General features: G+C 48.0%; 1 protein-coding gene across 1 annotated transcript; it reads left to right on the top strand.

Moving 5' to 3' along the window:
• Positions 1–29513: 29513 nt before the first annotated feature.
• Positions 29514–193361, top strand: METAP2 (methionyl aminopeptidase 2). Its single transcript, XM_078675913.1, has 11 exons — positions 29514–29837; positions 52630–52728; positions 81929–81994; positions 92791–92893; positions 106985–107146; positions 118703–118884; positions 118969–119063; positions 122207–122303; positions 154958–155061; positions 167590–167705; positions 191874–193361. Exons 1-11 carry the CDS (start codon positions 29687–29689, stop codon positions 192124–192126), a joined length of 1428 nt encoding a protein of 475 aa, XP_078532039.1. The 5' UTR covers positions 29514–29686; the 3' UTR covers positions 192127–193361.
• The last annotated feature ends 56711 nt before the right edge of the window (positions 193362–250072 follow it).

Here is a 250072-nt window from a genome sequence, read left to right as displayed (position 1 = left end):
AAGCGCTATATAATTGCAATTGCAATACAATACAATATGGCGTCCTTCCTGACAGGTAGCCATTAATACGAAGGAGCCACGCGTGGAACAGCAGGTCGGTTGACGAGCACCACCCTGAGCCCAGGGGCTTGCCATGCCAGAGCCAGGAAACACACTCTTCACACTTCGAAATACTGCCCCTTCATATGAGGGTTATGAGTTACACTCCCAATTGTTTTTCATTGCTTATGCTTTGGTCTGCAGTGTTTTAGGTTTTTGTGACCCCTAGGATCACATAGCTGCTACATTGCACAGTTTTATACTAGGTAAAATAAGACTGCAAGTCCCAGAATTATTAAGAAAAAAAAACAGGACTGGTCTAACCAGTTACACATGGACCCAGGAAACGTGGCTGCTATGGGATCATGAACAGCAAACAGTACAGACTGGTGACAAAGTAACTCAGTTTAGGAAGGATTGCACTCCCTCCATGTCGTAGTGTACTGATTAAGCATGGGCGGATTTTGCGGATCCACGATTCGCGGATTTAGCGGATCCACGGATCGTGGATCCGCAAAATCCGCCTATTTAGCGGATTCAGCGGATTTGCGGATTGGGGGCGGGGCTTCCTCGAGTGTGTGGGCGGGGCCAAACGGACGGGGCTTCCACGCGAGCGCACATGCCTCTTGTGTGTCTAAAAGGTCAGAGACCGATCAGAGCAGCATCGATGGGATATTTGGGAAGAAGGCACATCTGCCCAGCCTCCCAACGCTCACGATTTTTTTTGGGCTGATGAATGAGTCACTACATTTGCGCTTCAACTAGTTCCAGCGACCAAGTGTGTGTTACTATGCAATCGCGCCGAAGTGCGCAGGGGTCCCTTTAGTGAAATGTCCATCATAGTGGGTAAATGGCGGGAAGACGGTGCACACCTCGAGTGTGTGGGCGGGGCCAAACGGACGGGGCGTCCATGCGAGCATGCCTCTTGTGTGTATAAAAGGGCAGAGACCGATCAGCAGATTAATTTTTGGGCTGATCAATGAGTCACTGAATTAAAGCTTCAACTAGGGCACATGCTTTATTGATATCTGCAAGTGTTTCCTGTTGAGGTTTATTTTTTTGTGCCAGGACCGTCGTGCCCGAATGAACCCTGCCCTTCATATTTACTCAAGAAGACACCACCGTTGAAATAATTTACGATGGCGCCGGCAAGCTGCCAGCGCCATCCTGCAATAGTTACTTAATTAGCTTCAACAGGAAGCTCCAACTGTTAAAATAAAGCAGGCGCTCGAGCCCCTGCTGTATCTTATCTATTAGAGCTTCCTGTCGAAGCTAATTAAGTAACCATTTGAGGATGGCGCTGGCAGCTTGCCGGCGCCATCGTAAATTATGCAGGCTTGAACTTTTGACCGTAAAATCCGCTCCGATCGCGGATTGCGGATTCTCGGTAAATCCGCGAGAGTTCGCGGATCGCGGATTTACCGAAAATCCGCAAAATCCGCGATCGGAGCGGATTTTGCGCTCATGCTTAGTACTGATCACAGTCTGTCATTGACAATGATCACTGATTTGTTTGCAGAGATTTCTCAAGCTTAAGTAATTAGATATGCTTTGTACCTTTCATTGCAGGATTGTATTGAAAAAATGTATGCTCATCTAGTCATCAAGATCATTATATAGTGTGCATGGCCAGGGTCCCTAGTGATAGTATAATTAGTGTATCAGGTGCAGTGGCACCAGATTCCAGGGGAGGAAGAGTTCCACTGCACTCAGTTATGTTGCCTTTTACTTCCTAATTGAATATACTGGAGCTTATTTTCTTTGCTTGCTCTGGGGCCATGATACCCTGGCTAAACCACAGGCAAGAAGCATGTCAGAACAATACTAATATTTACAGTGAGTTTTGGGTCAGTCCATTGCTTATCTTTGGTCGGCTTTCTTGTCAAATTCATTTGCTTGCATCTTACTCAGTGTATTTCCTTCTTCTTCTTCTGTTTGTCCCTCTGCGGGACAATGTTTGCATTGTCAGCATTCCGTCCATCATTTGTTTGATGTAACACTTTTCGCCCTAAGTGGGATGGGTATGCCCAAACGTTGGTCCCTTGCTCACTGTGCCACTGGATTCAAGATAGCCCGGCCGAAGAAGGGTGACATACCCTGAAACCGGTCCCAGGATGCTTGTTTCCGGTCCAGGGCAGTTCGGTCTGGACTGTTCCCATGGGACACAGGGTCAAGACTCATTTGCATATGGCTAGGTCCAAACTGGGGTGGAGTAGTGGGCAAAAGAACAATGGATTTAACCCAGATCTTTTGACTGGGGGAGAATGTTTGCATTGTCAGCATTCCATCCATCATTTGTTTGCTGTAACACTTTTCCCCCTAAATGGGATGGGTATGCCCAGACATGGGTCCCTTGCTCACTGTGCCACTAGACTCAAGCTAGTCTGGCTGAAGAAGGGTGACATACCTTGAAACCGGTCCCAGGATGCTTGTTTCCGGTCCAGGGAGGACCTGGCCTGGCAGTCGGGTCTGGACTGTTCCCATGGGGCACAGGCTCAAGACTGATTTGCATATGGCTGGGTCCAAACTGGGGTAGCGTAGTGGGCAGTGCATACCATCAAGTGGGGTTACATGAAGAATAAAACAATCTAGCAGCCTTTATTATTATAGAGGGATCATTCAGATTTTGCAGGATGCCTTTTGACATAGCAAGTGCAGCATCTGTGTTTCAGAGATTAATGAAGGAGACGTTGATTGGTCTCAGTGGTGCTCTGGCTTTTCAAGACGATATTTTGGTTTTTGGTAAGGATGAGAATGAGCATGATCACAATCTGGAGAAGGTTTTGAGTGTGTTAGTAACCATAGGTTTGACTCTACGTTGAATAAGTGCAAATTCAGGAAACAGGAAGTGGAATATTGGGGACATTGCATTCGTTGTGATGGTATTAAGCCCAAGACGTTTCATGTTGAGAATATCAGTAAAGCACCTATTCCTAAATATAAGGAGCAGTTAGTTCCTTTACTGGGTCTGGTTGAATTTTATTCAAAATGAATTCCCAATAATACAGCCTTGATAGATTTTTTTAGGTATCTCTTGAAGAAAAACACTACATTTGAGTGGACTGACATGTCTGCTACTTTTGCAGCTGTAAAAAAATTAATTGGTAATGCTCTGTGTCTTAAACCATTTGTGGTAGGGAAGAACTGTGTGGTGATCATGGTGGATGTCAGCAGTTGTGGTTTGGGTGCTGTTTTGATCCAGAAAAGTATGGCAAAGAGTGGATTGTGGCCTATGCTTCGAGAACCTTGCGGGAAGCAGAGAGACAGTACTCTGTAATTGAGAGAGAATTATTGGCTTGTGTACGGGGTGCTGAACATTTCAGATCCTTTTTTTGGGGCACAAAGTTTAGCATTAAAACTGATCATAAACCTTTAATTCACTTGTTAGCACCGGGTGGTGGACACAGTATGTCTTCCAGATTGGCCAGGTTGTCTTCTAGGTTGCAGAATTTTCAGTACACTTTAGAATATGTTCCAGATAAGATCAATGTGCATGCTGATTGTATGTCCAGGTTATCCCTGCCGTCAAGAGTCTGATGAGTTTGACTTGGATGAGTGTGAAGTGGCCTATACTGTGCAGGATGTCAATTTACTTGGTACTGATTGTCCCATTGTTCAAGAGGAGATGTGGAACAAGGAGATGGATGGTGACCAGCAGCTCATTTGTGTGAAGAATTGTATTTTGAAGGGTTGGCCAGAAGAGAGGAGGTGTGAAGAGTTATTTCAAAGTGCGTGAGGAACTGGCAGTAGAAAATGGGATTGTTGTAAGTGGGACAAATGTATCCATCCCCCTTTTCGGTTTTGAGGAAATCTTTTGTTGATATTGCTCATGAACGTCATTTTGGAATTTCAACTACCAGAAGACGTCTTAAGGCTAATTTTTGGTGACCTGCCATTGATGCTTTTGTGGAACATCAAGTAAGGATATGTGAGCTTTGTGTGAATAGTCATAAATCTGCTAAGGCTCTCACCACTGATCCTCAACCCGTTGCTTTACCAGATTCACCCTGGTGCAAATTATGTCTCAACATTATTGGCCCGTTTTCTGAATTGCCAAGGCAGGAGTCTTTTGGTTTTGTTTTAATTGATTACTTTTTCAAATGGCCTGAGATCAAAATTGTCAAAGATGTTACATCGGAAGTGATTATACAATTTTTAGATTAAGTGTTCTGTAGAGAGGGTATTCCCCAGGAACTGGTTACAGATAACAGACCCCAATTTTTCAGCAAACAAATGGAGAATTATTTGGATAAAGGTGGCGTTTCTCATAAAAGAATTGCAGTGTTCCACGCAGATGCCAATGGACAGATTGAGAGATTCAACCATGTAGTCAAAGAGGCTATCCAGTTGTCTGTCAGAGGGTGTCGAAGTTGGAAGAACGCATTACAATCCATGTTACTAGCTTATAGGATTTTACTACTGCTGTTACATCTGTACGTACGTTTGAATTGCTGAGGGGCTGTAAACCAAGTATCAAGTTAGTGCCATGGTGGTTAAAAGACAAGCAAAGGACACAAGGTGATGCTGCTGAGCTAGATTTAGGAGAATTGCACTAAAATGGAAGTTCATAAAGCTAAATGAAAGAATATTTGCTGAGAATGAAAGAAGTAACTGGGAAGTAAATTGTACTTGCTTGAATGATAGGGAGGTTCAGGAGCTGCAGCATAGATGGTGAGGCAGAGATAGGGGGCACATTTACAGTACTACATATTCCTCTTTAGCTCAGGGCCCAACCATATAGATTCGGTTGGGAAACTCTTCCAAGCTAAGAACACCCCGATTGATCCTAAAGGTAGATTTATACTTGTGTTGGGGCTCCTATGTGGTGTGTCAGTGGTGTTTGACTCACTCTTTTCCCCAATATGGATCAGCTGTGATATTTAGTTTCTCTCTCCCCGAAACCTACGCGGTTGGCTCTTGGGTGGAGTTTTCAATGCATTTTTAGATACTACATTAGACTGCTCGCATTCTTCCCTTTTCGGTACATGTGCAATATGTCACTCTGTGGCATTAGCTGACTGGCTCCACCACTTGGCGATTGATGCCTGGTGTGCCCACCATCTGCGGGCAAAAGAGTATTCCCCTGCACATGTCTTTCACATTTGCCTTGAATGCCTGGTTTGCCCTGCTTCTTTGCAAACGCAAGTTCTCTATGCTGAATACCTAGGTAAAACCCTGTCTGATCATGTTTTTGAGCGTGGCCTGGGGCAAAGTGCCTACTCAATACCTACCTTGTGCATACATCCATTACGGTTGAAGGATAGTGCGTTCAAAGAAACTCTGTGTGAAGCTATTGTGCAGTACTTTCAGGATAATGCGGAGTCTGCGTCCTCAAGAGCGCTTGAATGGGAGGAGTACAAGGTTGTTTTACGGATAGTCATTTGTGCACTAAGATTGGAGCCCATGCCTCTATATGGAGGACCTGGTGCAGACCGAATCTGCCCAATGAGACCTTGATAAAAGAGTGATCCCTGCCCCTGAACTGTCTGAACACTTAACACTGGTTAAAGGCGAGCATGGCGACCTCATGGACCTGCTGAGGTGCCTTCATGGTCCGCTTATGCGGCTAAAACCCACATCTGATAAGTTGGACAAGCTGCTGGCGCACCTAATGTGTCCACATGAGCCGCACTCTTCAAAACACTGTATTAGGGACTCTTCTGGGACATTGGTGTCTACAAAAAAGTATATAAATGCCCCATTTGCACAACACAACTGAGGGCTGTATGTGGCGGGCCCTCCAATGAGGCCTGCGGCCCTGGGGCCCTTTCTTGAGGGTCTAGCTATTCCTCGAATCCCTCCTGGAGACTTCGAGGCACTTGAGGCCCCTATCTTGATACAGGAAATCCGACAGACGATTTGGGCCCTACGCAAATGCCTGGTTTGAATGGTCTACCTGTAGAATATCATGCAACTTATGAATCCCTCCTGGCTCCTCGTCTAGCGACTCTATTGGCTGATCTTCTTCAGCTGGAAAGCCTCTCACCTTCCACAGTGCCTGGATACACTCACGGCTGACAGAAACGCTCTACAAATCTACAGATTGATTCATTGAGAGAGGCGATCATCACGTCCATGCCTAGCCACACCATGACACCACGAACATCACCTACTGTCCATTATCTTTCTAAACACGAACTACAAAATTCTAGGCAAAATCCTGGCAAACTGCCTCCTTCCCCATTTTGCATCTCTCATTCATTTAGATCATACGTCGTTGCCTGTACCATGTGATGGAAGGGTTTCTGTATACCTGGCCAGAGGCAGCATATATTTCCATCAACCTTGAACAGGTGTTCGATATGTTGAGCTGGACTATATGCTGGCTGTCCTAGAATGATTAGGATATGGACTTTGCTTTGTGCACTGGGCCAACTTGCTGTATAACTCCCCTACTGCCAGGATCAAGACTGCCAGATTTCCAGTAGCTATTTTATCGCTTGGTGGACTAGACAGGGATGCTCCCTCTCTCTCTCTTATTCGTACTGGCAGAAGAGCTCTTGGTGATTAAATAAAGGGCAATGGGTGGGGCATGGGGCATACCACTGGTATACACATTGCATGTCATTTCTTTATTTGCTGATGAGATGTTGCTGTTCCTCTGCTCCTTTAACCTAAACCTTACACCAATTGCTGTTATCCTGAATGATTTTCATGCCCTCTCGAGGTTTAAGGTTACCCCCAATTTTCCTTTTTCCTTTGTGCCAGGGCGCTAGTCCCCTGTGAACTTGGCACTGGAACGGATCGCATACTTTAGCCACCTAAGTTCTTCAAATCTTCAAATACCTTGGAATTACAATATTCTATTCCTCACAAGATTTGTTAGAGGACAATCTCAGCAGCACCATACGCACCTTTCGCGCCCAATTGTGCTCTGGAATACTCTACCTATAATGGTTATAGGAATAATAGCCCTCTGTAAGATGGCGTCTCTCCTGTGTTTGCTTTACCATTTTGTGAATCTCCCAGTAGTTGTCCTCCTTAAGACATTTAAAGAACTTGATATTGTAGTGCTTGAATTGATGTGGGGTACTGGCCAGAGGTGGACTGCTTTAACTAAGCTCAAACATCCCACTGACTGTGGAGACCTTGGAGCAACTGACTTTCATGCCTAATACTATGCTGTCCAACTGAAATGGCCCACCTATTGGCTGGTCCGGATACTACTTGGCTGAGACTGGCAGACCAAAGTCAAAATGACATGCTACAGGACACTCTTTTTCCTCATGCCAGAAACAAACAAACACATTTGAGTGGACTGAGGAATGCGAACGTACCTTTCAAGACCTCAAACGGGATATGTGCAAAACGCTACCTTTGCAAGGATTTGATCCCACTCTCCAAAACTACGTGACAACTGACGCAAGTAACAAAGGCATGGGGGCCTTACTAACACAGAAAGATGCCAAGGGATGTGCGTTTGCATCATGTTCGCTAACATCAGCTGAAGAAAAATTTTCAGTAATTGAACGGGAGGCGTTGGCCTGTTTCTGGGCCCTCGAGCATTTTCGACAGTACATCTGGGGTAGGAAAGTGAACCTTTGCACGGACCACAAACCTTTAATGAAGGTCCTCACCACGAAAGGTCTACACACAGCTTCTCCACGCCTTGCAAGAATTTCGATGCGCCTGTTGGATTAAATGTACGACATACAATATGTTCCAGGTGTAAAGAATGTGGTAGCAGACTTTTTAAGCAGAATGCCACCTGGAATCCAAAAATAACACTGAAATCAATGAGATTGAAGATTCGTGCATTGCAAATTTGTGGGAATGCTCCAGTGGGATAACGAAGGATGAATGGTTGGAAGAACAGGATAAGGACAAAGACATTGGAATGATAATACAAATGGTCAAAGAAGGTTGGTCTTGCAAAAACAAGTTAAACGATCAAGCAAAATCCTTCTGGGAAGTAAAGGACGAATTATCAATAGAGGAAGGACTACTTATGAGAAGCGGAAGATATGTACCGCCGACGGCTATCAGGGAGAAAAGTTTGGAAATATGCCATGAGGGACACCTGGGCATCGCTAAATGCAAAAGCAGAGTGAAGAACATGTATTGGTGGCCAGGTGTCAGCCTGGATGCAGAAAGGAAGGTTAGTTGTTGTAAGTTGTGCCTAGACTCTGACAAGGCACAAGCAACTTTTAAACCACCTCTGCATCCAATACAGTGCCCATCCATGCCATGGGAAAGAATTGGCATTGACATAATGGGACCGATACTCAACAACAATGAACAACTATACATAATTGTCATTATTGACCACTACACCAAATGGCCGAAGTAAGAATCACGAAGAAGGCTGACTCACAGCACGTGGTACAATTCTTAGAGGATACTTTCACACGTGAAGGACTACCAAAACGGGTGGTGAGTGACAACAGCGTCCAATTCATCTCTGATCTGTTTAAAGAATACATGAAGAAGCATAACATCGAACACAAACCAACTTCATTGTACCACCCAGCTGGCAATGGAGCCGTAGAAAGATTTAACAGAGTACTGAAAGGTATCATTCAGATAGCCAACTCTAACCAACTGGACTGGAAGAAAGAAATAATAAAAACTGTGTGGGCCTACAGAATTACGCCATGTGAGTCCACTGGTCACAGTCCATTTGAACTAATGCGCGGACGGACTCCACTCACAAAGGATAATGTGGGCTGGGTTAAGGCTGCCCGCAGGGTACACTGGTCATCCAAGATGGTGAAAGAAAGACTGACTCAAGCACAAACCAAGAGCAAGAGTACCTATGATAAAAAGCACGGATGCAAGGATGTGGTGATCAAGGCTGGAGATGCTGTAAAGGTAAAGAAAAGTGGACACATGGGCAAGGGTCTAGAGAGATACACCAAACCCCTGGTCGTGCGAGAGGTGTATTGCAATTTGGCACACCTGAGTGATGGAAAGGTTGGCATTTCTCAGCACTGTCTCCTCACAAACATCCTCTAGAGGAGACAGAGGTTGACAAACTTTTCGAACCTACTGATGAGCATTCAAGAACGCAGAATGGTGGTCCGGCTAAACAATATTTTTCGGACACTGAATCTGACTTTGACTCCCCAGCCGACCAAAGGGAGTGGAGTGATTAAGGTATGCACAGAGACACGCAACCCGAGGACCGTGCGACTGTTTCAGCCAGATCAGCAGGCACTAGGCGCATATTACCTACCGTCCCGGTGGGTGAACCGGCACAAACCATTGACAGAAGCAGGGCAGGTAGACTGTTAGGACCGCCTGCTAATCTTAAGGACTATATATGTGGATAGTGGAGCCCTTAGCTCCTTCCTGTTCCTAGTTCTGTTTTTCCCCCTATAGGAGGGGGATGTGTTGTGTTTAGTATACTGGTGTCCACTACCGGACACCGTACCTAAGTGTTTGCCATTGTCCCTGCGAGGACACCGTCCGTAGTGAGGTCATCAGCTGAGAACTGTGCCACTTGACAGTTTCCAGCTGATCGCCGAGCTGACGGCAGTTCCGCTCCATCGTCTGTAGGAGCTAACGTGTTGGCTTGCATAATAAAGGAACTTTCTCCTTTAACCTATGTAGCTGTTCTTAACACCGGTTGATGTGCCTTATTGCTTGAAGTGGTGCGTACTAGCTTCCCCAACTCTTCGAGATATACTAAGTCCACACCCACCTACGCTCTGGCGATTCTGCTGATGGGTCTCGTAGCCCATCCTGGTACAGTCTCTCTCTGGGCTTTGACCCACTGGAACAACGCTGGAGTGACCTTTGGTAGGGATCTGTTTGAGGAGAGATCCCTCATAGATTTTTTGGACTTGTCTGACCATTTGGACTCCCTGCAGGTGAATTCCTCACCTAGGGGAGATTATGTCACGTGATCCAGCTTATCTGGCTGACTCCACACGCAGAACGCCCCTACTCCAGCTGTAGTGCAAACATTCTACGCAACAGGGGATGGTAGGAAACTGGTCACTTGGCTATATTAAGGGTACCGGGGACATGCTGGACTATCTGCACAGCCCCTTGAACTTGCCTCAGAAATAGAGCTCCGAACCATCTTCATTGACAAGAAATAGCAGGCCATGTTGCAATGCCCTTCTCAGATTACACTTAACACCAGATTTCGCATTTCCCATCGGCTTTGGGGGGGGAGAGAACGGCAGAGACCAGCATGACCTCTTCCCAAGTGGAGGACACCAGGAATAGATGTGCCTGGGACAGGAGGACGAGACGAGCAAAGACTGGAGGCCCCGCCATCAGCCACAGTGCCTTCCCTTTGTTTCAGCCACCGGAGAGGAGTGCAGCCCAGTCAGGTGGGTGGTCGCCTCCTTCAGTATATAGACAGCGGCAGGTGATGAAAAGCTTGCAACATAAGGAGAGGGGATTAAGGCACATAATACCACATAAGACGGTGACCACAGTCTCGCGGGTAGGTAGGGTTTATATTTATTTTATTTTCCTGAGTGGATCTTGGTTTTCTTTTACAGCTGTTGCCCTTCAAACTAACTTTGAGTCGCAGGAGTGTTTTATGAATGGGATCAATTACAGAGAAGAGAAACATCATGCTTAAAGGATTAGGTGTTTTATGTTGGCCAAAACAGTGCATCACTAGAGATAAGCCTTAGGGAGTGAGGAAATCAGGGCAAAAGGTGTGAAGATGCTTACAAAGGGAGAAAGTGTTATGTTACTTAGGAGAGAGAATTAAGGTTATAATAAAGAGATTTCTTTTTAAACAAGAAATTATTCACAGACACAAAAACCTGTTGTAAACATTGGTTATTGATTGAGATGGGGGAACCTTACTCAAGCAGCAACCACAATCCTCATCAGAGTGAACCACAAAAGTTACTAAATTAACCTGTGCTTTACCCGCTGGTAGCTTGGCACAAAACTGTCAGGCTTAATTTAGAGGTAATGTGTGAAGTATGTATACAGCACCCAAGCAGTAATAAAGTGAAAACACAACACAAGAAAAATTTCAAACCAATTTTTGAAAAATAGGGTGCATTTTAATAAATAAAATGATACCGGAATGACAAAAATCTATTCAGTAGAACAGTAGATTTGGAATTCTAAACTGTTAGGTTAATACGGTGCCTAAAAGCACAAAGCACCACTTGCGGTCATGTGGTCATGCTAGACCAAGAGAAAGCCACAAGTCCAGGCCCACCATGATGGTGCATGGGCCAGATGCACGGGCCAGATGCAGGGACCAGGTGAGTCCAGCTAAAAAAGTTACATTCTCAAAGTCCAGTGCACAAATTTCCAATCGCATTGGAGGAGGCTGCGAGGCGTGTGGAGAACATTGTGGATGGTCGTCACTGTAGCACTAAGAGCAGGCCTGGCATTGCAGAACACCGTCACTGTAGCACATCGATCCAGACAGGTGTAGGTGAGGGTCGTTGCTGGAGTTTCACATGGACAGTCACTGTGAGTTTTTGTTGCTGTAGTGTGAAATGCAGATCTTGCATTGCAGAATGTCACTGTAGTACAAAGAGTCGGGTTCACCAGAGTTTTGTGTTGGCAGTTGTATTCTCAGGATCAACAGGCCTGTTCACGAAGAAACCACAACTTCACGAATTCTTCTTTTTCTGAAGAGGAGTAAACTCTGAAGCAAGCCAAGGCTCCAGGACCTGGAAAGGCACCTCTTGAGGATCAAGTGCTCTAGCAGAGGCCAGTCGGGCTCAGACAGGTCCAGAGAGATCCAGTTGGAGCAGACCAGCTGCAAGAAGGCCTCTGGAGTTTGTTGTGTCCCTGTAGCTCAGAACAGGAGGTCGCCAACTGACCCTCAGATTAACTCAGGTTAGCCTGGTTAGCCAGGGCAGTCCTCTGTGAAAAAGGCAGGGCTGAAGCAGAAGGGCTGTACTTTTGTTGTAGCAGGGCAGTCCTCAGGGTAACAAGGCAAGTCTCAAGCATCAGGACAGTCATCTGGGGAACAAGAAAGGTCTTCTATAGTGACCACAGGTCCAGCAGTGTACTAAAGTGGTGTTTTGGGGGTCTAATAATTATACCTATGCCTGCTTTTGAAGTGGGGTATTCCCTGTACTCTGGTTCAGAAATGTTCTTCCCTTCCCCTGTCAAGGCTTCAAGATGCATCTCGTTCTTGAAAGATCTTCCCTTTCCCTGTCAAGGATCCAAGATATCTGGGGTTACAAAAGACAAGTGTCAGGTTCCTTTGTGTTTGTTGGAGGCAAGCCCTTTGAAATGTAAGTGGTGCTGTGTGCAGCTCCTCCCCAACCATCCTGACAGGATGGCCCATCTTGCCAACACCTAGTCCACTTTTGTTTCATTGTCTGGGAGGAATACACAAAGCCCAAAAGCAGAGCCATACACTGTCATGTGACCCAGGGCACTGGCAGAAGGCACAAATGGTTAGCCCAGGGAAATGCCAACTTTCTAAAAGTTATTATAGGAAAAACAGGAGGGAACCCATAGACCACGTTGGGATGGGTGTATCATGTAGACAAAAACAATTCCCAACAGGTATTATTTAGAGACGGTTTCAATTGTGTATGCCTTAAGCATTACAAAGAACAGAAACAAGGAGTCAAATGATTTTAGAAAGGGGTGGTATTATTCACCAAGGACAAAGGTCTTTCATAAGCATTTACAGTTTAGACAGCACTGTAAAGATCAGATCTTGTGACAACCCAGTGGCACTTGGTGCAAGGTGCTATATACAGTTTAAGTGAGGTGAGAGTGCAAGTGCTTTTAAAAACAGCATTGGTGGCGCATAAAATAAAGTATATACATCAGTTAAAGCTTCAAATACAACACAAGTTACAATCACTTGGAAAACAGTTATTTTCTTGTAAGAGCTTTAAGTGCGATATGCGTCATATAATTCAGGCTGTATGGTCGACGGCGTTTCGATCCCCTTTGGTCGGGATCGTCATCAGGACGGGGTTGTTGATATGTACAGTGAAGAAGCCAAGTATGGATGCGTGGCTGGCGGCACTCAGGGGTACTTTGGGCCGATTGCTGATCGCGGCTCGTCCTAGGACTGCTCACGTAGTTAGGCAGCGTCTGAAAAAATCAAGGGCACAGAAGGCGAAGGCTCATCTGGCGTGGCTATTCGCGGCATTGAATGCCGCCAGCCACGCATCCATACTTGGCTTCTTCACTGTACATATCGACAACCCCGTCCTGATGACGATCCCGACCAAAGGGGATCGAAACGCCGTCGACCATACAGCCTGAATTATATGACGCATATCGCACTTAAAGCTCTTACAAGAAAATAACTGTTTTCCAAGTGATTGTAACTTGTGTTGTATTTGAAGCTTTAACTGATGTATATACTTTATTTTATGCGCCACCAATGCTGTTTTTAAAAGCACTTGCACTCTCACCTCACTTAAACTGTATATAGCACCTTGCACCAAGTGCCACTGGGTTGTCACAAGATCTGATCTTTACAGTGCTGTCTAAACTGTAAATGCCTATGAAAGACCTTTGTCCTTGGTGAATAATACCACCCCTTTCTAAAATCATTTGACTCCTTGTTTCTGTTCTTTGTAATGCTTAAGGCATACACAATTGAAACCGTCTCTAAATAATACCTTTTGGGAATTGTTTTTGTCTACAACTTTCTAAAAGTGGCATTTTCAGAATTGTGACTGAAAATCCGACTTCACCATTAAAGAGGATTGTAAATTACAATTCATTTGAGTCTAACCATGACATTCCTACCTGGTCCGAATCCAAAGTTAGCACTTATTCAATTTAATAAAGTGACCCAATGCTTTCCAAGGTGAGTGCTAGGCTTTACAGTAGTTAGGGGGTTTTCACTACCAGGATATGTAAAACTTAAGAATATATGTCCTGCTTTTCAATTACAATGAACCCTGCCCTATGGGCCTTTAGGGCCTACCCATAGGGGTGATATATATGTATTAAAATGGAAGGTTTATCCCTGGCAAAATGTTTATTTTGCCAGGTTGCAATGGCAGCTTAAAACTTGTGGTCCTATATGTATTTTCACAATGTGAGACTCTGGTGACCTTTGACAATCTATTTAACTTACTCCATTTTGAATGTATAACATCATTTTATGCTCTCATTTGTGCCTCCTTGCAGCTTCATAGTATGATTTTTTTTCATTCTTTTCAGCACCAAGCAAAACAGCCTTGCCTGGAACAGAGCATGTGGGATGTGAGTTTGAAAGTGTGAGAGAGGAATGTACTTCTCTGTCGCAAGACAAAACACGGGGGCTGGCCAGCTTCCGTCTTTTCCTTTTGAACCGACCTGTACGGTCAGCTTTGGTTTTGCAATAAATGAAGAGAGGGGGAATTTCTAGAAGTTTCTCTCCGTGTTAGTAAAAAGTATTAAAGACGGGAAGTGTTGGTGCTCACACTAAACCTCATTCGTGGGGTGAACGCACCATCACAAAAAAGTGTTGCTGTCCCATTGAGACTTCTGGGTGACTTACTGAAAGGGCTTCCAATTCAAGCTGACCATTATGCTGAACTCTAAGGTGATGTATGAGTTCCACTGCTCTGTGATGTTTTCATGTTGTGCTCTTTATAATTGATTCTCTCATTTGAAGGAGTGTATTCCTGACATTTGACTGTGCCTTTTTCTTGCATTGGACGTCCATTATATTTGACTTGTGAAAGTTCCATAATTATTATCTGCTGATGTTTTGATCCCTTCTATTTTACTTGTGAATGTTCCATTATTATTTGACTTGTTTCATTATTATTATTTCCATATGTTTTGCCATTATTATCTGCTTGTGTTTTATCTCATGCATTTGAACTTGTGAGTGTTTTATTATTGCTTGCTTGTATACACACATATATATGTTTGGATGTTGTTTTACCTATTTCATTTGACATCTGGGAAAGTCTTTTTGTTAGAGAGTGTTGCAATTAATAAACCCCACTCTTTCTTTTGAAAATGTCTTTTGATTTGCCTCATTTCATGAGTGCTGAGCCTCCTTTCTAGTGGCTTTTTCTTTATTTTAAAAAGAAAATGAGGGCTTTGAATTTGATCCTTCCTTTCAATCATAGCCAATGGAGAGATTTAAGGAAAGGAGACATATGCGACCTAGAGTGAGGTCTGAGAATCACCCTAGCTGCAGCATTTTGTACTACTTGAAGACGCTGTACAGGGCAGCAGGGAAGAACCAAATACAGGACATTTGCGTAGTCCAGTCTTAAGGTCACCAAGGCTTGCACCACAGTTTTCCTAGCCTCTATTGTCAAAAGTGGAAGAAATGTCTTAGCATACGCAAAATGCCAAAGCAGGTGCCGACCAGACATTGGACCTGGGACCTCATGGAAAGTGCATTATCCAGGAAAACACCAAGGTTTCTCACAGAGGATAGCTCCGTGTGCGGTGGCGAGTATTCTTCAGGTCACCAAACGTTCCAACTACTGACTGCAGGTTGGCCAAAGAATACAATCTCGGATTTATCCGGTTTGCACTTAAGCTGATTCGCCTTGAGCCACTGAAATACCTTTGTCAGACATGCTCTAATTTTAGCACAGTCGAAATCGGATCCTTTTTCGCAGGTGAAAATTAATTGTGTGTCATCCGAGTAGAAAATAATCTTTGCACCATTTGCATCTGCCACAGCTGCCAAGGGGGACAAGTAGAGGTTAAAAAGAGTCGGACTAAGAATAGAGCCCTGGGGAACTCCAACCTTCATGCCAAGCATGGAGGCCGAGAAGGGAAGAAGCCATATTTCGTGGGCTCTGTCCTGCAAGAAAGAATCCAACCGGGCCAATGCTGTCCCACCAATTCCCAGATTCCTCAATCTGTCAATGAGTCTCACATGCGGGACAGTGTCAAATGCTGCCGATAGATCGAGTAATATCAGGACAGCCCTTCCGCCAATTTTTCTCTGATGTACACAGTCACTTCCAGTAGGGCCATCTCCATGCTAAAATTAGCCCTAATCCCCAATTGAGACAGGATCAGGTCAGGCAACAGATCAGGTCAGGTCTCAAAAGCTATGCAAATAATATTCCCCCCTAGGGCAACTCCAGTCGGAAATAGTATAAACCTGAAAGACAAGGAAGAAGAGAAGAAAAGTTTAACTATACCATGAGGCGGACCCCAACAAGACAAATACACCAAGGACTCCAACTTAAGACTCTGATAAACATCTTCAATTTGTCTCTATATTAATCTTTTTATAAAAAACCCTAAGAAGTCTCTAAACTAAAAACACTGAGAGTAAATAAGCTGGGGCCACCATTACTGATAAACAACCAAACCCAACATACCAAAGACCTTCTAAAAGAGAACGCCTCCATCAGGGGATTAGTAGGTAGGACATGAAATAAATCACGTACAGATTTAATCCTATCAGAGAATAATAGAGAGCACGGGCGAGAGGGGGAGGAAATAATAGATGCTGCAGAGCCATCACCCTGAATCTTTCAAAGATCTCAAGAAGTCTCAGGGCAGATGTGTCAATAAGACTAGAAAGTGTTCACAATGTAGCATAACACAGGTGCGATGTTTCATACTGAATAACTGATGACAAATACTGAAAGTAGATGGATACCTAAAGCATTTTGGGTTCGCACAGGTCCGAACAACATTCTCAAATCTGCTAATTGGTCTAATGTTTCCACATTTCAAAACATTTATTGCAAACCTATTCCTAGTGTAGCTAAATCGGTTGTTGCAATGCTTTAAACTGGAATAATAGGAGCCTCCTGTCTTGCAATAAAATGGAGATTTTCTTAGCTTTGGTGAAAGAAAGTCTTGAATTTATTATAGACAAGGATGCCAGTATTATCCCACCGCATTGGTATATTTAACCCTCACTCTTCTTCCCCTACAGTATCTGTGACAAACACGAACCAGCCCTCCTAAGGACATATTCAGCAAGAAAAACGATATTGGCAACCAACTTTCTACTTCTTTCGACCATTTCTAGATCAATCAAGATCTGTTTCACACAGTTTATGGACCTACTTTTCACGACAATTGCAAATATACATTGCTGGATTTCAGAAAGGATTTTTTTGATATATTAATGACACTAGCTATTGTTATAGTTAGTGTTCACATATTTCGAAGTGTTTGATCTGCTCTGGCAAGAAAAGAGGACGTGTTGCTCCCAGTCAAGAGATTTGTAGACTGGCTGGGATTATGATTAGTTAATGCCTTTATGACATCATAATGTAGTTCTTTGTATGATGGCACACATTGTTTATCTTGGCTGCTATTTGAATAGACACAAAAAAGAAGGCATAATACTCACCTCCTTGTCTTTAATAAAATCAAGACTTTCTTTCATTAAAGCTAAGAAAATATCCATTTTGTGCAATCCCACTTGGGGAATCCAGACAAAGTCTCACCAGAGATGAGGATTAATAGTTCCAAGGGTACCAGCTGAGCTAGCACCCAAATTCCGCAATATTGTAAAAAAGGGTCAGTTTTGAGTAGAAATATTTGATCTGTCTACGTTGTGTTTTGGGCATATTCATGTTACAGGTGCTAAGCCCACCCACACAAGAGGGCTAAACGTTTTATCATGAGACATATGGGACTGCTGAGTGGTAGGAAATTTGAGGATCCCCACAGATTGTGGAACTTTACTTCACAGAAATGTGTGGAAATAGTATGTTTTTAGCCAAACTGTGAGGTTTGCAATGGCTTATTGGGAAGACAACCTTAGAGTCACATATGTGACACCTCTCTGGAAAATATCTGGGTACTGTAGGTTTCCCTACGTGGTGGCTAGGGCCCAAAATCCACAGGTACCTGCATTGTTAAAAAAAATTTAATTGATTTTTCAACCCTGTGAAGTTCCATGCATCAGGGGTTAGACTAACACATTTTAGTGTGGTGGTCTGCATCACCACACTAAAAGGCATTAGTCACGCATTTACAGCTCCTCCGATGAATGTGCAAGGAGGTGCTACAGAATAATCAACAACAAAAGCGCTTTGGGTGTTTGCCATGCTGTTGCCTGCAGGGCCCTGGCCAATTAACTTAGCCATGCTCAACACTCACCACTGTTGTAAGCTGACCAAGTTGTACCATACACTGTTTCCCCTGCAGTGAGATGGGAGAAATAAAACAGGCATGTGGATATGATCTCCCATGTTTAATCTCAAAGAAAGGTGCTGCCGGATCCACGTGGGCTTGGCCCAGCCAACACTTGCCTTCTTTTGTTTTTCAGGCAGTAGGGGGCACACACCACACTTAAAGGCTCAGGGGGATGGTCAAGCCTGGATTCAATCTTTTTTTCCCTTAACCTGCCACTGCGTGGGACCTATGGTGGTTAAAATGGAGCTCTGTGCACGGGGCGAAGCACTGCAGTATTTGTTGGCCCATGATACCGCCACCTCCAATCACATCGCTGTGCACTGTGAACTGCCCACCTGCTGCTGCACCAGCCCCCAAGCATTGTGGTTTTGCCAGCCATTCCTGTCTTCTTTTCAGGATGGCGTGGGTGGGCCGAGCCGTGAGTACACTCACAGCCTCAAGGCAGGTTGTCAGGTGCCTTGAACCCATTACAAAAGCACCAGGCGTATGTTTCGGGCACAGTATTAGGTCACGGTGAGTGCTCAAATAAAGCATTTCATTCCTCAAATATGGATAAAAATTGTTGTAAAATTTTGGTTTGCAAGCTGGCAAATATTTACAAACTATTTTACTGTTATTAAATTGTAATAGTAACAGCCTCTCAGCTCTCTAACTTTAGAGACACCGGCCATCCTTCACTCTTAGCAGCCCTCAGCCCAGTGTGGAGGAATCCGGAAAAAACATTTGCTGAGTAACACTTTTTTTTACAATTGTATATAGCGCAAACTCGCCCTGAAGATATTGGAGCTCTTTGCATGAGTACCATTTACATTATACTGGCACACATTCATATTTTATTTTTCCAACATTAACTTGGAAAGCAAACCCAATGCCAGGCTGCATAACTATCCAATTGGGAAGAAGGAAAAGTAAGAGGCACAACCTAGCAAAGACTTTAAGTCCCTAATCTGTAGCTCAAGATGTTAGTATAACCAACCCCTTGAGGAACTCATCCAGTTCCTTCACAACACACAATTTTGTAGACGCAATGCTCCTGGGACTGGCGCCTGACCTACTAGTCCTGAGTGACCTTATAATCAAAGCTACATATCATCATCTAATGTTCTACAGGACTTGACTCGGGACCAGAAATGACTGCTGGTGCAGCAGGCAAAATTGGCTTGAGGGACAGTCCAACCCCCAAACACTCATATTTGTGGGCTGCTTGAGGTGTGTTTGGATATCAGTGAACACTATTTTTCGGAAAGAAAAATAACAGCCATTTGAAACAGTGTAAAGTCTCAATAATATACTGAATCATTCCGTATTATTTAGGTTTTTGTAAACATAGTGCTTCTGCTGAGGTGGCGGTTTTGAAACTCATTTATGGTTATTTTAGACGGCTCAAAAACATTGTTGATATTTTTGGAGCTGCAGGTTTATATTTCCAAGGGAAAATATGAATTCTGAAGGGGTTTTGCCATTTTTTACCTGCATTGGCATAAAAATGCTCACCATGCTGGTGAAACACTGGTGAAATGTTGGGCAGGTCTCAACCCTAATGATGACTTAGTAATGTATCTCTTTCTCCCAAACCAATGAGAGGTTTGTCCTGCATATCATAGTAGTCACTACAGAATAAGGGTCTGATCAGTTCTCCCCAAAAGTGATCAGGCAGCAGTCATCACTAGGTAGAAAGCACTATAGTGAGATCACTTTAGAAATGCAAAATGAGTTAGTGACTCTCCATCTCAGGAGGTTTACAGCAGTTTCTAGGTCTTCTGTAGGGCTTCTCACTGCTTTCAAATATTTATATGTTTAAATGGACCTTATTCCTTAGTTTCACTGTGGAAAATTAGTGCGTTTTGGTGAACATTATCTGCGCCATCTTGCCTCTTCCCCTGATGCCACACTCTTGTCGTGCGCTCGCCATTTTAAGATGCCCCGGTCAGAACAAACCCTTTTGCATGCCGCTGGCCCCTGACATAGCCCTTTGCCTTCACTACGCCTGCACGCTGACCACCCCCTGCTTGCACCTGCCTTGAGTCATAAACCCCTCTTCGGCGCTGCTCTGCCCCCGGCCCTCATCCTGTTCCCAGCGCGACACCTCCCCGCCTTCCTTTCATGATCTCCGGCCCTTAGATGCAAACCCCCTTTTCCCCCGTGTGCCCGCTTTGTCCTCCCCGTTCCCAAGCCGACACCCAGCTCTGCCGATACCATCATTGCCCCTCCCCGTACAATAGAAAGCTTCCCCCATCAAAGAATCCCCGGGTTGATCAAAGCCCCCCCCCCACCCCATGAGATCCGATCAGACTCCCCACACTCCGTGAATCGGCGGAATACCCAGCTGCGCGATGATCATCACCTGTTGTGAACGGGGCGGGGACTTCCACTGTAGCCTTGCATGGGAACGGGCTGGGAAGGGGGGATTCTGAGGATGTCTTTCCGTACATCAAAGTATCAACGAGAATGTGTTACATGTAATAAAGAGATAAACTCGTGTATAAGAGGCCAGGCCTCCGGGATGCAGTTAGAGCACCTCAGAACGATACCTTCTGTCCGTTTCGTTGTGTTCTCCTCCGGAGAGAATAAAAAAAAACCTTGTTTCCTGCTTTCCAGTCTCCAGCGCCTGCCTCTTCATTGATTTAAATAACTAGAGGGTCACAGAGGCAATACCGCCGGGCAAATATCGATTGTCCCCGACCCGAATGAACTTTTTACAATTGGCGTCCCAAGCGTGGGGCCCATCAGCGACTCGTGGATCCAGTGGGAGAGGTCCCGACGACAGAGTGAACGACTGCAACGATCGGGAGAGCTCTTGCCCAATAGACCCTCGTCTGGCAGCCGATCATCCGAACTTCACTAGTTCCGAACAGACCTCTCTCGAGTGATCTACGGTCCTGACTGGGAACCATCAGGAGTGCCGTGAGAAATACGAGAAAAAGAGGACGATCGGGCGCTGGATTCGGAAGACAAGAAACTGTCCACATGGTCCGGGTAAGGTCGTGTTGCCACGACAAATTGCGAAAGAATTTGTTTTGATTGCTTGATTGTCAAAAATACTAGTATTGCCTTGTTTATTTTTATTTAGAGATTCACTGTCTACAAACGGAGAAGCAACAGGCTCTCTCTCCCTTTGCAAGCAGTGGAGGATAAGTAGGGTAGCAGCCGTGCTTGTTCTTTTTCTCCCCCACTCAATAATTGCTTGAAACTGAACTGTTGTTCACAAACTATTGTTTCCTGGAGATTCTCTGTCTGCAAGCAGGGAAGAGACCATCCTTTTTGCAGATAGTGAAAAGGGTAGGTAACGCAGATCTTTGCGGTCCTTCTCATTCTCCCCATTGTTATTTTGTTGGTCTTTTGGTTTTTTTTGGTTCCATGAGGTATTCACTGCCTGCAAACAACGTAGAATAGAAATATTCTGTCTAGTCTTTGCACCTAGTGATAAGATAGGCAGTGCTGACTTTTTAGTCCCTCGTTACGAGCCGTCATGTCTGTCTTCTCCCCATTGATAAATAGCCTGTTTAGCCCGGACCGGGTGTTAGAGGTGGACCATATGGCTCCACTAGAAGGCACCCCTAATAAGGACATGTTCATAAACTATGGGTTAGTCACCATAGCTTATAATAAATTATGGCACAGGTATACCGAAGATAGCCAAGACAAACAGTGGCCACTGGCAGGATCCTTTGACCTTGATAAAATAGAAACGTTAGAAATAGCCCTTCGAAATAATAAGACGACGCCAATTATGCTCGACAGTCTCGGTATGTGGCGCAGAGAGGCTACGAAACGACAGAGAAAAGACGAGGATAAACCAAGTAGGGAAATATACCGACAGGACAACCCCAGGACACCGCTACCCACAACTTATCCCCCGACACTATACAAAGGACGACCAGACTTAGGGTCAGACCAATGCGCTTTTTGTAGGTATGTCGGACACTGGAAAGCCCAATGCCCGACTCTACTGAGCGTGAGTAAAGGCAAAGGGCCGACAAGAACGACAGACCGACAGTACGAGAAAAGGCGCGAGACAGAGGAGAACTCGACTTACATAGACAGACCAGACAGAACCACCACGTTTGATTATGCCCGATGGCACAGATTTCGCCAGGAAAATCTCAGCGGCATGATCAAGTTCTCCTAGGTCGGGCAATGTCAAGACGGGAACCCAGCCTCGTTTAAAATTCACAGACGGAAAGAGATAATTATGACCAATAACTGTTTTTATATTTGTCTTGGGTCTTTGTATGTCGTACTTGTACTGTCCCCCGTCTGAGTTCGTGTGTACGTAATGTACAAATCTGCGTCATCCCTCTACACGTGTTTCCGTGTTACTCGACCCCTGTTAGCAGAAACTTAGCATAAAAGCAACCTGGAAAGGAAGAAATGATAAAACAAAATCCGTAGACCATTAATAAACTTGAACTTTTAATTTAACACAACAAACAAGGAATAATAACGATAAACTGTAGAAAATGAAAGTCAAACAGAACATTCGCCCCCCCCCCATTCTGGAACCTTCCAAAGTAGGGCAGGGTTACGGCTACGCCCAACCAACGGCAACCCATATAAGGCGAGCCCCGCCGCCAACTCTTGGTCAGGAAATCTTAACGTATGGGGGAGCCGGAGGAGAGGCAGGAGCCCGCAGCCTGGGCATTTGCAGGTAGTCCCGCCACATGTCTCCTTGGCCGGCCGCAACGGGCCTGGAAAGACTAAGGTAGTCCCGCCACATGTCAAAAGGAGAACGAGGCACCTCTTCCTTTTCTCTTCCGTCACAGCCGTAGCAGTCCTGGACGGCGGGATGTCCTGCACGTACCTCCACAACAATCTGTCCAAGTTGGGCTGGGAGGGAGAGGCGACGCGGACGAGCCTCTCCCACCTCCACCGGTAGGAGGTTTCCCAGCCCCCAGCCGGCGCCGAACACCCCCAGTCAGGCGATGGTGCCCATACTTCCACAGCACCGGACACACCATGGTGGCACCCCAGTACTTGCGCAGCACCGAACACACAATGGTGGCACCCCAGTATTTGCGCAGCACCGAACGTACAATGGTGGCACTCGGGGAACACCGGATGTGGAGAGGCCTTCATGCGGGGCGATGAAAAGGAGCGGCATGGAGTGCACCGGGAGAAGGAGACGATGTGAACGAGTCTCCCTTGCCCCCCCCCAGGTGAGGGCATCACAGCTGCACCCCAGCTGAACGTCCCGCTCTCACAAAACAGGGACCTCTTCCTTTCACTCCGAAGGGTCTCTTCCATTCTTGCAAACTCGACGAGAGTGGCCCCTGTAGGGCCTCAAAATGGCGTCTGGATCCGCTGGAAGGCGGGCCCCGGCCACTAGAGTAACTCTGGCCAGCCATACAACTCGAACATTTGTCCCATGGAGCACGAGCCCCCATCTCCGACAGCATCTTCGCAGCCTTGAAGATCATACAAAGGTCCCCGGCGGAGCCTTCGGCCTTTGCAGGTTTCCGGTAAGGGACGGCTGCTTCGATCGCCAACGAAACAAACATGACATTGCCACACCTTCTGTTAGCGTGAATTCTAGAACTGCCGAAAAGGACTCTGGTCCAAACTGCCAGTAATGGAAACATTTCCCCCTGATGCTGCTTCCGGACTGTGCCGGCCCCGCCCAAAATGGCGCTGGTATCAATCGGAACTTACGAACACCTCGTGGTGTTCCTTCGCACTAATATAAACTTGATGTTCTGAGATTTTTGTGATCCTTTGTACACTTGGCTAGAAAAGACAAGGAGAGCTCACTCGACGAACAGTATGAAAAGATCCCCGTTACAAATGTTGATTACGAATATACAGTGTATTATATTTTTATAACTGATGTAAACCTCATTTACGATGCATACGTACGGTATGCATATAAGAAATCTGATTACGACTGTTATGATTATGTTTCTAAATTATGAAAATATATGCCCCCGAACCCCCAGCCAATTAATAGACGTTTTAGTCTCTCACAAATGAATGAGTAAAACTTTCCGATGTTTTTACTGTTGCCAACGACACCCCCCCCACTGTACGCACTTTAGCCATTGCCACGACCGACCAAGTACGACCACACCCTCCTAAACCATATGCTGAAATGAATTTGCAAAATAAAGTCTTTGAAACTATGGACGGGTATTGCATGCTTTATTTTAAAACAATATGGGATGGGTAGGAAAGTTCTTTTTCTGTGCACCCTACTCTGCTCTCTCTTTAAGGTTAAAGGAAGATGGTTGCCCAGCCCTGGAGGACGGATCGGATCGACAACACGACACTCCGTCTTAAAAGTACGCGACTGACTCATGAACTTTCGCGTAGAGGAAGACCGTGACTTCCAAGGATGGGTAAAACGAATGGTGTAAACGAGGGAATGTAAAAGGAGGGTAAAATGAAATAATGTAAATATTGTAAAGCACAACGTTCCAAAGTAGCAGGGACCCAAGAACCGAAGAACTTTAGAACGCCACGGCGTTGAAAGAGGTTTAAGGATCCCGATAGTGAGATATATCCTTTGACTAGATACCTCGCACTAGGCCCCTCTGGTTTCCTTTTTATGTTTCCCCGCACACGCCCTACATGAACACACTACCCCCCCCGACTCCGAAAACCATATCCCCGGGGACCCTGCCCCAAGGAGGAAAAGACGAGTAAGAGGTAAGTAAAGGACTTATGAATCCATGTATTTGAATGCGCGCGAATGCTGTCTCCCCCACCCCCCCCTCTTTTCCTCCCTCTGCAGGTTACGTCAGAAATTACAGCCGAGGTGTGGCGAAGATCTGAGACCTTGCCATGTCTAAATACACGAAACGGACTAGCGCCGCAGGGTGTTGCCCAAGCACGCCTGCAAACTACTCACGTATCGAACAAGCCCGAAAAATTAGCACAACCTGATAAAAAGTGACCACCCTTAAACCAGACCGGAAGAATGAACCCATGTCACGTATGATGCGAAACTGTGAGGGAATGTGTGTGTGTGTGTGACTGAGGCGTTGACCCAACTGATCAAAGGACCGAGAATGCGAGAAAGTGCGACAAAATGGTACCTCCTTTTTCTTCTTTCCTTTTCTCAAAGCACGTCCCCTCTACCCTGTCTAATGCTCAAACTGCATGATTACAAGATTCTAACGCGGACTCGTGAATACCCTTTACTGTGTAATGCACTAAATAGCCTTTCTTGAATGCACTGCCGCCCTCTCTGTTGCACGTGTACTATTTAGCCTGCCGTTGCACTCTTTCTCTCTCTCTCTCTCTCTCTCTCTCTCTCTCTCTCTCTCCCTCTCTCCCTCTCTCTCTCTCTCTCTCTCTCTCTCTCTCTCTCTCTCTCTCTCTCTCTCTCTCTCTCTCTCTCTATTTTTGCACTACCACTCCCCCGAGTGGTTAGCCCCGAAATTGGCAGATTGCCACCCCTAGCACACCACCTAATTGGCTTCAAATACCGTCAGTATTTGCACAAACGTTTGTCTTTAAATACAATCACCCTGAGGCCACGTCATTACCTCTCCTTTTCCGCTAGAAGTCAATGAACCCAGGTTGGGCCGTAAGGGAAAGGACAGGTAAGACGACAGAGGTTCCCTAATCTGGCCCGAAATAAGGGAACTACATGTCAACGGCTCCTATAGTATAAAACAAGGACCTCAGAATACGCGACCCTCCCCTCCCCGAATCGTCGCAATACCCAACCCAGAAGAACGATCACCCCCGTTACCTCCCCTGTCTATGTCCCCGGTTGTTTCCCATAAAACCCCTGTCCTTCCTAGTTAAAGTAACCGGGCTGTAAAAGGTTACGTAGGACCCAGAATGATGTTTTACAAGGTTAACAGACTAGACCAAGGTAAAGAAATCATCAAAATGAACCCCGCAGTAGGTGAAAAACAGGATGCACCGATAGAAAGGAAATGTTTAGCCATGTTCGTCTCTCAGCAAAATACCTGTGTAGTACCATGTTGACGACTCACTGTACCCTTTTGTAAATGTGAAACTCTAGAGAACGGCATATCTTTGCCAGATTTGTCTCCCGGAGGTGGGTTACCATCAGATGAACTGTCATGCCTGTAATAAATGATTATGAAGGAAAGTCTTAGTAAATCCAACAGGTCCGCCACCGGTCATTCATATGCCGGTTGTGAACATTAAATGTAACGGACTTTTTCATTCTTTACCTGGAGCTGGGAGAGAAATAGACTTTTTGATTATCTTCATCCGCAAATTTTCTAAAAGACTGTCTTTTCAAACTTGTTTAAGGGTACTGCTGTTGGAGGAGAGAAGGACCGGATGTGGGAGCACGAGGCCCGACTGCAGACTAAGGGACACCTGCGACATTAGTCAAGGCGAGACCACGACTGAAAAGAGCTGCAGGACGAGGCACTGTTTTCGACAGCGTGAAAAGAAAGGGTCGACCTGATGCCCCTGCTCGACGTCCAGTGCCTGTCGACAAGTCCCCGCTCTCTGAATTCCGTCACACGCCCGCCTATTTGAAGTCTCTCGTTCCCCTAGTTTGTTCCTAATTTGGCCTTGCTCCATCCCCCTTTTTCCTCTGGCCTACCCTATGGACTGTTTTGAACGCTCTTCTTCCATCGGAACTTTCTGACAATCACCTCAAAGGACACAGGGCGAAAAGGACCTTTCCGACCAGAAACGCGAGGAAAGGGTCGTGCCCTGCAACGCAGAACTTAGAACAGAGCTGGACTTGTAGCTCCACCGCCGGTGCTCAACAGCGCCAACGAAAGACCACAAAGAACAATGAGAACTCGTAAAACTTCGAACATTTGACATCCTCAATCACCGTTTTTTGCCTCATTTCTCTCCCAGCCGCCATTGTATTGATCCTGCTCCAAACCGAATCTGAAATATGTATTAACCTGCCAGTTCACGTTATGATATGTACTTGCTGCTCGCCGTTTTTTGTATTTCATTCCTATGACTTTCCTGCTGAACAAATTTATCAAAGTTTATCAAATAGGTGCACCTCCTAAAACTAGAAACCTCAAAATGTATTGTTTACAAACTCTTTTTCTAGGGTTCCTACCGGTTTCTTTCTCATGCCCACCACAATAGACCAGAGTAGAAAATGAACCAGCAAGATGTCTTGAATATGTTAAAGGAGGGACTGTGGAAAATTAGTGCGTTTTGGTGAACATTATCTGCGCCATCTTGCCTCTTCCCCTGATGCCACACTCTTGTCGTGCGCTCGCCATTTTAAGATGCCCCGGTCAGAACAAACCCTTTTGCATGCCGCTGGCCCCTGACATAGCCCTTTGCCTTCACAACGACTGCACGCTGACCACCCCCTGCTTGCACCTGCCTTGAGTCATAAACCCCTCTTCGGCGCTGCTCTGCCCCCGGCCCTCATCCTGTTCCCAGCGCGACACCTCCCCGCCTTCCTTTCATGATCTCCGGCCCTTAGATGCAAACCCCCTTTTCCCCCGTGTGCCCGCTTTGTCCTCCCCGTTCCCAAGCCGACACCCAGCTCTGCCGATACCATCATTGCCCCTCCCCGTACAATAGAAAGCTTCCCCCATCAAAGAATCCCCGGGTTGATCAAAGCCCCCCCCCCCACCCCATGAGATCCGATCAGACTCCCCACACTCCGTGAATCGGCGGAATACCCAGCTGCGCGATGATCATCACCTGTTGTGAACGGGGCGGGGACTTCCACTGTAGCCTTGCATGGGAACGGGCTGGGAAGGGGGGATTCTGAGGATGTCTTTCCGTACATCAAAGTATCAACGAGAATGTGTTACATGTAATAAAGAGATAAACTCGTGTATAAGAGGCCAGGCCTCCGGGATGCAGTTAGAGCACCTCAGAACGATACCTTCTGTCCGTTTCGTTGTGTTCTCCTCCGGAGAGAATAAAAAAAAACCTTGTTTCCTGCTTTCCAGTCTCCAGCGCCTGCCTCTTCATTGATTTAAATAACTAGAGGGTCACAGAGGCAATACCGCCGGGCAAATATCGATTGTCCCCGACCCGAATGAACTTTTTACATCACATGTGAGAAAGTGTCACACAAAATGTCTCACATTTGGCACTACACGTCAGGGGTAGTCAGCATTATATAAATGCAATTACAATACAATACAATGTCACTCATAATTGCACATGATTCTTGAAAATGTCACACATAAGCAATCTGAAAACTTGCCAGCTATGATTTTGCTGGGTGAAATGTCATGTTTTCAGGTTGCGTTTCTGGGTGTTTTTAGGTCGACCCTAGATTCAGTGCGCATGCTCTGCTCTGCGGGACTTATTGTAGAGTAGTAGGGAATAGAAGCCCTGCCCACTCTCCGCCCATATTTGCCATTGGCTTGTGTCATTGTCAGTCCTAAATGCTGGTTTCTGATTCATCAATTGGCTTGCTAATCCCTCCTTATTACCCTCCTTATTACCGCCTCTTCTTAATTTGTCACCTCCCACAGTGACTGGCCCCTTTACTTCGGTTGTTACACTGTACGCATTATTTAGACTGTGAGCACTATTTTCTATAATGAGGTTCTCCTACTGCAGGCACAACATGCTTTGGAGCCTTCTTAACTCTTCCCCTCCCTCCCCTTGTCGTGCCTTCTCCCCATCCAGTCCACCCTCCCTCCAGTTGTCCGTGATGCCTACCATTTACAATGCAATAGCATTGCAAATGCTTGTTTGTTTTGTTGCAGGTACTAGGTCCGGACACACAAGTGGGGTACCATTTTTATTGGGAAACATGGGGACACAGAATAGTAGAACATTTGTCACTAACAATTAGATTTCTTTGCATTTGTGGCTTCCAAATATAATCCTGTGTGCAAGAAGACCTTGGGCAAAATGCCCTCTGAATCACAAGATAATATGGGTAAGCATAAATTCAGAGGTGTACAAATAATCGTGGTCCCTAACTCAGTAGTTTGTGTACATTTCAGAAACACATAGGTTTATTCATACCCACTTTTCATTCTTTATATTTAAGGCTCCCAGTTTTCCATTTCTGCTGATTTTTACAGATAAATACAGAAAGCAAAGTATTTACATAAAACTGCAAAAAAATAAAAAGAAACTTTTCGAATTCCTGGAATGTTGGGAACAAGGATACACATTTGGTATGGATACATTTTGTTGAAATAAGCCTTAGCAATCAAGAGGTTAAATGTGTTTACATCTTTGATCTAGCATCCAGGCACAGTAAGAACCAGCCTTCTTGACAATACCGTCTTCGAGTCTGTCGGCCATTTTGAAAATGTGAACCGAATGTGTTTGTGAGAACCGAATACTATGAGCTTACCAAGTGTTTGTGAAAATATATTCCTAACTAGCTAAACGCGTCAGAATACGTGCATGGTTATTACGATCTGAGCTACTTTGCCTCTATATTTCAATGTGATTGTCATTCGTGAAAACTTAAAGCTCATTATGAAATGGGTTCTACGAGCTGCAGTTAAAAATATGATGTCATTTGATTTTAATTGGGTATTTTTAACGTGTTTCTATACGGAGCCCTCGGTGGGAAAAAGTGGTGTAGTCCGTTTTCTATGTTTACAGATGAGCGCTCCGTAATGGTGTGTGCGGCTGTCCCGGCATCCCCTTTGACTGGTGATGGCTGAATCATAGAGTGATGTTAGAGCGGAAACCCGGCTCCCCTGAATCATAGAGTTGTTTTAGTAACCACAGTGTTCCGGTCAGACCTAGGCTCTCTCTCTTGAACATGGCGGCAGTGAAACCGCAGCAATCGCTGCCTGAAGAACCTCCGCACCTCAATGGAGAGTTGGAACTAGAGGACAAGGATGAGGCCGATACGTCAGAAGAGCCTGGCAAAAAGAAGAAGAGGAAGAAGAAGAAGAGCAAGGCTCCTGGGGGTGAGAAGTAAAATAAGTGGAGGTGGAGGAGAGCAGCACGGATAGGCGGGGTGTTGTAGGAAGAGTGAGATCATGGCTGAAGGAAAGAAGAGGATTTAAACATTTAAAAAGTAACTCGTGTAGTTCCGACAAGTCAGGCGCTGCATGGGCTAACGGGGGCATGAGGAGAAACAAACAAAAGTAAGTGTTTCACAATTGTTGAGTAGGAAGGGTGTGGGAGTTGGAAGAGGCAGGAGTAACCAGAGCACCGGGAAAGGGGATAGGAAAAGAGCGATGGCTTGAGGTGGTGAGGGTTAGTGTAATATTCTTATTTCTGCCGGCCCTTTACATCCATTGGTCTGTTTTTCATTCACATTTGTCTTCCACTACAGAACACAACTTTGGTCACGGGGTCAGCCCACTCCAGCCATTGGCTAAATTCAATTTTACAGCCACGCACAAATCAGTTAGTTCCATAAAGTGCTAGGGACCACTATGGCAGTGTATGTTTTTTGAGACTCCCCAAAATATTTTTAGTTTTGCCAATTTAAATATTTTTTGCAGATTGCAATGGCCCAGCATCTTTATCAACAATAAACTTTTGCAAAAATCATGACAAAACAGTAATTGAGAAAGCTAAAGAGCTCTAAATCAATGCCTGACCTGTTGACTTTGCCAGTGCTCTTTTGTGTGTGTGTGTGTAAGCTTACTGCTTTGGTTTGTGGATGTGGCCAGTAGAATGGGGCCGAAGTTTGTGAGTCAATTACGACGAAATATGTAAAACTCGGTTCTTAAGTATTGCTTTAGACCGCATTTCATCTGTTTCTAAGCACAGTAAGTAGTCTTATCTGTTGTCCAGTGTAACCGCACTCAATTTGCCATCTTGGGAAGGATGGAAGGCTGACTGGACTTTACTGGGATTACGCATATGGCCCAATGATCATTGCAGGTTACACTGACTAGCATTAAGCTAATTGAGGCAGCATGTCAATAGATGTTATTAAAGATTCTCCATAAAAGTCATCTTTATTTTCTCTTCTGCCATATCTCCACTACATTGCCGACAATCCACTATACTTGCATTTGCCATTATAAGAAGCATGTTGCAGGTGGGACTGTTGCATTTTTTGATGGCTTTGTGATTGGAGACTACTGCAGGAGCTGTGAACAAATCCTGGGGAATAGATTCGAAGTTGCAGTAGAGAACGTGGTGGTAAATGCTGAAATGGGATGCTGCCAAACATCGCCTGGCTAAAGAGACTTTACTGGCGCAAGGAAGCGGGAAGTGTGAGCTGCCATAGTGTAGCAAGTTGAGCACATGCTATAACCGAACACATACAGTAGGGCGAACAGATGAAGCCACACAATGCAAGTAGTTGTGCTGCCATCTTCTAAAAGACAAAAAAGAGAAATGGGGGACGCACAGCTGTTTTTTCAAATTTTTTGTTTTTGGAGGAAAAATGTATAAAAACAGGTGGCGTGTCCGTCCTAAACACGTCAGTAGAATGAGTACTATTCAAGTGCCACTATATGCCAATAGTGGCATCCCTGTTGTGTGGGCACACCTTGGGTTCTCGTCAAGCAAGATTCCACAAAAGATGGTATCGCAATTTATTCAGATGTCATTATTCTTCATGATAAACTTTCTATTCCATATGGTATTCAATAGTTATAACAAGCATTCATTAATCCATCAAGTTCTGAAAGAATGCAAACTGCTCCAGTGCATTTCGGGTCATTCGCCCTTCATCTGGGAGCTGTGTCATCAAGTCATGAGTACTCAATCTTCTAAAAGACAGCTGTGAGCAAAACAATAACAAAAAGTACCTGCAAGCAAGATGAAACTTTAATCCACCACTTACGATTAGCTGGTGCAAGCCCTTTAGAACTGTAATAAGCAAAGTGACAAATGCAGAGGAAGCCTCAATTGCGAGCTTTCTATGCAAGTAGGATTCTGTGGCAAAGATTGTATAAAACGTAGGTTGGGGAAACTGTTACTAAGGCTTGCTTATTGTGCATAGGATTATTTGTAATTTTAATATTTGTGTGGGGCAGAATAAACAGGGACAAAAGGTATGTCACAGGTATGTCTATGCAACAGTTTCTAACAGCTGGTCTGTGGGACATGGTGTGAGAAGAGCAGTTGATGCTCCTCGCAGTCCAGCTATCACAGTTTAAATAATGAAATAATGTGAACTTTATTCCAACTTCTTGGAGGGATGCCCCATCAGCATGCCTTGTTTACAGTTACCTCTGACATACAGAGGACAGGCTGTGGGGTCCATTGTTGAGAACTCTTCATGTGTTCCTTTTGAAACAAAGCACATATCCCCTTGTACATAAACTTGTCGGTTCTGACTGCAAATGTTGCTTGAGTTGAAGGCATTCTTACCTGTGCTGTGGTCCAGTTTGGTGAATGTCTATACAAACAGCCCCAGAGCGGCCACCTTTATCAGGTAACAAGGTAGACACACTTAATAGCTGTGTTGGCTGGCTATCTAATTGGCAATAGGCTCTGCAACTAGGTATGTTACTGCTAGTCTCTCATGCGGTAGGGGTCAGACAAAACCTGATTGGACAGCCTCAGCAGTTGTTTCTACTCCACACACTAATAGTAGATCCTCCAAGAAGTTCTCCTTCCCATCTTTGAAGCTGGGATTGACCTCCTGCCTCTATGTTTGCAATCCATGTTAATTCCAAGTGCGATTAGTACACCTCTTGTTGAGCAAGTGACCAGGCTCCTGATGGGTTGCCGACAGTTCGAGAATGGACTGATAAGGATGTTTCTATATCTCTTACTCCTGACCTTTAGATTCTGAGAGTTGTGGACTGATTGGTTACAAAATGCTGCTGTAAAGGATTTAAATGAACACCGTTGGTTGTCGTCATTTTTGTAAAGTGATAATACTGAAAAACGTGATGAAGTATAAGTGAGACCCCATCTGCTTGGAAATAAGGATATGAACATACAATTATGGAAAATGGCGCATTGATCTATTCTGGGTGACTGATGCCCTGCCTATAATATTATATTTGTATTTTCTATTCAAACTAAGACTTTTGTCAGCTCATGCTGTTGCTTAAAATTTCTTAAAATGCCATGTTTGTTTGTGAAAAGTGTTAAGAAATGTGATGTTCATATAATTGTAGGTTACAACTCAGTTTGCGATTATGAGGCTTATACATTTCTTAAAACGCTTAGAGCATTGATCCCTAGGTTGCTTCTTGTGAAACACTTCACATAAAATAGGATTGATTTAATTGCTTTAAACAGGAATAAGAATATATAGAAACACGCATTGACAAAGTTAGTAGGTCTTGCCTTTCTAATGGCAATGCAGAGCTGTTGGCTTTGCCAATATATACCTGTAAAATATTGTTTAACAAAAAGTAAACAAGGCAAACAATCCAAATACTAGAGGAAATGCACAAACCTATACAACATGAGTGGTGGGGAGCAAGATGGAAGAGAGGAGAGGACAGGTATTTAAAGAGGGAAAGCAGCACACCAGGGCGATATGCTGAAAATACATGCAATCCCAAGGTTTGCTGTATGAAAAAGAAAAACGTAGTTTCCTAAATTCGAGCAGTGGAAGGATACAAGTCAGCCAGTCAAAAAGTTTTTAACCCCTTGCATGCGTTGGAAGGCCCCCGGCTGTCCGACGTCACGGTGGGCGTGTGATTTTTGCATGTGTGGAATTCGCCGGGTGCCGTCCGACGTCACGGTGGGCATGTGTGTCGGACGGCCGGGGGCTGTCTGATTTTTGCACGCGTGGAATTTGCCCGCACCGAGGGGGAATTCCTGTCACGCTCAGAGGGTTAAAAAGGGTATGCTTCAGAACAGGAACAAACACAAGAATAGGAAAGCTAGCCTTCAAACAAAAAGCAAGCACATGAGAATGTCAATAAAGCAAATCTGTGATAAGGCTTTAACCCCACTGTAAGTTCACAACAGGTCTTTTACAGCCAGATACCTTTCACTGTCTGGTAAGGGAGACATGAAAAAGAAAAAAAACATTGTACGTGTATACCTTTTTAATAGAAGTAGCTTTGCAGTGTTTTGTTTTTGTTCAGTGCTTTAGTGGTTGTGAGCACTAAATATGTACAGACAAGCAGGCTTAAATAGAGGATGCATGACTTGTGTTCATAATTTTACAAATATCAGGAAATTGTTAGTGCCCTTGCACACAGAGGACATTGCCTTGGGTGGCAGCCCTTATTATATATTAAAGAAACCAGTTAAAAGCTCTGGTCTTTTAACTGCACCCCAAAATGAGGAAGGCCGACAATTAGAGATCCTAATTATTGAATGGCACCTTAGAATTCTTCATTTCGGTACACAGAAGGCTGAGAGCATAGTAGAGCTACTGACAGCAGAGAATCCCCTCAGCCAAGATGTCTGTGCTGCTGGTATATGCCTGAATTCTGACCGCAGAAGAATTACACCTGAGAATGGCAGATAATCTCAAAAATGGATGGCTAGTGCTCTAAATCAAGAAGATTGTGCTGGAAAACAATATAGATATATATATATTTCCAAGCAAAAAATAATATATATATATATATATATATATATATATATATATATATATATATATTCACATACTCGCCCAGTTCCAAATGACGAAGGAGCAGACCCATAAGTAAGTGCTTAGTCAAGGTGCTTTATTTCATTCAGCAATAATCACTGAAAAAACAAGAGTCCCAGGGACGTACTAGTTCAGATATGGAATAAAAAAACCTTACAAATTAATTGAAAAAACAAAGGTTACACGGATGTTATAGTTAGGTTCAGGTTTCACTCGTACAAAACCAGTGGAATTTAGCAGTTCTAGTTAGCTGAAATAACTATAACTCATGCCCCCCCCCCTCCAGAATGCATTGCTTACATAACTCATGACATGGTCACAAAAAGCATGCTTTCTGGACCAACATCTAGCTTTCTGCCAAATTTAGTGTAATACAGTTCAGGGGTTCAGGCTGTAGTCTTATTCAAAAAATGAAAAATCCCCATAGACATTTTCAACGCCTCCCCTCCCTTTTTTCTTGACCCCCACTTGAAGGATCACCTTGAAACTTTCAACACCACAGCTGAACCAACAAGCATTAGAAATGCAATAGGTCTCGCAGCATTAGAGTTAGTGCTTTTAGAATTGTTAATGGTTTTTTTTGTAAATCTTTAGCATGAGGTTGAGGGTGAGGGGTTGAGGGTGAGGGGTTGAGGGTGAGTGAGGGTGAGGCTGAGGGGTTGAGGGTGAGGGTGAGTGAGGGGTTGAGGGTGAGGGGTTGAGGGTGAGTGAGGGTGAGGGGTTGAGGGTGGGTGAGGGGTTGAGGGTGAGTGAGGGGTTGAGGGTGAGTGAGGGGTTGAGGGTGAGTGAGGGTGAGGGAGTGTGAGTGAGAGTGAGGGTGGGTGAGGGTGGGTGAGTGTGAGTGAGGGTGAGTGGGGGTGAGTGTGGGTGAGTGTGGGTGAGGGGTTGAGGGTGAGTGAGGGTGAGGGGTTGAGGGTGCCTGACCACATGTCATCGACAGGAATACTTAAATGTGGCATTTTGTGTCGGTATACAGTGATTAAATGCAGTATCACATTTCTTATGTGCCAATAATTTTTATGCGGTGTGCATTCAAAATAAAATTGGTTCCTAAAAGTCTTCAAAGTCCACCTGATTTTTGGAAGCAGTGGCACTGTTCAATTAGAATATGCAATATTTAATTAAAGCACGTTGGCAGCAAGCCCAGATGTAGACTTTTTTTTTGCTATTCTTGTGGCACAACCAAAGACCCCTGCAAAGCCAAGCAACCTATTCAACAATTAAAGAGTTGTTCCCTACAAAATAATTAATTACCAAAAAGCCAACAACCGAACCAGACAAACCCAGTGAGTAATATACACATCGCATGTGTTAATAAGACCGGCCCATGTCACTCCTGTCTGGGCTCCACCAGTCCATATCTGAGCTATTTTCACTAACTAGACCCAAAGAGGGATATCCATGTGGGGTCAGGTTTCTACGCCCAGCACGCTTGCTTTGCGCTTCGAAACTAGGAATAAGCTTGTTACACTATTCCATCTTTTCATAGAAAGGGTAAATGTATTTACACCCTTAATAAACCAACAATGATCTTGTCTCAAATTTTAAAAGCACCGTTTTCTACCCGCATACAGACAGGCGTCTAAAATCGACTCTCCAAACCGAAACCTTTTAATGTAAGAAACCGATGAAATGATTACTTACTGATATTCAAAAAGAAAACATAAAACAAGTTCGCAAAAATGCACGTCAGCGTAACAGAATGTAATCTGGATTTTCATGTCGAAAACATCTACTTAATAAAAGATGCAATTTAACTACAGTTTACGGGCATGACCATATAAAGAGATTAAATCTCCAAGTAACAATATATTTGAATAACATCGAGATTTAACTTGAAGAGCTAAATCCTCTGACAAGAAGCATTCCCGATAAAGAAAATTAAACAAGTTGAACGCGTCCTGGAACTGCGGTCAGTGGTAAACCCTACCTGGTGAGACCTGTGGAGACCCCTGCGACACACCAACCGCTTGCCGCCAGGATTAAACAGATTGGGTGGATCTGGTCGACCCCAAAGTGCAGCCTGTGCCTGCACGCCATACTGTGAATGGGCCCGCTTTCTCTTTACAAGTGGTAACAAGAAAGGGTGGAGGGGGCAGGGGAGGAGGGGGCAGGGGAGGAGGGGTCCGGGGAGGAGGGAAGGGCCAGAGGGACTTGATGGGAGTGGTGGGGGGGAGGGGGAGGGTATAGAGAGGGAGAGGAGGAGAGACAGGACAGGGGGAAGCAGCAGAGACACGGCGGGTAAAATAAACAAACAAGCCTTTCACCGTAACACGGCTGGCAGGGGAGGGGGCGGAGAGGGGAGAGGTGCGACACAGCAGTAGGAGGAGGAGGGGGGAGGAGAGTAGGGGAGGCACGGCCTAGCGGCAGGCAGGCAGGGGAGGAGAGGAGGAGGAGGGGGGAGGAGAGTAGGGGAGGCACGGCCTAGCGGCCGTGCAATCAAGTAGTGAGGGGGCGGAGCTGGGGGAGGCTGTGAGAGAGAGTAGGCAAGGCAGGCGGCTGGGGGCATGTGCACGCGCTTTTAAGCTCAATGCACATGCGCATTGAGCTTAAAAGTCACGGGCACTGCAAGGAATCGCCACGATTCCTTGCAAGTTAGATAAAGTCTGGATGAGCCCCTATAGTCTCGCTTGCTCGATGCGCATGCGCATCGACAGGCGAGACCTAAAAAGGGGACGTTTTTGAAAATGTTATGAAGATTCGCCAAGCGGTGCCAAAGTAATTGGCAAAATAAACGCTTTTCCTATGGCAATTTTGGTCCTAACTATAACTACCCACTGGCCATCGCCAGTAGGTAATGTAATGTGTGTGTGTGTGTGTGTGTGTGTGTGTGTATATATATATATATATATATGCTTAAGAAGTCCTTGCTGATGCAGCCGCGCCAGAAGAACACAGCCCGCACTCCAGGTAGGTCCAAATCCATTTATTTGAATAGCTGACACGTTTTGACCAAGAGGTCTTTGTCAAAGCTGGGAACTACACATTGTGGCACAGTATTCATAGCATACAGTAGGTCACAGTGGAGGGAAAAGAAAAAACATTATAGCAGAAAGACTTTGGGCACAAAAGAGATTTTTGCCATCTCATCAGTCACTGTGAAAAAAGACTATGTAAGTCAAGAAATTTTTTAAGAAAACAAAATTAAAAAGAAAGTCGTTTTTGTCATGCAATTGCGTAGCAAGTGTATCACAATGCAAAATAAAATAAAAACTGTATGTAAATATACATGTATATATGTTAGGTGAAACACATGGGAAAAACGTCACCGGTGTGGAATTGCTAGTGCAAGTGAATTCCAACCAGGCATGATCCCTGAATGCGCTTAAAAAGGGAGAACTTCCCCACCATATTCTTGACGCACAATATGTCAAACAATGGGTTCACAGGCCAAGTGACCATTTCAAAAATAGGTGGCATTGGGTGAGAGCGTGATGGAGAGCGATAGAGGCGTGAGCTGGAGGGGGGGGGGGGGAACAGTGGAGGGATAAGGCTGTAGGAAAAATAGGATAGGAGATTCTGTCAGAGAGATAAGCGTCTGCACTAATGAAATGAAATGGAATGACAGACAGGGACTAGTAACATCAGGACAAGTAGTACCGTCATAGGTGTACATGAAGCTCTTCGTCTTGGTTCAACCCTCCTGGGTGTTTGGAGTTGAGGCTGATTATGTACTTGGATTCCAGTCTTCTCAGTGCTCTTTCCCTGTCTCTGCCCCGACTTTTCACCAGGATCCTGTCAATTTCAAAAGATGAGATCTTTAAGTTCTCAGATTTGGTGGAGCTGTGTACTGTGTTACAGTGTCTGGCCATGGGATATGTGACCTCATTATTCCTGATTGCCCTTAAGTGCTCCAAAATACGCCTTTTCACCGGAAAGATGGTGCTCCCCACATACCTCAAACCACATAAACGACAAATTCTGTGTTGCAGTTCATGAATTGGCGGATTTTGTATTGTCTTCCATTTGAAAGAGGCACATTCTTAACATTGGTACTGTTTGAACAAGCCTTGCACTCCCCACATTTGTAGAAACCCGGGAGCTCCCTCAACCACATGCTGTTGTGTTTCTGAATGGGTTCCATTAAGCTATGTACCAACATATCCCTCCGAGAGTTGCTCCTGCGATATGTTATGTTGGCGCTCGGGGTGACCAGTTTGCCAATGGCAGGGTCCAGTTTTATAAGGTGCCTCCTGATAATGGCCTGGACCTTGGCACAATCAGAGTTGAAAGTTGTGATCAGTCTAATAACTGGTTCAGTTTTCTTCTTTTGCTTGGGTTTAAGCAGCGTTTCTCTCCGTACTCCTTCAACCTTCCTCCTAGCCTCATCTACCACTTTGCTTGTATAGCCCCTCTGCTGAAATCTTTCTAGTATGACGCCTTCCTCTTTGGTATATGCCTCTGGGGTGCTGCAATTACGCCTGGCTCTAAGTAATTCTCCATAGGGGATGCTGTTCTTCAGATTGGGTGGGTGATGACTTGTGGCATGGAGGATACTGTTACCCGCTGTTGCTTTCCTGTGTAGGCTGGTCTGTATTGTGTCATCCAGGACCTCTACAATGACGTCAAGGAAGTCTAGTTTTCCCTGCTGGTGAATTTCAATTTCAGTTCATTATCAGAGATGGCTAGGAAGAATCTGTCAAGAGCATCCAGGGGGCCATCCCAGATCAGGAAAATGTCGTCAATGTATCTGGTCCAAAGGACCAGATACTTAGTGTATTCAGCAAGGTCATTCGCCCAGACACATTCACACTCCCACCGCCCCATGGAAATACACGCGTAGCTCGTCGCGAAGCAACTTCCCATGTCAGTACCGGTTAGTTGCCTGTACCACTGCTGGCCATGTAAAAAGTAGTTGTTCTCTAGGCAGAATTGGAGCATCTCTAGTAACATCCGTGTGATCCCATGTGGCAATTGGTCTGTCCCTAAAATAGTGCCCCAACACTCTGTCCATCATCCCCTTTGGTATCGCTTTGGACATGGAAACTGGCAAGAGAAGCCGCAGCAATTTAAAACCCAAATCTAGGTTCATACCCAACACCCCACACGATAACATTGATTCCTTCCATGAGGTGGTGGTTCGGGACATTTTCAAACGTAACACTGCCTCTAAGAATGGGGGCATGAGTAACCTAACAAAAGGTCAGAAAGCAGCCCTTGAATCCCTTAAGCAAGCAACCAGCTTTGTCATCAAGCCGTCAGACAAAGGCGGTAATGTCGTTTTGTGGGATGTCAAGATATATATTGCAGACGCCAAGAGGCAGCTTGATTTTTCTGAAAGCTACATGAGAACCACGGCGGCCCAATATGTGTCCACTATTGACTGTTTCCATAACATGTTGCTTAAATGGCACACCTGTGGTCTGCTGAACAATGATGAACTGTTTTAAACTGTAAAAAAACTTGTCTCCCCCTGCTCTTACATGTTGCACTAACATCCCACCAGCCCACCTGGCACACCGATGCATGCTCTAGCATGTGTGCTAACCAGTGCAAGTAAATGTTGAAAAGTAGTGTTGCGCATGAGAAGCCCTGTGGGACACCACATGCCGGTCTTTGTACTGAGGCTTCTGTTCATATTTGTAGTTACTGGTTCCGTTAAGAATGAAGAAACAAATGCATTGTAAAACTATGACAGATAACATACTCCCTCATTGATTCTTCAAAGGGTTCCTGTGGTCAGCAGTATCAAATAGTGTGTTGAGATTTAATAGAATATTTTCCTCCCAAAAAAAAGTCTATCATCATTGTTCTGAGTTAATTAATGACTGTTCATAAGAGTTGCGGGAAGACTTGCATGTAGAGAGTTGCATTAATCCATTCTGGACATAATCACTGCCTGAACTATAGTCCTGTGTTGTTCCAAAGGCAGGAAAAGCAGAATCTTACACAGTAAGTGCAGAAAATAAAACCTGTTGGTTTGCGAGTCTGAAAATAGAATTTGCTGTTGAAAATTACCCCAAGACTTTTAACCTAATCAACAGAAATAGCAAGTTATCCTAGCTCATCAGGCCAGCAACCAGAAGACCATGCAGAGACCGAGTAACAAAGAATCAACTCATGTCCCTGCTCACCCACACGTGGTATCGTAGTGCTCTGATTGCCTCGCACTGCTATAATTTTGCTCTGTCATAGTAGTGCTTTTTGCCAGACTTGATCGCACCGCTGAATATAGAATCTTCGTAGCGCTCTTTTAGCAGACCGTGATTTGTCTTTTACTGTACTATTATTAATTGCTGTGCCACTCGCTTTGCATAATTGTTGCCTGACTGTGCTGCCCAGGTCATAGCGCTTAAGTAAGGTCGTGCCCCAATCTCGTCCTGTTTTCACTTTTGGCTTGCAGCCATCTTGTTGTTTGTTTGTTTGTGCCTCCCAGCCTGGCTCTCCACCCCGCTCCCGCCTCCCAGCTGCTCCTCCCTCGCCCCTCCCCCCCACCACTATCCATTTATGACAGATGCTTTTACGCGCAGCGTTCACGCGCAGCGAACTCGCCCCATGTGCGCCGAAGGTGCACCAAAGGTAAGCCCGTCCGCGCCCAGCGCCAGACCCCCTGGCCCCCGCAAACCCCACTCCACACGCATCACGTACGACGCCGCTACCCTATCAGCACTTAATCCCGGCAGACTCCAAAACTGCAACCTAGCCGTCCCAGGACAAACCCATGGACCCTTCACATGCCACTCCTACAAGTTCGACTGCACCAGACCCCATACCAAATCCACAAACTCCAAACAGAGCTCCGACACTAACCACCTAAAGTGCATCCTACTCAACACCCACTCGGTCCACAGACACTCCATTGAACTCTGGAACCTACTCGACACTACATCACCGGACGTCGCCTTCCTTACAGAAACCTGGATGAACGCCTCATCAGCGCCCGACATCGCCATAGCCATCCCGGACGCCTACAAGATCATCCGAAAAGACCGCACCAACCAAATAGGAGGAGGCATCGCCATCGTCCATAAGAACACCATCCGCATCACGACCAGTTCCGACGATAACCTCGCAGCCGCCGAACACCTTCACTTCCAGATCCACACCGACCCCAAGACCACACTCAGAGGCACCCTCATCTACAGACCACCAGGCCCCCGCACACAATTCAGCGAAGACATCACCGACTTCATCAGCCCACACGCCCTCACTTCCGAGGACTACATTCTACTGGGAGACCTCAACTTCCACCTGGAAAAGAAAAATGACAGCAACACCACCACCCTTCTGGACAACCTGGCCAACCTCTGACTCGAACAACTTGTTGATACCCCCACCCACTATGCTGGACACACACTCGACCCAATCTTCACCTCCAGCAAGCACATCTCCTTCAATCACACCACAGCTCTCCATTGGACGTACCACAGCTGCGTTCACTTCAACTACAAAAAGACCACGGCCCACAACCCCCCACAACCTGTTCCCCGAAGAAATTGGAACAAAATTACCACCGAACAGCTCTTCACATCGCTTCACCAGAACCCTCCTGCTAAATCATCGGACCCTAACCAAGCAGCCACCAACCTCACTCAATGGATCACCCACAGCGCCAACGAACTAGCACCCTTGAAAAACCATCAAGTCAAGCATGGTAGCAAAAAAGCCCCCTGGTTCAACGATGACCTTAAGAAATCCAAGAAGTTCTGTCGCACCCTCGAGAAAGCCTGGAGAAAAAACCCAACCACCTGGCCACCTTCAAGAACGCCACCCGAAAACACCACCAACTGATCCGATCCACCAAGAAATCCGCTTTCAAGGATCGCCTTGACAACAACGCCCAAAACAGCAAGGAACTATTAACATCGTCAAAGAATTTACCAACCCCACCTCCAGCACCAACGACATCACTCCCTCCCAAGACCTCTGCGACTCCCTATCCTCTTTCTTTCACAACAAAATCGCCGACATACATAACGGCTTTAAAAACCAGTCCGACGACCAGTCCACTCCACCCACCTCCAAACCAAAACCGCACTCTAACAACCTTTGCGACTGGAACCCAATCACCACTGAAGACACCATCCGCCTGATGAACTCCATCCACTCAGGATCGCCAACCGACCCATGTCCCCACCACATTTTCAACAAAGCAGACTCCATTATCGCACCCCATCTCCGCGACGTCATCAATTGCTCCTTCAACTCCGCTACCTTCCCGGAAAGCTGGAAACATGCCGAACTCAGCGCCCTTCTTAAGAAACCCACAGCAGACCCCACTGAACTTAAGAACTACCGCCCCATCTCGCTCCTCCCATTCCCTGCCAAAGTCATTGAGAAAGCCGTCAACAGTCAGCTCGCCGCCTTCCTTGAATCCAACAAATCCCTCGACCCCCTCACAGTCCGGCTTCCGAGCCAAACACAGCACCGAAACCGCCCTCATCGCAGCAACAGACGACATTCGAACTCTACTAGACAACGGAAAAACAACCGCCCTCATCCTACTTGACCTCTCCGCAGCCTTCGACACAGTCTGTCATAGCACCCTCATACAACGCCTCAGCAACGTCGGAATACAAGGAAAAGCACTAAACTGGATCATCTCGTTGCTCGCCGGAAGAACCCAGAGAGTCCGCCTCCCCCCTTTTAGATCAGAGGCCACCAAAGTCATCTGCGGCGTACCTCAAGGATCATCACTCAGTCCCACCCTCTTCAACGTATACATGAGTCCCCTCGCATCCATCGCGCGCCAACACAACCTCAACATCATCTCCTACGCAGACGACACCCAGCTGATCCTCTCCCTCACCAAAGACCCAAACACCGCCAAAAACAACTTACACGAAGGAATGAAAGAAGTAGCCGAATGGATGAAGAACAGCTGTTTAAAACTAAACTCGGACAAAACGGAAGTCCTCATCTTAGGATCATCCCCCTCTGCATGGGATGACTCATGGTGGCCTCCGGCCCTGGGGACCGCACCCATACCTACGGATCATGCACGTAACCTGGGATTCATCCTAGACTCATCCCTCTCGATGACCAGACAAGTCAACGCCGTCTCGTCATGCTTCAACATCCTTCGCATGCTCAAAAAAATCTTCCGTTTGGATCCCCACCGAAACAACAAAGACGATCACCCACGCACCGGTCACAAGCCGACTAGATTACAGAAACACCCTCTACGCCGGAACCACAGCCAAACTACAGAAAAAACTCCAACGCATCCAAAACGCCTCAGCCAGACTCATATTGGACATCCCCCGTCAAGCTCACATTTCCGCTCACCTGAAAGACCTCCACTGGCTCCCCGTCAACAAGAGAATAACGTTCCGTCTCCTCACCCACGCACACAAAGCCCTCTACGACCTAGGACCCGAATGCCTCAACACGCGACTGTCCTTCTACACCCCCACCCGCCAATTACGATCGTCCAATCAAGCCCTCGCCGCAATTCCGCGCATCCATAGATCCACCATGGGGGGAAGATCCTTCTCCTACTTAACGGCCAAGACCTGGAATTCTCTCCCCACCCACATCCGCCTGACACAGAACCATCTCTCCTTCAGAAAGCAACTAAAAACTTGGATTTTCGATAAGTAAAGCTCCCACCCCTCCCTCAAGCGCCTTGAGACCCTCTGGGTGAGTAGTGCGCTATACAAATTTCTGAACTTGAACTTGTTTTAGCTCCTTTAAATTTTAGAAACTTTGCTAACATCAATAAGGCAGCCTCTGGATGTCTGCAAGGCGATATCTGTATTACACAAGTCGAGACCAAGCATGCATAGTGGGCGATTTAGTGTTATTTCTTCATCCCAAAATCCAACATCTGTATTTAATTTAATTTTGACGGTTCTTTTATGGAAAAATCATTTGCCCCGAAAGTGGGAAGTACTGCATTCCTTTGGGCCATTCACACTGTACATTTACTTGTTAATAACCTTTTTCAATTCCTTGATGTCTTTGTGGAATGGGCTGACCCGCCCAAACTTCTGAGAGGCCCATTAGGCTAAGAGGACCTGGTGGCAACAATAAAGGGCATTTGTAGGGGCCAGGTGCTGCGAAGTGGACCTATACCATAAATTACACAGTATGCTCTAAGACTACTTGAAGTCTTTACAGAGGCACAACATACTACAACATTTTATGTCAGAAAGTGCTCCTTTTTGACATGGACACCCACACTTTTTGCCTTGTATCTGATGCAGTTTTTCCAGAAGTGTACTGGGTTTCTGCTATCCAGGTCCGCAGTGCCAGATCTCTTTACCTAAAACTGTACAATTGTTCCCATAATTGGCAATACCTTTAGCACCTCTTGTAAGTCCCTTGTAAATGCTACCCCTGATACCTAGGGAAAGGAGGCTAAAGAAGGTCCCTAAGGGCTGCAGCATATAGTGTGCCACACTGAGGGACACTTTGGCACCAACATGCAAACTGCAATTGCAGGTTGTGTGCCAAGGTGCAGAGAAAGTGCCATGGTGCAGAGAAAAGTGAAGATATGAATGGCACACCTACTGTGTGCCATGCCTGTAGATACCACATGTGATATAGTTAAGTCACCCCTGCAGCAGGCCTTACAGCCCTAAGGCAAGGTGCACTATATTACATGTGTGGACATATCTGCATGAGCAGATATGCCTCTGCGATGTCTAAGTCGATTCTTAAATATTGCAAGTAAACGGGGAAGCCATTTTGAGACCATGTGCTGCACACTGTTGTTTATGAGTTCCCCAGCAACATGATGGCTTTACTGAAACTAGTCTGCTGGCTGACTGATGTAGACCAGCCTGCCACCACAGACCTGTTTCTGACCCCCTGCAGGTGAGAGCCCGCACTCCCTGAGGACAGAAACAGTGCTTGCTCCAGTCGGAGGTGTTGTCACCTACTACAAGGAGGATGGCTCAGCGATCAGTATATCAAGTCAGGAAGCTCCAAAGGCCTTTGATGCACAACACAAGGCTTTCCAGGACAGCGGAAATGCCGCCCCCTGTCCTGGGCCAATATTGGCACCCTGACAAGCTTGGAAAAATTAACTAGTCATTAGGCGTGTTCCCCTCTCAGGCTAGTACCACCCCTAAGGTTGGTTACCTCCTGTGAACTCGACTTTTAGGATTCCACCATCTTAGTTTTGGTGGAATTAGGCTCTCTAGGTCAGGGTATTGCCCACTTCCCACACAAAGTGGTCATATAGAGCATGTACACACCCTAAAAGGTAAGTAGCCTATTGGCTACTACCTGTCACTCCCTGTAACACACCTAAAGTGAGTGTTTAGGTGGGACTTCTGACACAAGGAGCTTAGATGCGACGGATCATGAAGAGAGGGCAAAGAAGAGACATGAGGAAAGAGAACTGAAGACTTGTTATGGCCTTTTTGCCCCAAACCTTGCCTCTCCGCACCAGTCTCGACAATCTGGACTTGTCCTGCAGCAAACCAGCTTCCAAGAACCATAGTAGACTGCCAGCCCTTCACAAATTACCAGCTAATCTAGTAGAGGAGCTACTCCCCTGCAGTCCGCAGGCACCGAAACACAGTCTGATCTACTGAGTTGCCGCTTCCGGCCAGCCTGATGCAGCAGCCGTCCAGGAAGCTGAACCTGTGCTCCTGAAGGTCAAATCTACCTACCCACCAAGTGAGAGGACAGCAGGACCGACCAGAGCTGCACAGGACCAATACCCGGGGTACCGGACCCCTTGCAGCAAGCACAGCCAGTGAGAGTCCAATCTGGACTCACACTTCAGTATTGAAGCATTGCTGCGTAAAGAGGCAATGAATTGGAACTATTTGCTTACCTGTAAAAATAAATGCAGAATTACTTGATAACGAAGGTCTTGGTATCAAACTCTATATAAAAATGATGTATTTTTCTAAATTCGTCTCTGATTTATTGAGTGTCTCTCTCATTCATTAAGTACTACAAATGCTTAGCACTACCCTCCGATAAACCTATACTGCTCGCCCACACTACCACAAAAGAGAGCATTTAGTGTTATAATTTTTGCCCCTGTAAACCAATAAGGGTTTCCTGGACTCTTTACACCGTGTACCTTGTTTTGGTCCACTATATAAAGAGCCACCTGCCTACATTTTCCACACTGAGGGTGGCCATAATCGCAATGGTTACGAAATCGGCCTGGAAGAGGAGCTAGACGGAATGTGGACTATGGCCTTTTCAAACAGTTTGGTGAAGGTGTTGGGTACCTTGATACATTGCAGCTAGATATGGAAATAGTATTAAATACAATGAGGGTTAATTACATGTTATGAGTTTGCAAGAAGATGGGATTTGTCATTGATTTTGTTGGCTTGATACAATTATTGTGCAGTGAGCCAACAGCAAGGTGGATAAGGCAATTGGTAATAACAAAACATTGGTTGTTTGAGAGGAGACAAGACAAGGTTGCCTTCTCTCTTCTCAGTTGTTTGCATTGAATACATTAGGGTTTGTAAGATTGACCACCCACAGTGTATATGTACTCAGGCAACACACTAACATACTTACGAGGTCAGAGCACCTTGTGACTGTTTTGGTGCAGTAATTGGTGCGATTTGGGGAAGTAAGCCGATTATACACCAGCAGAGATAAGAGGGTATTGTTCCTGCTAGGGAAGGTACGTGACAAATACCCGAAAGTGAGGATACAGTGGAAAGTAGAGCGTTTCAGATATCTAGAAACACAATTCTCACACACTGTGGGTAAACAGTATGTGTACATTGACAGAGTATTGGAAGGCTCGAAAGGGTCAGTGCAATTCTGAAACACTCTTACGGGGCAGGTATCGCTTGCATCAGTGGTCTTTCTGCTGAGATGCTTACCTGCAACTCTGAACTTGATGTCGACACTGTTGGTGAGGATATTCAGGGAGTTAGACACATTGTTTATCTCTTTTTTGTCCTCATCTGCCTTCCCCTTTAGGCGGATAATACCACCCACCGTGCACGGCATTGCTGACGTGATGCGTTTTATTGGTGGGAGAGAAATATCAACACCAAAGATATGGGGTGCTTTCTTTTAACTCCAACCAGGTATCTTTCAACCTGCCGGACCTTACTCGAATCTATCCTAGGCCCTGGTCCAAGAGAGTTAACTGGCATAATCATCGGACCCGGGGAAAGAAAAAAAAAACCAAAAAAAAAAACCCCGGATCATCTCCAGTTGGACAAAAGGTCCCAGAACGCCAGGTTTCTCTTGCCGACAGATCTTTTTAAATCACTTTTGGATGTCTCATATAAAGATGTTAGCCATGAACAATGTAAAGGAGGTGTCTTCTTTACCCATTGTATACAGATCTGTCTTCTTGCTAATAGAATTGCGTAGAACAGAAATGATTTCTCCTTACCGATGATGTTGTCTTCCATCCCAAAGATGACCAATGGGAGAGTTATTGAGAGGGATGTCTTTAGTATGGAGTTTAGAGTGTTTTTCACGTCTGTCCAGAATTTTGCTATATTTGGACATTCTAGGAACATGTGTACATCACATGCGTCCGCTAAATTACATTTTACATTTCTTATCCGGTTGGTATTTGGAAAGTTTTCGTGGTGTTAAATATGCCCGATGTGCCGTGAAGATATGATTTCTTACTAGCCATGAGGGCTTTACAATTTTGCGTAGTAATTCAAAAGAGCTTATCCACCTCTCCTCGCATGGAAGCCCTATCTCTGCCCCCCATAACTCGTCTGGGAGTTGAAACTCCCCTTCGCTTTCCTCCAGCAAGAGCCAATACCATTTGGCTACTTCTCTTCCCCCTGTTGGTCGTTCCACCATTTGTCGTTCTGTTTCACTTATCTTCCCAATATTGCCATCTGTACGGGTTTCAGATCTTGCCCAACTGTCCAGTTGAACGTATTTAAACCTAGAAAGCCCCGGGCCAACTAGATCATATAGCTCATCCCAAGTTATCAGTTTTTTTCTTTAAATAATTGGCCCCATTTGATAATGCCTGCTTGTTGTAATATGGTAGACAATTTGTCTCTAAGACATGGGGGTAAGCCGGGAGAGTCCCAAATTGGGGCATAGTTTGAATAGTAAGATAGGCCCAGTTTTTTTCTGATGTAAAGCCAGTTTTTGGCCCATGAGTATAATATTTTCAGTTTGATGTTTTTGAAAAATGTCTGACTTCCATATTTAAACATAAAGCCGTCTGCTGCTAAGTTCGTCGCCCTTAGCATGGCCCCGTACATGGATGTATTAGGAAGATTGGATGGCATTTTGAGAAGCATTCTAGAATAGGACATCTGAAAGGCCCATGAATAGTACATTAGGTCCGGCAATGCAAGGCCCCCTTTTTCTCTCCTTCTTCTAAGCTTCTTCCATGCTATTCTTGTGGTCTTATAGTTCCATATAAAAGAGTTAATTTCTCTTTGGGATTTTTCCATCGTTTTTGTTTCCATAGCAATTGGGATAGTGTTAAATACAAAGGTGAATTTGGGGAGAATGCACATTTTAATTAGATTAACTCTTCCAGTTATCGAGAGAGGCAGATGTGTCCACGATTTCATTAGTCTTTTGCTTTCACTGAGTATTCTTTCCAAGTTAGTTTGTGCGAGGGTGCCCACATCTTGGGTTATTTTGATTCCCAGATACCGCATTGAGGATGAGATGTTTATCCCAACGTCTAAGTTGGGTAGATTCCATGCCATGATATCGCTCTTGCTCGAATTTATGTCATAGCCCGAGACATGGCCGAATTCTTCAGCCCGCTGTATTACCACTGGGAATGCCCTACCTGGATCGGATGTGAACACTAGAATATCATCTGCATATAATGCTATCCGTCTTTCCCACTCTCCGAAACAAAAAGCTGGAATATTTGCCTCTTCCCTTAACACCTGGGCAAAAGGCTCGATGTACATATCAAATAAGAGAGGGGAAAGCGGGCAGCCCTGCCTTGTTCCGCGTGTGATGTTAAATGCTTCAGTCAGGGACCCGTTAATCAGCAACTTAGCAGATGGTGCACTATATAGCTGCTTTATGGTTTTGCAGAACACTTCCCCACAATTAAATTTTTTTAAGACGTCATTTAGGTAGAGATATGACTATTCCCTTGAAGCATACATTGGGTCTGGCTAGAGTCTAGCTATAGCACCTTCATTAATACAATCATGACAACATACTATACAATTCAAAAGGTACACAAATATTTATTAAAATGACAAAGATAAAAATCAATTCACAATTATAAATCATCTATTACAAAAGAACACACAATTAAAATTATTGGTCAACTAAAAAACAGTTAGACAATTTCTTGTGACCTGCACAATGAAACGGACAGACAAAAAGTTGCAAAACATGAAACTTGTAAGATACAGTTGTACATTCAATCCTGCAATATGATCACTCCCTGGTTATGTAAACCAAAACTTGTATATCACCAAGGGAGGAAACAGTTTGAATTGTACTGGGTTTTGGGCGTCGACGCGTTTCGGTGGTAGTGCAGTGTTTATCTTCCACCTTTTTCAAGACAAAAAGTCAGTTGTCTGTCTTTTTACAGGGTCTTTGTGATTGTCCTGTAAATGGATATATCGTAGTGGAAACGATGTACACCACAGTGCTGGGCAATAGAAATGTTTCTCAAAGTTGCCGGACCTGTTTCATCTTAACAGTAAGTAGATTTCGTGTTATATGTCCCACACTACATGTGGGTTCAAATGAATTGCCAATTTGCTTGTAGTTTAGCCGCCGTTACGAGGGAACCATAAATCCGAATTCCAAACGTCTGCGCGGTAACTCTCCTTTAAATGCGGATGAATCGCGCTGTCTCTGGGTGTTTACGCGGAAACTTTGTCTGGAGACGATACTCTCCTTTGAAAGCGGATGAATCGCGCTGTCTCTGGGTGTCTGGTTCGCATCATTCCAAGGGGTTCCTCTCTCTTTTTTTAATATGTCATTTAGGTAGAGCCAATTGACTCTATCAAACGCCTTAGTTGCGTCTAGGGTCAAAGTGGCCAAGGGCAAAGAGAAAGCAGTAGCGATATCTATATTTATCTCTTTCATACGGTCAGGGAAGTGCAGCATGGCCAAATTGGACATACTGCAGCTGGGTAGGAGGAAGAGCCTGGGTTTTCAAGACTTGGAAGTATATTAAATAGCCGCACAGCTTTAACATGCGGTTAGAGACTGAGGTGAATTTGGTGAGCAAGCTCCTGTAAAGAACACAGGCCACTCTTGGTGAACTGCTCATGATGGGATGCAGTGTACCAGCACCATGCCCTTTCATAATTATGCAGGTGGAAGAACATGAGAGAGAACAGTAAGGTATTGACCTATAGAGGAAGGTTACAACCATTCGAGTAGATCTACAAAAAATGGCAGTGGCAGGAGGTGGGACCAAATAGGCCTTTTACCACGATGTAATTTCCTCACATTTGCTGAAACGCAGGAAAGCCTTGGTGTGAGATCTAGACAATTCTTAATAAGTTAACTGAACACAAGCAGTGAAGGAGATGTGGACTAAGTTGCTGGGTGCCTCACAGGTGACAGGCGCACTAATAACGCGAAAATAGACACAATGGCAGTGTGGGCTCAGAACAAGGGCGCAGTGGTGTATAATCAAGTCAGTTCTATTATCGCAGGTCATCGCTCAACTTTATGATGTCCCACCGCCCCTGGACCTCGTTAATACAACCTTGGAAGAAAAGGAGCGTTTCAAAATCAATCTGTAATTTTTCTTTCCTAGATTCCAAGAATAGTAATTTCATTCCATAACTCATATAAGTCCCCCCTCAAAAATAGTCACTTCGGAGTCTTGTTTCTTTTTTTTTTTTTTTTTTGTATCTAAATTTTAATTCAATCAATGTTTTTCATCAGAAGCAGTCAGCGAACTCCAGTCAACACGTTTCGTTCAAAGGGACATCATCAGGGCTCAAGATCAAGTCAGAAGACTCTATTATTTCTTCAGCTATGTATGTCAGTGTGCAGCACAATACGAGTTAATGCATGGCCTCCTGTTCTCATTGTTCTTGTGCTGTAAATCCACGCAACTTGTTAGTTGAGACCTCGTGACTACTGCTCATCTAGTCTTCTTCTGACTTAATTGTGATCTTGAGCCCTGATGATTTCCTTATGGACGAAACGCGTTGGCTGAGCTACGCTGACTGCTTCTGATGAAAAGCATTGATTAAATAAAAATTTGGATACAAAAAAGAAACACAAGACTCCGAGTTGAGTGGGGACTTATATGAGTTATGGAGTGAAAATGACTATTCTTGGAAAGAAAAATTACAGATTGATTTTGACACGCTCCTTTACTTCTAAGGTTGGACTTTGCACTAGTAACTAGCAACCCTATTGACTTGAGCACAATGAGGGGTGTTGGTGTCTAATTTGTAGGGTACTGAGAGCTGACGAGGGTGGTGGCCTTCTAAGTCGGAACCCAATGGGAGGCAGACTGCCCAGATCCATTCACAGATAGAGTAGGAGGTAGCATATTCACAAGTTAAGAAAATCTCCAGCAATGCCCGGGTCACGTTAGTCCAGTTTAATTACATGCATAAAACGTTATTGCCCCTCTCCCCTCACCCTCCCCCCCCAGTACTACTGGGACGTGGAGAGAGATATGCACACCTGAGGTGAAGGGCAGCAGAGGCAAACTTCCATATGGTATGGGCCTATCCAGTATTCCAAATTTGACTAGGAGTGATGAACAGATTGGACCCAATAATGAGTGGTATAGCCACACTTTATGATTAAACCGTGCTTCCTGAGGAGGTAGTGGGGGGTCCCGAAACGAAGTACATAGATTTGAATTGTGTGGGGCATTGCTTCAACCACGCAAAGCAATGCGTTGACTAAGGTCACCCGGACCACAAGCGCCTCGGTGAGTGGTATATTGAATGGGCAATAGCTGAGGAGGGATCAGTGAAGCTGACAAGAATTGATGAAAGGTGAGCGGAGGATCAGGGAGAATTGGCAGCAATGAAACAAAAGTTATCCTCTGATAGCAGACCACATTGAGCGGGTACACTAGAAGTAGCAAGCATTATGGGATACAGGGGGAAGGGGTGACCGAAACCAAATGGAAGTGCTGTCAGGTAAGGGACTGTTTATACTGATATTAGGGAGCTAATCAAGTGGCTTTCTGTCTAGACCCTTTGCCTACACGACCAGGAATAAAGAAATATGTGTTAGCCCAGATGTTTGGGAAATCTGTTCAAGTACACAAATACTACTGTGGACACAATTGCACATTGCAAACCAAGGAGACTTTTTTTTTTTAAATGTGATTTTTTTTTTTTGACTAAAACAGAAAATCAAAGTTTTTTTTTTTTAATGTTAACCAGATACTGAGAAAGAAGGAGGAGCCGCCACGGTTGATGATGTGACAAAACAGCTGGAGAAGCAGGCCTTGGAGGATAAGGAAAAAGATGACGATGATGAAGGCAAGTGCTGACTAAATGTTTTGATGAAAATCAAGAGAAGCATCCTGTACAACATGTGCATATTTTATATGCATGCTTTTATGTGTATATATATATGTGTCTTAACTATTTAGAACAGAGTCTTAGTCGCAATTAATTTCTACAAAAGTACTCTATCCACCTAATGCTAAGAAGTAATTTGGGAATATTTTTACAATGCTGTCTAATGCAATCAACATGAGAAAAATTAAGCAAATTCTGACTTGAACGGTTTTGTACGGCACCAATTTTAGATTTTTTTCTTTTTTTTCGATATTTGAGGCCATAATTTTATGTATCCATGGTAAAAAGCATGTTTCTTTGCAAAGAGGTCGAATTCCTTGTATGGCTGATAGCCAAGGACACTCATGTTGTACCACACTCCCCCCTACTTGAATTATATGTTCCATTAATACTAGAGTTCCACACCACTAATGTGTCCTTTGTGCACATTAAATATTTAGCTGTGAAATTGCCTGCTGAAAATATTCCATAGCTTTATTAGAAATGCATATTTGTAATATTTGAAAAGCTCGTAGAAAATAGTTGGCTCTAAAAATATAGGATGATGGGAGAAATCTCATATCAATACCTGCATTTTTTTGGGAGTTGCCGTTGTACCATCTCATGCTATTTTCAAAAGTCCCTTATTTCATGGCAATGTTTGGATGTTTATTTGCGATAATAGCCATATTTCGTCCAGAATTTCTTTGTTGCAAATCCTAAAACAATGTTTTAAACTATTTTTTTAGTATGTTTCAAATGACAACAAAACACAGATAGTCACCGGCATCGGATAAAGTATAGAATGAGCCATAGTTTCACACTCATAGTCCACACATAGGCACTTCCTACCACAACCTGTCCACCCTCCCCTTTCACTTCACCGTATCTTCTTTATACCTTTTAAACATTCACACATTTTACTATAAACTCATTAGCGTTACTAATTAATTGCCGTCGTCTGAACCTGATAACAGCCAATAATAATTATTCCTCATTTTTAGGTTTCGCCCTGCGAATCGATCGCGAAGCGATCGTCGCATCAAAACCTATTGTGATCGTTTCTGCTTTCAAGGAGTCCAGGGAGACAGGAGACAAGTGATGTGCACGCGCAACCTTCCGAACTGGGATCAGGTCGCGCGCGCTTCCTGTCTCCCATGGCTCCTTGAAAGCAGGCACGCACACACACAGCCCTCCCACACACACACACACACACCTAGAGAACCCCCTCCCCCGCCGCGCACACGCACTCACATCCACATAGAGCACCGGAGGAGAGGCGCGGGCACCGGCAATGTGCCCCGACGGCCCCCCTTCCCACTCGGAGCTGCACTCACCGGGTCTCTGGCTGCCGGTGTTCTCTCTGGTGCGGCGGCTGCAGGCGGGGGCTCTCTGCTCCTCACACCGGAGCCCCGCCTGTTGCTCCAGGCGGCGGCTCTCCTCCTGCGGCTGCGGATGCTCTTCTTGTTTCCCACTGAGAATAACTCTGTACGCTCACTCCCCTCATGTTTGAACACATTTCTACGCGAGCAGTCCCTCTGAGGCAAGGGATCCCCGCTAATGGCTTTTCTTGGGTTCGGAGGCATCGGCTTAGACGGTGGAGCGTGCTTGGGTCCGTAAGCGTCCATCGGATCATTGGTTAGAGCACACAGTCCCGCGCGCCAGGGTCGCGTGACCGCGGATCACATGCCGCGAGCGAGCGCGAGCCCGCACGCAAGGAGAGGCCAGTCCCAGAAGAACGCCTGCGGGGCACGCTGTCACAGGCCATTATGTGCATGCACATTTATAATCTGTGAGAACTTGAAGAATCCTCCAGGCAGGGAGAGGCCCACTACAGACGGTATGAAGTGATATATAAAAACGTAAACATGGCGGATTGTCACGCGTGCTGCTGTCTCTGCTTGCATGGCTGCTGGACAGAGACTTGCAGAGGCAAACACGATATTCAGAGCAAATGAACATCTGCTCCTGGTACGGAAGGCATGGCTTGCAGTTCGGGCTGCACTGTTCCCATGAGGCACAGGGTCAGACTGATTTGCATATAGCCATGTTTGAACTGGGGTGGCAGAGTGGACTAAAGAACGGTGATGGATCAAACCCAGATCTTTTGACTGGGTGTGAGTGTTTGATTGGTTCAGATGCTCTGTCCATCACCACCCCCTTTTGTACCGCTTTGGCCGCCATAAGTGTGGCAGGGTATGCTCAGACGTGAGTCCCTTGCTCACTTTGCCACTGGATTCAAGCAAGCCGGGCTGAAGACGGCTGGAATGCCAGAAACCGGTCCCCTGAAGCTTGTTTCCGGTCCAGGGAAGGCATGGCTTGCAGTTCGGGCTGAACTGTTCCCATGAGGCACAGGGTCAGACTGATTTGCATATAGCCATGTCTGAACTGGGGTGGCAGAGTGGGCTAAAGAACGGTGATGGATCAAACCCAGATCTTTTGACTGGGTGTGAGTGTTTGATTGGTTCAGATGCTCTGTCAATCACAACCCCTTTTGTACCGTCTTGGCTTGCATGGCTGCTGGACAGAGACTTGCAGAGGCGAACACGATATTCAGAGCAAATGAACATCTGCTCCTGGTACGGAAGGCAGGGAACATTCTCGAAGTAACGGGGGTGCCACACTGGTGGAAGGAAGTAAAGAAACGATATCTACTCTATGCCTTTTACTTATTCTGTTTGTCCCTCCCCCTACACTGGAGCATATACTCTCTACCATCCTTTTGCTTGCACGGCCTGTATGCTTCCACCACTCATATTTGGAAACTACTGTTTTCTTTTCCTTCCAGCACACCACGAGGCTACGTGTTTTTTCAAGCTCTCTCCCTTGTGTGCTACTTCCCTCCACTGAACACCCAGTACCCCTTGCATGCTCAGTGTTCCTCTCTCCATTGTGTGCTGCTCTCACTCGAGTGTGCTTCTGCCCAATGCCCTGTATTATCTCCTTGCACACTGCTCTCTCCTGCCTGCTTCAACTCCGCGCTGCTTACTCTTTCATGTGCAACTTTGTCCCTAGAGACCCCACAAGGCTTTATTTGTGTTTTATCCTGGCCATCCCTAATTGTCTGCCATCACCTGCTCCTCCATTGCGCCTCAACACATCATTTATTTGTTTTTATTAATTTTTTGGGAAAGTCTAGTAGCTTCCATTTGCTGCTGGGATGTCTGCTCCATCAGACGTGGTTTTGCTGACTGCATTTTTTTTATTAACCAATCTAATTGGCATCTACCATCTTCAATCAGTCAATAAAAAACATGGAAAATGGCTCCAGTGTCATATTGTTGGCGCACACCTTCAGGTGATGCATTCTCACTCACAGAAAGGCTCAACTGGCAAGAGCAGACCCATCATTGCACCTTTTTTTTTCTTCTTCTGCAATGCAGTGCTGTAATGGTTACAAATCAATTATAATACCTATAGCACAACTAGTTACCATATGGCTCCATGCCTTCTGCAGACCTGTCCTGCCTTTTTAGTCAACAGCCCTTTACTTGCTTTCAGGGGTGAAGGTGAAAGTATTAATCCCACAGAACTCACTTTACATTGTACTCGGATTCAGTCCTCTATAGCGGGGTGTGACGCAACTCAAGAGCCGGCATGTTGTCTTGAAAGTAATTGATCGGCTAATGGCTACCCTCTCTGCAGAAGTGGAAACCATGCACTATATAGGGTATCCCCTCCACACTCCAGGTCATCAAGGACTCTTCCCAGTCCTGCCCTACACGCCATTCATTGCATTTGTTAGTCTGATTAGTTCAGTAAGTGCACAATCAGACTACAACTCCTAGAATGCATTTGGCTATCACACAAACGTTACGTACTAGTATCCGTACTACTGAGCTTTAGTGAGGTGATCACCCTAACTCCACATGACACTATGAGGTTAACTTCGGGACTAAAATATGAGAATCACTTTATTTTTCGGATTATTTCGCAAACCTCAGACCTAGTTTTCAGGAAGTTTAATTTCTGTTTTCTATTTCTTTTCATTAAAAAGAGGGGGCCCACTGTTGCTTCCCTAAACCCAAGTAACCGACTTCCAACTTAAGCTAAGACTCACCCCTAACTGTTGCCGGTCCCCCAACCACGTCCTCACCCCAACTCTAAACCTGAGTCAGACCCATAACCTTGGGTTATACCAACCCGACCTCAACACTTAAAGTGACCCTAACACCAGCACTCACCCAGACACTTACCTCAAACCCAACTTTCTCCCTTCCTTCGCTTAAGTTAAGGTTAAGATTTAACTTTAGGATAAAGTCCTATGGTTAAGGACCTCAACCCTGTACTTTTTCCTAAAGCTAAATATCGCACCAGCCACCACACTGACATTTACCCTGCACATGGTTTTGAGGAGATTTTTTTGCAGTCCAGATTTTTTCCTCTAAGCGTTTTCGCCCGAGAAAGTGACCTTTCACCTCAGTCAGCACATCACATGGCTCGAGTCAGGGTTTCTCGTTCCTCTCCCCTTTAAACCTAGTCTGGACCAATGCACCTGCTGCATATGTCTCTGCAGCCTGCTGCTTAGCTACCACCTTGGGATGCTCTGCATTATTATATAGTAACGCCCGATGTTTCTGGTTTAGGTCTGAATTTGGACAGCAGAGGTGTCAGACAGACCCATTGCTTACAATATTCCTAGAATGGATTTTGGGTACATACCTTAAAACCATTGGCTTCCTACGGCAAGCAGCCTTCAGCCATTGGCTGAGAGTTTGCCAATCACATTGGCTCAACCCAAGAGCCTTCATCTTTCAAATAATGTTTTTGGCGGTTTGGTTATATCCTTCAATCTCAATAACGAGGTTTGCTTTGGACTGCATTAGGAACTACTTTACAACTTTAGCTCTCTGTCTATTCCTTTTGGCTCCCTTCCGTGTGTCGCTCTGTTCTACCTCTCTATTCCCCTCACCTAACCATGTGCGCATCTCATGCTCTCATCCTGACATTCTCTTGTTTGCCCCTCCCACCCCTTTTTCCTTCCCCTGTGCGCTTCTTGTTCTTCCATGCATCAACCTACTGGCATTACTGAATGTTTAAGCTATTGGTGTATTATTATTATTATTATTATTATTATTATTATTATTATTATTAGTAATGCCAATAGCTCAAACTTTTATAATGCGAGACCTATTGCATTGCAAATGCTTGTGTTTAAAGGTGATCATAAATATCCAGTCTTCAATCCTGATGTCCCTGTGGTTATCCTTTATGCTGACATTGGTGCTCAGGAGTTTTCCAATGCACACCAATTGCTTGCTGCAAAAGTTCGCGGTGGTGAAATCGGCTATGTGCTGCGACATTTTATAGCAGTAAGTAACTTACGATTTGATCAGAATAGTGTAAAAAGACCATCTCAAAAACATGGTTGAAGTCGATCCCACATCAATTTGTGACTATGCATATTTATTGTTGTAGAGAAGAACATTCACTTGTAATAATGTACACACCTCCACCTCTTTGATGCAACAGTGGATATTTTACCCTATTTTTCTTCTGTGCAGCTACTCTATGCACATTTTACTAAGCACCCATTGAGCCTCACTACTTCAGAACACTACTGACCCCAGCATATGAATAGAAATGAAACTGGCTAATATGGAACTATAATGGTTATATATCTTTTAAGAGATTTCTACTGACTTTTAATACCATCTCTAGATTACTGCAAAAAGAACAATAGATAACCAGAATGCTTAACAATGTCAAACATTCATCCCCAGTACCGAGATCTGGGCTTAAATCCATTGTATTGTTGCTCACCACGTCATTCCACTTTGGACCAAGACTTATGCAAATAAGTCTTGACCCTGCTCCCCATGGGAGCAGTCCAGCCCGAAATGCCAGGCCTGGTCCTCCATGGACCGGAAGCAAGCATCCTGGGACTGTATTCAGGGTATCACCCCTCATTAGCCAGGCTAACTTGACGCCAGTGGCATGGTAAGTACAGGACCCACGTCTAGGCATACCTGTCCCACTCGGGGTGACAAATGCAAACAAGCATTTGCAAAGCAATAGGTCTCGCATTATTAAAGTTTGAGCTATTGCCATTGCTAAATAATGCAACACCAATAGCTCCAACTTTAATAATGCGAAACCTATTGCATTGCAAATGCTTGTTAACATTTGTTTTGGATCTGACTCGCACACTTGTCTGCCTGATGTGTTACTAACTGACATACATAGAGTGGACTTTGGGGCCCCACCAGAGGAGTATTTCTTACCACATGCAATTGGCTGTGTGCTACATCATCCTGCGCCACATAGGGGGCTTGCATTATAAACGCGTGAGGGACTATTTTACACCCAAAAAAGTACACTCCTTAATCACACATTCAGTTCTTTGTCATTCATACAGGCATTGTTTACATAAAACAATCATTTAAAAAAAAAAAAACTTTACTAGGCGTTTGGTTTTGTCAGGAGTTCAGTGCTAGTCTCCATAGTGTGCAACAAGTGTTGCTTAAAGCAGAAGTTTAGCACTTCCTATCTGGGTGGCAGAGGTCTCGTTCTGCAGCATATCCACAAAGTGCCCTGAAACAGCACTCACCTGTCCATCCAGTCTCGGACTGGTTCCTATTCTTCCCATTCTACTTTCTGGACTTGGCCTGTTCCATGCAGTGTTCATTGAGGGCTCATTTTGCTCAGTGGAGTGAACACAATTGCAGGCCCGCCCTTATAAGGATCTTTGTTCTTTAAGACCATTCCCTTTTGCATTCTTTGATGGTGAGTGGCACAAGCAACAACATTGCTCATCCTCCCAAAACTTGACTGCGCTTACAAACTATACCACACTATTCCTCTCTCCATTATGAGGCTATAAAGATTCCAAAACTTTTAAATGTAAGTATCCAAAACAATATTTCTCCTTTTCTGAAAGCTCTACACTGGCTGCCAGTAACACGTAGATGCTCTTCCAAAGTACTGCAAAGACCAGAGTCGCTGAAAATCATTTGGAGTTAAGGGGATGGTTAAGACCAGGTTATTACTAATGTGATCCAACAAAGAATCCATAATTTTTCTCTTCCTGCCCACAGACCGATACCCATCAGGACCCTTTAAGATCAAGGAAGTGCTAAAACAGCAGAAACTCTGATCAAAAAACCACTGATATCAGGGATAACTACACCCCTCTAGAAACTCTACACCCTTGCATCTTTCTAAAACACATATGAGTATGAGCAGTGATTGTCCATCTTCTGATTGTCCATTCCTCAAAATCTCATCCGACATACCCAAGAACTCACTATTGAGACATACCCAATACCCCATGAAAAACAAGTACAAAGTCTGATAGTTTAGTGATATTCAGTATCTGTGTCAGGGCTCGCAAAACCCACTTGCCCACTCGCTATGGCGAGGCAGATTTAATCAGGACTATTTTTTGGGGCCACTCGCCAGTTCATGAATGAGCAATAAAGATGCCTTTAAATCTTGTTATCTTGTCACATTTGCTCAACTTTCAGAGATAGGTCAAAAGTCAGTTTGTCTTCCTACATTTACTTTTCTTTCTGTGACTGAAGTTGGAGGATTTTGTAAAGTGAACTGTGAGACTCGCGTGAAATGAAAGGCAGTACGATTTCCGGCTAAAATAGCCAATAAGTGAACTGTTAAACATTTGAAATATATTTCACTAGTTATAAAGCCACATTTTTGTAATTCTGTGGTTAAAACAAAGATTTTTATGGAATCAAATCAGAACACTTTACTTGGTGATGTGCACATTTTAAATATTGTTGCTGAAACCCACTTCCAAATATGGTTTATGCACTATATAGTTTTATCAGTAAAACTACATGTTAGTGGGAAAGTTTTTTGGCCATTACAATGTAAAATGTGCTGTCTGTAAATGACCGTGCACTGCCACATCATGCTTTATTAATATATTTATGAAAAGTTTGTTTTTAAGCATGAACTGGGAAATATTACTGCGCCTGCCTAGATAACCATGCTATTAGTGGACTAAGGCAAGCCTGGGATCATGTATACCCTATATTTGGGCTTGATTCTTAATATATATAGAGCAAACATTTGGTGTAGAAAATAGATTTTTGTACAGCAGAAATGGCAAACATGCATATTTGATGGTGCTCTTATGTGATAATGAAGAAAAGGCGGCTCCATAAGACTAAATATTTGCCTAGGATTGTACAATTTGAAACCAGTTCACAGGTCAAGTGCATTACAGTTAGGTCGAGTAAATTATTCTGGTTATTAGACCTGCAGGTCTAGTAAGATTTTTATGATTTTTCTAGCCCTGTGTATGTAAGCGAAATGAGTGTGGACGCCATTGGGGGTCAAGTGAGCAAGGTAACACAGAACAACTTAGATCACCTACCTATAGGTGATCGTCTTTCTTTCAGCTTTTTCGACATCCTTAGTTTGCTTTCTACCTCAACATAAAACCTGATTTATTGCTAGGCATTATTCCTTCTACCTTTCTGTTAAAATGATGCTCTACTTACACTCCATCCTCTGCATGCCTTAGTGCCCCCTGAGTTTACCGTGCTCATGCCTGACGTATTCATGTCTACATATTTCAGTAAAATAAGCACTCCACTCCTCCTTATAAAGCATAAACGTACCTTCAGAATGACCATTCCTGCAACTTCAAGACCTATCCAACCTGTCTACTCACCCGCTCCCATAAGTCGCAATGGTTCATTCTGTTAAACCTTTCCTTGCTATCTCACAATATTTAATCTCCCTCACCCTATTCCCACACACCCCTTTTCCACCTTCTTTAACTCACTATAGTTACTACTTCTAACCCCACCACACAACTCCTATTCACTTAATACATCACAACTTGAAAATGGAGCACAAGACTAACCAAGAAATCTACAACAGTAATAAATAGCCACTGGATTAACCACTGTATTTGGGCCACAGTGTAGTGTGCTCCCTAATAAAAGTGCCTCAAAACCTTGTTGAGGGGTAGTATGCTCTATGTAAAGGCAATTACAATAGAAGATACACCAAAATAGATGAATTATTTGCACACAGAGAATATGTGCAATGTTTCCTATCTCTTTTCCAGGGCCCACTCTTGCACCATCAATGTAATCATTTTACCGACCTGGTGTGAAAACTATACCAAAACTAGACGGGCATTGACTATGTTAATAGGTCTCACTTAATATTGAAAGTAGCTCTTTATTAATTTGTTTGTGAGTTGTATTGTTGGTGGGCGAGTTGGTGACTCCAATAATAGGTCAATAGGTGTGAATGATGCATGATTGAAAGGTTAAGTTACTCTACTCCCAATCAATAAAGAGGCACCTTGTTTTATGGCAAACTTATTAGCTTTGCCATTTCTTGTTTTACATTTATTTTCTGTGGACAGATAAAGTAATCTTCCAAACCGGAATGCTTCAATACTCTGTAAACAGAGTATCTACTCTATTCTATTAAAGTAGAGCACTTTTCTCAGTATGTCCCTGGTCGCCTTGCATTTAGTAGTGTTGCAAGGTAGTGCTTGTTGTAGTCCATCCCAATCTTCCACAACTTTGGCCAGACCCAGTGTCCACAAATTGTCTTCAATGCATATCACTGGTGTTGTATTGTGAGGAACGTAGAAGGTTTAAGGGCAAAAAGAAGCACTTAGACCAGAACAGTACCAAGTCAGGTGGCAGTAGTTTGTGTTTGGAAAGACAAAAATGTTAATCAGTTGTCTCCTTTGAAAGCTAGTTCAGGAATCAGTAAGCCTGATATATTTCTTGAAAGATGTTTCCTACCTCCTATCTTTCTCCTTAAATGATTCTACCTATCTTTGCCACCACTACCCAGTTCATCTGTCTGGTATGCCTTTTAAGGGACAATTTTCTGTCTAGGAGCTTGCTTATTCGTTCAGTGCTCTTTACTAACTGCGTAACTTAAACAATCCTCTTCCTCAATTTCATACCCATGCCATAGGCCCTGGAAGCTGGGGAGTAGGGGTGCTGAAGCACTCCTGAAATATCTATGCTGGAGCTCAGAAGTGAATGAGCAATAAACAGCCATTTAAATATTGTTTTTATCTTGCCACATTTGCTGTGCATTCAAAGACAGACACCAAATGTTAGGCTCTATCTTCCGTTGGAGGTGGGTGTTTACTTTTCTTTCTCTGACTGTAAAGTGAACAAGCATTTGCAATGCAAAAGGTCTTGCATTTGCGGGAGTTTAAGCTATTGACATTGTAAATGACAAAGCCTTTTATTTATATGCGTTGATAATTAACACATAAATAAAAGTCATTGTCATGTACAATGCCAATAGCTCAAACTCTTGTAAATGCGAGACCTATTGCAAAGAAGCGTCCGCCATTGTCCAGGGCTGCTTAGAAAGTGAAAGCCTGCATGGTGCCCTGAATGTTGCTGGAAAGTATGTCGTGCCTGCAGTAGGAGAAACTAATTAAAGAAAATAGTGTTTACAGACTAAAAAAGACTCACCATCTAACAACTGAAGTAAAAATGCCGGTCCTCATGGGAGGTTACGAATGAAGACAAGGCAGTACTGAGGAGGGACTAACAAGCCTATTAATGAATCTGAAGCCAGCATTTACGAAGGACAATGTCACAAGCCAATGACAAATGTGTGAGAAAGTGCCATCTTTCTTGCATGGTATGCCCCCACTTTTTGCTGAGTTGCTGATGTACTTCGACTGAGTGTGCCCTGGGTTCCTGCCTTTCAGGTGCCCAGGAGCTGTGTTCCTTCCCTAAAACTGTTGAAACCAAACCCCAATTGGCATCTTTGGCCACCTGTCAGTCCCTGGTAAATGGTACCCTAGGTACCCAGGGCATTGTGAGCAGAGAAGACCCCTAAAGGCTGCAGCACTTATTGTGCCTCCCTTAGGGGCCCTGTACCCTGACACACACACTGCCATTGCAGGCTGAGTGTCTTGGTGCAGAACTAAATAAAGAGTCGACATGGCACACATCCCTGTGTGCCAGTGGCGGCTCCTCTATTGGGGCGTTTGGGCGCCGCCCCCCTGCTTTCTCGCCGTGCGAGAAGGCAGAAACAAATGGTAGTTATTACCGTAATAACTACCATTTGTTTCTGCCTTCTCGGACGGCGAGAAAGCAGAAGTTCCTGGTTGGGGGTGGGCGGTCCTGCTCGAGGGCAGGGGGGAGTGGCTTGCCCACTGTTCATACTGACTGTTTGGGCAGCCTAAGGCCGCCCAGACAGTCAGTATGAACAACAGTGGGCAAGCCACTCCCCCCCCCCCCCCCCCCCCCCCCCCTGCCCTCGAGCAGGACCGCCCACTCCCTTTTTCTCTATGTATTCTGCTGCATGCAGCTGCCTACATAGAGAAAATGGCCCAGGTGGGGCGCGCCCGATGCACCTCACCTGTTGTGACGGCGGGAGCTGAGGTGCCGCGGGCCGGTACATTTTTATCTTTTAATTCAAATTTTTTAAATAAACCCCTCCCGCCTCGCCCCAAACCTCCCCACCCCGCGATGACCCCATTTCCACTGCGTGTTAGGTTTTGAAGTTAATACAAAGTCTTTGTATTAACTTCAAAACCTAACACGCAGTCACGGCCAGCATATGACGAGGAGGGGGGTGGAACTGGGTACAGCATACATATTCGGAGCATGCTGGCAGACAACCAAAAGATATGCTGAAGCCTGGGCTGTAGACTGTAAGGCCGGAAATCAAGAATTTTGTTTAGCAATATGAATACTTAGGTCTGCAAATGGCGTGGGCTGTGGCCTGTAAGCCCAGCAATCAAGAATTTTGTTGAAAATAGGAATGTTTTGGTCTGCAAATAGAATGGGCTGTGTCCTGTAAGCCCAGCAATCAAAAATGTTTTTAGCAGCAGGAATATTTAGGTGCGCAGATCGAGAGCCAATGCTATGATAATGCAAACATAGATATATTGAGTTGGACAGTTGATTGTTACTGTGTGATTAGATGCTGCCTTGTTGTGAATATGTTAGGTATGCCTGGGATTTGTGCTAAGCCCTTACGGTGTCTTAGTAAGCACATGTTCCATGGTTTTACTGCAGGATGAAATGCATTGTCAAAAGCAGGAGGCCTTTCTTTGTTACATTTTGAAGTCCTTGACAAAGGTAAAAGATCTAATTTGAATATTGTGAAAAACCAAACAATGTGTATTTGGTATATAAAAAAAAAAGGACACTTGTTTCTAATTTTAGAGCCTCTGGGTGTTCAATTTGTCTCATGCTACGGAGCAGATAACTGGCACGGTTTGAGTTTACAACTTTAGTTGCCCATGTGATATGTCTTTAATGTATGTGATTTGTACCCTGGGTATTTTGCCACACCCCCTCAGCAGGGATTCCAATTTGTAGTATCTACTGAAATATTTGTAAATGTGTGCCTAGTACTTAGTGGTGTGTGCATTAAAGTACGTTTTCCTTTTAAAGGAAAGACAATGGCTAGACATAGTTATTGGGTGTGCTGCTGTGTTCTGAGTTTCTAGCTCACAACACCACCCTGAAACAGCCTTGGACTTCTCAGCCCCACTAGCCAGAGAATCACGTGCTAAAAGGGTGCTTGGTCCCCAGCTTGAGTATCCAAGTTATAGTGGCCCCAGGGCATCAGTGACAGAAAATCCCCATTGAAACAACTGGGGCCCAGCAACCTCTGAGAGCCCTGCCCCTCCCCCACTAGGCTTCTCACTGATACCCTATTAGGGTATCAGTGAACATGTATTCATCAGAGACCCCCTCCCTCGCACACAATTGTCAAAGATGAAAGGGAAGCGAATCAAATGATCATAATTTTGTTCAGTAGATGTTGCCATACACGATCTGTATCTGCATACTACTTTGTACGCTTTACTCCTTATTTTCCACCAGAAGAAACACTAAAACTTCAAGGACAAATACAAAGCAGTTACATATTCATAATTAATGCTTGAAGTGCCTTCTGTCACCAATGAAGTGTGTGTTTGATCATATATATATATTCAAAGATTTCCTGGCAGTACAACACGTTTTTATCAGTACATCAATTACAATAGGAGTATGTTTCAGATCAGATGTCTCTTTTGCATGTCTGGTAAATACGGACAAGTTGAATACTGGATGTGTTATTTTATTCCTCAGACGTTCATGATAACAGCACATATCAGGGTCGAGCCCTCGCCGGGATGCTTGTGTAATTATGCTGCTAAGGTGTTACTGTGTTGAGATGATAAACAGACACACGATTAACGACAGCGCATCCTGGTGGCTGGCTGGCAGGTGAGGGCTCGCCTGGGCATGTCCTCTGCCTTTGCAGGATACAAATCTGCGCTCTGCTCCGCCCCCTGGACGCTGGCCTGGCCCGCTCTGCTCCGCTCCCCTGGACGCGGCCTGGCCCGCTCTGCTCCGCTCCCCTGAACGCGGCCTGGCCCGCTCTGCTCCGCTCCCATGGACGCCGGCCTGGTCCGCTCTGCTCCGCTCCCCTGGACGCCGGCCTGGTCCGCTCTGCTCCGCTCCCCTGGACGCCGGCCTGGTCCGCTCTGCTCCGCTCCCCTGGACGCCGGCCTGGTCCGCTCTGCTCCGCTCCCCTGGACGCCGGCCTGGTCCGCTCTGCTCCCCTGGACGCCGGCCTGGTCCGCTCTGCTCCCCTGGACGCCGGCCTGGTCCGCTCTGCTCCCCTGGACGCCGGCCTGGTCCGCTCTGCTCCCCTGGACGCCGGCCTGGTCCGCTCTGCTCCCCTGGACGCCGGCCTGGTCCGCTCTGCTCCCCTGGACGCCGGCCTGGTCCGCTCTGCTCCCCTGGACGCCGGCCTGGTCCGCTCTGCTCCCCTGGACGCCGGCCTGGTCCGCTCTGCTCCCCTGGACGCCGGCCTGGTCCGCTCTGCTCCCCTGGACGCCGGCCTGGTCCGCTCTGCTCCCCTGGACGCCGGCCTGGTCCGCTCTGCTCCCCTGGACGCCGGCCTGGTCCGCTCTGCTCCCCTGGACGCCGGCCTGGTCCGCTCTGCTCCCCTGGACGCCGGCCTGGTCCGCTCTGCTCCCCTGGACGCCGGCCTGGTCCGCTCTGCTCCCCTGGACGCCGGCCTGGTCCGCTCTGCTCCCCTGGACGCCGGCCTGGTCCGCTCTGCTCCCCTGGACGCCGGCCTGGTCCGCTCTGCTCCCCTGGACGCCGGCCTGGTCCGCTCTGCTCCCCTGGACGCCGGCCTGGTCCGCTCTGCTCCCCTGGACGCCGGCCTGGTCCGCTCTGCTCCCCTGGACGCCGGCCTGGTCCGCTCTGCTCCCCTGGACGCCGGCCTGGTCCGCTCTGCTCCCCTGGACGCCGGCCTGGTCCGCTTTGCTCCCCTGGACGCCGGCCTGGTCCGCTTTGCTCCCCTGGACGCCGGCCTGGTCCGCTTTGCTCCCCTGGACGCCGGCCTGGTCCGCTTTGCTCCCCTGGACGCCGGCCTGGTCCGCTCTGCTCTGCTCCCCTGGACGCCGGCCTGGTCCGCTCTGCTCTGCCCCCCTGAACGCCGGCCTGGTCCGCTCTGCTCTGCCCCCCTGAACGCCGGCCTGGTCCGCTCTGCTCTGCCCCCCTGAACGCCGGCCTGGTCCGCTCCGCTCTGCCCCCCTGGACGCCGGCGTGGTCCGCTCCGCTCTGCTCCCCTGGACGCCGGTTGGTCCGCTCATCTCCCCTGGACTCCGGCTTGGTCCGCTCTGCTCCCCTGGATGCTGGCCTGGTCCGCTCCCCTGGACGACGGCCTGGTCCGCTCTGCTCCGCTCCCCTGGACGCCAGCCTGGTCCGCTCTGCTCCCCTCCCCTGGACGCCGGCCTGGTCCGCTCTGCTCCCCTCCCCTGGACGCCGGCCTGGTCCGCTCTGCTCCCCTCCCCTGGATGCCGGCCTGGTCCGCTCTGCTCCCCTCCCCTGGACGCCGGCCTGGTCCGCTCTGCTCCCCTCCCCTGGACGCCGGCCTGGTCCGCTCTGCTCCCCTCCCCTGGACGCCGGCCTGGTCCGCTCTGCTCCCCTCCCCTGGACGCCGGCCTGGTCCGCTCTGCTCCCCTCCCCTGGACGCCGGCCTGGTCCGCTCTGCTCCCCTCCCCTGGACGCCGGCCTGGTCCGCTCTGCTCCCCTCCCCTGGACGCCGGCCTGGTCCGCTCTGCTCCCCTCCCCTGGACGCCGGCCTGGTCCGCTCTGCTCCCCTCCCCTGGACGCCGGCCTGGCCCGCTCTGCTCTGCTCCCCTGGACGCCAACCTGGCCCGCTCTGCTCCCCTGGACGCCGGCCTGGCCCGCTCTGCTCTGCTCCCCTGGACGCCGGCCTGGTCCGCTCCGCTCTGCTCTGCTCCCCTGGACGCCGGCCTGGTCCGCTCCGCTCTGCTCTGCTCCCCTGGACGCCGGCCTGGTCCGCTCCGCTCTGCTCCCCTGGATGCCGGCCTGGCCCGCTCTGCTCTGCTCCCCTGGACGCCAACCTGGCCCGCTCTGCTCCCCTGGACGCCGGCCTGGCCCGCTCTGCTCTGCTCCCCTGGACGCCGGCCTGGTCCGCTCCGCTCTGCTCCCCTGGACGCCGGCCTGGTCCGCTCTGCTCCCCTCCCCTGGACGCCGGCCTGGCCCGCTCTGCTCCGCTCCCCTGGATGCCGGCCTGGCCCGCTCTGCTCTGCTCCCCTGGACGCCAACCTGGCCCGCTCTGCTCCCCTGGACGCCGGCCTGGCCCGCTCTGCTCTGCTCCCCTGGACGCCGGCCTGGTCCGCTCCGCTCTGCTCTGCTCCCCTGGACGCCGGCCTGGTCCGCTCCGCTCTGCTCTGCTCCCCTGGACGCCGGCCTGGTCCGCTCCGCTCTGCTCTGCTCCCCTGGACGCCGACCTGGTCCGCTCTGCTCTGCTCCCCTGGACGCCGGCCTGGTCCGCTCTGCTCTGCTCCCCTGGACGCCGGCCTGGTCCGCTCTGCTCCGCTCCCCTGGACGCCGGCCTGGTCCGCTCTGCTCCGCTCCCCTGGACGCCGGCCTGGTCTGCTCCGCTCCCCTGGATGCCGGCCTGGTCCGGTCCGCTCCGCTCCCCTGGACGCCGGCCTGGTCCGCTCCGCTCTGCTCCGCTCCGCTCCCCTGGACGCCGGCCTGGTCCGCTCCGCTCCCCTGGACGCCGGCCTGGTCCGCTCTGCTCCGCTCCCCTGGACGCCGGCCTGGTCCGCTCCGCTCTGCCCCCCTGGACGCCGGCCTGGTCCGCTCCGCTCTGCCCCCCTGGACGCCGGCCTGGTCCGCTCCGCTCTGCCCCCCTGGACGCCGGCCTGGTCCGCTCCGCTCTGCCCCCCTGGACGCCGGCCTGGTCCGCTCCGCTCTGCCCCCCTGGACGCCGGCCTGGTCCGCTCCGCTCTGCCCCCCTGGACGCCGGCCTGGTCCGCTCCGCTCTGCCCCCCTGGACGCCGGCCTGGTCCGCTCCGCTCTGCCCCCCTGGACGCCGGCCTGGTCCGCTCCGCTCTGCCCCCCTGGACGCCGGCCTGGTCCGCTCCGCTCTGCCCCCCTGGACGCCGGCCTGGTCCGCTCCGCTCTGCCCCCCTGGACGCCGGCCTGGTCCGCTCCGCTCTGCCCCCCTGGACGCCGGCCTGGTCCGCTCCGCTCTGCCCCCCTGGACGCCGGCCTGGTCCGCTCCGCTCTGCCCCCCTGGACGCCGGCCTGGTCCGCTCCGCTCTGCCCCCCTGGACGCCGGCCTGGTCCGCTCCGCTCTGCCCCCCTGGACGCCGGCCTGGTCCGCTCTGCTCTGCCCCCCTGGACGCCGGCCTGGTCCGCTCTGCTCCGCTCCCCTGGACGCCGGCCTGGTCCGCTCTGCTCCGCTCCCCTGGACGCCGGCCTGGTCCGCTCTGCTCCGCTCCCCTGGACGCCGGCCTGGTCCGCTCCGCTCCGCTCCCCTGGACGCCGGCCTGCTCCCCTCCCCTGGACGCCGGCCTGGTCCGCTCTGCTCCCCTCCCCTGGACGCCGGCCTGGTCCGCTCTGCTCCCCTCCCCTGGACGCCGGCCTGGTCCGCTCTGCTCTGCTCCCCTGGACGCCGGCCTGGTCCGCTCTGCTCTGCTCCCCTGGACGCCGGCCTGGTCCGCTCTGCTCTGCTCCCCTGGACGCCGGCCTGGCCCGCTCTGCTCTGCTCCCCTGGACGCCAACCTGGCCCGCTCTGCTCCGCTCCCCTGGACGCCGGCCTGGTCCGCTCTGCTCCCCTGGACGCCGGCCTGGTCCGCTCTGCTCCGCTCCCCTGGACGCCGGCCTGGTCCGCTCTGCTCCCCTGGACGCCGGCCTGGTCCGCTCTGCTCCGCTCCCCTGGACGCCGGCCTGGTCCGCTCTGCTCCCCTGGACGCCGGCCTGGTCCGCTCTGCTCCCCTGGACGCCGGCCTGGTCCGCTCTGCTCCCCTGGACGCCGGCCTGGTCCGCTCTGCTCCCCTGGACGCCGGCCTGGTCCGCTCTGCTCCCCTGGACGCCGGCCTGGTCCGCTCTGCTCCCCTGGACGCCGGCCTGGTCCGCTCTGCTCCCCTGGACGCCGGCCTGGTCCGCTCTGCTCCCCTGGACGCCGGCCTGGTCCGCTCTGCTCCCCTGGACGCCGGCCTGGTCCGCTCTGCTCCCCTGGACGCCGGCCTGGTCCGCTCTGCTCCCCTGGACGCCGGCCTGGTCCGCTCTGCTCCCCTGGACGCCGGCCTGGTCCGCTCTGCTCCCCTGGACGCCGGCCTGGTCCGCTCTGCTCCCCTGGACGCCGGCCTGGTCCGCTCTGCTCCCCTGGACGCCGGCCTGGTCCGCTCTGCTCCCCTGGACGCCGGCCTGGTCCGCTCTGCTCCCCTGGACGCCGGCCTGGTCCGCTCTGCTCCCCTGGACGCCGGCCTGGTCCGCTCTGCTCCCCTGGACGCCGGCCTGGTCCGCTCTGCTCCCCTGGACGCCGGCCTGGTCCGCTCTGCTCCCCTGGACGCCGGCCTGGTCCGCTCTGCTCCCCTGGACGCCGGCCTAGTCCGCTCTGCTCCCCTGGACGCCGGCCTGGTCCGCTCTGCTCCCCTGGACGCCGGCCTGGTCCGCTCTGCTCCCCTGGACGCCGGCCTGGTCCGCTCTGCTCCCCTGGACGCCGGCCTGGTCCGCTTTGCTCCCCTGGACGCCGGCCTGGTCCGCTTTGCTCCCCTGGACGCCGGCCTGGTCCGCTTTGCTCCCCTGGACGCCGGCCTGGTCCGCTTTGCTCCCCTGGACGCCGGCCTGGTCCGCTTTGCTCCCCTGGACGCCGGCCTGGTCCGCTTTGCTCCCCTGGACGCCGGCCTGGTCCGCTTTGCTCCCCTGGACGCCGGCCTGGTCCGCTCTGCTCTGCTCCCCTGGACGCCGGCCTGGTCCGCTCTGCTCTGCCCCCCTGAACGCCGGCCTGGTCCGCTCCGCTCTGCCCCCCTGGACGCCGGCGTGGTCCGCTCCGCTCTGCTCCCCTGGACGCCGGTTGGTCCGCTCATCTCCCCTGGACTCCGGCTTGGTCCGCTCTGCTCCCCTGGATGCTGGCCTGGTCCGCTCCCCTGGACGACGGCCTGGTCCGCTCTGCTCCGCTCCCCTGGACGCCGGCCTGGTCCGCTCTGCTCTGCTCCCCTGGACGCCGGCCTGGTCCGCTCTGCTCTGCCCCCCTGGACGCCGGCCTGGTCCGCTCCGCTCTGCCCCCCTGGACGCCGGCGTGGTCCGCTCCGCTCTGCTCCCCTGGACGCCGGTTGGTCCGCTCATCTCCCCTGGACTCCGGCTTGGTCCGCTCTGCTCCCCTGGATGCTGGCCTGGTCCGCTCCCCTGGACGACGGCCTGGTCCGCTCTGCTCCGCTCCCCTGGACGCCAGCCTGGTCCGCTCTGCTCCCCTCCCCTGGACGCCGGCCTGGTCCGCTCTGCTCCCCTCCCCTGGACGCCGGCCTGGTCCGCTCTGCTCCCCTCCCCTGGACGCCGGCCTGGTCCGCTCTGCTCCCCTCCCCTGGATGCCGGCCTGGTCCGCTCTGCTCCCCTCCCCTGGACGCCGGCCTGGTCCGCTCTGCTCCCCTCCCCTGGACGCCGGCCTGGTCCGCTCTGCTCCCCTCCCCTGGACGCCGGCCTGGTCCGCTCTGCTCCCCTCCCCTGGACGCCGGCCTGGTCCGCTCTGCTCCCCTCCCCTGGACGCCGGCCTGGTCCGCTCTGCTCCCCTCCCCTGGACGCCGGCCTGGTCCGCTCTGCTCCCCTCCCCTGGACGCCGGCCTGGCCCGCTCTGCTCCGCTCCCCTGGATGCCGGCCTGGCCCGCTCTGCTCTGCTCCCCTGGACGCCAACCTGGCCCGCTCTGCTCCCCTGGACGCCGGCCTGGCCCGCTCTGCTCTGCTCCCCTGGACGCCGGCCTGGTCCGCTCCGCTCTGCTCTGCTCCCCTGGACGCCGGCCTGGTCCGCTCCGCTCTGCTCTGCTCCCCTGGACGCCGGCCTGGTCCGCTCTGCTCTGCTCCCCTGGACGCCGGCCTGGTCCGCTCTGCTCCGCTCCCCTGGACGCCGGCCTGGTCCGCTCTGCTCCGCTCCCCTGGACGCCGGCCTGGTCTGCTCCGCTCCCCTGGATGCCGGCCTGGTCCGGTCCGCTCCGCTCCCCTGGACGCCGGCCTGGTCCGCTCCCCTGGACGCCGGCCTGGTCCGCTCCGCTCCCCTGGACGCCGGCCTGGTCCGCTCTGCTCCGCTCCCCTGGACGCCGGCCTGGTCCGCTCCGCTCTGCCCCCCTGGACGCCGGCCTGGTCCGCTCCGCTCTGCCCCCCTGGACGCCGGCCTGGTCCGCTCCGCTCTGCCCCCCTGGACGCCGGCCTGGTCCGCTCCGCTCTGCCCCCCTGGACGCCGGCCTGGTCCGCTCCGCTCTGCCCCCCTGGACGCCGGCCTGGTCCGCTCCGCTCTGCCCCCCTGGACGCCGGCCTGGTCCGCTCCGCTCTGCCCCCCTGGACGCCGGCCTGGTCCGCTCCGCTCTGCCCCCCTGGACGCCGGCCTGGTCCGCTCCGCTCTGCCCCCCTGGACGCCGGCCTGCTCCCCTCCCCTGGACGCCGGCCTGGTCCGCTCTGCTCCCCTCCCCTGGACGCCGGCCTGGTCCGCTCTGCTCCCCTCCCCTGGACGCCGGCCTGGTCCGCTCTGCTCTGCTCCCCTGGACGCCGGCCTGGTCCGCTCTGCTCTGCTCCCCTGGACGCCGGCCTGGCCCGCTCTGCTCTGCTCCCCTGGACGCCAACCTGGCCCGCTCTGCTCCCCTGGACGCCGGCCTGGCCCGCTCTGCTCTGCTCCCCTGGACGCCGGCCTGGTCTGCTCCGCTCTGCTCTGCTCCCCTGGACGCCGGCCTGGTCCGCTCCGCTCTGCTCTGCTCCCCTGGACGCCGGCCTGGTCCGCTCCGCTCTGCTCGGCTCCCCTGGACGCCGGCCTGGTCCGCTCCGCTCTGCTCTGCTCCCCTGGACGCCGGCCTGGTCCGCTCCGCTCTGCTCTGCTCCCCTGGACGCCGGCCTGGTCCGCTCTGCTCCGCTCCCCTGGACGCTGGCCTGGTCCGCTCTGCTCCGCTCCCCTGGACGCCGGCCTGGTCCGCTCTGCTCCGCTCCCCTGGACGCCGGCCTGGTCCGCTCTGCTCCGCTCCCCTGGACGCCGGCCTGGTCCGCTCCGCTCCCCTGGATGCCGGCCTGGTCCGGTCCGCTCCGCTCCCCTGGACGCCGGCCTGGTCCGCTCCGCTCCCCTGGATGCCGGCCTGGTCCGGTCCGCTCCGCTCCCCTGGACGCCGGCCTGGTCCGCTCCGCTCTGCTCCGCTCCGCTCCCCTGGACGCCGGCCTGGTCCGCTCCGCTCTGCCCCCCTGGACGCCGGCCTGGTCCGCTCCGCTCTGCCCCCCTGGACGCCGGCCTGCTCCCCTCCCCTGGACGCCGGCCTGGTCCGCTCTGCTCCCCTCCCCTGGACGCCGGCCTGGTCCGCTCCGCTCTGCCCCCCTGGACGCCGGCCTGGTCCGCTCCGCTCTGCCCCCCTGGACGCCGGCCTGCTCCCCTCCCCTGGACGCCGGCCTGGTCCGCTCTGCTCCCCTCCCCTGGACGCCGGCCTGGTCCGCTCTGCTCCCCTCCCCTGGACGCCGGCCTGGTCCGCTCTGCTCTGCTCCCCTGGACGCCGGCCTGGTCCGCTCTGCTCTGCTCCCCTGGACGCCGGCCTGGCCCGCTCTGCTCTGCTCCCCTGGACGCCAACCTGGCCCGCTCTGCTCCCCTGGACGCCGGCCTGGCCCGCTCTGCTCTGCTCCCCTGGACGCCGGCCTGGTCTGCTCCGCTCTGCTCTGCTCCCCTGGACGCCGGCCTGGTCCGCTCCGCTCTGCTCTGCTCCCCTGGACGCCGGCCTGGTCCGCTCCGCTCTGCTCGGCTCCCCTGGACGCCGGCCTGGTCCGCTCCGCTCTGCTCTGCTCCCCTGGACGCCGGCCTGGTCCGCTCCGCTCTGCTCTGCTCCCCTGGACGCCGGCCTGGTCCGCTCTGCTCCGCTCCCCTGGACGCTGGCCTGGTCCGCTCTGCTCCGCTCCCCTGGACGCCGGCCTGGTCCGCTCTGCTCCGCTCCCCTGGACGCCGGCCTGGTCCGCTCTGCTCCGCTCCCCTGGACGCCGGCCTGGTCCGCTCCGCTCCCCTGGATGCCGGCCTGGTCCGGTCCGCTCCGCTCCCCTGGACGCCGGCCTGGTCCGCTCCGCTCCCCTGGATGCCGGCCTGGTCCGCTCCGCTCCGCTCCCCTGGACGCCGGCCTGGTCCGCTCCGCTCCCCTGGACGCCGGCCTGGTCCGCTCCGCTCCCCTGGACGCCGGCCTGGTCCGCTCCGCTCCCCTGGACGCCGGCCTGGTCCGCTCCGCTCCCCTCCCCTGGACGCCGGCCTGGTCCGCTCCGCTCCGCTCCCCTGGACGCCGGCCTGGTCCGCTCCCCTGGACGCCGGCCTGGTCCGCTCCGCTCCGCTCCCCTGGACGCCGGCCTGGTCCGCTCCGCTCCGCTCCCCTGGACGCCGGCCTGGTCCGCTCCGCTCCGCTCCCCTGGACGCCGGCCTGGTCCGCTCCGCTCTGCTCCGCTCCGCTCCCCTGGACGCCGGCCTGGTCCGCTCCGCTCTGGTCCGCTCCGCTCCCCTGGACGCCGGCCTGGTCCGCTCTGCTCCGCTCCCCTGGACGCCGGCCTGGTCCGCTCTGCTCCGCTCCCCTGGACGCCGGCCTGGTCCGCTCTGCTCCGCTCCCCTGGACGCCGGCCTGGTCCGCTCTGCTCCGCTCCCCTGGACGCCGGCCTGGTCCGCTGTGCTCCGCTCCCCTGGACGCCGGCCTGGTCCGCTCCGCTCTGCTCCCCTGGACGCCGGCCTGGTCCGCTCCGCTCTGCTCCCCTGGACGCCGGCCTGGTCCGCTCCGCTCTGCCCCCCTGGACGCCGGCCTGGTCCGCTCCGCTCTGCCCCCCTGGACGCCGGCCTGGTCCGCTCCGCTCCCCTGGACGCCGGCCTGGTCCGCTCCGCTCCCCTGGACGCCGGCCTGGTCCGCTCCGCTCCCCTGGACGCCGGCCTGGTCCGCTCCGCTCCCCTGGACGCCGGCCTGGTTCGCTCCGCTCCCCTGGACGCCGGCCTGGTCCGCTCCGCTCCCCTGGACGCCGGCCTGGTCCGCTCCGCTCCCCTGGACGCCGGCCTGGTCCGCTCCGCTCCCCTGGACGCCGGCCTGGTCCGCTCCGCTCCCCTGGACGCCGGCCTGGTCCGCTCCGCTCCCCTGGACGCCGGCCTGGTCCGCTCCGCTCCCCTGGACACCGGCCTGGTCCGCTCCGCTCCGCTCCCCTGGACGCCGGCCTGGTCCGCTCCGCTCCGCTCCCCTGGACGCCGGCCTGGTCCGCTCCGCTCCGCTCCCCTGGACGCCGGCCTGGTCCGCTCCGCTCCGCTCCCCTGGACGCCGGCCTGGTCCGCTCCGCTCCGCTCCCCTGGACGCCGGCCTGGTCCGCTCCGCTCCCCTGGACGCCGGCCTGGTCCGCTCCGCTCCCCTGGACGCCGGCCTGGTCCGCTCCGCTCCCCTGGACGCCGGCCTGGTCCGCTCCGCTCCCCTGGACGCCGGCCTGGTCCGCTCCGCTCCGCTCCCCTGGACGCCGGCCTGGTCCGCTCCGCTCCCCTCCCCTGGACGCCGGCCTGGTCCGCTCCGCTCCCCTCCCCTGGACGCCGGCCTGGTCCGCTCCGCTCCGCTCCCCTGGACGCCGGCCTGGTCCGCTCCGCTCCCCTCCCCTGGACGCCGGCCTGGCCCGCTCCGCTCCCCTCCCCTGGACGCCGGCCTGGCCCGCTCTGCTCCCCTCCCCTGGACGCCGGCCTGGCCCGCTCTGCTCCGCTCCCCTGGACGCCGGCCTGGCCCGCTCTGCTCCGCTCCCCTGGACGCCGGCCTGGCCCGCTCTGCTCCGCTCCCCTGGACGCCGGCCTGGCCCGCTCTGCTCCGCTCCCCTGGACGCCGGCCTGGCCCGCTCTGCTCCGCTCCCCTGGACGCCGGCCTGGCCCGCTCTGCTCCGCTCCCCTGGACGCCGGCCTGGCCCGCTCTGCTCCGCTCCCCTGGACGCCGGCCTGGCCCGCTCTGCTCCGCTCCCCTGGACGCCAAACTGGCCCGCTCTGCTCCCCTGGACGCCGGCCTGGCCCGCACTGCTCTGCTCCCCTGGACGCCGGCCTGGTCCGCTCCGCTCTGCTCTGCTCCCCTGGACGCCGGCCTGGTCCGCTCTGCTCTGCTCCCCTGGACGCCGGCCTGGTCCGCTCTGCTCTGCTCCCCTGGACGCCGGCCTGGTCCGCTCTGCTCTGCTCCCCTGGACGCCGGCCTGGCCCGCTCTGCTCTGCTCCCCTGGACGCCGGCCTGGCCCGCTCTGCTCTGCTCCCCTGGACGCCGGCCTGGCCCGCTCTGCTCTGCTCCCCTGGACGCCGGCCTGGCCCGCTCTGCTCTGCTCCCCTGGACGCCGGCCTGGTCCGCTCTGCTCTGCTCCCCTGGACGCCGGCCTGGTCCGCTCTGCTCCCCTGGACGCCGGCCTGGCCCGCTCTGCTCTGCTCCCCTGGACGCCGGCCTGGTCCGCTCCGCTCTGCTCTGCTCCCCTGGACGCCGGCCTGGTCCGCTCCGCTCTGCTCTGCTCCCCTGGACGCCGGCCTGGTCCGCTCCGCTCTGCTCTGCTCCCCTGGACGCCGGCCTGGTCCGCTCTGCTCTGCTCCCCTGGACGCCGGCCTGGTCCGCTCTGCTCTGCTCCCCTGGACGCCGGCCTGGTCCGCTCTGCTCCGCTCCCCTGGACGCCGGCCTGGTCCGCTCTGCTCCGCTCCCCTGGACGCCGGCCTGGTCCGCTCTGCTCCGCTCCCCTGGACGCCGGCCTGGTCCGCTCTGCTCCGCTCCCCTGGACGCCGGCCTGGTCCGCTCCGCTCCCCTGGATGCCGGCCTGGTCCGGTCCGCTCCGCTCCCCTGGACGCCGGCCTGGTCCGCTCCGCTCTGCTCCGCTCCCCTGGACGCCGGCCTGGTCCGCTCCGCTCCCCTGGACGCCGGCCTGGTCCGCTCTGCTCCGCTCCCCTGGACGCCGGCCTGGTCCGCTCTGCTCCGCCGGCCTGGTCCGCTGTGCTCCGCTCCCATGGACGCCGGCCTGGTCCGCTGTGCTCCGCTCCCATGGACGCCGGCCTGGTCCGCTGTGCTCCGCTCCCATGGACGCCGGCCTGGTCCGCTCTGCTCCGCTCCCATGGACGCCGGCCTGGTCCGCTCTGCTCCGCTCCCCTGGACGCCGGCCTGGTCCGCTCTGCTCCGCTCCCCTGGACGCCGGCCTGGTCCGGTCTGCTCCGCTCCCCTGGACGCCGGCCTGGTCCGCTCTGCTCCGCTCCCCTGGACGCCGGCCTGGTCCGCTCCGCTCCCCTGGATGCCGGCCTGGTCCGGTCCGCTCCGCTCCCCTGGACGCCGGCCTGGTCCGCTCCGCTCTGCTCCGCTCCCCTGGACGCCGGCCTGGTCCGCTCCGCTCCCCTGGACGCCGGCCTGGTCCGCTCTGCTCCGCTCCCCTGGACGCCGGCCTGGTCCGCTCTGCTCCGCTCCCCTGGACGCCGGCCTGGTCCGCTCTGCTCCGCTCCCCTGGACGCCGGCCTGGTCCGCTCTGCTCCGCTCCCCTGGACGCCGGCCTGGTCCGCTCCGCTCCGCTCCCCTGGACGCCGGCCTGGTCCGCTCTGCTCCGCTCCCCTGGACGCCGGCCTGGTCCGCTCTGCTCCGCTCCCCTGGACGCCGGCCTGGTCCGCTCTGCTCCGCTCCCCTGGACGCCGGCCTGGTCCGCTCTGCTCCGCTCCCCTGGACGCCGGCCTGGTCCGCTCTGCTCCGCTCCCCTGGACGCCGGCCTGGTCCGCTCCGCTCCCCTGGATGCCGGCCTGGTCCGGTCCGCTCCGCTCCCCTGGACGCCGGCCTGGTCCGGTCCGCTCTGCTCCGCTCCGCTCCCCTGGACGCCGGCCTGGTCCGCTCTGCTCCGCTCCCCTGGACGCCGGCCTGGTCCGCTGTGCTCCGCTCCCATGGACGCCGGCCTGGTCCGCTGTGCTCCGCTCCCATGGACGCCGGCTTGGTCCGCTGTGCTCCGCTCCCATGGACGCCGGCCTGGTCCGCTGTGCTCCGCTCCCATGGACGCCGGCCTGGTCCGCTGTGCTCCGCTCCCATGGACGCCGGCCTGGTCCGCCCCGCTCTGCCCCCCTGGACGCCGGCCTGGTCCGCTCCGCTCCCCTGGACGCCGGCCTGGTCCGCTCCCCTGGACGCCGGCCTGGTCCGCTCCGCTCCGCTCCCCTGGACGCCGGCCTGGTCCGCTCCGCTCCCCTGGACGCCGGCCTGGTCCGCTCCGCTCCCCTGGACGCCGGCCTGGTCCGCTCCGCTCCGCTCCCCTGGACGCCGGCCTGGTCCGCTCCGCTCCGCTCCCCTGGACGCCGGCCTGGTCCGCTCCGCTCCGCTCCCCTGGACGCCGGCCTGGTCCGCTCCGCTCCGCTCCCCTGGACGCCGGCCTGGTCCGCTCCGCTCCGCTCCCCTGGACGCCGGCCTGGTCCGCTCCGCTCCGCTCCCCTGGACGCCGGCCTGGTCCGCTCCGCTCCGCTCCGCTCCGCTCCCCTGGACGCCGGCCTGGTCCGCTCCGCTCCGCTCCGCTCCGCTCCCCTGGACGCCGGCCTGGTCCGCTCCGCTCCGCTCCCCTGGACGCCGGCCTGGTCCGCTCCGCTCCGCTCCCCTGGACGCCGGCCTGGTCCGCTCCGCTCCGCTCCCCTGGACGCCGGCCTGGTCCGCTCCGCTCCGCTCCCCTGGACGCCGGCCTGGTCCGCTCCGCTCCGCTCCCCTGGACGCCGGCCTGGTCCGCTCCGCTCCGCTCCCCTGGACGCCGGCCTGGTCCGCTCCGCTCCGCTCCCCTGGACGCCGGCCTGGTCCGCTCCGCTCCGCTCCCCTGGACGCCGGCCTGGTCCGCTCCGCTCCGCTCCCCTGGACGCCGGCCTGGTCCGCTCCGCTCCGCTCCCCTGGACGCCGGCCTGGTCCGCTCCGCTCCGCTCCCCTGGACGCCGGCCTGGTCCGCTCCGCTCCGCTCCCCTGGACGCCGGCCTGGTCCGCTCCGCTCCGCTCCCCTGGACGCCGGCCTGGTCCGCTCCGCTCCGCTCCCCTGGACGCCGGCCTGGTCCGCTCCGCTCCGCTCCCCTGGACGCCGGCCTGGTCCGCTCCGCTCCGCTCCCCTGGACGCCGGCCTGGTCCGCTCCGCTCCGCTCCCCTGGACGCCGGCCTGGTCCGCTCCGCTCCGCTCCCCTGGACGCCGGCCTGGTCCGCTCCGCTCCGCTCCCCTGGACGCCGGCCTGGTCTGCTCCGCTCCCTTGGACGCCGGCCTGGTCTGCTCCGCTCCCTCGGACGCCGGCCTGGTCTGCTCCGCTCCCTCGGACGCCGGCCTGGTCCGCTCCGCTCCCTCGGACGCCGGCCTGGTCCGCTCCGCTCCCTCACGCCGGCCTGGTCCGCTCCGCTCTCGGACGCCGGCCTGGTCCGCTCCGCTCTCGGACGCCGGCCTGGTCCGCTCCGCTCTCGGACGCCGGCCTGGTCCGCTCCGCTCTCGGACGCCGGCCTGGTCCGCTCCGCTCTCGGACGCCGGCCTGGTCCGCTCCGCTCTCGGACGCCGGCCTGGTCCGCTCCGCTCTCGGACGCCGGCCTGGTCCGCTCCGCTCTCGGACGCCGGCCTGGTCCGCTCCGCTCTCGGACGCCGGCCTGGTCCGCTCCGCTCTCGGACGCCGGCCTGGTCCGCTCCGCTCTCGGACGCCGGCCTGGTCCGCTCCGCTCTCGGACGCCGGCCTGGTCCGCTCCGCTCTCGGACGCCGGCCTGGTCCGCTCCGCTCTCGGACGCCGGCCTGGTCCGCTCCGCTCTCGGACGCCGGCCTGGTCCGCTCCGCTCTCGGACGCCGGCCTGGTCCGCTCCGCTCTCGGACGCCGGCCTGGTCCGCTCCGCTCTCGGACGCCGGCCTGGTCCGCTCCGCTCTCGGACGCCGGCCTGGTCCGCTCCGCTCTCGGACGCCGGCCTGGTCCGCTCCGCTCTCGGACGCCGGCCTGGTCCGCTCCGCTCTGCTCTCTCGGACGCCGGCCTGGTCCGCTCCGCTCTGCTCTCTCGGACGCCGGCCTGGTCCGCTCCGCTCTGCTCTCTCGGACGCCGGCCTGGTCCGCTCCGCTCTGCTCTCTCGGACGCCGGCCTGGTCCGCTCCGCTCTGCTCTCTCGGACGCCGGCCTGGTCCGCTCCGCTCTGCTCTCTCGGACGCCGGCCTGGTCCGCTCCGCTCTGCTCTCTCGGACGCCGGCCTGGTCCGCTCCGCTCTGCTCTCTCGGACGCCGGCCTGGTCCGCTCCGCTCTGCTCTCTCGGACGCCGGCCTGGTCCGGGCCACTCTGCTCTCTCGGACGCCGGCCTGGTCCGGGCCACTCTGCTCTCTCGGACGCCGGCCTGCTCTGGGCCACTCTGCTCTCTCGGACGCCGGCCTGCTCTGGGCCACTCTGCTCTCTCGGACGCCGGCCTGCTCTGGGCCACTCTGCTCTCTCGGACGCCGGCCTGCTCTGGGCCACTCTGCTCTCTTGGACGCCGGCCTGCTCTGGGCCACTCTGCTCTCTTGGACGCCGGCCTGCTCTGGGCCACTCTGCTCTCTTGGACGCCGGCCTGCTCTGGGCCACTCTGCTCTATCTGGGAGAGGTGTGGCAAAGCGTCCAGGACAGCTGACCCCAGAGCACAGGGCTCACAGTTCGATTCCTTGGCTGCAGTTCAGCACCATGTGACTCTGGGCAATAACTGACTTGATCTTCTCGATGGCACCCAGTGCCTTGAAACCTGAAGAGGTGAAATGTTCACACTTCATACATATTGATTATTATTATTACTATGCTCTATGCCGTGCTGCGCTACTCTGCTCTGCCCCACTTTGCTCTACCCCACTCTGCTCTATCGGGGAGAGGTGTGGTGCAGCAGCCAGACCAGCCGACTCCAGAGCACAGGGCTCACGGTTCGATCCCTGGCAGCAGCTCAGCTCAGCACCATGTGACTCTAGGCAATAGCTCAGTTAATTTCCCCGACGGCACCCAACACCTTGAAACCTTAAGGGGTGATATGTTCAGGGGGTATATGTTCATGCTTTACGCATTGATTACTATGCTATGCACCACTCTGCTCTGCGCCACTCTACTCACAAAACACTACTCCACAACACTGCTCCTCTCTGTGCCACTGTACTTCACTCTACTCTGTGCCACTGTACCCCACTCTACTCTGTGCCACTGTACCCCACTCTACTGTGTGCCACTGTGCACCTTATCTACTCTCTCTGTTCCCCTCTGATGACACTCCACTGCGCCTCCTGGCGACACTACTTAACGCCACTATGTGCCACTCCACTAACTTTTAGCCCTGCTGATCAGCAGTCAGGCTGGTGTTGAACTTGGTTAAAAGACATTGGCAAAGCCAGTAGCTCTCTCTCACAGGCAAGGCCTATTGGCTTTGCCTATGCTTTTTTTTTATAAATGCTTCATTGTAGCTGGTGAAAAGTACCAGAGCTCCAAAAGTACTTCAGTGCCTTATGAAAATAGCCATTTAAGAGTGACAATCTTGTTAAGATGACTCGTTGATATAGAATCAACGATAGGGTGCTAGTGAGTATTTGGTTGGTGGGTCTAATGGTTGATATTTCTTTATTGTTTGGTACTCTGAAATTAAACTGTATAAGGCTGCATTGTGTTGAGCCTGTGAACTCTGGAACAAAGCAGATTTACAGATGTATTTTGAAATGTAAATAAATCAAATAAGGTATTTATTATTTAGAAACCTTTTTTAGTTGTGTGTTTTTTCTAACTTCATCATGTCTATTTTACTAGAGGGCGAAGTAGACGGCGATGGAGCAGCTGGGAAAAAGAAGAAAAAGAAAAAGAAGAAAAAAGGCTGTAAGTGCCTAGATAGACCACAGAGCTTTAACATAGTCTATTCTGACAAGTAATTATTCTTTGAAGCAATATGTTTCATCCCCATCCTTGGAGGAGGAACATGTATTCTCTATAAATGTACTACTTGAGTTTTAAGTTTTGATGCCACAAAAACAAAGTTAATATAATCAAGTGAAGTTAAAGTGTATACACTCTGTGCTGTTATAGTCTTCAGGGAACAGTGGGCCGTCTGTGGCTCAAGCATGCAGGCTTCTTTAACTTCTCAAACCCCACCAGTCAAAAGACCATGTATTTTTTGCATCCAATACGGTACCATAGAGCTGTAGCAACTGCCTACCGCTCTACCTTTAACATTGTCGGAAAAAATGATAGCTGTGGCTTCTAAATTTGAAAGCAGTTTTGATTGTGCTGATTTGTGCTGGGTTCACGTCTGATGCATGGGTCACTGTTCGAACTAAATTGATTGTTTTGTTTTCCATTAGAAATTTTTTGATTACTTAATCTTGCTAAATAGAACGAAAACACTGTTTTGCAGCGTGAATCTTTCTGGATTCACTATGCTGTGCATTATTCCGCTGTCTTGTGGTTGGGTCCGGATTCGTAGTCTCTCCTTCTTTTTTTTTTTTTGTAGCCCAGGTGGGCGTCGGCGTCACACCTCCTTGGGTGCATTTCCGGTGACGTCGGCATGCTTCCTGCGGAAGCTCCCACTCTTGGGCGCCATCTTCAGATTCTTTTTTTCCACTGTCGGGTCTGGATCGTTACCGTTTGGGCTCCAGACATTTTTGGAGAAAGAAGAAGGAAAATACAGAAATTGGAAAGGAAAATCATCTGAAGACTCCAGGAGACTTCATCGACCTAGAACCAGCAAAGGAGAAGGAGAATTCATCGAGATCTTCGACGAACGCCGACGAATACGCGAACAGGGAGGCCCTGAGCGCTCGATGATGGACAACACGCCGTTCAAGTTCTGCCGTAACTGCCACCACAAGTACGCGCAGAAGGACCAGCACCCGGTTTGCAACCTTTGCCTACCGGTAAATCACGGAAGCGAGGACTGCAACGCCTGCTCCGCCTTCACCCCGAAGACCCTCCGTGTGAGAGAGAGACAGAGGGTAGCGCACGCCAACCTGCAGGGTAAGGCCCCGACTCCATCCCTCCACGAGCTGGGGATGTCCTCCGAGGAAGAGGACAACGATGCCGCCGAAGACGACAGCTACACGGTCGTAGAGACCGATTACACCAAGACTTCTGATAAGGTAGGAGACTCTCCGGCCCCCAAGATCCCGAGAGACTGAGTCTCGAAAAAACGAGGGCAAGGCCCCGAAAGCGCTGGTGCCAAAACACCTGGCGCCCGCGACTACTCACAGGCCCAGCGGACCCTCTGAGAAGGAGTCCCCGGCGCCGAGAGCTGTTGAACAGCAAAAGTCGTCGAAAATCGTCCCCGAAAAGGATAGATCGACGCCGAGGGAGAAGGACCCTAAAGCACCGACGCCGACCAGAGACCCGAAAACCGGTTCGACGTCTCCGGCACTGAAAAGCACGGCGCCGAGCCAACCGCCGAAAAGAGCGGCCGAACCATCCGACGCGGAACACGCAGCCGAGATGGAGAAAAAGAGAAGGCGCCTCGAGGCCGAAATGGAAAACACCTTGCAGCGGAAGAAAGAATTCGACGCAAAGATGAAAACCTTCACGATTCCACACAAGACCAAGCCACCAGTGGTGGAGGTGGTCGAGGAGGAAGACGAGGTCGCCGAGGAACAAGATCCGGACGTCGAGGTGGTCGACGACCAGGAAGAGGACGACAGTCCCTACTATAGTTACAACTATGGGGAGGAAGAGGACAGCAGGACGGACGCCGAGTCGGCCCCCTCGGACTTACAGGAGGTGGATTACCTAGATGTCGACACAGACAGCCCAGAGGAGGCGGTCGACACATATCCCTCGAGGCCCTCGCCGCCGAACGACATCGGGGCCTACAACATCGGTGATAAAGTCTGCCGCAGTAGCTTTCAAACTCAAGCTCGACGAAGAGAAGCAGAAAGCAGACTTCCTTCTAGAGACATTGCTCCCCACACAAACGAGGAGCCAGTACCTACCAATGCTCGACAGCGTGTTGGCTCAGGGGAAGGAGGCATTCAGGGAACCCGCAACATGCAAGGCTGTAACTCCCAGAACAGAAAAGAAATACAAACATTCCTCAAAGGACCCACCCTACATTCAGGGCACGGTCTCCGCAGACTCCATTATCACGGCCACAGCAAGAAAGAGGGCTAACGTGCCCACTACTTCTGGACCACCACCGGATAAGGAGAGCAAGAGGATGGATCTGGTGGGCAGAAGGATCGAACGGAATGCCGCGACCCACTGGCGCATGGCTAATTCCAACGCCCTGATAAACAGGCACATGTACCAGATCATGGAGGAGCTGGGGCAGTTGGTGAAGGATCTGCCCCGGGATGCCAGGCAGAAGGCCGAAAAACTGGTTGAAGAAGGGAAGAACGCGGCAAATTCTTGCCTCACGACGGCCCTGGATGGAGCAGACACCTCCAGCAGGCTCATGATGATGGGTGTCACTGAAAGAAGACACGCCTGGCTCAGGATCTCGGGTGTCAAACCCGAAGTGCAACACAGCATCCTGAACACACCGTTCAACGGCGATACGCTTTTCGGAACAACAGTTGACGAGAAGCTGAGTCAACTAAAAAAGGATAACGAAACAGCAAGGTCCATGGGAGCATTGCAGTTCAGAGGCAACAAAAGGGGCACCCCGTCGCGGAGGCCTGGCGGGAGAGGTGGAAACCAGCCAGGTACATCACACCAGGCTTTCCAACAAACGCACCAGGCAGACTCGCAGGGTCAGCAGAAGCAGTCCTGGCAGTACCAACAAAGAGGCCAGTCCTTTCGAGGGAGAGGAAATGGACGTGGACAGAATAGAAGAGGGGGACAGCAGCCCGCCTCTAAGTGACTTCAGAAAACTCTGTGTGCCCGCCCACAGAAAAGATCCCAGGGGGCAGCACGTACAGAGGGGTCAAGACAAGCTAAACATCTACGACCACATAACACCAGTGGGAGGAAGACTAAGATTTTACCTCCATGAATGGAGAGAAATCACATCAGACAAATGGATCCTCAACATCATCCAATTCGGATACTGCATAGAGTTGGAGGGGAGGCCAACAAGCAGAAAACCAAAAAGAAAGCCACTAGCAAGCAAACAGCTAGAGCGCCTTCAGGAAGAAGCAAAAGAACTCCTGCAGAAGCAGGCCATAGAACGGGTACCCTTCAGGGAAAGAAACAAAGGAATATACTCAACGTACTTCCTGGTACCAAAAGTAGACGAGACAATGAGACCCATTCTGGACCTAAGGTTCCTGAACAAATTCATAAGAACGCAAAAATTCAAAATGACCTCCCTGCAAGAGGTGCTCCCGCAACTGCAGATCGGGGACTTCATGGTCACAATAGACCTCAAGTACGCCTACCTGCACATCCCAATGAACAGAAAGCACAAGCATATGCTCAGGTTCACCATCGGAGAAAGCCACTACCAGTTCACGACACTAGCCTTCGGGCTGAAATCGGCACCAAGGGTCTTCACAAAGTGCCTCGCAGCAGTCGCAGCGCACCTACGAAGGCAGGGAACACACGTATACCCCTACCTGGACGACTGGCTGGTGAAAGCAAACTCATACCAGAAATGCAAGCAGCACGCACAGACAGTGACGAGCACGCTCATAAGCCTGGGGTTCTCCATCCATTGGAAGTAATCATCAATGGAGCCGGAACAAGTGAAGATCTTCCTGGGGGCACAGATCAACACCTTACAGGGCAAGGTGTTCCCCAGCGAGAAGAGGGCGAGGGCGCTGGTGAATGAAACTCGCCTCTACCGGAAGGGACAAGCTCGGACAGTGAGGACTGCGAGCAAGATCATGGGGATGATGGCATCATGCATCCACCTGGTACCAAATGTACGTCCCCACATGAGACCCATTCAAGAATGGCTACAGGAGCAATGGTCACTACCTACAGGCAGTTGGGAGGATCTAGTGGTTGTGACGCACGCAGTGCAGAAGGAGATGACATGGTGGACCATGGAGAATATAACAAGGGGAAAACCTCTCACGCCCCCAACGCCAACAGTGACCATCACCTCAGACGCATCCCTGAAGGGATGGGGCGCTCACATGGAGGAGCTCAAGGTGAGGGGACTGTGGACGCCAACAGATGCGGCGAAGCACATCAATTACCTAGAACTGAAGACAATCTTCCTTGCGCTGAAAGCCTTTCAAACAAGACTACAAGCACAAGGTGTTGCTACAAACAGACAACACCACCGCGATGTTCTACATCAACAAGCAGGGTGGCACACAGTCAGCCACACTTTCAACGCTGGCGCAGGAGATATGGAGATGGGCCATCCCTCTCAAGATAGACCTGCTAGCCATACACCTACCAGGGAAGGAAAACATACAGGCAGACTGGCTCAGCAGACAGACATCGGCATCCCACAAGTGGGAGCTCAATGCTCAAGAGACAAGGGGGCTGTTCGACAGATCGGGAACACCATCTGCGGACCTGTTTGCCACATGCCGGAATGCAAAATGCCAAAACTTCGCATCCAGACAGCCCGAGGAGGGGTCCCTGGGGAATGCCCTATGGATAGACTGGTCAAGGACATTTGCTTACGCTTTTCCCTCGATACCACTGATGCACAGAGTGCTGAGCAAGTGCAGAGCGAGCAACATGACCCTGATACTGGTCGCGCCACTGTGGGCCAGACAGACATGGTACTCGCAGATCATGGAGATGACACAGTGTGCACCCCACAGATTCGGCAGGAGGAAAGACCTACTCTCCATGCAGAAGGGAGAGGTGCTACACCCAGAGCCAGAGAGCCTGAGCCTAGTCCTGAGGACATAGAGTTCGCACATTTGAGACTGCCAGAAAGCACCCTGAGGGTTCTTCGGGAGGCACGAAGGCCCAGCACTCGGAAGTGCTATGTTGCGAAATGGATAAGATTCACAATGTGGTGCAGAAAAGAAGGACTTCACAGTGCTAAAGTACCTGACGCACTTGCTAGAGAAGAACCTTAGCTCATCCTCTTTGAGAGTTCACTTGGCAGCGATAGTCGCCTACACAAGGGGAGAAACGTGCAGGAGTTTCTTCACATCACAGGTGGTGAAGAGATTCCTGGAAGGAGCGAAAAGGATCGCACCACCCAAGCGGGTGCCGCCACCTGCATGGAACTTGAACATAGTCCTAACGGAACTCATGAAGGAGCCCTTTGAACCACTTCACAAGGCCTCCCTAAAGATGCTAACTATGAAAACAGCTTTCCTGGTTGCAATAACGTCCTTACGCAGGGTAAGCGAGCTTCAGGCACTGACGCTACAAGAACCCTACATACAAATACACAATGATAGGGTTGTGATGAGGACTGACCCACACTTCATGCCGAAGGTGGTGTCCAAATTCCACATGAACCAGTCTATACAGATACCGAGTTTTTTTCCAAAAACCAACCACTAGCGCAGAGCGAGCCCTGCACACCCTGGACGCCAGAAGGGCAGTCATGCACTACATTGAGAGGACGAAGGGACACAGGAAAACAAAACAGTTCTTTCTGTCATTCGCCAACAGTTTCATGGGCAAGGCAGTAACCAAAGAGACTATTGCGCGATGGATCGCACAAACAATTCGACTCTGCCACAAACGTGCAGGACAAGAGCTAGCAGAGGGGACACGTGCCCACTCCACTAGGAAAAAGGGTGCTACAATAGCCTTCCTGGCTAACACACCCATACAAGACATATGCCTGGCGGCAACATGGGCTTCGGTGCACACGTTCACGAAGCACTACTGTGTGGATATACAGATGAACAAGGAAGAACAAGTCAGACAAAAGGTGCTCCAGCACATATTCAATAACCAACGCTCATCTTCCACCCAGCCGCCACAGAAATGAGAAACCGCTACAAAATCTATGCACAGCATAGTGAATCCAGAAAGATTCACGCTGCAAAACGAATAGTTTTCTTACCTGTCGGTGCAGTTTTGCAGCTTGAAGATCTTTCTGGATTCACTAGCGAACCCACCCGCCTCCGCCAGAAAGATGAGGCTGGAAAGAGAAGAGGTGGTTAATAAAAAAGAAAATAAAAAGGATTTTTAAAAGTACAAAGCGGTAAAATATCACCTAAATAGAACATTGCCATTACTTCGGAAACGAAAGAATCACGGAAAAAAAGAACCCGAAGATGGCGCCCAAGAGTGGGAGTTCCGCAGGAAGCATGCCGACATCACCGGAAATGCACCCAAGGAGGTGTGACGCCGACGCCCACCTGGGCTACGAAAAAAACAACAAAGAAAAGACTACGAATCCGGACCCAACCACAAGACCGCGGAATAATGCACAGCATAGTGAATCCAGAAAGATCTTCAAGCTGCAAAACTACACCAACAGGTAAGAAAACTATTCGTTACTTGTCAACTGAAAATAGTCAATTGCACTTAGGAGTTCCTGGATGCTTGGATCTTCTACTGCAGTCTTCTGTGTCTCCTCACATTGAGGACCCAACTATGACTATTAGTGGTTGAGAAAAAAAATAATTGAATAGGCACTAGGATTCTTTGAAAGTAGACCAGGAGAAAAACATCATTGAGCCTGTTAAACACCAATGCAAGGTTTTCTTGGTAGTTTCTTCCCGAGTGAATGCCTGTCTTTGGTGTTCGGTAAATAAAGCGGCACCAATGTCTACATAATATGCTGCCCAACTTTTCTTTTAAATCTAGCATAGATTTACTGCATACATTTATCAGACGTTTTCCAGATTCCTCAAAACTGTGTAATGGATTTAATCCTCTAGATAAATTAATTTGTACGAAAAGACGAACTTAGCCTTTTTGAGCATGGTATTTTTATTTCATTAACATCTCCACTGATCTGGTGTTTTTCCTTGGGATTTTTAATGCGGTTTAGTCATGGCTAATTGTTGGGATTTGGAGAGTCGTATGCAATTTTTCCAGCCTTCACTAAGAGGCCACTGTAAATTCAAATTATTTGTTTGGAGTCTGACTACAGGTTTAAACCGTGGTGCATGGTGGATTTACAGTGCTTGTGCAGAAATGTAGCTAAAAGTAAGCTCTGATAAATAAGGTCTTAATTTGTGTCGGAGTTTTCTAGTGCTCTGCACTGGTACTTAATTGACACTGGTATGTACGTATGATAACACCCCCCCCCCACCCCACCCACCCACCCACCCACCCACCTGGCGGCGCTGTCAATTTTTGTACATTTTGTAATTTTGTTAATTGAATACTCTTTCATTAACAGTTGAGGCACTTATACAGAAATATCCTTCAGTAAGTCAACCATTTTTTCAAGCGTACATTCTATAATTGATCTTGCTGAGAAGCCATAGCAGTGCTGGTTTCACATTACACAGCTTGTTTTGTAAACTGGTAATTTGATAAATACAATTTAAATGGTGATATAGTAGCTCTTGTCCTTTATTTCTCTCTGGCCAGAAAAAAACAGGATACAATTAGTAAAGAATGTAAAATATCTATCAATGATGGCTGCTTTTGACCCAAAAATAAATTCTGTATGAATGTGAGAAAGTGCCATCTTTCTTGCATGGTATGCCCCCCACTTTTTGCTGAATTGCTGATGTACTTTGACTGAGTGTTCCCTGGGTTCCTGCCAATCAGGTTCTTAGGGCCTATGTTCCTTCCCTAAAACTGCATTGAAGCCTAAACCCAATTGGCATCTCTGGCCACAGGTTAGCCCCTGGTAAATGGTACCTTAGGTACCCAGGTCACTGTGACCAGTAAAGGCCCCTAAGGGCTGCAGCACTTATTGTGCCACCCTTAAAGGCCCTGTACCCTGATACACACCCACTGCCTTGGCAGGCTGAGTGTCTTGGTGCAGAACTAAACAGTCGACATGGCACATGCCCACAAACACACTGCCCTATCTCAGGCACCCCTCTAGCTGGGTGCACTATGCCAGTGTTGTGGCACAGGTGCATGAAATCTGTGCCCCTACAGTACCCAGGGCTATTTTTGGGCACTGTAAGTGCAGTGATGCCATTAAGAGTATATGGTGCTGGGAGGTTCTCATTACGAACTCCAAAGCACCATAATGGCTACACTGAAGACTGAGAAGTTTGGTATCAAACTTCTCAGCACATTAAACCCACACTGATGCCAGTGTGGGATTTAATGTAAAATGCACTACAGAGGGCATCTTAGAGATGCCCCCTGAAACCTAACCAACTCCCAATGTCCTGACTGCGTGGTTACCGAGGCTGACACCACCAGACATGTTTCTGGACCCCTGGGTCGAGAGCTTGCCGCTCTCAGGGGTCTGAAAAAAATGCACATCCTGGGACGAGGTGCCAAGCCTCCTCCCCAGGATGGGCAGGGGAAGCTTCAAAGGCATGCCGCCTTTTGTGAGCTTCTCCAGGCCAATTGCTGTAATCAGCAACAGGCCCCCACTAGTTCTGACCCCCACTCTGGCGGTAAGACAGGTGGGAAACCCTCATTGAGGAAAGGGGGTGTGCCAGCCTCTGCCAACCCAACCCCTCAGGTGGGGGGGAGGCGAGGTGAAGCACAACTCCGGGCTCCCGCCATCTTGAGGATGGGGAGCCCTACCCAAACAGAGACGGGCTCCTGCCCCCCTTCCACGGGAAAGGAGCAGGATAGGGGGTGTACTCGCACAAGGACACCCCATTGGTCCCTGCCCTTGCCCTACCTGTAACGCACCTAAATTTAGTATTTAGGGGCACCCTGAACCTTCCTTTCTCAGATCCCGATGTTGAACTAAGAAGAAGAACAAGAAGACCTGCCGTGCAGCTGCGAACAAGAGGACGACACCAACTGACGTGGCCCCAGCCCTACAGGCCTGTTGATCCTTGAACCTGCTCCTGCTAAACCCTGGTGTCTCCAGAGGTCAGCAACCTCGAAAACCCCGGAGGACCTGACTGCCTTGCTCATCTAAAGACTGGGACTCCCATGAGCAGTGGTTCTGCTCAAACAGCAACAACCCCTGGTGCCATCCAGGAACCGCAAATCCAGCCCACTCCGCACCCGCCGAGCCGGCCTGTGTCTGAGTGAACAAAGACCACAAGGACGTCGTCCCCCCACCCCCGGCGATTGCGACCACGAATCCAGTGCCCAAGGACCCTCCTCGACGCTCCTGACGACGCCTGCAGCCTCACAACAAGGGACCCCTCCAACCGCGACCAGCTGAGGGTATGATTTCCCGACACCCAAAGACACCCCTGAACCCGGCGCCCCACAGCCGTATGTGCCCAACTCCTGGGTGGCTACCTAACCTACAGCTCCCCAACTTACCTCTCGAAGTGGTGGTCGCACCTGAAGAATCTCCGTCCCCGAGCCTGCAGCCTTTGTTCAACATCCAGCTTTCCCATTTAAATACATTAGGCGCCCGAAGGCCCAAAAGCACCCTGCACCCAGCCGCCTGAGTGCCACTGGGAGTGCAGCATCTATTCTACTCTACTTCCCCACTTGCCCTGTGTAAGTGACCAGGAGCTCAGCTCCCACAGCCGCGTGGCCTGCCTGCTAGCAGCCACCAACCGAAGGCCCCCTATCCTCCATAGGATAACATTGGGACTACTCACTCTGCACCGGCTGCCCCTGTGCCACTGAGGGTGTGACAACTGTACTTGCCTGACCCTGGGAGACCTCTGAGTCTACTTCCAGAACCTTAACTCTGCCAGCCTAGTACTTACCCAAAGACCGATAAATTGATTTTCTCCATAGGGTAACATTGGCTGGGCTCACTTGGAATTTCTTCTAAGTGTCGATTTTCCAAACTTCTATTCCTTAAAAATCGCCTGAGTAACAAAAACGATTTATTTTCAACTGTTTACAGGAAATGCACAAGGGCTGAATCCAGGATCCAGCCCTGAGTAAGAAAAACATTCGTAAAGGGGTTTTATTGCATTTACTTAACTTCCCATTGAGCTCAATGTTATATTGTGTTTAACTTGTGTTGCATATTGCAATAACTGTATCTCTTGCATTTAAAAGTCTATTGCTATTTGAAAGTATTTAATTGCAACATGTCATTCTGAGAAAGTATTTGATACTTACTGTGGTTCTAAAATAAAGTAACTATATATTTGTATGTGCAAAACAATTGGCCTAGTGTTCAGTTCTTGAGTGTGTGAGACATTTGCTGACTGAGTGTGTACAACAAATGCTTTACACTGTACTCTGATACTGCCTTACTGCTCAACAAAGCTACCACTTTAGAGAGTAAGGTTATATCTAACTTAGGCTCTGCCAAACCTGTGCACACTGTACCTTACTTTGGTCCAGTGTATACAGAGTCACTTTCTTACAATAAATACTTGTAGTGGCAACTGTATTTAACTTGGAAGGTGGGATGGGTAGGGGTGTGATCTGTAGAAGCATAGTTCTCATTGCAGGAGGAATATTTAGGTCACTTGTTTTAATTGAAAATCTAAAAAATATTTGGTTTTAACAAAATACTGCATTCGATCTATATCCATGTAATGAAAGTCTTTTTTTTTTTTTGGGTACCTTGTGTGGCCAGTATAGTTGGAAATGGTAGTAACAGCTCAATATTGCAGGAATCAGTTTAGTTGTAGCTTGGCTTAGAATGCTTTGTTGTCTTTTTTTGCTCTAAAAATAATTTTATTTTAGCTGTGTCTTTGGCTCAGCGAGGCAAATGTTTGATTTCATACATTTATTAGATACTTTAGTAACTATTCATATAATTGGTTAATTCCTTATTTTCTACTCCACAGCAAAAAATCAGACTGATCCCCCATCTGTACCTATTTGCGATCTGTATCCCAGTGGCATATTTCCAAGAGGACAAGAATGCGAGTATCCAGCAACACAAGACGGGTAAAGTGTTAATTTTGTGACAGAAAATATAGTAAATCACTTTCATGCAGGTAGAAAAATCAGATGAGGCAGGTTGGGGAAATGACATTTAATAACTTTTTATGGTAACGGTCACAGAGTTTGTATAGTTTGCCAATTCACTCCTTCTGCATGCGAGCACAATGTGATGACTCCTTGTATCCCATCTTTTCCACAAGTCCGCTACCAGCACCTATTTCTATTAATTTTGTAAAAATCTGTTCCTCCTCTTGTGTTTACCAAATGTTTGAAAACCAAAGTCTGCCTCCACTTTTTGTCACATTGAAGCAGGCTTTCTAGATTACTGATATACTACTGGCAGTCCTTAGGATATTCCTTGTCTGTGAATGTATTTCTCTTATTTATTTAGATTTTTTCAAATCGCTGATATAATCGAATAATGTTAAAGCACTTTACAAAATAGTGTAAGAACATGATACTTTGAGGTGCACAATATACAAGGGACGGAGAAAAGGAAAAATAAGTTGCAGGTATTACACATTTTGGCAATATTTTAGTTGCAAGCAAGATGTAACATGGATATAACATATTTCGTGGTATAAGTGGGTTAGAATTGGCAGCTGTTGGAAGGAAGTAAAGTGTAAAGCAGGGGTTAGATATCCAAGTATATGGGTTTATCAATGTTACATGTGGAATTTGGTTACAGAGCTTATACAGATTCATGTAGTGATGGCATGAATACGATTTGGGTACTAGTTTTTATTAGTATTTTAGAGTGTTTTTGAGAGCAGCGAAAGATTGGTCATCAGATAATTAAGTTGATCAAATTCCTGCTCTTTGGAGCAAATCCTGAGAAGGATTGGATTAGTGTGACTGTTTTGTTGAACCAAATCGTTTCAAGATAGAGATTTTGTGGCACAGAGGCAGCATTGTCAACCTAAGAGAGCAAATTTTTTTTTCAAGTAAGGGGATGTTGAGTTTTAACGTATTTAAAGTGCAGGCATACTTAAATGTGCGATGTGCTTGGAATGGAGACCATTTGATTTTAACCCCTTGGCCGCAATGGTAATTCCGCCGCTGCGCTAGGGGGCGTGGGGGGGCCGCGCGGCGCCGCCATGCTCATGACGGAAACACTCCGTCACGAGCCGTGGTGGCGCTGTGCTTGTGACGGAATGGTTCCGTCATAGCCCCGCCCGCCTAATAGAACGCTCAGCACAGGCGCGAAATCAGCGCCGCGCAGGCGCAGCGGCCGGGCCGTGACAGAACCATTCCGTCACCAGCACAGCACCACCGTGGCTCGTGGCGGAATGGTTCCGTCACGAGCATGCAAGGGGTTAATGTGTGTTGGTGTGAAACATTCAAAATTCATTGCATCAGTAATCTTACAGGAGCAACAAGGGGGCTGTCCGGGTCACAAGACGGTCTGTGATGATGGAGATCTCCTATTGTAGCCTTGAAATTCCCAGTGCTTGGATGACCTGTTTGGGAATGAGGTTCCTAATCGACTCAATGGGGCCTTTTCCCCCAAAGAGCTTATGTGGGCATCTAGTCTTATTTGTTACTCAGTATGAATCTTAAAGAGTTGATATATTATATGACCTCTAAGGAGAGGCTTTCTTTTTTTTAGAGTTTAAGCACGTTTTTTGCTGTATTGCATTTAGAGCCCAAGCTGAATATCAGGATTTCAGTTTTGATTCAGTTCCAGGTTGTGTCTGGACATCCAGCTTTGAATTCTGCTGAGGTATTTTTTGATGTATTAGGTTGAGGTGCTAAAAATTCCTGTATACATTTGCGTAGCAGCTTGTAAGAATTCCCCAAGAGGTTCATGGTATAAGTTAAATGGGATGGAGGGCTAATGATCATTGAGAGGACCCCAAACGATGTTGTCAGAGTGTAGCAAGAATGATTTATTGCCTCCAGTTGGCATCGATAACAGATGTATGATCCACTAAAGTATTTTCCCACCAATACCAAAAGGCAAGGAGAGGGTGGTGTTGGTAGGTCACAGTCAACAGTATGAAACCTGGTTGAGAGGTCAAGTTGGATTATCAGGCAGGTTTAATTCCGTTCTAGTATTTTGACAGGATTCCTCTATGATGTCGAGTGTTAGATTACTTGGTTTTTAAAGTGCAACTGTTACCCACTGGGTGTACCTGGGTGCTGCCAAGGTAATATTTGAATGGAAGTACTAGATGGCTAATATTTGATAAAACAAAAAAAAAGTTTAGAGCGCTTTCTTGAAGACTGGGAATTCCAATACTTGGTAAAGAGAGACATGAAATTAATTCCAGTGAGTAGCAGCTAAGTAAGAAGGCAGATCCCTAACCTGACACTGGTAATATGGGGATGGTCGCTTGGAAAAGATAAGCAGAGGGTAAGTTATGTTTCGGAGAGCGAAAAGCAGCTAAATGTTTATTTATTTATTTATTCAAAGTTTTATATAGCGCGAACAAGATCCTTACAGATATCAGAGCGCTTCACAAAGACAGGGCAGGGGCAGTAGGAATTAACAGAGATAGTGGGAGCAGTAAAATAGTCACTAACATGGTAGGATAATAATAACATACAAAAAACATATCAATATATAATCAGGTAAACAAGTAATATAAGACGGCACAAGTCATTGATCCCACTACAGAGGTGTTCAGGTACACCTTGGGTGTGTGGGTGGCTTATACCAATGTCCTAGTATATAGAGAACACTGAGTGGGGGCATCGGGAGAGTGAATCAGTAAACCAAAGTGTATCATATATTGGTCGGTAGTAAGAGAGTAACGTAATAGTGTCCCCACCAAGTGGAAGTATAGTGCCAAAGGACAAGGTGAACAGTGATACAAAGCAATGCAGAGTCTCTGATCCAGCCCCTATAAGGTTCAGGAGATCTTGGCCAGAAGGATGGTTTTCACCTCTTTCTTGAAGAGTGCAGTGGAGGAGATAAGCCTGGTTTCAGGAGGGAGCGCATTCCAGATCCTGGGTGCCATTCCTGAGAAGGAGCGCTTGTATGTTTTCTCTTTCCGGAATCTACGAGGTTTCAGGAGTAGATTTTTTGCACTTCTATTGGATCTCGAACCTCCTGATATAGACAACTTTTGAGCGAGGTAGTTGGGTGCATTGTAGTGCACGGCCGCGTGTGTCATAACTGCAATTTTTAGCTGTATTCTGGCTTCAAAAGGCAGCCATTTTAGCGACTTTAAGTCTGGGGATATATGCGAATGTTTTCTTGAGCCAGTAATGAGTCTCGCGGCAGCGTTCAGGGAGGCTCTTAAGGGTGCTGTTGTGGATAGCGGGAGTCCGCTGAGGGCCACAATTCCGTAGTCTATTCGAGGGATGACTAAAGCTTGTACAGCAGTTCGGAAGTCTTCGGCAGGGAGGAAGGGTTTAATTTTCCTCAGTGTGTTGATTTGGAAATTAGCTCCTTTTGTGGCTTTGCTAACGTGCTGCTGCATGTTGAGCTTGGCGTCGAGTGTGATGCCTAGGGATTTCGCCGAGTCCACGATGGTAGGATGGACATTGAGTGCTGTTAGGTTATTGAGCCAGGTTTGGGTGGTGGAAATTTTAGCCGGGGGTGAGATGAGTAGGAACTCAGTTTTCAGAGCATTTAGTTTGAGGTGATTATCGGCCAGCCAAGATTGAGTGTTGATAAGCGTGGAATTCAGATGTTTTATATCTTCCGGGGATTGTAGCTTTAGGTAAAGTTGTGTGTCGTCAGCGTACATATGGAATTGGACATTGGAGGCTTGGAGCAGGGTGACGAGCGGTTCCATGACGAGGTTGAACAGTGTGGGGGAGAGGGAGGATCCTTGTGGAACACCTAGATCTGCAGGCAAGGGTGTAGATAGCACATTGTTGATCTTGAACTTCTGAGACCGGTTGTGAAGGAAGGACGAAAACCATTTGAGAACAGTTCCCGATAGACCCATTCTAGTGCTTAGCAGCTCCAGCAAGTTCTCATGTTTGACCGTGTCAAATGCTGAAGAGAGGTCAAGAAGGATGAGGAGGCAGGACTCATTGCGATCAAGAATTTGGAGGGCGTCATCAATTATGTGTGTCATAGCTGTTTCTGTGCTATGTTTTGCTCGGAAGCCTGATTGATGAGGGTTGAGGAGGTCAAATTGATCAATGTGTTTTGTTAGTTGGAGTTGGACACATTTCTCCAGCAGTTTGGCCAGGGTGGGGATATTGGTGATGGGCCGGTAATTGTTTAGGTCGGACGGATCAGCTGTAGGTTTCTTGAGTATAGGCGTGACTGCCCCACCTTGAGGGAGTCTGGAATGAGGCCTTGTTGTAGGGAGCTGTTGATGATTTTGGTCCAGAGAGGGATGAGCAAGGGGATGAAGTCTTTTACAGCATTAGCAGGTAGAGGGTCTGTGAGGTGATTAGAGGGCTTCAAGGTGCAGAGCAGTTTGTGTATTGCTTCTTCCGAGTAGGTATCGAAGTACAGCCAGGATGCCTTGTTTTTAGGTTGAGTGTTAGACATTCTGATGTGGTTGGGGAATCGGCTTACATCCAAGATGAGGTCCTTTCTTATGTTGTCAGTCTTTGGCTTAAAGAAAGCAGAGAAGGCTTCACAGTGTGGGGTGTCGCTTGTTGTGCTGTTTGATTGTAAGGGTTGTGTCTTTGTTTGGGACTTGATTAGTTAGAACAGCTTTCTTGGCCTGTTTTTTGCTTGGTCCAACTGGCGGCTAAAGAAGTCCGACTTTGTGCGCTTTATTTTCCTGAAGTAGGCATTTCTCTTGTTCTTAAGCCTTTTGAGGTGCAGTGCTGAAGGGTCCGATCTCCATGTGCGCTCTGCCATTCGCATAGTACGCCTGTCGTCATTGAGTCTATCATCATACCAGGGGTTAGAAATTTTGGTGGAGACTCTCTTCAGTTGCAGTGGGGCGACTTCATTGACTATTGTATTCATAGAGTCACGGTAGTGGTCTATCAGTGAGTGAACATCCGAGGTACCTGAAGGGGGAAGGAGGCTTTTGCCGATGTGGGGAGGCAGGGTGGAGGGGTTAAGATTCTTCATGTCCCTTTTCCATGTTTTGGATTTGATTGGTTGAGCCGGGTTAGGTTTAACTTTTTCATTGATAAAGAAGGTGATAATGTGGTGATCTGACCAGTCGCAGCGTTGTATCGCCTCCAGTTGTGTAGAGTTCTCTTTGGCAATGATGAGATCGAGTATCGAGCCTTTGTCGTGTGTTGGTCTATCGCATATTTGGGTGAGGTCAAGCGCATTAAGGAAAGTTTTGAGACTATTCACCACTGTGTCTTTCTGATCGCTCCAGTGGAGATTGAAGTCACCCAGGTAGACTTGGGTGGTCTGCCGACCGGCATTGGAAGTGATCATGTCCATGAGTTGTTGGGTGAATATGAGATTGTCACCAGGCGGGTGATAGATGAGATGTAAAGCACAAACTTGTTTGCCCTCGCTGGTGATGTCGAGGCAGAGGAGTTCACAGGAGGAAAGGGAGGGGGAGTTGACTTTCGTAACGGAGAGGTTGCTCCTAAAAATACAGTCTTGAATAAAGCTTTGTGGTCAAAGCAAAAGAATTTCAAATAAGGTGCGCTTCTAAATAGGAAGCGAGAGAGGATTAGTGAGATGAGCATAAATGAAAGTCTGAGCTGGAAGATTAAGAATCAGTTGCGTTGCAGCTTTTTGTACGGCCTTCAGGCAGTGTATCACATATTAGGGGATGCCTAAATAGAGGTCATTGCTGTAGACTAGCAATGAGGTAATCAGGACTTATACCACAGATGTGCTAGCATGTAGTGAATGCCAATCAAAACGTGTATTCAGCATTTTCAGTATGGCTATGCAGACAGCTGCATCAGGGCTATTTTTTCTGTCCTTTGCAGGTCTTGGTTCAACCTGAAACCTACGTTTTTATCCAGTTTTAGCAACCATGACCACCACATCTTGTAACCTTGAGTGAACAATTAGACGACATCCAAGAGGCAATATCCTCCATGCAAAATTGGTTGTTGGTTTGTGTCTCTGGGATGTTAATGGAAAATAAGATAATAATTTGTGAGTTGTCGGCATATGAGAGGAGGATGAATTCCTGGGCATTTGACAGTATCCACCAATGGGGTCATGTATGCGTTAAATAACTTGGATTCAGAGTGCAGCAGTTTGACTTTCCATTAAACAAGAGCCTGATTGGTACCTGAGAGAATTGGTTACGCTGGTTTTCTACATAATTTTGCAGTATTTTTCCAACCTAAGGCAGGCCAATCATAGTGATAATTTAATTGATGTCCCGATCAGATATGGATTTTTTTTCATCATAATTATTAGTCACTTCCTAGGGAAGATGAGAGCAATGCCTTGGTCAAGGCAGGTACTTATGTTTTCCATAGATGGATAAGGAGGAGCTTAGATATAGGTAGGTAGGGAGTGGTGGCGGTTTGGCCCAGTTGACAAGGCTTGATTTCATCCGTGTCTTCTTTTTAGAAAGTGGTAAATGATGTTCAGCTGCCAATCAATATATATATATATATATATATATATATATATATATATATATATATATATATAATATAGGTTTATATCGGGTTGTTGGAGTATCTGAGCTATTGGCAATTGCTAGGTATTTTCATCTTTTCGAAGAATTTGGCCAGCTCATTACAGCAAGTGTTATGGAGTTCGGTGATTGTGTATGCCTCTATAGTTTTAAGCTTTTACTATACTGCATAATATATCAGTTCAACTTTTTGGTGCTTTTTCATCTCTGGAAAGTATCTTTTTTTATTTAAGGTTTAAGTTTCGGACCCTTTTGCTTTGTTTAAGACCTTAGCTAAGATGACTTCTTCTATGAGCATTGTAGGGATTGCAAGTTTTGCCTTTCTGTGTGAAGGCAAAGTGAGAACACTTTTGGTTTTGATTCTTTCTGGTTTTAGGTATGCAAGTATCCAAGATAAATGAGATAGGGGAGTTAAAACCTTCCTCTTGGGAAATATCATTTTTTCACATTAGGTTTTGAGGAATTCATAAGCATTGATCAAGGCGTTCAGAGTGTCTAGACAAATGTTTTTTGTTTTTGGTAGCCATTTGTTTATAGGACAGCGTTTTCCAGTTTGGTCCTCAATATATGGAACCAGCTGCCTATACCTATTCATGGTTGTGCCTCCCTTTTTAGGGCTCGCCTGGCGTTGGAGCGCGAAGCGCTCCCGCCAGCGAGTTCTATAGCCGCCTTGCTCCCTGTCAAGGGAGTAGCAGCTGTGAACGAGCCCGACACAGAGCTGGGAACGAGCCGACCCAGGTCTGTGAACGAGCTTCAAGGTTGAGCAGCTTGTGCACGTTTGTTGGACTTCAGGCGCTGCAAGCGCTGCCAGACCAATTATCCCAGCATGAAACTCTACTTCCTGAGGCGCCACAAGACCAATTATCCCAGCAGGAGTCTCCACTTCCTCAGGCGCTGCAACAATTATCACAGCATGAGACCCACTTATCACAGCATGTCAACAGACGCCCCAGGCTGCTGGAGCACTCAACTATAATTAATGTGCAGTTGAGTGCTCCAGCAGCGTGGGGCGGCTCTCTGCATGCTGTGATAATTATATCTTTGGGGCCTCATGCTGTGATAATTACGGCGGCATGCTCTATTTGCAGCACTGAACATTTTCAAAGAAGGCGAAGCAGTGACATTCATTGAGACACTCGCCCTCACCCCCTCACCCCTCACACACCTCACCCTCACACCCTCACCCCCACACCCCCACCTTCACACCCCCTCACACACACCCTCACATACCCTTACCAGCACAGCAAAACACAACACAACACAGCACAACACAGCACAGCACAGCAAAACACAACACAACACAGCAAAGCACAGCAAAACACAACACAGCACAGCACAGCACAACAAAACACAACACAGCACAACAGAGCAAAACACAGCACAGCAACACACAGCACAGCACAGCACAGCACAACGCAGCACAGCACAGCACAGCACAGCACAGCAAAACACAACCCAACACAGCACAGCACAGCAAAACACAGCACAACACAGCACAGCAAAACACAACACAGCACAGCAAAGCACAGCAAAACACAACACAGCACAGCACAGCAAAGCACAGCACAGCAAAACACAGCACAGCAAAACACAGCACAACACAGCACAGCAAAACACAACACAACACAACCCTCACGCCCTCACCCCTCACACACCTCATCACCCTCACACACCTCCTCACCCTCACACCCCCTCACACACACCCTTACCAGCACAGCAAAACACAACACAACACAGCACAGCAAAACACAGCACAGCACAGGTCAGCAAAGCACAGCAAAACACAGCACAACACAGCACAGCAAAACACAACACAACACAGCACAGCACATCAAAACACAGCACAGGACAGCACAGCAAAGCACAGCAAAACACAGCACAGCAAAGCACAGCACAGCAAAGCACAGCACAACACAGCACAGCACAGCACAGCACAGCACAACACAACACAACACAACACAACACAACACAACACAGCACAACACAGCACAGCAAAACACAGCAAAACAAAGCAAAGCACAGCACAGCAAAACACAGCACAGCACAGCAAAGCACAGCACAGCAAAGCACAGCACGGCACAACACAGCACAGCAAAACACAACACAACACAACCCTCACGCCCTCACCCCTCACACACCTCCTCACACCCTCACCTTCACACCCCCTCACACACACCCTCACATACCCTTACCAGCACAGCAAAACACAACACAACACAGCACAGCAAAACACAACACAGCACAGTACAGCAAAACACAACACAGCACATCACAGCAAAACACAACACAGCACAGCAAAACACAGCACAGCAAAACACAGCACAGCAAAACACAGCACAGCACAGCAAAACACAGCACAGCACAACACAGCACAGCACAGCAAAACACAACACAGCAAAACACAACACAGCACAGCACAGGACAGGACAGGACAGCACAGCACAGCAAAACACAGCACAGCAAAACACAACACAACACAGCACAACACAACACAGCAAAACACAGCACAGCACAACACAGCAAAACACAGCACAGCAAAACACAGCACAGCAAAACACAGCACAGCATAGCAACACACAGCACAGCAAAACACAGCACAGCACAGCAAAACACAGCACAGCAAAACACAGCACAGCAAAACACCGCACAGCAAAACACAGCAAAACACAGCACAGCAAAGCACAGCAAAACACAGCACAGCAAAACACAGCACAGCAAAACACAGCACAGCAAAGCACAGCACAGTAAAACACAGCACAGTAAAACACAGCACAGTAAAACACAGCACAGCAAAACACAGGACAGCAAAACACAGGACAGCAAAACACAGGACAGCAAAACACAGGACAGCAAAACACAGCACAGCAAAACACAGCAAGCACAGCAAAACACAGCACAGCAAAACACAGCACAGCAAAACACAGCAAGCACAGCAAAACACAGCACAGCAAAACACAACACAGCACAGCACAGCAAAACACAGCACAGCACAGCAAAGCACAGCACAGCAAAACACAACACAGCACAACCCTCACGCCCTCACCCCCTCACCCCTCACACACCTCATCACCCTCACACACCTCCTCACCCTCACACCCTCACCTTCACACCCCCTCACACACACCCTCACATACCCTTACCAGCACAGCAAAACACAACACAGCACAGCAAAACACAACACAACACAGCACAGTACAGCAAAACACAGCACAGCACAACACAGCACAGCAAAACACAGCACAGCAAAGCACAGGACAGCATAGCAAAGCACAGCACAGCACAACACAGCAAAGCACAGCACAGCAAAACACAGTACAGCACAACACAACACAGCACAACACAGCACAGCAAAACACAGCACAGCAAAACACAGCACAGCACAACATAGCACAGCAAAACACAGCACAGCAAAACACAGCACAGCAAAGCACAGCAAAACACAGCACAGCAAAACACAGCACAGCAAAACACAACACAGCAAAACACAGCACAACACAGCACAACACAGCAAAACACAGCACAGCAAAGCACAGCATAGCAACACACAGCACAGCATAGCAACACACAGCACAGCAAAGCACAGCACAGCAAAACACAGCACAGCACAGCAAAACACAGCACAGCACAGCAAAACACCGCACAGCACAGCAAAACACAGCACAGCAAAACACAGCACAGCAAAGCACAGCACAACACAGCACAACACAGCATAGCAACACACAGCACAGCATAGCAACACACAGCACAGCATAGCAACACACAGCACAGCAAAACACAGCACAGCAAAACACCGCACAGCACAGCAAAGCAAAGCACAGCAAAACACAGCACAGCAAAACACAGCACAGCAAAACACAGCAAAACACAGCACAGCAAAACACAGCACAGCAAAACACAGCACAGCAAAACACAGCAAGCACAGCAAAACACAGCAAGCACAGCAAAACACAGCACAGCAAAACACAGCAAAACACAGCACAGCAAAGCACAGCACAGCACAGCAAAGCACAGCACAGCACAACCAAGCACAGCACAACCAAGCACAGCACAACCAAGCACAGCACAGCACAACCAAGCACAGCACAGCACAACCAAGCACAGCACAGCACAACCAAGCACAGCACAGCACAACCAAGCACAGCACAACCAAGCACAGCACAGCACAACCAAGCACAGCCCAACCAAGCACAGCCCAACCAAGCACAGCCCAACCAAGCACAGCCCAACCAAGCACAGCCCAACCAAGCACAGCCCAACCAAGCACAGCCCAACCAAGCACAGCCCAACCAAGCACAGCCCAACCAAGCGCAGCATAACCAAGCACAACAAAAAATAGCATAACAAAAAATAGCATAACACAACACAACAAAACATAGCATAGCAAAACACAACACAACATAGCATAGCATAACAAAGCATAGCATAACAAACACAACAAAACAGCATAGCATAACAAAACATTGCATAACAAAACACAACATATCATAGCATAACAAAACACAACATAGCATAGGATAACAAAACAAAGCATAGGATAGCAAAACAAAACATGGCATAACAAAACATGGCATAACAAAACATGGCATAACAAAACATGGCATAACAAAACATGGCATAACAAAACCAAAACATGGCATAACAAAACATGGCATAACAAAACATGGCATAACAAAACATGGCATAGCAAAACATATAATAGCATAGCAAAACATAGCATATCAAACACAACAAAACATAGCATAGCAAAACAAAGCATAGCATAGCAAAAGATAGCATAGCATAACAAAGCATAGCATAGCATAACATAACATAACATAACAAAACATAGCATAACATAGCATAGCATAACAAAACACAACATAGCATAGCATAACATAACATAGCATAGGATAGCAAAACTAAACCGAGCATAGCATAACAAAACAAAGCATAGGATAGCAAAACAAAACATAGCCTAACAAAACATGGCATAACAAAACATAGCATAGCAAAACAAAGCATAGCATAGCAAAACAGAGCATAGCAAAACAGAGCATAACAAAGCATAGCATAAAAAAGCATAGCATAACAAAGCATAGCATAACAAAACATAGCATAACAAAACATAGCATAACAAAACATAGCATAACAAAACATAGCATAGCAAAACATAGCATAGCAAAACAAAGCATAGCATAGCAAAACACAACACAACATAGCATAACAAAGAATAGCATAACAAACACAACAAAGCATTGCATAGCATAACAAAACAAAGCATAGGATAGCAAAAAAACATAGCATAGCATAACAAAGCATAGAATAGCAAAACAAAACATTGCATAGCATAACAAAACAAAACATTGCATAGCATAACAAAACAAAACATATCATAGCCTAGCAAAACATAGCATACCAAACACAACAAAACATAGCATAACAAAACATAGAAAAACAAAGCATAACACACACAAGCACACACACACAACCACACACACACAACCACGCACACATAACCACAACCACACACACAACCACAACCACACACAACCACACACACAACTATCTATCGATCTATCGCCCTCACTCTATCTGTCTATCTATCGCCCTCACTCTATCTATCGGCCTCAGTCTATCTATCTAATCGCCCTCACTCTATCTATCGCCCTCACTCTATCTATCGCCCTCACTCTATCTATCGCCCTCACTCTATCTATCGCCCTCACTCTATCTATCGCCCTCACTCTATCTATCGCCCTCACTCTATCTATCGCCCTAACTCTATCTATCTATCGCCCTCACTCTATCTAATCGCCCTCACTCTATCTAATCGCCCTCACTCTATCTATCTATTAATCTATCTATCGCCCTCACTCCATCTATCTATCGCCCTCACGCTATCTATCTATCGCCCTCACTCTATCTGTCTATCGCCCTCACTCTATCTATCGGCCTCAGTCTATCTAATCGCCCTCACTCTATCTGTCTATCTATCGGCCTCACTCTATCTATCGCCCTCACTCTATCACCATCACGCTATCTATCGCCCTCACTCTATCTATCGCCCTCACTCTATCGCCCTCACGCTATCTATCGCCCTAACTCTATCTATCTATCGCCCTCACGCTATCTATCTATCGCCCTCACGCTATCTATCTATCGCCCTCACTCTATCACCCTCACTCTATCTTTCTATCGATCTATCGCCCTCATTCTATCTACTTATTTAGATACTGATCGCCATCACTCTATCTATCTGTCTAGCTATCTATCGCCCTCACTCCTATCTATCTACATATCTATCTCGCTCACTCAATCTCTCTATCGCCCTCCCTCTATCTATCCCACTCACTCTATCTATCTATCCCACTCACTCTATCTATCGCATCACCACAGCATCACTAAGGGGCACAACAACATCACTATGCGCTACCACAACAACATCACTATGCGCTACCACAGGATCATTGAATGCCACAGCATCACTAGTCGCCACCACAACATCTCTCAGCCCCACCACAGCATCAATCTGTGCAACCATTTACCAACAACTGGGTCAAATATGATCTCTCAATGTTTCAAGCTTTATTACAAATGTCACAAAAAGAGGTTAATATTTCACTTCTGTTCTTGGATTTTCGTCACAATAAAATACACTGAACATATTCTTCAGAAAAGTTATTTACAAAAGTTTAAGCTATTGCCATTATAAATTACAATAACTTTTATTTAAGTATTAACCCCTTCAGTGCTAATGACAAGGGTAACTCGTCATGGAGTTTCCATTGATTTAAATGGAAATTACATTGAAGCGGCGCAAGATGCCTAGCATCCAAGTGGTTAATTATTAAAAAAATTCAAAGCCATTGTTATTTGTAATATCAATACATCTAAGTCACGTGAATACAACACATATTGCATTACAAATGCTATAGGTGTCACAAGTTATAACTATTGGCATTGTAAATGACAAAGCTATTATTTTTGCTATTTTCAAAACCAACACATATATAACAAATGTGTCATTTACAATACCAATAGCTCAAACTTTCCTAATGCGAGACCTTATGCATTGCAAATGCTTGTTTGAAACAGTCTTTCCTCACTGAGTGAACTTTTCTTCTAATAGTTTGACCCCTAGTTAGCCCCAGGCTCTCAGCAGTATCTACAGGCAATTCGATCTTCCAAGTGCTGTGCATTAATCTTTAGTCATCCACTGCCTCCTTTGCTCGTTGTTCCATAAAGCTTCACATTGATATCGCAAACCTTTATTTCTACAAAGTCCTTAAAGCTTATTACTTTCCTTTTGTATATTTGAGTGTTGTCTTGTATGTGCTGTTCATCCATGCTCGCCTCCTGACGTGAATTTAGCACTTTCGGGTGCAGGAATTTCAGGCAGGAAAATGGCTTCATGTGTGAAGAATGTTACCATCATCTGCATTCTACCTTGAATACAGTAATGACGTACTTGGTTCTTTTGTACCCTGTGTCATTCTCCTTTCCTCACCGTGAATCAGAATTGTCCCCTATTTCTAGTACTTGGATAAGATTGTAATGTGTTTTTTGGAAGGATTCTGTTTTATTTAACTGTGCCTGTGTTTTTTTGGGTGGGGGTTATCAGACGCTCTGCAGCCTGGAGGGCAACAAATGACGAAAAGAAAGCATTGGATCAAGCCAGTGAAGAGACCTGGGCGGACTTCAGACAAGCTGCTGAGGCACACAGACAAGTGCGGAAATACGTCATGAGCTGGATCAAGCCTGGAATGACCATGATAGACATATGGTACGGTGTTCATGATCTGAATTCCATTAATAGGCGATCAACATATCTTACTTTTTGAGTGCTTGTAACTGGCTTCGTTATATGTACCACCCCATGGGGGCCTCCTCATCTAGACAATATTCTATCCACTATTCATCTTAAGCTCCTTTGCTGCCCAAGAGGTTTTCCCAGGTTTTTCCAGTGGAAAGTTCCTTCTTCCTCTTGGAAAACATGTGGAATCTTCCTAAACAAAGGCAGTCATTAGTTGACCTCTACAAAGCATCCTAAACAGAAAGGTGGAGCTTATAAATAGATAATTGCACATTTTTATTTCTTTTAAGCCTGAAATCAAACCATGCATCAATATTATCATGTACTGTTTTCTAGCAATATTGTGTATGAAGTGAGTTTCTCATTGCGGCACATCGGTTTCAGCAATATAAATTATATATTCTGCTAATGTTTGTTTATGGTTGCTGCTTAACCTAATATGCTTTGCCTTAAATAGGGATGCACCGCATTGGTCTGCACTGCCCCTTTAATTCGTGTACATAGTGCCGACGTAGTCGCTGTGCCTTATTGTAGTTAACGAGCACTCCCAGGACCGCTGCAATCTCAAGCCTCCCCTCGGACCAGCGCATAAGTGAAAGGGGGCCACTTTGCAGGTGGCAATGTGGGCCCCCCTTTCAAAGGGGGACGGAAATCCCTCCTGCAGGCTTGTGCAGTGAGTGACTGCCTGAAGGTGTCCATAGGGCCCTCTTTCCTACTTGCTAAGCGAAGCTCAAAGGGGGAAGGGCACAGAACTGCAGTTAGTGCACTTCCTCTCTGTGGTGCAAGTTCAGTGCACCCCCTCTTTATGCCGTTAGTGCAAGAGCCACTTTGCACCCGCATTGGTAATACAGCAGAAGTGCAGAGGAAAAGCTTTCCTAGTTTGCATGGGGTCATCACAGAAGAGGCTGCACAGGCGTCTACAGACCCTTTTGTAATATCAAAGGGCCCCGGGAGCACTGAAAGCAGGTACACATATGGCTTTTGCACCCCTGAGACAATCCGTGTAATAGGGTCCCAGATAAGCAAATCTGTTTGAGTGTCGGTTAACAGTGTTTTTATTATTGTTTAAAGGATGATTTACTTTTGAGACTATGCAATAAATAGTTGTCTTTTTCCCTTGTGGTGTTACTAAATTTGGCATTTTCCTTGGGGGCCAAAGCCCCAAGTACTCAAAACAAATCATTGTCTTAGATTTTAGATTGAGCCTGACTGACTCTCTAAAGTATTCTCTTCCATAGTCAGGGCAGAAAGGTGTTCTGGCTTGCAAAGTCACAGATATAGAGAGTGTGGTCATTTAAAGCCCTGTATACATGACTGACTCTATTATTCAAGCACAGGAGCAGGTGTTCAACTGTGTGACTTATGTGAACACTTCTCTTGCATAACATGTACTTGTGGCCCCTTACTGCTTCCGTAACATACATTTAGTGCTTATATTTGTTCTAAGTATATTAGTTTCCATTTACACTCCACTAGTCTCCTCTTCCTATGACATATACATATTATATGAAGGCACAGCATGCTGCTTCAAAAGCAGAGGAAAGGCCTAAAGCAGATGTTAAATGTATTGTTATGCATGGCTTCCATAGGAAGCTTCTATCGTTTACACCTGATTCTAAATCTGGCAACGCACTGCTATGACTTAACCGTTAATAACAAAACTCGTTACCCACTGTTGCTGCATCATAAACGTCTTCTAGGTTGGGCTGACAGGGCTCTCTGAGAGCTGAAAAGTGCAGCACTGCTTGCTGCGTTGATTGATTTATTGAACGGTTAGTGCTGTATTTATTGGAGACTGATGGGGAAGCCTTACAGAGTGGGGGCCTTACATTGGATTATTAGAAAAGCTGCTATGTTAATGCTGAAGCTTGATGAAACTTTGGATTAACATGGCTGATGCCGACCGCAATCAGTGATTGGATATCACCAACAGACTTCTTCCATTGATTATATTAGTGTTACCAGATCAGGCTGGATTCATCCTGCAATACTTTCGAAGTCTATACCACATTTATGTTTATATTGTGGCAGTGTTATCAACACTAGAAGCAGAACATTCATTTAATATGGTTGACTGGTCTTTTCTGAAGCAGGTGCTAAAGAGAATCTGTTTAAGGAACGTTTTCCTCTCATTGGTGAAATTGTGCTAACATCATTGTATAGATGCAGAGTAACTCCATATTCCTAAGGCACCATTAGGAAAAAAAAGGACTCTTGAATACGCTTGTTGCTGGTGAAATGAAATCCTTTTATTTTCAATTCATAAGTGCAAGTGGAAAGACTCGTTCAGGCATTCCCAGTCGCCTTGCTCACATAAATGCCATTGTGGCAAACAAAATATTTAAAACCCTCCTAGATGGTCATGTGATGGGCTGTCATCTGACTAGTAGTGAACATAGTAAAAATACTGATATTGTTCACACCAGGGCACTGGTAACAATCATTGCAAATCAAATGTGTTGGGAAACATAAGGGGCTGTATAACAATTCAAATAATGTCTCCAGATGATATAACTCTATCGAGAAAACGCATTATTCATGATATTTGTTTAAAACATTACAGTACAAATACTTCAAAATGATTGTGGAGTAATGAGGCTACTGCCTCGGTATCCAAAAACTCACCACTGTCAGAAGGAATCTGACAGACGAAAACAAGACAGCAGACTTCCATTGATTATACTAGAAGCAGAACATTCATTTTATTTGGTTGAATGCCTCAAAGGGCCTGTGTGTGTGTGTGTGTGTGTGTGTGTGGGGGGGGGGGGGGGGTATATATATATATATATATATATATATATATATATGTATGTATGTATGTATGTATGTATGTATGTATGTATGTATGTATGTATGTATGTATGTATGTATGTATGTATGTATGTATGTATGTATGTATGTATGTATGTATGTATGTATGTATGTATGTATGTATGTATGTATGTATGTATGTATGTATGTATGTATGTATGTATGTATGTATGTATGTATGTATGTATGTATGTATGTAATGTATGTATGTATGTATATGTATGTATGTATGTATGTATGTATGTATATGTATGTATGTATGTATGTATGTATGTATGTATGTATATATATATATATATATGATTCACTTTTATTTTATCCTGTTGGATGATATACTTTTGTACGCTAAAGCTGACTCGCGACAGAAATGACAAAGGACATTCATAGAATAAAAGCAGGCTGTTTCATCAGAAACTCTGACGGATACCTCTCTTATGGGGTCGGAGGGTTATTTAGATTCCCCCCAGATTGAAGAAATGTTTTTCTCAAACGGAGTCTTTGAATCACATAAACACGCTGTACCTAAGGACTGTGAATGCAGATCTAAATGCTTTTAATTTAAATAGGCAGTAACCAGATCACGGGTGCTGAAAGGATCCTCCAGCCGTATGACGCCTAATCCTTGCCACAAATCTCATTGTTAGAACAGTTTATCTACCAGGCACAATGAATAAGCAGAATGATCACAGAAAAACACACGGTTGTGTTTGCACGTACAACATCATGACATAACCTATCGTCAGTAACCTTCCTTAACATTAACCAAACCATTAGTTTGACCGCCAAATTTCTAGCGCTGAGTTTAGAATAGTGAATAAAACAGATCAGTTTTGACATTACAACCATTTTGAAGTAAAGGTTTAGTTGAACTGAAAGCAACATTGATGTAAAGTTTACCAGTGTGTTGATATGTATCCTGTATGTGTTATAATTTCTGGCGAATGCCTCAAATAGACCCCTTCACAGCAGTCAAAAATACAACATTGCATGTTTATTTTTGCCTTGAAATAGACCGTATCTACCAAGAATGCTCTTTCTGTACTCTTTTCCACCAGTTGCTCTGATTCTAATAGTAAGTTGAAAGAAGCCAAAATACCTTCTCTGGGTGCAGTCTACAGTCTGGTTCAAAGACCAGCTTCAACAATCTGAATAGCCACATTAGGTTGCCCAGCACACTGGATCATATGTCCAATACACAAGTCAATTACTGAAACAGGCTACCCCGCTCCTATAATATGGACTGTTGAATCTGCTACAGGTCTGCACGGATATCCTAAAAGGATCGATAAGGCAGCCTTATAGATCTTCCTACACACTTCACTGGAAGAGATTCTGCAACTATTATGTGAAAAAAATGAATTACCCCTTCCACCTGCCTAAGCCCCATCCTCATCCCCATGAGGCATGGTACTGCCTTTGATAGGATGCATTTAATTTCCTCAAACCTGCATCTGGCAGCGCTCAAAGCCTCCTGAAAAAATCCCTACAAAGTGTCTTCCTTCACTATTCTAGAGACTAAGGACATTATAGTAGTAACTACGTATCCCACCTCCCAATCAGGCAATTCACTATTTCATGGGAGTACAGAGGTGTCCTTCTAAACTAATTTTTCCTGCATTTCAAACCACAAAGTTCAACTGCAACATTTTTATACGAAAGTGGCTATCCTAGTGGCCGTTACATCTGAAAGCAAGGTTAAGGATATCCTGTGTCTTTCATTTACGAACCATATAATTTCCTCCCAAAAGTCACTGGGGAATGTATGTACCCCTAATATGAAGAGGGCTCTGACCTATAACTTTGATAAGGCAATAGATATTAGAAAATCGAAAACTTTAGGGCCCATCCGTGTGTGTACCAGTATTTAGGCATAATCGTAAAAAGATTATTCTTCATAGTGTTTCAGGATCCGATGAGTAGGCAGAGTTATACAAAATTAATAGATTCATCAACGATTCTCTTGCTGGAAAACTACAATTGCAAGCAAGTACTTTTTACCTTTGTTTGCCAATGTAGGCCATCCTCGAATCTTTCCAGCCTGCCTAGTCATTGCGTTTCAGTGCATAGGAGTACGTTAGTTTTGCAGCGTGAATCTTTCTGGATTCAGTATGCTGTGCATATTCCGCAATCTGGTGGTTGGGTCCGGAATCGTAGTCTTTTTTTCTCTTTTTTTTTTTTTGTCGTAGCCCAGGTGGGCGTCGACGTCCCACCATTTGTTGTACCTTTGGTGACGTCGGCGTGCTTCCGGCGGAAGCTACCACGCTTGGGCGCCATCTTCAGATTCTTTTTTCCGCCGTTGGGTCTGGATCGTCGCGTGAAGCTCCAGAAGTTTTGGAGGAGAAAAGGAGGAAATACAGCATCTCTTCAATGGTGAAGACCTGAGAAGATCGAGAGAAGAGGACCATTAGAGAAGAGACGACGAAGAAAGGAGAGAACTTAGAAATCTTCGACGTCCTTGGAGGAATGCGCACACAGGGGGCCCCCTGAGCGCAGGGATGTACAAGACGCCCTTTAAATTCTGCAAGAACTGCCACCACAAATTTCGCACAGAAGGACCAGCACCCAGTCTGCAACCTCTGCCTGCCAATCGACCACGTGAGCAGAGACTGCATCGCCTGCTCCGTCTTCAAGCCGAAGACACTCCGAGTTCGAGAAAGACAGAGGACGGCTCACCACACGATGCAGGGCAAGGGCCAAGCCCCGACGCTTTATGAACTTGGCCTCTCCACCGATGACGAGGACAACCTCGCCGAAGGCCCAGATGACTTCACGGTTGCTGAGACCGATAAGAAAACGCCTGATAAGGTAGGAGAGTCTACGACCCCAAAAACTCCCACAGGGTCTCGAAAACCAGAGGCAGACTCCCGAAAGTCTGAGCCCAGAGCCTCGAAAGGAGCACCGGCGCCGAACAAATCGACGACCGAAGCTGCATCCTCCGAAAAAGAGCCCAGCGGATCCTCCGAGAAGGACTCCCGTAGGCCGAAGACCAGCGAAAAGCAAAGGTCATCGAAGCAAGCCCCCGAAAAAGGGCCTTCGACTTCGACGTCGAAAGAAAAGGAACCGAAGAAAGTTTCGACGACGCCGCCGAAAAGAGTGGCCGAAACGCTCGACGACGAGCAGGCCGCAGAGAAAGAGAAGAAGGCTCGAGGCCGAAATGGAGAACATCCTTCAGAGAAAGAAAGACTTCGATGAAAAAATGAGAAGTTACAAGATCCCCTCGAAGCCGGCACCGACCGTCGCTGAGGTACAGGAGCTCGAGGAGTTCGACGTCGAAGAGCCGCCGAAAACTCCGGAACCCTCGGAGCACAAAGAGGAGGAAGACCTCTACTACACAGAAGGGGATTACGGGGAGCAGCAGTCAAGCTACGGCTCAGGTTCCTCGACGGCCCAAGACCAGGAATGGCAGGACATCGAGGCCGAAAACCCAGAGGAGGCGGTGGAAACATACCCCTCGAGGCCTTCGCCACCGGATGACATTGGGGCATACAATGAGGTGGTCAGAAAGGCGGCAGCAGCTTATGGAGTTAAGCTGGAAGAGGAGAAACCAAAAGCTGACTTCCTGCTCGAGACATTGCTCCCCATACAGACAAGAAGCCAGTTCTTGCCCATGCTCAAGAGTATCACAGACCAGGGGAAGGAAGCCTTCAAGGACCCGGCTACATGCAGATCAGTAACGCCGAGGACGGAGAAGAAATACAAATTCTCCTCCCAAGACCCAGCTTACATCAAGGGATCCGTCACAGCAGATTCTATAATCGCTGCAACGACCAGGAAAAGGGCAAATGTCCCAACAACGTCTGGACCTCCACCTGACCAGGAAAGCAGGAGGATGGATCTAACTGGCAGGAAAATTGAGAGGAACGCCGCAACGCACTGGCGCATGGCGAACTCCAACGCCCTCCTGAATAGGCATCAATACCAGCACTGGGATGAGATGTGACAGTTGCTCAAGCACCTCCCAGAACAATACCGTGAGAGGGCATCACACCTTGTAGAAGAGGGGAAGAGCATCGCCAATTCGTGCCTGAAGACAGCCTTGGATGGGGCAGAAACATCCAGCAGACTGATGGCTATAGGCATCACAGAGAGAAGACAAGCCTGGCTCAGGATCTCAGGCTTCAAGGCTGAGGTTCAGAACAACATCCTGAACACACCCTTCAACGGTGAAACACTATTCGGAGCCCCAGTTGATGAGAAGCTCACCCAACTGAAGGACAACGAGACGGCAAGGTCCATGGGGGCCCTGCAGTTCAGGGGGATGAGAAGGGGCACTCCTACACGGAGGCCGAACGGCAGAGGTGGAAGTCAGCGAGGAGATTCTCACCAGAGCTTCCACCAGGGGCAACAGAGTGACAACCAAGGCCACCAGGGCCAGCAGAGGCAAAGCTGGAACTACCAAAGCAGGGGCCAGTCCTTTCAGTCAAGAGGAAATGGACGGGCCAGAGAAGGAGAGGCGGTGAACAACCCCCCTCTAAGTGACTTCACACGAGAAAAGGTGCTCCCCCACCCAAACCCTCCGGGGGAGGAGCACGGAAAAACAAAGAGGAGAGGGCTACACGGACAAGACACAAAGGAACATGTAACGCCGGTAGGAGGAACATTGAGATTTTTTCTCCAAGAATGGAGAAAAATTACAACAGACAAGTGGATACTCAATATTATGCAGTTCGGATACTGCATAGAGTTGGAAAAGAGGCCTCCAAACAGAAAACCAAAGAAAAGACAGCACTCGGGAAGAGAGCTGCAACTACTGCAAGAGGAAGCCCAAGAACTCCTCAAAGCGGCCATCGAACGAGTTCCTTTCAAAGAACGGAACAAGGGAGTGTACTCAAACTACTTCCTGGTGCCAAAAGTGGACGAAAGTCTAAGACCCATCCTGGACCTACGGTTCCTAAACAAATACGTCAAAAATTCAAAATGACGTGCCTACAGGAGGTCATCCCACAGATAAAGGCCGGGGACTTCTTGTCCACCATAGACCTCAAAGATGCGTACCTGCACATCCCCATGAACAGGCAGCACAAGCACATGCTAAGGTTCACAGTAAACTAAGATCACTACCAATTCACGACCCTGGCTTTCGGCCTAAAGTCCGCACCAAGGGTGTTCACCAAATGCCTCGCGGCAGTGGCCGCACACCTAAGAAGAAAGGGGATACACGTGTACCCCTACCTCGACGACTGGCTAGGAAAGGCAAGCTCTTACAGGACATGCAAAGAGCATGCAGAACTAGTGACAAGAACGCTAGAAAGCCTGGGTTTCTCCCTACACTGGGGCAAATGCTCGATGGAACCAGAGCAAGTGAAGATCTTCCTGGGAGCCCAGATCGACACCGTCCAATGCCGAGCGAAAAGAGAACGCTCAGCCTACTGAGGGAGAAACGTCACTACCAGAAGGGGCGAGCTCTGACAGTGAGGACTGTGAGCAAGATCTTGGGGATGATGGCATCATGCATACACCTGGTCCCCAATGTACGCCTACAAATGAGACCACTCCAAGAGTGGCTGCAACAACAATGGTCACAAGCTACAGGAAGTTGGGAGGATCTAGTGGTTGTAACGCACAGGGTGCAGGAAGAGATAAGGTGGTGGACCAAGGAGAGAATAACAGAAGGGAAACCTCCAACACCACCGGACCCAACAGTGACCATCACCACAGACGCATCCCAGAAGGGGTGGGGCGCACACATGAACAGGCTCAGAGTGAGGGGTCTGTGGAGCCCTACAGATGCAGTCAGGCACATCAATTACCTGGATCTGAAAACTGTATTGCTAGCCCTCAAGGCTTTTCAGAAACACCTGTACAACCAGAAGGTGCTAATACAAACAGACAACACCACAACGATGTTTTACATAAACAAACAGGAGGGAACTCAATCGTTCCCTCTGTCAAGCTTGGCACAGGAGATCTGGAAATGGGCTATACCACTAAAAATAGACCTGCTAGCCATACACCTGCCAGGGAAGGACAATGTAGAAGCGGATTGGCTCAGCAGGCAGACTTCAGCGTCCCACGAGTGGGAACTCAACAGTCAGGAAACAAAGAGACTATTCAGGAAATGGGGCACGCCAACAATAGACCTATTTGCAACACACCGGAATGCAAAATGCCAATACTTTGCATCCAGGCAACCAGAGGCACTGTCCCAGGGGAATGCCCTATGGATAAGCTGGTCAAAAACATTTGCCTACGCTTTTCCCCCCGATACCACTGATCCCCAGGGTTCTCAACAAATGCATGAAGAGCAACATGATGCTCATCCTTGTGGCATCACAATGGGCCAGACAGACCTGGTATTCTCAGATAATGGAGATGGCGCAGGGGCCCACCCCACAAGTTCTCAAAAAGAAAGGACCTACTCTCCATGGAAAACGGAGAAGTTCTACACCCAGAGCCTCAATCTCTCAGCCTGGCTCCTGAGGACTTAGAATTCGCACACCTAAAACTACCTCAGAGCACCCTGCGGGTGCTGCGAGAGGCAAGAAGGCCCAGCACACGCAAGTGCTATGGGGAAAAATGGAAAAGATTCAATCAATTGTGTTGCAAGAAACAGCTCCAAAGGAAACTGACCAAGGAATCCACGGTGCTAAGGTACCTCACGCACCTAATTAAGGCTAAGCTAAGCTCATCCTCGCTGAGGGTGCACCTGGCAGCGATTGTGGCATACACAAGAGGAGAAACAGGGAGAAGCTTCTTTACATCCCAAGTCGTAAAAAGATTTCTGGAAGGAGCTAAAAGAATAGCGCCGCCACCGGCCTGGAACCTAAATGTGGTACTGACGGAGCTCATGAAAGCACCTTTCGAACCCATCCACAAAGCATCACTGCAAATGTTAACAATGAAGACGGCCTTTCTGGTAGCAATCACCTCGCTACGAAGGGTGAGCGAACTGCAGGCTCTCACACTGCAGGAACCCTACATCCAGATACACAGTGACAGGGTCGTGATGAGAACAGACCCACACTTCATGCCAAAGGTGGTGTCAAGGTTCCACATGAATCGGAGTATTCAGATCCCTAGCTTCTTCCAAAACCCCACCACAAGCGCTGAGAGGTCGCTCCACACCCTAGACGCAAGAAGGGCAGTGATGCACTACATTGAAAGAACGAAGGAACACAGGAAAACAAAACAGTTCTTCGTATCCTTCGCAAACAGTTACATGGGCAAACCAGTGACTAAAAACACCATAGCTCGATGGATCGCACAGACAATACAATTCTGCCATAAACAAGCTGGCCAAGAGCTAACAGGAGGGGCACAGGCCCACTCCACCAGGAAGAAAGGAACAACAATTGCCTTTCTGGCCAACACACCAATTCAGGACATATGCCTGGCGGCAACATGGGCTTCAGTGCGCACTTTCACTAAGCACTATTGCGTGGATGTACAGATGAACAAAGAAGCACAAGTAGGACAAAAAGTGCTTCAACATATTTTCAACAACCAACGCTCATCTTCCACCCAACCGCCACAAAAGTAACGAAAACCGCTACAAAATCTATGCACAGCATAGTGAATCCAGAAAGATTCACGCTGCAAAACGAATAGTTCCTTACCTGTCGGTGTAGTTTTGCAGCTTGAAGATCTTTCTGGATTCACTAGCGAACCCACCCGCCTCCGCCAGAAAGATGAGGCTGGAGAAGAGGGTGGAAACACATAGGAAAGAAAGCAAGTTGAAGCTTACAAGATACGTGAAAAGATACGTGGAAAGAAACAAGATACCTGAAAAGAATTACGTAGAAAAAAACGATTAACAAACATAGCCATGGATTCACTACAAAGACAAATAAGAAAAAAGAGACAGAAAAAAGAATCCGAAGATGGCGCCCAAGGGTGGTAGCTTCCGCCGGAAGCACGCCGACTTCACCGAAGGTACACCAAATGGTGGGACGTCGACGCCCACCTGGGCTACGACAAAAAAAAAAAAAAAGAGAGAAAAAAAACTACAATTCCGGACCCAACCACCAGATTGCGGAATATGCACAGCATAGTGAATCCAGAAAGATCTTCAAGCTGCAAAACTACACCGACAGGTAAGAAACTATACGTTCTGAGGAAGAAAGGGGAAACCTTGATGGCTATTCGAGAGAAATTATGCACTTTTGAGACCAGTTGATTTAATGGAATCTTGGTCACCCATTAGCTGTGTCGAACCATTCAAGTTTGCTGTACTCGCAGTGGAAAAAAGGTTTTACAGGGGAGTAATATTTCCTTTTTCATTGATAAATTCCTTCGTCAATGTAAGTGATGTGATGACAAAAGCTTGATAAGTTTGATTTTACATGATTTTTAAGTTCGTCGTCCCCTTCCTCCCGCCGTTTATATGGGTTAGCAGTATTAACTTATTGAACACAGCTGTGTATGATTACTCAGTGAACTAACAGATACACAAGATCTGTGTGTAACCTGAATGCCACTGATTCAAATCCTAACAGGTCCACTTAACCGTTTTGACAGCATAAAGACATTGAGTTGGATAATATTAGCAACTTTTAGAGGTGCTGTGGGACTCTTGTTATGAAGAACTAAACAACCATGCACTTAGCATTATAAATATTAAAAGCACTTCAAACAAATGTTAATCTTATGTTGTCTATGAAATACATGCAATCACCTTTTGATAACAGCCGTAGATCATTAGTGCACCCTCTAAAAATGTCAATGTTTTTTAAATTAAGGCTAATACGTCACAAAATGTTGTTGTTTACCCCACAGTGAAAAGCTAGAAGATTGTTCACGCAAGTTGATAAAGGAGAATGGGTTACATGCCGGCCTTGCCTTTCCCACTGGTTGCTCTTTAAATAACTGTGCCGCTCACTACACTCCTAATGCCATGGATCCAACAGTTTTGCAATATGACGATGTTTGCAAAATAGATTTTGGAACCCATATTAACGGTTAGTCACATTTGTTAAAATTACAGTATAAATTAGGGGTTTTGTGTTGAAAGCAAATTCTAACGGGTAATTTTGTTTATACAGGCCGTATAATTGATTGTGCTTTCACACTGACCTTCAACCCAAAATACGACAAGCTGCTGGAAGCTGTCAAAGATGCCACCAACACTGGAATCAGGGTATGCAATTTATGTAGTTACTGTTCTTTAGTTTTCCACAGACCACAAACCAAATTGTCTTCAGCCTCCTTTTAATGTGCCAATACAATTAAATGCATGGACATGACAACCAACAACTGCTCAAAGAAAGGAGAAACATTGATCATTCAAGCGCCAAACTTCATCCCCGCCCCCACCCTCAATACCTTTCCACAATGTGTACAGTATGGAGAGGCACCTGCAAGTGTAGCTGGGTTTATCATCTGCATCTAGAGGCATGGCAAATAAAGTTCAGCCTGCAGGATTCACCAGCATAGTCCCAACATAAGTAATCCGTTCAAATACCAGGGAAGGCATGAAGCAGGATATTTTCAATTAGGCACCACCAGAAGTGGGCCATTGAAGTAAAAGTGTCTCATTGGGATTTACTTCTACCATGGAGGTCTAATCTCTCTTCCCCACATTCACTTCTGACCAGGTCTCTGATCAGTTATATTATACACGTTCTATCATGTATGGGTGCTGTTGGCACCACTTGAAGGTCAAGTGGCCCTGCCTTCTCTCTCTCTCTTACCCCCTTCTTCCACTCCTATTGGCCAACACAGCAGGGGGCACCCAGTTCTGCAGAGTCTGAAGCTCACCTCAGGCCAGATTCGGGTCAGCGGGCACTGGGGAGCTACTGGTTCCTACAGTCCTCAAGCCCTGCTTCTCATCTCACATCGTCAGGCTCCACATTGGCCTCACCAGGTTACCCGCTAGACAAATTTCAGCATCTAAAGCAATCTGCCTTACCCTGGTAATTTCTCTGGTGATAGTCATTTCCATGCAACCTCCTATCTACTTTTAGGATATGGTTGTGTGAAAAGGATGTATGTACTGTTAGCCATCTTTCAGCCCTGTTTTTTTTTTTTTTCGCTTTTTCAATGGGAATGCATTGTTTTCCCTTGCAATCGTCCCTCCTCCTCAGGCTGCTTTCTACATGCCCCAACCAAACCGCACATGCTCTCGCTTTCTCTTGTTCGTTCTCTTGTTCTTGCTCTCGTTCGTGTTCTCTTCCTTTCTCGCTCGTTCTCTTGCTTGCCTGCTCGCTCTCTCTCTCTTTCGCTCTTTCTCGTTCGCTCTCTCTCATTCTCTCGCTCGTTCTTTCTCTCGCTCGTTCTCTCGACACCCGGGTCTGATAATCCACCTCCTGCCCTTAATAACTGCTCTTTAAAAACCTTATTTTATTACTAATTTTTGAGTGCGCCCCGCAACTACATACTGCTACTGCATACAACTGCAAATTACTTCTGAGCTGCTAGCTTCTGTTCATTTACAGACTGGAAGCCAGCTGATTACTTATGTCTATTTTTGTAGCATCCAAACGCATACTTTATTTAATCTTTTATCATGTATCTCCCATCCTAGTTCGACAAAAAATTCAAGATGTTCACCCATGCATGTTTGCGAAGGCACTGGTGGCAAGCTTGGACTATTTTTAGTCAAATTATAACCAATCATTGTAAGATGGCTGCTGATATGGACATGTGTGGTCTGGCACTGTAGCTATCTTGAGGTTATTATTTCTTGCACTTGGACAAAAAAAATTCAAGATGGCCTTCTGTGCATCTGCACACATGTGCACCTGCAGACGATTTTTGAATGCTTTTGGTTGTTGACTATGCCAAAGAAAGCAAGTAATGGCAAAGCCAATTAATAATACTATTTGCCCTGTAAATAATGCTTGATGGTTCAGTTGAAACATTTGAACTCTAGACACCTGCAACTAAGGAAGTGTCTTTTGGCGTAATGAAATGCTGTTGAACTTTCTAGCACTGATCAGAGGCCCAACAATTGTCTGGGCCCGATAAATAAAAGGAGTAAGCTGAATGGTGCTGAGAGTGCTTCTCACTTAATGTGTCTCTAAACCAACCTCAGCATATCTGATTACTCCGTGGGCTCCAGAATGATGCTGAACCCTTTGGACGTTTTGATAACTATTCATGCCATCTAGGTTGAATTGGAACCGTAATAATTTGTTTCAAATTATTTAAATTAATGTGGACCCACAGCTGACTTCTGCTTTTAGAGGACTGAAAAGGACCAAACTTAACCTGGTGCCCCATAGAAAGGAGCTACACCATTTCATTGCTCAATCGGAAGATTAGCCACTGTTATGAATTGAATAAGCAGCCGATTAAAGTTTACTGTATAAAATTCAAGTGACAAATGCAGACAGTTAAGCTGGGATAGCGCCACTTCCTCTGCTGCCATTAAGATGTCCTCAAGCAGAGCGACCTGAACTGTTTGCCCCATGTTGCGGGGATAAGCCCATCGACCATTGTCTAGCATGTTGTCTGAGGAGGTTTTTTTTCATTTTACCCAATCTGGCTCTCTTAGTTCATTGTATTTTCACATATGGCTTTAATCTGTGTAATATCTCTAATCAGACACCACCAGCAAAGTTATCCTTGCCATCCTCTGATGTTCCCAGTCTGACTTAATTATTGGGTGCACCTATGTCCCCAATGAAATTGTTTACCTCAATACTTGCTCTGGGACAATAAAAAGGGAACTATGTTTTTTTCAATGAGACAATCCAGTAAGATCAAGCCTGCTAAAAAGCAAACTTACATTTGTAAACTCATATGACTAATCGCTATATCTGCTACTGTGTTATGGGGCAAATAATGTACTTTATACTTAATTTATTGAATTTTATTAAGGTGAATTAAAAAGGCAGGCAAGTGACCCAATAATGCCAGCATAACACTGTTTTTTGTTGGTTTTTTTTACCTTTTGGGCTCCTTACGGAAACAAAATAACATTTCAGGTTAGGAGCCTAGCAAAATCCGACTTAAGTCTTTATAAATATGTACAAATTGTTCTCTTGAATGTCTGAAAGTATCATCACTACAGTGAGCACAAGAATGAAAAGAGCAAGTGTGCCTGTAGCTTAGGAGTCAAGGCCTTTGAATCCCTGAATAGCATTCACTTGGGCCCCCAGTCTTATAACCAGACATAGAAGTAGAAAGTGAAGAAAATAGATGTTAATGGAGATAAGGAAAAGTGTAAATGAAGCAAATGCCAGACAGCATGTGTGAAGAAGGGCGTTGCACAGTGCCAGTCTTTTAACATTTGTACTATTTTCCTATGTTTGAACATGATTCATTTGCGCCTTCCAGTGTGCTGGAATAGATGTGCGTCTTTGTGATGTTGGCGAAGCCATTCAAGAAGTGATGGAGTCCTATGAGGTCGAACTTGATGGCAAGACATATCAAGGTAAGTCTGCCAGCTTGTACAGTAGAGACTGTGTATTGTTGAAATCGTTTACAGGGATGTAGTTTGGTGGCTAAATTATAGATTGTGGAACTTAGATCCTTGAGTTGGTAATCCAAGCTTCCCCATGACACCCTATTATGTGGGTCTGTGAAGATAATTTTTCTTTTACCTCATTTCCATTACTTTGGTGTACAACGCAATTTGTTGAAGATCGAAATTGGCCAGTGGGCAGTTAGTGAAGCCACAGAGTGGACTGTACATACATTGACCTTGACCTTCCCCGTCCACAATAAAAAAAGTGTTTCAATAACATCCACACATTGAGATATAGATCTGACCTAATTAGATGTGAAAGTCCATTTATTTGTCTAGGTCAGAAGACTGATAAATTGGGACCTGTTAGTCTGGTGTAAGATGTGCCTGCTTTCATGTGGAGTTATATATTTTTTTCTCCAGTAATTTTTAGAGTGCATCATAGGCATAGTTGTTGCAGCTGGCTGAAGCAGTTCTGGTGATATTTTTTGTGAGGAAACACAGGCCCACATGCATCATTTTGCACTTCTTAATTTGCGAAAAATAAGGAATCGCAAATTAAGAATTGCAAAATGCTATGCATCATTATTTTCCGTATTCTTTTGTGATTCGGTAAAAATCGCAATTTTTACCGAATCCCAAATAAATACCGAATTCTTAAGTTAATTTTCGCAATTCCCATTGATTCCTATGGGCCAAAAGGCCCATAGGAGTCAATGGGAAGGCATTAGCAAATTGCGAGTGGCACTTTGAAAATTTCATGGGTGCAGGGGGGGGGTCCAAAGGACCCCCCATGCACCTCTGAAATGTATTTTTCGCATCATGTTTCACACACACATGTCCTAAGGACATGTGTGAGTGAAACATGAATGTTGAAAAAAAAACATTTTCAGCATTTTAAACACTTTTTCCAAATTTACCGAGTGGTTCAATCACTAGGTAAATTTGACACCCTAATTGCGAATTTGCACTTTTAAAAGTAATGATGCATTGCTTTTAAGAAATTTGACGTGTATTTAACAAGGACCCCCTGAGTATATGGATCTTATAGTTCCTAGGTCAGGGAAATTAATACATTTGGAAGGCAACAACCTAGGCAACTAATGTCTAGAACACATTAATAGTGAATTAAATAAACAATTGGCTGAGGCTGACTGTAAGACTTGAGTATTTTTATTTGGCAGTTACACAGTTAATAAATCATTAATATAACACAATCGTAAAGGTTAAAATTTCATACAAGATTATAAAACAAGAACAAATAAAAACACAAGTTAAAAATATGTCTGTCAATGGTAGATAAGTGGCGAAAAATGGGTCTCTACGCGCGTTTCGGCGGCCAGCGCCTTCTTCCTGGAGTAGCCACACAATTTCTATAAAGTGAAAATACACATAGATTATATATATATAAAATTACATAATGACACTATTTATACAGTTGAAACGGTTTTTAACATCTAGAATTTTAATTTTTACAGCCAGTTAGTCCAGTTTCTGGTTTACAGATTTATAAAGCAACAGTGATTTATAAAGCAACAGTGATTTCCATTGTTCATTTTTATTCCTGTCATTTCCTTACATGTTCTGTCTTAGTCCAAAAAGACACCTGTCTTAAATTGGAGATTTAGAAGTAGGGTAAGGGACAACATGATAGAGAATGGCATGTTGCGTGTATATAGGATATATAAAGATATTTTTAAGGATATCCTATTTCAGTAATTTGAAGAGCACTTATTGATGCTTCAGACAATTCATAGCCGCCCAATAAATGAGAGAGGAGATAAGCAAAAGGTCTTTTGAGGGCTTGCTATGATGATGTATTGATAAGGAAACAAATACATGACAGCGCAAGTATCTTAACTTACTTTTGTATAGAACAAGAAAATAAAGCTTTTTATTTCCCCTGCTATGGTGGTGTTTTCTTTTATATTAGTATTTATATCATTGGTACTTACTATGAAGATCAATTATTGAACACTGGTCAAGACGATTTTCTATTTCTTATGCAAATCTTTGCAAATTTCTTATGCAAATCTTTTTAGATCCAGTGTTGCCTCCTGCAACACTGGATCTAAAAAGATTTGCATAAGAAATAGAAAATCGTCTTGACCAGTGTTCAATAATTGATCTTCATAGTAAGTGGAGTGGGGTTATTGGTTAGAGGCAGCTCGATCTGCCTGCGCTTTACTGCGCATGCACGGACCTGGAACACCTATTTAAAGCTCCTCCCCTAGCGCAGCGGGATCGCGCAGCGGGCGCGTCCTCGCGTGGCCGGAGTCGTGCCAGAGTCCTGCCCGTCTGCGCCCGTCCGCGCTAAGGACGCGCTGGACGTCGCGGTACTCTGGCTAGGGAGCATCATTCTATCCCGGCTCTACCATGCTGACGTACTCGCGGGACTGCCTGCTTTCCATCGGTCAGGTAAGCCGCTGTTGCACCCTTCCACCGGTACACCCACTGCGTGGCCCTTATCATTGCCTCTGTAATGGGTGGGCTCTAGACTCCCCGCGCCCCCTCTCAAGGACGGTTTCCTTGGAGACGCACCGCATTATAGGCATTCCTACTACTTTGAAGATCCTGAACCTAAATGTCAGGTCCGCGCTGAAGCATTATCAGCATATTTATGACCTTATTGAGGAGGAAGCTCCCGACGTACTCGCCATGACGGAAACATGGCTGCAGGACGCTGATACCGCTATTACCAATCTAGCCTGCCCACCCGGCTATTCAATATACACCTTGAATAGGCTGTCTAGGGGCGGAGGTATCGCGTTAGTGGTAAAAACTATCTACCCTTGCGTCTGGAGCGCCCTAACCATCTCTGGGTGCGAAAGTGCCATGTTCAAGGTCTCTGTCAGCCCGGAGTTTACCCTGTCCGGGATGGTCGTTTATCGTCCACCCGGCAGTGAGGTGGCGTTCAGAAATGCCTTCCCCGATATTGTTGGCCCTCTGGTTGCAGATTGTGCCAACTTTTCTATCATGGGTGATTTAAACCTGCATTTCGACACCCTCTCTGGCTTGACAGTGCGTTCCATCTCCTCTGACCTAGAGGCCTTTCAACTCCCTCAGATGGTGTCCCAGCCTACCCACTCGGGGGGGCATATTTTGGATCCCTTGTTCACCAATCTGCCGGGGATTCAAATCACTTCTGTTTCTCCGGTGGAGTGGACAGATCACTTCTTGGTGTCCATTCTATGCCCTGTCTTTGCCACTCCTTCCATCTCGTCGGCTAGATGGGTTCAGAAGAGGGCTTGGAAAAAGCTTAGGTTAGAAGACTTCCATCGTCTTCTATTAGAGGAGCCGCTGGACCTTTTGACGGATGTGGAAAAGGGGTATGACCTCTTCTGTTCTTGGATTACCAGGGCCTTGGACTCTCTGATACCTATTGTATCAACTAAAATCAACTCTAGAGAGTCCAGTCCCTGGTACGATGGCGCACTTCGGGCCCTAAAGGGCGCCTGTAGACGAGCAGAGAGGGCCTGGAGGAAAACCTATGCGGCTGATTTAAAAGCCGCATATACCAGGTCCGTTAAGCTCTACCATCGAGCTATCTGCAGGGCTCGTGCGGCCTTCTATGCTACCGAATTCCGGAACAGCCCAAATCCGTCAAAGGCTATTTTTAAGGCCGTAAAACAACTTATGGCGAAGCGGACTACCACTACTACCGTAAGCTCCCTTTCCCAATGTGAATCCCTTGCCTCTTATTTTTTGGGGAAGGTCCTAGCCTTCTACAGGACATTCCCTAGCATAGGGTCCACTGTGGAAAGTATTAATCGGGTTCACCATCAGACCACACTGCTTGTTTCCCCCCCCCTTGCCTTGGACGGTTTTGACAAACTTGCGTTGCAAGTTAAATCTGGGTCTCCATCTGACCCAGTAAGGCCTGCTCTCTTTCGAGACCAGGCTTTTATGGGGCGTACAGTTGTATGCTCCCTTGTCAATCTCTCCTTGGAATCGGGAATTGTACCATCTAAGTGGAAACAAGCCGTGGTATCCCCGATTATTAAAAAGCCTACCCTGGACCCCTCTAAGCCTGAAAGCTATCGCCCCATCTCGCTGCTACCCTGGCCAGCCAAGATCACTGAAGCCCACGTCAATTTGGCCCTGTCTGAACATCTGACTCGGACCAATGCCCTCGACCCCACACAAAACGGATTCCGTGCTGGGCACAGTACGGAAACTGCGTTTTGCAGCGTGAATCTTTCTGGATTCACTATGCTGTGCATTATTCCGCGGTCTTGTGGTTGGGTCCGGATTCGTAGTCTTTTCTTTGTTTTTTTTTTTTTTTTTTTTCTCTTTGCCCAGGTGGGCGTCGGCGTCACACCCCCTTTGGGTGTATTTCCGGTGACGTCGGCATGCTTCCTGCGGAAGCTCCCACTCTTGGGCGCCATCTTCAGATTCTTTTTTTCCGCGGTCGGGTCTGGATCGTTCCCGTTTGGGCTCCAGACATTTTTGGAGAAAGAAGAAAGAAAATACAGAAAAGACGAGGAGAAGTCATCTGAAGACTCCAGGGGACTTCACCGACGAAAGACAAGCAAAGATAAGGCGTTTTCCATCCAGATCTTCGACGACCGTCGACGAACACGCGACCAGAGAGGCCCTGGACGCTCGAGGATGGACAACACGCCGTTCAAGTTCTGCCGTAACTGCCACCACAAGTACGCGCAGAAGGACCAGCACCCGGTATGCAACCTTTGCCTACCGGTGGACCACGAAAGCGGAGACTGCAACGCCTGTTCCGCCTTCACCCCGAAGACCCTTCGTGTGAGAGAGAGGCAGAGGGTAGCACACGCCGCCCTGCAGGGGAAGGCCCCGACCCCGTCGCTCTACGAGCTGGGGATGTCCTCCGAGGAAGAAGACAACGCTGCCGCCGAAGACGACAGCTACACGGTCGTAGAGACCGATTACACGAAGACTTCTGACAAGGTAGGAGACTCTTCGGCCCCCAAGAACCCGAGAGACTCTGAGTCTCGAAAAATCGAGGGCAAGACCCCGAAAGCGCCGACGCCAAAAAAGGCGGCGTCCGCGACTACTCCCAGGCCCAGCGGATCCTCAGAGAAGGAGTCCCCGGCGCCGAGAGCTGCTGATCAGCAGAAGACGTCGAAAATCGTCCCCGAAAAGGATCGATCGACGAGGGAGAAAGACCCGAAACTGTCGACGACGACCAGAGACCCGATATCCGGTTCGACGTCGAAAACTTCGACTCCGAGAGGCACGGCGACGAGCCATCCGTCGAAGAGAGCGGCGGAACCATCCGACGCGGAACACGCGGCCGAGATGGAAAAGAAAAGAAGGCGCCTCGAGGCAGAAATGGAGAACTTCATGCAGCGGAAAAAAGATTTCGACGCAAGGATGAAGGCCTTCACGATCCCTCACAAGACCAAGCCACCAGTGCTGGAGGCGGTCGAGGAGGAAGAAGAAGAGGTCGCCGAAGTCACCGAGCAAGACCAGGACGTCGAGGTGTTCGACGACCAGGAGGAGTACGAGAATCCCCACGAGAGCTACAGCTATGGGGAGGAAGATGAGGGCAGGACAGACACAGAGTCGGCGCCCTATGACCTTCAGGAGGTAGATTACATCGATGTCGACACCGACAGCCCGGAGGAGGTGGTCGACACCTACCCCTCGAGGCCCTCGCCGCCGGACGACATCGGGGCCTACAACGCGGTGATACAATCTGCCGCAGCAGCTTTCAAGCTCAAGCTCGACGAAGAGAAGCAGAAAGCAGACTTCCTTCTGGAAACATTGCTCCCAACACAAACGAGGAGCCAGTTCCTCCCGATGCTCGAGAGCGTCTTGGCTCAGGGGTAGGAAGCTTTCAGGGAGCCCGCAACATGCAAGGCAGTAACTCCCAGAACTGAGAAGAAGTACAAGCATGCCGCAAAGGACCCGGCCTACATTCAGGGCACGGTCTCCGCAGACTCCATTATCACGGCCACAGCAAGGAGGAGGGCTAACGTACCCACTACCTCGGGCCCGCCACCGGATAAAGAGAGCAAAAGGATGGATCTGGTGGGCAGAAGGATCGAACGGAATGCCGCGACCCACTGGCGCATGGCTAATTCCAACGCCCTGGTAAACAGACACATGTACCAAATCATGGAGGGACTGGGGCAGTTGGTGAAGGACTTGCCCCAGGATGCCAAGCAGAAAGCCGAAAAGCTAATTGAAGAGGGGAAGAATGCTGCAAATTCTTGCCTTAAGACGGCCCTGGATGGGGCAGACACCGCCAGCAGGCTCATGATGATGGGCGTCACGGAAAGGAGACACGCCTGGCTCAGGATATCCGGTTTCAAACCGGAGGTGCAACACAGCATCCTGAACACACCATTCAACGGCAGTACGCTTTTCGGACAAACAGTTGATGAGCAACTCAGCCAACTTAAGAAGGATAACGAAACAGCAAGATCCATGGGAGCATTGCAGTTCAGAGGGAACAAGAGGGGCACCCCGTCACGGAGGCCCGGCGGGAGAGGCGGAAACCAGCCAGGTACATCACACCAGGCTTTCCAGCAAACGCACCAGGCAGACTCGCAGGGTCAGCAGGGCCATCAGAAACAGCCCTGGCAGTACCAACAAAGAGGCCAGTCCTTTCGAGGGAGAAATGGACGGGGACAAAATAGAAGAGGGGGCCAGCAGCCCACCTCCAAGTGACTTCAAAAAAATCCGTGTGCCCACCCACAAAAAAGATCCCAGGGGGCAGCACGTACAGATGGGTCAAGACAAACTAGACACCTACGACCACAGGACACCAGTGGGAGGAAGATTAAGATTCCACCTCCAGGAGTGGAGAGGAATCACATCAGACAAATGGATCCTCAACATTATCCAATTCGGATACTGCATAGAGTTGGAGGCGAGGCCAACAAACAGAAAACCAAGAAGAAAGCCGCTAGCAAGCAAGCAGCTGCAGTGCCTTCAGGAAGAAGCAAAAGAACTCCTGCAGAAGCAGGCCATAGAAAGGGTACCCTTCAAGGAAAGAAACACAGGAGTATACTCAACATACTTCCTGGTACCAAAAGTAGACGAGACAATGAGGCCCATTCTCGATTTACGGTTCGTGAACAAATTCATAAGAACGCAAAAATTCAAAATGACCTCCCTGCAAGAGGTGCTCCCACAGTTGCAGACCGGGGACTTCATGGTCACTATAGACCTCAAAGACGCATACCTGCACATCCCAATGAACAGGAAGCACAAGCACATGCTCAGGTTCACCGTCGGAGAAAGCCACTACCAGTTCACGACACTGGCCTTCGGTCTAAAATCGGCACCAAGAGTTTTCACAAAGTGCCTCGCAGCAGTCGCAGCGCACCTAAGAAGGCAGGGAATACATGTATACCCTTACCTGGACGACTGGCTGGTGAAAGCAAACTCATACCAGAAATGCAAGCTGCACGCACATACAGTGACCAGCACGCTCATAAACCTGGGGTTCTCCATCCATTGGAAGAAATCATCAATGGAGCCGGAACAAGTGAAGATCTTCCTGGGAGCACAGATCAACACCTTACAGGGCAAGGTGTTCCCCAGCGAGAAGAGGGCGAGGGCGCTGGTGAAGGAAACTCGCCTCTACCGGAAGGGACAAGCTCGGACAGTGAGGACGGCGAGCAAGATCATGGGGATGATGGCATCATGCATCCACCTGGTACCGAATGTACGACTCCACATGAGACCCATTCAAGAATGGCTACAGGAGCAATGGTCACAAGCTACAGGCAGTTGGGAGGATCTAGTGGTTGTAACGCACGCAGTGCAGAAGGAGATGACATGGTGGACCATGGAGAACATAGCAAGGGGAAAGCCTCTAACGCCCCCAACGCCAACAGTGACCATCACCACAGACGCATCCCTGAAGGGATGGGGCGCTCACATGGAGGAGCTCAAGGTGAGGGGACTGTGGACACCGACGGATGCCACAAAGCACATCAATTACTTAGAATTGAAGACAATCTTCCTTGCACTGAAGGCCTTTCAAACAAGACTGTACAAGCACAGGGTATTGATACAAACAGACAACACCACTGCGATGTTCTACATCAACAAGCAGGGGGGCACACAGTCCGCACCGCTTTCAACGCTGGCGCAGGAGATATGGAGATGGGCCATCCCTCTCAAGATAGACCTGCTAGCCATACACCTACCAGGGAAGGACAACATACAAGCCGATTGGCTCAGCAGGCAGACATCGGCATCCCACGAGTGGGAGCTCAATGCTCAGGAGACAAGATACCTGTTCGACAGGTGGGGGACACCATCGGTGGACCTGTTTGCCACACGCCAGAATGCAAAATGCCAAAACTTCGCATCCAGGCAGCCCGAGGAGGGGACACTGGGGAATGCCCTATGGATAGATTGGTGAAGGACATTTGCCTACGCCTTTCCCCCGATACCACTGATGCACAGAGTACTGAGCAAGTGCAGAGCGAGCAACATGACACTGATACTGGTCGCACCGCAGTGGGCGAGGCAGACCTGGTACTCGCAGATCATGGAGATGACACAGTGTGCACCCCACAGATTCAGCAGGAGGAAAGATCTACTGTCCATGCAGAACGGAGAGGTACTGCATCCAGAGCCAGAGAGCATGAGCCTAGTAGCGTGGCTCCTGAGGACATAGAGTTCGCACATTTGAGACTACCAGAAAGCACCCTGAGGGTACTTCGGGAGGCACGAAGGCCCAGCACTCGAAAGTGCTACGTTGCGAAATGGAAAAGATTCACAATATGGTGCAGACAGGAAAGACTCCACAATAAGATGAAGAGGGACTCCACAGTGCTAAGGTACCTGACGCACTTACTGGAGAAGAACCTTAGCTCATCCTCGTTAAGAGTTCACTTGGCAGCGATAGTAGCCTACACAAGGGGAGAAACGTGCAGGAGCTTCTTCACATCACAGGTGGTGAAGAGATTCCTAGAAGGAGCGAAAAGGATCGCACCACCCAAGCGGGTGCCGCCACCTGCATGGAACTTGAACACAGTCCTAACGGAACTCATGAAAGAGCCCTTTGAACCACTTCACAAGGCCTCCCTAAAGATGCTAACTATGAAAACAGCCTTCCTGGTTGCGATAACGTCCTTACGCAGAGTAAGCGAGCTTCAAGCGCTGACGCTACAAGAACCATACATACAAATACACAACGATAGAGTTGTGATGAGGACTGACCCACACTTCATGCCGAAGGTGGTATCCAATTTTCACATGAACCAGTCTATACAGATACCGAGTTTTTTCCAAAAACCCACAACCAGCGCAGAGAGAGCTCTGCACACCCTGGACGCCAGAAGGGCAGTCATGCACTACATTGAAAGGACAAAGGGGCACAGGAAAACGAAACAGTTTTTTGTGTCCTTCGCAAACAGCTTCATGGGCAAAGCAGTAACCAAAAGGACCATTGCACGATGGATCGCACAAACAATCCAACTCTGCCACAAACGGGCAGGACAGGAACTGGCTGAGGGGACACGTGCCCACTCCACCAGGAAGAAGGGCGCTACAATAGCCTTCCTGGCTAACACACCCATAGAGGACATATGCCTGGCGGCAACATGGGCTTCGGTGCACACGTTCACGAAGCACTACTGTGTGGACATACAAATGAACAAGGAAGCTCAAGTGGGACAGAAGGTGCTACAGCACATATTCAACACCCAACGCTCATCTTCCACCCAGCCGCCACAGAGATGAGAAACCGCTACAAAATCTATGCACAGCATAGTGAATCCAGAAAGATTCACGCTGCAAAACGAATAGTTTTCTTACCTGTCGGTGTAGTTTTGCAGCTTGAAGATCTTTCTGGATTCACTAGCGAACCCACCCACCTCCGCCAGAAAGATGAGGCTGGAGAGAGAAGAGGTGGTTAACTAAAGAATAGACTTTGAAAATACAAAGCGGTAAATACAAACTAAGAAGAACATTGCCATTACTTCGGAAACGAAAGAAACACGGAAAAAAAGAACCCGAAGATGGCGCCCAAGAGTGGGAGCTTCCGCAGGAAGCATGCCGACGTCACCGGAAATACACCCAAAGGGGGTGTGACGCCGACGCCCACCTGGGCAAAGAGAAAAAAAAAAAAAAAAAAAACAAAGAAAAGACTACGAATCCGGACCCAACCACAAGACCGCGGAATAATGCACAGCATAGTGAATCCAGAAAGATCTTCAAGCTGCAAAACTACACCGACAGGTAAGAAAACTATTCGTTACTTGTGATGGTGGAACATCTCCGGGCAAGGTTGGATGCTGGTCAAACGGCGGCGCTTATTCTGTTAGATCTTAGCGCCGCCTTTGATACGGTAGACCACAGCATCCTCCTGCGTCGGCTCGAGGAGACCGGCATTGGCGGTGTGGTATTGCAATGGTTCCGCTCCTTCTTAGACGACCGCTCCTTCTGTGTTGCCATCCCTCCCTTCAAGTCCAGTTACCATCCACTGGCCATGGGGGTTCCGCAAGGGTCCTCGCTGAGTCCCACGTTGTTAAATCTTTACGTGAGGCCGCTGGCTGATGTCGCCAGGCAGTGGGGCCTTACCCTGGTCTCGTATGCCGACGACACTCAGCTGGCGGTTACGCTCAGCGGGGATGCGGAAACTGAGGCCCCCAGGTTTCAGTCCGGACTGAAGGCGGTGGCTAGTTGGCTGACAGGCAACTGCCTTCAGCTAAACGCCACTAAAACAGAGGTGTTGGTCGTCGGGAAGGGAGTGGAGCTGTGGGGTGACCACTGGTGGCCTCCAGAGTTGGGTCCCACTCCGATCCCGGTATCGGAAGTGAAAAATCTGGGGATATGGCTGGATGCGGGCCTTTCTTTTATAGGCCATACGAAAAGAACTGCGGCCTGCTGTTTCGGTCTTCTGAGGGGCTTGAGACCTGTTCTCAAGTTCTTTGACGCCCCGACCAGGCAGCTGGTGATCCAGGCCACTATCATCTCTCGCCTGGATTATGCCAGCTCTCTCCTGGCTGGGGCCAATCAGGCTGAACTAACCCGATTACAACGGGTTCAGAATGCTGCGGCGAGGGCGATCGTCGGCCTACCAAGATTTTGCTCAGTGACAGGTGTCCTTCGCTCCCTACACTGGCTTCCGGTTAGGAAGCGTATTCTCTTTAAAGTCCTGTGCCTCGCTTTTAAAATCTTGAGAGGTACAGGCCCGGAAATCCTGTCGAATTGTCTGTCTTTCTATGTTCCTGCCCGTTGCCTCCGCTCCCAAGGTCTGGCCCTTGCGGTGGTTCCCAGATTCAGGCTTAGCCGCATGGGAGGCCGCTCGTTTCGGGTACTGGCTGCGTCAGCATGGAACTCCCTGCCTGTTGAAATCCGCTTGCTTGAGGACCTTCTGACTTTCCGGAAGGCGATAAAAACCTTCCTGTTTTAGCTGTCTTTGTCCCTGCTCCTGTTTTAGCTGTTTATTTGCCTCTTTTTACATCCCGTTGTGTTACGAGCTACCTTGTCTTTGCGCCGGGACGCTCCTTGGCTGGAGTCGCTGCGCGCACAATAAATAGACGTAACATAACATAACATAACATAACTTATCAATACATCATCATAGCAAGCCCTCAAAAGACCTTTTGCTTATCTCCTCTCTCATTTATTGGGCGGCTATGAATTGTCTGAAGCATCAATAAGTGCTCTTCAAATTACTGAAATAGGATATCCTTAAAAATATCTTTATATATCCTATATACACGCAACATGCCATTCTCTATCATGTTGTCCCTTACCCTACTTCTAAATCTCCAATTTAAGACAGGTGTCTTTTTGGACTAAGACAGAACATGTAAGGAAATGACAGGAATAAAAATGAACAATGGAAATCACTGTTGCTTTATAAATCACTGTTGCTTTATAAATCTGTAAACCAGAAACTGGACTAACTGGCTGTAAAAATTAAAATTCTAGATGTTAAAAACCGTTTCAACTGTATAAATTGTCATTATGTAATTTTATATATATATAATCTATGTGTATTTTCACTTTATAGAAATTGTGTGGCTACTCCAGGAAGAAGGCGCTGGCCGCCGAAACGCGCGTAGAGACCCATTTTTCGCCACTTATCTACCATTGACAGACATATTTTTAACTTGTGTTTTTATTTGTTCTTGTTTTATAATCTTGTATGAAATTTTAACCTTTACGATTGTGTTATATTAATGATTTATTAACTGTGTAACTGCCAAATAAAAATACTCAAGTCTTACAGTCAGCCTCAGCCAATTGTTTATTTAATTCACTATTAATGTGTTCTAGACATTAGTTGCCTAGGTTGTTGCCTTCCAAATATATTGCTTTTAAGAAATCGCACATCTGCGACTTCTTAAAAGCAATCGCAATTTTAGAACTCGCAAAAATGTTACGAATTCTAAAATTGCTTCATGCATCCCAAAAAGCACTTTTGGAATCGCAAACGGCCGATTTTAAGGAATCGCACCGTTTGCGACTCCAAAAATGCTTGATGCATGTGGGCCATAGATGCCTACATTTTACATTGGCTTGAGTTCAATGAAGATCTGTTTAGCTATCAGAGGTTGTAGATAGTCAGGCTTGAAACAAGGTGACACTAGTATTCCTTTGTTTTGCGTTTTTTGTTGGACGTTGTCAATTTAGTGTTTGATAACCAAAAAAGTCAGTGATGTGTTGGATTTTTTAGAAAATGCTTGAGGCACCATCTTTAAGAGACGTAGCTGCAAGATATATAAGTGATAGAGGCAGCTTCAAAATATAGGGTAGATAGCATGTACACAGGCCTCTTTTCATTGGTCAGTCAGTGTATGTTTGATACTGTGTATAACATTCCTAGATGCATAGGAGCTGGCTTGAGCTAAAGAGCTCTGAAAATCAGGTCATGATGATGGGTAAGCAATTTTGATTTTGCTCCATGAACTGTTTCCCATGGTCTACCTCCTTATGCAGGAGACTTGTTTAAGTCAACCAAGTAAAACATCTTGGGTCCCACTCTTTCAAGGGTGGCCATGAAGAACATGAGAAACATACAGTTGATGTCAGTTGTAATTTTGCAACTTCACGCCACACCTCATAACAAAGTATAGCATCTCACTGGTGAGTACAGCCATCCTTTCACATCTATATTTCTTCAGCGCTGCATACACTGGTGCCATCCTACCACAGTAAATTTTAAGTGCAATATTGATGCTTGTTTTTTGGTGCTTCACACCCTTGGACCATATTTTTGCAGCGTAAATCTTTCTGGATTCACTATGCTGTGCATTATTCAGCACTCTAGTGGTTGGGTCCGGAATCGTAGTCTTTTTTTTTTTTTTTTTTTTCGTAGCCCAGGTGGGCGTCGACTTCCCACCTTTTGGTGTCCTTCCTGTGACGTTGGCACGCTTCCTGCGGAAGCTCCCACCTTTGGGCGCCATCTTCAGATTATTTTTTCTGCCGTTGGGTCTGGATCGTCACCAAGAGGTTCCAGAGATTTTGGAGAAAAGAAGAGGAAAAAGACTGAAATCTACCGAAAAAAGATTGGACAATAATCGAGAAACAAGACCACTGAACCGGGACGACTAAGGAGGAGGAGGAGAACATCTGAAATTTCGACTTCGAACGGAGAATGAGGGGGCCCCCTGAGCGCAGGAATGGACAAAACACCGTTCAAATTCTGCCGCAATTGCCACCACAAATACACGCAGAAGTACCAGCACCTGGTTTGCAACCTCTGCCTGCAGGCTCATGATGATCGGGGTCACAGCAAGAAGGCACGCCTGGGTGAGGATCTCCGGTTTCAAGCCGGAAGTACCGAATAACCTCCTGAACACCCCCTTCAATGGAGAAACCCTATTCGGAGCGCCAGTGGATGAGAAACTAATGCAACTCCAAAAAAAATGAAACTACAAGGTCCATGGGGGCCTTGCAATTCAGAGGAATGAGAAGGGGCATCCCGACACGAGGCCAAACGGAAGGGGGTGGAAACCAGCCAGGAACGTCACATCAGACATTCCAGCAGAGTTACCAGGGAAACAACCAAGCGAAGCAGGGTCCTCAGCAGCAGCAAACCTGGCAATAACAACCCAGGGGCCAGTCCTTTCGTGGGAGGGTGAATGGACACAGGCAAATATGAGAAGGCCAGCAACCCACCTCAAAGTGACTCCACCCCACCAAACGTGCCCACCCACAGAACACCTCAAAGGCGGGGGCACAAGGAAATAAGCAAAAAACCTTTAAACAAACAAGGTCAGGAATCAACGAAAATGTAACACCAGTAGGTGACAGACTAAAACACTTCTTCCAGGAGTGGAAGAAAATAACGACAGACAAATGGATACTGAACATCATACAGTTCGGATATTGCATAGAACTGGAAAAGAAGCCTCCAAACAGGAAACCAAAAAGAAAGGCGCACTCTGCAAAAGAACTAGCGCTACTCCTAGAGGAAGCACAAGAACTTCTCCACAAAGAGGCGATAGAAACAGTGCCATTGAAAGAAAGAAACAAGGGAGTGTACTCCAACTACTTCCTCGTGCCAAAAGTGGACGTAACATTAAGACCCATCCTGGATCTACGGTTCCTTAACCAATACATAAAAACTCAAAAATTCAAAATGACATCCCTACAAGAAGTCATCCCTCAGATGAGGGACGGAGATTTTATGTCCACCATAGACCTCAAAGTTGCCTACCTACACATTCCCATGAACAGACAACACAAACATCTACTGAGATTTGCCATAGACAAAGCGCACTACCAGTTCACAGCCCTGGCCTTCAGACTAAAATCCGCACCAAGGGTCTTCACCTAGTGCCTCGCGGCAGTAGCAGCACACCTACGAAGGGAAGGGATTCATGTATACCCCTACCTCGATGACTGGCTAATAAAAGCAAGTTCCTACAAACAATGCCAGAGACATTCACAGAAGGTCTCACAGATGCTGACAGAACTAGGATTCTCAATACACTGGGGGAAATCCTCAATGGAACCAGTGAAAATCTTCCTAGGCGCACAGATCAACACCATACAAAGCAAGGTGTTCCCCAGAGACAAGAGAACACTTGCCCTGCTGAAGGAGACATGTCAATACCAGAAGGAGCAACCTTTGACCGTGAGGACAGTGAGCAAGATCATGGTGATGATGGCGTCCTGCATACACCTAGTCCCCAATATAAGACTACACATGAGACCATTCCAGGAATGACTCCAACAACAATGGTCACAAGCTACATGGAGTTGGGAACATCTAGTGGTTGTAACGCACGCAGTGCAGGAGGAGATAGCGTGGTGGAAAGAGAACATAACAAAGGGGAAGCCTTTAACACCACCAAACCCAACAGTGACCATCACCACAGATGCATCCCAGAGGGGATAGGGAGCACACATGAACTAGCTCAAGGTGCGGGGTCTGGGGACTCCAACAGATGCGATCAAGCACATCAACTACCTAGAACTAAAGACAGTGTTCCTTGCCCTAAAAGCCTTCCAGAAACAACTGTACAAGCAGAGAGTGTTGATACAAACCGACAACACTACAACAAGGTTCTACATCAACAAACCGGGAGGAACACAATCAGTCGCACTATCCAACCTAGTGCAGGAGATATGGTGATGGGCCATCCCACTACAAATACCTCTTGGCTATACACCTACCAGGAAAGGACAACGTGGAGACAGACAGGCTCTGCAGACAGACATCAGCATCCCACGAGTGGGAGCTCAATGCACAAGAAACGCAAAAGCTATTCAAGAAGTGGGGGACAACAGAATTAGACCTATTTGCAACACACCAGAATTCAAAATGCCAATACTTCGCAACCAGGGCAACAATCCCAGGGGAATGCCCTTTGGATAAGCTGGTTGAAAACATTTGCCTACACGTTCCCCCCCGATGCCACTGATACACAGGGTACTCAGCAAATGCAGATCCAGCAACATGACACTGATTCTGGTGGCACCACAGTGGGCCAGGCAGTCCTGGTTCTCACAAATAGTGGAGATGGCGCAGGGACCACCTCACAAGTTCGAAAAAAGAAAGGACTTGCTCACCATGCAAAACGGGGAGGTACTCCAGCCAGAGAGCCTCTGCCTAGCGGCATGGCTCCTGAACACATAGAGTTTGCACACCTGAAACTCCCAGACAGCCCACTGCAGGTGCTACGGGAGGCAAGGAGACCTACCCACACTGAGGTGCTATGTGGTGAAATGGAAAAGATTCACACAATGGTGAATCAGGAAAAAGGTACACAAGAAAATGACCAAGGAATCAACCGTGCTAAAATATTTAACACACCTGCTAAAAGCGAACCTAAGCTCTACCTCGCTGAGAGTACACCTAGCAGCGATAGTAGCCTACAAAAGAGGAGAGACGGAAAAGAGCTTCTTTACATCCCAAGTAGTAAAGAGATTCCTGGAAGGAGCAAAAAGGATCGCCCCACCAAAGAGGATGCCACCACCGGCATGGAACCTTAAGTTAGTCCTAACGGAGCTTATGAAGGCGCCTTTTGAACCTATCCATAAAGCGTCACTACAAATGCTCACAATGAAGACAGCCTTTCTAGTGGCAATCACCTCGCTACGCAGGGTAAGCAAGCTGCAAGCGCTAACACTACAAGAACCCTACATCCAAATACACAATGACAGGGTGGTAATGAGAACGGACCCACACTTTATGCCAAAGGTGGTGTCAAGGTTTCACATGAACCAAACAATACAGATACCAAGCTTCTTTCAGAAACCAGTGAGAGGGCACTGCACACTCTGGACGCTAGAGGGGCAGTAATGCATTACATTGAAAGAACTAAAGAGCACAGGAAAACGAAGCAATTCTTTGTGTCCTTCGCAAGCAGTTTCATGGGAAGACCAGTAACAAAGGGCACCATTGCACGATGGATCTCACACACTATACAATTCTGCCACAAGAAGGCAGGGCAAGAACTACTAGGAGGGGCACAAGCCCACTCTACCAGGAAAAAGGGAGCAACAGTAGCCTTCCTGGCTAACACACCGATTCAAGACACATGTCTGGTGGCAACATGGGCTTCAGTGCACACGTTCACTAAGCACTACTGCGTGGATATACAAATGAACAAGGAAGCACAAGTAGGACAGAAAGTGATTCAACATATATTCAACAACCAACGCTCATCTTCCACCCAGCCGCCACAAACATAACAAACCGCTACAAAGTCTATGCACAGCATAGTGAATCCAGAAAGATTCACGCTGCAAAACGAATAGTTTCTTACCTGTCGGTGTTGTTTTGCAGTTTGAAGATCTTTCTGGATTCACTAGCGAACCCACCCACCTCCGCCAGAAAGATGAGACAGGAGGAGGAAGAAATACAAAGGCAATATACAGTCAAACTCTTTAAAAGAGATAAACCTGGAGTTCCTTGAAAAAGAAGGAAGAACCTGAAATGATTGGAAAAAGATCTTTTTTTTTTTTTTTACCAGGAAAAGCAAGAGTCATTTTACAAAGATAACAAAAATTAACAAAACATAAAAGAAGTTGTTATACAGGAGGTAAAGCATACTGAGCAAATAATCAGAGAGAAAAAAAACCACATTAATTAAAACTAAATGAAATCTCAGTAGACCATTAATCACTTGAACCATGAGATAGAAGTAAAATTATAAATCATAAATCAACCAATACCACTAGGGGTGATGCGCGCTTTCCAATTTACAATTGGAGACCAAAGAGCCACCCCGCGGGCCCTAGACCTGATTCCTCTTGTTTCGAATATAGCGGATTCAAATGTATAGACCGCTAGGAAACGCGCTAACCACATCTGAAAACTAGGTGGATCTGCATCTTTCCAACGGGCGGATAGAATTAGCCTTAATACAGCTGTGCCTATAAAGATTAATCTTTCTTCTGAATTAGTTAGATTTAGAGAACAATCATGGCCGAATAGAAACAAAGTTTCTGATTCTGGTATTTTATGGTTAAATATTTCTTCCCAGAAAGATACTAGCATTTTTTTGACCAAGGTCTGTTCCGGGCAGCTATAAAACATGTGAATAAGGGTTGCCGGTCCTTGGGTACATCTAGGGCATAGGTCATTCTCACGTTTACCCCACGTAAATAATTTAGCGGGGGTAAAATAAAGATCAAATACAGTTTTGTACAATTGCGCTTTAAGATTACTAGCCATAAGTAGCTTCTGGCTCATCTCAAGCACTCTAACAATGTCTACATTAGGGTTATTTAATTTCATAGCCCATTTCTTTTCAGTTTTGTCAAGATCATCATTTTGTTTTTTCAACAAATATTATACAGGGTTCCGATCGTGGTGTTTATTCTAGGTACTGCATCGAGAATTTCAATTTCATGAAGAGAAATTAGGGATTTATTTATTTATTTATTTCGAGAGTTTTATATAGCGCGAACAAGATCTTTGCAGATAACAGAGGGCTTTACAAAGGCAGGTGGAGGTTAGGGCTGCCATAGTCTATGCGAGGGATGACTAGAGCTTGTACTGCTGTTTGGAAGTCTTTTGCTGGGAGGAAGGGTTTCAATTTTCTCAAGGTGTTTTTGGATTCTTTGGCTTTTAGTGTAGCAAATAGCTGTGCAAATTTTAGAAAATCTCCATTTGGTAAATTAAATTTAGATTTCAAATCAAACAAGCATTTACAATGCAATGGTTTTGCCTTTGTTAAAGTTAGAGCTATTGGCATTGCTCTTGACATTATTTTTATTTGTTTTTTTTTAACATAAATAAATGGCATTGTCATTTACAATGCCACTAGCTTTATCTCTCGCAAATGACACACACAAACACACACAGAGCCCCCCCACACACACCCACACAGAGCCCCCCACACACACAGCCACACAGAGGCCCCCACACACACAGCCACACAAAGCTCCCCACACAGAGCCCTCCACACACCCACAGAGCCTTCCACACACACCCACACAGCACAAGCAGGCAACAGGGGCACGAAAACGGAGGCACAAGCAGGCAACAGGGGCACACGGAGGCACAAGCAGGCAATATGGGGCACACGGAGGCACAAGCAGGCAACAGGGTCACGAAAACAAGCACAAGCAGGCAAAAGGGTCACAAGCAGGAATTGTAATTTAGACGGGGCTGAAGTGGAGAACGGTCAGTAGGGAAGTAGTGCGGCTGGTGCAGTGGTACCAGGCTGAAAGGTGAGAGGGGCTGTCTGCACCCCAGTTTGGACAGTTTCCACTACCTAACAGGGATTGGTGGGAGGGGGGTGTACTTCTTGCTTTCTTTAGGGCTGTTACTTCGGGGACGCAGTGCACGCTCTTGCCTGCTGCCTGCTGCCGCCGGGACACGACAACAGGCAGGGAGAGGACAGGCTGGGAGAGGGCAGGGAGGGGACAGGCTGGGAGAGGGCAGGGAGGGGACAGGCTGGGAGAGGGCAGGTTGGGAGAGGGCAGGCTGGAAGTGGACAAGCTGGGAGAGGACAGGCTGGGAAAGGTCATGGAGGGGACAGGCTGGGATAGGGCAGGCTGGAAGTGGACAGGCTGGAAGAGGACAGACTGGGAAAGGGCAGGGAGGGGACAGGCTGGGAGTGGGCAGGCCGGGAGTGGGCAGGCCGGGAGTGGGCAGGCCGCGAGAGGACAGGCCGCGAGAGGACAGGCCGCGAGTGGGCAGGCTGGGAGTGGGCAGGCTGGGAGTGGGCAGGCTGGGAGTGGGCAGGCTGGGAGTGGGCAGGCTGGGAGTGGGCAGGCTGGGAGTGGGCAGGCTGGGAGTGGGCAGGCTGGGAGTGGGCAGGCTGGGAGTGGGCAGGCTGGGAGTGGGCAGGCTGGGAGTGGGCAGGCTGGGAGTGGGCAGGCTGGGAGTGGGCAGGCTGGGAGTGGGCAGGCTGGGAGTGGGCAGGCTGGGAGAGGGCAGGCTGGGAGTGGGCAGGCTGGGAGTGGGCAGGCTGGGAGTGGGCAGGCTGGGAGAGGGCAGGGAGGAAGTGGACAAGCTGGGAGAGGACAGGCTGGGAAAGGTCATGGAGGGGACAGGCTGGGAGAGGGCAGGCTGGAAGTAGACAGGCTGGAAGAGGACAGGCTTGGAAAGGGCAGGGAGGGGACAGGCTGGGAGAGGGCAGGCTGGGAGTGGGCAGGCTGGGAGTGGGCAGGCTGGGAGTGGGCAGGCTGGGAGTGGGCAGGCTGGGAGTGGGCAGGCTGGGAGTGGGCAGGCTGGGAGTGGGCAGGCTGGGAGTGGGCAGGCTGGGAGTGGGCAGGCTGGGAGTGGGCAGGCTGGGAGTGGACAGGCTGGGAGTGGACAGGCTGGGAGAGGGCAGGCTGGGAGAGGGCAGGCTGGGAGAGGGCAGGCTGGGAGAGGGCAGGCTGGGAGAGGGCAGGCTGGGAGAGGGCAGGCTGGGAGAGGGCAGGCTGGGAGAGGGCAGGCTGGGAGAGGGCAGGCTGGGAGAGGGCAGGCTGGGAGAGGGCAGGCTGGGAGAGGGCAGGCTGGGTGACGACAGGCTGGGAAGCAGAGAGGGTCTTAACTGAGAAGTCTGCCAGTGCGGAGCTCTCCGGGGCGCAGAGCAGCAGCAGGGCCCAGCAGAGCAGGGCGGGGGGCGGTAGGGGCTCGCAGAGGTGTCTCCTGGGGCAGCCGACCAGGTCCACCATGGTTTGGCTCCGAGCCCCAAGCTCACATGGTGCCAGCCCTCCTCCGGGGCAGGCGCTTCACACCTTTGTGACACTTCACACCCCTTCACTGGCCTCTTTTTAACAGAAGGCGATGGTTGTCAAGCTACGCTCCTTGCTAATAAACTAGCGGGTCAAAAGGGACATTTGCACCTAAAGTATCGGAGAAACCGATACTGGAAACGCACACAAGGGCTGAAGTAATGTGCTTAATTAATTTTATTCAACGCACTCCAATTTAACATATATGAGATATGATCACATTTACAGGAGCACATTATGCATTTTACGGACCTTCATTTGAAAACATGGACACATAAAACGTAGACACAACCATGCATACTAAGGCCGAGGGAGACAGCCTGGCATCTGATATATTGGGTATCACCAGTTCTTGTCCTTGTGTCTCGTCCATGCAACGAAAGTACTGACGTTCTCAGATGGGTGTGCGTTTACCTATGAGCAGGGCATATAGGATCTGAATGAGGGGCTAGTGTTTCAGCCCCCTAAAGGCAGTACTGGGGATCCGTTCCAGAATCCCCTCGTAGATGCGCCGTGCCACCTCCTGGTCCGAGGGCTGAAATTCCCGAATGTAAACTCGGTCCTTGGTCCTGGCATCCTCCTCTTCAGCGGCGACAAAGGACGAGGAGACCGGGGCAGCTGCTGGCATCAAGGGCCACATCTGGGAGGAGGACACGATCTGGGCATCTTTCTGTGTGCTCCCCGGTATGGAATTGTGATCTTCAGCCACTATTTTAGTCTCGCAAACCATTTTGGAAGACGAATACATCCTAAGTCATTCCGATCCTTATGACTCGTGGGGGGGGGGGGGCTCGCGCGGGGTGAGGGGGGGGGGGGGACTTGGGGGTGCGGGCGGGGGTTGGGGGGGGGGAGGGGGACTCGCGCGAGGGTTAAAAAGTAAATTTTTTTAAAATAAGAAAACTTACCTGACTGCCCGTTTCCGCGTCAGAGCAGAGGAAGCAGCTCTAGTGATGACGCGACTCTTTGCACCTGCCCTCCTCACCACATCTGTTGCCTACAGCCACCGGAAGCCCCTCTTTTTCGTCCACTTCTCACCACATCCAGTTTAGATTACAATTTACAAGTCAAGCGCCTCGAGGCCAGGCTTCCCTCCTCTGCTTGCTAACACCCTTCACAGTTTGCTACACTATTGGTTAAAGCTTTGCTGATGCATTGCTGCTCTCAAGTTGCTGCCAGTGCCAGTTTAGTTGCTCCCTTGGTTAATCATTTACATAGTTACACCCATGTTTATGCCATGGCTTTGAAAATAAATGTGGCCCATTAACACATAACATGTTATTTAGATTAACCGTACTAATAAGCACACATTCACACGTTACTACTTCGGTGCAAAGATCAAATTTAGATGTTATTATCACAATTCAGCAAAAGAAGCAGGAGAAAAACACCTATGTTGCTTCACAGATTGCATTCAACTATTACTCTACACAGGGAAACAACTCCCCTAATAGTCACAGATATCCCTTCGGTGTGGTTGTACAGTGCTGAACAAATTGCAATAGCCTCTGCATCCTGATTTCAGTGAAATATGGTTACAAAAATAAATAAAGAAAAGAAACACAATAAAATTCTCCGGCACAAACCATATATGCAGGTGCACAATATATAACATGAGATTTAGTACCACAGTTGAGTTTAGGGAGGGGGGTCATGGCCTGTTTTACAATGGAAATAAAAGACAAATTATATACCTGCGTGTTTATTATATATATATGTGTGTGTTTACACACACACACACACACATACACACACACACACAACTCCCGCTCCCGAGGAATAATTTATGTATCTCATTGATTTCCTTTTTCCTGGTCACAAGCTGATTACTCGAGTTGACAGAAAATATCCGAATACAACGAACACATCCAAACATGATACCCGGATTCACCACTAGTATTGATGCAATCAGCCTCCCCTGCAAGAAATGTACACAAAACGGGGACATTTCCATTGAAACCACGGACCACTGCAAGCCGAACACTGCAGGAATCTGCGAGGCAACCCTTCACTTCTGCATACAATTGTGCTCATTGTGCAATGTGTGCGTTCATAAAATCTCCCTCTTCTCAAGAGCACACTCGAACATGCCCTGTTCTTGTACCACAGAGAACGGACAGCCGAACAGCAGGTGCAGTATTTGCATTTCTGTTTTCAAAAACATGATCCGTTTTAAAAAAAAGAGGCCAAGTATTCCATACCTAGTGTGGCAAAACAATCATGAAATATAAAAAATACATAACGGGTGACAAGTGTTTTATGGTCTAAGGTGGGGATGGACATCTTGTGAGTAAGGGGAGAGCACAGTAAATTCCCGCTTCCTTTCCCCCATCTTCCTTCTCTCCCTAAGCTCTCACGAGCTCTCGAGAAGAGAGAGACACTCGGGAGAGCACCTACCGTGTCACATTCACACGCGCACAGACGGTGCTGTCACAGGTACCCTATGACGCAGAGGAGACTGCAGCAGACACTTCCACGTGCCGAGCTGCGCGAGGCCCGCGGTGCCCAGTGTAACATGGGGCTCCCAGTGCCAGGCACCAGAGCCACGCCCCCACCAGACTTGTAATTAAATATGTGTCAGCCTCCTGTCACCAGGAAGCTTCTCGGCACCAGCAAGGGAGGTTAATCGCTTTTTTAGGGCAGTGGCTAGATTGCTACTTGATACATTATGGAGCCCCATTGTTAATCCTCCTGGCTGCTCCACTTGGCCAGACAGACTGTGTGATCCTCGGACGCTAGCTTTAGCCAAGTGTGCCTCAGTTCTATTCGCAGGATACAACGGAGAGCGGGAGGGGGGCGGGAACGGCCACACACTGACAGCGGAGGGGGAGGGAGGGGGGGGGGTGCGAACAGACACACACGGACACACTGACAGCGGAGGGGGGGGGTGGGGGAGCGGGAACAGACACACACGGCAAAAAAAACAAAGCACTCACGCAAGCAGGAAGGCGGGTGCCGGTCAATGCCGGACCAGATTCGGGGGCGTTCCCGGCTTTCGGCTGACGTCGCGTGACGTCGGCAAAAGCCAAAGAATCTCGGGAACGCCCCCGAATCTGGTCCGGCATTGACGGACAGGCCCCTCGTCCAATGGCTAGGCTCCATTTATGGAGCCAGCCAATGAATGACGAGGGCCGACCCAAAGCCACACTACAGTTCTCATCAGGTTTTCGCCTGCGCGAAAAAGATGCGCAGAGCGCATCTTTTCGCCAGGCAAAACCTAAAAAGGTAGTATCGAAATCGTTTACTAAAAACTCCCCGATTGTTTTGATACCTAACTTATCCCATTTCTTTGCAGTGGAAACAAAATCCTGACCTTGAGTAAGGTTTGAACGCCAAAGCGGCGTATACCGATTGATCTTCCCGATATGGATATATTTAACCACTTTAATCCATATTCTTCGTGCGCTAGCGATTACTTCACCCTTGTAGTCCTTATAATTTCTTGCCTCGGTTTTCGGTAGGAGTAAACCCTTAGCTTCCTGACCTAAGAGAAGCTCATATATTGTAGGTATTTCTTCAGCGCCTGCTGGGCTCTCTAAGTTATAGCCACTAATCATAGGAGTAAGCTGTTTTAAAAATGCTGCCCAATGATATAGAATTATATTAGGTATAGTAAGGCCGCCTCTATCAAACGGGAGTGATAAGAATGCGAGTGATCTTCGGGTCTTCCCATTTTGCCATATAAATTTCGATATAAGAGAATTAATCAACACTAACATTGCCTGCTCAATGGCTAGCGTGATCGCCCGGAATAGATAGATGCATCTGGGTAGCGTGTTCATTTTAACGTAGTTGGCTCTTCCTATGATAGAGAGAGCTGGAGGCTATTGACCCTTTCGAAATCACTCTTAATCTTAGCCACCAGTAGATCAAAATTAATTTTTGGCAATAGCTTAATGTTTGTACAAAGAACAACACCCAGGTACGTGGGCTTTTCAACTCTACGTTGATCCAGACAAATAGTATGGTTAGTACATAAAATAATCGTTTTTCCTTTATTGAGAGAATAGCCCGAGCAGCGTCTGAATTCAGTGGTGAGTTTCTCTATTTCACAAATAGCCTCAGTCGGGTTTGATGTAATGACCGCGATATCATCGGCATAGGCCAACACTTTGGTTTCGAACTGATGACTAATGATAGGTTTAATAATGTTGCTGTCTAATAATTTCAAAATAAGGGGGTTAATATATAGAGCAAAAAGTAGGGGTGATGTTAATATGTCCCGATAATGACCCAGCTGCTAAAATTTTTGCTTTGGGGCGAAGATACATTGATTTAATGGATTGGATAAATTTGGGGCCGAAATTGTTGCGTTTCATAATTTCCCAAAGAAAGTCCCATGAGACGCGGTCAAAAGCTTTCTCGGCGTCCAGCAGGATCATTGACATTTGTCCCCCCCGTGGCAACTGTGGCAACGATTGCCCTACGGGTGTGGTCTGTGGTTGGAAAAAGATCAATGACACAAAAACAAGAAGAAAAAAAATCCGAATGGCGCGCAAAGGTGGGAGCTTCCGCAGGAGGCGTGGCAACGTCACAGGAAGGACACCAAAAGGTGGGACGTCGACGCCCACCTGGGCTACGAAAAAAAGACTACGATTCCGGACCAAACCACTAGACCTTGGAATAATGCACAGCATAGTGAATCCAGAAAGATCTTCAAGCTGCAAAACTACACCGACAGGTAAACTATTTGTTATCATTGATTATTATTCTGCACTACCTCGCTGTGCATAGTTTAAACAATGTGAATGACCTACCTGGCACAATAAGTCCCCAGATTTGCTTGAATTACTTACTTTGCAGTCCGTTTCACCCTAACCCCCACAATATAATCGGCAGCTGCTCGAGTTCAGATTTGCGCCACTAACCTTGTTCTCTGGTAATCCCGGATTGATGCTCATGACTACAGCAGCTAACCGCCATACTGTCAGTATACAGTTCCATGAAGGATAAAATACCTTCATGCTTGATAGTGGAGCACTGTCTTTAATTGTGGGAAATGTTTGTATTACATGTTGACTGTCAAAAACATACCAGCCCATCTGAGAGATTACCTTTAGATCTTGTATATATTTTATATAGGGATTTCATTGTAGAGTGTGGTGTCCAATGAGAAAAAGGAGGAACTCTTCTTTTGGAACTCGTACCTGCAAGTTTCAGTTTGATTTTTAGCTTCACTAGCCATTTGTGGATTTGGAAATGAGAAGGGCAAAACACAATATAAAATAATAATGCTTATAGTCTGTGTGAATGTAGATGCACATACTTACGCCTGCTATCTGCTGTTCGGTCGCTTGCAAATTATTCTTGTTTGAAGATGTCTTTCGAGTTCAGGGATGTGGCGACACTCTCTTCTGAGTGTACATCGCACAGGGGCACCAAATCAATATTATTTTCCATTGGATTCAGAAGTGGGCCCCAAAATTGTCATGTCTGTGACGCATTTTCCATCTAGACCATTTGGTTAGTCTTCCATCCATTCGCGTCGGTTTCAGCTGAGCTCTGGTACCATCTTCTCCCCATCGCCCTACCTTCAGCGGCATCAAAGTCCATTGTTAACACCCTGGGGTGTCAAGAGCATAGCCCTCCTCAGGGGCCGAGCACCACCTCCATTCCTCTGTTGCCAGAGAATTCTGTATGAGGGATGGAACAGACATCCTTCAAGACCTGGGCTTGGTGCCACTCTAGATACCCTTGGAAATACCACCACGAGGGGTGCAATTTGTGCCCGTCACCTGACCATGACCACTCTTCTGTCTCTCGTACCTCGCCTTTCATTCTAAAAACTCTCTTCTGCACCGTTGGCACACAGAAGGAAGCAGTGGCAGGATGTCTCAAGCACCCAGGACTTTTCGCGAGGAAGATCCCCATTCTCCTGACCATGCAACCATCACCTAGCCACACGCGAAACCAGCATTCATAGAAAATTGAATGAGTGCCAAAAACTGTACCTCATACGAAGACGAGACTCAGAGCCATGAGTATACCTTGGCCCCTGAGGGCCATATCACCAGGCTGGGTTCCCAAAAAAAGTCTCATGCTGAGGCAGAGTGCCCAGAAAAGGCCAACCACAAGTCTGCCACCTTCAGCGGTCACCACTGACTAAAGGCTTCAGAGACCAGCAAGTCTCCAGTCAAGAGTGTCGATTTCACCCCCCCACACCCCGATTCACCTTTGAGCCCCAACTTCTCCAAGGGAGTAGTGGTCTCATTTAAAGCTGACACTGAAACCTCCATTTGTGCCGGCCACAAGACACCAAAGCCGTCCTCCGCACCCAGGTAAGGGCGAAGTCGAGGTCCATACCACTGACGACACCTGGAGATGAGGACTTTGAGGTTTCAACAAGAACTGGATGCTAGACAAAAGCACCTCTTCATTCATCAGGTCATGAATAAGAACTCAGGAAAGTTGCCTCCCCTGCCTCTAAAAATGATTCTCGCCTTTGAGGAGAAACCTTCCCCCAGGTCTCCCTCCCTAGAGCTGGCACCCAGGAAACACAGGGACTCTTCTCCTACCACATAACCCACCTAAACTCCAACCACACCAGCACCAAACCCATGTGCACGTCCTCCACAGAATCGTCAATCGTCAAGAGTTCATACTCAGTCAGGCAACCTTGATTGCACCTTCGACCCTTATGATCAGCCACCAGGCAAAAGCCCCACCGACTATTGTAGGATGCTGGCTCTGTATATACTATACCAAAATGAGGCATGTGTGCACAGTCTAGTGGAACCCCAAAGGTAGGCAGAGGTAAAAGTAGATAGCCCCTTACACTCTATTAGTGGTAGTGTGGGCGAGCAGTAAGGCTTTATCAGAGCGTAGTGTTAAGCATTTGTTGTACACACTCAAACAGCAAATGATGTCACACACTCAAAGACTGAACTCAGACCAATTTGATTTGTATAAAAATATTATTTAGTTATTTTACTTCTAGAACCAAGCCTGGTGCAGGTAAGTGAAATAAATGCTTTGCAACATCTTATGTACTGTTTTACAATTGAATACAGGTTCAAATGCAGTTAAATGAATTACAGGTAGGTTACTGTTTTGAAATTGTCAGTTACTTTGTGAACTACTTTACACGTTACTTATTGCATTACTGTTCAGGTTACTTTTGCTAATCAGTGTGAAATGCCTAGATATCCCACTAAGACATCTCCTAGACAAAAGGTAAGTAAATCACTTTTAGTATATTTGCAGTTTTGTCAATGATCCATACAAACCAACTCCACACTTAAAACAATTTTTAGGAAAAAGCAGTCAATGCAATCCTAAGGAGAAAAATAGTTATTGGTTTACAGGTAAGTAGTTATTTGTGGGAGTTGGTATTCTGGGGTTAGAACCAGGGTTCCCCCAGGGTCAAGGAAGCACCCTTAAAACACCCTCAGCGGCACTAGGGCGGCCGGGTGCAGAGTCCCAATGTTATCCAATAGGGAATAGTGGGCCTCCGGTTAGTGACTGCTCACGAGTAGGTCACAAGGTTGTGGGGGTAAAGCTCCTGGTGGTAGGCTCAGGGCAAAGGGGGATCAGAGTTGGCACCCAAGGGACACCCACAGCGGCGCAGGCGTGGTTGGGTGCAGGGTGCTGTTTTGGCGTCTGTGCCCTGTTTATTTCAATGAGGATTCTCCAGTTGCAACAAAGACTGCAGGCTCTGGGATGAAGAACTTCTGGAGGTGACCACCGGTTGGAGAGTTAAGTTGGGATGCTGGGACAACGTCAGTTGGGCCACCCAAGGCAGTGGGACTTTGGGTGCAGGGTTGTCCTTAGGCGCCAGGTTATACTTACCAGCTCCAGTTGTGGTTGGGGAGGGTATCCTCCAGAAAGAGGCTGCAGGCTTCTCTTGGAGATTTGAGACAGGTCCGAGATCACCAGATCTCCGGTCAGGATCGCAGTGGAGATCTCCTTGTGGTGTTGGGCCACTCAAACTCTGGGGATGGGCATCTAGTGCAGAGTGGTGGATTTGGCCAGAGCCATAGTCAGTAGGTGAACAAATCCGGTGCTCACGAGAGACAAAGTCTTTCTTGTGGAAGGCAGGTCAGGTCCTCTGGATTATTAAGGTTGCTGGCTGCAGGACACACCTGGATTTCACTTCTGCAGGTTCGAGGTGGGGGCAGGCCGGAAGAGCTGGGGTCAAGTCAGTGGGCGTCCTCCCCTTAGCATTAGCACAGCTTCTTCCATCCTTCTTTTTTTCTTGGTCAGTTCTTGTCTGACGAGGCAAGGTTCAGGGGTGCCCCTAAATACGAGATAGGTAATTAAAGGTTGGGACCAATGGATCCCTTCCTTGGGGTGGGTACACCGCCTATTATGCCACCCTCCATTGGGAGGGGGGCATATGCCTTCCTCTGCTGGTTGGCTGAGTTCCCCCATCTGCAAGATGGTGATGACTGAGAGTTGTGCTTCACCTCACCTCCCCCACCTGAGGGGTGGAGTTGGCAAAGGTGAGCACACCTCCCTTCCTCACTTGGTTGTCCTGAGGATTCTCCCACTCAAATTGGGGGTCAGACAGGTGGGGGCCAGTTGCCGGAAGCAGCAAAGGCCTGGGGAAGCTCACAAAGGCTGCAAGCCTTTGAATCTTCCCCTTCGTGGACCTTGCCCATCCTGGGTAAGGAGGCTTGGCACCTCGTCCCAGGATGTGCATTGTTTCAGACCCCCGAGAGGACTCAGGGGTCCAGACACATGTCTGGTGGTGGCAGCTGGCGAGCAGCCACTCAGCCTGGACACTAGTGTTAGGTCGTTTTTCAGGGGGCATCTCTAAGATTCCCCCTGTGTACATTTTTCATTAATTCCCACACTGGCATCGGTGTGGGTTTAATGTCATGAGAAGTTTGATACCAAACTTCCCAGTTTTCAAAAAAGCCATTATGGTACTGTGGAGTTCGTAATGACAAACTCCCAGCACCATATACTCTTAATGCCATTACTGCACTTACAACGTCTACAAATTGGCTTAGACAATGTAGGGGTACAGGGCTAATGCACCTGTACCCTCACTACTGATATAGTGCACCCAGCTAGAGGGGTGACAGACCTATGCCGAGGGAGAGGAGGAGGAGGGTCTATATGTGGGTCTGTCCCATCGAAGGGTGGCACAATAAGTGCTGCAGCCCTTAGATGCCTTTCCTGTCCAGAGTGCCCTTTGTTCCTGTGGTACCATTTACAAGGGACTGACCTGTGGCCAAAGAGTGCCAATTGGGTTTCGTTTTCAATGCAGTTTATGATTAAAACATAGGCCCTGAGTACCTGTTTGGCAGGAACCCATGGCACACTCCGTCAAAGCACATCAGCAGTTTAGCTAAAGTGGGTGCAACCATGTAAAAAGAGGGCACTTTTTACAACTATCCCTGCAGTGTCCCCATGTGATCCAGATGTACACCATTACCCAATCAGGGCCTCACGCCCCAATGACAACACTGCCTACCATGAGGTCATTCAGAAGGCTGCAGCCTTTCAGAACGTTTACATGCATGTTTCCCATGAGGAGGAGGATTTTCTTTTACAGATACAAATCGCCCTCTAAGAATTTCAAAGAGCCAGTCAAGGCCAGCGTAGTCACCTGGAGACAATGTAAACCCTCTCCCAGCATACGTTAAGGGGCAGCTTCCCCCCCCAACTTCCTGGTGATGCACACTGCCCGTAAGCATGCCTCAGCCGAGGCCACCGTTGATGCTGCTACTCCCGACAAGGGAAGCAAGAATAATGATGCACTATGCAAGAGGGTGGCATTAAGAGCAGAAAAACCATTGATAAATAGGCAGTTTAGTGGCTCTCCTGCCACATTACATGGCACAATGGGTGGAGATGGAAAAGTTCCTTAAGCATCTCCCAAAGCAGTACAGAAAGCGTAGAGAGGAGATACTGTCTGAGGGTGAGTTCATCTCCAATGCCAACATTCACTGCACATTTCATGCTGCAGACAGACTCTAGGGGTTTTAATGCCAGCATCATACACGTGTGCCACTCCTAGCTCCATATCTCCGGGTTCAATCCTGAGGTTCAGCAGCATCTCCTCATCCACCCGTTTGACAGGAGCACTTTTTTGACCCACATTTATGAGATGCTTGAAAGAAATCAAGAAAGAAAGGCGACATTTAAGTCTATGGGAGCTCTTCAGTCCACTCCATACAGGTGCTCTTTTCGAAAAGAGTAACTGCATAGACTAGCAGCAGGCTTTGTTGTATGCCCAGTAGAACCTTCAGCCATGCTTATTTTTTTTAATCTCCTGGAGACCGCTTTCTACAGTAATGCGGAAGCTCTACCAAAATAACCTGTAGCAATTAGGACAAGAGTATGCCTCCGCTTGTTGGTGAGGCCATCATTAACATTCTGCTACTGTGCTAAAAAAAACAAGGGGTTAGTGTAAAGCATGCAGTTTATGCGAAAGGAATTGCTCACCCATTGTCAGTCTTCAAAGCATTGCAAGAGTTTGTCTAAGTCGGTCACATTTCTGCTTATCTCGAGCGAATGTAAAGACCCACTGCATCTGATTCATTCTCCACACCTCAGAAAATGTAAGAAGTATATACAATAAACCCTGCCCTAGTCCCATCCAGCATGAATGTAAACCCTTGCAAGTCCACTCCTTCCAGCAGTGCCACAGGGTGTTGGTTGTGCCTGCACACTGTGGCAATCCAATGATCTGGCCCTGCCCCTCACACACTATTCTCTCCCTGTGGATGTCCTAAAGGACAGCCCTAAAGCTGCGGAAATGGACCCCAGCTATGCTGTCCCAGTGCGTGCCATTATGTTTCATTCTTCACAGATACTGCAGAGGAGATCACATTCGCAAATTTGTACTTTGCAGAGATCAGTGTAGCTTTGCTTCAGCCCCTGATTATCAGGCCCACAGGGCAGCCACAATGTTTAAGTCTTTACGTTAGCCAGGTGCTGCCGCCAGAACAGCCAAGGAACAACTCTTTCCTGATACATGACTAGCTCTAACCCCTTATTGGAGCTCTTCAATTAGTGGAAATTACTGTATTGAGAAAAACTGAGGTACATTTTTGCACCGTCTGCACAATTGACCCTTTTGAGGCTTCACCTACAATTTCTTTCTTTTAAAGTGTATGACTGTGTTTGCTTTCCAGGCAGCAACAATGTTCACGCCAGAAACATACGCAAGTGAATTACAGCTATACTGGGTAGCATGAGGTTCTGGTGATAGTGGCAAGGGGAGGGATTTTGCCTTGAGGCAGTTTCATCACAGTCTGCAGTAATCCCCAGGTAGGGATTCTGACAAAATGTATGTCATTAGGAAAGGCCCTATTGGTTGATCATAAAGATGGAACCTTTTTGTATAACCCCCTACTTGTGATGCTGACCTGTTAAAAGGATGACCCCAGGTCTCTTTCCCCAGTGTGCCTAGCAATCTGCAATGTTGAAAGCGCTTCTGCATATATCATATTGGTAAGAGTTTCATCCAAAATTTCCTTGCCTCGAATTGGGTCTTTTGTACAATGACGTATTTTTGTGTGATTGGATAGACACTTTGCCTTAGTAATGTGTTTTTTTAAGTATTGAAGGTTTACACCTTCAGTAGGGCATATTTTATTTCCATACTTTAGGTCAATGGGTTAATCCCTGGTTACAAGGAGTCAAAGGATCATCCAGGAATTATGTCAGTAGCACTTGGCTTGTAGTGAGCATTACTTTATCCCACGTGGAAATCTGGATGAACTTCTTGCGTAGTGCTTAGTTTTCAACCCACTTTCTGACTTTAGTTTTAATAGGCTTCTTACCTTGGGATCGCAGCCCTTCTTGTCAGTTCCAGGGCTGACCTGTTATGGCTTAGCATTTATGCTTTTGCAGGGGTAAATGGAGACATTGTGTTTTTTAAAGCATGGGTAGACCTCTACTGTGAATGCACAGCACCAGCATATTAGCAACTGGAATGTTGACACTATACAGTTTGATTGTTAAAAAAAAACTGTTTAAGATGTATAGTTTCTGGCCTTCACGAGATTTTGAGGGGCTGCTTTTTGGCAAATCAGAATTTTAATTCTGCTGTATACATGCTAACATTGTGTTGTTTTCTTGAACAGTGAAGCCAATTCGCAATCTCAATGGGCATTCAATCGGACAATATAGGATCCACGGTGGCAAGACTGTTCCGATTGTCAAGGGAGGGGAAGCCACGAGAATGGAGGTATGAGCTTTTAGGAATCTGTAAGTGATTACTTTGCTTTTGGCCCTTTAACAATATCTTTTTTATGTGTGTATTCACTAGGTGTGCATTTTGTTTTGTTTCCTGTATTTTTGTTTCTTACGAATATTGAACATTGCTTCTTTCAAACATCAGACTTCTTCCAATAACTGATTTACCCTATAGCTGGCAGTTGCTAGTCATCAAAACATTATTGAATATATGGTGTTGATTGAACACTCTTATGAACGTTGAGATAAACTAGCATTTTGACTACCATCTTAAAACAGAGCCGGCTGGATGCCAAGATGGCAGATGTTTCCTAGAGATCCAGAGTGAATTCCTGTCTCCATGTAACGTCCTCCATAGAGTGGTTTGTGGGCCATACATAACTGAGGCCACATAGCGGCAGAGCCCATAATGATGAAGCCTTCCACCCGGCTTTGTGTCTGAACTCGAGGTGTGTTCATCTATCCTCTGGCCCTGAGCTGGGCTGAGAGGCTGTGCGAGTGTGCAGCAATAACAATGGCACTGCTGGCATCAAATTGTATCTGCTCAAACCCGTGGAGTGAGTGTCTGGGGGTTGGACGGCTGTGATGGTGCTAGATCTTTGCAGCCTGCTGGGGATGGACACAGAACAGTAGAGATCACAATCAGGCTGAGATTGTGAAGAGCCTGACTGCACCCAGGGAAAGGGTGCTTGGAGAGAAGGTGAGCTAAGGAGAAGCCGTATGTTCGAGGCATGTGAGCTGTAGATCACATGCTTTGCATACTCCTGCCATCTAGTGTTGGGTCCAGATGTTTGCAAGTTTTTCTATGAGAAAGTCTTTCCAGTCACAAGGTAGGTGACTCCTCCTTTCAGTGATAGTGCGCATGGGCATCGACCACATTGTTAGATTGTTTTTTTCTGCCATCGGGTTTGGACGGGTATTTCTGTGCTCCACTTCTAAACCGTTTCTTCGGGTTCCCCTCGATGCGCAATCCACTCTACCTGCATCGGTATTGTTTCGAACGCGTATTCCAGCCTGATGATGACTGCTGATTAGCCAGAAACCGGCCAAGGATGGTTGTTATACGGGCCAGGGAAAACATGGCTTTGTAGGACTGTACCCATGAGGCACAGGGTCACACTCATTTGCATATGGCCATGTCTAAACTGGGGTGGTGGAGTGAGCTAAAGCATGCTGATGGAACAATAATTAAATCCCCCCCCCCCACTCCCCCACCCAAAGGGGACAGACAGATCCAAAATGTATGCCCCCAAAAGGGGAGTGACCCTTGCCCAAGGGGCCACTCCCCACTACACTTATTCAGTTGGCCCAGTGGGCCGAATACATTTATTAACATTTAAATCAGCCACCCGGGGGGCAAACAAAGAAAAATTATAGGCCCCAAAAGGGTAGAGACCCTTGCCCAAGGGGTCGCTCCCCAAGACTAAATTTTATAAAATGGGACCCCTAAAATGGCCCCCATGGAACTGACCTTTGCCCAAGGGGCCACTCCCCAGCACATTGGCCCAATTAAAAAAAAGTTAATTCGGGGGGGGGCAGACAACGCGATTTATATTGCCCCCAAGACTACATTTTAAAATATGGGCACCCTAAAATGGGCCCCATGGGAGTGACCCTTGCCCAAGGGGCCACTCACCAGCACATTGGCACAATTTCAAAAAAAAAAAATTTATTCTGCCCCCCAGGGGGGCAGACAAAGCGATCTACATTGCCCCCAAAAGGGGAGCGACTCTTGCCTAAGGGGTCGCTCCCCAAGACTAAATATTTTTAACTGGCCTCCCTAAAATGGCCCCCATGGGAGTTGCCCTTGTCCAAGGGGCCACTCCCCAGAACCATGGCCAAATGTGCGCCGATTTAAAAAGAAATGAATTAATATTCTGCCCCCTCCCGGGTGGCAAACAACGCAAATTAATGTGCCCCACAATGGGGAGCAACCCTTGCCCGAACAAACAAACATTGCCAAAAGTTAAAAATAAAAAAAATCCCTGGCTTCTAGTGGGCATTCCTGCTGCACGATCGTACAGCAGGAATGCTCAAAAGAGGCATTGAGGTAAAGGAAAACCCTTTCCTTCCCACCGATGCCTCTTTTGTTCACCCCCCCTCCCCAGCTCCAAAACTTACATCTTTCTCCTCCGACGCGCAGGAAGCAAATGGCTTCCCTGCGCATCAGGAGAGAAAGGGAACCTCCAATGACGTCAGCGCGCCTCACGCGCTGACGTCATTGACGCGGAGGGGAGAGGCAGGAGAAGGTCTTCCCCGTAAAAAACAATAGGATCGCACACCCACGGGGGGAGCGCCAGCGCTCCCCCCCTCGTGGGTGGGTCTCGTAATGAGCACAGCGCAACTGTATGCCATGACGAGCTCAGCTAGTCATGAGCATACCAGGGGTTAACCCAAAATCCAACTCCGCCAAAACAAAAGGCTTCGGTACCACCCCTGCCTTCAGGCCAAGGTCGGCACCAACAAGATGTTTCTGACACCCCACCCTCCGGCTTGGCACCGAAACACGTCTCTAAGCCTTCCGGCTCGGGATCGAGTCGGCCAAAGACTGGCACAGAGCCGAAACATTCAGGCTCGAAGCCAAAAACCACTTCTGAGTCGAAATCCTTGATGCTGAAATCGAAGCCTCCTCTGGCACCGAAACCTTCGGCGTCAAAGTGATTCCACCCCGGTGCCGAAATCCTCAGTGCCGAAATCTAAAACTGTGCCTCCGAAGCGGCAGGATCCGATTTTTGACACCCTAACACCCAAATCGGACCCAAAACAAAAAGTCTACATAAATCCTGATACAGGACGTGTGCGTCAGAAGAAGAACCTTTCTTTATTCCTTTCAATAGGAAGAATGTGGATACTAACCCTCCCCCTCCTCCTCTTTTACCATTTTCCCCTACACCAACCTCTCCACCTGTACTTCATTTATTGATTACGCCAACTAACACTCCACCACCACCTAATGATGATGGGGGGGGGGGGGTGTGGAGACAATGTACAAATAGATCCCTGGAAAGATTATCACGTAGATTTGTCCACCGATAACGACCCAGATCTTTACCCTGCAAAGCCTTCTCCTGACGACAATGTAGGTCATCTAGAGTTACTTAATAAAGCTGCAGAATATCACAGGGTGCAATTACACAAGGAATCGTTTGAGGAAGATTTCCATTTGAAAACTCTGTACCACACATAGGGCTAGTCTCACACTGCCTATGCTTAAAGGCATGATGAGACATGCTGATGACATCTTTAAAGATCCAGTGCGGGCTTGCATTCTCACCCCCAGAATTGATCAAAATTATAAGGCTGCTCCTTCAGATCCAGTCTTTATTAAAGGTCCGCTACCGCTAGACTCTTTGGTAGTCTCTAATGCCTGTAAACAGGACAATTCACAGACTACAGGTGGTTCTCCCCCTATATACATGGAGTCAAAACTATTAGACGCCTTAGGTGAATAAGTAGCTCCCAAGCAGCAAATCATTGGTGTATTGCCAACACCCAGGCCCTGCTAGCCAGATATGATGGGGCACACTGGGACGAAATAGAGCAGTTCCTCCAACACCTCCCAGATGAATACAAAGCAAAAGCCCAAGATCTAGTCCAGGAACGGACGCTTCTATCCCACTCCTCAATAAGATGCGTGTTTTAGATGCTGCAGACACCGCAGCTAGGGAGATCAACACAAGTGTGTTAATAAGACGACATGCATGGTTGAGGATTTCTGGTTTCAAACCTGAAGTACAAAAGTTTTAAATACTCCTTTTGATAAAGAACATCTCTTCGGGCCCAAAGTATTTAAATCCTTAGAAAAAATGAAAAACGACAGAGGTAGCCAAGTCTATGGGAGCTCTGCAGTCTCCCTCTAATCAGGGCTCCTTTTGGTGCTCCTTCTACGGTGGTGGTCCAAAAACCATGTCCTCAGAGAATACTACCACCACTTACAAAGGCAGCAATCAATCTTCCTCTATAAGGGGTTTCTTTAGAGGAGGATTGGCCCCTCAAATGTGATTGAGGAGTTTTGTTATTTTTCTCCGTGTTCCCCATCCTCAACCCCAACACCCCTTAGCCAAAGTCTGGAACATGTGCAGTCCTTCCTTACGCAGGGACGGATTTCTATTGTATAAATGTTTTGGTGAATTTACCTAGGCTTGGTTATTTTGTGATTAAGTATTTGTAACGTCACAAAGATTAAAACCTAATCTTAAAGTGGCAGTCTATGTCATTCTCGTACAACCTATTCTAGATTTACCTACCCCCTGGAATTTAATGCCCAGAATGCTATTTCTAAGAACTATTTATTATAATATGTAGTAATATGGCAGTTAAGACAGCCCTTGTAATATTCAGCCTTTCTGTAGTGTTCATTACTGTTGACAATACAAAAATGTTGGAGAGGTTTGAAAACTGGACAGTAATAGTGGACGCAACCCTATGGAAGCCATTTCTTCCTCTCATATTGCAGTCTAAAAGTCCGTATCAGAATAGTTTCATTTACCACATTCCTGGTACCCTGTGGCATTCTGCTGAGTTCATGCCTGCAGTTAAATAGCTAAGTACATTCCTTGGTGCAATAGATTAACTTCCAGATGTATGCAGATGACACCCAAATTCACTTTCAACTAGACAACAGCCTAAGCAACACCACTAATCTCACCTCATACGTAGACCACCACTGGTTAAAGGAAAGGTTCCTGTGCATGACATAGCTAGGACTGAGTGAAGTCTCCTGGATGTAAACAAGCATGGCTCCTTGCTCTTCAACTGGTCTCCAGATCTAGGGTTCCACTCTTCATTTACCCAGCAAGCCAGAAACCTGTTTGTCCGACAAAGTGGTGAAAGCGTCTGTCTCCGCCTCTCTGCCCCGCAAAATACTCCCTCTATTCCATTTGGAACTAACCTGAGCACTCATCATGTCCAACCTCGGTTGTTGCAATATTGTCTGTCTTCCCAAAATTTTAATTTCAAGGTGACAGACTACAGAATCAGACATTCAGATTGTCATTACTTAAATAAACTGGACCTTTTTAAGCCTGCCATGAAACCACTCCATTGGCTGGTCTCTGCAGCGTCCACAAAACCTATTAGAGAAAGGTTCCTTGTGCCATAATTCACTCTAGCCACAAACCTTTTCTCACTGGTTGCCAAACAAATCTTAAGACCTTCAGGGAACTCCTGCAAACTGAACTGTTCAGACTTTATACACTAGCCGTATGGATTCCTTTGCACCCCAACTGCAGAACATCAGCTATGAAATGGAAGCACTCTGCTCCGCAAAAAACTCCCTCTATTCCATTCTGAACTAAACTGAGCTCTCTTCAAGTCCAACCTCAGTTGTTGCAATATTGTCCACTCGTGCCTCCCAAAATGTTAACTTCAAGGCGACAGACTACAGAATCGGGCATTTAAATTGTCATTACCTACATAAAATGGTCCTCTCCAAGTCTGCCCTGAAAGCACTCCATTGGCTACCAGCCAAAGCCAAGATCCGCGTAAAAGGTGTCTTTACTGTCCACAAAGCCTATTGGAGAAAGGTTCATTGTGCCATAACGCACTTTAGCCACAAACGTTTACTCATTGGTTGCCAACCAAATCTCATGACCATCAGGAAATTCCTGCAAACTGAACTTTTACCTTGCCTTACGAGATGCACTGTTTCCTTAGCTCACCGTCTTAGGAATAAACAATACTCGTATGTCTCTTGTGCTCTGAAGAAATCAAAAGGTTACATGTAGCATATGAGAAAGCTCCTTAATAAATAAGTGCTAGGACAATAGACCATACCGGACGATCACACTTGTATCGTAATCTGCCAGCCCTTTTTTGCATTGCAGAATTTAAGGTGATCCTCACTGGCTTGAAGTTCCATGAGGTTGAGCTGGCAACTACTTCGTCTACATAGACTGTGAAATGCTTCTTCTGTTTTGTTGGTTTGGAGTACAGGCCTATTTTCACTAGCTAAGGAGTCTTGATTAAATTAACTATAATTTTGTGCCGTCGATGTCAGAGAGGAATTCAGTGCAAGGCATTTATAGCCTATTCATTTATTGAACGCCAACAAATAATAGGTAACGTTTGTTGTTCGAATTTTAACCAGTACTGCAATCTGTGTTTTCGGCATGGTTGTACAGTACAAATCCTGGGGAGTATAACCATTTCACCATTGTATGAAAGTGTTTTTTTTTTTTTGCAATGTTACCCCCTAACTTTTTGCCAGATACCTGATTCACTTTTACTGACTGTGCTCTGGGTCCTTGGCAGTCAGGATCCCAGGGCCTATGTTCTTTTCCAAACCTGTACCTTTGTTTCCCCAATTGGCACAACTCTGCCCTTCCTGTAAGTCCCTTGCTAGGGGTACCTATGGTACCAAGGGAATGGCCTCCGAGGGCTGCAGCTTGTATTTTACCACCCTCTTGGCCCTCTCACCACAAGCATGCACCACTGCCATTGCATGCTGTGTGTTTTGGTGCTGCTTAAAGTGAATAGTTGACATGGCCAGCACTGCATGAGGCCAAAGTATGTCACCCTTAAGACAGGGTGCACTATACTTCATATGAAGACCTATCTGCAGGTGCAGACCGGCCCCTATAATATCGAAGGCCATTCTTAGATGTTATAAGTTCACAGTGAAACTATACTGAGTATATGGTCTAGAAACTTGTCATTATGAGTTTCCTAGCACCATAATGGCTTTACTGAATCTTGGGATGTTTAGTATCCAACTTTTCAAAAATATTAAATCTGTACTGATTCCATTGTCATATTTTTTATCCCATGCACTCAGGAGGCCCTTCTAAATGAGGCCTCTGAATCAAACCAAACACTGGTGGGTTCCTGACGGAACACCAGCCTGCCACCACGAGACCGGTTTCTGGACCCCTGAGGTGGGAAGCTTCGCTCCCAGTTCCCAGAAACAAAGCCTTTCCTGTATGGAGGTGTTCACACCTCCCCCAGGTCATGAAGAGCCAACTGTGGCAAGAGAGCTTCAAAGGGCTTGCTGCCTTTGTAACACGACTCCCAGCCTCTCCTGTCTTCACCCCCTTTTCGGCAGAAAGACAAGCTGGGAAATTAGGACAGCCCAGAAGGTGTGACCACATCTGGCAACCCCACGACCTAAGGTCGGGGAGGCGAGCTGAAGCCCACTCTTCAGTGCCTGCCATCTTACAGATGGACTGCACCCCCAATTCAGTGTCCAGTGCCCAATGTGGGGTGAGCACGCTAAGGGTGAGGTAACCCTAAGGTCACCAGCCCATTGGCTACCCCAGTAACGCCCCTAGATACAGTATTTAGTGGCACCAATGAACCCAGCTCAGCAGTTCCTTACGACCTAAGAAGATTAGCGAAGAAGACAGCCCAGCAGAAGATTATCCAGGTGATCACTGCTTTAGCCTCAGTCCTATCGCCCTGCCTGCACCTTCACGCAACCGATGCAGCACAACGACTTCCAGCCTGAAGACCAGCGACCTCCAAAAACCCTTAGAGGACTGATCAGCGTCGAAAAAGACCCAAGACTCCTGAAGACAGCGACTCTGTCTCCAAACAGAACTCCCAAGACCCTGCGGAACCGTCAAGACTCACCTTCCAGACCCGACCTCTGTACCTGTCGCCTATGGCCCGAGTCCTGGAGACCCACCGGTCCAGAAGAGGTTCCCCAGTGTTCTCAAGCCTGAATCCATCGAGGAGTGACTTCACCCAGCCGTCGTGACAATGCCTGCAGCCTCTGCACTAAGACCCCTCTCAACTGCGAGCTGCCCGGCAAGAAGAAACCCGACGTCCAAAGGCACCCCTGCATCCTCTGACCCTGCATCCTTGCGACCTGAACCAACGGTGTCCCAATGTCTCATGGCATCCCAACTACCTCCCCTGGCTGCTGGTTCCACCGAAGTGACCTCCTGGTCCAAGCCTGAAACCGGTACAGACAAACTCCATATGGTAACATTGGCCTCCCGATGCTGCGTGAGCACCCTGCACCCAGCCGCCCCTGTGCCGCTGGTGGTGTGGTTGTGGTGCTGCCTTGGGCCCCCCATTGTACTTGCCTCAACTCTTGAAGATTGTCCTCCAAGGTAATTTGACCTGCCTGTGAGCAGTCTCCAACCGATGTGCCCTTAGTCTCCATTGACTAGGATTGGCACCCCTACACTCTGCACTCAGCCGCCGTAGTGCCTGTGGTGGTGCACATTGAGTACAGAATTGAACCTTGGGGAACATTGGTTCTACCTCCACAACCCCCCCCCCCCTACCCCCCAAGAACCACACCAAAAGTTGTTGTACCTACCTACACGTATTAACTTTGCTTTTCCCATAGGAGTGCCTGGTGTGGCCTTTTTCTGAAAAATGTTGACTCTCCCTCTCATTGCAACAAAAGTAACTTAGTGTCTACCAGTGAGTTGTCCTGCTTACTAATGAACTGCAGTACCTAAACTGTATTATTTGTTTGTTTTGCACTAAGTTAGAAAAGTAACTAGAACGTAATCTGAAGTAATTCCAAGTATCCCAAAGAGTTTACAACATATTTCTTATACTGCAAAGAGTCTTGTAAGCCTATACAAAACCAGTACACACCTTATTTTGAAATGTATTATTGTTTTGAAAGTATCACGTACCTGCAACCAAGTAATTCTTGTTTCCCATAATAAAAATAACAAAGTAACAACTTTTTATATAAAAACTGGTCTGGATTCAGACAATTCAAAACTTTATTTGGCAGCATTGTCGCAGCCATAAATATTGTTCTCAACAGGGGATTTGCAAAACTTTATCCAGAGAGAGGCAGTCCAGTATTAGATCTCTTGTTAAGGTGTATCCAGGGTTTTTCCATATTGATAATCCGAGCAGGGCCGCCTGGACACTGATCAAGTCTTCCACGTATCGCAGCTCCAGTTTTATATGATTGATGTAATTGGCAGCAGAGATGGGAAGGGCTAGCAATCTCCTTAGATCAAATCGAAGTTGCCTGCTTTCAGTGCTGAAACAGTGGGTGCTATTTGAAAGCCCTTTTCTCAATTTCTAATCAAATTCTTGATGGACTTTACCACGACTTGAATCAGTCCACACAAACTGTTAAGGGTCATCCAACACTTTTACGTCCTGAAGATGGTCTAGCGGATGTCTACAATAGAGACCGAAACGTCGACAATTGCACCTACTTTCACGTTGAACTGTTGTTTTCAAGGATCTGTTGTCTGGTGAACCAGTCACATTTTCCGGTTATATTTTTATATAGAGAGGTGTTCACACTAGTGACTAAGAGGTGTTTGAACATCAAATGGTCTGGACACATCAGTTGAAATGTGTTGTTTCACTTAGAGGTTTGTATTAATTGATCTTTTTTTTTTACCCTTTTTTTAAACCTTTCGAAAGATTTTTCATTATAAATGTAATTCTTTAAAAACATTTACACCCGTGTATATAAGATCTTTTTCTAACAGATTAGTTCAAGTACAAATGAGTTAAATTGAATTTCTAAAATAATTTAATGCAAGCGACTGCATAAAGCTCGTCATTATTTGTATATTGAATGTTTAAACTATGTGTGCTTTAGAAAATCCCTTGTAGGCACCCTCTGCCTTTATTATACTGATCACTCAAGACTCTAAGGGTATATTGGGTTTCCCACTTTTTCTTATACTGGTGGATAAGGGTGCTTCAGATCAGGGACAAGTATTTGGGCTGTTTTAAGAGACTGCTTGCCAGGTGCAAGTGCCCTGCAGACTCATGGCAGGCTCCTGCAGTATATGGGATGAGGCCGTAAACTGGTTAGACAAACGTTTTCACCTGGTTGCCTTGAGCAATGATTGCCTCACATGTTGTAATGGGGATATATACACATGTATTCTCCTTGTAAATACATAACCAGTGAACTTTTATATCTTGCTTCTTAGGTGTATATTTTTATATTTTGTCACACTTGAGTACAGCGTCACCTGCTCTTAAGTTATTTATTAGAACAGTATCTTCATATAGAACTTTTTCGAAATAATAGAAAAATGACAATAGAAACCTTTTGTCAGTCTATATATATATATATATATATATATATATATATTTTTTTTTTTTTTTTTAATTAGGTGTACTCATGTTTGTATAAAAGATCACCAGAGTGTGTAGGTACCACTTGGTGTTTTGAAATAATACAGTGAATGGTGGGCTTCCCCGAACTGATGCAAGAGGGTTGCGAATATATTTGTCTGAAATGAGTCCCACGGTGGACACTATTTTGTATATAAAGACTACTGACTCTGCTGCCCATGGGCATAGAAGAGATTGTCCTTGTTTGGGTGTATATATATGTAAAATGGATAGGAGCAGGTTTTAAAGGAGGATCCTTAGTCAGTAAGTCAGAAACCCTTACTTTAGAGAGATCGTTAACCAGGGTCTCTATGCATCCAAGTCGGTCTACCAGAGGTTTTAGCTTGGCCTCTAGGATGGACTCCACCTTAGTACAAAATATACCGAGTAGCTTGGAGTCTGATAAGGCGGTATTAGGGGCCTGAGTAGCAAGGCAGTGGTATGTGAGCGGGCGGACAGGAAGGTGCAGGCGGTTGAACCCATGAAAGTATATCTTTTGAACCCCGGGTACCTTGAACGGGTAACTTTTTCTTGAGAGACGTAGCTTTGACTAGGGGTCTTTTGCGTTTTACGGCTGGCTGTGGTGAACAAAACAAGCATGACTCACTTTGGCTTGGAAGATCTACTGCAACAACAAAAGCATGGCTGGCGATCTCAATTCCCTCTCCGGGCGTTGGCAAAACATAGCTTAAAGTCACGCTCCCCTGGAGGCTATCGATAGTACTAGAAATAGCACCAAGTACCTGGGAAAGCACAACCTCATGGCCAAGGGAGAGTCTACGTTCAGTTAGATCGATTTCACTCTCCACAAGGCCGATTGCAAGCTCAAGCATACTTTCATTGCTGTTGATAGGTCGCACCATTACTGTGTCCCCACCTGCTCTGCGTTTTCCCATCCTCATCCGTATCGCCTTTGGCAGGGATTCAATCCTTATCGGTTACAAGACCAAGTACTGCTTGCCGCTCCGAACTCAAACACAAGAGGGGAGGCCTCACCCGTCGTCGCACAGTTGTGCAACCTGCAAACCTCGGAAGCGTAATGCCCTTGAATGATGTTAAATGATGATTGTTGGTGCTTTCAACCCCAGATTGTCTACCTCCTGATAGTCTGGCAGCCCCTCTGGCAACTAACAGTCCTTGGGTAGTCCCCAGCAGGTATCCACCAGAAGAGCTAAACACACAACTATGCCTATGTAGCGCACCCAGAAAAAACAGTACCATGAGGCACCACGAAGTTCAAAATGATACAAAACGGAATGGTAAGTGACTAGCAAACATCCACTTACCTCCTCCCGCTGGTCTTGCTGCAGCTGCCACACCAGCACATGAAGGAAAAGCCACAGTTTCGGTCTGCAGGTTGTACTATCAAGCAGATAGGTGGCACCTGGAGTGATTGATGCTAAACTTGAGCTGGAGTCTAGCTTCCCGGATTCAGTCTGAGTGTGTGACATAATTTCTTCCCTGAGTGTGTGTACACCAAACGCTTAACACTATCTTCTGATAAGCCTAACTGCTCAGCCCAGCTACCACTAACTTGAGAGTAAGCTATTATTTACTTTAATCTCTGCCATACCACTGGGGACTTACTGAACTCTGTGCATGCTATACCTCTTTTTGGTGTGGTATATACTGAGCCAGCTTCCTACAATCATAATAAGAATCCTGTCTAGCTCAGGGGAGTCTATTTTGATATGGATTTGGTTGTGTGTTCAGGAACCGTCGTCTTGGTGTCAAGGCTGTGGAAAGATTATTTAATATCCAAACCTTAAAAAGTACCATTGCCCATAATGCATTCAGTTCACCAAGATTTTGATGTGATATTCTCTTGGAATATTCCTGCCTTATTGCTTTCCTGGAGTAAGTCAGGAGTATTCCTTGAATGCAGAATTAAGGCAGAAGTATTGTTAGAGTAAGTCACAACTACTAGCACAAAAAATCTTTGTGAATTGGCTCCCAAACTTCCGAACTTCTCTACTGCTACATCCAAACTAGACACCATAGCTCTTGTTAAATAACACCAGCCTACAGGAGTCAAACATGTGTAATGTTCTTCAAATTCTTAGAACTATTACATCATTACCCACTTGAATGATAGCTTATAGGCTCCAGTTAACGTAGGTTCCCTTTTTAGGAGTGATATCACAGTGCCATTTTGGTTTTAATTGCATCATCTCCTCTGCGATTACATGCGATTGTTTGATCATCTGAATTGTGGTGTCAAGCAGTTAGACTATCTTTCAAGATGTGATTAACCAAAGATAGTGGCATGGGCTACCAATGTAGTGCCCTGATTTATTTCAATGACTACTTCAATTCATTACATGTGTTGCTTTTTCTGCTGTCTTCAGTTAGGCTATTATCTGAACTTAGTAGGCCTGCTAAATATGTGGTAATTATTGCATAACATTACTCGCACATCTTTGTTACTATACTGATTATGTATTTATTTATTTATTGTTAGGAGGGTGAAGTATATGCTATAGAAACATTTGGTAGCACAGGAAAAGGAGTGGTTCATGACGACATGGAATGTTCTCACTATATGAAAAACTTTGATGTTGGACATGTGCCAATAAGGTATGTTGCATCGATGTCTACTTACAAAGTGTATAAATGGATATCTTGTTAGTTCCATATTTTTTTCTTTATTTTATTTAAAGCTTGTATGTTAAAACAGTCACGATAACGAGGCTTAGACTTGATTGTAATTTAGTTTGTGCTTGAGCTGTCCTGTATTTTTGTGATATTTTGCATTGGGGCGTTTTTAGAAAATGTTCAAGAACACCAGAAAAAAATGGACTGTTTTGAAGCATAGTGTATACATTAAAAGTTGACCCTAATCTAGGATTATTAGCATTGTTCCTGTAATTAAATGTGTACAGAATTTCATAGCATATCAGAAATTCAGTGTTCAATACCATCTGATATTGGAGCACAAAGAAAAGCTCTTTAGTAAAAAATAAGTGCATTATTAACATTTTTGTTACTATTGGTGAAAGTGCTACCTCAAATCTACAGTTTAATGGGAAACCACTTTCTGAATTAAGTTATAGTGAACCACCGTGAAAAACTGAAGAGGTAGCTCACACCGTACAAATGCAGTCTAAAGAAACATGGGTTTTTAGCCTTTTGACTTGAGGAAGAAAGGCTCAAATTTGAGCTCTTTTGCACTCTTGATGGAAACCCACTGCATCATTTTTGATTCTCACAATAAAGGACTGATTAACATTGAGCCGTTTTAGAACTTTTTTTTTTTTTAGTCTCTGTGCTGTATTATGGTGCAGGTGAATTTCATTGTTTGCGCCGGGCGCACCTTCAAAATTGTGCACCCGGCGCAAACAATGAAAATCCGCACTAATACCATGAATGCGCTGCCCGCAGGTCAGGGCATTCATGTGAAAACAGTGTGTTTTTACAGTGCATGCGGCATCCCACCTGCGCTTTTGAAGGGAATTAGAGATCCACCTGCAAGGGGATGTCTAGAGGGGTCCATAGGACCCCCTTTCCCCCCTCCAGAGGTCTGCTCTCAGGGGGCACACTCACTGCGAGTTTGCCCCCCTGAGAGCTTCTTTGCCTCTGCGCTCGCTTCTGTAATATAGCGCAGAGGTAAAGGAATTCCCTCATTTGCATAGGGTGTGCCCCTATGCAAATTATGGAACGCCCCCTAAAGGTAGCGCTGGCGCTTTAAGTGCGCCTGCACAATTGGAATTGCTGAAGCGTCTGAGACCCCTTCTGTAATACCAATGTGCCCAGAGGGCACGCATAGCGGGCGCAAACGCCCATTGCACCCATGGTGCACTGAGTGTAATACGCCCCTTGTGTCCTTTCCCCACTAATATGGAAGTGTGTTCTATTTCAAACTAATTTTGCCTATTTACTGAGGTGTGGTTAGCTTGCTCTGTTCTATAATTTTAACTAATAGACCAACTATGGCATTGTATGCAGAGTGACAGCTTTGGTTCTGTGAGGGGACTGGTGGTAGCTAGGTTGGATGAATGGAGAAGTGTGGCTCACTGGTTAGAGGAGGCAGACCTGGAAGCAGAGGTCAGCCTGGGACCAGGGTTCAATTCCCGGCTCGGTGGGGTCTTGAGTCCTAAAATGTCCATGGACTCGACAATTCTCACTCCGGTGCCTACTCGATTCATGGGTTCACACTCTGCGACTCTGGGCAATAGCTTGCTTAATCTCCACAACGGCCCCTCTCGGCAGGATGCCTGGCTTTCACCTTGCGGATACCCTGCTGGGGTTATCTCACAGGGGAATACCAGGACGGGTTCCCTAAGCAAGCGCTTAGAGACCGCTTGGTGATTTGCGCTATATAAATTCCTGTACACATGAATGTAGTTTGTGCGCTTCTGTAGCAATAGTGGGCTATACAGGCTATTTTTCAGGAGAATACAGTAGTTTAGAGACCCTGATTTTCAGCCATGCAATTCCATTGTGTGTCAATCTGAGGATTCCTCAAACAATGGAGTACCATCACCTTTTACAAATGGATCCTAAACATTATTCAACATGGATCAAATAATTAAAACAACCACCAAACTTCATACCAACATCAAAAATGGTCAACTTCGGAGTATGTAGTCACCTCAAAGAAGAGATAGAAGATCTATTGATCAAACTGGTGATAGAAAGAGTTCCTGCACTAGTCTTCTTCCTTGTACAGAAACCAGATAAAACTTTGTGACCAACGCCATTGGGTTCTGCAGAGGGGAGTGAGGGAGGGTGCAGAGTGACTGCTCACACCGTGTGAGAAGTGGTTACTTACAAGACATAGCGACACACGTTTAACACCAGATCTGTATAAATTCACTCGAAACACCTCAGGCACTGGGAAATCCCGAGGCTAATTGTGTTGGGAGGGGGAGCTGGGTAGGGAACTTTCACTGAAAGAATGGAAGGATATTTACTACCGAGCCCGCCGCACGGCCAGCAACGTCACATCTATTGAAACGGCCACCAAGTTGGCCACCTACTTGTATTTAACCCCCGTAAGACTCCATAGGTGCAACCCCTCACGAAGCTCACTGTGCTGGCGGGCCAGGCACTCTCACTTACTTAGTTTGGGATTTCCTTAATCTGGGGACATATTGGCAACAAATTCTAGATGAGATCGACTCCCACTTTGACATCCAGATCCCGAGATTCCCAGTGTACATTCTCCTTGGCCTCCCTAATACCATAACCTTCCCGCTTACCTCAACGATAGGCAAACAGATGGTGCTAACTCTAGGCGCGGCAGTACAGAACCTCCTCACAGTTTGGGGTTCCACTACAGTCCCTACACGACTAGGCTGGCTGCATAAACTTTTGTCCATTCTAGGGATGGAGAAGATTTCTCTCTAATTAACTAACCCCGGGGCTTCATTTCACGAACTATGGGTGTCCCTCCTTGCACTCTTGACATCCAAGTTTACATAGCTCACATGTCCCAAATATCTCAGACTGCTAAGACTGGCGAACCCCCCACCAACACCTACTACTGCCACATCTGCTACCTAGCCAAGCATGGGAGCTGATCTTAGGACTTCAACACTTCCCTTTTACCAGGTCATCCTTTTTATTTCTTTTCTGAGGAGGAGGACGGGGAGGGGGGGTTTGGTTCCCTCTTTTGTTGTTGTTCAGGCCTGAAGCACACAATAGTGACATGCCTGGTTGCAACCCCATGATTGTGGAGCATAATGGCTCATTGTTCTTTGTGGATAAAACCAATAAAAGAAATTTATACCAAAACTTCGGGATCCATGTTAGACCGTAGGGTCTTAAACCGATAGATTCAAGATTCTGCTAGAAGTTATCCCTCATCTGCGGACGAAATACTATATGGCAATTATAGACCTCAAGGATGCTTACTTACATGTACCAATGAACAGAAGACACAAAAGATGCATGGGCTTCTTAGTAGGCAAGGTACATTACTCCTTTAACGCCCTGCCCTTTGAAATAAAATATGCCCCAAGGGTTTGTACAATGTGCCTAGCTGCTGCGGCAGCTCACCTAAGCAGAAGGGTGATCCAGGTGTATTGGCACTGGGACAGACTGATTGGTAAAATCAGGGTTGTTCAAAAGGTGTCAGGAGAGTATAAACATAGTTATACAAACACTACACCATCTGGATTTCTCCATAAACTCCACCTACTCCACAAAAGGAACCAATATTCTTGGAAGTAAGACTAAACGCAACAGTAGCAAAATCATTCTTTGTTTAAGAGTGAATCTTGGTGTTAAGAGCAAATTCTCCTTTACCAGAAGGTTCAAGTTCTGACAGTGAGGACTGTGGGAAACGTGATGGGAATTATGGCTTTCTGCATGCAAGACCACACATGAGACCACTACAGGCCTGGTTACAGAGACCATGATGACTGGGAACAGGAAGTCGGAATGATCTGGTATTTGTAACAGAGTCCACAAAGAGTTACACTAGTGTTCCATATCAAATATTACCAGAGGCAGACCATTCAACTCTCTCTGCCACCATCACAATGGTCGCCTTATACACTGGGTGGTGAACTCATATGAACAGTCTGAAGATCCAAGGCCTATGGAACCCTCAGGAGTAAGGCACATAAATGTGTTTGCACGCAAAGCAGTTTTTCTAGCGGGCCTTTCAGAAACTGATAATATGGCGAACAGTACAAATGCAGATGGACACTATGGAAAAAATGTCGGTGGACATGATCTTACGAACTGTTCACTCTAGCACCTGAGACATTGACCTTCAAAGAAACATCACACAGTTGATGATGCATCTACCAGGAGTTCAAACCACAGAGGCAGACGGGCGTGCTCTTCACACAAATGGAAACTAAACAAGAGTTTTTATACGTTATGTTCATAAGTTACGGAACAGCATCAACTGGCTTTTTTCCAGAGCAAAAAGCCAAAACTTGGCAGCCAAATGCCCATACCACAGGTCACTGTGGAAAGCCCTCTCGATAGAATGGTCAGGAAAACTTGTATAAATATGATTTCTTTAATTCCCCTGATACTGTTAGTAATGGAGAAATGGCTACAAATAACAATGACACTAATCTCAATCTGTTACCAGTGATCAAGACAAACCTGGTTCTCAGACCTAGTGGAAATATTTCAGGACCGAAGAATATCACTAGCACCGCATCAACCACTATTAACGATGCAAGCTGGACAAGTGCTTCACCCAGAATCCAGAATCACTCTGATTAGCATCATAGCTCTTGAAGACATAAAGGTTAGACACATACTCATATCAGAAAGAACCATGGAAGTGTTAAGAGGAGCAAGAATACCATCCACAAGGTGGTGCTACACGCACAATGGAACACTGGCACACCACAGTAGTTGCCAAAAGCAACTGGGCACAAAATGTACAATCCTCATTGGCCTTGTTCAGTACCACAATAATCAATGCCGTTTTGAGTTGGTGCTCTAGATGATTTTATTTTGCCTAATCTCCAGTTCATGCAGTTTTCATTGGAGTTCTCCGCTATATTCGCCCTCTCCGACATCCTAATATATCGCACCCCCCCCAGAACCCGCCCCGGCCCTGCAACCAAGTTCAGCTCAGCACTCCCAGAGCTGATTGCAAAACTCAGCACTCCCAGAGCTGATTGCAAAACTCAGCTTAAAAACTGTTTTTCAGTGCTAGGTGATCTTAGCATACATTTCAATAAAACATTTAAAACCTAAATCTCAAGCAAGATACGCCTGCAATCCTAATGGTTTGAATAGTTCAGCATTCCACTCTCAAACTAGGCCATATATTGGACCCCATTTTCACCAATACAGGGGATCTTTCAACAGATATTCCCATCCCCGTGTAGTGGTAAGACCACCACTTCGTTCCCTTTACGCTTCGCTTCTTTGGGCAGTTAGAAAAACATCCCCAACCCACCAGACTGAAATTCGATGCCAAAACATGGGAGAGTTCCCTTGTAGAATCTTCTCCAAAAAGGGAAGGAGGGATTGATAAAAGATAAATAAAAAAAAATGTAAGTACTGGCTCACTGATTCTCTGGATACCTTGATCCCTATTAAGCATATGGGGCAGGACACCTGGAAGGGTGCCCCCCTGTGAGAAAGTGCCCTCTTTCTGCATGGTATGCCCTCACTTTTTTGCTGAATTGCTGATGTTCTTTGACTGAGTTTGCCCTTGGCTCCTGCTAATCAGGTACCCAGGGCCTATGTTACTTCCCTAAAATTGCATTAAATCCCAAACCTAATTGGCATCTCTGGCCACAGGTCAGCCCCTGGTAAATGGTACCACAGGTACCCAGGGCACTGTGACCAGAGGAGGCCTCTAAGGGCTGCAGCACTTATTGTTACACCCTTAGAAGCCCTGTATCCTGACACTCACACACCTCCTTTGCAGCCTGCGTGCCTTGGTGCAGAACAAAGAGTCGACATGGGACACATCCCTGTTTGCCATGCCTACAAACCAGTGCCCTGGCATAGATCAGTCAACCCTCTAGCTGGGTGCCCAATGACAGTGGTGAGGGTACAGGTGCATGAGCCCTGTACCCCTACAGTGCCCAAGTCCATTCCAAGGCATTGTAAGTGCAGTGCTGCCATTAAGAGAATATGGTGCTAGGAGTTTGTCATTACGAACTCCACAGCACCATAATGGCTATGCTGAAAACTGAGAAGTTTGGTATCAAACTTCTCAGCACATTAAACCCACACTGATGCCAGTGTGGGATTTTATGTAAAATGCACAACAGAGGGCATCTCAAAGATGCCCCCTAAAACTCGACCAACTTCTGGTGACCCGACTGAGTGGCTGCTTAGGCTGCCACCAACAGACATGTTTCTGGACCCCTGGATCGAGAGCCTGATGCTCTTGGGGGCCTGAAACAATGTACATCCTGGGACGAGGTGCCAAGACTCCTCCCCCAGGATGGACAGGGTTAACGAAGGGGAAGCTTCAAAGGCATGCAACCTTTGTGAGCCTCCCCATACCATTTGCTGCTTTCAGCAACTGATCCCCACTGGTTCTACCCCCCCCCCCCACTTTGGGCGGTAGAACCGGCGGGAAAAACAAGCGAGGGAAAGAGGTGTGCCCACCTCTGCTAACTCTACTCAGGTGGGGGAGGCGAGGTGAAGCACAACTGAGTCCCCGCCATGTTGAGAATGGGGGGACCCAACCAACCAGCCGAAAGGCACCCCCTGCACTCGACGGTCCATGGCCTCGTGTGCTCAAACCAACGGTGCCTAACCAACCCTTAACTTCCCAACTAACCTCTCGAAGTGGTGGTCGCACCCAGAAGTCCTTCGTCTCCCTGCCTGTGGTGCTTTTCCAAATCGGAGTTTCCCCATTGAAAATAGGGTGCCCGACGTCGAAACCTAGTTACAAAAGGGTCACCTATAAGCAAAGGGACTATAGCACGATGGATAACACAGAGAATACAGTGATGCCATACGGTAGCAGGAATTTCCATGGAAGAAAAATCACAAGCACACCCCACATAGGAGAATGAAGCAACACTTTCCTTCATCGCCAGTGTCTCCATTACTGACCAGTGCAAGCTGGCCATATGAAACTCCTCGGCAAACACTATTGTGTGGATATCAAAGTAAGCATGTACATGCAAGCAAACAAACAAAGAAGCGCAGTTGGAAAAAAGTTCTAAACGCGAACTGATAGTAACCAAACTGATTGTAACCAGCCCTCCCAAGAGGACAGAATACCACAGCATATGAATCCAGAAAAGATTCATGCTTCAAAATGAAATAGTTAATCAGGCCTCAAAAAATCCTCTCGCAATTCAGAGTGAGATTTTATCACGTCAGGCTATTTTTAGCATTTACTCGACCTTGCTGGGAGTAAACTTAAGCTTGAAGAAACAGGTGTTCTGTTCATTCAGTAAGTGAATGAGCAATTAAGAAGCATTTAAATCATGTTTTTATCTTGATACATTTGCTGACTGCTCAAGGACAGAGGTCAAATGTCAGTTTGACTTTTTACTTGTTGTTGCCTATGTGTTCCTGGAAAATGGTTTTAACTTTTCTTTCACTTATTTTTCACAGTTAATGGTTTTTGTCAAGTGAGCCGACAAAGATTGTGAAATAAAAGAATGTAAAAGGCCAGTTTTCCTTCTCCAACAACATTTAAACTGCTTGTAAATTAATAGTACAAGTATTTTAAAATATAACTGGAATTCTGAAATAACATTTTTGGGTAATGCAGAAGTGTGATGCAAACAAAGATTTAAATAGGAGTCAATCAGAATACTTTACTTGGTGATGTGCAAATGACAAATATTTGCAGACACTTTAGTTCCAAACATTGTACTTTAAATAGTTTTAAAACCACATGTCAGTGACAAATTCTGTGGTATTTCATTCAGTTCAGTTCAATAAAACTTTATTCGGTTTGTTGTTCAAACCATAAAAGTTACGCAACACAAACACAATTTAAATGGCAGTGCTTAAGTTAAAACAGCAATAAAACGTAATATATGTTAGTAAATGAGTTAAAAACCGGAGGAAAACATTCATTATTGATCGATATAGTTCCTGGAATTAACAGAAGCTTTGAAAAAACCCACTATAAGAAATAAACAGTCCTCTTTCAGTAATTGCAGGTACACCAGTGCTGGACGAGCCTTTTTAAAATTGGGACCAAGTATCGTTTACGAGGAAAATCATACAATTTACATAGAAACATAAAATGCAGCATGTCCTGCGGAGACTGTTCGTCGCAGCCGCAGGGAGCTCCCACTTTACCTCTAGTAAAACATTTGGGTCTGGCAAGCAAAAGGTGAAAAAGGTTCAGCGGAAACCTAGTTAATAAAAAAAATTCATGTGTGGACAGGGACCCCATGAGGTATCGCTCTGCCCTAGGGGATGTTTTAAGCATTACATATGTCCACACACTAGATTTCTGAACCTCCTTTGTTTCCATTTCCATGTTCCTTTCTGTCAAGAAGGCTACCTTCATTGCCTCCACATCCTTCTTCACAATGCATTCGGGGTTGGTAAATAGATCCCCCCCGACCTAGCCTTTCAAAGCTTCTCTTCACATAGCTCAGCCACGGGATGCAAGCCGAGTTATCAAGGGCCATGCAATCTTTTATAATCAGGTGCGTAAGAGGGAGGTCTATGTTCAGCCAACTTTTTAACCAACAGGCAGGGGTCGCAGAGAGAGCACATCATTTAAGTAAGGGACCCCCAACTCCTCATGGACCACTAAATTAGATGAACCCTGTGGAACACATAATAAACGTTTCAGAAAATAATTGTCCGATACTTGGAGGGTCTGTCCCGCGTTATATCCCCATATTTCGCTTCCATACGAAGCTATGGCCTGGCTTTTTGCCTGGTACACTTGTATCATGGCTCCGGTAGGCTTCTTCCCTAATTTGGATGCGAAGTTGAAGATTGCTGAATTCTCCCTAACCAGGTCCCCTTTTGTTTTCTGTAGTAAAGGTCCCCAATTGAGCTTGTCATCAAAAAGCACCCTCAAGTAGGAAAACACATTAGTACGGGGAATCTTGGAGTCTCTCACTCTAAATTGGAAATTTTTCCTACCAGAGTGCCCCACTTGCATGACGTATGATTTAGAGTTGTTAATTGCCAGATCCCTGTCTGACATGAAGCTCGAAAAGGCAGATAAAAGCGTTTGTAGCTCCTTTTCAGTCCTGGGTATGAGAGCGGCATCGTCCGCATATAGCAGGACTGGGATTCCACGCCGTCCTACACTAGGGTAATCGACATCTGTTGCCCTTAAAGTGTTATCCAATTCATTAATATAAAAATGAAATAAGAAAGGGGCCAGTATACAGCCTTGCCGGATTCCCTTTTTAATGCTAAAATCCCTTGTGACACGCAGATTCTGTGAAAACCTAATATTGGCTTTAGTGGACTTATGCATGTCCTCCAGAAATTTAACAATCCTGTTCTCCACTCCCATTGCCCTCATGGATTGCCAGAGCGTACTCCTGTTAACGCAATCAAATGCCGATGACAAATCCATGAAGGCAAGGTGAATGGTCCCGGAACGTGCAACAGTGTACTTGCTTAAAATCAAAAATAAAATAAAGCATTGAGCTACGGTAGACCGTCCTCTACGAAAACCATACTGAGCTTCTGACAATCATATTGTCCTCTGCTCAGGATGATGATCTCTGCACAAGGACCCTGCCTACCACCTTTACCACTGAGTCTATTAATGAGATGGGTCTATAGTACAAAGTACTATTTCTGTCGCCTTTTTTCAAAACAAGAACTATAGTAGAGGTTGCCCACGACTGGGGAGAACCATACTGTGCTGCCGCATTAAATACAGACTCCAGTATCTGCTCCCAAAAGGAGGGATCAGACTTAGAGATCTGGAAGGATCCTGTCCGGACCAGGTGCTTTTCCAACAGTTAAACCTGTCATGCCTTCCAGGATTTCACCTCTCTCAAATTTTAATACTACCTCCTGAGTGTCAGAAGGCTTCCTGTCACTATGCCCAGACCAACAATCAAACATGATTTCAAAATGTGATACCCACTCTTCCTCAGTTATATGGGATTCAAGCCCCCCTCCCCCCCCCTCCTTCCCGAGTAAGCAGAGGTCTATTCACAATACTCCATAACTTCGAACTATTTCTTAGGGTGCTGGAATCCAACAGCTCCCTCCACGCTTCATCTTTTAATGTTCCCTTTCGATTAGTGAGGGCCACTTTATACTCCCTACGACCGTTTATAACGTTAGATTGAATTCTTGGTTTATTTGTCAGAGCTTCCCTCAGCCTTTTCGCAGCTCTAGAGCAGTGTGAATCGAACCATCTGGGACGAGACCTAACATGTCTTCTTTCTGGGGCAGATAAAATCGCAGACACTTTATATGAAATGGACTTATAAGCGTCTAAAATCTGGTGGCGAGGACTGTTCCTCTAGGCAAAGGGATAATTCATTAGCACATTCTGTTTTAACCTTATCGTAAAATAATTCTGGAGTTACTTGTGACCATTTTAATCTACGCCTACCATCGGATGGCTGCAGTAGACCCTGATTTGGAGCCTCCCTACCCTTTTCTGCCCGTGGACCTGTCAGATAGTGTCAGCGGGTTATGGTCACTAAATTCACTCCCTGAGATTTTGAAGTTATTAACAAATGACTGTAAGGACGACAAAATCAAATCAATAAAAGAACCATTACCATGCCCCTTAAACGTGGGCACGGGAAAATTAGTGCGCGGGTCAGATAAAGACATCGTGGTCACCAGATCTCATTCGTTAATCATAGTGTTTAGCAGCTCACCTTGGACAGAATGTTCAAAGTGGAAGCCATGCATACGCGGGCAGCCAAGTTCAGTCAAACAAGCCATAAACGGATCACCACACAGATGTATATTAAAGTCACCGGCCACCAAGAGACTGTGTAGGCATCGCTCAGCAATTGTTTAATCGCATCTCCCAGGGCATTTACGTTACTAGACTCTGGCGAAGACAAAAATGAGTTATAAAAATAAACTATACACCAACTCATGCCCCCCTTACAGGCCTTTATCGCCAGGATACCTGGGTGTGTAATGGGCAAAAGCTGCGATTTGCAGCCGATGGCCACGGAAATGTACGTGACTAAACCACCCTTGGGTCTCCCGCTCAGAGATGGTCTCCTGGAACAAAAAAAAGCCTTATAGCCTTCCAGGAAGAGGTCGCAGTTTATCGACCATGTTTCCTATAGGCTAATTACCAAGAATTGTTTAACATAAACTACCCATCTGGGGTCCTGTAGTTTAGCAGCCAACCCCGCTATGTTCCATGATAAAATATTGTTAGAAGACCGCTTTGGAGACCTTGCTACTGTATCACCATAATCCTGGGACAAAGCAGCTTGCTCAATCCCTACTGATTATTTGGGACCCTGCAGTCAGTCGCATTCTTCCATACCAGACAGGGTGTCAAATCTATTGTTTAGCACCAATCTATGATCAGTGCCAAACAGCCTATATACAGAAGACAAAGAATGAGCCGGGGTAATAGAGTGGTGGCCGGGATATGGCCTTAATTGGCCACCCCCATCTGATGGTTCCCCGGTGCCCACTGCTGTCCTGCCCCTGCTCTTAAACGGCCTATGAAAATATCCCAGGAGTAATATCTTAATGGCAGAGCCCACTATGGGGGGAAGACTGTAGTCCCTAAAGAGTATCTGACCAACAGTGTAGGGATTGTCAAAATGTAAGATGACACAGTCCCTTATTTACGTGAGCCCCCAATCCAGTTAACCCTTCGTGCCATAAGTATATTATTGAGTATGCGCGGGCCGACAGTGGTGTTATGTGTGAACCAGTGATTTATTTTGTTGAGAAGCTCATCATATACTTCGCTCTTCCCTAATGGGAGAGCAGGAACACCCCCCAGGATCACTACATAAGGGAAAATTGTCACCTGAGGAGTTTGTTCTTCTTGTTTTTTATCTCTCTGCAGGTTAGGGGGCCCTGTTGTTGTAGTAGATGGCATCTGTGTAGGAGCTACAGGATCTATACTAGCAGGCTTTGCACTAGTAGAACCGTTCTTATCAGGCCCCCTACTGGGGTAAAATTGGCCAACACTGGAGGCTCCATCTTCTCTGTCTTGCCCGACTCATCCCCCTTCCGTGGGTACAGGAATTTTAGGCTCATTAGAAATAGCCGTTGATTTCTCTGGGTGGGCGTGTACCATCAACTACTCCAAATTGAGCATCCTATTTTCAACAGAACTTATTTTCTGAATAATAGGATCTATTAGGGTGGTCATCGTTTCTAGCCTACCCCAGAAATCTCCCTCTTGTCTGCTACCTGATGAAAACCCTTCCTTATCCTGATGCAAAGTGAAAGAGTTGGCCACACTACTAACCCCTGCAAGGGGGCCAGTATCCTTAGTTCTCCTAGTTGTAATGGTTTTCATTTTAAGCTTTCTGCCCTCTGGTTCTTGATTTAGGTATAACTGGGCTGGGATCCTGCTCCGTAGACATGGAGGAAACTGAGATGTTCGTTGTTACAGGAACTCCTGCTAAGGATTGACTCAGCCTGTCTTGCGGTGTAACCTGGTTTGTGGTCGGTAAAGCTTCGGGAAAAGCAGGGGTAAGAGAAAGCCTACCCTGTGTAGTAAGAGGCTCCAAAGATAGCCTACGTTCTGTTAATAAAATTTCATTATTAAGAACCGATTCAGCCCTCGTTAAGAAAGCGTCTAAAGTTCCTCCCACGCCTTTACCTGGAATTAATTTCCGCCTACTCATTTTTAACAAAATATCCGACTTTCAGTAAAACTTTAAACAGTTCTGCTTTGCAGAATCGCTAATTGAGAAAAGGTGGCTATTACAAAATAGTAAACATATAAAAAGAAGCAAGCATTGGAAATGTAATAGGTCTCGCAATAGAAAAGTTTGAGCTTTTGGTGTGGAAAATGTAAATCTTTTTTAATTTGTTTTGTTTTTCAAAATATAAAAGTGTTAATTTTGTTATTTGAAATGCCAATCGTTATAAAGTTAGCAAATGTTACATCTATAGCATTAGTAAAGGTACATGTTCTGTTTTCCCCTCTCTTACATGTATTGATCTGACAAATCACAATGTTTTAACAAGAACAGAAGTGAAAACATTTAACATCTTTTTATGACATTTGTAATAAAGCTTGAAACATTGACAGAAAATATTTGAACCAGTTGTTGAATGGTTGCACAGATTGATGCTGTGGTGGCGCTGAGTGATGTTGTTTTGGCGACAAGTGATGCTGTGGCGTTCAGTGATGCTGTTGTAGCGCAAGGTGATGTTGTGGTGCCCCTGAGTGATGCTGTGGTGGTGCTGAGTGATGCTATGGTCAGACCCCCCAGGATATAGCGGCATAGATTGTCAAATTTAGCGGCACAAAAATTGAAATTTAGCGGCACAAAAGTGGAAATTTAGCGGCATTATTGCGGCACCATATCTTATTCGTAATCATTCCTTTTCAGCCTTAAATCAATGTAAACTGATTCAGCAGGGTATTCCACTATGAAACTGACATGTTTAAAGTGTCTGTGACTCTATGGAAGCACAGCTTCAATCTGTCCCTCTTGAGAGGGGGCTGTATTTCTCCCTTGGGTGTTCTAGCACCCATGTATGCACCCCTGCCAGGGCACCGCTGCCTCCTGGACCCGTCCGTTTTAAAAAACAGTAATTTCTATCACCCTTTTTAACATTGAAAATATATTGATAATACAAATATGACCCATAGAGGAAGTCCTGCTTAGCTGCTGGAGCACTAGATTTACCAGAAAGTAATGCAGCGAATTTGTGAGTGGACAAAGACAAGGATATTCATTTAAAAAACTATCCTCTTTTCTGAAACCCAATGGTCTAAAAGGGGCCTTAAAACATCCCGAGCAGTTCTGAAGCGCTGTTGTTGGGTACATAGCTGCCAAGGTTTCAGATTGCTTATGTGTGACATTTTCATAAATTCACTGTACATATGAGTGACATATGAGTAAAATTCAATGACTGACAATTTCTCCTGAATCAAGCAATGAAGTCTAGGAAAACAGATAAATATCAGATATTACCTCCAATTTGAGCAAGTAGAAACTCTATGAAAATCTTGAAACTGCAGCAAAGAAATACACACGGGGGCTTGCTGCGTTCCTCCTTGATGGCTTGCCTCTAGGTCCCACATATCAAGGGCATGAGTGAGTGGCATGCACACAGAGGTCCGTGAAATAACAGTTAAACAGATGCTGACTCAGACACAAGCAGTGTTAAAAGCTGGTAGCTATAAGTACAAAAATCCCCTGACACAATGCTGCCTATAGGTGGCTGGATTGTTAGTTTTGTATGAGCCTGTGTCACTTGAAGAAAGGTGGGTCTTGTGCACAGTTAATACCACAGTAAGTCAGGGTCTTTGGGTGGACGTTTTTAAAAGATTTGTTTTGCTAGTAAAAACATTTTAAACATTTAATATTTACATAACATTACGTCAGTTGATTGAATGACAATTTTATTAAATGGAACACGTTTTGTTACATATAAAAGCTACACTTATGTCTAATAACGCTTCCTTCAAAAACGCATTTTGGTGACCTTTGAGCAGAAAGAGGTATGTAGCTGAAGTAACAGTGGTAAAAGGCCCTGCAAAAAAGTCCTCTATGGTTCTCAGACTTGCTATCTCCTGTCTCCGTGTATTTTCCAAACTCATGCCCTTTGACCTGATATATCCATTTTGTTAATTACTGCTTGAAGAAACGATGAAGGGGGAACGAGGGCGATCCGAAGACCTAAGGTGATTAGCATTTTGAAATTAAAGTCTTGTCTAAAACACTAACCATACTAATTTCTTTTAGGTTACGAAGTGCATCTTACATTGCAACATCCTTCCCCCAACTTTCAGCTCCGACATATTTTTCCTGGCTCACTTTAAAATGTGTTTTACTGTGGTGGGATTATCAGTGAAGAACTACGTGCACAGCACAGTCCTTTACCCACAAGAGGCGAGGGGGGAGTAGGAGGGGTGGGGGCAAACACAACAAACGCCGTCAAAATAGCCAATGTCGAATCCTACTCGCCTGCCACCACAACTGTTACGGCTGCAGCTCCGGCGCTCCAATGCTGACGGCGGCGGAAAGGATTATGAGCGAATTGCCTCTTCAAATGAGATTTTACCGACAAAGAAATACACGGCGGCACGTAGTGACATGTGCACGCACAGCCAATTATCGGGCACTGTTTGTTTTGCAGTCACTTTGGCAAATATCGCGGCGAGAATTGTAAATATCGCGGCCATCGCGCTATTCAGCTGATTTCGCGATTTTTTCGTGAATCGCGAAATCGCGAAATGCTGGAGGGTCTGTATGGTGATGCAATAGATAAGAGGGAGGGTGATAGATAGAGGGAGGGCGGTAGATAGAGGGAGGGCGGTAGATAGAGGGAGGGCGGTAGAGTGAGTTAGGGCGGTAGAGTGAGTGAGGGCGGTAGAGTGAGTGAGGGCGGTAGAGTGAGTGAGGGCGGTAGAGTGAGTGAGGGCGGTAGAGTGAGTGAGGGCGGTAGAGTGAGTGAGGGCGGTAGAGTGAGTGAGGGCGGTAGAGTGAGTGAGGGCGGTAGAGTGAGTGAGGGCGGTAGAGTGAGTGAGGGCGGTAGAGTGAGTGAGGGCGGTAGAGTGGTAGGGTGAGGGTGGTAGGGTGAGGGCGGTAGGGTGAGGGCGGTAGGGTGAGGGCGGTAGGGTGAGGGCGGTAGGGTGAGGGCGGTAGAGTGAGTGAGGGCGGTAGAGTGAGTGAGGGCGGTAGAGTGAGTGAGGGCGGTAGAGTGAGTGAGGGCGGTAGAGTGGTAGGGTGAGGGCGGTAGAGTGGTAGGGTGAGGGCGGTAGAGTGGTAGGGTGAGGGCGGTAGGGTGAGGGCGGTAGGGTGAGGGCGGTAGGGTGAGGGCGGTAGGGTGAGGGCGGTAGGGTGAAGAGAGAGGGGGAGAGTGTTGAGAGGGGAGAGTGAGGAGAGAGGGGGGAGAGTGTTGAGAGGGGAGAGTGTTGAGAGGGGAGAGTGTTGAGAGGGGAGAGTGTTGAGAGGGGAGAGTGTTGAGAGGGGAGAGTGTTGAGAGGGGAGAGTGTTGAGAGGGGAGAGTGTTGAGAGGGGAGAGTGTTGAGAGGGGAGAGTGTTGAGAGGGGAGAGTGTTGAGAGGGGAGAGTGTTGAGAGGGGAGAGTGGTGAGAGGGGAGAGTGGTGAGAGGGGAGAGTGGTGAGAGGGGAGAGTGGTGAGAGGGGAGAGTGGTGAGAGGGGAGAGTGGTGAGAGGGGAGAGTGTTGAGAGGGGAGAGTGTTGAGAGGGGAGAGTGGTGAGAGGGGAGAGTGGTGAGAGGGGAGAGTGGTGAGAGGGGAGAGTGGTGAGAGGGGAGAGTGGTGAGAGGGGAGAGTGGTGAGAGGGGAGAGTGGTGAGAGGGGAGAGTGGTGAGAGGGGAGAGTGGTGAGTGGGGAGACCTAAAAACAACAGTAGACAAGAGAGTGGTGAGAGGGGAGAGAGAGGGGAGACAGAGTGGTGAGAGGGGAGACAGAGTGGTGAGAGGGGAGACAGAGTGGTGAGAGTGTAGAGGGGAGAGGGGTGAGAGGGGTGAGAGGGGAGCGGTGAGAGTGGGGAGAGCGGTGAGTGGGGAGAGCGGTGAGTGGGGAGACCCAAAAACAACTGTGTGACAGAAGACCAACAAAAGCTACTATATACAACTTTAGCTCCAAAATTCCAATATGTGTCTTTCTCTTTCTCCTGACTAACTTAGAAGATGTTATTATCTTCAGTGGGTGGGATGTTTTAAAAGCTTTACAGCCTTTGTGCCACGGAGTATACCAATCATTAAAGCCCCTCTCCCTCATTAGCTCAGCAAATCGTTAAGCCCTCGCAGAAGGATATGATATTTTCTGAAGGTGCAGGATTGGTGTCTGTATTGCCTCAGGACCCAAGAATATTAAAATGTCATAAAAGAAACGTAACGTCCCAGAATGCCACATAACGCAGCTAACCCGGAAGCATGATTAGGTTAAGCCTATTAGCACAATTCCAGCGGCTCTGGCTTTATATAACAAGGCACATGTAGTATTTCCCCCTGAGGAGGTAACAGACCACAGGAGCGTAAACCCCGCCTAATCTTTGTGAGTCAATCATTTTCTAGTAATTAACAAAATAAGGTACTCCGCCTATTTCATGTGCTCACTGGAACCACCAACCTCTATGTATGAAAGCAGTTGGCACCCATGAAGCGCAGTCTCACTCTCCTTGATTTGTAGCACCACACAGAAAGGCCACATCATGAAATGTACACACTGCCCACTTTAATACATAAAGGCGGCCAGGAAACAGTTAAGAATGACATCCCAGCTACACCCTTACAGGTAGAAATAAAACCATGCGTCAAACACTCCACGACCAGCAATTGTGACTGGGATAGTATTTTAGAATAAATATTGTCCGGTTAATTTCAATTAAGGCTGCTTTTAATACATGACTGCTCCATGGAAGATCGTGCATTTTCTTTTAACTCTGTAGCTTGTTAAAAGAAAGCAACGGTTTGCTCTTTCGGGTGGTTGTATCTGTGGCAGCCTTTTTAGCGCTCCAAGTGTGTCTAATTGAGCTGAGGCGAGACCTGCAGCACGTGTATTTACGTGAAGTCGTGCATTCAGGGTGATGTATGCCAATAAGTAGACTGCAGGGGTATTGATGAAATAAATAAGTGCAAATGTCCAACATGCAGGACATTACTGCAGAGCCAACACACTACCCTAAACTCTGGGTAAAGGTGGTGTGCCTGATCGGTGCAGCCAACCAGCAACACACAGGAAGGTCAATGAAACACGTTAGCAAAGAGGACAGCCCCCAAAGTGTCTCCTGGCAGGTCTAAGCAGCTCATCTGGTGCTGTAGGCCTTTTCCTCAAGAGCTTTTAGGATTGAATTGCCCCCATTAAAACCAGGCTGCTTGAAAAGACACACCTTGATGAGCTACTAATACTTAATATGGTGCAAGTCACAGTAGGCCTGTTTTCAAGTGTGCTTTGTATGGGTCTGTTTTGCATAAATGCAATGCGTCATTATGACTGGAAGTACGTGTAGCATGGCTCTTCTTTACAAAACATGTTTAGAATATGTTCACTTTACAGTAAACGATTTTCAGATACGAATAAACCACCCGTTCCGCTTGTCTGTGCATGCTGGATACTGTAGTTTCGAGTTGTTTCCATTACGAGAAATAACATTTGAAAGCACCAGGTTACAAAGGAAAGAAATGTGCCTAGTATGTCCATTACTGGCACACATAAGAAGCTCAGTTACCTCCAAAGGCAGCTTGAGTGCAAGACAGTATTAGTGTACCTTAGACCGAGCAGAGCATATCTGAGATATCTGGTGCAATGTCAGCAGTGCGCACAGTCCTCAAAGTCACTTTGCGTTCTGAGACTTGTAGTCCCGAATTTAGTCAGTAACTAAAGCTACAGGACACAGAATGCAATGAAAATGGTATGGCTGAGTTAATCACTCACACATGCCGTGGATCAGCTGCAGGGGTGCGGGGAGCATGCATCTTGTTATGTCCTAAGCTTGGAAGAAAGTGCAGCTGCAAAGAGCAGGCAGCCTGTTGTGTCCTCAGCTCGGAAGTAAGTGTAGCTGCAAGGATGAGGGGTGGAGAGCAGGCAGCCTGTGGTGTCCTCGGCTCTGAAGTAAGTGTAGCTGGAGGGGTGTGGGGTGGGGAGCAGGCAGACTGTGGTGTCCTCAGCTCGGAAGTAAGTGTAGCTGTAAGGTTGAGTGGTGGAGAGCAGGCAGTCTGTGATGTCGCCAGGTCTGAAGCAAGTGTAGCTGCAGGGGGCAGGCAGCCTGTGATTTCCTCGGCTCTGAAGTAAGTGCAGCTGCAGGGATGTGGGGTGGGGAGCAGGCAGGCTGTGGTGTCCTCGGCTTTGCAGTAAGTGCCAGCTGCAGGGATGTGGGGTTGGGAGCAGGCAGCCTGTGGTGTCCTCGACTTTGCAGTAAGTGCAGCTGCAGGCGAGACGGGGAGGAGGGGTGAGGGTGACGAGAGAAACTGAAAAAGACGAGACGGGGGATAGAAATGATCAGAAAGAGAGGAGGCGAAAGTAATGGAGGAAGGAAAAGGTTTGCACGGGAATGGAGTGGGTGGGAAATCGGAGGAGGGTGGAAGAGAACAAGTTAAAAAAAAATGGCTGAGTCAGAGCGTGTTCGCGGGGAGAGAGAGGGGAGGTGCTGGTGGCTGGGGAGGGGGAGACAGAAGAAAACACAGTGACGCTGTCTGGTCAGTGAGTAAGAAAAACTGAGTTTTCTACTCGTTATTTTCGTTCCTTTAGATTTATATTTTCAGTCTCTTGTCCCTCGCTGGGAGAGGCGCACAGATCTGTGAAATAGCATTTGAGCAATTAGGCCCATCGTTTGCAATGTAATGTAGTTGCAGTGCTTTCAACATTGTTTAGTGTGTAAAGCTTTTAACTTACTTCACTTACGGTGTGTAGCAGTCCACGGTAGTTCTTGGCGTACCCCTTTCAACAATGGCCCACGGTAGGAATTATTTTCTTTAATAAAGATGAATGTCCAGACAGACTCAAACAAGCAGCTGGATACTGAGACCGAAAAAAATAAAAGGAGACACGGCCGACACGGCCTGGCGGCCGTGAAACTTAAAGTACTGAGTCAGAGCATGTGTGCAGGGAGAGAGAGGGGAGGTGCTGGCGGTTGGGAAGGGGAGGAGAAATGCGAGTAAGGCTGTGTGTGAGGAGAGAGAGGGGAGGTGCTAGCGGCTGGGCAGGGGGATTAGAAATGCGAGTAAGGCTGTGTGCGGGGAGAGAGAGGGGAGGTGCTGGCGGCACCAAGCTGGGGAACAGATGGCGATGGCTGGAGATTTGATGCTGTGCACGCGCATTTTAACTCGTTGCGCTTGCGCATTGAGCTAAAAGCGCACATGCACTGCATCAAATCGCCAGTCTGGTTAAACTCTGGGAAAGCCCCTATAATCTCGCCAGCTCGAATGCGCAAGCGCATCGGCAGGCGAGACCTAAAAAAGGAAGTACATGAATCCATACAGCCACAATAAAAATGTTCCTCAGGATTAAAAAACAGACTTATGCTTTAAACAATTGATGGTTCAACTAGCACTTCTTATAGGCAAGCAAACCCGTCCAGACACTAAAGGGCACGTATCTTGAAGAAGATAGGTTCTTGTTATACCAACAATACTTTCTTGTATTTATAGGTTTATATAATCGCTACGGTCAATAGGACACAGGACATCCAGATAATCATTCACACCTAGTGTCTATTATTGATACAAAGATAATATCAAATAAATTCCCAGACTGTCAATACCTGCACTAAAAAGTCCTTGCGGCAGCAGGAACGCTCAAGTTCTGTCTTTTCTCTCACTACTCGGAATCGAAGCTGTGTGGATCAACTGCTACTGGGACTGAGACCCCGACCTCTAAGCGCCGTTCCCTAGCAGCTCACACAAATCCAGGCAATTTTAAAGAGCGTTCGCCTCACCCATTAGATTCTGAAAAGAGGGCACGTCCGTTGTCAAAGCAACAAATTTAGAGGAGGCAGGGGGGGGGGGGGACAGCCCGGTCTCGTCCGTGGGCGTGAGGAGCAGCACCTCCCCCTGGCAGCAATGTCTTCTGGGACCTGGAGTCCCCTGGTGCAGTGGTGGCGGCAGGAAAACAGAGCCTGCGTCGCAGGTGGCGTTGCGCGCTCTTGAGCGAGGGCGTGAGGAGCAGCACCTCCCCCTGGCAGCAGTGTCTTCTGGGACCTGAAGTCCCCTGGTGCAGTGGCGGTGGCAGGAAAACAAAGCCTGTCTTTAAGTGGGGGCTACTAAAGTTTAGAGAGTTGTGAGGCGAGGCTACGGGGGCTGGGGGTGATCGTAATCCCAAGTTACCACTCTGCTCCCCTCACGCACCTCCGTGGTACGCTTAACACACTCCGCACCGGAGCTGTAAAGCTGCTGGAAGCGGCTGGGGCGCCTAATGCAGACGGCAGGCGGCTGATACAGACTGCTCGTGCCCCATTGTGGAAGAGCAGGGCTTCGGGAACCGCTCAGGGGGCTCAGAGGGCACTGATAGAGGTAGTGCAAACTCTTTCTCCCCGTCACCCTCGGCTCGCCCTACTCTCTTAACTCTCCAGCGGCAGCTTCTCAGGCGTTTGACCTCTCTTCCGGTGTTTCACCGTTTCCTGTGAGATCATGCGTATTTCATTCTAAAATCTTCTGAATGCAAATGACTGTGTGCTGCTACTTTATGCTTTAATAATGTATTTATTAGAAGTGATGTTTTTAAACATGATTTGTGAAACATTCCTGCCCCTGCACGGATGACAATACAGTAAATGAACTAAGAGGCAAGTCGGCGGTCATGTGTATCCTTTCTGGCTAGATTTGTATTCTATGTGGAGTTAATGTCGAAGTTATTAAATTTTGCCAAGGATCAGATAAGTTGAAACCAGTTTATGGGTGAAGTGCGTTATAATTAGGTTGAGTAGATTATTTAAGTCACTAGACCTGCAGGTCTAGTAACACTTTTGGGATTTTTCGAGGCCTGTTACTTACATATATGAGTAGTTTTGCAGCCTGCGTAATTTTGTGGATTCACTTGCAACCATCGCTCCTCCCCAAATGAGTGTTTTGCCCAGTAGAAAGGAGAAGAACTTAAGCCAAAGAATAAATCCGCAGCAGATTGCAAAAAGAAGCTAAAGATGGTGACCACGCGCAAGGGCTTCAGGGTCGTACGTCTGACATCATCAAGGTGGGACATGCAGCCAATTGGTTGACGCTGACAACGTCTATGTGAAAAAGGACTAAAAAGAAAGACTGTTATGTAATAATTCACAGCATGCTAGTCAAGAAAATTCTTCAAGCTGCAAAACTATTACAGATAAATAACCATTTTGTTCTGTTTTGTCTTCAAGACGAACCCACAATAATTTCTGGCCTTTGCTTCGGCTCTTAGAATTTAACTGCTTCGATATATATCCCTAAAATTCAAGTTATCCCATAGTATACACCCTGCCAGGTTTGTCCAGAGGGAGATTGAGCCTGATGAGGGGTAAGTGGGGATCCAAACACCCTTTTTGATCTGGACAATATGTGAAATGATTATGGCATTCTTCTTTTGCAGGGCATTCACAATACATTTCTGTTCTGCCTACTTGGTCCTTGAGAAAAGTGCTGCTGAGTTGAACATTCCCTAACAAAACACCTGATGAAAAGAGTTTCCTCTTTAATCTTTGCATGTGACTTCACCATACTCTTGCTCTACCGCTTGAATCCAAGTTCTGTATAGTTTGATGTTTTCCTGGCACTGATTATGGGAGCTGCTGGGATTGCACCCTAAGAGATTAGTTTTGCTCCTTCCACCGTAGCTTGCCTTTCATGGCATTGACGTAAAAGACTTACACAGTTCATTCTTTAATTAGTAGTATTGCAAAATGTACCGTAGCTCTCACGTTCACTATTGTTTAGCTAGCATTGATTAAGAAAGGAATTAATTCCTCTAGAAGTGGGTGCTATAACTAAATGTAGCCCATTTCTCTGTAGGCTATTGAACCAGTTGGTAAACCCTGGTGGCTAGAGGGAAAAGCATGCACAACATGCGCTATAACCGATAGTGGTTATCACTCCTGAGTTCAAAAGTCTCTTGCAGCATAATAACTTATTCTGTAAGTAGTGAGTGCTTCTCGGACACTCTTCTTTGCATGCATTATGTATTTCTGTGCTTGATTATACATTTGTGAAAGAAAGGAATCTAATCTTAACATGGGTGTGGAGCATCTAAAGAAATGACTGATCTTGCTGTTTTGCACATTTTCTCAGTGTTTCTTGGAAGACACTTGTACATTTATATTATAGGGTTCTGTGCTGTGATAGATGCTGTAAATGCTTTTTGATAGCACTACATTTTATATCAGAGTGGATTGATCATGGATTGCATTGAAGGCTGAGCTCCAAACGCAAATTAGTGGGAGCTTCCTGGTATCATATGAATTGGAGATAACTGCACAATAGGATGTGTGCACGGAATTAGTAGAAAGGATAGGACACTGAATACTCGCTCAACATTTTCAAGATCCATGATAACACCAACATCCTGCTAGGGCTTAGCCTCCTTGAATGGCAAAGTGGAACCATGAAAAGTCTGCCACTCCCCTAAATAATCCATGCAAGACCAACCTACCATGTGTAGAAAATCCTGTTCCTGGCTAGTGAAAGGCACAATTTTTTGAAAGCGCCTTACTGATTCCTACTAAAGACAACTTGACATTTTAAATGTTGTCCATGATCTGAATGCCTTTTTAGAAGAGTTTAAGTGAGCAGGCATTTTGAATCCATTCCTTAAGAATTGTTTTTACTCTACCGTTTATGATACACATTCTCAATCTGATTGAGTGTTAGACTAGCAGAATTTTGATCTTGCTGTGACCGGGAAGGCAATTTGAATGGGCTAGTCTTCTTGGGTGAAGGTGGTTTTGCGAGAATGGGAGGGGGTTGTTTGGGGGGGGGGGGGGGGGTGGCTGAGGTAAGTAAGTATCCTTCACATTGCATTGGGTAAGCCTTATTGTAATTGCATCAGCTGAACTTTCTTGAACTGGATTCCATGCATGCTTAGGGCCTCTGTGTAACTTATTCCCAGCAAATGTCTCCCTTTCACCTGCAGAGTTAAGAGAGGCCTAAGCGCCTAGGACTAAAGTCTCCACCAGTGCATGGTACAGACACCAAGCCTTTCATTTTTTAAGATTGTACCAACAGTAACGACCTCTTGCACAACCCACGCAACAAGGTATCTCCTGACAGAGTACAATAAATTTGAAACTGACATACCCCACCACAGGGGGTAACCCTTCAGATGTTTTCCTCCTAAAATTTCAAATAGATTGCACCTTGGTACTGGTCACTTCATAGGATGTATCATAATGCTAAGCGTAGGTTTGATGCTTCACTTATCTGTTGGAATGAGGAAGAAAGACAGTTGGAAAATAAATTAGGCATTTGGATACTCGGAATCAAGTTTGTCCTAGGAAATCACTTTAGATTCCTTTTTCTCTGCCTCATTTTCTGAATTCTCACCAAGTCTTCCTGTAAGTTGTATTTCCAAAATCTTTACACTTATTTTGTTTTACTAAATATGTGTTCCCTTTTTCATCCTTATCCCTCTTAATAGTAAATAAAGAATACTTGGTACATATAGCTTCATGATTGTGGACAAAATTCATTACAAATTGTTTGGAGAATGTGTTAATCTCACATTGATTAACTTGACATTGACTTGTAATTTTTGATTACTGTGCTGCTAATAATGCATTTTTGTTATGTATTACAGACTTCCAAGAGCAAAACACTTGCTAAATGTAATCAACGAAAACTTTGGCACTCTTGCATTCTGTCGCAGATGGCTTGATCGTCTTGGAGAGAGTAAATACTTAATTGCTCTCAAAAGCCTGTGTGACTTGGGTATAGTGGATCCATACCCTCCATTGTGTGATATTAAAGGCTCCTACACAGCTCAGTTTGAGCATACCATATTACTGCGCCCAACCTGCAAAGAAGTTGTCAGCAGAGGAGAGGACTATTAGGCGATCCTGATTTTATGCTATTTTTTAAGCAAAAAAAAAAAGCATTACACCAGAGTTAATTTGCAACGTGTGTCTTAACCGTGGACCTATGTATTCCACGTTCAAAGAAAGAATTTATTCAAAGGCAAATCTTGTTTAATAAGAGGGGTTGGGGAAGGTGTCTGCCTTTAAAATAACTCGTCTTCAACTGTTAAATTTTTGTTTTATCCTCAGGAAGCATGCTGGAACGCTGCATTCTGAGATTGGCTGCAGTTCAACATTTCATTTGCAACATTCAGAATTAAACAAAGATTTTTTGACATTTATAACCCTTATTCTGACTGGAGTGCTTTTCAGAAACAACTCCGCTCCATTCCTGCACTCAATAGAATTGCCTTTTTACATTTCCTGAAATTAATTTTGTAAAATAATAAAGTTTAATTTTCAGAGCTAAAAGTATAAACCATTTAAACCTTGTGTGCGTTGATTTAAATGGTTAGGGTTCTACTCATAAAAATATTCAAAGCTTTAAAATTTGTGTTTTATTTTTGGAGTGTACTGGAGCTCATTTCAGAATTTTATTTGTGACCTCTGTTAGTGGGATATTACATTGCACATCAGTTTATAGTTTAAACAGCACTTAAAGTTTCTAAGAGGTAAAGTAAGTTTCATTGCCATATCTTGTTACTCTTTTCTAGTGAACCTTGCTGTGCCTGGTCTTACAGAAAACTTAGATTGTTATTCCAGTGCTCACTTTGTAAGGTGGTTTGTGATGAATCACATCCTCATAACTGTTGTTGCTACTTCCTTTGCTGGAATGTTGCAATTCAAACACTTTTAGTGTTTGTTTCGATGCATAAAAAAACTGCTTCATGAAGTATGTTAGATTTACAAGATTGTGAGCATGTTGGTGCAAGGGAGACTATTCAGAAGGAGTTTCCAAAGTAAGGGGTTATGGCAGATAGAAAAGATTGTTTCAGGAGTCATGGAAAGGTGCTTCCCGGTGTAGAAGGTAAAAGTATTTAGTGTGCTAGATGAGTACTGGAGGGAAGCCATCAAGATCTATGGCTGTGCACTGGGGGAGGGGATTTGGACACAAGCCCAATTTCTTTGCTTAAATTTCAGGCTTGTAACTGATGTGAATGGATAAGAATAAGGCAAACCCTCAAACAGGACATATTGTTGGCTAATAATTCCTTCAGGTAAAATCTGTTTATTGTCCATATGTTAATAAAAATTGGATTTTGCATCAATAATCTTGCACTGCATCACGTGCTTTGAATATTCCCTCTGCCTAGCAAGGCTGGATATTATCCGTGAGTTTTCTTTAAAAAGGTTATCGAGCCAAGGCGGGCCTTCTATCGGGAAGTCTCTCAAATGTGACCTCTGTGTAGTGTTGAGATGGAGCTATCTTGCCTAATGCTTGGTCCCATCTTCAGATTATTTGTGCTGCCATCAGGCCTCACCACTGAGAAGCTCCAACACCCTCCTACTTATCCCCCCCTACAGAAAAAGAATTCCACTCAGTCACGCTCCTTTTCAGGCAATGCCCCACTTATTTGGAATGCCCTCCCAAAAGACCTCCGCTGTAACTAGTCCTACCCTAGCTTCAAAAAAGAACTCAAACTTCTTCTCCTTAATAAATACTGGGGTTTCTAATCGCTCCCTGGTAGCCCCGCCCCTCTGCACCACCCCGCCTAGCTGCTCCGCATATGACTTGTGACCACCCGCCTGGCCAACTCCTTTTCCGTCTATCTGATCACCTTTACTCCCCTCCTCATGACCCTCATTTCTCTTGCCTTTTTTTTTTATTTATACTTAAGTGAGGCTTCCTGCCAAACTGTGACCGCTATTTTGTATTAATCAGAGTGTCTAGCAATTTGTTTTTACTCTCTTATCTAGATGTCATGTATCCTATGTGGACTTGCTCTTTTATTATTCCATTGTCTGTGCTTATACACACTGTACCTGTTGGAAACACCTTGTAAAGCGCTCTGATACTCCTGGGTCCAGCCAGCGCTATATAAAACCTCTTAAATAAATAAAATAAATAAGTGGTGGAAGAGGACCAGTTTGGAAAAGAAAATGATGAAAGACCCATTTTCAGCATGAATCTTTTCCGAATTCACATGCTGTTCATCATTCTGCCATCTAGTGGTTGGATCCAGAATTTTCTTTGCAGTCCTTTTAAGTTTCACCTAAGTCAGTATATGTGCTGCCACTTGCAAGACATTTTGTTTACATACAAGGGGCTTGGAGCCTGCTCTCTGCTTACCATTCGTGGGTTTCATTGTCACTCATTTCTTTGCTTCTCATTGGTCAGCGCATACCGATTTCACTTTCTGTTTGACCGTTCGGTGGAGCATGTACCAAGTACTGCTTCCTGTCGGTGGCCAGTGTCCTTTGACTGGTTGCATGCTTCCGGAATCCCTTATTGTGAATTTGAGTGATGGCACTCCATAAGAGTGCATGTGTTTTCAGGCTGTCGCCCTTCCTCCGTCTTCATACTTGTCGTTGCTTGCCTGTCACCCATCTGCATTGTTGTTCTGCCATCGTTGCTTGATTTGTCCTCTACACACGTCATTGCTTGCCCTGCCCTCCCCCTTCTGCATTGTTGCTTGAGCCGTCTCCCTCTTCAATGTTTCCCACCATTCGTTGTTGCTTGCCTGCCCCCTCCTGTTGTTGCTTGCCCTATACCCCTGTCCACTAGCCCTATACACCTGTCAACTTGTCCCTTCCCCTCCCAGAAATAAAAAGTACTATGACGCAGCCATAGCATTTTTTTTCCTTAGCATTGGCAAAGCCAATAGGTCTCACATCTGCGAGCTCTATTGGCTGTCAATTTGTTTTGCCATGTTTTACAGGAGCACGGTTAAAAATGTAAAAGAACGGGGGAAAGTGCTATGACCCAGCCAGCGTTGATTGCCTTTTTATTTTACTTACAGAATGCTGCGTACAATACAGCTAAAAAAACACACAAAGCCAATAAATCTCACATAGGCATGACCTATTGGCTTTGCCAATGCTTTTTTTCTTCTCTCTACCCAGAATGGGGTAGGAAAAAAGAAAACCCACAGACTCGTCAAAAGAACAGAAAAGCACTGAGGAAAACGAGCATTTTGGGGGTTTTCAATGCGAGGACATCAACCATGTTGGTCATCAAATGAACGCCAAGGATGCAGCATACCCCCCTTTAGGTTCGGCCAAAGCATCACCACAAGTTTGCCCAGGTTAGATACAAAGGAGTGTAACCTTTGTCTTCTGGGAGATCACAGCTCGGAGGAGATCAATGTATTTGGCAAGTTTCTGATCAAGACCCTGAAGACCAGGGAGAAGCAGAGGTGGGCAATTTACGCTAGAACAGTCACAGCAGAAGCAATCCTTGCTGAGACATTTAGGGCTGTACAGAGACGAAGAAAACCCTGAGGAAACTGTAGTGGGCCAAGAGAAAAGATCCGAAGGTCGTTTAAAGAGAAAGGGACAAAGTGCTAAAGAGTATGCCAAAAAAAGGAGAGTTGAATAAGCAATCAGTGGACTCCATCACTGTCATCACAGTGCGAAAGAGACCATTGTGTCTGTTGCCATGGGGCCCCCAACAGACAAGGAGTCCTAGAGGGTGGAGATGGTTGGGCATAAGATTGAGAAGTCAGCCACCACACAATGGGGCAAAGCCAACTTAACATATTGCTCAACAGGTACGGACACCAGCTATGGGAGAAAATAGAGGAGTTGATGCAGTATTTCTAAGAGGAGAGTGAATTCAATGATCCAAGAAGGACAAACCATTTCTAACACATTTTATATTTGCACTGATGCAGCTGACACCGGCATTTGTGCTTGGGCACTGCCTTAAGGAAATGTGTGGCTGAAGGAGTCTGGTTTTAAGCCGGAAATACAAGCAACCATAATAAATTTTCCTTTCATGGGCAAAAGCCTCTTTGGGACTGCAGTGGACGAGTCACACTAGAAGATGAAAATGGATGAGATATCAAAGGAGATGGGCACATTGCAGTTTAAGGATCCTTTCTGAGAGAAGCCGTACCAAGAAGGTACCCACAAGATGAGGGTCTCAGCTACTCATTCTCCCCATGCTGCCACAAGCCACCGACCAACACCCTGAGTGCACCATCAAAGTGGCAATACCCTCCTACACTGTCCTTTTGAGGAAGAGCCAGAGGGAGAGGTCGCACCCTACAAGCACCCAGCAAGCATCTTGCAAGCAGAGCTCACCTCCTACATAAACCTAATAGACTCCTCCATGCTAATGAACTGTGGGCACAAGAAGTTCCTGTTTGTTATTGGCATGGTATGCACTGCTCACTTGGGGCATTATTGGGTGCCATCTTGGGTCGGCAGTCTAGTTTTTTTTGACCGCCCCCCCTACTTAACGGGAGCCGTGAAGGTGCACCAAAGGCAAGCCTGTCTGCGCCCATCCGCGACCGGACTACATCCAGCGCTAGCCATGCTGCCCGTGTTCCATCTTCAACTATTTCCTGGTCTAGAGATCAGCTGCTTGGTTTAAATAAAGTAGTCTGTCCGGGGTTGGCCCGTATTGATCCATCGAGGGCTGGTCAGGAGTTGTGTTGTAACTTCTGCCCCATTTCATCTGTGCACTGGGAAGAGAGGGCGAAGGTCAGCATAGCCGCTCTAAGGCCCCCAATCTCACACTGTAGGGCCTCCAGTTCCAACATCAGGGCCTGTTTGGTTAATTGCTGCTCTCTCCCCAAGCACTCCGACAATATCTGGCTCACTTTGGAGTCTAACTCCTGGGATTTGATGGTTTTAACCGCAACCTGGTTAAAAGAATGCTCCAAGCCAGACCTGCTGTTGGCCGTTCCCAAGGGATTCCGGATCTATGTTGCCAACCGGGCGGGCCATAGGATGGGTGGCGGGCTTGCCATTATTATGAGGGATGCCTGGGAGATTTTGTGTAGGAAAATTGAGAGCATCTTTGAGGTGCTGTACTTCTGTATTAACATCTCCCCCTCCTCAACTATTGAGGAGGTCTTGGTTTATAGGCCTGTCCTGTCATATGCTTGAGTTATGCGACATCATCGCAAATCTATCATTGAGGCACACCTATCTTACTTCCTTGGCGACTTCAATGTACGTATGGACAAAGATAATTGTTCCATGGCCTTCCTTTTGGCAGATACATTGGAGGGTATTAATCTGTTACTGAAGGTGTGTGCCCCCACCCATATAGCAGGCCATATGTTGGATCTTATTTTTACTAATGATGACAACCTGCTAGCTGAGGCTCTGCTACCTCTATCTTGGTCTGACCATCTGCTTGTTCCTTTTGCATTCAAGGGTAGCCCCTCTGGCAGTAGTGCCAGCCCTATATATTAGGTAAAAAGAAACTGGAGGATAGCCCCATAATGTTTAGGGCCCCTGCTACAAGAGGCCCCTTCTCAGTTGTTGGGAGACCCGAGCGCTGATGTTTCTAGTTTCAACTGCTGGGTCTCCTCTGCCCTCTACAGAGTGGCTCCTCTCAAAGCCGATAAATCTGCCATGAAGAAACCTTCTGCTCCTTGGTTCTCTCAGGAACTACTCCCTGAAAAGAGTTTATGCAAGAAATTGGAACGTGTCTGGCGTAAATCTTATAATTTGACAGCAGTTATGCTCATATAAAGCAGCTTAAAAAAAAATCATAGGCTGAAACATAACATTAGGGAATACTATGCCAACCAAATTATTCTGACAACGGCGCTAAAGAAGTTTTTTTAATTTTTCAGGCTTTATTAAGCCAAAAGCCCTTGAGAGCACCTACACACCCTACAGACGCCCTTGGCGAGGACTTTTCTGACTTTTTTCAGGAGAAAATATGCTTGATGTATTCCTCCTTCCCTTCAGCTACTCTATCTTCTATGTTATGTTATCTGAGTTTATATAGCACACAGCTGCCTCAGCAAAGAGGAGTCCCGGCGCAGCCATAGTCAGCAGGATCAGGGCTAAGAGGTAGGCGCAAGGAACATACAGAAGGACAAGAAATGATTAGGCAGAGGGAAAAAAAAGTTTTGATTGCTTTCTTAAAGTCCAGCAGGCGATTCATGCTACGGATCTGGGGAGGCAAAGAATTCCATAGCTTGGCTGCCAAGCAACGAAAGGAACGGCCCCCAGCCTGACGGTGCTTCATACGGGGGACTCTAACCAGATGCTGCCCCAGGGAATGCAGCTGGCGAGTTGGGACATACTGGGCTAGCAGGTTAACAAGGAGGCTGGGCGAAGCAAACTTCAAGATCTTGAAAGAAGGGCAGAGAGTCTTAAATTGGATCCCCTTGGCCATAGGTAGCCAATGTAGCCTCCGGATGGCACCAGTAGAGGGACAATTATGCGAGAGCCCCAACAGGGCCCTGGCGGCAGCATTTTGGACATGCTGCAGTCGCATTACCTCAGCCTGATTAGCCCCCAGAAGGAGCGAACTAGCATGGTCTAGTCTAGATAGAATGTCTGATTAAACAATCGGCTGGCCTGTAGGCGAGTCAAAGAACTTCAGCAGAGGCCGAAGTCCCCGAAGGAGGCCAAAACAAGTCCCAGCAACTTTCTTAGTATGATCTTGAAAACTGAGGGTAGAATCCATCCATACCGCCAGGTTCTTGACCACCAACTTAGGAGTGGGGGGTACTACCAAGAGCGTTAGACCACCACTGCTCTCTCCAGAAGCTCCTGTCCTTCCCCACCAGCAATACCTCCGTTTTATTAGCATTCAATTGGAGGCAGTTTATGGTCATCCACTCCGCAACAGCGGCCAGGCCGCTCTTAAACCTAGAAGCATCCTGTGTGGAATCATCAGAGAGGGCCACCACTAGCTGCGTATCATCTGCATTTGAGACCATGGTGAGGCCCATATTCCTGGCCACTGTTGCAAGAGGCTGAACATATAGATTAAACAATACAGGGCTCAGTGCAGAGCCCTGAGGCACCCCCTGACTGATGGAATGAGCCTGGGAAAGAAACGGGGGGGGGGGGGCGACACTCTGAATGATCTTTCCGTCAGAAACTATCTCAACCATTCTAGTGCCCACAACACCGGCTTCCTCCGGATGCTGTAGCAGACTCCCATGCGAAACCGTGTTAAATGCGGCACTCAGATCAAGCAGGATTAGTGCCGCCGTGTGACCGGAATAGAGGATGGTCCGCAGATGTTCTGTCACAGCCAGGAGAGCCGTCTCTGTGCTGTGACCGGAGCGGAAACCATTCTGAGAGGGATCCGAGGTGTTATTGGTATTCAGGAATCTCATTAATATGTTATTAACACGAGCCTCTGCGATCTTAGCTACCCATGGAAGGAGGGATATTGGCCTAAAGTTTTCCAATTTTGCCGGGTCAAGCAAAGGTTTTTTTAAGTATAGGAGATTCCCTCGCCTGTTTTCACAGCACAGGGACCAAAGCTGTAGAAAAAGAAGTATTAACAACCTGGCACAGAGGGGCAATGAAGAGAGAAAGTGAGTGCCTGAACTAGACGGGTTTTAAAAGATAGGCCGGGGAGCCGGATTTAACTTTCCTACTCAGAAGAGTAAACTCTTCCTGCGTGATACTGGGAATAGCTGCCAGAGAATGCAGTGGACGAGGAGACCCTTGCGGAAAGGACCGATAGATGGGGTCCACTTTGTCAACAAAAAAAGTTGCCAGGTTCTCACACTGTTGCTCACATGTAATCACGGAACAGAGGAGTTTTTCCTTACTCTGAGGTCCTCGAGAATCTTAAAAATACATTTGGCCGGATTAGGGTTTTGCTTTATTTCATTGGCATAATAGGCCGCTCGGACAGTACAAATGGTTCTATGATAGTTTTTAGTAGTGGCCAAATAGCATTTTTTAGTTGCAGGGTCACATTCCTTTCTCCACGCGCGCTCAACTTTCTTACACGCTTTCCGCAATGCAGTCAGAGAGTCATTATACCATGGACTTGAGTCTAAAGTGCGGCCTTTAAACCATTTAGCTGGACTGAGGGAATCCAAGTCTTGGAAAATCCAAGTGCGAAAAGATCTATAGCCCACATCTGCATTGTTGTGTGGTTCCAGGCGATTAGCAGCAAGAAGCGCGTGGAAATCCTCCAGCCTCAGTTTGCGTCAAGGGCGTCTAAAGACGGGCAGTTGAACAGCCTTGTCAAGGGGCTCGGGGGCAGGGAAGGACATAGATACCAAAGAGTGGTCAGACCAACCTAGGGGTTTAGGGGCCTCCACCGTAGCAAGAGGAATATTAGAAAAGATGGGGGCTTAACAGATGGCCAGCTGAATGGGTAGAGCCAGGGACTAATTGATTTAATTGGCAAGCTGCAAAATCCGCAAGCAGACTGCAGATTTCCGTATCTTGCACAAGATCGAAGTGCAAATTGAGGTCACCCAGGATGCTGAAATTGGCTGTACCCATTGCAAGCGTGCAGGTGGACTCCACCAGGGCAGATTAAAATTTTGTAGCAGTCCCCGGAGGGCGATATACTAACAACTCTGAAATAGTCAGATGGGCGCTAAAGGTAATACTAAAACGTGCGCATTCACAGGCCTCCATTGCTTCTTTGACAAATAGGTACGAGTAGCAGGATTTTAAAATTACCACAATGCCAATTCCTGTAACTTCAGCAAGAAACTTGGGTTTCAAATTTGACTCTAACCTCTCATGCAAGGCCCAGATCTGCCAGGTTTCCTCCAGAGTGGAAACACAGCCGCATACTCGATTTAAGTCAATGGGGAAGACGCAGTTGCAGAAGAAGATCCCTTTCCAGAGTAGCCTTAAGAAACCCTGTGGAAAATGGAAGGTTGGAGAGTCATCCCACTATTGGATACCCCCCAGGAACCAGAATACCTACACCATGGAAGCCGGGTGCATAGGTGCAAATTGACATCTGAAACTGCCTTAGACCACAATCGAGGACTTCAGTGAAGATGGTGCTGGCAAAAAAGGTGAAAGAGTCTGGTCGAATCCAAGGGTGGATTCTTGAAGAGGATTACCTGCAAGCAGAGGGGACAGAGTCTATGCCACTCGGGAGTGAGCAGGAGGCACGGAAGACCAATGACCACTGATGGCAAAAGATGCAGGAGGGTTGACGGTGACATTGTCGCTGCAGTTGTGAGGACCAGGGGATGCTGTGGAAGACCAGGAGCCAATCACGAGCTGTCCCACTTCGTTAGTTGAGAACTAGAGGGTCAATGTCTGGCGGGAGCACCAACAAGCCTTGGCAGCAGCAACAGATGTGGAAAACGAAGTAAGTGCAGTGTTGGGATCAGCAAGGTCCAAGGGACTCATCAAGTGCAGTAGCAGGCCCTGAGCAAGCAGGAGAGCCCACTGGAGCCAAAGAAGACCCTCAAGAGGAGCCACAGGCCAAAGGCACAGGAGTTGCAAGAGGACCTCCAGCAGTTCACCAAAGGTGCAAGGAATTCGGTGAAGACGAAGATCTTGGCAGGAAGATATGCTCGCGGCTGGAGCTTCTTGGTGCCCGAAGATCTCTGGAGAAGAGTCAACAAGCCTTGGCAATGGCCAGTCGACGCGGTGCACAGGGGTGCTATTCCAGTGGTTCTGACGAGGGACGCTGGCCTCAAACTCAGTGAGAAGACAGTGCAGGCCTTGAGGGAGTTGCAGAACCACCACCTGTGTTGCTGGGCCTTTCAAAGTCCGGAGCAGCAGATCAGTCAGCTTTGTTTTGCAGCGTGAATCTTTCTGGATTCACTATGCTGTGCATTATTCCGCGGTCTGGTGGTTGGGTCCTGAATCGTAGTCTTTTCTTTTTTTTGTTGTTGTTTTTTCGTAGCCCAGGTGGGCGTCGACGTCCCACCTTTTGGTGGATTTCCGGTGACGTCGGCACGCTTCCTGTAGAAGCTCCCGCTCTGGGACGCCACCTTCAGATTCTTTTTTCCGCGGTTGGGTCTGGATCGTTCCCGAAAGGGCTCCAGACGTTTTTGGAGAAAGAAGAAGAAAAATAAGCATTTTTGGACGAAAAGATATTGGAAAAGACGACAGGAGACTACACCATCGAAGAGGACGACGAAGGAGAAGGAGAACTTCAAGAACTTCGATGTCCATCAGAGAATGCACGCTCAGGGGGCCCCCTGAACGCAAGAGATGGACAACACTCCTTTGAAATTCTGCCGTAACTGCCACCACAAGTACGCGCAGAAGGACCAGCAGCCGGTTTGCAACCTTTGCCTACCGGTCGACCACGAGAGCAAGGACTGCAACGCCTGCTCCGGCTTCATGCCGAAGACTCTTCGAGTTAGAGCGAGGCAGAGGGTAGCCAACGCCAGCATGCAGGGCAAGGGCCAGCCACCGTCCCTTTGAGACCTGGGGCTTTCGTCAGACTAAGAGGACCACGTCGCCAGCGAAGACGACGGCTACACGGTCGTAGATACCGATAATAAGAAGACTCCTAAGAAGGTAGGAGACTCTACGGCCCCTAAAGCCCAGAGAGACCCAGACTCTCGAAAAAACAAGGGCAAGCCCTCGAAAGTGCCGACGCCGAAAGCTTCGGCGTCCGCGGCTACACCCAGGCCCAGCAGATCCTCTGAGAAGGACTCCCAGGTGCCGAAAGGTGGAGAGCAGCAGAAGACGTTGAAAAACGTCCCCGAAAAGGAACGTTCGACGCTGAGGAAAAAGGACCCGAAAGCCAGCTCGGCGCCAAAATCTTGGACGCCGAAGGTCGCCTCGGCGCTGACCTATCCGCCGAAAAGAGCGGCCGAACCATTCGACGCAGAACACGCTGCCGAAATGGAAAAAAAGAAGAGACGGCTCGAGGCCGAAATGGAGAACATCCTGCAGCGGAAGAAAGAATTCGACGCCAGGATGAAGGACTTCATGATCCCGACGAAACCCAAGTCACAGGTTGTCGAGATAACCGAGGTGGAGGATTACAACGTCGAAAGACAGTCGGGGAACCCCAAAGGGTTCGATGATCCAGAAGAAGAAGCCTCCTACTACGAAGAAGAAGGGGACGACAACCGCAGGACGTTCCTCGGGTCTACATCCTCAGAGACTCAAGAGATAGAATGGCAAGACGTCGACACCGAGAGCCCGGAAGAGAGCGTCGACATGTATCCTTTGAGGCCCTCGAGACCTGATGACATTGGGGTTTACAACACAGTCATCAGAAATGCAGCAACAGCTTTCGGGGTAAAAATCAACGAAGAGAAGCAGAAGTCAGATTTCCTTCTAGAGACACTGCTCCCCACACAAACAAAGAGCCAGTACCTACCCATGCTGGAAAGCGTCATGGCGCAGGGGAAAGAGGCTTTCAAGGAGCCTGCAACCTGCAAAGCAGTCACACCCAGGACAGAGAAAAAGTATAAGCACTCCTCCAAGGACCCACCCTACATTCTGGGCTCGGTCTCAGCAGACTCCATCATCGCAGACACGGCAAGGAAGAGGGCCAATGTGCCAACTACTTCTGGGCCACCCCCAGACAAGGAAAGCAGGAGGATGGACCTGGTTGGGAGGAGGATCGAACGGAATGCCGCAGTGCACTGGCGCATGGCAAATTCCAACGCACTGCTCAACAGGCACCAGTACCGGGTCCTGGACGAACTGAGCCAGTTAATAAAATACATCCCTCAGGAATACAAGCAAAGGGCTGAACACCTTGTGGAGGAGGGGAAGAATGCGGCAAATACTTGCCTCAAAACTGCCCTGGACGGAGCAGACACCTCCAGCAGACTCCTGATGATGGGCATCACTGAAAGAAGGCAAGCCTGGCTCAGGATTTCAGGCTTCAAGCCGGAGGTGCAACACAGCATCCTAAACACCCCGTTCAATGGAGAGACATTGTTCGGGGCCCCAGTGGATGAGAAGCTCAGCCAACTGAAGAAAGATAAAGAGACTGCAAGATCCATGGGGGCATTGCAGTTCAGAGGTACTAAGAGAGGCACCCCGTCACAAAGACCTAACAGGAGGGGAGGAAACCAGCCAGGAACATCACACCAGGCGTTCCAACAGTCCCACCAGGTCGACACCCAGACACACCAGGGGCAACAAAAGCAGTCCTGGCAGTACCAACCAAGAGGCCCGTCCTTTCGCGGTAGAGGGAATGGACGTGGACAAAATAAGAGAGGGGGACAACAACCCCCCCTCTAAGTGACTTAATCAAGCTCCATGTGCACACCCATGCAAAAACTCCCAGTGTGGAGCACGGATACAACAGACTGGAGTTACGCGAAATAAACACCTGCGAGCATGTAAGACCAGTGGGAGGAAGACTAAAGCACTTCTTCCAGGAGTGGAAGAAAATAACCTCAGACAAATGGGTACTCAACATCATACAGTTCGGATACTGCATAGAGTTGGAAAGGAAACCACCAAACAGAAAGCCGAAAAGGAGGGCGCTAGCAAAGAAAGAGCTAGAGCTACTTCAAAAGGGAGCAAAAGGGCTCCTGCAGAAGCAGGCCATAGAACCAGTACTTTACAGAGAAAGGAACAGGGGAGTGTACTCAACCTACTTCCTGGTACCAAAAGTAGACAACACTATGAGACCCATCCTGGACCTAAGGTTCTTAAACAAATTCATAAGAACACAAAAATTCAAAATGACCTCCTTGCAAGAGGTGCTTCCTCAATTACAAGGCGGAGACTTCATGGTCACCATAGACCTCAAAGATGCCTACCTGCACATCCCAATGAACAGAGGGCACAAGCATCTGTTCAAATTCGTCATCGACAAAGACCACTAAAATCAGCACCAAGGGTCTTCACAAAGTGCCTCGCAACAGTCGCAGCACACCTAAGAAGGGAAGGGATACACGTATACCCTTACCTGGACGACTGGCTAATAAAAGCAAGCTCATACAGATCCTGCAAGCAGCACGCACAGAAAGTGACAAGCACACTGATGGCCCTAGGATTCTCCATCCACTGGGGGAAATCCTCAATGAAACCAGAACAAATAAAAATCTTCCTGGGAGCACAGATCAACACCTTACAAAGCAAGGTGTTCCCCAGTGAGAAGAGGATGGTAGCTCTGTTGAAGGAGACGCGACTCTACCAGAAGGGGCAAGCTCTGACGGTGAGGACGGCGAGCAAGGTCATGGGCATGATGGCTTCATGCATACACCTAGTGCCAAATGTACGGCTACACATGAGACCTTTCCAGGAATGGCTACAAGAGCAATGGTCACAAGCTACCGGTCGTTGGGAGGATCTAGTGATTGTAACGCCCTCAGTGCAGGAAGAGATGGCATGGTGGAACATGGGGAACATAACAATGGGGAAGCCTCTCACGCCACCAACGCCAACAGTGACCATCACCACAGACGCATCCCAGAAAGGATGGGGCGCTCACATGGAGAAACTCAGAGTGAGGGGTCTGTGGACACCAGCAGATGCGGTCAGACACATCAATTACCTGGAGTTGAAGACAGTTTTCCTCGCAATGAAGGCCTTCCAGACGAAACTGTACAACCAGAGAGTGTTGATCCAGACAGACAACACAACAGCGATGTTCTACATCAACAAGCAGGGAGGGCCACAATCAGCCCCGCTTTCAAAGCTAGCGCAAGAAATATGGAGATGGGCCATCCCACTCAAGATAGACCTGCTAGCCATACACCTACCAGGGAAGGACAATGTAGAAGCAGACTGGCTCAGCAGACAAACATCGGCATCCCACGAGTGGGAGCTCAATGCACAGGAAACAAGGAGGCTGTTCGACAGGTGGGGGACACCGTCGGTGGACCTATTTGCAACACGCCAAAATGCAAAATGCTGAAACTTCGCATCCAGGCAGCCAGGGGAAGGGTCCCTGGGGAATGCCCTATGGATAGACTGGTCGAAGACATTTGCTTATGCTTTTCCCCCCGATACCTCTGATACACAAGGTACTCAGCAAGTGCAGAACGAGCAACATGACCCTGACACTGGTCGCACCGCAGTGGGCCAGGCAGACATGGTACTCACAGATAATGGAGATGACACCGAGTGCACCCCACAGATTCGGGAGAAGGAAAGGCCTCTCCATGCAAAACGGGGAGGTGCTGCACCCGGAGCTAGAGAGCCTTAGCCTAGTAGCATGGCTCCTGAGGACATAGAGTTTGCGCATCTGAAATTGCCGGAAAGCACCCTGAGGCAAGAAGGCCCAGCCCACGGAAGTGCTACGTCTCAAAATGGAAGCCATTCACACTGTGGTGCAGGAGGGAAAAGCGGCACAATAAGATGCAGAAGGACTCAACAGTGCTGAAATACCTCACGCACCTGCTCGACAAGAATCTGAGCTCATCCTCATTAAGAGTCCACTTGGCAGCGATAGTCGCTTACACAAGAGGAGAAACAGGCAAGAGTTTCTTCACATTACAGGTAGTAAAGAGATTCCTGGAGGAAGCAAAGAGGATCGCACCACCAAAGAGGGTGCCGCCACCTGCATGGAGCGTTAATCTAGTCCTAACGGAACTCATGAAAGAGCCTTTTGAGCCAATCCACAAGACCTCCGTACAAATGCTGACCATGAAAACAGCTTTCCTGGTAGCAATCACCTCACTGCGCAGAGTGAGCGAACTACAGGCGCTAACGCTACAAGAGCCCTACATCCAGATACACAATGATAGGGTGGTGATGGGAACGGACCCACACTTCATGCCAAAGGTGGTGTCAAGGTTCCACATGAACCAGACTATACAAATCCCAAGTTTCTTCCAAAAACCAGCCACAAGCGCTGAAAGGGCACTGCACACTCCGGATGCCAGAAGGGCAGTCATGCACTACATTGAGAGAACGAAGGAACACAGGAAATCAAAGCAGTTCTTTGTGTCCTTCGCGAACAGTTTCATGGGAAAACCAGTAACTAAAGGAACAATTGCGCGATGGATCGCCCAAACAATACAGTTGTGCCACAAGCGGGCAGGACAGGAACTGGCAGAGGGGACACGAGCCCACACTACCAGGAAGAAGGGAGTCGAAATAGCTTTCCTAGCTAACACACCGATTCAAGACATATGCCTGGCGGCAACATGGGCTTCTGTACACACGTTCACGAAGCACTACTGTGTGGATATACAGATGAACAAGGAAGCACAAGTCGGACAAAAGGTGCTTCAACACATATTCAATAACCAACGCTCATCTTCCACCCAGCCGCCACAAACATGAGAACCGCTACAAAGTCTATGCACAGCATAGTGAATCCAGAAAGATTCACGCTGCAAAACGAATAGTTTCTTACCTGTCGGTGTAGTTTTGCAGCTTGAAAATCTTTCTGGATTCACTAGCGAACCCACCCACCTCCGCCAGAAAGATGAGGCTGGAGAGAAAAGGTGGTTGAAAACAGAGACTATACTGAAACAAGAAGCCTTAGAGGTTAAAGCGGTGAATAACTTACTTGAACAATGCCATGACTTCGGAAACAAAACTAACACGAGAATAAAGAATCCGAAGATGGCGCCCCAGAGTGGGAGCTTCTGCAGGAAGCGTGCCGACGTCACCGGAAATACACCAAAAGGTAGGACGTCGACGCCCACCTGGGCTACGGAAAAAAAACACAAAGAAAAGACTACGATTCTGGACCCAACCACCAGACCGCGGAATAATGCTCAGCATAGTGAATCCAGAAAGATCTTCAAGCTGCAAAACTACACCGACAGGTAAGAAACAATTTGTTGCAGTGCCTGCAGATGCAGGGGAGTGGCTCCTTCACTCCAAGGGAGATTCCTTCGATGTCTTTGATGCCCACTGGCCTGGAGAAGAACCTGGATGAAACACAGATGATTCAGAAGACTGGCAGGACGACGAGACCAGGAGCAACAGGAGTCTTCCCAGATGCAGTCTTGGTTCCCAAAGCGAAGTCCACAAAGTGCCCAGACGGTAGAAGTAGAAGTGCTTTTGGATCTGAATCTTGTCCCATGACTAATCTGAAGAGCTACCCACAGGTAAGTCCTTATGTACTGAAAGAAAAGGGTTGGGACGAATCAGGGTCCCTCCCAGAGGAAGAGCTGAACAGAGGGAGGATACGCCCATGTCCTTTATCCAGTTTTGTGCCAGAGCGGAAGCCAACAGCTCCCTGAACTGGTTTCAACTGGAGTATGCAAGGAGGGCACCAAATGAGCCCTTCAAAGCAGTCTGGTGGCACAGGCAAGTGCCCCAGCCCAATACACTAAGTCCTGTGTGGGAGGTGGTCACACCGCCTTGTGACAGGAAACCTATTTTTCTACCGTTACCTGCTCGAGCCTGGCTCAGCAGGAGGGCAGAATCATGTCTGTGGTCTGCAGCAGTACATGGGATCCTAAATCCAACATTGGAATCTGTTTTAGGGTAGGGTTCCAACATGTGTGATACCAAACATGACCGGTTTCAGTGCAGCCAATATATAGTCAGACATCGCTTAATTGACTTGGTGTCCACTATATATATATATATATATATATAAGATGGCTGAGCGCACTTACAAAACCTGGAAAATTGACTCCTGGGTTTGTAGGTGGTGTCCTGCTCATACAGGGCACCCTCACACTAACAACCAAGCACCCAGCGTTCAGGATTGAAAGGCATACCTTAGGGATGACTTATAGGTTTTAAGTGCAATGACCTCATATATAAGGAAACGTATATCTGTTGTAAGTGGTGCTAGCGCCAGCTCACACAGGCTGCAGTGGCAGGCCTGTAGTCACGGATTGAGTTGCCTTTCATGGGTGGCATAATATATGCTGCAGCCCATAGGAGACCCCTGGTGTACTCTTGCCCTTGGTACTTCAGTACAATAGACTAGGGACTTGGAAGGGTACACAAGTAGCCAATTAGGAAGGTACCAAAGTACTTACCATAGTCCTATTTAGGGAGAGAGCAGTGACGGGTCCTGATGAGCAGGATCCCAGTCAGACTAGTCTGAAAACAGAATGACACCAGGAAAAAGTGAGGGCAATCATGAAAGCAGATCCTATTTTCCTACACACCTTCATCAGCGCCGTTCAGTACTATAGAGGGTGTGAAAGCCCTATTAAGATGGATAGAGCATTTTTAATTGCTCGAGCTAGCTCGAAAGCTGGAAGTTTTGAACATCTTAGAGTCTACCTATTGACCTTTTGGTCTGCAGCCAATAGGTAAAAAAGAAATTACATTTGGGTCAAATCTGCCATGGGAAGAGGCGTTAAAGACAGGCTTGATGACCTTGTCTGCTGAAGCCAAAATGGGAAGAAGGAGAGTGTCAGCTGGGAACTAGGCTTACAGGAATGCTTGCCCACCACAGGACACTGAAATGCCTTCTGGGAGGCCTAGTCCTAACTTAACCAATGTGTCTGTGGGGACCGTAGCAGACATCGAAGTGTACTCTTGTGGCCTACCAAGAAAGTGAAACTCGCCCACAAGGAACCCCTGAATACTGCTGGGACCGGGAGACCATTTGACAGTGGTGACTCGACCTGAACTGTACACTGTTCCCCTGCAATTTCGGAGACATAGATCGATACTTGAGGCCAGAGACAACTCCTGACGTTTGTGGATACCAGGGTGGCCCTAGGAACACTCACCTCTCTGCACCATCTCCAACATTAGAACCAATTGACTGGACTGCGTTAAAAGAAGAAAAGTGCACTGAGAGCACTTGGACTGCTGAAAGTGACAGATAACTGACACCCCTGGACCTGAGTGGGTCCCTGTGGCTGGCTCTCAACCCCTTGTGGTCATTCCAAGAGGGTTCTAAAAGGTGTTTTCAGCCTTTTGCTAGAATCCGCTTGCAATGATTTGTTGCAGCTAAAGACTAAATTAAAGTATTTTTACTTACCTTTGAAAAATCATATCTCCGGTTCCCCTTTTATCATTTTGATGTTCATTTAAAGCTAAGCTGAAAATGCACTATTTTTATGTGTGCTAAATCCCTTGTAATGAAAAAAAAATCTTAAAAGGGGCTTAGAACCTGCCCATTACTTAACTTTACTTACCATTGCTTGGCTACCACGTCGCCTACCTTTCCTGTCTTCCTATTGGTCAGACTCCTCCTGGGCTTTTGAGTATTCGTTAATACTGTGAAGCATGGATTAAGTACTCCTTCCTGTGTCCTTCCACTGGTTGCAAGCACTTTTTTTAATTTAACATTTTGGCATGCACTTGCTCTGTAAGGCACTCAACACTGGTTGTTTCCTAGCACTGTTTTTTTTTTTTTTTTTTTTTTTTTTTTTTTTTACAACATAGAACAAGAACAAACCTCTCTTAGGTATCAAATCAATATCTTGGTAATATATCCATCATAAAATGTGTATATCAATATTGTCCCACAACAGAAATTATTTAGAAGACATTCTTATTTATTGATTCCATAACAAAAAAGTTCATAACAAAAGGACATAATCACTACAATCAAATATACAACATACTATATATATACACCAGCCCAACAAGAAAACAAAAAATGTCATTCATACATCTAATCATACCAAACATTCATGCAAGTACTACCAACCACAACTCAACCACCATACAATGGAACAAAAGCATTACAATAAAAAGATACATAAATGCATACACATAACGAAGCAACAAAGGAAAAAGTGCAGATGTGCGTTTCGGAAAAGGACCCGTGTAATAATCGAACTGAATCAAATAATACAGACATCCTAATCATTACATAAATGCTAACGTGCTCAAGTGCCTATTGATTGCTGCCAATGGCCACAAGAAGGGAAAACAGCATTTACTGTACGTAAATACCATGAGTGACCATATAAATAAGCAGTATGGTGTCATACAAGAGGATTAGATAATCGTTATAGCCTACACCTTCATATTGATTGGAATACAAAGTAGTTACAAATATTACACAATATGTTAAATTCACGGAGGATCGAATGAGAATGATGAGGCATCTAGGAATTTCCAGAGTTTCCGGTGAGACTTGCGCCATGGAGAGGTATGAAGTGCCGGATTGTCCGCACCTCTTAGGAAGGACAGTCATTCTTGCCAAATTCTAAAGGACATATCTTTAGCATTTTTCCATTTGCACAATATAACTTTACATGCTAAGGTGAGCAAGAGGTCCATCAAGTGCCAATCGTTAGCATTGACCAGTGCTGGATCCAGGACGCCTAGTAAGATATATGAAAATTCCCTGGGAGGAGTGATGTTGAAAATGTGACCTATACATTCATAGACTTTATCCCAATATAGCTGTATGGTGGGGCAGGCGAAGAGCATGTTAGCGAGATTACCATCAGCCGAGTTCCAGTTCCAGCGTGTTGGGCTTTCATTTAGGTGGAGTTTAAAGAGTTTTTCCGGAGTCCAGTATGACCTATTGAGTAGCATGAACTTACATGAATTAGACTCAGCTTCCCAAATAAATTAATACTTGACATTTATAATGTCTATGCAAGGGGGCTCCCAGGTGGCAAGAAATCTGATGTTGTTACAGAGCTGGATATATTGCTGCAAGCAACTCCCCCTAATATAGTGCCACTGATTGCGGGGGACTTTAACACCAGGTTTGAACCCCTTGGCCTGGAAGATACGAACCTAACAGATGAGGAGGATGGCATGTGGGGAGTTCCTCAACTGGGTATTAAACCCATAAAAAAATGGACAGAGGCTGCGATACAGATGAAGGGCCTCTGTATGGGGAACCAGCTCAGAGCTGCCAATGGCCGCACATTGTCAGACAAGATGGGAAAAGAAACCTTTGATAATGGGGCAAGGACAAGTAATATTGATTATTTGCTTGTCCCGCTTAAGCTGTGGTCTACTCTCCTAGATATGGAGGTAGTAGTTTGTGTTGAGAGTGACCACAACCCCCTGACTGCGGTGTTTAACTTGGGCCTACACAAAGTGGAAGAGCCCACTGGAGGAACAATCCTCCCTGATCTCTTATTGTCAAATGATGAGCGTCACCTTAAATGGTGTCAGGTTGTGGGGCACCAGGAAACTATTTCTGACATTAGGGCTGATCTGGAAGGGGCATTAGCAGCTATGGAGAAGGCCACCTTTAACAATTCCTGTTAATGGCTCTCACAAGTTTGTTTGCCAAATTGAAACTATACTTCTGTAAATCCAGCAGGGGTAATAGAACCCAGACTAGAAAAGTAGAGAGCTGGTATGACGGCTCCTGCCGTCAAGCTAGGGGAGAGTTAGGCCATGCACTAAAAACTAAAGATTTAACCAGAATAAAGGCGGCCCGCGCAAACTATAGGTATAAGCAACGCATAGTAAAAAGGGATTGGGAAGAGAGCAGGTGGCAGGATCTTAAAATGGCGTGTAAGAAAAAAAAAAAACTCTTCTGGAATATTTTTAAATGGGACAGGGGAGTGCATCGTGAAAGCCCTCAAAATAATGTTGACCAAAACTCATGGGTCGAGTATTTCAGACCCCAATATGCTAGTAATATAGCCGGTAATAGTGATGGGGCGGTAGTCCATACTTATTATAGGGAGGCAGTTTTTACCGTAGGAGAAGTGGACAGGGCACTAGACCTAGTCAATGAGGGTCGTGCAACAGGTATGGACTGTGTTCCCGCGGACCTATTTTTAAACAATAGAGCCCGATGGAGGATTTATATTTTGTATGTGGCAAATGCCATAGCACAAGGGATGGAGGTACCTAAATCATGGAAAGGGGCAGAAATAGTGCCTGTGTACAAGAAAGGGGACAAGTCGACATCAGGTAATTATAGGCCAATAAGCCTGATCGACTCTATTAAAAAAATTGTAGGGCGGCTTGTATTGGGGAAAAATCCAGTCCTGGATGGATGACGATAACATTCTGAGCCACCTCCAGGCTGGCTTTCGCCCGAAAACAAGCACCATAGATCAGGTCTTCCGGTTCATTATGTTATATTGGCGCACTGTGGTATTGGAGAAAGGCACCCTGTACGCCGTCTTTGTCGACCTAAGGGCGGCTTTTGATCTTGTTCCACATAATACTTTGTGGCAAGTTCTTGCAGGGCTCGGGATGGCATCTGAACTGTTGAGCCTAATCGTCCGCCTACATGAGGATACGTTTGCTCGGGTCCGGTGGGGTCGTCAGGGGGAGGTGACAGAAACCTTCCCGGTTGAGCGGGGAGTGAAGCAAGGTTGCGTCATGGCGCCTACCTTGTTCTCGCTCTTCGTCAACGGGGTGGCGGAGTACCTCTCCCTGATCCCGACTGATGCCCCTGCGATGTGTGGTGAGCGGGTCCCGATCCTCATGTTCGCGGACGACACCTTGATATTGTCAAAAACGCCAAGTGGGCTCCAGCGCACTTTAAAGCGCTTTGAAGACTTTTGTCTAGAAAGGGGCCTCGAAATAAATTCGGCAAAGACAACATTTATGGTTCTCAGTGGTCGCACATCTCTTGGTTTTGCTAGACCCTTCAGAGGGATGATATACATGAATGGCTCCTCGTTGGAGCGAGTCGACTCCTTTACCTATCTGGGGGTTACCCTCCAGAGAGATTTGGGTTGGACCAGCCAATTAGACATTGCAGTGCTAAAACACCGCCAGCAGGCTGGCATTCTTCTGAAAAGGTTTAGCTCTTCAACAACAAAGCCCATTAGCCCACTACTGGAGGTCTATGGGATGAAGGTGCTAAGTTCGGCTCTTTACGGCGCCGAACTTTGGGGCTTTCAGAATTTGAGAAACCTGACGCTAGCAGAAAATGAATTTCTGCGGAAAGCTACTAGCGTCCCTATAAGTACCCCTTTAATACCCCTTATGTGGGACCTTGGGAAAAAAGCAGTCCAAGATCTTGCTTTTCTGCGGCCTTTGTTGTACTGGCGCCGCCTATGGACCACAGATGAGTTGCAGCACTATGCACAGGGTGTGAGGGAGATTATGGCTATGGACGGCTGTAAAAAAATACACTGGCTGAAGTCCATCCGGTCCCTAGTATATAGATTGGGAATGAGGGAACTATGGGATGATCCGGTAAATGCTGTATTCCCCTCCAAGAAAATCCTGAAAGAAAAGTATTGGGAGATGGTAAATGTAGAAATTTACACAAATGGTCTCTCCTCACACTTAACAGGACGCTTTCTGGAATTTAAGGCCGAACCGAAGCTGGAAGTATATTGGGATGCCATAGAGAAACAGCAGGATCGTAAACTCCATTTCCAACTTAGAGTAGGCTCCCTCCCAGTTAGGTCTTTCACAGCCAAATGGGCAGGTGAGAGTGGCAAGGACAAATGCCCTAAGTGTGGGGAGAAACAAGAGACAATAAGTCATCTCCTTTTCTTCTGTCCTTTGTACACTGTCCCTAGAGCTATGTGGGTTAAGCCAATATGCAGATTGCTTGGCATACGCAGACATGCTGAGGCTCTAAGAATCCTATGTACAGATTCTAGTCCTCCAATCGCTATTGCTATGGCTAAATTTTTGAAATGGGCATGGGTAATCCGCATGCGATTAATTGCATTTGTGCCCTGATTACTAAGTACCTACCACCGTTAATTATGTGAAAAACATGGGGGATGCTCTACTTTATGAGTTATGTGCAATATTACCCTCTACTGTATGAAAAATGAAGGGTTTTTAGGATTTTAGGATTTTATGAAATTGTTAAAAATTGATATTCGGCAATAGTCTGTAATAGTTTAATTCTTTCTTAACTATTTATTGTAGTGTTCTTATGGATTTTATACTGGAAAACTATGGATTTGTATGTATGCTTTTATGACTTAATTGTCGAATAAAGCTTTTTGCATTGTGGTGCATGAACTTAGTCTGTGATAGAATAGGGGATATTTTCGTCGAGAAGGCTGTGCTATATATTTTATCCCATTCAAATGAGATATTAGTAGAGTTAGGTTAGGATTCCCAATTGGTCTCGTTTTGTTTATGCATCTTCCTTGGATTAGGTAATAGGAGTTTGTATATTCTGGAGACGGTGTGACCTGCCTTCAGTATTAGTGACAGATGAGAGGCTAATGATGGATCATGGGGTTTGATAGAACGTGCTGAGAGGAGAGCTTTCAATTTTAAGAAGTCATAGAAATCCATGGGGGTTAAATTGTGACGGGTCTGAAGGGTTGAGAAAGGTAATGGGTGGGGCCCTGCATAAAGGTCTTCTACTAGGTTTATTCCTTTTTGAGACCAGAGCTCCCAGTAGAGCATGCTACCTTCAATCCTTAGAGAGGGAATTCGCCATAAGGAGGTTATATTAGACTTATTTACTTTTTGCTTATAAAGGTGTCTATTCGTAAGAGGGCTCTCTTGGTATTAAGGAGAACATATCGTGAGTGAGGAAGATGGGAGAGGTCCATAGTGAGGAGGGCCAACAAAGGCTTATTATCAATGAGTGATTTTTCTATGTCCAGCCATACTGGAGTATAATCCAGATGTATGGTCAACCAGTTAGCACCTTGCTTCCAGAGAAATGCCGTTTGATAATCCTAAAGCTAGGGAGACCCAGACCGCCCTCTTCTTTAGATAGCTGTAGCTTATTCCGTGATATTCTGGGATTCTTACCCTGCTGGAGGAACGTGTTGAAGAGTTTATATATCTTGTTCAGTAAATCATCGCAGAAAGTCATTGGTAGCATGCTAGCTAGATAATTGACCAAAGGGGTTACCATCATTCTCAGAGTTTCGGCCCTGCCCCACCATGAAAGATATTTAGGGGACCACCCTTCAAGCAATGTAGATATCTTTTTGTAGACTAAAGTTTCATTAGTATGAAGGGTAGAATTCAGGTCTTTATCAAAGTCAAGGCCTAAATATTTAAAACATTTAAGTTGCCATGATAGGCCGGAGTCTCCCATAATCTCTTTGCTGCCGAAATTATTCAAGAGTTTTACTTCAGTCTTATCTTTGTTTAGCTTATATCCGGACACCTTAGAGAAGCTATCTATTGAGGATATGAGAGCGGGGATAGCCTTAACTGCTTCTTCATAAACCACTAAAACATCATCCGCGTAGGTGGTAATCTTGACCATACAGTGGTTAAAGTGGACCTCTGCTATGCGATCATTGTTCCTAATGTGGTATAAGAAGGGTTCAATGGAGAGTAAAAATAATGAAGGTGAGAGGGGGCAGCCCTGTCTGGTTCCTTGATGTAAATGGAAGGCGGGCGAGATTGAGCCTCCCGCCTGGACCCTAGCCGAGGGGCAGAAATATAGAGACATTACCATCCGCGTGGAATTTTCTCCTTGTCCAAATGTATTCAATGCCGCTTCTAGATACGTCCAATCAACTTTGTCGAATGCCTTTTTGGCATCGAGTGTGATGGCTACAGTAGGGGAGTTAGTGAGTTTAGCCGTTTCCAATACGTGGGCTAATATTTTGGTATAATCGCTGGATAGTCTATTCTTTAAGAAACCGACCTGTGAAGGGTGAATACGTTTAGGTAGAAATTTTTGTAGACGGTTGGCCAGAATCATTGCGTAAAGTTTACAATCTAAGTTAATGAGGGAAATCGGTATGTCATTTTTGGGAAATGTCGGATCTTTCCCGTCCTTAGGTAACACTGCAATGATAGCTTCAGCCAATGTTCCTGTAACTTTGCCTGCCTCACTGAATTCATGGAACAGATGTAAAAGAGGAGGAGCTAAAAGTGAGGGGAAACACTTATAAAATGTAGCACTAAACCCATCGGGTCCAGGGGCCTTCCCACATTTGAGCGATTTCATTGATTTTTCAATTTCCAGGGCAGTTCTTGGGCTGTTAAGTTCTGACTTATTGGAATCTGAAAGGGTTGGGAGGTCACACTCCTTGAGATAGTCCTGAATTTTTTTCACAGATCTGATTTTGATTATTTCACCCCTAACGGTACTTTTTTAGAACCTCCCCTGTCATTATTTTTATTGTTCAGTAGGTAGTCCTGGATTGCCTTTTCTATGGCTTTCCTATGTTGCTCTTTTTCTAATACTTCATCGTTCAATCTCCAAAGGGACTGATGAGTTGTCGGTTTTACATTAGCTATAGATAGGGAGATACAGGAGTGGTCTGATACTACCCTGGGTTCTATTGACGTCTCTATGATTCTAGCGGCGGCATTACTGGAGATAAATAGGTAGTCGATACGTGTGTAGGAATTGTGGGGTGGTGAGTAAAATTAATATTCCCTACCTGCGGGGTTTTGTAGTCTCCAAGAGTCCAAAAGATTGAAGCTGGAGCAGAGGTAAGTAAAGGCTTTATGGGACTTGTTACTACGGTAAGCACACCGTGAGTCCCTGTCTAGAGTTGGGTCTAAAGGTAGGTTAAAATCTCCCACCAGAATATGCATAGCCGAATCTGGGATAGTTTTGATCTGTTTAGATAGGTCATTCCAGAAGTCTGGTTCAATAGCATTAGGTGCGTAGACATTTGTAATAAAGAACTCTGTGTTGTCTTTAATCAATTTAGTTGTGACCCTCCTCCCATTAGTATCAGTCGTGTATGCTCCTATGTCAATATTTGATTTTTTCGCTATTGGTGTCAAAATGCCGTTTTTCTTCCCCACCGCCTCAGAACCAACAACCTCATTGTAAAATCTATTTTTAAGTGTATTGAATTGTTTGGCATCAATTTTTGTTTCTTGTAAAATGACAACATCCCATTTCTTTGTCTGGAGGTATTCCAAGAGCTTCCTCCGCTTAACGGGATGGTTAAGGCCTTTGACATTAAGCGAAAGTATTTTCAGGTTATTCAGCGTGGGAATCCCCGAAGGGGCTTTGGACGTGGTGTGGGACAACATAAATATCTCACAAGTATGATTTATCTAAGCCAAAACCACTGTTGTTATTAAAGCATCGAAACCTTCGTCCTGTGTGTGTTGTCAGAGTGTACTGGTTGTAAGGATAGAAGGGGGTATATGACAGTGAGGTGCCTGCAATACATTTAGTGGGAACACTAATTGAGATCCCCCCGCAGCTTCTGAGCCAAACACGGTGGATGAGTTGTAGGTGGTGCAAGCTGCCAATGAGGTCATACCATAATAGGGGAAGTTCAGCAAAGTAAGGAACTGAAACCGGACAGAAAATCCTCTTACTACTCTTGCAGTATGATATATAGCCTGGGGGTCGCATATACGAGGCAGACCTGCACATCTGAATCAGATAGACAAAGTATGCTACACATTGGGTCACAATGACTTGTGGATATGTGCTGGAGTACCCCATCAAGTTGACACATGGGGTTACAATTAGAATTTCTAAATTGGCACTTGAGCAAAGGAAATAATAACATACATGAAAAAGTAAACAAAATATACTAGCAATACATGAAAATATCCAATCTGAAGTCAAACCCACACCCCTCCCACCCTTCCTCCCAAACCCTCCCACCCCACCCAGAAGAAAACTAGTAGACATGGTGACAAGGGGAAAATAGCTCCCTTCCCATGGAAATTAACAGAACCATGTTGGACTATTGAAGTCAATTCCCATTCTCAGAACAGTGGGTGCTAAATCTATAATTGGAGTTAACTACATGTGAGGCAGTCACTGGTGTGGCCTAGAGGCGTTGCCGGAGGTGCCTAGAGTGATACCGCCATTTCTCTGACTGCTGAAATTGTCAGTTGTGAGTTTAATAGTAACAATTGTACGATTAGAAACAGGTAAACGTTGTCGAGGCTATGCTGAGGCTACGATTAAAACTGAGCTCTAGAGATGAGCTAACAACGAGCTAACAGCGAGCTAATGCTGGGGTGATAATCAGATATAAGTGGAAAACCACTTATTCATCTATAAGTAGGAAGCCAGTAACTAGTATTGCCCTAGCGGCAGATTAAACGAGTTTACACTGACTCAAGTAAGACCACAGAAAAGTTGGTCGATACCTCTCCAAGTAAAGAGTCTAGATGAAACTCTGCTAAGACATTTCAGGTAGTTTGATACTGTTACAGCCAACCAAAATTATGAACATATTACAGAGTAGTTGTGAGAAGTTGGCCTGATATATGATGCTCACTAGTTCTAGTGATCACCTTGTATCATGCCAAGCAACCCTTATGGTGCAGGTTGTAAAGTCAACCTTATAGACAAGCTATCCTAGGGGTAGCATGGACTAAGCAGTCTTAGGCTAAACTCTGTAAAGGCATGTGAAGCAAGCTGTTTTACCATACACAATCCCTTGAATACCAAATGAAAGGACACCACACAGATATATATTGAAAATATATATGGATTTATTACTACAAATATCCCTGATACTCTTTATGAGCACAGAAGCAAATGCGTTAAAACAAAACACAGTTTAAATACACAAAAGTTGCACAATATGGATGAGCCCTAGGGGCCACCTAAACCATATACTAAAATAGTGGTATAAGAACCACTATGGGGAAAGTGAAGAGGCCTAGGGCCTGGGGAATCGCTGGAGCTGTTCGGGACTAGCAGTGAAGAAGTCGGGAAAGGCCCGCGGGACTCGGGAGCAGTGCGGAAAGTGCCCGCTTTACCAATGCAATGTCAATGGTGCGTAAAAAGTACAAAGTTAATTAGGAAGGAACCTTCCGAGTGACCTAGAAAGCTGAAACTTGAGACACAGACACTAGAGGTGTGTACCAGTGTGGGAACACCGGCGGAGCTGAGTTACCTCACCCACAGGAAGCGGGTGCATAGGGTCGAAGTAGTGTCGGGTTTCGTCACGCAGGTCGATGGTGCTTGGAGCTGAAGATGCTGCAGGCGGCTCGATGTGAAGAGTTCCGGTGGATCCAAGGGTGGATCGGAAGAGGTGAAGACCTGAAAGCAGAGGGGACAATGTTCAAAGTCACTAGCCAGTGACTACCGTGGAACCACAGTGGAACCAGGCGATGTCGGGTGCAAACAGGCGTCGAGGTGTAGCTTCTCTCTGCAGCCACGTGGACACGAGGGGTTGAAGACGTCCAGGAGTTGGTCACGAGCTGTCCCACGCAGGCTTCTCGCTGTTGGCGGTGTCGGCGACTTGATAGAAGCAAACAGGCCTTGGCTAATGCAAGCCACGCAGGAATCAAAAAAGGCTTGTTACTCGGACCAACAAGGTCAGAGCAGGGGCTCCTTTTTACAGGAGCAAGGGCAAGTCTTGAGCAACCAGACCCGCAGTGAAAGTTGTAGATTTCGTTGCCAAGATGGCCACTAGCCGCGTGGCAAGTGGACGGTTAGGCGCGTCGAGTGGCATGATGCAAAAGGGCCCCACGCAGATCGTGGAGATGCTGGGGGGCTGATCTTCGGTGCAGTGGCTGCTCGAGGTTGGGGCTTCTCAAACCCCAAAGCACAGCGCCGAGGGTGCCTCTGATGCTGCGCAGTCAGCGTCTCGGGGGTTTCCAAGATGTCCGGTCCCACGTCTCTCGGTGCCTCCACGGGTCCCTTCTTTGCAGGGACTGTGGATCGGGCTGTGAGAAGTCTGGGAGTCTGGATCTTGTCAGGCTCTGGGCTCGGGCTCCGGCGGGAGGCGGCGGCAAAGCAGACGTCGAGTTGCTGGTTGGTGCCTGTGTTCACAGGGTGGTCACTCCTTGGCCACAAGGGAGATTCTCTTCCGTCTTCTGTGCAGCAGAATGTCGAAGTCCAGTCTTCTTCTTTATTTCAAGTTGATTCAGAATGATCTGAAGTCTCAGGACACAGCTCCCACTCTTATTCGAATCTGGGGGGCCGGATCACCTACTAGGTCCCTCCTCTGGGTGGAACCAGGAAGGGGGGTGGTTACACCCCCTTTCCTTTGTCCAGTTTCGTGCCAGGACTGGGGCTGGAAAGCCCCAGCACCAGTTTGAACTGGCCTATGCACAGGGACACCTTGTGTGCCCCAGGCATGTCTGTTTCTTTTCAGCCCTGTCCTACCCAATACACAAAATCCTGTCTGGAGTGGTGCTAGCACCTCCCCAGGCAGGAAACCCTTTGTCCAAGCTGCCCTCGCTGGAAGGACTCCCAGCAGCAGGAGGTCAGACTTGTGTCTGTGGTGGCAGCATCCATTTTGAGATGCTAAGGCTCTGTTTAACTTTAACCGGGGTTCAGGCTAGGTACATGTCATGCCCCTCTAGAAGGGTGGAATGCTACCCCCGTCGCCAGAACTGGCGAGGGGGTAGTATTCCAATTCGTATGACACCTTACTCGACATGTTTTGATAAAGCCAAACCTAAGATAGCATTTAACCGCGAGGTTCATAATGCACTTAAGAGTATATGGTATGGCAATATCATGAAACAGCTAAAGGACATGGTTCCGAAAGCTGCAGACAGGCTCAGCTCATGCCAGAGCACCATCTCACATATTTCCAAGCACTCTGCCTCCAGGATTGATGAGGCCTTCCATAGGAGTGACTTATAGGAACATATGTGTCCATTTTAGGTTAGGTATAGGCATACTACACCTAAGTAAGGGGTGGTTACACCGACTTACCCCAGCTGAGTGATCAGCCAGTTGTGTCAAATATGGAGGCCAGGCCAGGGGTGGCACAATACATGCTGCAGCCCCTGGTAGGCCTTGGAAGCACCTATGCCCTGGGTACCTGGGTACACTGTTACAGGGGCCAATAAGGTGAACCAGTTCCAATTTCGTTATGCACCTAAAGTACATGGGTTACAATTTAGAGAGAGAACAGCAGGCTGTGGGTCTGATTAGCAGGCCCACAGCCACATTAAGTCATAAACCAGTGAGGCAAAAAGCAAAAATTTGGGGTGACCATAGGATAGCAGACCCTACTCTCCTACAGTAGTGAACCACAACTATGTATTGAAGTATTTTAGAAGGATACTCAGGTGTCTGCAGTGGAGGGACCAGGTGTTGTTGTGTCCATAGAAAGTTCATCCGGGCCATCAAGGAATCTTTTGAGCCTTTCGGGATCCATAAAAACTTGGGGAACCCCTTGGATGACCACACGGAACCTTGCTGGGCCTGCAAAACCAAATTGGTAATTTAAGGAGCGCAATCTGGGTCGAAGAGCAAGAAAGCCTTTCCTAATGTCCACCGTCTCTTTGCTATAGTCCTGAGAGATATAGATTTTACTGGATTTCCATAAAATATGATTGTTCTTACGCATGAAGGCCAAGATCTGTTCAACATGTTGGTAACGCAAAGGTTTGCATACGATTGGTCTTGGACCCTTTTGGTTTGGGTTAATTCTGGAGGGAACCCTATGGGCTTGGTCAAATTCAAGCGGATGGTGGAAGGTCAGGTTAGTTGCTTGTGTGAACCATGATTCCAGGAAGGAGATGCTAGTATGGAAAGCATCCTCCGAACCCTCTGGTATTCCAAAAATGCGTAGGTTCCCTCCCCGATTTCTGTCTTCAAGCTCAGATAACCTCCTGGTCAGGGAATCCATTGTGGTTGATAAGTTGTTGAGGGATTTGCTGACTTTTGTTTCTGTATCTTCTAAGTGGCTTATTCTGTTCTCCGTTTCGGAAGTCTGGCATTGGTATCTCGACTATCTTGTCTGATCGTAGAAATTTCTTCTTTTGTTGATTTTGCCAGATCATGCACCTCTGCTAACTTGTTCAGAATAGTGTCCATAGTGGTGTTTAAGTCCCTTTTACCTTTGGTGGGTGAGTCGGGTTTTGGCGGGTCAGCCTTAGGCCTCTTGAGGTTTTTAGAATCCTTTTCACTCATGCTGAACAATTTGTAAGCGACGTTTTGTGATCGCGAGCAATGTATCCTCAGGAGATTGTTCGCGCTAGGATCCGAAGGTAAGATGAGCAGGTGAAATGGCGTGCTGCAAGGCTTTGTCGCCAAATCACTGGCAGAATGGTGGTAAGTAGAGAGTGCAGTCCCAGTGCTATGGTAAGTAGAGAGTACAGTCCCGGTGCTATATTTATTGAGCTTGCTGGCAGAGAGTTGGCAAAGAGTTGACAGGCAGCCTAATCTGGCAGATCAGAGTACCTATTTAAGCAGCCATTAAGCATCCATTTCTTTTAGGCATCCATTTTAGGGTCAGGCGAGGCAAGGACAAACATGAGCAGTCCTAGTTGGCAGCCATTCTAAAGTCAGGCAGAAAAGGAATGGAGGCAAAACACTGCACTGACTAAACATTGATGTCTGCCCCCAATGGTATTTAGAACTTGGTGCAGTTGAACACAAATTACCACCAATGACACAGTATTGGAAGTAAGACATCAAACTAGCTGTGCAGATGCCATTTAGTGGACCCGGGAAATCATAAGTGCTGCTAGCCACATTGAGCCGCGTTAGACCTGTGAAAGTCGAGTTGCTGCAGTGCATTAGTGCATCAGTGTCTCTCAGGCTCCAGAACGCAGTGCCTAGCTGTTAAAAGCACCCATGCACACAAGGAAAAAAGAAGGGGACAGCTCGGCATGGATTTCTATACTGCACCGGGGGCGCCCGCCATTTTATGTCTGTTCGTGCAGTACCTCTCAGGGGCCATCAGGACATTGCAGAGCGACCGCGCTCAGTAAAAATCTTAAAATCTGACTGTGAAAAAAGCCAGATCACATCGTCCGCATAGATCTGTGGCAGTTATTAGATTGATGTAGCCGTGGGCGGTTGAGCGCCATAAACCACGGGCTTCATCAGTTACACCGGGACAACGCGCGGCGGCAGACTTACTGCGTTAACAGCTCTCCGGGAGCCCCAGTCCTGTCTGCTTCATCTCAGTGGCATGCAGTAGCAGTGGGCTCTCTCATGAGACGCTCCGTGGGTGGGCTCCAACAGGGACGGAGGGAGATCAGGCCTGGACCGCGTTGTTGTTCCTCGTCTGGCTCTGTGTTAAAACATGCAGGGAGCTCTGTCAAAAGATGATCGGAGGTGCACCTCACATTTCGGCTGTTGTTTCTGGGGAAAAGAAGCGTCGCTACTTCGGAATAACACCAGAAGAAGCTACGTGAAGCTGTGCAATGAGAGGAGTTGAGAGCTTACGCCGCCATCTTCCCCGACATCCAAACCACGCCCCCATCACTTGACATTCTTGATTGATAATTCTGCGTTTGCAGCATGAATCCTTTTCTGGATTTACATGTTGGCATTATTCTGCCATCTAGTGGTTGGGTTCAAAACGGTCTTGTTTGTTTCTTTTTTGTTGTTGTGGGTGTCATTGACCGCCATTTGGTGATATAGCTAACACCTGTGTGACGTCAAATAGTGCCCCGGAAGTTCCTGTGCATAGTCTCCATCTCCAGATTATTTTTTTGCAGTTGGGTCTGAAAGTATGATAGAGGAGCTCTGACATTTTGTTTTTTAAACCAGACAAAATTAAGAAGATTGACTAAATCACCTAAGACCGCAAGAAAAGCAACAAGAGAAGGGGATCCTTTTATATCCTGATGGGGGAGCCCGCTGGAAACAACCATATGATCGGCAAATATTCTGAAGAAGCATCTCTACAGACTCCAGCTGGTGCAAAACGCGGCAGCCAGACTGATTACCAGCACGTCTCGATTTGTTTCTGTTAGGAAGGATATAAAGGAGCTACATTGGTTACCAGTGATACAGCGTGCCCAATTTAAAGCACTGTGTACGGTGTTTAAAGGCCTGACGGGCAGGGGCCCTGATTATCTGAGGAATCATTTTCATTGGTATGTACCTGGGAGACCATTGAGATCAGCAGAGGCAAAATATGTGGTTGTCCCTCGAGTTAAAAGAGCCAGCTGGGGTGGCAGAAGTTTTATTGTGGGCACTGCCAAAGCATGGAACAATCTGCCATCATATCTCAGGAATAACACAGAGCGGTTTGCCTTTAGGAGGGGGCTCAAAACTTGGTTGTTTTCTCAATAACCATTGATTTATAGCTTTTGTATCCAGTTAGGTTTCAGTTAGCGCCTGGACACCCTTGGGTATAAGTGCGCTTTATAAGCTTTTTAACATAACATAACATCGGAGAATGAAGAGTGGAGAGGTCAGAATGTGAGGCCTATGCCGAGTTTGTACCCAAGACTCTCAAGGTACATCAATGACAGAAGCTAGAGCACTCAACCATGGCCAGTAATCAGAAGACACAGGTATCGCTCAAAGACCATTGGCTTAGCAAGTGACGAAGAGGAAAACGTGAGGAGGCCAAAACTGCTTGTGGAGAAAAGTCGGAGATCTACGCGTCTGACACCCGAAAAGAGGCATCGAAAGGCTCAGGCAGTAAGTCTTTGGACAGTTAGCTACAAATGGCATACTATGCTTCGAAGCACTCGCCGACTGAAAGACAACCAAAACAAAAAGAGACACACTGATATACAAGTGATACTGATGTAGGTAAAACAATGTTGAAACCCTTGACGCAACCATCTGCTTGAGAGGGAGCGAAAGTCAAGAGCAAAGTTTCTAAGACAGTGGTCCCGTTCTTGCTAAAAAAGAGAACAACACTTGACCCCGAACATAAAGTGCTCAAGGTCTAATGCAAGAAGAGGCGGCTCGACAACGAAATGGCCACCCTCCTTCAGAGGAAGGAGGAGTTTGATGACTCCTTGAGGGAATTCCAAATTCCTGCAAATCGTCTTCCGCCTCAGTATCTGTAAAAGGACCAGTCTGGGATAGAGGCGCCGGCAACACCCGGGTCTCATGAAGAGGAACAAGAAGACTTCTATGAACTCGAGGTCGAAGACAACCAAGTTTGATGACCAGAACCGTTTTGAGGAAACATGGCATGATCTTTATGTTGAATCCCCAGAGGAGGGGGTGGACAGCTACTCTTTGAGGCCATCTCCACCAGACGGCCTATTATTATTATTATTATTAAAAGGCTCTTCTATAGCGCATGGCCACTCGGGAGCATCCCAGCGCCTATCCCTCTACAATAGCCTCAACAAAAGGGCTGCAGACACAATTGGGGTACAACTAGAGGAGGAAAAACTAAAGTCCTATTTCTTCCCTAAAACATCAATTGTATTGTAATTGCATTTATATAGTGCTTGTTATCCCTGATTGGGTGTTGAAGTGCTTTTTTGGCAAGTAACACGCTACTCTGGAACCCATAAAGGATAAGTGTTGAAAATTAGTATGGTGAAATATGAAAGTAATTTGAGTGGTTGATATGTTATTCAGTTATTTGGATAGAGAAGGGTAGCAGAGGGATAGAATGGGAAAAAAGGTTCGGTTTATATAGTGCTTGCAACCCCTGATGAGGTGTTGAAACGCTTTTTCGGTCAGTAGCATGCTACTCTGGAACCGATAAAGGATTAGTGGTGAATGAATGCCCTCACATATGGGAAACCTTTATCTACCCATGCTCCTCAGCATCCTGGATTAAGGGAAGGACGACTTCAGTGAACCGGCCACTACGATAACTGTAACACCAAGAGTGGGAAAAAACTACAAGCCTTCCTATAAATACATCAACGGCAACACTCCTGTAGAGTCTGTTTTTGTGATGACTACCAGGAAGAGGAACAACAACCCCACATCCACAGGTCCCCCTCCAGAAAAGGAGAGTAAGACACTTGACTTGGTGGAAACGCTCCCTTGAACTGATATGGGCACCATCAATGGGGCGAGATGGAGTCTGAGAAGTACAGAAAAAGAGCCAAGACAGTAATGCAAGAGGGAAAACATTGCTTATACCTGCCTCAAGTCAGCACTAGATGCAGCAGATACTGCCAGCAGGCAGACGTGCACAGGAACAAAATTAAGAAGGCACGCCTGGCTCAGAATATCAGGTTTCAAACCTGAGGTGCAAGCCCCAATCATCAATATGCCATTCACAGGTGATGCTCAGTTCGAAAAGGTGTGGATGATATTCTTTAATAACTAAAGAAGGAAAACAAGATGGCAATGGGGGCACTACATTTCAGGGGTTCGTTCAGGAGAGGAGGAACTGCACCCAGGAGACCCACAGGTGTGCACTTCACATTTGGGCTACAGAGGCCTCAAGCAGCACACACCATGCCATGCAGCACACATCAAACCAACATTGGCAACAGTCTGCAAGACAGTCCTTTCGAGAAAGGGGAAGAACCCAACCTCTCAGAGCGGGAGGATCAACAGGCAATTGACATATGTAGCATCTCAGCTCACCACAAATCAACTGTGGGAGACAGGATACGGGATTACCCCCAAGAGTGGGGAAAGATTACCTCAGACAATTAGATTTAAAACATAATATGCCACGTATACAGCACAGAACTACTCAAGGAGCTTCCACAAATCCCCCCTACCCCCAAGACCATATAAATTAAAGGTAAAAGAGATCATACAACTCCGAAAGGAAGTAAAAGAATGTTTACAAAAGAGAGCCATAGAAAAAGGTCCAGCAAGAGAACTATTCACCCTATTTTTTGGAGCCAAAGCAAGACCTGACCTCGAGGTCAACCCTAGACCTCAGATTCCTAAACAGGCTCACCCGTAGACAACACTTCAAGATGTATTACCGCTCCTAAGGAAGAGGAATTATATGGCCAGCCTAGAGGTAAAGAATGCTTTATCTACACATACCTATGAACCAAAACACAAAATCACTTCCGATTTGTACTGGACAAGGTGCATCAATTCAGGGTGCTACAATTTGGCATAAAATTAGCCCCAAGAATCTTCACAAAATGCTTTGTGTTGGTAACAGCCCACCTAAGAAGACAATGAATCCATGTCTTACTTAGACAATTGGCTAGTAAAAGCAAAATCATACAAACAGTGATTGCCACACTGCAGTGCCTTGGGTCCACAATAAAACACAAAACATCTTCACCACAAACTGAACAGGTAAAAGTCTTGGAAGCAACATTAAATTTGAAGACCACACAAGCATATCCAGTCTGGAAGATAGCAGAGGCAATTGTAGAGCAGACATGCCTCTATCAGCGGGTTAGGTCTCTGACAGTGAGGACTGTCATGAAAATTATGGGCATCATGGCATCATGCATCCTACTCAGTCAGTCAGTCAAAATACTTTATTTTCGATAAATTAATATCATAAAAAGACATAGGCACAAAACAATTTCACACAATCAATAATACATAAGTTATACAAAATCAAATCCTAATTAAAGAAAATAGGAAACATATCATCATTTTAAAAACTCATTATTAAAATGTTTTAAAAAGAGGTCAGTTAGATAAAACCATATATTCTCATCACTTACATATTGCAATTAAGGATATTAATTTCATGAGGTAGGCATTTCCTATAACTAATTTTAAAATTCATCCATTATAAAACCGTATTAATTAGATTATCGGACAACTTCCTTTTCTTAATCCTGACAGCCCCCACTAAAAAACTAGCTACACAGAACATAATCCTGGGCGTCTGTAGTAACTGTAAAAACAGGAGCGCTGGCTTAACCTGAGTAAACCCTGCCTCCTTTAAGATCGAGATCAGATATTTCCTTCTTGGTGCCGTGTAATGATCACAGAACATCAAAAAATGTAATGTGTTCTGGATTGAAAAGTTGTCACAAGTACACAGCATTGCATTTTCGGGAGTACTCCAGGTTGGGAAGTGTCCAAGAGTTAAATGAATCAAATTAAACCGAAAACGAGTTAAAAGGAAACGATGATAAGGTTGATTTACAGTAATTAGGTATAATTCAGGGCCTTCGTGAGTGCTCAAAATGATGCTAGTCCGCACTGTTGGTTTCTCAAGCTCTACTTGTTCCCTTTCCAGGCTTAGGAACTCACCCAAGATGCCTTTAATCATGACAATATCTTTGGCAGTTATAGAGGCCGGGGAAAACAAGAGATCTGGTCTCCCCACCTTAATAAGACAGTTTTTAATGTAAACTAGCCACAGGATTTTGTTTTTCTCTATCCAGCTGCAGGCAGTCTTTTAAAATGATATGGTTAAGGGGGGATTTCTTGATTCAACCATATCTTTAGCCAAGCCAGAACAGGGGCCACTTTAATCAGGTCTGAGATATATCCTAAACCAAGTTCAGTGTGAGCAATATATGTTGAAGTGGACTGTGGTACAGAGAGAACAGCTCTTAAAAATGTGTTCTCAGTGGTCTGTATAGTTTCCGTAGGACAGTATCCCCATATAGCACTTCCATATGTAGCAACAGCAAGACATTTTGCTTTATAGATTTTTACAAGAGTTACTATTGGCCTTGCTCCCAATTATTTTGTAAAACCCTGCAATGCAGAAGATGATCTAGCAAGGGAAATATTTATACTTTTTATCTGGGGACCCCAGGTGCCTCTGTCATCAAAAGTGATCCCCAGATAAGGGAAAGTGGCTACCCTACATAGCTCTTGTTTGCCACAAGTAAATGTTTTTGTAAGCTTATTATTCTTACCCTTGCCCATTATCATAATTTGAGACTTTTTTACATTGATTTTTAGGTCCAAAGAACCCATAAAGTCCTCAAAAGCATCTAGTAATCGTTGAAGACCAACCCCAGTGCGTGAAAGCAAGACAGCGTCATCCGCTTATAGGAGAACTGGAATTCCAAGTTCTCCTATACGCGGAATATCAGGGGATATAAACTGTAAATAGGAGGGGTGCCAAAATGCACCCCTGCCTAACTCCCCTTTCTGATTTAAAGTGACTCGTGCAACGTCCCTCTGAAGTAACTCTGACCGAAGCTATTAAATCAGTATGTAAGTCTACTAAAAGACGAACAAGGGCCCTGTCTAGTCCTATCTCGAGCAGAATTTTCCATAATTTAGCACGATTTACAAGATCAAAAGCTGACAAGAGGTCCATGAACCCCAAGTACATGGACCCCTCCTTGGCCCTCGTATATTTTTCTACCAGTAAATGCAAATTAAGGCCTTGATCTATTGTGCTCCTTTTTGATCTAAAACCATACTGAACGTTTGATAGGATACCTTTCTCTATTAACCAATCATTCAGTTTTGATAAAATAACCCGGCCCAAAATTTTCACCGATGAATCAATCAATGAAATGGGTCTGTAACAGGATGGGTCTTGCCTGTTACCCTTTTTAAAGACCGGTATAATGATGGATTTTTTCCAAGAGTCCGGGATTTTATAATTTGAAAGAGCATTAAAAACATTACATAAGACTTTAGACCAGAATTTCGGTGCGCTTTTAAAAACATCCCCTGGTACCCCATCGGGGCCCGGTGCTTTGTTTTTCAAAGTCTGATCTATTGCCTTTTCCATTTCTGATGCCTCAAAGATGACAGCATCCTCTGCAATACAGAGTTCCGTTACCTCGACTTCTGGAATGACAATAGAAGTGGTAGTACTGCTAGCTTCTGTATATATTTGTCTAAAATGTTCAATCCAGCCCTCATCCGAAATATTTGCCTCTAGGGGGGTATTTTCGTCGACAGAAAAGAGTGGCTGATTTATAATTTTCCAAAAAAGGGCACCATTTTTTAAAGTTTCTGGTACAAGGAGTTGAGCCAAAGCATTGTCTTTCAGGACCCTCTTCCTTTCTAGGATAGTTTTTTTGTAAGCAATCCTTGCACTAGCTATATCTGCACGATTTTTAGGAGTTGCTTTCAGAGCTTTTAGTAGCACTGCATGTGCTTTTGAGCATTTCTTATCGAACCATCTTTTACCCACTAGTGGCTTCTGTCAAGATTTTTTCAGCAAACTACTATTAATTTCTATGCAGATATTATCAAATGCTACTATAACATCTTTACATTGTGTTCTGTTTGCTAGGCATATTGCAACTTCATCCTCTACTCTAGACAACAAATCTTGAAGAAAGGTTTCAGGGACTATTTTTGTCCATTTCAACCTACGATTTTGATCTTTTACCGTGACATTTTGTCCCCCTCTCACTTTTACTGTTTTTAAGGAAATTAAATCCGTATGCTTCACTTCAATTAAAACAGGATTATGATCGCTAAAAACTGACACCTCTGTATAATATTTGATCACATTATGTAACCAAAAAGAAGACACAAATATATCATCTATAATAGTACCCACGTCTTTTCCTTTAAAAGTAGGGGACCTATTTTTCCCATCTCTGTAGCCTGACTCATATAGATTCCATCTTGCAAGAAAAGTTTCAAGATGCTCTCCACGCCTAGTATGTTCCAGATGGACAGACGAGGAGAGTGGGGGACCTTCATCATCCTGAATAATACATGGTAGGGTGCATGGGTGTATATTAAAGTCCCAAAAAAATATTGATTCAAAACTATCTACATTAATACTATAAGCTGACAAAAATGTGTCCAGTATTTCCAAATTTTGACTGGTATGCTCATTTGCGTGTGAATTATAAAAATTAACAAAAAGAATCTTGGCTTTATCTTGAGTAGATAATTCAACAATCAAACAATTTCCAGAGCCCGAAGAACATTGGGTTAATGTGCCTTTTATATCCAGCTTGAATAGGCTTAGCAGGCCCCCCTTAGATCTTCCTGCCACACTACTAGTGGCAGGGTTAAAAAAGTGGCTATAACCATCCAAAGAGAAACTGTTCGTTTGATCCCAAGTCTCTTGTAAGGCAATAATGTCAAAGGATTTTAAAGACATTATCCATTCAGCATTCCCAATTTTATTCTTTAGGCCAGCAATATTCCATGTGACAATTTTGAGAGACGGTGTTACCAACTGGCTAGAGTCCTCCGAGGCAGCGGGCAGTCAATCATTTTCCTCTAATGTTGATAAAGCAGTAAAACGATTATAAAGAGGTATAGTAAGATCAGACTGCCTGTTTGCTAGCTGATAACAGTATGAGTCCACACTATTTTGATGCAGGGGTACATTCAAAGGGGCATTCGGAACACAACCAGCCATTTCCCTCCTGTGTCCAGGTATAGTACGATCAAACTGCCTGTTTGCTAGCTGATAACAGTATGAGTCCACACTATTTTGATGCAGGGGTACATTCAAAGGGGCATTCGGAACACAACCAGCCATTTCCCTCCTGTGCCCATTTACAGGGTACCTTTGCTGATGAGGCAATCGATGTTCGGTATTATCCAGGTGGTTATAGAAGAAGCCAAGCGGTCTAGCACATACTAAATTATCCAAGTTTGGTAAGGAGGCGGCTCTAAGGAGGACTGTTGCAACGTGTTGTGGATGTTTAAAGTTTACGATGATACAGTCCCCTCTTAGATTTTTCCTACCATTGCCAATCCAATTAACTCTACGTGTGGATATTATATCATTTGAAAAGGCAAGCGGAAAGCCACAGTTCCTATTCAACCAGGCAAGAGTTTTATTCTTTAAGGCAGCATGAGTTTCAAGCCTAGGGTCAGTTAGGCGAGAGTCAACCTCTGGCACATTAGTTAATACCACCGTGTATGGAACACACTCCGGTGGGAGGTTGACAAAGTTTTTCCTCCTACTCCTACTTCTCCCGGCAATATCTCCCCCTGCTAGGTTGTTTAGACTACCATTTAGTGCTACTTGGGGTTGTACTGGTGTATGTGCCATAGGGATTGCCACTGATGGATTAGAAGATGGAATATTCGGTGCATTTACGACTGAGGGCGCCTGAGCAATGACCCCTGTACCTCCTGCACTAGTACTAGCCGATGCAGGAGCTACGGGTCCCACTGTAATGTTACCCGGTGGGCCAGTATGAGTACTCGTCTGGATAGGAAACCGAGTCATATTGGAATCTAGAAGACCCCCCAGTCTGGTGACCTCATGGGCAACTAATTCCATCTTTGCCACCAATGGTCTAATCAATGCCTCTAGTTTAGCCTCAATAATAGTTGCCAAGAGTTCAATATGGGCCGGATGCAAGGTACTTCCCTCCTCAAGGTTTATTGACTCAGAAGTATCTCCCCTGCTGGGTGATGTTGGTCCTGCCTTTTTATTCTTTCGTACCACCATCCTTTTGGCAGGTAACTTCCTGCATGCCCGTACCATCCTCCGAACAGGTGATTGAGTTGGTGATTGAGTTGGTAAGGGCCTTGGGGAGGATGACGGACTCTGACTTGGGATGGATTCAGATAAAATTTCCCGCTCTTCTGTTGTCACTATGATGGATGCATCGTGATCTGTATCAACAATATTATTGGCAACCAAGTCACTGTCTAAATGGGGCGACGGTGTGGTAGGTGAGCTCAGTTTTGTGGGAGAGTTTTCTGGGCTTACCCTGCTTAGTGATAATCTCCTATCTTTGTTAATTTTGCTAACAACCTTGACAAGATAGTTGTCCATTGTCCTTGTATCATTAATTACCGCTGGTTTTGAGGACCTAAGCTTAGACATTGTAGGGCCAGCAAATGCTAGCTTTCAGAGTAAGTAGAACAACAGTAGTCAAGTCAAGTCAATTGGTCTTTATTTCGAATAAAAAAAATTCATAAAAGACAATATGCAATCGTACACAATATAAAAATTCACTGGTTATTCCCTGGAACAGAAGAAATACAATACAACATACAAGTATAAAAATATATACATCTGGATATAACAGTCAATGCAAAGGTGTACTCAATCTCTTGGTTCGGATCAGCCAGGCCCATCCCAAAAATTTAGCAACACAAACCACCACTATTTCTGATCTTAGAACTTGTAGTTTTGTGAGTGCATCTCGATAACCACTACAATTCAGGGATGAACATATGGGTTTTAGCCATTTGCTTCTAGGCGCTCGATAAACAGGACAGCCAAAGAAAAGGTGACCAACGCTTTCTTCCTGATCCGGACACCAGAAGCACTTGTTTACTGTCTTCGTATCCCATTTAGCAGTAAAGGAATTGACAGGCAAGGTGCCAGTGCGGAACTGATGGTATAGTTTGCGATCTAACACCTTGGAAATCAAATCCCAATACTGCTCGAGGGAAGGAGCAACCTTATGCAATAAGAATAATCCAGTTAGATTTGTATCCAGGGATTGTGTTACTAAAATAGATTTTTTCCAGGCCCAAAAAAGCGCCTTAAACTCAGGTTTTGACGGAAAGATTGACCCCCCAGGGTTGGACCAAAGCTCAGGAAGGGCCATCATGTGTAGAATGTTTTTAACTTCCCTAAGCCAAGGTATTTTTTGCGCACCCCACAGAGATATGATCTCGTCTAATTCCTGGGAGAACAGGCTAAGCTCAGGGGTGGTCCAAAGGCGGCGCCAGAAAGCCACTAGGCGATATTGGGCCAACTCGTTGATAGGTCTACAGCCAAGATCTAACAACAAGGGTTTTATAGGTGCAGACTGCGGGAGACCTACCAGGTTCCGTAGGAACCTATTCTGCGCCGTGGCCAAGCATGAAAGGTCTTTGTGGCCCCAGACTTCAGCTCCATATAGGGTTGCAGAGATGACCTTAGCCTCGTAGATCTTTAGGGCCGGAGTAATGCGCTTAGTAAAAGAGTTCTTTTGTTCATGAACCAGACATCCAGCCAACCTATTAAATTTAAGTTTAGACGTTTCCAATTGGGGGTTCCAATTGAGTTGGTGATCAAGAGTCACCCCTAAGTATGTCATGACCTTGACCTGCTCAATTAGAACACCGTTTAGGGTGACAGAGCAATTGGGGGGGGGTTTTCTTGCAAAAAACCATAAATTTGGTTTTATCAACATTTATTTGCAAGTCGTTTATTTTACAAAACTCTGAGAATCTATTCAGGGCAACCTGAAGCCCACCTCTTGTTTTTGAAAGGAGGAGGGTGTCATCTGCGAAGATAAGCATGGGGTACTTACGACCACCCAAAGTTGGTATCTTAACAGTATCTTAGCCAGTTAGTTTGGAAGACTATATTAGCAATAAGGCCAAGATAAATAGTACACACAGATAACAGTGATTAATAGGAAATGTCTTACTAAAAGTCCAAGATCCAAGCACTAAGAGCCAATGTCCGTGGCCCTGCCCAGCCTCCTCTGGCCTCTGACGGCCGCAGACGGCCCCGCCCTTGTCCCGGGCTTCTCCCGGGCGCGCCCGCGCATGTCCCGCGGGACGAGGGTACAAGGGATCCTTTATGCGCCCCCAGGCGCTTCCTGGTTACGTGCGCGGCGGTGACGTCCTTGCCGCAGGGGGCTGCTGGGGTTTGTAGTGTTTGCGGCCCGGCGGAGCCAAGCCCGGCCAGGCCACCAGCGGAGCAAAGCCCGGCCCTCTCACCACCACAACTCTGGACGGAAGGTCGGCGGAGCCAAGCCCGGCCTCGGACACGCAGCGGAGCCAAGCCCGGCCGTGTGCAACTCTCCGGTCAGCAAACAAATGCACCCCATCCAGGAATGGATCTGTAATAAATGATCACAAGTCTCTGGGAGATTCTAGTGGTTGTCATAGCAAGGGTAGAAAAAGGAGATAGAATGATGGAAATCAACAAACGTGAACATAGGGAGACCATTCAAGACACCAGCTCCCATGGAGACCATAACAACGGACGCATCCCACAACCTGAAGGTATGGGGAATATGGAACAGCACAGATGCAGTAAACACATAATTTACTTGGAGATAAACAGCATTCCTAGCCCTGAGGGCTTTCCAATTGTACCTAACCAGTCAAACTGTACTGATTGAAACAGACTGTTGGAACAAACCGGGAGGAACAAAGTCATTCACTCTATCCAACTAGCCGATGAAATATAGAGATCAGCGATCCAAAGACAGATCACATTGCAGACTGTCCACCTAGCAGGAAAACAAAACACTGAGGCGGACAGACTGAGCAGGCAGGACAGCACTTCCCACAACTGGGAGTTGAAACCGGAAACAGTGGAGAAAATCTTCAAGGTCTTCGGAATACCAAGAATAGACTTGTTTGCACCTGCAAAATACCAATACTTTGCCTCCAGGTTTCCACACTACCAGTCAGAGGAGAATGACCTGCCAATAAACTGGTCAGGGATATTTGCCTTTCCACCGATTTTCCCCTGATCCCAAAGGTACTGGCTCGTCCTCATAGCCCCACAATTGGCCAGAAAGACCTGGTACTTGGACTTACTAGAACTGTCCAAGTGTAGTGTAGTTCCTTTATTCTCAATAGGCTCTGCGCATTGGAATAATATATCCTATAGATTGGACGTACGACTTAGGTCAGTAGGTCTCTATCGAATATACTAAACTTAATTGTGTGTGTGCCAGCTAACTCAGAGGTCACTAGAAACTTTCTCGAATACACAAGAAGGGATTAGTTTCTGACAACCGCATAAACATGACAACTTTGTTTCCCAAGAATAAGAATATATCTCTCAGAGTCGTGGAAACTGTAGATAACTAGTTCACTCAGTCAATCGTGCATGCTTCGTTTCTACAGAGTTGCAGAGAAATAGTTTGATTCAAGAAACGCCCCCTGATGGCAGCTCTCGGAGGGGGGGGAGGGGTCCCATTGAATCCCCAGACATTCTCTTGCTGACTGCCCCTGCCTGCAAGGGCATCTCTAATTCCCTTTAAAAGTGCAGGTGGGTTGCCGCCTGTTCTGTGAAAACACAGAGCGGCTTCAAAGCAGCTGCTCTATTCTTCCGCATGCTGCTGCCCTGAGTGCAGTGCATTCATCATAACACAGAGCATTTTCCTTCATTGAGCTGAAAGGTGTGCCCAGTGCAATGAAGGAAAGTGCGCCACATGTATAATGCTGCTCCTGCTAGACATACCAACCTACAAATCTCTAAAGGTACACCTAGCAGCAATAGTACCCTACACCTGGATTACTTCAGGTAACAGTCTCTTCACATCCTCAGTGGTAAAGAGATTCTTGGAAGGTTCTAAAAGAATGGCACCACCAAGATCAGTTCCAGCACCATTGTGGTACTTGAACGCCGTACTAACTCAATTAATGACTCAGCCTTTTGAGCCCATGCACAAGTCAGCTCCAAGATCCCTCACTCCTAAGATATCTTTTCTAATTGCGATCACATCGTTACGCTGTCAGTAAACTTCAAGTACTAACATACAGGGACCATACCTACAGATCCACAGGGACAAAGTTGTGCTCAGTACTAACCCACATTTTCCACCCAAAGTGGTGACCCAGTTTCATGTCAATCAAAGCATATAGATACCTACTTTCTTCAAGGAACCAAAGTCACAGATCTAAAGAACCCAGCACACATTGGATGTGAGGACGGCGTTAATGTATTATCTACAGGAAACAATGGAGTTTCGTAAAGGAAACCAATTGTTTGTCTCTCTTGTCAGAGCAGGCAAAGGTTCACCAGTTAGTAAAGGAGCTATCGCAATACAACTTCCTATTACAAAGCAGGGGGAAACCCTACCCGTATGGCCAAGAGTGCACTCAACCAGGAAATAGGATGGAAAACTGTCGTTCTTAGCGAAGGTTACCCTTAATTAAATTTGTGCAGCAGCTTCATGGGCATCACCACACACCTTTGCAAAATAATATTGTGTGAACATTCAAATGAACAAGGAAGCACAAGTGGGACAAAATGTACTACAACACCTGTTTGCTAACACTTCCTGATTTCAACTCATCCAACCCAAGGAAAGGAATACCGCTATATCATCTAATGTACAACGTTTGATTCAAGAAAAGCATTCATGCTGCAAAACAAAATAGTTAACTTACCAGTATGAGTACTTTTGTAGCTTGAAGAGTTTTAGGGATTTACATGCGACCCACCCGCCTCCCCAGAAATGGGAGTTCAAGCAACCAGGTGGGAAATAATACAAGTGGACGAAGAAACAAAAAAGAAAACAGGAAACACAATCCGAAGATGGTGATTATGCACGTGAACCTCTGGAACCCCGCCTTCTTCACACAGGGGTTGGACATGTCATCAAATAGTGGTCGATGATGCTCACACTAACAACACAAAAAGAGAAACCAGAATGATTCGGGACCCAACCACTCGATGGCAGGATAATGCACAGCATGTGAGTCCAGAAAACTATTCAAGCTGCAAAACTACTCCTACTGGTAAGTAACCATTTCATTTTCAGTTGATCCATGGTCTCAGTCCCTCTGGAGGTAGAATACATACCAACCCGTTTCAGTCTCTGCTCTTTAGTGATTTTCCCCTCTGATCTTAACGTGAGTGAAATCGGTTCATCCACTCCCCATCCAGCATCTACTTCTTGATGAATATTATTTAATTAAATATTTTGTATGCATCCCCCTAGCTCCATTCTTGCATGTTAGTCCACAGATTTCCTGGCCCTAATAAATACGGCCACGCTAGTGCGTTTCTCACAACAACTGATGAAAATTGTTTATTAGAGGCATGCGGTATTGTTACCACTACGCACAGCTTCAGTCTGTGGCAATGTATGGGTGCTTTGGTGTTAGGAGCCCTTGCTGAATTTGGTTGTGAATTGGCCGGCTGTGGTTACCAGACCATGGCTACATGGAGGTGCTGCTCTCCAACACCAGTGTGGACTTCTGATACATGCCAAAGCTCTTCTAAATATTGGAACAACTGTTGAAGACAATATATAATTTGTAACCTAGTGCACTTGAATGTTGAGTGTGAGCCCGTTTAAGACCGAAGTTTCATTGCTGACGTATATCATTGAGGATCAACATAGATGTTTAAGATCAGGGACTGATATACACTGGGGACTAGATGTATGAACACTTTTTGCTGTCGCAAACGGGAAATCGGCCTTTTTGCCACCGCTAAAAAGGGTTGTAGCACGTACCAAACAAATTTTGAGAGTCAGTTACCTGTTACCAACTCACAAAATAGGTTTTGTGGGTTGCTATTAGGAAGGGGCATACCAAGGGCGTCCCTTTTTTTAATAGCATGTTGCAGGGGGGATAATAGAACTAAAACGTTTCATTTTTAGGTCTCGGCCTGCGAAACACTGCGTACATGCGCTGTCGAGCTGGCGAGACTTATTGAGGTAGAGTGAGTTTCATTTGCGAGGTTAAGCCCTGCCCCTCTTTTCCATTGGCTGGCGTCACCATTCATGCTAAACGGTGGCCAGCCATTGATGAACAGGTCATAGTGACGTTCTTCTTTCTCTTTAAGCCCCGTCCTTTTCAGACTGGCTTACTTGACTTACTGCTGGCGTAAAAGGTTTCTTCTCTTTTTGACGGGTCCAGATGGCCCAATAAAGAAGATAAGGAACCTTTTTTGCCAGCAGGAAGTCAGGCTGAGGCCCAAGTGAGACAGCTCTACCAGAGAAAAGTCTGTGTCATAGCAAGTGCTTGTTTACTATCTCCTTCTGAAGTCTCTTCACAAAACAAAAACACATGTCGCCATTTTATTGTCCCACTCTATTTACACTGGCCTAAGTATTGTATTCGGTATTTGTCCTGCGGTGTTTGTGCTGCACGTGCAGCAGAGGGACAGAGGGACACTGCAGCTTGTGTGGCACGTACAGCAGAGGGACATAGGGACACTGCAGCTTGTGCAGCAGATGGACAGAGGGACACTGCAGCTTGTGCTGCACTTGCAGCAGACAAACAGAGAGACACTGCAGCTTGTGCTGCACATGCAGCAGAGGGACACTGCAGCTTGTGCGGCACGTACAGCAGAGGGACACTGCAGCTTGTGCTGCACGTGCAGCAGACGGACAGAGGGACACTGCAGCTTGTGCTGCACGTGCAGCAGAGGGACACCGCAGCTTGTGCTGCACATGCAGCAGACGGACAGAGGGACACTGCAGCTTGTGCTGCACATGCCGCAGAGGGACAGAGGAACACTGCAGCTTGTGCTGCACGTGGGACTGAGGGACACTGCAGCTTGTGCTGCACATGCAGCAGGCGGATGGAGGAACACTGCAGCTTGTGCTGCATGTGCAGCAGGTGGACAGAGGGGCACTGCAGCTTGTGCGGCACATACAGCAGAGGGACACTGCAGCTTGTGCTGCACGTGCAGCAGACGGACAGAGGGAAACCGCAGCTTGTGCTGCACATGCAGCAGACGGACAGAGTGACACTGCAGCTTCTGCTGCACGTGCAGCAGAGGGACACTGCAGCTTGTGCTGCACATGCAGCAGATGGGCAGAGGGACACTGCAGCTTGTGCTGCACGTGCAGCGGAGGGACAGAGGGACACTGCAGCTTGTGCTGCACATGCAACAGAGGGACACAGGGACACTGCAGCTTGTGCTTCACATGGAGCAAATGGACAGAGAGACACTGCAGCTTGTGCTGCATGTGCAGCAGATGGACAGAGGGACAATGCAGCTTGTATTGCATGTGTAGCACACGGCCTGAGGGACACTGCAGCTTGTGCTGCATATGCAACAGACGGACAGAGGGACACTGCAGCTTGTGCTGCACGTGCAGCAGAGGGACACTGCAGCTTGTGCTGCATGTGCAACAAACGGACAGAGGGACACTGCAGCTTGTGCTGCATGTGCAGCAGAGGGATGGAGGTACATTGCAGCTTGTGCTGCACGTGCAGCAGAGGGACACTGCAGCTTTTGCTGCACATGCAGCAAATGGACAGAGGGACACTACAGCTTGTGCTGCATGCGCAGCAGAGGGACACTGCAACTTGTGCTGCACGTGCAGCAGATGGACAGAGGTACACTTCAGCTTGTGCTGCATGTGCAACAAACGGACGGAGGGACACTGCAGCTTGTGCTGCACGTGCAGCAGGTGGACAGAGGGACACTGCAACTTGTGCAGCACATACAGCAGATGGACAGAGGGAAACCGCAGCTTGTGCTGCACATGCAGCAGATGGACAGAGTGACACTGCAGCTTCTGCTGCACGTGCAGCAGAGGGACACTGCAGCTTGTGCTGCACATGCAGCAGATGGGCAGAGGGACACTGCAGCTTGTGCTGCACGTGCAGCGGAGGGACACTGCAGCTTGTGCTGCACATGCAACAGAGGGACACTGACGCTTGTGCTGCACATGCAGCAGAGGGACAGAGGGACACTGCGGCTTGTGTTGCACATGGAGCAAATAGACAGAGAGACACTGCAGCTTGTGCTGCATGTGCAGCGGACGGACAGAGGGACAATGCAGCTTGTATTGCATGTGTAGCACACAGCCTGAGGGACACTGCAGCTTGTGCTGCATATGCAACAGACGGACAGAGGGACACTGCAGCTTGTGCTGCACGTGCAGCATAAGGACAGAGGGACACTGCAGCTTGTGCTGCACGTGCAGCAGAGGGACACTGCAGCTTGTGCTACAAGTGCAGCAGAGGGACACTGCAGCTTGTGCTGCACATGCAGCAGATGGACAGAGGGAAACCACAGCTTGTGCTGCACATGCAGCAGACGGACAGAGTGACACTGCAGCTTCTGCTGCACGTGCAGCAGAGGGACACTGCAGCTTGTGCTGCACATGCAGCAGATGGGCAGAGGGACACTGCAGCTTGTGCTGCACATGCAACAGAGGGACACTGACGCTTGTGCTGCACATGCAGCAGAGGGACAGAGGGACACTGCGGCTTGTGTTGCACATGGAGCAAATAGACAGAGAGACACTGCAGCTTGTGCTGCATGTGCAGCGGACGGACAGAGGGACAATGCAGCTTGTATTGCATGTGTAGCACACAGCCTGAGGGACACTGCAGCTTGTGCTGCATATGCAACAGATGGACAGAGGGACACTGCAGCTTGTGCTGCACGTGCAGCAGAAGGACAGAGGGACACTGCAGCTTGTGCTGCACGTGCAGCAGAGGGACACTGCAGCTTGTGCTACACGTGCAGCAGAGGGACACTGCAGCTTGTGCTGCACATGCAGCAGAGGGAAAGGGGGACACTGCAGCTTGAGCTGCATGTGCAGCATATGGACAGAGGGACACTGCAGCTTGTGCTGCATGTGCAGCAAATGGACAGAGGGACACTGCAGCTTGTGCTGCACGTGCAGCAGACAAACAGAGGGACACTTCAGCTTGTGCTGCCCATTGAGCAAGCTGACAGAGGGACACTGCAGCTTGTGCTGCATGTGCAGCAGAGGGACACTGTAGCTTGTGCTGCATGTGCAACAGAGGGACGCTGCAGCTTGTGCTGCACGTGCAGCAGACGGACAGAGGTACACTTCAGCTTGTGCTGCATGTGCAACAAACGGACAAAGGGACACTGCAGCTTGTGCTGCGTGTGCAGCAGAGGAACAGATGGACACTGCAGCTTTTGCTGCATGTGCAGCAAATGGACAGAAGGGCACTGCAGCTTGTGCTGCACGTGCAGCAGAGGGACAGGGGGACACTGCAGCTTGAGCTGTGTGCAGCATATGGGCAGAGGGACACTGCAGCTTGTGCTGCATGTGCAGCAAATAGACAGAGGAACACTGCAGCTTGTGCTGCACGTGCAGCATACAAACAGAGGGACACTTCAGCTTGTGATGCCCATTGAGCAAACTGACAGAGGTACACTTCAGCTTGTGCTGCATGTGCAACAAACGGACAGAGGGACACTGCAGCTTGTGCTGCGTGTGCAGCAGAGGAATAGAGGGACACTGCAGCTTGTGCTGCACCTGCAGGAAACGGACACAGGGACACTGCAGCTTGTGCTGCATGTGCAGCAGAGGGACACCGCAGCTTGTGCTGCACGTGCAGCAGAGAGACACCGCAGCTTGTGCAGCACATGCAGCAGACGGACAGAGGGACACTGCAGCTTGTGCTGCACATGCAGCAGAGGGACAGAGGAACACCGCAGCTTGTGCTGCACGTGGGACTGAGGGACACTGCAGCTTGTGCTGCACATGCAGCAGGTGGATGGAGGGACACTGCAGCTTGTGCTGCACGTGCAGCAGGTGGACAGAGGGACACTGCAGCTTGTGCGGCACATACAGCAGAGGGACACCGCAGCTTGTGCTGCACGTGCAGCAGACGGACAGAGGGAAACCACAGCTTGTGCTGCACATGCAGCAGACGGACAGAGTGATACTGCAGCGTCTGCTGCACATGCAGCAGAGGGACAGCGGGACACTGCAGCTTGTGCTGCACATGCAGCAGATGGGCAGAGGGACACTGCAGCTTGTGCTGCACGTGCAGCGGAGGGACAGAGGGACACTGCAGCTTGTGCTGCACATGCAACAGAGGGAAACAGGGACACTGCAGCTTGTGCTTCACATGGCGCGAATGGACAGAGAGACACTGCAGCTTGTGCTGCATGTGCAGCAGACGGACAGAGGGACAATGCAGCTTGTATTGCATGTGTAGCACATGGCCTGAGGGACACTGCAGCTTGTGCTGCATATGCAACAGACGGACAGAGGGACACTGCAGCTTGTGCTGCACCTGCAGCAGAGGGACACTGCAGCTTGTGCTGCACGTGCAACAAACGGACAGAGGGACACTGCAGCTTGTGCTGCAAGTGCAACAAACGGACAGATGGACACTGCAGCTTGTGCTGCACGTGCAGCAGAGGGACAGAGGGACACTGCAGCTTTTGCTGCACGTGCAGCAGACTGACAGAGTGACACTGCAGCTTCTGCTGCACATGCAGTAGAGGGACAGAGGGACACTGCAGCTTGTGCTGCACATGCAGCAGATGGGCAGAGGGACACTGCAGCTTGTGCTGCACGTGCAGCGGAGGGACAGAGGGACACTGCAGCTTGTGCTGCACATGCAACAGAGGGAAACAGGGACACTGCAGCTTGTGCTTCACATGGCGCGAATGGACAGAGAGACACTGCAGCTTGTGCTGCATGTGCAGCAGACGGACAGAGGGACAATGCAGCTTGTATTGCATGTGTAGCACATGGCCTGAGGGACACTGCAGCTTGTGCTGCATATGCAACAGACGGACAGAGGGACACTGCAGCTTGTGCTGCACCTGCAGCAGAGGGACACTGCAGCTTGTGCTGCACGTGCAACAAACGGACAGAGGGACACTGCAGCTTGTGCTGCAAGTGCAACAAACGGACAGATGGACACTGCAGCTTGTGCTGCACGTGCAGCAGAGGGACAGAGGGACACTGCAGCTTTTGCTGCACGTGCAGCAGACTGACAGAGTGACACTGCAGCTTCTGCTGCACATGCAGTAGAGGGACAGAGGGACACTGCAGCTTGTGCTGCACATGCAGCAGATGGGCAGAGGGACACTGCAGCTTGTGCTGCACGTGCAGCGGAGGGACAGAGGGACACTGCAGCTTGTGCTGCACATGCAACAGAGGGACACAGGGACACTGCAGCTTGTGCTTCACATGGAGCAAATGGACAGAGAGACACTGCAGCTTGTGCTGCATGTGCAGCAGACGGACAGAGGGACAATGCAGCTTGTATTGCATGTGTAGCACACGGCCTGAGGGACACTGCAGCTTGTGCTGCATATGCAACATACGGACGGAGGGACACTGCAGCTTGTGCTGCACGTGCAGCAGAGGGACACTGCAGCTTGTGCTGCACGTGCAACAAACGGACAGAGGGACACTGCAGCTTGTGCTGCACATGCAACAAACGGACAGAGGGACACTGCAGCTTGTGCTGCACATGCAGCAGAGGGATACCGCAGCTTGTGCTGCACGTGCAGCAGAGGGACACCGCAGCTTGTGCAGCACATGCAGCAGATGGACAGAGGGACACTGCAGCTTGTGCTGCACATGCAGCAGAGGGACAGAGGGACACTGCAGCTTGTGCTGCACGTGCAGCAGAGGGACAGAGGAACACTGCAGCTTGTGCTGCACATGCAGCAGATGGGCAGAGGAACACTGCAGCTTGTGCTGCACGTGCAGCGGAGGGACACTGCAGCTTGTGCTGCACATGCAACAGAGGGACACTGACGCTTGTGCTGCACATGCAGCAGAGGGACAGAGGGACACTGCGGATTGTGTTGCACATGAAGCAAATAGACAGAGAGACACTGCAGCTTGTGCTGCATGTGCAGCGGACGGACAGAGGGACAATGCAGCTTGTATTGCATGTGTAGCATACGGCCTGATGGACACTGCAGCTTGTGCTGCACGTGCAGCAGAGGGACACTGCAGCTTGTGCTACACGTGCAGCAGAGGGACAGAGGGACACTGCAGCTTGTGCTGCACGTGCAGCAGACAAACAGAGGGACACTTCAGCTTGTGCTGCCCATTGAGCAAGCTGACAGAGGGACACTGCAGCTTGTGCTGCCGATGCAACAGAGGGACACTGTACTTTGTGCTGCATGTGCAACAGAGGGACGCTGCAGCTTGTGCTGCACGTGCAGCAGACGGACAGAGGTACACTTCAGCTTGTGCTGCATGTGCAACAAACGGACAGAGGGACACTGCAGCTTGTGCTGCGTGTGCAGCAGAGGAACAGATGGACACTGCAGCTTTTGCTGCATGTGCAGCAAATGGACAGAAGGGCACTGCAGCTTGTGCTGCACATGCAGCAGAGGGACAGGGGGACACTGCAGCTTGAGCTGCATGTGCAGCATATGGACAGAGGGACACTGCAGCTTGTGATGCATGTGCAGCAAATGGACAGAGGGACACTGCAGCTTGTGCTGCACGTGCAGCAGACAAACAGAGGGACACTTCAGCTTGTGCTGCCCATTGAGCAAGCTGACAGAGGGACACTGCAGCTTGTGCTGCCGATGCAACAGAGGGACACTGTACTTTGTGCTGCATGTGCAACAGAGGGATGCTGCAGCTTGTGCTGCACGTGCAGCAGACGGACAGAGGTACACTTCAGCTTGTGCTGCATGTGCAACAAACGGACAGAGGGACACTGCAGCTTGTGCTGCGTGTGCAGCAGAGGAACAGATGGACACTGCAGCTTTTGCTGCATGTGCAGCAAATGGACAGAAGGGCACTGCAGCTTGTGCTGCACATGCAGCAGAGGGACAGGGGGACACTGCAGCTTGAGCTGTGTGCAGCATATGGACAGAGGGACACTGCAGCTTGTGCTGCATGTGCAGCAAATGGACAGAGGGACACTGCAGCTTGTGCTGCACGTGCAGCAGACAAACAGAGGGACACTTCAGCTTGTGCTGTCCATTGAGCAAACTGACAGAGGGACACTGCAGCTTGTGCTGCACGTGCAGCAGAGGGACACTGCAGCTTGTGCAGCACATGCTAAAGAGGGACACTGCAGCTTGTGCTGCACGTGCAGCAGACGGACAGAGGTACACTTCAGCTTGTGCTGCATGTGCAACAAACGGACAGAGGGACACTGCAGCTTGTGCTGCGTGTGCAGCAGAGGAACAGAGGGACACTGCAGCTTTTGCTGCACATTCAGCAGAGCGACACAGGGACACTGCAGCTTGTGCTGCACCTGCAGGAAACGGACACAGGGACACTGTAGCTTGTGCTGCAACTGCAGGAAATGGACAGAGGGACACTGCACCTTGTGCTGCACGTGCAGCAGAGGGACACCGCAGCTTGTGCTGCATGTGCAGCAGAGGGACAGAGGGGCACTGCAGCTTGTGCGGCACATACAGCAGAGGGACACTGCAGCTTGTGCTGCACGTGCAGCAGACGGACAGAGGGAAACCGCAGCTTGTGCTTCACATGCAGCAGACGGACAGAGTGACACTGCAGCTTCTGCTGCACGTGCAGCAGAGGGACACTGCAGCTTGTGCTGCACATGCAGCAGATGGGCAGAGGGACACTGCAGCTTGTGCTGCACGTGCAGCGGAGGGACAGAGGGACACTGCAGCTTGTGCTGCACATGCAACAGAGGGACACAGGGACACTGCAGCTTGTGCTTCACATGGAGCAAATGGACAGAGAGACACTGCAGCTTGTGCTGCATGTACAGCAGATGGACAGAGGGACAATGCAGCTTGTATTGCATGTGTAGCACACGGCCTGAGGGACACTGCAGCTTGTGCTGCATATGCAACAGACGGACAGAGGGACACTGCAGCTTGTGCTGCACGTGCAGCAGAGGGACACTGCAGCTTGTGCTGCATGTGCAACAAACGGACAGAGGGACACTGCAGCTTGTGCTGCATGTGCAGCAGGTGGACAGAGGGGCACTGCAGCTTGTGCGGCACATACAGCAGAGGGACACTGCAGCTTGTGCTGCACGTGCAGCAGACGGACAGAGGGAAACCGCAGCTTGTGCTGCACATGCAGCAGACGGACAGAGTGACACTGCAGCTTCTGCTGCACGTGCAGCAGAGGGACACTGCAGCTTGTGCTGCACATGCAGCAGATGGGCAGAGGGACACTGCAGCTTGTGCTGCACGTGCAGCGGAGGGACAGAGGGACACTGCAGCTTGTGCTGCACATGCAACAGAGGGACACAGGGACACTGCAGCTTGTGCTTCACATGGAGCAAATGGACAGAGAGACACTGCAGCTTGTGCTGCATGTGCAGCAGATGGACAGAGGGACAATGCAGCTTGTATTGCATGTGTAGCACACGGCCTGAGGGACACTGCAGCTTGTGCTGCATATGCAACAGACGGACAGAGGGACACTGCAGCTTGTGCTGCACGTGCAGCAGAGGGACACTGCAGCTTGTGCTGCATGTGCAACAAACGGACAGAGGGACACTGCAGCTTGTGCTGCATGTGCAGCAGAGGGATGGAGGTACATTGCAGCTTGTGCTGCACGTGCAGCAGAGGGACACTGCAGCTTTTGCTGCACATGCAGCAAATGGACAGAGGGACACTGCAGCTTGTGCTGCATGCGCAGCAGAGGGACACTGCAGCTTGTGCTGCACGTGCAGCAGGTGGACAGAGGGACACTGCAACTTGTGCAGCACATACAGCAGATGGACAGAGGGAAACCGCAGCTTGTGCTGCACATGCAGCAGATGGACAGAGTGACACTGCAGCTTCTGCTGCACGTGCAGCAGAGGGACACTGCAGCTTGTGCTGCACATGCAGCAGATGGGCAGAGGGACACTGCAGCTTGTGCTGCACGTGCAGCGGAGGGACACTGCAGCTTGTGCTGCACATGCAACAGAGGGACACTGACGCTTGTGCTGCACATGCAGCAGAGGGACAGAGGGACACTGCGGCTTGTGTTGCACATGGAGCAAATAGACAGAGAGACACTGCAGCTTGTGCTGCATGTGCAGCGGACGGACAGAGGGACAATGCAGCTTGTATTGCATGTGTAGCACACAGCCTGAGGGACACTGCAGCTTGTGCTGCATATGCAACAGACGGACAGAGGGACACTGCAGCTTGTGCTGCACGTGCAGCATAAGGACAGAGGGACACTGCAGCTTGTGCTGCACGTGCAGCAGAGGGACACTGCAGCTTGTGCTACAAGTGCAGCAGAGGGACACTGCAGCTTGTGCTGCACATGCAGCAGATGGACAGAGGGAAACCACAGCTTGTGCTGCACATGCAGCAGACGGACAGAGTGACACTGCAGCTTCTGCTGCACGTGCAGCAGAGGGACACTGCAGCTTGTGCTGCACATGCAGCAGATGGGCAGAGGGACACTGCAGCTTGTGCTGCACATGCAACAGAGGGACACTGACGCTTGTGCTGCACATGCAGCAGAGGGACAGAGGGACACTGCGGCTTGTGTTGCACATGGAGCAAATAGACAGAGAGACACTGCAGCTTGTGCTGCATGTGCAGCGGACGGACAGAGGGACAATGCAGCTTGTATTGCATGTGTAGCACACAGCCTGAGGGACACTGCAGCTTGTGCTGCATATGCAACAGATGGACAGAGGGACACTGCAGCTTGTGCTGCACGTGCAGCAGAAGGACAGAGGGACACTGCAGCTTGTGCTGCACGTGCAGCAGAGGGACACTGCAGCTTGTGCTACACGTGCAGCAGAGGGACACTGCAGCTTGTGCTGCACATGCAGCAGAGGGAAAGGTGGACACTGCAGCTTGAGCTGCATGTGCAGCATATGGACAGAGGGACACTGCAGCTTGTGCTGCATGTGCAGCAAATGGACAGAGGGACACTGCAGCTTGTGCTGCACGTGCAGCAGACAAACAGAGGGACACTTCAGCTTGTGCTGCCCATTGAGCAAGCTGACAGAGGGACACTGCAGCTTGTGCTGCATGTGCAGCAGAGGGACACTGTAGCTTGTGCTGCATGTGCAACAGAGGGACGCTGCAGCTTGTGCTGCACGTGCAGCAGACGGACAGAGGTACACTTCAGCTTGTGCTGCATGTGCAACAAACGGACAAAGGGACACTGCAGCTTGTGCTGCGTGTGCAGCAGAGGAACAGATGGACACTGCAGCTTTTGCTGCATGTGCAGCAAATGGACAGAAGGGCACTGCAGCTTGTGCTGCACGTGCAGCAGAGGGACAGGGGGACACTGCAGCTTGAGCTGTGTGCAGCATATGGGCAGAGGGACACTGCAGCTTGTGCTGCATGTGCAGCAAATAGACAGAGGAACACTGCAGCTTGTGCTGCACGTGCAGCATACAAACAGAGGGACACTTCAGCTTGTGATGCCCATTGAGCAAACTGACAGAGGTACACTTCAGCTTGTGCTGCATGTGCAACAAACGGACAGAGGGACACTGCAGCTTGTGCTGCGTGTGCAGCAGAGGAATAGAGGGACACTGCAGCTTGTGCTGCACCTGCAGGAAACGGACACAGGGACACTGCAGCTTGTGCTGCCTGTGCAGCAGAGGGACACCGCAGCTTGTGCTGCACGTGCAGCAGAGAGACACCGCAGCTTGTGCAGCACATGCAGCAGACGGACAGAGGGACACTGCAGCTTGTGCTGCACATGCAGCAGAGGGACAGAGGAACACCGCAGCTTGTGCTGCACGTGGGACTGAGGGACACTGCAGCTTGTGCTGCACATGCAGCAGGTGGATGGAGGGACACTGCAGCTTGTGCTGCACGTGCAGCAGGTGGACAGAGGGACACTGCAGCTTGTGCGGCACATACAGCAGAGGGACACCGCAGCTTGTGCTGCACGTGCAGCAGACGGACAGAGGGAAACCACAGCTTGTGCTGCACATGCAGCAGACAGACAGAGTGACACTGCAGCGTCTGCTGCACATGCAGCAGAGGGACAGCATGACACTGCAGCTTGTGCTGCACATGCAGCAGATGGGCAGAGGGACACTGCAGCTTGTGCTGCACGTGCAGCGGAGGGACAGAGGGACACTGCAGCTTGTGCTGCACATGCAACAGAGGGAAACAGGGACACTGCAGCTTGTGCTTCACATGGCGCGAATGGACAGAGAGACACTGCAGCTTGTGCTGCATGTGCAGCAGACGGACAGAGGGACAATGCAGCTTGTATTGCATGTGTAGCACATGGCCTGAGGGACACTGCAGCTTGTGCTGCATATGCAACAGACGGACAGAGGGACACTGCAGCTTGTGCTGCACCTACAGCAGAGGGACACTGCAGCTTGTGCTGCACGTGCAACAAACGGACAGAGGGACACTGCAGCTTGTGCTGCAAGTGCAACAAACAGACAGATGGACACTGCAGCTTGTGCTGCACGTGCAGCAGAGGGACAGAGGGACACTGCAGCTTTTGCTGCACGTGCAGCAGACTGACAGAGTGACACTGCAGCTTCTGCTGCACATGCAGTAGAGGGACAGAGGGACACTGCAGCTTGTGCTGCACATGCAGCAGATGGGCAGAGGGACACTGCAGCTTGTGCTGCACGTGCAGCGGAGGGACAGAGGGACACTGCAGCTTGTGCTGCACATGCAACAGAGGGAAACAGGGACACTGCAGCTTGTGCTTCACATGGCGCGAATGGACAGAGAGACACTGCAGC

The sequence above is a fragment of the Lissotriton helveticus genome, chromosome 1_1 (assembly GCF_964261635.1).
Source record: "Lissotriton helveticus chromosome 1_1, aLisHel1.1, whole genome shotgun sequence".
In the NCBI taxonomy this organism is placed as follows: Eukaryota; Metazoa; Chordata; class Amphibia; order Caudata; family Salamandridae; genus Lissotriton; species Lissotriton helveticus.
Note: the sequence above shows the minus strand (reverse complement) of the source record. Positions and strands in the feature narration are given on the sequence as shown.

Bases quoted from the DNA above. Each gene is read 5' to 3' on its own strand.
- METAP2 (XM_078675913.1), top strand. From the start codon at position 29,687: ATGGCGGCAGTGAAACCGCAGCAATCGCTGCCTGAAGAACCTCCGCAC. The intron at 92,894-106,984 runs GTAAAGTGTTAA...GGGGGTTATCAG, and splicing joins TATCCAGCAACACAAGACGG to ACGCTCTGCAGCCTGGAGGG. The intron at 107,147-118,702 runs GTACGGTGTTCA...TTTACCCCACAG, and splicing joins ATGACCATGATAGACATATG to TGAAAAGCTAGAAGATTGTT.